Source organism: Desmodus rotundus, chromosome 3 (genome assembly GCF_022682495.2).
Source record: "Desmodus rotundus isolate HL8 chromosome 3, HLdesRot8A.1, whole genome shotgun sequence".
NCBI lineage: Eukaryota > Metazoa > Chordata > Mammalia > Chiroptera > Phyllostomidae > Desmodus > Desmodus rotundus.
The window spans coordinates 110,901,220-111,127,314 of NC_071389.1; the positions used below are offsets into that span (position 1 = coordinate 110,901,220).

A 226,095-nucleotide genomic window follows, 5' to 3' on the forward strand; every position below is an offset into this window, starting at 1 on the left:
CGGGCCCCATCTCCCTTCTCCGTGTAGCAGTGCCCTCTGTTTATGGTCCACAAGAACTCAATGAGGGAAGGAGACAGGGGTCTCCTAAAACTGCAACCTTAAAGTGACAAAACGGTCAAGACAGCAAGGCGGAGGGGCAGGAACCAGGAAAAACTGCTTGCAGTCAGTGAGAAGAACTTTGATTTAATGGAATGAAGGGTAAGAGGGGCAGAAGCCAAACAGACCTCTCAGCCCACCCACCAGCCCTCACCCAGCTTCCTCGGCCCCTCAGCCCCTCTCAAAGGCGGTGCTGTGGATACTGGAATTTCACACCTGCTCAGCCACCGCTAGGGCAGGGAAGTCAGAGTGGGAGGCACCCAGCTGAGAAGGTGGTTCCAGAATACCCCCTTTATCTAATCTACCCCAGGTGGGACACAGAAAAAGCACAGAGGAACTGCTCCCGCCCTCCCCTTGTGCAGCCGTCCAGGGCCAGTCCCACAGGCACCATCCAAGGGCCCACCCTCCTAGCAGTGGGACTCTAGTTCTGTGAGTCTGAGAAGTGATGTCCTGGGTGAGGCAGGGGCAGAGGGTCCTGCTTGGCTCCGTTGGGCTAGTTCCTCAGCTGGGCACATGAGCTGGCGAATTCTCTAGAAGGAGAGTCGAGGGGGCTGCCATGAGGTGGAGTTGGGGGTGGGGCATGGGGCAGGTCTGCCAGTGCCCTCACCACCAATGCCTTCCCCTCTCCCCAGACACAGTCATACCCTCCACGTGCCAGTCCTCCAAACACAGCTGCTGTCTTGGAGGCATCCAGTCTCCTTTGGAGACTTTTCAGCACTCACTCTGTCCCTCCCTGATCCCCACACCAGGCTCACTGCCTCCTGTGCACCGGCTGCCCCCCTGAGCAGGTAGTCATCCACCATCACCCCCTAGGGTTCCTCCCCACTAACTCCCTACCTCTCTGAAGGAGCCCTTGAGGGTGCTGAGTTTGTAGAAGCTCCAGGTAGGAATGCAGACCATGGAGGACAGCGCCAGGAGCCAGCCCAGGGCATCCCCCCACCAAGGGTACGTGTATTTCTTGTTGTAGGTCAGCGGGGTGTACTTGATCAGGGAGAAGAGGAATGTGGCCTGAGGGTGAGAGCAGAAAAGAAAGGGTCTGGGAAGCAGGGGCCCTGTGCCCTCAGTGCCCCCTGGGGGAGCTGGCAGAGATCACACTCCAAGAGATCATCTGGGTCAATCAGCTTCCAATCTCCGTCCACATTCTGCTCAAAGGCCACAAGCCCCCAGTAGGTATTTCCAGGGCACCTACCCTGCCCCTCCCCGGGCTCCCGGGCCCATGAGCTCCTCTACACATGGTTGGTTCCCAATTAAGACACGACAGTGTGCCTGCCGGTGCTTCCTGTTGTTTAAGCCGCCTGCACCATCAGGTGAGAGTGCAAATACCTCAGTGGCAGAGGTTAGGCCTCATTTTCAGGCTGCATGCTGTGGGTGCTCAGGCAAACTGCAAACTCAAACAGAAAAGCCAGAGGAAGCAGCACAACGTGCTCAGGGCCCAGCTATGGAGCCATGGCCCAGGCTTGAATCTGGCCCCCTGACTCTCTAGCTTGGGTAAATTGCTAAACCCCTTTGGCTTCAGTTTCACCTGTGAAATAAATACAATAGTAATTTTTACTTCAAGAGGTCCTTGAGAGGATTGAATGGGTTAAAAGTAAAAAGCACTTTGTAAAATGGTTGCTATTATTACTGCTGTGGTTAACAGTGTTATTACGAGCAGCCCCATGCACATGGTTTCCAGGCCTGCCTGCAACAGCAGACTCACACTGCGGTGCTGGTCAAACACTCTGGCAGGTCCGGACCTCAGTCTACCCTTCTGTGAAATGGAAAGGAAAAATCTATCTTGCTGTCATTTTCTAGAATCCAACAGGAAGATGGATGAAAATCTAAATGACTTTCAATCCCCACAGAGAAGCCCCTTCTGATGCTAACAGCCTACCTATCCTGCCCCCACTATCTCTCTACCCCTTCCCCTGGCTTCCCTCCCTGAAGGTTATCTTACTGTGCACACAGCCGGTGTGAGGAAGAGCCAACAATATTTGATAAGAGGCCAAGGCCTGTACCCAATCATATCTTCAATGTTGTCATAGAAGCGCCTGGCTCCTACCACGAAGAGAAGGAAAGAAGGAAGGGAGACAAAAGACACCCTTTAGCATCTGAAGTATCTGGATGGGGCCCACACAGACCAGGCTAGGCAAGGGCCAATGAGCAGAAGATATCATGGTTGTCTTTACAGATCCCAGCTGGAAGAAAGGTCTTCCCCGGGAAGCAGGGGCATCGATGCCAGCGGGCAGCAGAGGCACTGCCTTTCTGATTATGAAGGCTGTTACGGGTTGAAACGGTTTGCATAGGACAGGACATGGGACCACCTGCAGTGGTTTAGGTGCAACCATGGCCAGGAGGGTAGGTGAGGCAACCTCCGGAGGGCTTTTCCAATGGTAGCAATTTCGGAATCTTGAGATTTTTGAGGCTGGGAGGGGAAGAAATCCCAAGAAAAGGTGGGTATGAGCAGTGGACGTCTCTCTTTTGTTTAACAGCCCTGGAATAGAGGTGAGTTATGGGATTCGGAAGAGTCGCTCACCGTAGACCCAAGCCACACAGAGGGACTCAAAGATGGCCACGAACAGGAGGCACATGCCGCTGGCTGCATAGTAGTCAAAGAGCTGAAACACGTACATACCACCCTGCCAGGGAGGAAATAAAAACCAGAACTTTATCCAGAGGAAACAGATACATTTACCCCCTTGCTGGCCAGCTTCACACCCTCAGGGCGTAGAACTGAGTTGGTGGGGATCACCGAAGACAAATATTAAAAGAGAAGGTAGTTTGTAAGTTGTAAGGCACTAGGCAGATATGAGGCAATAATTATTTTTTATTGTTTCTGGATGGATGATAGATGAAATAGCCAGCGATGATTAGATTGTCCCTGAGAACATTTAGAGACTGACACAGAAATCCAAGACATAATATGCATTTTTTGGCCAAGATTGGGCTAGGACTGTCACCGCTATTGTGTCACCAAGATGACAAGCTCCATCTGCTGCCTTCCCCTTTGAGATGTCACACAGAATATCACCCATCCCCGGGGCTCTCCTTCTCCCTTTGAAGTTTGTCCCTGGAACCTGGTGCAGCTGGCTGGAAAATTATGAAATCTTGCTGGAGAGGCAGTTTTTCCCACCCAGAGACCATCCTTTCTGTACCTCTTAGTTTAACATGGAGACGAGTTACCCCTCGCCCAGCCCCAGAAGTAGGTGGTCAATTCCCAAAGACCAGGGGAATTGTGCTTCCTGCGGTTGGGACAGGAGCGGATCCCAGTGCCCTGACGCTACAGCAGCCTGCTCCACCTGACAGGTGGCAGCTGTCTGCCTTGCCTCTGCCTCCTCACTCAGTCCCCACCTTCGAGCCTCCCAGATCCTCACCTCCGTGACCATGACCAGCCCAACAAGGAAGGAGACGACAGACACTCCGAGAATGAGGACCTCCCTCCGGTTCTTCCTACGAAACACCTGGGGGTACATGTCCACCAGCGCCGTCACCAGGCTCTCTACGCACACAAACTGAGTAAGAGGACAAAAGGGTTGGAGGGAGGAGAGCTCCCAGAATCAGCTCCACGGGCTAGCTCTGGCCCACTGCTCCTGGGCTCAGCCCTGCCAGGCTCCCTGTCTCAAGCCCGAAGCACTGTCCTTGCCTGGTTAGGTCTACCCACCCTTCAAAGCTCCTCTTGGTTCCTGGAAGATGCATCCTGGAAGACACCTGACATTCACCCAGTTCCCAATTGTTTTAAGGTCCATCAGGGCATCAAGCTTAACCTCACACCCACGGCTCCCCCTCCCCCAGTCCACACACCCCCCCTCATCTCTCAGCCTCTGAGTGGCCACCTCTTGATACCTGGCTATCCAGTCCCAGGAGGATGATCATGAAGAAGAAGCAGCAGGCCCAGAGAGTCGAGAAGGGCAGCATCACCACTGCCCGGGGGTAGGCAATGAAAGCCAGGCCAGGGCCTGCAGCAGAAAGCAGAGGAACACAAGCCAGTGCCTGGCCTCGCTGCAGGCCACGTGCGCCCCCTGTGTGGTGCCCTGGAGCAAGCGGAGGCAGAGAAACTCCACCCCAAAGTTCCTGTCACACCACCATCCTCACCCAGGAAAAGCCACCCAAACCTCCACCTGATCCCAAATTTCCAAGACGCCACCCACAGTTTTCTTATCAGCAAGAACAGAACCTAGAAGCTGTGTGTATAAAGGACCTTGGAAAACAGAAAGGGGTATATCGCCCACATTTCTCTATATCACCCACATTTCTCTAAGTTCTACCCCAAATCCTCCAATCTCACTCTCCAGCTCTATTGTCCCAAACCAGAGGTTTCAAACTGAGAAAGAACTCAGGGACCTTTGTGTACTTTTGTGAAGCAGGCCCAGGGCAAATGGGGGTGTGGTGGGGCCTGACAGGAGCCATCACGCTCCTCCACCAACTGCATGTTCGCTGTGTGGTTTCTACAGAGGAGATGGCTCCGAAGAAAATACCACCAAGACTGGGCGGTGCCTGGGGCCACCAGTTGGTCACTTCTGCCCTGGGGCCCTTCCTGTCACCCTACAACCTATGAACTGACATTAATTTCAGAATACCTCTGATACTCAGATTCTCAAATAAATTAATGTTCCTCTCAGCTGGCTTAAAATAGCAGTAACATATTCACATGCCAGCACCTGGGTTCAGCCCTATGAAGCTTCCTTTGAAAAAAGAAAAAAGGTGTGACCCTGTGACCTTCAACAGTCCTTTATCTCTTAAAGCCACACTCCCCACACTGGTGAGGTAGGGATGATACTAGCACCTGCTTCACAGTTTTCCATCTAATGATACAGGCAGAATGCTCTGCATGGTACCTGGCATATAGTACATGCTTAATAAAAGTGAAATAGTATCACTTTTAATGAGTCAGCAATGCCAGTTGCCCAGTGCTTGGCACTCTGCATAGCAAGGGTCAGCTTGTGAATGCTACAATAAAAAATTGCCTTGCTACAGAGTACAAGTGGATGGTCTGTGAGAATAGCAAGAGAAACACTTACAGCTTACCTAGAGAGGGCACCAGCCCCTGATTGTATTTAAAGGAAGCAACAAGACTGCATGGTGGAAAAGCACTCACTTAAAATAGGAGGAAACTCTGTGAGCCAATATAAACTTATCTCTGAGATACATATTACAGTGAGCAAAATGCCCTGACTGGCATGGCTCAATAGGTTGAGGGTCATCCCAAATCCCAAAAGTCACCAGTTAGATTCCCTGTACGGGCACATGCCTCGATTGTGGGCCAAGTCCCCAGTTGAGGGCATGAGAGAGGCAACCAAATAGTGTTTCTCTCACACATCGATGTTTCTCTACTTCTCATTCTCCCTTCCTTGCCCTCTCTCTAAAAATAAATAAATAAAACCTTTAAAAAAATAAAGTAAACAAAACAAGTCAAGGTACAGAACAGTATATATAATATGTTATCAATTGGTTTTTAAGAATGGGTAACAGCCCTGGCTGGTGTGGCTCAGTGGATTGAGCACCAGCCTGCAAATCAAAGGGTTGCAGGTTTGATTCCCAGTCAGGGCACATGCCTGGGTTGTGGGCCAGGTCCCCAGTAAGGTGTGGGAGAGGTAACGACACATCGCTGTTTCTCTCCCTCTCTTTCTCGTTCGCATCCCCTCTGTCTATAAATAAATAAAATATTTTTTTAAAAGGGGGTAAGAAATAGAAATATCCACCTATGTGTGAATGAATGTGTATGTCTATACGGGTGTGTGTTTTTTTCTCATATACGCCTAAACTATTTCTGGAGGGGTAAACATGAACCTGATAACATTGGTGGTCTCAGAACATTGGGGTAAGAAGAAAACTGTTCACTAAATACCCACTCTCCCTTTGAAGCTGGAATTACTGTTTTTAAGTCTTCCCCCAGGTCTTCCTGGGAGACATCCACTGAAAGGTGACTCAACCAGAGTGAAGGTGACGGTAGAAAGACCCCCGGAAGCCAGTTGGCGAAGGTTCAAAGCTCACAGAATCCACATCCTTGGACCTCCCCAATACTCACCTGACTCAGCCACCTTGGAGATGGGCACCCCCTGCTCTTGGGACATGAAGCCCAGGATGGAGAAGATGGCAAACCCAGCCACAAAGCTGGTGCCACTGTTGAGGAAGCAGAGGGCCATGCAGTCCCTGTGGGTGAGGTGGGGAGGTGGAAACAGGCAGGTCAGAAAGGGCTGCAGTGTCTCAGGCCCAGGGTTGGAAGCCCACGGCAGCCTCAGGGAAGCCCCGCCCCTCACAGCAGACAGGTCAGAGGCGGCTGCCTGGGGGAGTGAAGATGAGCGCTCAGGGATGGTTCTGCTCCCCGACTCCACTAGCTCAGACTTGGAATAAATCAAAATCGTCCTAAAAGAATGAGTGAAACACTGATCTAAAAATTACAAACTGCCACACAGCCTCCCTTCCCTGCTCTATCGCCATGACACCTTCAGGACACCACCACTCTGACACAGCTTGGCCTGGCGTGCCCATGTCGAGGCTGTAGGCCTGGATAATCCCAAGCAACCAATAATTCTTAGTTACCTAAATTTGACTCCAAAAGGTATGATATGACATTTTGGACTAACATTAAAATTGGCCTAAGGTCTCCGAGATGAACCTGGTAGGCCAAGGGAACCGTGGGGAGGGGACACTTGCGGCAGTCCGTGCTTGCCAGGGCAAATGTACAAAGCAGGTCAGGCTGAGGCCCCACCACGTGACGTGGCTGCTTACTCCCCAGGCTTGCTGACACTCCTGAGCCCAGTCGCCTCTACATTAGCCCAGGCCGGGCCCTCCACTCTGCTTCCCCAGCCAACTGTGTGCCTGCGCTGCGGTGGGCCCCTTCCAGCAACTGGTAGCCCTGGAGTATTGGAAAGTAGAGTGAAGGATGGGGCAGGTGGATCCTTGAGCAGTGCTCCCTCCAAGTCACCCCCGACCCAGCACGCCTGGGGGAACAGTGCAGAGAGGCGGGTTTGTGGCTCAGGCTCCCAGTCACCTGTAGCAGTTGTTGTTGAACTTGTTGTAGCTGCTCAGGGCTGTCAGGCACCCGACACAGATGGCAAAGGAGAAGAAGATCTGGGTGCCCGCGTCCATCCACACCTACACAGGGAAAAGGAAGGAAAGCTGCTCCGCAGGACACCTGGGTTCCATGGGAGCACACAGGCCATTGCCAAGCCAGGCTCCGTCCGGTTCGGGATGGCAAGAACCCTGCCCTCAGCCTGTGCAGCACCCCTGCCTCCCTGCCATCCCCGTGGGCGCTACTCCCGGGACCCCTAGAAGGGGTCTCTCAGTATTAGGCATGTGAAGAAGACAACCGAAGGACCTATGGTGGAGGAGGGCGAGCAGAGAGAGGGAGGACGCTCTAGAACTAAGCCCGGCCTGGCCCCACGTTAACATGGAAACGAAGCCCAGGTTCTGCCTCCACTTTCTCCTGGCCTGGGCTCTCCTGGTGGTGAGACCAGTTTGCCAGTTTGGAAGGAATGCAGAGACAGGACCTCCAGGGTTGTGGGTCCTTATCAGTGCTATCACCGCATGTAGCTTTGCCCCTCGTGCCTCACAACCCTCCTCCGAAAAACAGGAAGAGTAATCCTCCACTCACAAAAAGTCCAGAGGAGGAGGATCAAAAATTCATTGGGAAAGGGCTTTATACTCCTTGGGGGGGGGGGGGGGGGGAAGAGCTCTCCAGCTAAACATAGGTTATGGTTGTTACTGTTATTATCTCAGCTGTCGACCCAGGCTGTGCTTGTTATGATTTAGGTTTAACAGCTAGAATAACATCCCAAAGAGAAAGAACATCAAGGCAAACAGGACTAAGCAACCCTGTAGATCGGCAGGAAGTGGGGTCCTGGGGCTACGGACCCTCCCCAGGCTCCTCCTGCCTCTGGAGGATGTGAGCTCCACAAGGAGCTCCGAGCTCTGGGTGCAGGTATGGGCGGCCATTGTCCCGACATTCCTGTGTCCCCTGCTCCTTGTCTGTTGCCTGGCTCCGCCCCGCCACCGCAGTAGCCCCCACATAGACGCCCACTTTCCTTTCACCAATATCAGGCTCCCAATGCCTCCCACACACCAAAGCCTCAGCTTCCTGCTGTCCAGAGCTCCTAAGTCTCTTCCCTGTCTCTCCCAGCCTCCCTCACCATCACCACCACCCTCAGCCTCACTTGCTCTCTCCCAACACACTCACCCCACTCAGCATTACAGTGGCCCCCAGGGACAGCAGGCAAGCTGACTACGTCAGAATCTCATTCATTCCTCTACCAGCATCCCCAGTTGAGACACTGAATCTCTAGAGCTAAAGGAGAACCCAGAAATCTGTATCATGTTCAGAGTTTCCTGGATGATCCTGCTGAACAGTCAGGTGTGGAAATCTCTGCCCGACATCCCCGACAACTGGCGTCAGAGACCCGCCCGGGGCACTCACTCCTGTTACATTCCCCTGCCTGCAGAAATGGGAAAAGAGCAGGGAGAGGTGGTGAGGAAAGGGGGAGAAAGTCTCTACCCTCCTGTCCCTTCTGCTACCGTGACTTTCATCCCCAAGGAATTCTGTGAGGCAGAGCTACCACCAAGGAAAAGGGCACACCCAGAAGGGGCCAGCCGGCAAGAAATAGCATGCAGAGTGGAAACACCTGGGGACTTTTTTAAACTCGAGGGAAATTATAATGGGGAAGGGAAGGGTCATCAGGATTTATTTCTAAAGAAGGATAGCGTAGGAATGAAAAGAACCTGCCGACAAGAATGGGGCATTTACAAAATTCAGTGTGATACCACAATAGTTTGAGGAGGTGTTTTAAATCATCTTTTCTTCTAAAACTTCGCCCCTGATACTATTGTAAGGATGGTCATCTCAGGAAAACTCACTGACCTCTGGTCTGAAGTCACTCTCTTCTCCTTCCTTCCCGTGCACTCAGCGGGTTACAAGCAGCTCTGAGCCCACACAGCTCGGACTTTTTCCAGGGTCAGAGACGTGGGTCTGGGAGCTGTCCTCATTGGCCTGGAGGCTCTCTGCATCCTGAGGTTAGGTGACCTTTCCCAAGCCCAGATGTTTGCTCTGTGCGCCTGTCAGTGCATGGGGTGCAGCGGGACCCACACACCCACGCGCCACCAGGAAAGCTGTCGAGTGCCCACATGCTGGCAGGTGAGCACAAATCCTGTGGTTATACGGTTTTGTAAACTTGGGCTGGGGAAGAAAAATTGTGATTTGGCAGTTTCCCTCACCCCGAGGGGGCCAGGCTAAGACTGAGTTGGGAGGAAAGGTGAGTGACAACAGAGAAAAATGCAGCAGGGGGGCTGGGAGTTCAGAGAACGAGGGTCAGATGTGACGCCTCTGACTGAAGCCCCTCACTGGGAGCTTGGCAAGGCCTCTGACTGAAGCCCCTCACTGGGAGCTTGGCAAGGCCCAGCTCTCTGCACAGCTGCTGCCTGACAAGCCTGCGGGATAAGGGGGAGGAATGGGGTCAGAAGAAGGGCTGAAGGAACCAGCAGAGCAAGAGGTCCTGTCCCCTCAACAGGAGACTCACTCCCTGCCCACACCAGGAACCCTGGTTTCTGGAACAAAGCTCCAATGTGTCTTTGGCTGGGGCAGAAAACTAACCAAGAATAAAACAAGTGTGGAAAACACTTGGTGGAATGTGGGCAAAAAATAATTCTCTGGGGGTACAGAGTTCTAGAAGGTCCAGGAAAGACAGTTTCAACTCTGAGTCCAACCCCAAAGATTATTATATTTACTATATTTAGGAAGGCGTAGTGTGTAATGGAAAAAGCCTGGGCTTTGGAGTCAAAATGAACTGGGTTCAATTACTAACTCTTAATTACTAGCTGTGGGGTCTTGGGCAAGTCACTTAACCTCTCTGAACCTTCCTTTTCTCATCAGGAAAACAGGTATAAGAGTAAATAAAATAATGTCTGTAAAATGCCTAACATATAAATAAATATTAGTTCCCTATCCCACCTTCTAGAGTAATTTAAAAAAGACCAGCCCTTAAAACTCTCAAATAATTCATATTCTTTGGAAAATGAATATCATGGTGATTAAGACAGCAGACTCCAAAAGACTTCTCGGGATGAAACCCAAACTCCCTCACATGCTAGTTTTGTGGTTTGGAGCAAATTTCTTCAGTTTCTTCATCTGTAAAATGAGGCTAACCCCTAGTTCCCAGGGTTAGTGGGGGATTACACTGTGTCACACACTGAGTAGAGTGCGTGGCAAATGACAAACACATGACCAGCGTGTCAGCTGTCGCTGCTGTTTGTCACTGAGTTACTTTAAAAAAGCAACCCACAGTGACGATGATGTCCTACAGATTTCAACGAACGGTATCTAAATAAAGACTCATTCTCACTGATGGTGCCAACCTCCTCCCTAAATAAATTCATTAGAATAGCTTAGCAAAGAGATTTAAAAGGCCCAACAAAGGCTCTTTGGACACACTACCCCCAGCCCCTGCCCTTACCAGCCTGCCAAAGCGCAGCAGGACAGGCAAACAGAAAGACCCGAGTGCCTGAACAAAGCATGCACTGTGCAGGCAGAGCCCTGAGTCTCCCATGGCCATTCCCCACGTGGGAGAGACAAGCCCCGGGGACACCAGCACAGGCAGCGAGCCACCTGGCACCCAGAAAGGCTGGCAAAAGGAGAAGAAGAAACCAGATAACCCAGCGTCCTCTCTGCCAGGCTCCCCACTCGCACACTGAGTCTTTGCCAGAGAGATGTCTTTGATCTTTGTGTCGGCTAGCACGAATTTTGCACCTCTCTTAAGTGCCAGGCAGACACCAGCTGGAGTTATCACACCTCCTGGGGAGTACCAACTACATCAATTAGTGCTCTGGCCTGGGCAGCCTACCTCTCAGGAGTTGCTCAACTCACAAGCAACAAAGGTCTCACTGTAGCATGGGACCAGGACCAGGTGGCTAATAAGGCAGGCAACTCCAAAGCTCAGGACAAAGCCTGGCTCTTGAAACACCGTCCTCTCCACAGCCTCAGAGGACTCGGAAGACATATACTCTCTGCACAGCCTACAGCTGGCTAGGGCTGGAAGGTTGGTATCCTAGAGGAGGGTTTAAAAGACATCTTATTCCCTGCAGTAACCCAGACGCAGAACTGTGGCCTTATAACTCTGAGTTGAAAGCTATCTGGTCCACCTGCTTTATATTTGCTGGAGGACATATACAGGTGGGGACTTTGCCATCAAGAGATCATAAAGTGAGGAATTGGTCATCTTTGAGACCTGGCTTCCAGGCACAGGTGTGAGGGTGGAAAATTCTTTAAGATCTCTAGGCCTTAATTTCCTTATCTACAACATAAGGATACCTCACTGATCTGCTGTGAGGATGAGCTGAACTAACGCGGTAAAACCTCTTAGTGCCAGGACACTGTAAGCACTCACTAGTCGTTACCTATAAATCACTGATCAGGACAGAAAAGGCATTGATCACAGAGGCCACAAATCAGTTCGAGAAACACTGGACCCTCCTTTTTCTCTCTCAGACTACCTGCCTGTCTCTCAGCCTGAACACGCCCCCCCAACTCCGCCCCTTCCCAGCCTGACCTCCCCCCCACCCACTGTGGGGCTTAGCCACACACTGGTTCACACCTCTGCTGCCCCAGAACCACAATGCTCCCACTTGTGCAGGGCATCCAAGCCGAACTCTACCCCTGTCCTTCAGAGCCTTGCCTTAACTCCGCTGCCCCACAACGCCTGCTCGCTACCTACTCTCCATCACAGCCCTTTGGTTCCACATAAGCCAAAGGGTTTATGATTCACAAAACAAAAATACCCTGTTTGGCCTGCCACTTGCTGTGTGACCTTGGACCTCGTTTGCGCACCTGTGCAATGAGGAGTTCACAGTGGGTGACCCCTGCAGCCCTTTTAGCTCCAAGGGCTACGGCTCTACAGTTTGACACTAAAGCCTGAATACAACCCTGTGCCCCACGTGGAGATGACGCAGCAGTGCTCTGTCTCACGCTGTTATGTCTAAGCAGCGGGAGGGGGGAAAGATAAGCTCATGTCCCACCAGAAGATCATGGAGAAATATCCAGGACACAAGCCTACTCGACTCCACGAGGATGTTTCTGATGGCAGGAGCCCTGGAAGCCCTGGTAGAATCTCAAGATGGGAGACTGAGAATAATTGAGCTTCTAAATCACCCCAAATTCGGCACAAAGGGGAGCCATTGCCTCTTCAGAGTCCTGGCCTCAGAGGGACTGTGGAAGTGTGTGCCATTCCCTTTTCTCTTGCTCCCTCTCAGCAATTTTAGTGGCTGTGCTGGTACTTTACTATTAAAATGTTTGCACAGCCATCCACTTGTTCATCTTCTCTGTCCTGGGCACCTCCCGCCCTCAGGCTCCTCAGGACCCCTGGCTGTAGACAGAGAGACTTCTCCAGCACAAAGGGAGGCAGAGGCAGGGCCAGGGATTGAGTAACACATCTTAGGGGCTCTGTGGGGAGCTGAGCCATGCTCCCCAGCCCTCAACACCTCCTAGCTTTGCCAGCTTTCAAAATGGCTGCCAACCAGGAGAAGATAAGAAACCCGTCAAAGGTAGTGGCTTCTTATCTCAAGCACTGCTTTGCAAATCCCTCCAGTCAGCAAGCAGCACTGTCAGCTCCTTGCAAGGGCCACCCATAAGCTGGCTGAGGGGTGAGAAGGGGCTGGGTCCTCTGGACAACTGGCAGGAAACTCAACCCAGCCCAGCTGGTGCTGGCAGGGGCTGGGGAACTGGGCCTAGGAATGGGCCTCCTGACAGAGGGGGGACTGAGGGGCGTCTGGTGGAAGGTTAAGAAATAGAGAGGAGTCTAGGTGTGAAATAAGATTGCCAGGGGAAAATGGGTAGATGTGGGGAAAAGCGCCCAGCCCCTGAATAAAGGCTGTTAGTGACAAATTCACTGACCCTGAGAAATATTACTAGGCCTCAGGCTCCCCTGGCTTTCCTGGCAGCTGTGAGCCAAAGAGGGGACTGCAAAGTGCAGCTACAGATGTCTGAGACCCTCTCTCTCAGGGATGGCCCAAGAGCACAAGGAAGGTCTATAGCCCAAGCACCTCCAGAGCCACGTGACAGCCCTTGTCTGTGGCTTCTTACCTGGGGATCCCACAGGCGTGTGAGGTTTGGGTACAGGTAAAACTGAATCCCTTGGGCTGCCCCCGGCAGTGTCACCCCTCGAATTAACAGGACCACCAGCATGAGGTAAGGGAATGTGGCTGTGAAGTATACCACCTGGCCAAGGGGCAGATGAGAGATAAGAAACTTGTGAGTTAGGAGGGAGGGGGCTGGAGACCCAGCAGTGAGGCAGAGGCAGGAGCTCCCCACCTGTAGAAGAGGCCACAGTAGTGCACCCCTCCCCACGGTCTGCTCCTGCCCTCGCAGCCCAGCAGCTGTTCAGTTCTGCCTCCCCTGTGCTGTGAGCCTACAACCTCTCCTTTCCCTCCCTCCGCCAGCCTAAAGCTCTCACCCTCCCCTGACACATAGCCAATAAATATTTGTTGAGCGACTGAATGAACTTAGGCATTCTCCCAACAGCTATGTTTGGAATTATGCAAGGATTGTCAGTCATGCAAAGACCTGCAACACGTGATCCCTGTCCACACAGGGCTTACAAGCTCAGTGCAACCAGGCAGCCCGATTAGGAAGGAAGACTTGTCAGAGGCCTCCCAGGCAAGAGTCCAGAAGAACTCAGAATGCCCTCTTAACACCTCATACACTCCAGGCAAGAACCCCCCAGCTTCTTGGATTGACTAGGAATCATTTTGAGACTCTTGGTCTTGATGGAATTTTTTTTCCAAAGAAATGTTGAGCCAACTAGGGAGCTGTGAACTGTGTTCATTTTGCGATATGCCCACATATGTGGTATATTCAAAGATCAAATTCCTCCAGACTCCCTTCCTTTTAATTTCCCCAAAGACCAGAAGAATTTGAGATTGAACTCAGGAGAGGCATAGAATCAAGGAAGTCTTTGTTGGGTCATTCCCTCCCACTGACAAAGTTACAGCTTAGGGAACTCCCAGGGGATTGAACCCCCAGTGAGAGCAGGGAGTCCTGGGAGGGGAGGGACAGGAGCTCTCCAACATGAACCTTGCCCGTGGACTTGACCCCCTTCCAGATGCAGAAGTAGCAGATGACCCAGGCAAGCAAGAGGCACACAGCTAGTTCCCAGCGCAGGGCCCCCAGGTGCTGGATGCCATCAGAGATCTTCAGGACCCGCCTCCTGGGGAGAGAAGGTTGAGCCAGGCTCCGCTCTTGCTGCCAGCCTCCATTTCATAGCCCGCGGGTTGCAGGCAGCAGAGCCCTGCCTGCAGGCTCTCATCCAAAGGCTTGTCAGCCCTTTTCACCCGAACCCATGAGGCTCTCCTTTGCCCAGAGATAGGGGTAGGGGTAAAGGGAGGCAAATATAAACTGTTCCCAGGTAAGTTTGCTCTGGGAGGTTGAGTACCAATTTAACCCAGAGAAGGAGGTGCAAACACATATTTTCTCAACCAGGGTTTTAGGATATTTTGATATTAGGAATCATGCCCTAGATGAGGATCAGTACTGGGGGAAGGGGAAGATAAGAGACAATCTCCATGCAGCTGAGGAGAGGAGGGTAGTTAGGAGTGTGGACAGATACGTGTGTGCACCACCTAACGTGGGAGTGGGCATGTGGGCGAGGAAAGGCAGGAGAGCTGCCAAATTCTCATCTCTGAAACCACTTCTGCACTAACCACAAATACAGGCACAACAGAAAAAAGCCCCTTCAGAGACCAAAGAAGGCACCAGAAATTCTTCCCTTGTTATCCACTGAGAGTCAACACTGCACGGACCCGCCCCTGCACCCTTCTTTTGAGAGCACAGCCCACAACGGGATAAAAAACGGGCCTCACTTACTCCCAGAACTCAATGACAGGAGAGGTGGCATTTTCAGAGGTCACATTCAGGGAGCCATTGATCCTCTGGAACTCCACACAGTGCTCTACTCATGGGTCCCAGGGAAGGAAGCAAGAGAAAAATTATTAGTCAGTACTTGGTGTGAAATTTCGGGAGAATGGAAGTCAGGTTTCTGGAAGGAACTGGGCTGAAGTTGTCTACACAACACACCCTTAAAATACAGCCTCAACAGACCTACCTCACCCTCTCCCATATGCTTTCATTCATCGGTTTCTAAATGTTTGAGGACATATTCTCATTAAAGCATGATCAGATGGCATCAGGAAAGATGCTCTGCATGCCATCTGCTTCAAAGTACACAAATATTTCCAGGTAACTTGTGTATAAAGTCACCACCTTTGAGGAATAATAAGAAGCCTTCTAGGGAAGATATGCAGCCAAGTTGCTAAAGAGCAGAGGGACAGGTGCAAGAACTCTCTGCCTGGCGTCCTGCCCATCCAGTTATTCCCTGCGAGTCTCTCTGAGTCTCACACCCTCATGTCTGAAATGGACAGAATGTCCACTTGTAGGACTGATAGGGGATTAAGTGCAAACACGTCTGGAAAGTACTCAGTAAGTAGTGACTCTTAGTTACCTGAACATGACTTTGGAGTTTCACAAAGAGTGTTCACAGTGTTTTTCACATTTTATTAGTAAAATACTCTTCAAAAATATTAGGACAGTTAGTGTTTTCCCCATTGTATACATGGAGAGAATGAGTCTGCTTAGAAATGGCCTGTCTTAGCTTATAAGTGATGAAGAGAGGGAGGGCTAGAATCCAGTCCAGTGAGTCATGTATTTCTATCTTCAAAATATGTAGAATTGGACCTTTGTCATCACCAGCACCACCACCACCTGGTGCAGGTCACCATCATCTCCAGCTGCCCCAAATGGCTTCTAGTCTCTACTCTTGCCTCCCTAGCCAGTTCTCCACACAGCAGTCAGAGTGATATGGTTAAAGTTTAAGTCACGTTCTATGTCACACCCCAGTTCAAAACTCTCCGATGGGTTTCCCATCTCACTAAGACAGAAAAAGCCAAAACCCCTATAATCACCTCCCAGGCCCTATTCACCTCTAGCCTCACCTCCCACTGCTCCTTACTCACCTGCTCCAGCCACATGGACCCTTTGCTGGTCCATGGGTGCTACAGGCTCTGGTGCCTCAGGGCCTTTGGCTGGGTGTCCCTTCTACCTAGTGTCTCTCTCCTGGTATCTCAAGGGCTCACTTCCCACCCTCCTTCACAGCATTATTCATGTCATCTTCTCAGCAAAGCCTTCACTGATGACCCATTTAAAATTACACCCCCCCCAAAAAAATTCCCAAAACCTCTTCCTTGTTTTATTTTTCTCCACAGCATATGTTTCCTTCTAACATGACACCATTTATTTTGTTTACGGTCTGTCTCCTGTCACTAGAGTGACAACTCCATGCAGGCAGGGACCTTCATTTTTCTGCATTACCACATCCCAGGTTGTTAGAACAGAGCCTGGCATAGTCGGAGCTCAACAATATCTGTTGAATGACTATGACATTCAAGCACTCTTTTCACTAGATGTGGCACTTTCCTTGAAGCTTCAGCACACCAAGAAAAGTGTTTCATGTTGACAGGACAGGATGTCCTAAGCAACGCAAGATGCTAGGCTCAGAGTAAAAACCAGACTCACTAGGACAAATGTCCAAAATGTCACGAAGCAAAAGACTTGGCTATTTCATTTGCCTCAGAATCATCTCAGAGATAACCCCACTCCAATCAACCTAGAGGCAGGCCTGAAGCAAAAGTCCTAGGTCACCAAAACCTCACACAGCTTTACAAGAGGAACTCCACTGAGATCTGATAAAATCACAGTCTGACAAGCTGGTTGTCAAGGGTGATTTCAGTGCCTGTAAATGGAAGGAAGGAAGGAAAAAAGAAAAGAAGGAAATAATGAAGAATGGGAGGGAGGGAAGAAAAATATATCATATAAAGAAAATATTAGAATATAACATATTTTTAAAACTTGATTCATTCAACAAATATTTTTGAGTGCTTATGATATAGCCAGTACTGTGCTAGGCACAAAGACTATAGAGATAAAGACATCTTTTCTGCCTTCAAGCTTTTGCTGATGTGTGGGAAAACCAGACTGACAGACAAAGAAAAAGCATGTAGGTGCCACAGCAAGGCCAGGGGTCTGTGCAGGTATTGCCAAGAATCTAATGCACCTTGGGGTGGCAGGAGAAGTACCTCCAAGATTTGACTTTTCATTTGAAAAATGGTGGCATGGAAGTGGTGGCAGAGATCAGCTGGGGAATGCCTGGAAAGGGAGCATAAAGTTTGAGGGCAAGAGGGGCCTTGAGTATGAGGCTAACCATTGCTGAAATGCTCCTCCCTGGCCAGGATAAGGCTCAATCTCCAGCCCAGAACTGAGTGACTTAGTTTGAACAAGAAAGGTCAGTCCTGGTACAGGTGGGGCATCACTGACAGGCCCTGAGAGGTACGTGGGCCATGAGTGCAAGACGTGGTGCTGAGACCCCAACAGGACATGCGTCCAGTGTGCTCTTCATCTGTGCTGTCCAAAGGGTGGCCACCAGCCACATGTGGCTCTTTACACTTGAATTAATTAAAATTAAATACAAATTTTTAAAAATCAGTTCTTCATACAGCCTAGCCACATTTCAAGTGCTCCATAACCTCACGTTGGCTACCATTTCAGAGAGTACAGCATCACAGAAAGATCTCTGGGATAGCACTACCCCAGGTATTTTTAAGTTTTTGTTGCTTCAGTTTGTTAGACTCAGCAGTTCTATTGCCACAGGTGGCTCCTCTAGTCCTACAGGCACAGGAGAAAATCAATTGCTATTACAAATTATATCGATGACATACAAGACAGCTTATTCCCTGGTTAAATCCAGATGAGTTGTGAGTTGGAAAGACCTAAAATGGTATCAGAGGGAAGGCATGAGAAAAAAAAAATCAACAAACAACATATACATAGTATGTCAAACTAACACTATTTCAAACTGGAATAAATAAATATCTAAGCTACATAAACAGTCAGTTCTATCTGCATAATACATGAGTTCATAATACATGTATTGAATACATTTTTTAAAAATTCTTTGACATTTTGCCTGTGATACTAGTGAAATCTCACTTGTGTCTGGTGTAAAACCTCTGAGATTCACTTGGCAGATTTCTAGTGAGTCCTAAATGATGGCTGGGAAGTTGGTTGCCTGGGATATAGGGACAATCCCAGTCCTGGCTCATGCAGCAGAGCAGCAGGAGAAAACGAACTCGGAGGTGACCTCACCTGTATTCCACTCGTGGTGGCAGCTTCCCCAGGGAAGGTCGATGGTGAAGCTGCTAAAGAGGTAGAAGAGGGCCCAGGCCAGGACAACAATGTAGTAGGTGTTGAGGAGCAGGAGGATCATCTGGGAGGCATAGCCGATGCCTGCAGGGGCAACAGGCAGACTGAGCTAGGGACACCGGATTTCTCATACACTACCCACCCCTGCTTAGGGGAGGGTTTGTGCTCCACAGTCGGTGTCCTAAACAAAAAGTGCTGGAGCCTGGGCGCCTGCTCTGTCCTGTATCTCCCCAGCAGGCATAGTGTGCTGCGTGCTCCCACAGCCCTTCCCAGGTCAGGAGGGGACCTCTCTCCCAACCTTCTGTGGCCCTAGCCCGCTCCCTGTGCGTGTCATCTCAATTAGGTTCCGGAAGTTCACTAACTCAACGTTATTTTTTAAATGTGCAGACTACCTCTAAGATTCCAAGAGTTAAATGTTCCCTGAATGTAGTCTGATATGTTTCTGAAATATAAAACCACATGTTAAGAGCAGGAACAGACAATTCACATAGGAGAAAATACAAATAGAGCCTCCCTAATAATTAATTTTAGGTGTGCAAAATCAAACAATAATGAGGTACCATTCTACACTGACAGCCTGAGTGAAACTTTTTACAAATAATATAACTCAATAAATTTTAAACTGTCTTCACATTAGAAACACCTGGGGATGTTTTTAAAACCCCAAAGCCTGGACCAGACCCTAGACTGGTCTCAGGGTTAAATCTCAAACCTCAGGATGTTTTGAAGGTCCCCAGGTAGTTCCAATATCAAGCAAGTTTGGGAACCACACATAACTCAGAGTTGTTAAAGACAGAAGGGAAAGATGCTTACTCATGTCTAGTGACATTGTAGGTTGGTATAACACTTCCACAGACAATTTTTTTTTAAGTTTATTTCTAAAGAGAGAGGAAGGGAGGTAGGAAGAGAGGGAGAGAGACATCAGTGTAAGAGAGAAACATCCATCAGTTGCCTCTCATAGATGCCCAGACTAAACTGAAAGTCATGTGTCCTGACTGGGAATCGAACCAGCAGCTTCTCGCTTTGCAGGACAACACTCAATCCACTGAGCCACACTGGTCAAGGCTCCACAGGACAATTTAATAATCCATATTAAAATACATCAATTTGATCATCCATTCGATCCAGTGATCCTAATCCTGCAAATTTATGCCAAAGAAATAATTTCCAAAAGGCAGGGGGTATCTATTTCAACAAATATACATAATAATAGCAAAATATAACAATTTTATAAGCATTTGAACAAAATAAAAAACCAAAAAAACAAAGAGTTAAGTAAATTATGATATATCTACTTGATTGAAGTTTATATAATCATTAAATAATTGTGTAGAAAATCAAAAATAACTGTAAAACAGAGATATAAACTATGTATATTCCATATTAATAGATATGTAAACCCCATATAGACAGAAAGAATGAAATAAACCCCTCAAATTGTAAACAATCCAAATACCCTTCATTGGGTGGATGGTTAAGTAAACTGTGACCTATCCACACTGGAATAGTACTCAACAGCACAAAGAAATGCACTATTGACGTAAGAACAGGCTGGATGAACCTCAAGGGCATCATGCTGAGTGCAAAAGCCAATTCTAAAGATTATGTTTTGTATGTTTCCACCTATACAACATTCTCAAAATGACAAAATTATAGAGGTAGAGAACAATTTAGCGCTTGCTTGAGGTAGGGCTGGGGGGAGGAGGGGTAGTGTAACTATAGAGGATAGCATGGCAGAGATCTCTGGGTGACGGAACAGTTCTGTGTCTTGATTGTGGTGGTGGTTACACAAATTCACACACAGAGAGAATTATACACATGAGTGCAAGGGAAAGTGGTGAAATGTGAGTGAGTTCTATGGATGATAGTACCAATGTCAATTTCCAGGTTGTGATACTATTCTGTAGTTATGTAAGATAATGCCATTGGGGGAAACTGAGTAAAAGGTATACATGACCTTTCTGTACTATTTTTGCAACTTTCTGTGAATATATAATTATTTCACAATAGAAACTTAAGAAAATCCAACATAGAGAAAAATCTTGAACTAAAACATCCTAAATTTTAAATAGCTGTTGTAACAAGATGGTAGAATTATTAATGATGCTTTTTTCACTTAAAATTCTCTCTTAAAATGTTTTATAATTGATTAAATATATTTTGAAAATACAAATTATTGTTATATATTTTTAAAATATATAGCTAAAATAGCTTTGCACTCGACTTACTTAACCTAAAGCCTTTGACCCATCGACACCACCACCTTCTCTATTCTCTGACAGACTGGGTTATTAGCTTAACATTGGGCTCATAAATGGAAGGTTTAACATGAAGAGAGTCTTATCTCAATCAGCATGGCTGCTAAACCACCCAGTCAATTCAAGTAAGGTCTATAATCCCAAGAGCAGATACCCTGGAATCAGGCACACAGCTACTCACCCTCAAAGATGGGACAGATCTTCCTCCAGGCTGTGATGCTTCCCTGGCTCGTGTACTGGCCCAGTGCTGTCTCCAAGAGGAAGATAGGAATGCCACAGGTGAAAAGGAAGATGAGGTAGGGGATGAAAAAAGCACCTGTGGGTGGGAAACAGGTTGTCCATTACCTGGCACTAGCCTCCTCATGGTCCACAGTTGTCTTTTCCCATTTCCACCCCATACTGCTCATCAGAATCCTGGGGTGGAGGTCATGAAAAACTGCAGGGGACATCTGTCCAGGTGTCTGGAACCATAGCCGAGATCAAGAGTCACCAAGTTACCTAGAACCTAACCAGTTTCCTTTTTTTTCATTGTGAAATTCAATCTATACCTACTAAGGTTTGTTCCTTATCAAGCATCAATTATTGTCTAAATAACACATAACTTGTGGCAATAACAAGGAGCTCATTGAATAATGGATATCTAGGAGCATTAACACAGTCCATAGACTATAATTCTTTTCAAGGAAATGACTGCTCTTAGTGTTAGATAGGAAATTTTAGGGGACCGAAATCACATTTCCCTTTAGTAATTTGTTCTGACTTTGTTTTCACAATCATTGGATGAGACAAGTCTACTGATGCTGGAAGTACTGGTATTGTCCCCACCATGGACCTTTATCTGCTGGGAAAGTAGACAGGGGAGTTCACAGAGTACCAGCAGGGACAGACCTGCACAAAGGGGAAGATCCAAATATCTGCAGAGGGTCCCCTCCTAGCTTTCAACTGAGCACCTGTCAGCACTGAACTACCCAAGGCGAGGGAAAAAGAGGCATTGAACAGATTGAGATCACGGTGCTCGCACAGGACCTGGAAGAGTGACTGTTCCCACCAGCTAGACTGGGTGATCTCGGGACTCCAGGGCATGGGGAGGGGAAGGCATTTCCTCAGCAGTGGGGCATAATAAGCTCTAGATTGAGAACAACTCCGGTTCTGTATAACAGATCATAAAAGCAAACCCCAAAAGGATCAAATAACTTCACTGGTCCCAGAAAAAAGATTAAAAATATTTATAGAAGAACAAGGATACTAGGCAACCAATGAGGCAAAAATCCCCAGGCCTGGCATTCAATCAAAAATTACCAGGAAAATAAAGAAACAGGAAAGTATGACTCATAAGTAGTAGATAAATTATCAATTGAAGCCAATCCATAACTTACACAGGTGTTAGAATAAGCAGGTGAGGACATTAAGATAGTTACTTTAACTACATACCATATCTTCAAAAAGTTAGAGAATAAAAGATATTGAAAAGATCTAAATGAAACATCTAAAAATAAAAACCAAAATGCATGAAATGAAGAATACATTGGATGGGATTAATGGCAGATTAGACATAGTAGAAGAAAAGAGTAGTGAACTTGAACTACAGAAGCAGAAATTATCCAAAATGAAACAAAGAGAGAAAAGTGAATTAAAAATGAACAAAAAAATAAAACAGGTATCAGTGAGCTATGGGACAACCTAAGGCAGTCAAATTATACCTGGAATTGAAGCCTTGACAGAGACAAGAGAGAGAAGTCAAAATTTTTTTGAAGAAATAATGGCTGAAATTTTTCCAAATTTGATGGAAATTGTAAATCCACAGACCTAAGAAGCTTGATGAGTCCCCAAATAAGAAACTTGAACAAGGGACATTATAATCAATTTATTTAAACTAGTGATTAGAAGTTTTTAAGAAGAAATCTTAAGAGGAACCAAAGGGAGGAAAAACATACGTAGAGAGGAGCAAAGGTAAGGAAGACATCATATTTCTCATTGGAAACAATGCAAGTCAGAAGAGAGTGATGAGAGAGCACACTTGTTAAAGTTCTGAAGGAAAAAAAATTGTCAAGCTAGAATTCTGTATCCAATAAATATACTGCTCAAAAGTGGAAGTGAGCCCTAGCTGGTGTGGCTCAGTGGATTAAGCACCAGCCTGAGAACCAAAGAGTCGCGGGTTCAATTCCCAGTCAGAGCACATGCCTGGGTTGGGGGCCAGGTCCCCAGTACACAGCACATGAGAGGTAACTACACATCTCCCTCTCTTCCTCCTTTCCCCTCTCTCTAAAAATAAATAAATAAAAATCTTTTAAAAAAAAGAGAAGTGAAACAAATGCTTAAGCAAAACCTGAAAGAATCCATCAGCAGCAAGCAGATCTGCATGATAAGAAATGTTACAGGAAGTCCTTCAAGCAGAGGGAAATTATGCCTGAGAGAAATATAAATCCACACAAAAGTATGGTGAACATTAGAAATGCTAGCTGTATACATAGACAAACACGTAAGAACTTTTTCTTAGTATTCAAATCTCTTTGAAAGATACATAACAGATTAAATGAAAATAACAACAATGTAATGTGGACTTTATAACAGATGAAAAAGTAAAGTGTGTAGCAAAGAGCCCAAAGTCAGGAGGAGAGAAATGGAAGTGTATTATTATAAGGCTCTTATTTGTAAAGTCGTATATCACTTGAAGATAAACTGTGGTAAGTTAAAGATGCATATTACAAAACCAAAAGCAAGCCCTGGCTGGTGTGGCTCAGTGGATTGAGTGCTGGCCTGTGAAACAAGGGGTCGCCGTTTCAATTCCCAGTCTGGGGCATATGCCTGGGCTGCGGGCCAGGTCCCTGCTGGGGGGTGTGTGAGAGGCAACCACACACTGATGTTTCTCTCCCCCTCTTTCTCCCTCCCTTCCCCTCTCTAAAATAAATAAATAAAATCTTTAAAAAAAACCCTGAAGCAATCACTGAACTAATAGAAAGAGTTATAGCTAATAAGCCAACAAAGAAGAAAGCTGACACTAGAATCATAAAACACATCTAATTAATCTAAAGCAGCAATTTTCATCTGGCATGTCACAACAGGCACACTGGTTTTAAAATTTTTTAAAGCATTCCATAAAATTGTTTAAAACATGCAATAATAGCTCTGGCTGAGTGGCTCTGTTGGTTGGAGTGCAGTCCCGTACACCAAAAGGTTGCGGGTTCCATCCCGGGTCAGGGCACATTCCTAGGTTGCAGGTTCAATCCCTAATCCCTCATTGGGGTGCATCTGGGAGGAGGCAACCGATCAATGTTTCTCTCAAATGTTGATGTTTCTCTCTCTTCTCTCTCCCTCTCCCTTCCTCTCTTTTGAAATCAATATGCATATCGTCAGGTGAGGATTTAAAAAAAAAAACATGCAATACCTGATATTTAGTCAGAGGCACTGACCTCTCTTCCCTTAGATTGTCAAATTAAAAAATGACAACAGTCAACACAACAATAGCCGCCTGGTGTGAATAAATCAAAATTATACTTATCTTTTGACAGATCAGCAAAAATATACTTTGGGGTATGCCATAGAATTTTATTAATTCATTTGTGTGTGCCATAAGATGAAAAAAGTTGAAAATCACTGATCTAAAAGAAGGCAGAAGGAGGTGGGAGGAGGTGGAAGAGGGTATGGGGGGATAAATAGTGATAAAAAATAAAACAAAATAAAATAAAAAGAAGGCAGAAAGAGAGGAAAAGGGAAAGAAAGGACTGATAGAACAAATAGAAAAATGATAAATTTAAACTTAACTAACAAATTGGTAGTTACAAAATAGTCACGGATATATAAAGTAAACACAGGGAATACAGTCAATATTGTGATAACTACATATGGTGCCAGGTGGGTATTAGAATTATGGGGAGGGGGGTCACCTGACAAATTATGTAATCGTCTAACCACTATGCTATAAATTTGAAACTAAAATAAAATAATATTGAATGTAAAATGTAACTGAAAATAAAATTTTTTAAAACAAACTTGACTATGTGGATAACTGCATTGATTTTTCTTCATATAAACACACACATAGTTTATTTGTACAAATCTCAGACTCATTTCTTCCAAGAGACTGACCTTGTCTCTATTTCTACAAAGAAAACAGTAGCAAGCAGGTGGTATCCTTTTGCTTTTTCTTGCTATCCAAATAAAAAACACAGCTCAACTTAAATTTTGCAATGGCTAAAATTTAAGTAGAACTAACCTATTTTCTCAAGTGTATCATGATGTGCCTAAAATTAGAATTGCAAACTGTAAGAGGGAATGGAGGTTTTTTCCCTTCTTTTAAAAAAAAAATTGTCTGAGCTTTTTTTTTTTTATTGTCGTTCTATTACAGTTGTCACAATTTTCCCCTGTTGCTCTTCCCTGCCCAGCCCACCCCCCAACCCCACCCCTGTTCCCACATTCAATCCCCACCCTGTTGTCTGTGTCCATGGGTCCTTTATACATGGTCCTAGACTAGTCCCTTCCCCTCTTTTCCCTGTTGTCCCCCTCCCCTCTGGTCACTGTCAGTCTGTTCCTTGTTTCCATGTCTCTGTTCTATTTTACTAGTTTGTTTATTTTGTTCATTAGTTTCCTCTTGTAGGTGAGATCTTACGGTATTTGTCTTTCACTGACTGGCTTATTTCACTTAGCATAATGCTCTCTAGTTCCAACCATGCTGTCACAAAGGGTAGGAGCTCCTTCCTTCTTTCTGCTGTGTAGTATTCCATTGTGTAAGTGTACCACAGTTTTTGGTCCACTCATTTACTGATGGGCTCTTAGGCTGTTTCCAGCACTTGGCTATTGTAAATAGTGCTGCTATGAACATTGGGGTGCACAGGTTCTTTTGGACTGGTGTTTCAGTATTTTTAGGGTATATTCTCAGATTCTCAGCAGTGGAATCGCTGGATCAAAAGGTAGTTCCATTTTTAGTTTTTTGAGGAAATTCCATACTGTTTTCCCCAGTGGCTGCACCAGTCTGCATTCCCACCAACAGTGCACTTAGGGTTCCCTTTTCTTAATTGGTTATGATGGCCATTCTGACCAGTGTGAAGTTGTATCTCATTGTGGTTTTAATTTGCATCTCTCTGATGGCCAGTGATGCTGAGCATTCTTTCATATGTCTGTGGTCCCTCTGTATGTCCTTGGAGAAGTTGGATGACGGCATTTAAATGTAAGTAATCTAAATATCCCAAATAAAAGATAGAGATTGTCAGATTGGTTTGAACAACAATAAAAACATTTTTTTAAACTAGCAAGAGTCAGCTATATGCTGCTTAGAAGAAATGCACTTTGAATATCAAGATATGAATAGGTTAAAAGGATAGGAAAATTTTTGCCATGCTAATACTCACCAGAAGAAAGCTGGAGTATTTAATTAATATAACACAACATAGAGTTTGGAGCAAAGAATATTACCAGAGGTAAAGAAGGTCATTTAGTTATGATAAAGAGGTTGACAAAAGGACATAACCATTCTAAATGCACATGTGCCTAATGACAGAGCTTCAAAATACATGAAGCAAAACTGCTAGAACTGCAGAGAAAAATAGTTAAATTCCTAATTAAAGTCTAACATTTCAATATCTCTTTAAATAATTGATAAAACAAGTAGATAGAAAATAAATAAGGATGTAAAGTATTTGAAAACCACATCAACCAACTTGACCTACTTGACATTTAGGAAAAACTGTATCCAGCAACAGCAGAATATACATGATTTCCAAGTACACCTGGGATATTCACCAAGAGAGACCATATTCTGAGCCACAAAGTAAATCTCAATAAGTTTCAAAGGATTCAGGTCATACAAAGTATGTTCTCTAACCAAATTAGGAATCAATAAGACAAATACACTTGGAATATTTTCCAATATTTAGAAATTAGATAATACACTCATAAATAACCCAAGTTACAAAGAGGTAATCAAAAGGGAAATAAGAAAGTATTTAAATCAAATGAAATGAAAACACAGCATATCAAAACTTGTGGGATAACAATAAAGCAGTACTTAGAAAGATAATTTATAGCATCAAATATTATTATAAAATAAAAGTCTCAAATCAATAATTTCAGCTTCCATCTTAAAAATGACAAAAATAATAGTAAATGAAATTCAAAGTAAGTCAAAGGAAATAATAAGAATCAGAGTGGAAATTAATGAAATAGAAAACTGGAAAACTATAGAGAAAATGAAGGGAAAAAAAGCTGGTTCTTTGAGATAATCAATAAAATTGATAAACTTCTAGGAGACACAAATTACGTGTATGATAAATGAGGTAAAAAAAAAACTAACTAAAATAGGGCAGACAGAAACTTTTGGAGGTGATAGATATTACTTCTAAACTCATCAAGCTGTATACATCAAATATGTACAGCTTATTGTATGTTAGTCATATCTCAATAAAGCATTTTTAAAAAGAAAGGAAAAAGAAAAATCCTTTGAAATGTACCAAAGAGCTAGTAGAACCAATCAGTCAGTTTAGCAAGTTTGTAGGACACAAGATCAGCCTATGAAGATCTATTGTATTCCTATATACTAGCAATAAAAAAATCATAAATTCAATTTAAGAAATAAAGCCATTCATAATAACACCAAAAATGAAATGGGAATAAATCAGACCAAAGATCTGAGATATGTACACTCATAACTGCAAAACATTGCTGAGAGAAAACTAAAGACCTAAATAAACGCTGAGGCACAGTTCCCTTCTATTTGTGGGTCAGAAGACTCAATATTACTTAGATGTCAATTCTTCCCATGTTGATACACTGCAATCCCAGTCAAAATCCTGGAAGACATTTTTTGCAGAAATTGACAAACTGATTCTAAGATTCATTATGAAAATGCAAAGGAAATAAAATAGCCAAACAACTATGAAAAAGAAGAACTAAGTTTTAGACTGAACTTTATCTTGTTTTCATATTATTATAAAGCTATAGTAATCAAGACACTGTGGTTTAGATGTCAAAATAAATCAGTGGGACAGAGTCCAGCAACACGCCCACACATATGTGGACAACTGATTTTCAACAAAAGTGTAAAGTCAATTAATTAGGGGGGAAAAAGGTAGTCTTTTCAATAAATGATACTGGAACAAATGGATATTCATACACTAAAAAATAAATAAATAAACTTTGCCCTGACTGGTGTGGCTCAGTGGGTTGGGCATCCTTCCACAAAACAAATGGTTGCCGGTTTGATTCCCAGTCAGGGCACATGCCTGTGTTGCTGGTTCAGTCCCTAATCAGGGCACGTACAAGAGGCAACCGATCAATGTTTCTCTCCCACATCAGTGTTTCTTTCCCTCTCTTTCTCCCTCCTTTTCCCTCTCTATAAAAGATAAATGAATAAATCTATATTTTCAAAAAATGAACTTTAATCCATACCTTCATTATACACAAAAGTTATGGCGCATAATGAATCAGAGACCCAAATGTAGAACCTAAAACTATAAAACTTCTAGAAAAAATATATTTCTTTCATGTGACACCAAAAGCATGATTCATAGAAGAGTAAATTGATTAAACTAGACTTCATCAAAACTGAAAGTTTCTGCTCTTCCCAAGACACTGTTAAGAACAATAGAGCCAGAAGTGGTGGCAGCTGTGGCCCTGGGGCTGGGGGCTGGGGGCTGGGCTCCAGGCTCTTGGCTGGGCAAGTGAAGCACCTCAGCCGCCTGCCAAGGAGCCATGGAGATCAGCACCGAAGTCCTCCCCAAAGTTCAAAGTGCCATGAAGGGGAAATTGCAAGAATTAGGAACTTGTGTTGAATTATTTTGCATATGGGATGTTTGGGGCTTTCTGGCAGTTGCTTCTGCCATGGTTCAGTGAAGCACTTCCTGACCACATTATGGTGATGGTGGCCAACAAGAACAGTCAGGACCAAATGACAGAGGACCTGTCCCTGTTCCTAGGGAACAACATGATTTGATTCACCATGGGCTTCATAGCGTATTAGATGAACTTTGCTCTGTTACTACACACCCCTCTAGTCTAAAATCTTCTGATACCAACATATTCAACAGTAACATGCCTTCAGACAAAAGCAGTTTCTGTGGGGAGATGAGAGAAGGTAGGAAGTTGCAGTGCCACCCCTTGCAGTTTCTAGCACGAGATCTGAGAAAAGAGAGTCCAGGGTTTCTTCAAGTTCACAGGAGCAATGTCAGGCAGACTTTCGATGATGGAGCTGCAACCTGATTGACGCCAACAGTGAAATCTCTGAGGGAGCCAGCATCCTCTGAAGATGTGACAGATAATGAGTCAGAACTAGATGATCTCATTGATGAAGACATCAGTTTTATGCAAGAGAACCCCTTATCTCAGAAATACCTAAAGTGACACTTACGGGTGGTTCTTCTCACCCTTCTACTGAAATGTGTCCACCACCTGCAAATCGAACTGCAGATAGTGGTGTTCATTTAAACAGGTTGCAATTTCTTTTTTTAAATATATTTATTGATTATGCTATTACAGTTGTCCCATTTCCCGCCCCCCTCACTCCACTCCATCCTGCCCACCCCCTCCCTCCCACATTCCCCCCCTTATAGTTCATGTCCATGGGTCGTACTTATAAGTTCTTTGACTTCTGCATTTCCTCCACTATTCTTACCCTCCCCCTGTCTATTTTCCACCTATCATCTATGCTACTTATTCTCTGTACCTTCCCCCCCTCTCCCCCTCCCACTCCCCTATGACAACCCTCCATGTGATCTCCATCTCTATGGTTCTGTTCCTGTTCTAGTTGTTTGCCTAGTTTGCTCTTGTTTTTGTTTTAGGTGTGGTCGTTAATAACTGTGAGTTTGCTATCATTTTTACTGTTCATATTTTTTATCTTCTTTTTCTTAGGTAACTCCCTTTAACATTTCATATAATAAGGGCTTGGTGATGATGAACTTCTTTAACTTGACCTTATCTGAGAAGCACTTTATCTGCCCTTCCATTCTAAATGAGAGCTTTGCTGGATACAGTAATCTTGGATGTAGGTCCTTGCCTTTCACGACTTGGAATACTTCTTGCCAGCCCCTTCTTGCCTGTAAGGTCTCTTTGGAGAAATCAGCTGACAGTCTTATGGGAAGTCCTTTGTAGGTAACTGTGTCCTTTTCTCTTGCTGCTTCTAAGATTCTCTCCTGTTTAATCTTGGCTAATGTAATTATGATGTGCCTTGGTGTGTTCCTCCTTGGGTCCAGCTTCTTTGGGACTCTCTGAGCTTCCTGAACTTCCTGGAAGTCTATTTCCTTTGCCAGATTGGGGAAGTTCTCCTTCATTATTTGTTCAAATAAGTTTTCAGTTTTTTGTTCTTCCTCTTCTCCTTCTGGCACCCCTATAATTCGGATGTTGGAACGTTTCAAGATGTCCTGGAAGTTCCTAAGCCTCTCCTCATTTTTCCGAATTCTTGTTTCTTCATTCTTTTCTGGTTGGATGTTTCTTTCTTCCTTCTGGTCCACACCGTTGATTTGAGTCCCAGTTTCCTTTGCATCACTATTGGTTCCCTGTACATTTTCCTTTGTTTCTCTTGGCATAGCCTTCATTTTTTCATCTGGTTTTCGAACAAATTCAACCAATTCTGTGAGCGTCTTGATACCCAGTGTTTTGAACTGTGCATCCGACAGGTTGGCTATCTCTTCCTCGCTTAGTTGTATTTTTTCTGGAGCTTTGATGTGTTCTGTCATTTGCGCTTTTTTTTTTTTTTTTTTTTTTTTTTTTTGCTCTTGGCGCGTCTGTTACTTAAAGGGGCGGAGCCTTAGGTGTTCCCGGGGCGGGTTAACGCTGGTTGCTGGGCTGTGACGCTGTACGTGGGGGAGGGGTGCTGAGAGGGAGCGATGGCACCCGCTCCACTCTCCACTGGACCTCAATCTTTCACTCCACTACCCACAATCAAACTGGGCCCCTCTGGTGCTGGTTCCCAAGTGGGTGGGTTTGTGCACACCCTAGGCCCCTGTGGGTCTCTCCAACGACCTCTCCTGTGAGGCTGGGAGTCTCTCCTGCTGCCGCCCCAACCCCCAAGGGCGTTTTCAATCAGAGATTTGAGGCTTTATTTCCCCGTGCTGGAGCCCTGGACTGTGCGGTCTGCTTCGCTCCCCGCTGTTTGTCCGGTTTATCTATGCGCGAATGGGGGGCCGCGGGGTGCTACCCGCCGCTCTGCCTGGCCCGTTCTCCACCACTCTGAGTCCAGCCTTCTCGGTTTATCTGTGCGCGAATGTGGGGCCGCAGGGTCTGCTAGTGGTCAGACTGCCTGCGCCGTTTGTCCCACACTCCGCCAGTCTCGGTCCCGCCATGGCAACGCAAGTCCTCTCCGCCCCCGCTGCCTGTCTCCGCCCCTCCTACTGGACTGGATGATTGTTTATTTTTTATTTCCTTGGTGTCGGACTTCCTTGCCATTCGATTTTCTGTCAGTTCTGGTTGTGCGAGGAGGCGCGGTGTGTCTACCTACGCCGCCATCTTGGTTCTCCAGGTTGCAATTTCAATAGCAGCAAAACAGTCTTCATGCTGCCAAGGAACTCAGTATACAGAACAGCTGGGTGTGTGAAACAGGACATTCATGTGAACTACAAATGCTTAACAGCTTAGAAGAGACCTATGGTTGCTTCTACAGAAAAAAACGAGTATTGAGGAAGAAAGCTTTTGGAAGAGAAGGTTGCCTTCTCTTCCAAAAGACCGGGTATTACACATGTCAGAACAGGGATGGGACCCGCAACCTAGGCATGTGCCCTGATCGGGAATCAAATCTGCAACCCTCTGGTTACAGGAAGATGCTGCCACGTACTGAGCCACACTGGCCAGCACCTCACTTCCTCCTTCTAAACAAGCTCACAGCAAACTAATTTTGAAGGCTCTATCTGAAGCTCAAGAATCACAAGAACAACTAACTATTCTACAGTCTCACAGAAACAGACACTTCAGTTGCTCCCACAACTCAAACTTCTGAAGAACTGCTGACAAAAATGGTCCAGGGCAAAGCAGGACCTCTAGAATAAGTTCCCCATTAAGAAGAAGAGACAAAAGGAGATAACGTAGAAAAAAGGTCAAGGAACTCAACAGAGGCATCAGTCATCTGGCTGCAGAGTGCTCAGGGGCGGCAGAAACTTTTCAGATCTGCCCCGCTGAGACCAATGAACTGAGTGTGGCACAGAAACCAGGGACACTTCTGGAGCGCTGCCAGTACTGGTCTGCTTGCAAAAATGAGGATGAATGTGCTGACCATCACCTTGTTTCCCCCTGCAAAGCTTTCCCCAATTGCAAATTTGCTGAAAAATGTTTGTTTGTTCATCCAAATTGTAAGTATGATGCAAAATGTACTCAGCCAGATAGTCCCTTCACTCACATGAGTAGAATTGCAATACTGCCTCCAAAACCAGTTAAGATACCAACACCATCTTCTGGTAGTCAGCCCTGCCATTGCTTCCCTGCTTGTAAGAGGATGGAATGTCCTTTCTATTGACCAAAACACTGGAGCTTTAGTGCTCAGTGTACAAGACCTGACTGCACGTTTTATCATCCCACCATTACTGTGCTACCACGACATGCCCTGAAGTGTATTCAGCCTCACACCAGTGAATAACACCCAGTCCTGGCTGGCAGAAAATCATGAAGTTTGGAGGCTTCTACATACTGATGAAAGAGATCCTATAGAACTTGTCAAATATTTGAAGCTTGGAATATATTGCTTTTATAATATAAAAAAGGAAAAATATAAGACAGAATGAGAAAAAATATTTTCAAAATGCATGTTTGATAAAGGACTTGTATCCAGAATATATAAATAAGTTTCAAAATTCAATACTAAGAAAACCAACAACCATTTTTTAAAATTGCCAGAAGATTTGAACAGGTTTTCACCAAAGAAGATATATGGGTTCAAATAAGCACACAAAAAGATGCTCAACATCATTAACCATTATGGAAATATAAATGAAAATGACAGTGATCTAATGTTGCACACCAACTAGAAAAATTAAAATGAAAAAGATTGCCCAAGTATCGGCAAGAATTTGGAAAAAACAGACACTCTCACACACTGCTGGCAGAAAGGTAAAATGGTAGAGCCATTTTGGGAAAGTGGAAGTTTCTTAAAACCATAATCCAGTTATCCCACTCCTAGCTATTTACTCAAGGGAAATGAAGACATATGTTTATGCAAAGACTTGTATACAAATGTTCATAGCAGTTTCACCTGTAATAGATAAAACCTGAGAGCAATCCAAATGTTTATCAACATAATAGAAAAACAAATTGTAGTATGCCCGTATAATAAAGTACTACTCAGTAATGACAAAGAATCAATGAACTACTGACTCATGAAAATATGGATGAATCTCAAAATAATTATGCTGAGTGAAAGAGCCAGATATAGAAAAGTACATACTGCATGATTCCATTTGTATAAAGTTCTAAGAAAGGCAAACGAAAGCATAATGACAGCAAACAGGCATGGAAACGACCTAAGTGTCCATCGACACATATGCACACATGCACAGAGGAATATTATTCAGCCATAAAAAACACAAAGAAATCCTGCCTTTTGCAGCAACATGGATGGCATAATGCTAAGTGAAATAAGTCAAAGACAAACACCGCTCTCTCTTATAGGTAGAATTTTAAAAAGCCAGACCCATGGAAATACAGAGTAGAACAGCGGTTATTGGGAGGGGGGGCGCGGTTTGGGGATGGGCACATGAGGAGACAGTGATTATACCAGACTTCAGTTATAAGACGAGTAAGTCCTAGAGATCTAATGTACAGCATGGTGACTACAGTGAGCTCCACTGGGTTACATACTTGAAGTTGTTAAGAGTGCAGATCTTAAATGTTATCACCACACATAAAAAGGAAATTACATGGAGGAATGGAGGTGTTAACTAACTTATCATCATGTTGTACATGTTATATTGACGCAGATCTCAGCCTGCAAGATCTTCTGTTGAGGTTTCAGTATTCCAATACACATACACACGGACTACAGAGGTCCTGTGGGGGAAAAGGGACGGCTCGACCACTTTCTCAAGAGGAGAATGCCTCTGAGCGCCTCCGCCACTCCCTCAAGGGGGGAGTGCCTACCCTTGCCTTGACCAAGCTTTTATAGGTTTTCCCAGCCCCTTACATCAAAGAAGGTCCTCTTTTACTATACAAAGTTTTATTTTGGGTGGTTATCTTTGCAGACATAGGAGAGGGTGTCACTGAATACATCAAAGGAGGACATTTGCAATGTAAAGGGAGAAGTGGTCCAAACAGCTAGGTTCCAGACCTGGAAGGTCTAGCCCAGATTTTAGGAAGATAAAGATACTCAGTAAACATTTGCTTGCCTCAGGGTGAGGGAGTTTTTTTTAGCAAGAGCAAGTCTCATAGCAGTCTAGGTACAATGCAGGCCTGAATTCCCACTGGAGAACCTATCCAGGGACGTGGGTCCTGGTTTTTCCGAGTGGGGGCTGAGCCACATTTCCCACGCTTAGAACAGTTCCCCATATTATATATCAATAAAGCTGGAATATATATATATATATATATTTCAAAAACCAGGTCTGTGACTGTTTTGGGATGAGGTGGCAGAGGTCAGAGGTGGGAGAAAGAGACAGGAGGAAATTTGGGAGAGTGATGGCTATGCTCATTATCTCAATTCAAGGGTGTATGCATTTGTCAAAACTTATCAAATTGTACACTTTGAATATGTAGAATTTATTGTAAGCAAAGTATACCTTAACCACTCGGCCACCTCGTCTACTCAAGTATACCTTAATAAAACTGCTGAAGTTAATGGGGAGTAGAGTTCTCCAGTTCTTCACCTTCCATATCTTTGTGTCCATAATTCAGGCACTGAGGGAAACACTTATTCACCACAAGGGCAAAGAAATTGAGATCGTAAACAATTCAGTCTGATAAGTATATAAATCAATACAAAGCTTGTTAGGCAGGAGGGGAAAATTAGGGAAGAGATAACCCAGTGGATGATGTGAACGGTCACTGCTGAGAATTGGAAACATTGCAGAGAGAGAGAAGAGGAGAGGGGACGGGAGGGGAGGGGAAGGGAGGGGAGGGGAAGGGACGGGTCGGGAAGGGAGGGGAGATGAGTTTTAAGCCCAGCACAAGCCCTTCCTCTCCACCTTTAAGCTACCTGCTCTTTCCCAATAAGCCAAGCCAATGTTTAACTGCGTGGGTTCTGCGGTCAGTTCTGCTACCCTGCCCCTCTGCCTCCTTGAGCCCCTGGGCAGCCTGCCACAGGGCCTGCACCCCCACCAGGCAGAACCACTGGCTCTAAAAGTGGAGAAGTGTGGGGCAGTATGGAGCCAAAGAGGAACCCAAGTGCAGACTGGGGGATCCTGTGGGACACTCTGCCTCTCTTCCCCGCAGGCCCCCAACACCACCATTAAAAGATGGAGTTAGTCCTGGAAATGGAAGCTGGCATTCAGTTACCTGCTGCTCCCCCATATCCACCATGTTCATCTCCTTCCCAAAGTTCTAAAATGTCCTGGCATTCTTCCCCATGGAATGGGAGAAGCCACATGTCCATCCTAGAAAAGCGTCATTCTTCTGCCGCCCCTCTTAGAAACACACTCTGCAATGTTCCAGGTGACACTTTAAAAGACAGAAACAGATGATAGTCCACAGGAACAATACAGCGATGAGAGTACATCTGGGAATGCTATAATCAACACTAATCTGTCCAGTACTGGGCATTAAGTACTTAACTCAAAATGTTACCAAATTGTCACATACTACTATTACTCTTATGGAGGAAAAGGACTCCTAGTTTCTCTTTGTTCTTAACTACCTACAAACAGCATCAAGGAGAATAGTGTTCCCTGATGCCAGGTGTCATTTAGTCCCCTTCACAAGGGTGTCCCCATATTCTCTCTCCCTATAGTTAGAGCCAAGATTTACTTTGTTGCTGCCCTTCCCCCACAGCCCTTCTGCTCTAAGAGCCCTAGCTCTTCGAGGTCCAGCTGTGGTACATTCTGCTGTAGCCTCATGGGGGATCTCCAGTCCCAGGTACTCTAGGTGTTGAACAACTCAGTCTGCTGGCAGCCAGGATCCAAGGAGCTAGAGAAGGTCCAGCTGAAAGGCTCATGTTCTGAGGCACCCAGGATCTGGGTGTTCAGAGACTGAAGTTGAGAAAGAAAGAGGGTGGGAAGTGGGGCAAGGAAGAAGGGAGCACCTGTCCTCACATGAGGTGGTCTCCAGCTGGTGGTCTATGACTCGCAAAAACAAGAGTCTCAGCACAGGTGACATCTATCTCTGGTTTTCAGCATCCTGGACTTAGAAATTAAGTATAAAATGGTTGGCAGATGATTTGCTTTTGTCTGACTTGAGATTGATAGGCAAGTCTTTTAAATTCCCTCCTGGCAAATTCAAATTGTATTGCTAGAATCCTCTCCTATCACCTTCCCCACAGCGTGCCTCAGGTTATCCAGAGTCTCCTCATCCTGAGGCTGGAGCTCTAATGGGACAGGCCTTAGGGGAAAATCACATTTGCTTCTCCCTCCAGGAAGTTGAAGGTGGAGAGCTGGGGAAATAATTCAAATGTGCAGCTTCTCAGCCCTGGTCAGGAGGCTCAGTTGCTTAGAGCATCATCCTGTACACCAAAAGTTTGCGGGGTCGGTCCCCAGTCGGGGCACAGATGGGAGGCAACCAATCAATATTTCTCTCTCTCTCTCTCAAAAAGAAAATCAATAAATATATCCTTAGGTGAGAATTTTTTTTTAATTGTGCAGCTCCTCAGAAACCCCATCGGCCAGGACCCGCCCCCCACCTCCCCACCACCGGACACACGGGGTGCATAGTTACCACCATGCAACGCTCATACTGGCTTCCTTCAGAGAGAACAGACAAACCTCACCTACTACTGAGTTTTGCCTAAGAAGCTCATATTTCCTATTTCCAATTCTTCTCTCTCCTATGCTCTTAAGCCCACTGCAACCAGCCTTTGCCCCCACACTCCATTGTAACTGTTCTGACAAAGTCACCAGTGAACTCCATACTGCCAAATCCAATATCAATTCTCATTTCTCATCTTTCCTAAGCTATCTGCAGCATTTGGTTAGTTCTCTCTCCCTCTTCCCTGTGAGCATTGCTTTACTTGTCTCCAACACTTCACTTTCTTGATTTTCCTCTTCCTTCACTGGTTTCCCCTCCTGGGTCTCTTTGTTGGTTCCTCCTCTTCTCCAAGATCTTTAAAGGTCCTGCTCTCTTTTCTTATGCCATCAAAGTCTAATGACTCTCAAATTTATATCAACAATTCAGGTCTTTGTCCCACCCAAACTCTAGACTCTGTTACTCCTGTCACTATGCCTTTTACTTCCCTTTCTTCAGCCTAGTGGTTTTGCTCTAGACCTGGAAATCACTCTGCTCTCTCCCACATCTTCATGCCATTCCTGCTAATTCCAGGCCAACCTTTACCCAATTCTGGAGAGGCTTGGAGAAAGCTGCTCACCACCTAAGCTTTCTGCCACGTGAGGCCCTAAGCTGGTTACTAGGTTCCAGATACAGAGTTTCAATGCCCAGCTTAGGCCCCAGACTCCTCCTTCTCATTCCACTAGCCCATCCCTCCACCTAATTCTCTGAAGGGAGAGTGTTCAGGCCTAAATTCCTAAACAAGTATGTGGGGTATCCAGGGCTAGGTCAAAAGTAGAAAAACTTCCCTCTTCCTTCACAATGCAGCCTGAACAAAGTTCTGTGATTTCAGGCTGCTGACCAGAAATTCCTGGAGAGAAAAGACATATCAGCCCTTCCTACCCCTCCGGAAAAAACACAAGTTAACCTCCAATCCTAGAGACAATCCCCAATTGCCTCAATCCCGAGAATAACACTATGGGCTCAGAGCATCTCTCTGTGTCTCCTCCATTCTTCCTACCTTCACTCTGTGTTGTAGGTTTTCTCTCTCTCTAAAGCCATTGTGAGAAGAGCTTGATGCATTTTGGTGGCTTCTACTCCCCTGCAAAAGGGGAGGTTTGCCCGTGAATGCATAAGTAAGTGGAACAAAAAACAAAATCAATGTTTTGCCCTGATCTGCATGGCTCAGTGGGTTGACCGTTGTCCTGCAAAGCAAAAGGTTGCAGGTTTGATTCCTGGTCAGGGTACATGCCTGGGTTGTGTGTCCAGTCCCAGCTGAGACTCATGTGAGAGGCAAATGGTGGATGTTTCTCTCACCTTATGTTTCTCTCCCTCTCTTTCTCCCCCTGTCTCTAAAAACAAATAAATAAAATCTTTAATAAAAAATTATTTTCTCTGTCTCTCAAATCAATCAATAAAATATTTTATGCAAAAAGGGGAAGATGTTGCATTAGGGTATTCTGCAACCCCTGTGGCCCGTAAAATTACCACTCCCCTGGGCATTTTCCCCCGTGACCTGCCTCTGTGGTTCTCCTTCCTGCAATCTCACTTCAAAACCAGACCTGGGATCCCAACCCCCAACAAGGAGCTCTTCCTAACCCACTGCTCAGCCAGAACCTTCCGTACCCAAGAAAGCCCTCTGAAGCTTCCCACAGCAATGATCTGGGATTCCTTGAAAGTAAGTGCAGGAAAATGACCACCACTGCTGTGGGAGTAGCAGAGTTACCCCAGGAGAGAGAATGGAGGGGAATGAGAAGCCAACAAAGAAATGGAGTTCAAGTAAAGAGTTAGAGTTAATGCTCCACACACACATGTTCAGTGGGAAATGTATAAAAGAAGAGCCACTGGTATCGCAGGTGATGACACTGGCGGGGTTAGGTAGGGAACAGCTTAGGGAACGTCACGGTACCAGAGAATAGGAGGAAAACACAAGTCCACAGCTAAGGAATCTTGAGACCATGGGACAGTTTGATATCAACATCATTTTCTACATAGCTACCATTTATTAAGCACTTTACATACATTACCTCTAATCCTTACAACATCCTTGAAAGGCAGGTATTACTATCTCAATTTAAAGGAGCAGCAGTTGAGGCTGTGAGGAGTCAAGCAACTCGCCCAAGATTACACAGAGAGTACGTAGCAGAGCCAGAATCCAAACTCTGATCCATCTGGTTTCAAGCCTGTACTCACATTTCTATGACGTCATGCTGTAATAGAAAACCCCCTGGGAAAGTCATGTGATCTGTCTAGGTCTCAATCTCCTACAGTGTTGTCCTTAATTCCTTCTAAGGATGGGTCTTTCCAATTCCAGCATTCTATGTGTCTATGGGACTCCCCAGGGGGGCAGTAAGTGCAAGACATGGAGGCATCCTCCTTCCAAGGTTTGGTGGGTGGTGCAGTGGCTCTCACCTCCCCCATTTTTGTAGCAGAGATAGGGAAACCTCCAGACATTGCCCAGCCCAATGATCTCCCCGGCCACGGACAGCACAAACTCCATCTTGTTGTTCCAGTGCCCCCGTTCCAGGGTGCCGGCTTCCTCCGTCTTTTCCTTGACTGGGTACACTGGTTTTGTCTCTCCATTACTGGCTGTGCCCAAGACCCGGCTATCCATCCCACCTGGAAAACAAGCAGGGCACTCTGTCACTGCTGGGAACTCTGAAAGGGCAGCCCTCCCCCGTCCTTCGCCAGGAAATGTCCACAGGAATAAATGCACTGGAAGGGAGTGAATTCCTATTCCCTTGTCTGCAGGCCCCGGTCCTCCTTGGCATGTCTTATTGGTAAAGGCTGGGTGACAGCTGCTGAAAATTATGTTCCTTTCCTGTTTCAGGGGGAAGGATTGGTACTGAAGTACAGATGTTGCTTCCACTACACATATTCTCTTGGGTTTGGGTTTGTGGACGTGGAAGAGTTCCCACAGGCTTGGGATTGCCTAAGTTCTCCGACACCCTGCAGCTAGCCATGCCTGTAGTAGCATGTGCTTCAGTTTCTCCACTCTGTATGCTGGGGACCCCTGAAGGGGTGGGATTTGTATAATGCTTCAAAGCCACCAATTTCCATTGCAGGAATTTATTCTAAGGAAATAATTGTGACTGTGGGTAAAGATTTGGGCTTGAAGATGTTCATTGCTTATAATGGCAAAAAAATTAGAACTGTTCAAAAATGATAAAGATTAATAAATTATGGCACATACCCACAACGGACTACTATATAATCATTAAAAATTGTGTTGCAGAAGAAAGCATAATGAATGAAATGGGGTTCCTCAGATGTGAAGACAGGTATAAAACAGGACATACAATATGATCATGCTGGGAAAATATTTCATATTTATAAGCACTGAAAGATTAGGATGTTCAGCAAAATGTTTCTCTCAGTGGCTGGAATATAGAAATATTTTTCTTTTCTATATTTTCTACATATTTATCAAAGAATATGTTTTATTTTGTAATATGAAAATAAAAGCCAGTTTTTCAAAAATTCCTTCCAAAGCAACAAGAGAGGTTGAGTGAGACCAGGAGCTCTGAATAGATGAGCTGATCCTTCCAGCTACTCCCTCCACCTCTCTCTCTGAAATCAGTGTAAGAGAAAGACAAACTCAGGGCTCTTTTCTTTTTTGGTGATAACATATGTAGGAAACTGTTACAGTAGAGAAGACAACACAAAATGAATAAAGAACATTCTAAACCCTTCACTGCCCTATTCTAGATTCTCATGGGATTGAGGATAAGATTGGATGTGGCTCACATTTAGTGAGCAACTACTGTGGACTAAGCATTTTACATGCATTTATTTCATTTAATCATCACGACAACCCTGAGATGTAAGCAGTATTACCTCTGCTTTGTAAATGAAGACACTGAGGCTCAGAGAGGTTAAATAATGTTTGCTGCCATACAGTTAGTAAATGGCACAGCCAGGACTTGAACTCACTCTGATCCTGTTTTTCCAACTATATCCCTTGAGTCCATTGGCTGCCTAGGTTTATCAGCATGTCTAATATAAGCATCTTCTAATGACTCTCCCCTGATTGCATACAGTGGCCCCGTTCCTGCTCTGGAAAAGTGGGCAAGTAAACTTTTTTCTACACCTCAGGAAAAACTCATGTTAACAGAACGTATTGAGCAGGAGCCCCATCTGGGCACAGACTCTCCTCGGGCACTGCCTCCCTAGCTGAGCTACCGGAGGGATGCAGAATGTCAGGGCAGAGTACACACCTTGGCTTAGCTGATAAATTAGGGAAGGGACTCCAAAGATTGTTTGTGGGCTAAGAAGGAAAAACCCAAGCAGGTTGTTCCAAGAAGATTCCTCTGTCATTTAGAGAAGGTTGTCCAATGTCTTGTGCTGGTTCTGGACCTCCCTTTAGCATCTGATGGATGTCTTCCAATGGTGGAATACCATCTCCCTTCACTTCTTCATCCTCCCAGACCCCATGAAAAACACTACCCCTATTCTGTTGGGGCCCTTGGCCTCATCAGAGTACCAATTCTCAGGGGCAGCACCACGCAGCTGAAAGAACATGAGGTATAGAGTCACACAAGCCTGACTTCAGATTTTGCTTTGTGCCATGCCACTCTCTGCCTGACTTCAGAAAAAATAATTGCTTTGAGACTTAGTTTGCTCATTTGTGAAAGTGAGAATTGATAGGACATACTTAGCTATAAGGATTAAATGACTATATACATGAAATCACTTAGTAGAATCACATGCATTCAAAGTTTTATTTTCACTCAATCATGTCAACAATGTTATGTTCTTTCAATCTTTTCTTGTTTCACAAAGAAAGCCTTCATTTTCTTAATTAATCCCAGATGTCTTTCCTCTCAATCTAGGATACCCTTTCTCCAAATCACATTGTCTCTTAAGTCAACAGCCACTGAAGTTTCACAGAGTAAAGAAAATAGCATATACTCTTTGCATATGCACACATAAACGTCAGAGACATTTTCTAGGAGAGCATCAAAATATCCTTTGATTGTAAGCCCTATGGACCCCACCAAACAGAAAAAGAAAAGAAGAAAATGTTACCAACCTTCTTTGAAGTTGCTGCCAGAGGTCCAGTCCAGGGAGGGGAAGAATTATCTAAGAGGGAAGAGGAAGGTGCTGGCTATTTAAAGTGTGGTTCCAAGTCCCCTGTGGTAAGTGTAATCCTAAACTTGGCTCAGCCCACATTCCACCCTCCAGCCACCCCCACTCTCTCCCCTCCGTGGCACATGGCACGGACAACTCACATGTGAGTGATTCCACAGCCCCAGGAGTGTGCGCCCTGCTGGTCAAGCCACAGAGCTTATCCACAGCACACTCTCCTTCCTGCAGCTCACATACTCTTCCCTCTTAGTGACCTGGGGTCTCCACAGGGGTCCTGCTTCCACCCCTTTGTCCAACTCAAGTGCTCCTATAAATCCATCAAGAAGAGGTGCTTCCTTGGTCAGGTCCGTGTAGATCAACTTAAAAATACATTTATCTTACCTTCTACAGTTTACAGTTTGGAATGGACTATGATTTAGAATAAAGATACATAGATTATGGAACTCTAAGAAGTCAGAAAAACTTCCTAAACACACACACACACACACACACATATTTATATACATATAGAAAAGACTGAAAAAAGATTCATCAAATTGTTCATAGTCATTACATTTGGAGAGTACAGTTGGAGTCAGGAGATGAAGTAAAGAGACATTTTTCACTTCTTAAGCTTCAATATTGTTCGACTTTTTAAATAATGTGCTAGAATTGATTTTTAAATAGTTTTAAACCAATGAGGAAAAGGATGTGCCAATGTTTAAAACAAGGCAAAGCCCTAACCCATCCTAATCGAGGACTTGGCCATGAACAGGAGGCGGAGGTGGTCAGGGGACCCAGGAGGCAGCCGCAGTGAGGGTCATTCATGTCAACTGGAGTCAGGTCGGAGGGCCTGGGGCAGAGCCCACCCGCCAAAGCACAATGCAGTGGAAAGCTGCTTCGGCTTTGAAGCCAGCAGGTCCAGGCAGGGACTACTGAGTCCTGCGTCTATCACCTTCCAGTATGTGTTGTTGAGCAATGTGTTCAATTTCTGCAAGTCTTGTTGTCTCATCTACAAAAAGGGTAGACTATTCCTTATATTGCAAGACTGTGTGAAGTTTCAGGAGATAATGTGTACTATACATAAAGGGCCTAATACAGATCAAGCCCTCAAAAGGAAGCTATTATGTATCCTTAAGGAATTATTCACCATGAGCAGGAAGTTTTCTTGAAGGGGATGGGAGACCCCAGAGCAAAGCTAAGTTCAGGATAGACAGTAGGAATGAGTCAGAGGGTGGGGGGTGAGAGTCGGAGTTGGGTGGCTGACTAAATGGGATAAGGACAACCTGCCTGAAAGGACCAAGAAAAGTGGAAAGGAGGGTAAAGCAGACAGTCTAAGGGAGTTTCCATCTCTCACCCCTCATCTATCTCTAGGGCATGGAAGCACGGGGCTTGGTGAAGCTTACTATTCCCATGTTTCAGCTGCCCCTTTTCCTCTCCCCTCCTAACCATCCATACATCTGATTTAACTGTGTAAAATAGAGCAATAGACCAAAAGGATCCTCTGAGAGAGGCCACAAATTCATTCAAAAAAGTCCATCTTCAAAGGCAATGCTATTAAGCTTCCATTTTTACTTATCAATGAGTGGTACGTTCTAATGACCTATTGAGCTACTAAGCACTGGAAACTCTGGTACTTGTAATCTGAAATTACCAGATAACTGAGGACACAGATTCAGTATTCTAAGAAGTTGGGACACCACACAGCCTTCAGTGATGGTGCCCGGCCCCTCCCGGGTCCCTGCATGCCAACAGCTGGTATCTCCAGTTTCCAGAAAGCTCTGGTAATCAGCAGGGACCATCAGGACCTGCCTGGGTTGGTTTTGAGTTGCTGCTCTTATATTAAGGAATATTTGGTTTTACTTGTTGATCTTACTGTTTTTTACGTAAGTGCTGCCAAATTACCATTTTGATCGTTATTTTATTTCTCTCCAAATTCTTATTGTCCCCAATTTCTTTTTTCTCTGTAACACAGAAGTAGATGTGGTAGGTGTTTTGCCCTATGCAGATTGGCCACAGTTTTTGAAAGTTTGAGAACCATTGGTAGATGAGTGTTAGTTCAGTTTGTCACAGCTCCCTGTCTGAGGTTTAGCACAATCAGACAGACTAGCCTTACATCTACTTCATGCCACCATCGTTCTTTGGTCTCCTGGGTGCAGACTCCAGAAACCTGGAAACAGGTCACAATAGAATCAATATTCAAGAGTTGTCATTCAAGAGGCTGCATAAGTTTTAAGACTCATTGGAGATTGTTAGTAAAGATAACTGTAAGCTGTGCCCCCAAATATACATGTGAAACAAAGGGAGCCATGGAAAGGGCAGGCTATGGGATCTGGTTCCTATCGAATTAACCTGGGGCATATTTAAATGGCCATATGCCATATTGTACTCTCCTTGCAAGTTTTTGCCTCTCCTAGGAGTGGAACAGTTGAAGAAGGAGCATGATCATTTCAAAAAGAATATTTCTGAGCAACATCAGTTTCAGCATTGGAATGGGTTGGTATAGACAGCGGTGGACTCTCTCAGCGGAGACCTTTACATTAATAGGCACAGTTCTGCTGAATCTCAGGTATGAGAAACCTGTTGACCTTTTTGATCTTTTTTCAAATATCACACTGGAAGGAAAGACAGGAGCAAGTGAAATAATAAACTAAACAACAAATTGTGGTTTTCTGAAACTGGAACAATTTGAGCAACAAAATGAATAATGATATTACTGGATTATAACACAAGGGACAAAATACATTCATGAGTTTTGCTGCTATAAATAAATAAGTAAATAAATGAATAAATAAAACAACTTTTCTGTACACTAGAATTTAATTAATAAATGTATAAGGAAAAAGAGAAATAGAAAATCACCATTAGACCTTTGGGAAGATGGCGGCGAGATTGGTGGGAGCGTAGTCCACTTCCCCTCAATGCCAGTGAAATACCTAGCTGATCTGAGGAGCAAAGCGAACAGCCAACAGTATTCCAGCATATATGAAGATCGGAGACCAAAGATAGAGGACATTGAAAGATCAGACGGTAAGAAGAGTGCTTCAGGACAATAAGGTCCCTGGGACCAGCGCGGGGACCAGGGCAGCTGAAGCCCCCGCCCAGGCGCAGGGTCTGCTGCAGGATTATTGGGAGAGAGCCAGGCTGGGCTGTGTGAGCAGCCAGGTGCTTGTTTGGACCAGGGGGGCTTGAATAGGAAGAATTTCTCAAAAAGGAAAAGAAAATAGAGGCACGCAGCAGCTAGTTAGAGAACTCTCCGCAGCAGCCCTGGCCTCTGGCACCCCTCCCCCCTCAGCCCCTGGACAGTGAATGAAGAAACGCAGCCCCGGAGCTCACCTGAAGCCTGGCTGGCACGCACCCAGATTAGCGGACTGGGGGCCCACAAATGAAACTCCGGGTGAGCGCACGCCCCGATTAGCGGCCTGGCTGCCTGGGCACCAGACCCAAAGTGCCCCAGTGGGCGCCTACCCCAATCAGTGGCCTGGGGCCCACACCTGAAACCCCAGGTGGGCGCCCGCCCTGGTAAGCTGCCCGGCTGCCTGGGCGCACAGACAAAAAGCGCCTGGGTGGGCACGCAACCAGATCAGTGCCTGGCTGCCCCCGCTCACTGACCCAAAGCAGGGGATCGGCAGCCAACCCAAGTCCCAAGCGGAGATCGCCCACACAACCAGATCAACAGCCAGGCTGCCTGCAGGCGACCACACCCAAAAGCACCGGTTCTGAAAAACTCCTGCCTAGCCCCTGCACACAGAACCCTGCAGGGCCTACTGGCTCTCTAGGAGGAAGGCAGAACGCCCAGCAGAGGGAAGCAGCAGGGCTAGGGGAGACTGCATTCCCCAGAAAGACTCGACCCAATAGGGGGCTGAACTACCCCATAGCAGCACCGAGAGCCCCTAGCATCTAAGACAGCAAAGAGCAAGAAGGTGGAATGTGAGTTGCCCCAAATTGGTGCAACTCAAGGACAGCACAGCTGGTGAACTAAAGGCCTACTGGGGAACAGAAGGACCCGGAGGAACTAGACTGAAGGCTGAACAACAGCGAGAGTGTGGCTCAGGAAGGAGAAAAGTGAAACCAATCCTTCCAACCACCCCCTCCCGTTCCACAGACAGGACCACCAGCAGAACTAACCTGACCAGGTTAAAGCCAGCAGAAGACATTTTTTTTCTTTTTTTCTTTCCTCCTTTCCCCCTGAATTCCTTCTTCCTTTCTGTCCTTCTTTCTTTTCTTTATTCCTTCTTCCTTCCATCCTTTGCCTTTTTTAATCCTTCTTCCTGCCTTCTTTTATTTATTCTGTTGTTTTAATTTTTGTTAAAATTCCTTCTTATCTTGCCTCTGATCTCTCTCTATTCCTTCTTCCTTCCTTCCTTTCCTTTTCTATTCCCTTTTTCCCTCCTTCCCCACCCCTTTATTTTTGCCCCCATTCCTCTTTTTCCTACAGGTGAGACAAGAAAACCTGGAGTGCTGAAAAGACCAGAGTTAGACCGTGTTACACCCATAAATGTCAGCTCAAGACCAGTGAGCACAGGAGATTAAGGAGACAGCACCACTGAATCCCATTGCATTCTACCATAGAAGTTCATACCATAAACCCAGGGAGTCAGAATAGATCAATTTAAGAAGCAGAGGCTAACAAGAAGAGTCTCACAAACAATGGGAAGACAAAGAAACAATTCCCAAATGAAAGGAAAGGAGGAAGCCTCAGAAAGAATGCTAGCTGAAAAAGAGGCAAGTCAACTATCAGATACTGAGTTCAAAGCAATGGTCATCAGGAAGCTCACTGAGCTCTCTGAGCTCAAAGAGAACTACCAGAAACTATAGGGAAACTACAATGAACTCACTGCAAACTATATCAACATGAAAAAGGAAATAGAAACTATCAACAAGAGCCAAGAGAAAATGAAGAATACAATTTCTGAATTGAAGAACACAGTAGAAGGAATGAAAAACAGACTTGATGAAGCAGAGGATCGGATCAGCGAATTGGAGGACAAACTAGAAAAAAACACCCAGAAAGAGCAAGAAAAGGAAAAGAGGCTCAGAAAGAATGAAGAGGCAATAAGGGAAATGCAGGACAACATGAAACGTAACAATATCCGTATAATAGGAATACCAGAAGGAGAAGAAGAGCAAGGGATAGAAAACCTGTTTGAAAAAGTAATGATGGAAAATTTCCCTTATCTGAGGAGAGAAAAAGTCACCCAAATCCAGGAAGCACAGAGAGTCCCAAGCAAGAGGAACCCAAAGAGACCCACTGCAAGACACATCATAATTAAAATGGCAAATCTCCAAGACAAAGAGAGGATATTAAAGGCAGCAAGGGAGAAAAAGGAAGTAACATACAAGGGAGCCCCAATAAGGTTAGGAACTGACTTCTCAATGGAAACGCTCCAAGCCAGAAGAGAATGGCAAAAAATATTCCAAGTAATGAGAAACAGAGGCCTGCAACCAAGACTACTTTACCCAGCAAGGCTCTCAATTAAGATAGGAGGCCAAATAAGGAGCTTCCCAGACAAAAGAAGTCTGAAAGAATACACTTCCACCAAACCAGCTCTGCAAGAGATGCTAAAGGGACTGCTTTAAGGAAAGGAAGGAAAAGAGAAAGAGAGAGGAACACAGGTAGGAAAAAATGGCAATGAATAACTACCTATCGATAATAACCTTAAATGTAAATGGGTTAAATGCTCCAATCAAAAGACATAGAATAGCTGATGGATAAGAAAACATGACCCACACATATGCTGCCTACAAGAGACCCATCTCAGGACAAAAGACTTACACAGACTGAAAGGGAAGGGCTGGAAACAAATTTTCCAACCAAATGGACAGGAAAAAAAAGCAGGGGTAGCAATACTCATATCAGACAAAATAGACTTCCAAAGAAGGACCATAAAGGGAGACCCGGAAGGTCACTTCATAATACTCAAAGGAAGAATCCACCAAGACGACATAAACATTGTAAATACATAGGCACCCAACACAGGAGCACCCAAATACATAAAGAAAATCTTGGAGGATTTCAAGAAAGATATTGACAGCAACACAATTATAGTAGGGGACTTTAACACCCCACTATCAAAAATGGACAGGTCTTCCAAACAAAATATCAACAAAGATATTGTGTCACTTAACAATACCCTAGAGGAAATGGACTTAACTGATATCTATAGAGCTTTTCATCCCAAAGAAGCAAAATACACATTCTTTTCAAGTGTCCATGGAACTTTTTCAAAGATAGACCACATGATAGGACACAAAGCAAGCCTCAACAAATTCAAGAAAATTGAAATCATATCAAGCATTTTCTCTGACCACAAGGGACTGAAACTAGAAACCAACCCCAAAGGAAAAAACCCAAAACACTCAAAATCATGGAGACTGAATAGCATGCTATTAAACAATGAATGGGTCAAGAACGAGATTAGGGAAGAAATCAAAAACTTTCTGGAAACAAATGAAAATGAACTCACAACAACCCAAAACCTATGAGACACAGCAAAGGCAGTCCTGAGAGGGAGTTCATAGCAATACAGGCCTACCTTAAAAAGATAGAAACATTTCAAACAAACAACCTAACCCTACGCCTACAAGAACTGGAAGAACAACAACAAAGACAGCCCAGAACAAGCAGAAGGAAGGAAATAACCAAGATCAGAGCAGAGTTAAATGACATAGAGACTAAAAGCACAATTCTAAGGATCAATGAATCCAGGAGCTGGTTCTTTGAAAAGATAAACAAAATCGACAAGCCTTTAAGTAGGCTCATCAAGAAAAAAAGAGAGAGGATCCAAATAAACACAATTAGAAATGAAAGAGGAGAGATTACAACTGATACCATAGAAATACAAAGGATTGTAAGAAATTACTACAAAGAACTGTATGCTAAGAAATTTGAAAACCTAGATGAAATGGACACATTTCTAGAAAAATATAATCTTCCAAAACTGAATGAAGAAGCAGCAGAAAACCTGAACAGACCAATAACAGCAGACGAAATTGAAGCAGTCATGAAAAAACTCCCAACACACAATAGCCCTGGATCAAATGGTTTCAAAGGAGAATTCTACAAAGCATTTAAGGAAGAGCAACTCCTATCCTTCACAGACTATTCAAAAAAATCCAAAATGATGGAAGACTCCCAAACTCTTTTTTGAAGCCAGCATCATCCTAATGCCAAAACCAGATAAAGACACAAGAAAGAAAGAAAACTTCAGGCCTATACACTGATGAACATAGATGCTAAAATTCTCCACAAAATATTGGCAAACCGCATCCAGCAATACATTAAAAACATCATACACCATGACCAAGTGGGATTCATCCCAGGGATGCAAGGATGGTACAACATTCCCAAATCAATAAACATAATACATCACATAAATAACAGCAGAGAAAAAAGCCACATGATCATATCCATAGAAGGGGAAAAAGCATTTGATAAGATACAGCACCCATTTCTGATAAAAACACTCAGCAAAGTGGGAACAGAGGGAGCATTCCTCAACATAATAAAGGCCATATATGAGACACCTACAGCCAACATCATACTCAATAGGCAAAAACTTAGAGCTTTCCCACTAAGATCAGACACAAGACAAGGATGCCCTCTCTCACCACTCCTATTCAACATAGTATTGGAAGTCCTAGCCACAGCAATCACACAAGAAAAAGCAATAAAAGGCATCCAAATTGGAAAGGAGGAAATGAAACTGTCACTGTTTTCAGACGACATGATAGTGTACATGGAAAATCCTATAGACTCCTCCAAAAAACTACTCGGCCTAATAAATGAATTTGGCAAAACAGCTGGATACAAAGTCAATACTCAGAAATCAAAGGCATTCCTGTACACCAACAACGAAACTGCAGAAACAGACATCAGGAACAAAATCCCATTTGATATAGCAACAAGAAAAATCAAGTACCTAGGAATAAACCTAACCAAGGAGCTAAAAGACCTGTACTCAGAAAACTACACAACACTGAAGAAAGAAATTAAGGAAGACACAAACAAATGGAAGCATTTACCATGCTCATGGATTGGAAGAATTAACATCATCAAAATGGCCATACTACCCAAAGCAATTTATAGATTCAATGCAATCCCTATTACAGTACCCATGACATATTTCACAGATATAGAACAAACATTTCAGAAATTCATATGGAACGATAAACGACCCCGAATAGTTGCAGCAATTTTGAGAAAGAAGAAGAAAGCAGGAGGGATCACAATACCTGATATCAAACAGTATTACAAGGCCACTGTAATCAAAACAACCTGGTACTGGCATAAAAACAGGCACATAGACCAATGGAACAGAACAGAGAGCCCAGAAATAAACTCAAGTCTTTACGGTCAATTAGTATTTGACAAAGGAGGCAGGAGCATAAAATGGAGCAAAAACAGCCTCTTCAACAGATGGTGTTGGGAGATCTGGACAGCTACGTGCAAAAAAATGAAACTCGATCACCACCTTCACCATACACGAAAATAAACTGGAGATGGATAAAAGACTTAAATATAAGTTGTAACACCATAAAAGTCCTTGAGGAAAACATTGACAGGAAAATCTCAGACATTCCATGCAGCAACATCCTCACAGACATGTCCCCTAAAGCAAGGGACATAAAGGAAAGAATAAACAAATGGGACCTCATCAAAATAAAAAGCTTCTGCATGGCTAAAGAAAACAGCACCAAATTACAAAGAAAACCAACAGTATGGGAAAACATATTTGCTAATGATACCTCAGACAAGGGCCTGATCTCCAAAATATATAAAGAACTCACACGACTCCACTGCAGGAAGACAAACAACCCAATTAAAAAATGGGCAAAGGACTTTAACAGACACTTCTCCAAGGAAGACATACAGAGGGCCCAGAGACATATGAAAAGATCCTCAGCATCACTAGCCATCAGAGAGATGCAAATTAAAACTACAATGAGGTACCATCTCACACCAGTCAGAGTGGCCAACATAAACAAATCCACAAACAAATGTTGGAGAGGATGCAGAGAAAAGGGAACCCTAGTGCACTGTTGGTGGGAATGCAGACTGGTGAGGCCACTGTGGAAAACAGTATGGATTTCCTCACAAAACTAAAAATGGAACTGCCCTTTGACCCAGCAGTTCTGCTGCTGGGATTATACCCTAAGAACCCTGAAACACCAATCCAAAAGGACCTGTGCACCCCAATGTTCATAGCAGCACAATTTACAATAGCCAAGTACTGGAAGCAACCTAAGTGCCCATCAGCAAATGAGTGGATCCAAAAACTATGGTATATTTACACAATGGAATTCTACGCAGCAGAAAGAAAGAAGGAGCTTATACCATTTGCAACAGCATGGATGGAACTGGAGAGCATTATGCTAAGTGAAATAAGCCAGGCGGTGAGGGACAAATACCATATGATCTCACCTTTATCTGGAACATAATCAATAGAAGAAAAAAGCAAACAAAATATAACCAGAGACAATGAAGTTAAGAACAATCTAACAATAGCCAGGGGGGAGTGGGGTGGGGACAGTGGGAAGAGGGGATTACAGGAACTACTATAAAGGACACATGGACAAAATCAAGGGGGAGGATAGAGGTGGGGGTGGGAGATGGGTTCAGCTGGGGTGGAGTGGAGGGATGGGGAGAAAAGGCATACAACTGTAATTGAATAACAATAAACATTTTTTTTAAAAAAGAAAATCACCATTAAAATCATGAAAAGCAAGGACCTACATCCAAGATTACTCTATCTAGCAAAGCTATCATTTAGAATGGGAGGCCAGATCAAGTGCTTCCCAGATAAGGTCAAGTTAATGGAGTTCATCATCACCAAGCCCTTTGAATATGAAATGTTAAAGGGACTTATCTAAGAAAAAGAAGATGATCAAAAGTATGAATAGTAAAATGACAACAAATTCACAACCAGCAACAACGAACCTAAAAAACAAAAACTAAGCAAACAACTAGAACAGGAATAGAATCACAGAAATGGAGATCACATGCAGGGTTATCAGTGGGGAGAGGGAGTGGAGAGAATGGGGGAAAAGGTACCGGGAATAAAAAGCATAAATGGTAAGTACAAAATAGACAGGGGGAGGTTAAGAATAGTATAGGAAATGGAAAAGCCAAAGAACTTATATGTACAACCCACAGACATGAACTAACAGGGGGGAATGCTGGAAGGAGGGGAGTGCAGGGCAGAGGAGGGTAAAAAGGAGAAAAAATGGGACAACCGTAATAGCATAATCAATAAAATATACTTTTTAAAATAAATAAATAACAAATAGTAAATTTAGAAAACAAAACAGTCACCATTAGACAAATACCACTGTAATAATTGTAAACAAGATTCACTGATGACCACTAAAATTAGTGGATGAAAGTTTGAGGAGGAACAGAACTTATAGTCTCAAAGTATCTACACCAGAATATTTATTAAGTATAGAAAGATAGTAACTTCCCAACTAGAGAAATCAGGCAGAAACCATCTTAACCAAGTGACCAAAGTCAACATCATCAGTAATAAAACATCAATATCTCATGAACTTCATGAGATGATGTACTAAGGAAAACACAACAAAATTTCTGTGATGTCTTTGGAAGAAAAAAAAAAGCTCGGTACAGTCATGAGAAAACATATGACAAGCCCAGAGTGAAGGACATTGGACAAAATAACTGGTCGCTACTCTTCAAAAGCATCAAAGTCATGAGAGACAAGGAGACTGAGGAACATTTTTATTTTTACTTTTTTAATATTTTATTTTTTTTATTTTTAGAGAGAGGGGAAGGGAAGGAGAAACAGAGGGAGAGAAACATCAATGTGTTGTTGCCTCTCCCGGGCCGCCCACTGGGGACGTGGCCTGCAACGGAGGCATGTGTCCTGACTGGGAATCTAACCGGAGACCCTTTGGTTCACAGGCCAGTGCTCAATCCACTGAGCCACACCAGCCAGGGCAGGAACATTTTTAGAGTACAGGAGACTAAGGGAAAATAAAAACTGAATGAACATGGGATTGTGTTTAGGATCCTAGATAGGATGCTAGAACAGAAAAGGGACACTAGTGTGAAAACTGGTAAAACTTAAATAAAGTCTTTAGTTTAATAGTACTCAGTCAACATGAACTTCCTGGTTCTGACAATTGTACTGTCATTATGTAAATGTTAACATTAGGGGAAGCTGAGTATAGGATATATGGAAACTGTACTATTTTTACAACATTTCTGTAATTCTAACATTAAAATAAAAAGTTGTTTTGTGGGTTTTTTTTTTTTTTTAAGATTATGGAGTCCTTCCGCCGCGGCCCCATTGAGGAACAGCAGCCAGGGCTCTCCGCTACCCCATGACCGTGGGCCTCAACAAAGGCCACAAAGTGACAAAGAACCTGAGCAAGCAGAGGCACAGCTGCCGCCGCGGGCGCCTCACCAAGCACACCAAGTTCATGAGGGACATGATCCGAGAGGTGTGTGGCTTTGCCCCCTATGAGCGGCGTGCCATTGAGCAGCTCAAGGTCTCTAAGGACAAAAGGGCCCTGAAGTTCATCAAGAAAAGGGTGGGGACACACAACCGTGCCAAGAGGAAGAGAGAGGAGCTGAGCAACGTCCTTGTAGCCATAAGGAAGGCGGCAGCCAAGAAGGACTGAGCCCCATCCTCTCATGTAATAAAACCTGTTCAGAAAAAAAAAAAGAAAGATTATGGTTTGCTCCCTGACTATTGCACTCCAAGTACTTGACCTTGCTGTGCAAAGTGTAGGGATATTACACTCAGGAACCATAGGTGTTACTGAAAACTTTGCTGACTCTTGTTCTGTGTTTCGTTTCAGGCAGGATAATTAACCTAAATTCTGTAAACCTAAGGTCTTAAATAAAACTTATGACAAAGAATATTAATACCATCGACCATCACCATTACTAATGTTTATTAAGAACTTCAACATGCCAGGCATTGTGCTAAGTGCCCTACATGCACCATCCCATTTTACCCTCTAAAGATGAGAAACACAGTCTTAGAGATAATTAAATGACTTCCTTAAGGTCACATAACTAGAAAATGGTAGAGCCAAAACTTGAACTCAGGCTCTTAGGATTCTAAAGCCCATTATTTATAACTACCATGCTACAGTTTAACTCCGGAAGCGTGGCAGTGGAGGGTGAGGGAGCAGCTGGAAGGCAAGAAAAATACTAACAAGCCCGGCTCTAGCACTGTGTTTATTTGGGCTAGTGCTGGCGGGTGAGATGAAATATAAACTTCTTAGGAAAGAGGTGAGAAATGAAATGGCAAGAAAAATGTTACTTTCACTGAAAAGTTCATCAGACCTAAAGAATATTTTTAAAACCTAATGAGAAGCCTCTCCTTCCTATCAGGATGTATTCTATAGTCCCTGGCCCCTGGCCCCTGGCCCCCGGCCCCCCAACCACCCCCAACCCATACACAGACTACTCTGCCCTCCCTTGTCACGGGAAGAAAATCACACCTTTTCTCTTTAACTCCAGAAAGTTATTGTTCTTTTCCCATTGTGTCCAGTTTCTTTCGAGCCCTGTTTCTTTGATTTCTTGTCTGACTCTCAGAGTACAGAGAGGAGAGTTTGCAACATTTATGAACTAGTCTCAGCAGGAAGCACTGGCTGATTAATAGTGATCAGGGGCTCTGAGTGAATGGAGAAATTCCCCACAGGGCTCCCATGTCCTGACACTGCAGCCCAGAGCTACGGTGAGGGATTAGTGCAGGGTGACAGTATCTAAAAAGAGCAATTTCAATCTTTGGAAAAGAAAAACTCCCTGGGTGACTCTTACTAACGGGCAGCTAAAGTTGAAAACTTCAGTAGCCTATGTGCTCTTGCTGCTGCTGATTTTTCATGTTGTCCTCAGGGGGGATGGACTACAATGATCTCGTATTTGACACTCTTTTAAAAGCCACCCTCAGCCTTTCTTTCTCCAAGATAAATGATTACAAACCCTTTCATCTTTCTGAAGAGTTCTTATCTCTTGCCCCACCCACTGTGCCCACTGCTCCTCCTGGATGTCCTCTCTCCAGGTTCTTAACAACCCTGTCCAGCTGGAGTATCCAAACGCTCACCACTCTCCTTGGAAGGGCCAGTGCTGTGCTCGTGTCCACAATAGCTCTGCATTGCTGACTGAATTCTTGGCTTCCACCAACCAAGAAGCTCAGCAACTGAGGGACTCCACATACTCACTAGCCGACTAAGAGGCAAAAGTCTAAAGAAGAGACTATTAGAATAGGCTGGTCTGCTATGTGACCATGGTGGGTGGGGTGGGTGGCAAAAAGAAGGGGCATAAATGGAGGATGTGGCAAGTGCAAATTCCGTGTGATGGGGGAAAAATGGATAGCACGGGAGGCAGGACTCCAAAATTCTAGTCCTGGATATAACCTTCATTAGACTCATAACCTTGGTCGATTCCCCTTTCTAGTCCTCATGTCATATGTAAAAAGAGGGTAAGACTGGATCAACTCTACGTTTCACTTCAGCTCTGAGTCTTTCACAGCTGACCTCAGGCTGTAATGGGAAAGAGAGTTGGTCTGATCATTCCCCATCTATTTGGTCTGCCCCATAATTCCTTCTCCCAGCAATGGTAGTCGTTCCAAGAATTATTACTTTCTCAGTTTTGATAGTGATTATAGTCCAGACCTAGCACCACTAGAACGGAAGCTTCTTTAAGACAGTACAATGTCATCTCCTGAAGGTAGTTAAAAACCCTTTGAGTATTCGGTCCACTCAGTAGATACTTGAAGCATTTAAATCAGTTAAAGGTATTTTCTTCAATCCCCAAGAACTAGAGCTTGTGAAACAACAACAGAATTCAACTGAGTAAATTTGAAAATCTAATTGGCTTTATTCAACAAATTCACCAGTCGGGCAACATCCCATCTAGCAACTTGAAAAGAGCTCCCAGGAGCTATACAAAATGGAAGGTTTTTTGTTTTTTAACGGGGAATGTACCAGGTTCTGCAGAGGGAGCTACCTTCACCCTTGCCAACCTACTCAAAGAACCCCAGTCCCTGAGTGGGTCTTCCCGTTGCAGGTAAGGGAGTGCAAACCTCACGCCACTCTGGAAACAACTGGACCCCGGAGGGGTGTTCTAAACTCCCGCGCTGGGAAGGGGGAACCCTGGGACAGAAGCCTGGCGCTTGCTTGGGAGAGAGAGAACCGCACTACCTAGGAAACCCGGAAACTCCGGATCTCACAACCCCAACCCTACCCCGTCCCCCTGGGGTGGGAGAGCCTCGTGCTACTTTGAGAATCCTCACCCAGAGAGAAGGCGGTGCTCCCGCTGTGGGGAGGGGAAAAACAGAGCTACTAAGGAAGGAATCCCACGCCCTGTAGGAGGTACCTTTTCGTCCAGGTCCCTTCAAACCTGAGTAGGTGGGGAGAGGCAGGTGGAAGGCTCAGTCAGAGCATATCTGGGAGAGAGCAGTTTGCAGGCAGGGGGGCCAATAGTAATAGTATAACAAGGCCAACCTCCCCGCCTCCCAAATGAGGGAGGTGTTGAGAAGCACCAAGGAAATCAAGTACGTGCGTTGCCCCGGCAACTGGGAGACCACAGGCATTACTCAGAAAAGTGCGTAGGGCTAACGCTTAGAGCTAGGGAGGTGATTGGATGGGAGGGGCATCCCCACCCATCTACTTCTACAGTGCAGAGGAATATGGGGGCCGCCTTTGAAAGCAGTGTGTGTGGCAACCCTGTGGGAGTTGCCCTCCCATGCCCTGGCTGGTAGCTTAGCCAGATGGGGCTTAGATTCCTGAGCCGGTGGGACTTGGGGGGACCGAGTGGTCTGGGAGCATTTCCCATGCCCCCTCCCTGAGTGCTCAGGCTGCCTGGCCAGGAGCTCTGTGAGCGCTAGACCAGTAAGGGGGGGGGGTGGGGGGGTGGAAAGGCTTGGTCCCGCAGGTCCCCTGTGGTGGCAGGGCTGGGGGGTGGGGGTGGGTAAGCCCTGCGCCCCTCCCCCACCTACCCACTGCCTGCGCTCCTCCAGCAGGGGCCTGGTGACAGTGGTTCCTGCCATCATTGCCACTCTGCCCGCTCCACCCTAGGAGGGGCGTCGACCCACCTCACCAACGTGTGGGATGGGGCTTAGCAGACCGGTCGGTGCCAGTCCTGGAAGCTGTGTGGCAATGAGCCCTATGCCCCTCCTCCACAGGGGAAGCCACATCGGTGGCCATAACTGGAGCTGTGCTGCGCTGGGTCCTGCCCAACCAGGCACACAGATGCACGGGAAGGCTGCCTCCAAAGGAAGGGGACAGCAATCGCAAGTAGGACACCTGGATGCACAGACTCCAAACAATGCCTGAGGGCTGACAGCCACTGGAAACCAGCTAAGCCACCTACGTTTCCTAAAGAATGGTGCCTTTGGGTGGGAGAAGAGGTTCCTGAACTGAGCTGGCAGAGGGTGGCAAGGTGATTTTCTTTGAATGTTTTAGACAGTCTTTGAGGCAGAAACCTGTCATTATTTCAAACCATATGTACTTTAAATAAAATATTCTGTTTCCTTTCCACCAAAGTCCATCTCCAGAGTTTTTGGATATTGGTGAGGAGTGGTAGAACCGCACTGGCTGTTCAGTTACAATAGGCCTGGAGGTGTGGCATCAGCTTTTGGGGTACTGGGAGGCATCTTCCTCCATATGACCTTCAACACCACCAACTCTGCCCCCCTCATCTTGTCTCATTTTAGGAAGCTAAGAAGGGTAGGACCTGGTTAGTACTAAGATGGGAGAACCCCTGGGAATACAGGGTGCTGTAGCTTTTGCCTCCCTTTCTTTTTGCCACTGCCCCAGCCAGGCCAAACACACATAAGTATACACACATACAAAAGCATACACCCCACAGAACAAGGGTGTCCCTGTGACTTTCCTCCCACATGATTCCTCATGCAGCTTAGGAGCAGTGCAAGCTCCCATGCAAAGATAAAGATCCCCTTGTACTTTGGACAATCCAGTTACCTGAGGGAAAGCTTTTTCTTCCTCAATGCCTGGGAGAAAAACTCCCAGCACTATGGTATAAAACCTGCACTTTGGGAGGCCTACCTGATGCCCTTTGAAATGAGTTCCCTATGCTGCTTTGGACCAGGTACCCCAAGAGTAAAGCTCATGCTCCTGCACTGGAGAGGGGGCAATCCAAGCATTGGAGAGAACACTGATGGGATGAGTTTCTAGCTCCACAAATGGGCAAGGGTCCCCATTTACCCCACCCTAAAATGGAAAGCACAAGCCAGGCATGATTGAAACAGAAGAGTTGGGGTCAAATGAAAGGCACACAGTGGTTCTAGGACACCAGAGGGGAGGACAGGCAAACAGCAAGCCACTCAGTGCTGCTGAGCCTGGAGGCCAGGTGTGGGTTTTTTGGGTGCACAAGCTATTGACCAATGCTAATGATGTTTGAGCCTGGTTAGTACTTTGATGGGAATTTTTCTGAGAATACTGGTTTCTACTCCATCTCTATTTCCCTAAGAACCAAAATGGAAGGTTTTTAAAGGCAGAAAGGGATAGAGGGAAAAGGAAGTTTCTAGCAAAAAGTGGATTATTTCAGGCCACATCAGTTCCCTTTAGGGGATGGCAGGGGTCTATTATGCAGATTACTTAATTAGTGCTGATTAGACAATTCCATGTTGACTAGGTAAAGGTCACATTTCTGGGAGAGGCGGAAAGTGCAATTAATTTAGTTATTAAGTCTTGGTTTGCTGACATGGGGCTTAGCACAAGTGACTCCATTTTAGGCCTGTTGTTTCTTTTTTAACAAGCTCTAAGCAATAATGACCAGAATAAATTAATGTTCATCTCTTCATCAATAACCATACCTATCAAACTTGAGCACTATGTAAAGTTATAAAAATTAGCAGGTATGGCATTGGACTAGACCCTTTAACATAATTCTCTTATTTAGTCTTCACTGACAACCCAGGAAGATTAACATTATCCCTATTTTATAGGTAAGAAACTAAGCTTCAGAAGGAAGTAAATTTCCCAAGTTTCCAAAGCTATTCAGTAACACAATTAGGATTTGAATTAAGGCCTCTCCCAGATCCTTCTGCTTCACCCAGCAGAGGTAGATATATCACGAAGTTACAAAGGTTGCGTTTCAGGTGTGCCTTCCAATCCCCTGTGCCTAGTTTTTTCAAATTTTAATTTTGCACTATGTTTCATAGAAAAGGCCCCCCCATTACTGTCTAAACTTCAGGTCCTACAAAACCTAGATCTATCCTCTTCTGAACACAACTTCCCAAGTTAACATAAACACTAACTTGTTTAGCAATTTCAGTCTGCGTGAACTTTAAAAACATGAATGCAAAAGGAATCCTTGCTGGCTTTCTTCTCCGGGAACCTATGTTGCTACTTTAAAGAAATAATAGAGTACGGTTTCACCTTGTGTCATGTGAAGATGGATAGCTCACTATTCACTCTTTCCCACTTTTACTTTGTACCCACCATATTCTTCTTCCATGACCCACTGTGGATTTTCTCTTTCCCTTGTGGCAGGCCTGCTAGAGTGAGTTTCATCCTGTAGCATGACCCTCCACTCTGGTTTTTATATATCTTTATTATGTACCTAATCTGTGTGATGAGGAGTCTGTTCTGCCCCTCCTGCTACCTCTTTCATGGTCTGCTATTTGGACCACAACCTGCAGCACTTTGGTATTGGGCCTCAGCTGCTTTTTGCAGTGTGGGAGTCCAAAACGAGCCGCCATAAGATGTGCCACAGTGGTATGCAGATTACTTTGAGCTAAAGGCAATTTTGGCTTCAGGCACAAGAGAAACTTCTGTTCCCTCCTACTCCCCCACCCCTTAACCACCTAGAAGAATCTGAATGAAAGGCCTTGCACATAAGAGATTACCAGAGATAAATTCTTTTCACCTATCTATAGAGCAGGGCAACCTCTGTTTACTAAAAGGTCTGCTCTTATTATTATCCTGCAATTACCTTTTGAAATCCCCATGGCATTTTACCTCATCTCTAGTTCAGGATGTTTTATATACCTCAATCCCTCTTTCTATCTCTGAACTTCTCATGTATGTGAGTCTCTGATTCTCTCATGTATATGGAGTTCCTGTGTGAATGCATTAAATTAGATTTCCTCTTGTCAACCTGCCTCCTGTTGATTTGATTACCTGACTAGTAAAAACAAAACAAAACAAAACAAAACAAAAAACTGGAGGAGGAATAAAATCCTTAAAAAAAAAATCAGAGGAGGAAAGAAAAGGGGAATTTTTCCCCTTCCCCACAGTACCATAAAAGCAGTGCTTATTGATTACTTGGATATGAATGACTTGAAAAAGGGAGGAAGAAGAGGAAGCATTGCATATCTCAATTTCTGATAGATAGACCCTAATACCAGAATTTTTCACATTTCATTGCAGCTTCATCTTTAAACCCATCAAAGTATTCTACACTATTGTTTCTTTCCTTCATCTTGACCTTAGTTATCAAATTCCTGTTTTTTAGATTAAAACAACATTTCTCCCTTTCTCCCCCTTCTGCCAACCAGAGAGGGTACAGATAAAACTTTGGAAAAATGTGGCTTGGCAGAGAAATACCTTAGGAACTGGGAATTTCATATGAACCCAGCACAACATATCCTCCCTCTGCCTATCCACTCCTCTCCCATGGAACTGCAGTTGTATGGCAGGTATTAAGATGTCATTAGCCATCTTTTAGGAATGGTTTAGACACTATCTTATTGGCAGCAGAAGCATGGAAAATTTGACATTAGGATGCCTGGAAATCTTAGGGCTATGTAATTCAAAGATATGATTTAATATATATATAAAACCTAAAGCAGTAGAATATTAAATATATTCCAGAAAAGAACTGTGAAACAAACACACAAAGCCACCACTGACTCGTGCTCTTGCTGAGGTATAAACAAATCTGTAGGCAGTGGATGTACAGGAATTGGCTATCTAGTACTAGAGATGGCAATCTCATCACCTTAGAAAGGAATTGCTACTTCACAAACTCAATGTGAGATACTTTAAAACTCTGAATTCAGCTTCCAGCTTCTTCTCTTGCCACCTATTCTTTCAAACCACATATAAAGAAATCAATTTATTTATCTTCCAACTTACACCCTTAGCAACAAAACAGAGACTCTCAGGATGCATGGGAAAAGATAAGAGAGTAATTTCAATGATGAAGGAATCCTCACATTTCCGTATCTGTGAATGAAAATTGGGACCGGGAAATATAGCAATTTTTGCTGACAGCCTCAAAAATCATGAGTCTACAGAAGAAAAAAAAAGACATAAAGAGTGGAAACAAATTTGCAAAGACTCTTAGCTATGTATACAGAATATTATGAATTGAAAAATTCAAGATCTGATTCCTTCATCCAGAATGTGGTTTAAAGATTAAAAGAATGCTTTGCATAGACATTAAAAAGGACATAAACAGGATTCTGGTCAAGATGACAGCATAGGTAAATGTGGTACTTGAATCCTACCACAACTACCCTACAGAACAAACATTATTGGGAACCACCTGAAATCTAGCTGAACAGAAGTCCTACCACTAAGGATATAAAGAAGAAGCCACACTGAGAATGGAGGGGCAGAGACATGAACAGGCTGGTCCTACACCCATGTGTGGAAAATAAAAATCAGGAGGGATATCTTGGCTGCAGAGGTTCCCCCTGAGGAGTGAAAGGTCCCACCCCCAGGGTTCCAGTGTCAAGAAGAGAAGTCCCCATAACTTCTGCCTGTGAAAACCAATGGGTATCAGAGCCCTGCTGACGTAAGTCTTGCTTTGTAGGGTGAGTCCCTGCACGGCTGATTCTCCACAGTGGTCACAGTCAGTCCTTGTAGCAGTTAAGCCTGGTAAATTCCTCCCACTGATGTGCCAACAATAATCAAGGCCCAAGTACAACAGGAGGGTGTACACAGTCCACATGACAGGGTGCTCCTGGAGTGCCCAGCTTGGGTGAATGGGGAGGCTGTGCCATGGAAGAGTGGAAGAGTGGAGGAACTTAATGAGAACTTCAACAGCATAAAAAGGACACAGAAACTATAAGAAAGAACCAGTCATAAATGAAGGATACACTAACTGAAATGAAGAATAATTTACAGGGAATCAACAATAGAGTAGATAAAACCAAAAATCAAATCAGTGATTTGGAATATGAGGAAACAAAACACGCCCAATCAGAACAGCAAAAGAAAAAGGAGGATAATATAAGGAGCCTCTGGGACAACTTCAAGCATACCAACATTCGCATCTTGGGGCTGCCAGAAGGAGAAGCGAGCAAGGAATTGAAAACCTATTTGAAAATAATGACAGAAAAGTTCCATCACCTGCTGAAGACTATAGTCATGCAAGCCCAGGAAGTGCAGAGAGACCCACACCAAGATACATCATAATTAAAATGTCAAAGGCTAAAGACAAAGAGAATCTTAAAAGCAGCCAGAGAAAAGCAGTCAGTTATCTACAAGGGAGCTCCCATGAGACTGTCAGCTGATTTCTCAACAGAAACTGCATCCTAGAAGGGACTGACAAGAAATATTCAAAGTTATGAAAAACAAGGACCTACAACCAAGATTTGATACCCCGCAAAGCTATCATGTAGAATCAAAGGACACATAAAGAGCTTCCCAGACAAGAAAAAGCTAAAGGAGTTCATCACCACAAAATCAGTATTACATGAAATGTTAAAGGGTCTTTTTTAATAAAAGATAAAATATATGAACAATAAAATGGCAATAAGAACATCTCTATCAACAACTGAATCTAAAAAAAACAAAAACAAAATTAATAAATCAGTAGAAGAGAAACACATAGATACAAAGAATGTTTTGACAGTTGTCAAATGAGAGGAGGGTTGGAGCAATGAGTGAAAAAGGTTAAGGGACTAAGAAGTACAGGTTGATAGTTACAGAATAGTCATGGGGATGTAAAGTATAGCATAGGATATACAGTCAATAATATTCTAATAACTATATATGATGTTGGATGCTAGATTTATCGCCGTAATCACTTAGAAAGTTATACAATGCCTGTCAAAAAAAAAAGGCCAGCCATTGTTAATATAACAAGAATAGTTTGTACGACATCGATGTACCCTGGAAGCCAAAGAGAGTGCACATGTGTGAACAATGATGACTTCACTGTACTTGTCAGTGGGGGGTGGTAGATGTAATCAAGTGAGCATGTGTACTGTGTGGCCATCACATTCAAATGACTGAGCAAGTAGAGCAACAAATCTGCATCAAATTCTGCATCAGCCTTGAACATTCCTCCACAGAAACTATCTGGATGACTCAGAAGGCTGCAGCTATGGGCAACTGATGATTGGCAGCTTCATCATGACAACGTGCCACTCATATGCATCATGTCTTGTGCAATTTTTTGGCGAGACATCAAATCACCCTCCCTACAGCCCAGTAGTGAGTGACTCAGCCTCCCTACAGTCCAGATTTGGCACCCCGAGACTTCTGACTTTTCCCAAAATTAAAATCACCTTTGAAAGGGAAGATTTCAGACCATTGATGAGATTCAGGAAAATATGCCAAGGCAGCTGATAGCAATTGGGAGAGCTGTGTGAGGTCTCAAGGTGCCCTACTTTGAGGAGTACTGAAGCATCCATCACTGTACTGTGTACAATGTTTCTTGTATCTTATATCTTCTTCAATAAATGTCTATTTTTCACATGTATAATCACTGGGTGCACACTTGAAGCTAATATAATATTGTATATCAACTGTAATTGAAATATAAAAAATGATTTTAGTGGAAAAAAGGATTTGAACAATTTTCAGCATGTTCAAAGAACTACCAGTACAGTCAAGGAACACAGAAGTAGACTTGATGAGGTTGGGACATTTCTATTTCTCTAAGGAGCAGAAAAGATGTTTTCAGTGCAGGAGGGGATTGGCCAAAGGGTAGTTATAATCACCTCAAATTACAGCAATCTTATAGAAGTTTAGCTCAAGTGAAAGAAGTTCCTGAACTTTAAAAAAACATACTTTTTAAATTTAACTTGAAGAGGAAAGTATGGATAGGATGAGATTTGCAAAGCCTAAGAAAGTTTCTTTCTCAAGCACTCAGTCTTAATCCGATGCAGCATATTATGCTGCCTGTGAGTGTGGCAGACAGACTCTAAGGGGGCCCTGCACGGTCCCTGCCTCTTGGTTTTCACCTCCTCTGTGACCTCCTCCTCTTGAGTGGGAGCAGAACCTGTGATTTAATTTTCACCAATAGAATATTGGTGAAGCAAAGTTGACAGATGTACATGATTATGTGTACATGATTTTGTCATATACAACTGTAACATCGGTCTTTCGAGGAGACCCTTTCCCTTTCTGGCTTTTAGGAAACAAGTGGCCATGTTGGCAAAGTGCATGAGCCAAAGAACTGAGAATGGCCTCTGGCCAGCAGCCAACAAAAAACGGGCCCTTAGTATGATGACCCACAAGGAACTGAATGCTATACAAACCACATGAGCTTGCAAGGGATTCTTCTCCAGCCAAGCTTCAAATGAAACTGAAACCTCAAACACCACCTTGATTATAGCTTTATGAGACCCTGACGCTGAGGACCCAGCAATGCTGTGCCCTGACTCCTGGCCCACAGAAATTATGAGGTGTTCAATGTTTGTTGTTTTAAGCTGCTGAATTTGTGGTATTGTTACAGAGCAGAGGGAGGGGGTGGTTCCTTCACGATAAATTATTACAGAAAGGATTCCCCCTTTCTGTCTCTGGAGGTTCCTTCCCCCATGCCCACCTGCTGGGTTCGCAATGCCCGCCGCCAGAGGAAAGACGTCTCTCAATGCCAGAGACTCGTGAAAAGGAAAGGAATTGTTTATTTAAAAGTTACACAAACTTAGAATAATGACCTAATGTCTTCAATAAGATACTAAAGTCCTCTAGAATACCCACAGATGCACGGTCCTTCCCTCTCCCTGTGCCCAGTCCGGGGTACCGTGTCTCAGGAAAAGAAGTAGAAGTCTGTGATTCAGGCTCCCGGCACCATCAGCTGTGTGACTGCTGCAATCTCCAGTTAATCCAAAGCCATGTATCACCTTCTCATGGCCCACCAGCAAGAACCGTTTCTCCCCTTTCTCTATGGCTGCAAAGTCTCTCCTGCTGCCTAAGCCGCGTGGCAAAAAGAAGCACTCCAAAACCTTGTGGTCCTCTTCCTTTCCCTTCAGAACCTCGTGGTACTCTCCTCTTTTACTTCAGAACCACATGGACCTTTATCTATCTACTTGCTTCAGAACCTCATGAGTCTACTCTTTCCTTCAGAGCCGCATGGTCTCCTCCTTCTTTCAGAGCCGCATGGTCTCCTCCCCATTTACTTTGGAGCCGCATGGTCTCCTCTTTTCTCCCCCAAAACCTTGTGGTCCTCCTCCTCTCCTTTACTTCAGAGCCGCGCCTAGGTTTAAATCCCAGCACCCATCTTCCTTTGCGGCCCCATTTCTGACTCCTCCTACAGTCAGCTACACCTGCCAGCATCCCTGTATTCTTCCAGCTTTACTGGGCTGCCATAGTAAGTCTGGGCAGGTGTGGCCCCATGGCGTGGAGCCAATCATCTCCAAGCTCTCACACAGGCCCTGTAACCAGGGGGAGTTACTTCCCAGTCCCATCCTGGGTGGAATTTGGTCCCATCCCCCTTGCTCAAAGCATGGCCACTGCTACTTAACACATCCATGAAACCAGTTAAAGGTTATAGATATGTTAAATGACTGTGCCAGGGGTTAGCTGCAAAGCTCTTGCTACCCAAAACAGCTCTGAATGGCCCTGTTCCATGTGTCCCATCCCCCCTGGCTCAGGCCTGTGGGGGTGAGGACATCCTACATACATTTTTCTAATATTTCCTGGACACCCCGAGTCCTGGACCCCATTACAAATCCCTTCTTGGGGCCCTCCTCTTGGCTGCACCCTGCTTCAGTATTGTTGTTACACAGCAAAGGGTTACTAAAGCAGTTGAGTATACTGAATGTATACACATATGTAAGGTTGTGTTTGCATATTAGAGGTTTGGGGATGACTATATTTACACATACATAGAAATGCAAGGCAGATGCTCAAATATTTAGAAGAGGGAAAGAGTATGCTGTAAGAAATTTAGAAAATGTAGTCAAGAAAGGAATAATCTAAACAACAATCAATTCAAGATGGAACGAAGACTTAGTATCAAGAATACAACTATAAAAGTATTAAGCAAAAAAAAGAAAAAAGTATTAAACAAAATCATGAAGGTATTTTTATTATCTTGTAGATGAGAAGGTCATTCTAAGCATGTCAGGAAAACCAGAAATTATAAAATTAAGGAGGTTAAGTTTATATCATAAAATTTAATAACTTCTGTAATGGAAAAATATGAGTAAGACTAAAGGCTAACAAAATGAGCCCTAGCTGGGTAGGTCAGTTAAAGCGTTATCCCAACATGCCAAAGTTGCAGATTTGATCCCCGGTCAGGGCACATACAACAATCAACCAATGAATGCATAAATAAGGGGAACAACAAATTGGTGTTGCTCTCTAGAATCAATAAATAAAATTTTTTTTAAATTATTTTAAAAAGGGCTAACAAAGTGGTCAAAAATTTGCATCACAAGACAAAGAAATGTCTTTAATATACGTAACTTAAAAATCAAGATTGCACTTAATGTAAAGCTATATAGCCACTAAAAACAATATAAATCTATAGTTATTTCCTTATAAAAAATGTTATCATTAAATTAAAAAAAAAAGGCAAGATAGAAGTACATAGCTCTAGCTGGTGTGGCTGAGCAGACTGAGCGCTGGTCTATGAACCGAAAGGTCATCAGTTGGCTATCTGGTCAGGGCACATGCCTAGGCTGCAGGCCAGGCCCCTAGCTGGGGACATGCAAGAGGCAACCAGTTGATGTATCTCTCATACATTGGTGCTTCTCTCCCTCTGTGTCTGACCTCCCTTCCCCTCTAAATAAATAAAATCTTTTAAAAAAATAGCTGAGACAAATTCCTCCCTAAAAAAAAAAAAAGAAAGAAGTACATACAGTGTGATTTTATTTAGGTACATATTTGTATATATCCATACATAAGTATACAGATAGCTGTCTGATGATAGTAAATTTGGTCAAATCTAAACAGTAGTCATTTTTGGGGTGAGGATTTTTCATTTATTTCTTCTTTTTAGTATTTTTAAGCCAATGTGCATGTACTATTTAAAAAGAAAAATAAAAATATATTTACCCCCAAAAGATTTGTAAATATTAGTATATTTATAAAGTAAAAATTTCTCTTGGGTAGAGTTTGTCAAATAGCAAAATATCTAGTGAAAAGAACTTCAATGTGAAAGCCTTTATAAAAATAACTTTACAGAGGGGGTTAACACCAATACGCCGTAATCATTTCTGTAGACTACATTATCTGAGAACGCTCCTGAGATAACTTCCATTGCTGATAATTTATGAGCCAAAGGGAAGAAAGCAGACTAGAGATGTTTTAAAATACCTTGGGGATAGAGTCAAATACTAAAGAGTACAAAGGAAAAATTCCACTGTCAAATTAATAATCTTGTCATACTAATGATAGTTGTACATAGGATGGTGCTGGCATAGGTGGGAGGCACTAATGTGAAAATATGTGAAACAGCTCTTAAAAATCATGAAGATTCCTTATAATGAGTTTAGAACTGTGGTTCTAAAAATCCTATTGCTTGGGCCTAGAAAAGGCAAATCTATAGAGATGTAAGTAAATTCATGGCTGCCTAGGATTGGGATTGGAACCAGGTAGGGACTATGAATGGCCATAAAGTTCCTTTTGGGGGTGATGGAAAAACATTTCAAAGTTAGAAGTGGTGATGGTGGCACGCTTCTGTAAGTTTACCAAAAATCATTGACTCACACATTAAAGAGAGTAAATTTCATATTATACCTCAATAAAGCAGTTCAAAAAAATACTGATGCTTTAGCTCCACTCTTAGATACTGATTCAACTGGTTTGGAGTAGTAGTAGCTGGAATGGTTTTTCAAAGTTCTCCAGGTGATTCTAGTGCGCCACCAGGGCTGAGAACCATCACTTCAGGTATATGAAACCACTTTACAGAATTATATTTTTTGTAATATATCTATTGATTATGCTATTACAGTTGTCCCATTTCCCCCCCCTTCACTCCATTCCATCCTGCCCACCTCCTCCCTCCCACATTCCCCCCCCTATAGTTCATGTCCATGGGTCATACTTATAAGTTCTTTGGCTTCTACATTTCCTATACTATTCTTACCCTTCCCCTGTCTATTTTCTATCTACCATTTATGCTACTTATTCTCTGTACCTTCCCCCCCTCTCTCCCCCTCCCACTCCCCTGTTGATAACCCTCCATGTGATCTCCATTTCTGTGATTCTCTTCCTGGTCTAGTTGTTTGCTTAGTTTGCTTTTGTTTTTGTTTTAGATGTGGTTGTTAATAACTGAGAGTTTGCTGTCATTTTTACTGTTCATATTTTTTATCTTCTTTTTCTTAGATAAATCCCTTTAACCTTTCATATAATAAGGGCTTAGTGATGATGAACTCCTTTAACTTGACCTTATCTGGGAAGCACTTTATCTTCCCTTCCATTCTAAGTGATAGCTTTGCTGGATACAGTAATCTTGGATGTAGGTCCTTTCCTTTCATGACTTTGAATACTTCTTGCCAGCCCCTTCTTGCCTGTAAGGTCTCTTTGGAGAAATCAGCTGACAGTCTTATGGGAAGTCCTTTGTAGGTAACTGTATCCTTTTCTCTTGCTGCTTCTAAGATTGTTTCCTTATCTTTAATCTTGAGTAATGTAACTATGATGTGCCTTGGTGTGTTCCTCCTTGGGTCCAGCTTCTTGGGACTCTCTGAGCTTCCTGGACTTCCTGGAAGTCTATTTCCTTTGCCAGATTAGGGAAGTTTTCCTTCATTACTTGTTCAAATAAGTTTTCAATTTTTTGCTCTTCCTCTTGTCCTTCTGGTACCCCTATAATTTGGATGTTGGAACGTTTAAAGATGTCCTGGAGGTTCCTAAGCCTCTCCTCATTTTTCTGAATTCTTGTTTCTTCATTCTTTTCTGCTTGGATATTTCTTTCTTCCTTCTGGTCCACACTGTTGAGTTCCAGTTTCCTTCCCATCACTATTGGTTCCCTGTACATTTTCCTTTGTTTCTCTTAGCATAGCCATCATTTTTTCATCTAACTTGTGACCAAATTCAACCAATTCTGTGAGCATCCTGATTACTGGTGTTTTGAACTGTGCATCTGATAGGTTGGCTATTTCTTTGTTGCTTAGTTATATTTTTTCTGGAGCTTTGATCTGTTCTTTCATTTGGGTCATTTTTTTTTTTGTCTTGGTGTGCCTGTTACGTAAAGGCGCGGAGCCTTAGGTATCACTAGGGCGGGGTAACGCTTGTTACTGCACTGTGATGCTGTATGTGGGGGAGGGGTCTGAGAGGGAGCAATGGTGCTTGCTCCACTCCCTGCTGGTTTTCAGTCACTCCCTCTACCACCCACAATCAAATTGGGCCTTTTTGGTGCTGATTCCCAAATGGGTGGGTTTGCGTACATTCTAGGCCCCTGTGGGTCTTTCCAATGAACCCTTCTGTGAAGCTGAGAGCTTCTCCCACTGCTGCCTCAACCCCCACAGGTGTTTTCAATCAGAGGTTTGAGGCTTTATTTCCCCGTGCTGGAACTCTGGGTTGCACAATCCATCACCCGGTCCACCAGCTGCTGCCTTGTTGGCCAGCTGCAGCTTTGCCCACCCGGCTCCACAATCCACTGCCTCACTGGGTCCGCCAGCCACCGCCTTGCCAAGAGTGCTCCCTGCCCGGCTGCCCATCTCCGCCCCTCCTACAGGTCTGGATAAATGTTTCTACTTTTAACTCCTTGGTTGTCGGACTTCCATACAGTTCAATTTTCTGTCAGTTCTGGTTTTTTATTTTAAAATTGTGGTTGTCCTTCTTTTGGTTGTGCAAGGAGGCACAGTGTGTCTACTTATGCCTCCATCTTGGCCGAAAGTCCCAGAATTACTTTAATGTTACTATGGCAAGGTTCTTTGAGATAGAGAATGTGCAGAGCTTTGGATCGCATTTTGTTTCCACAATACATCTCCAACTGTATAAATGGAATGCTAGTCATCTTGATGCGGTGACTATACAAGACATTCAGTTCCACCTTTAGAATTTGAAAGCTAAAAGGATATTCTGAATATATATTTAAGATAGATATTAAGTTGAAGTTTGTTCAGCTAAATCCAACAAGTTCGATTTTGAAGTTACTCAAAGTCATAGCACATGAGAAAGAACTAATATTAAACCAGAAGATTGAAGAGGGTTGGGGAGGTAGAAATAATGGTTATCATTAAAAATTAGAAGGCTACCAAACAGAGGCAGCTGAATTTTTCATATCCTCAAAAGAATCAGGATTGGTGTACAAGGCTACAGGAAGATGGATTTCAGTTCTTTGTAAGGTTAGATCTTTAGTTCTAGGCATTGTTAGATCCTTGAAATATCAATGCAGTGACTCTAACACAGCCCAGTGATTCTCACACTTGAGCATGCATCACGATCTCCTGGAGGACTTGTTAAAATACAAGTTGTTGGCTCTTCCCCAGAGATTGTGCTTCAGGAGTCGGGGGGGGGGGGGGGGGCAAGAATTTGCATTTTTAACAAATTCCTAGGTGTTGCTGATGCTGCTAATCCAGAGACTATGCTTTGAGAACCATTGTATTTACAATCTGATTATCATGGTCCATGAGTGTTTAAATCAGATTAGCAGTAACCTGAAAGTTTTGGGGAAGAGTTTTGGGGTGAGATGAATTTTGAAGAATGAGGAGCTCATAAGGAAAAAGTAGGTGACTGCATAACAATGCAAACACAGCAAATAATAAATTGAGAAGGACAACAGCATATAGGGAGGAACGATGGCATGAAACATTCAAGTTATTTATTGAATGTTTACTGCATGCAGGGTATTGTTCCAGTTTCTGGGTATAGAAATAAGGAAACAAAGCTCTTGCCCTCATAGAACTTATAATATAAAACCAATATATCACATATTTCAAAGTCCCACAAGGAGTAGAACAAACTGTTGTGAGAGAGAACAAGATAACCTTTAAAGAGATAGCTGACATCTCAAGAATGAGAGAACCAGCAGAGCATTCCAGAACAGCCTTGCCTATGTAAGAAAACAAAAATCTTACATGTTTGAAGCACAGTGACTGAGGGTGTGATTGTAAGCAGATGAGCCTAGAAAGGTAAACAGGGGGCAGATACCATAGGAAAATGTATGAGCAGATTGGCTCTTGCACTAATATATTACAATGAGAACAAAGGAGATAGAGATAAAAGATGAGAGATGAAACCAAAAGGACTTTGTGATCAGAAAGAATATTTGATGGTTCACAGAATTTTGGCTTGGGCAACTAGCTATTCTTTTGGATAGGGAATAAAGACAGAGACACTGATTTGGGGATATGAAGGACGTACTTTTGGCTTTTGACACAATGAGTTTGTAGTGATCAAAACAAATATAAATGGAAATTATTTCCCAGACAGCTGATTACCATCTGTAAAGTGGTAAGTGAAAGTGGACTGGGGCATCTAAGGAAAGTATATAGAAAAGAGCCTCTAATGACATCATTTTAAGGAGGTAAATATAAAAGGAAACTAATGAAAGAAGAGCTGGAGAGAAGAAAAATTAGAAAAACATGGTGGCCAGGAAACCAGTGGAGGAGTTTTTAAATGGAAAATTAAATAGTGTCAAATGCTGAAAAAGAGGTCAAAAACTGATATGTCTACTGGGTTTAGCAATATGTAGTTAGTTGATGACTTTAGCGAGAGTAATTTCAGTGGAATGTTGAAGGTAGAATCGAAATTACGACAGACTAAGGAGTGATTTGAAAGTAAAGAACACAAAAACAAATGCTGGAGAGGTTGTGGAGAAAAGGGAACCCTAGTGCACTGTTGGTGGGATTGCAGACTGGTGCAACCACTATGGAAAACAGTATGGAATTTCCTCAGAAAAAAATGGACACTAAATGAACACTAAAAATGGAACTGCCTTTTAACCCAGCAATTCCACTGCTAGGATTATATCCTAAGAATCCTGAAACACCAATCCAAAAGAACCTATGCACCCCAAAGTTCATAGCAGCACCATTTGCAATAGCCAAGTGCTGGAAGCAACCTAAATGCCCATCAGTAAATGAGTGTATCAAAAAACTATGGTACATTTACACAATGGAATTCTACGCAGCAGAAGGGAAGGAGCTTATACCCTTTGCAACAGCATGGATGGAACTGGAGAGCATTATGCTAAGTGAAATAAACCAGGTGGTTAAAGACAAATACCGTATGATCTCACCTTTAACAGGAACCTAACCAACAAAATGAACAAGCAAGCAAAGCATAGACAGACATTGAAATTGAGAACAGGCTGACAGTGACCAGAGGGGAGAGGGGAGGGAATAATGGGGGAAAAGGGTGAAGGGTTTACAGGAACAATTATAAAGGACATCTGGACAGTAGTGTGGGGCTGAGGTGGTGGGGAGGGGTGGGGGGGAAAAGGCAGACAACCATACTTGAACAATAAAAAAAAAAGTAAGTAGAGAACAAATGGGGCTTGGCTACCAAGGAAATTAGAAAGAGATCAGAAGACAGAATACAGGCTCAAGGGAGAATATTAATATAAAAGATTCTAGCTATTTATAAGCTAAATGAGGAAGAAAGGAGACACTGAAGATAAATAAGAGACTGGCAGTTCTCTAAGGCAGTGGTCTCCAACCTTGACACCACCAGGGAACGGTTTTGTGGAAGACAATTTTTCCACAGACCTGGCATGGGGGCAGTGGGGATGGTTTCAGGATGAAGCACATTTAATTCAAGCTCACCTCTTGATGAGCAGCTAATTCCTCACAGGCACCGACTGGTACCAGTCTGTGGCCTGGGGGATGTGGACCCCTGCTCTAAGGACTTAAAATGGGATGATGGTATTCACTGGTTTATTTGTTTATACATGCAGTGTTGGCCAGAGGACAGACACCTCTTCTGAGATTGATGAGGATGCTGATGGTAGAGGTGACTAGGGAATCTTAGAGCTCTCCGGTCAGCTTCACTTTCCTCAGTGTTAGGAAGGGAGGCCTTTGCTGAGGGATGAGAGAGTAGGATGGGGATTTAACAAGAGACAAAAGTCTGAAATAGACTTTAAGAATGGAAGAGGTTGTTGAGACACTGGGGCTGCTGAACTGTTTTGAGAGCTTACCTACTTGGGTCAATTTGTGGTGCTATGAATCAACGGTGTGAGGTCAGTAGTATTCAGCAGCCCATGACAGCAAAGGCAGATGGTTAAAATGATCCAGGGATAAGGTTCTGCAGGGATGGGGGTTAACAACAGACCACAAGTGAGTCTATACCAAATGGAGAAGGGGGTAAAGCCAAAGTGAACTGACATATATGGAAAAAAGAAGTGATTCAGTGGGGGTTTTTTCTTTTTAATTTTCATCTGAACATATGTTTATTGATTTTAGAGAGGAAGAGAAACATCATTCAGAGGACGATGCTTCCTGTACACACCCCACACCTGCAACCTAAGTATGTGCCCTGATCAGGGATGGAACCTGCAGACTTTTGGTGTATGGGATGACACTCCAACCAAGCCACCTGGCCAGGGTAGAAGTGGAGGTTTCTTGAGGTCAGAGCAATTGTACTGAGGAAGAGTAATGAAAGCCCTGGCCAGGTGGCTCAGGTGATTGGAGTGTCATCCCACACACCAACATGTTGTTGGTTCAATCCCAGTCAGAGCACATACCTAGGCTGCGGGTTTGATCATTGGGGACACAGGAGGAAAGTAATCAAGATTTCTTTGTCACATAAATGTCTCTCTCTCTCCCTTCCTCTCTAAAATCAATAAACATATCCTCGGGTGGGAATTACAAAAAGAAAAGTATGAAGAGGATCTTAAAATTTAACATTTCAGAAATAAGATTTTGATGGGGTCCAAGCTGTGAACTTGAAATTTGTTGGCTAAGGTGTGAAACAATCTTTTTATTTTTTTAAAGATTTTATTTTTAGACAGAGGAAGGGAGAAAGAAAAACATCAATGTGTAGTTGCCTCTTGCATGCCCCCTACTGGGGACCTGGTCAGCAACCCAGGCAACCATTTGGTTTGCAGTCCAGCACTCAATCCACTGAGTCACACCAGCCAGCGCTGAAAATGGCCCAGAATGATAGAAGGCATAGGAGTAGACATGCCCATGCACCACCAAAGTCCTCCATGAATGTAATGAGACAACAGTGATGAGGATACATGGTACTGCTGAATAGCAGAGGCCTCAAAGTATGGCAATGAGAATCAGGAATATGGGGCAACAGCTTCCGTAATCCATCCATTCACACTCTGTAGTAGTAAAGGGAGAAAATAACCACCCTCTACTTGAAATAATCCTAAGTGTGGCTGAGAGCCAGATTCCAGTTAATGAAAAAGGGGGAAACTTTATTTATAAGGGAGTAAGGAAGTGAGGTCTTTATAATGCAAAGAATTGGCAGAAAGGGCAGCAATGGGAAAATGAATTGACAACAGGCTTTGGAATGGGGAGAGAGGACTTCACTGGACCGGCTTCCTAATGGCAGCAATGAATTACAGGGAGAAGCAAAGTGAATTTAACCATCCTCAGTGTTCCAAAGAGAACTCTGGAGTGAATTAGTTACAAAATAAACAGAAGCACTGAGCAATGACCAAGGCTAGATGTGCTTGAATTGTTCTGGGTTCAAAAAAGGAATATTAGTGACAATCTGATTTGGGTTTCAACAAAGCTTAGCCCCAAGCAGACAAAATGGCAGGGTTATGTCAGGAAGGTGACTAAAGTTGCCAGTGTCCAGGTGGCCTTCCTGTTTAAGGAGGGTACATCCTAGTATGGAGAGGCAACGGGCCTATGCTTTGAGCCAGGGAAAAGATTACGGAGGCCAGGTCAATTCAGGAGGAGGGAGTTTCATTAGTTAGGTATGTGAAAGTATGTCTGATACTCTCACCTTACCTCCAGAGCTCAGCACTGAATAGAAGGGCACTGATGTGGATCTCGTCCCGCAAGATCTGCTGTTGAGGTTTCAGTATTCAAACACACATACACACGGACTATAGAAATCCGGTGGGGGAAAAGGGGCTACGTGGCCACTCTCCAAGTTAGAGAGAGACCTCTTCACCCCTGCCTGGACAGGCTTTATTGTTTTTCTAGGCCTCCTACGTCAAAGATGGTCCTCATTTATTATTCATAGGTTTGTTTGGGGTGGTTATCTTTGCAGACACTGGAGAGGAAGTCACTGAGTACATCAAAGGGGGATATTTGCAATGTAAAAGGAGAAATGGTCGAAAAGGCTTTGTCCCATACGTGGGGGGTCTAGCCCAGATTCTGGGAAGATAAAGATACTCAGTAAACATTTGCTTCCTCAATTCAGGGTGAGGGAGTTTTTTAGCAAGAGCAAGTCTCATAGCAGTCTAAGTACAATGCAGGCCTGATTTCCCACTGGAGAACTTATCCATGGACGTGGGTCCTGCCCGCCAACCTCGCTCCCCACTGGTTTTCCAAGTGGGGGCTGAGCCACATTTCCCACGCTTGGAACGGTTCCCCACAGGGCACAATGCCAGTCTTGGGTAACACATGAAAGTCCTTCATGAACTGCGCAACTCAGGACCAAGTAAAGGTAAAACTATGGGTAATCTCTAATATGAATGTTAATGACCAAGACTTAAATCTCCTAAAAAGAGACAAAATATTCAATATAAGCTGTATGTCCAGTACTTCAGGAGTACTAAATAATTTTTCTATCATTAAATGGAGATTTGGACTATGTGTCCAAAATCCATCTATATCTTCCCCTTTAAATTCTGTAAATTTTTAGTAAGAAACATCCTTACAACTCATCATCTATGTTTAACCCTCTTTCAAGGAGAGGGTCTGTAACTTAAATGTCTTTGTATCCACATGAACCCACACATGGCAGAAAATAAGACTCAAAGCTAAGTAACTAACAAAGTCATAGAACTATAAAACCCCTGTTACTTGATTCCTAAGTCCAGTGTTCTTTACCTTGAACTCCTCATCTGGGCTCTTGAATTTTTTTTTTTTAAACTACAAAAATTCTGACTTCATCCCTATGTCTCTTACAGCTCATCAGGGTTCCTTAATATACGCTTCATCAGCCAGCATCAACAAGCCATTCTTCAAGCTTCTTGTGGTGCCTTTTCTTTCCATTAATAAGATATATGACCTAGTTCCACACACAAGGTTAGAGAAAATCCTTGCCTCATAATTTCATGGAACTTTACTATATGGGAATATTAAATTATAAAAACCACTCTAAGTTTATTCACATAATACAGTATTTGACTATATTCTTTGTATTGTTCTTTACTTGTATCATGTGTGACTTCCCAATTAATGGTTAACCTTTGCATAAAGAGATTCTGGATCCTCAGTTTATTGGTATCAACTATAGTGCCAAGGCCACAGAAATGCTTGATGTAAACTAGGAGGATCCCAAACAATTTTTAAAAACAAAAGAATGTGTTATTTTATGAAATTTCAGGTGTCTTTCTTTGTTGGCAAGAAAATTCTTTTCCAAATTAAGAGATAACCAGACTTTTTCCTTTTCTGCCCACCAATTCTCCCCAATACATACATACAGTCACACACTTCATGTCTGAGGTAAATTTCACTGCAAGCAAACCTTAACATTCTCAACAATGGCTGGATGACCTGGTGACCTCAGCAATGAGAAAAAGTACGATTTACTTCTCTCAAGTAAGTTTAAAGTAATAGGAGGCCAAAGGAAAGTACATTTGACCTTTGAGAAACACTGGGGTTAGAGGTGCATATCCCCATGCAGTTAAAAATCCACATATAACTTCTGACTCCCCCCAAATCAACTATTATTAATGGCTTGAAGTTGACTGGAAACTTTACCGATAACAAACAGTCGAGTAAAGCATAGTGTGTGTGCTATATGTATTAGAGACTGTATTCTTAAAGTAAGCTAGAAAGAACAAACTGTTAAGAAAATGTAAGGAAAATACATTTACAGTACTTACTAAAAAAAACAAAAACAGAAACAAAAACCTGTGCATAGTGGACCCCGTACAGTTCAAACCCATGCTGTTCAATGGTCACCTGTATTTACTACTTTTCCAAATTATTGGTTTGCTGCAAAGGAATAAATTGCTCAGGAGTCAAAGGTGGGGAAATGTTTCTCGGTCATCACTGGATTCTTACTGAACATAGAGGTCAAGTCTTCAGGTATCACTTCTCCAACTTCACAGTTCTGAGCAATGTAGTGGGTTAATGACACTACTGACCAAATTATTTGAGGCCAGTCTTTACTTGAGAGACAGCAAATGCAGTATTAGAAACTGGTTTGGCACAGGTGGAAAGTGGCTCTCATACACTTGCTAGTTTTCCTCTGGATCATTAATGACGCATTACAAAATCTGCCTTCATGTGTTACCAGAGATGCCACCAACATAAATGAGGAATGGGGGGAACCTGAGCACACACAAAAATGTTCTTTATTATTTAGATGTAATGCAAATAACCATATCTAATATTCTTTCAGAAAACAAAAAATGCAAAACATGGTAAAAAAAAAGAAGAAGAAGAAGAAATCAGGTTATACTTTTCATAAGGCACCACCAAAAACCCTGATAAATTAGAATCAACATTATATTTAAGTGTCTCACTAGCAGGTGAATAAATATGTAAGAGAATAATCAATAGAGGGTCTTGAAGTTTACAAAAGACATTCCTGTTTAGACCTCTTGGAGTACTGCAAAAGTAATAAGCAGGATGTATCTTTAAAAATACATTCTAACCTTTCCCAGTGCATGTCATTTGTTGCATAGTGGTAGCTGGGTACGATTCAAGGCAAGAGAAGACTGCAATTCCAAAATATATTAACATCCTTTCCTTCTCATGCTGTAAACACCAAATGGCACATCCATATCCAAAAAGTAATAACACATTTTAATTCAAAATAAAAAAAGAGGGAGACAGCACATCAATTGCCTTTTTAAAATTTATACTTAAGGACCTACTGCAAAAGCAACTTACTACACACCTGTTCATACAGAAACATTTATTGAACCTGGTTATATGTGGGACTTCAACAGCTTAATTTTTTCCACAATTTACACTTTTCAAATCCTGCTCCAAATCATCACTTTCTCCTTTAAAAAGTGGATAATCTCACCCTTTAAAAGTGGGGCTTTCTCAATTTTTCCTTTCATCCTCCTATTTTAAGTACTAGCTGATATCCACACAAATGGGTATAGAATCAAAATATTGACAAGCAGGGAGTTTCTTTTACATGCACCAAATTGCACCCAGAATCCAAAAATTAAGAAAAACAATTAATTTTTTAGACACTTGCTAAAGACAAAAGAAGAACAAAAGTGAAGCACGGGAAAAACTGTTCTAATGTTAAAAGTCTAATATTAGAGTATATTGTGAAGAATCAGATTTAATGTTTGCCTTTTCAACTATTCAAAGTATGATATATAGTAATTTTTATTTTATTGAGGTACAAGTTTGAACCATGCAGTGCAAAGCTGGTTTGCAGTAACTTTATTTACATCTCAACATGGCTTTGTTGCAGTACCTACCAGAGTGAAACACACATTTGTGAGAGGAAAATGCTCCTTCCTCCAACAAGACTACCAATGCTTTAGTTGGACTTGTAAACTTGGGGTTTGCATAGTTCTAATGACCCACCCTTTGAGACTATCGAGGCCCTACCAGTTTTTCATTCTATAACCTTTGCCAAAATAGTTTAAAATGAAGGTAGTAAGAAATACCCTTGAAAGAATTAACATATGTTAAAATACCAATGGTGAAGAATTACACCTTTGAGGAGATAAAAAGGGTAAAGAAACACTTTAAGTCATTTCAACATAAAATGTTAAAATACTGAAGAATGGTGTAAGTTGTAAATAGTAATTCCCTCTAACTGAAAACAATGTTTTGTGTTAGAGCATCAGCATTTCTTTAAATAGACAAATCTGAGTCCATTAATTCCAAAACTGATTTGTCTATGTTAACTTTTCTTTCTCTCTCTCTCTCTCTCTCTCTCTTAAAAAACATTAATTTCACCTGTTCTTCTCAGCCTTGGTCTAAATTTATGGTCAAGAGTCAGGCCAAACCCTTCCAGACTTTCAAATAAATACAGAAAATCCCACAGTATCTATTAAATGATATTATGTTAAGTTTCAAAATGCCCAAAGAAAAACTGGAAGCTATTTTTCATGGTTGGAGACTGCCCTCATTTTTCTCTCAGGTCTTTAGCAGGCAAATGCCATGTTAAGAACATAAAGCATTCCTTAAACAGCTACCTATGTCCATCTACCATGTTCCAAGAAGCAAAGCACCTTAGATATCTTTCTCAGCATCCTCATGCCCCTCCACTGATAGCTGAGTAGTTGGGTGACCAAGAAGGAAAAACAGGGTATTTTAAAATGTATTCCAGACAGCCACCACTTAAAATTGCATTCAATTTTTAACCCACAAGTATTTGAAGATTTTTTACAGAGAAGACCAAAAGGCAAAAACTTCTGTGCTTTCTTTTGTAACATCAACCAAATGAAATTCTTGAACAATATCTTTATATAGTTTGGCAAAATGAAAACTTATGAAATTGGTTAACTAGTCAGCTTGCAATATCCACTGAAATCTTAAATCACACACACACTTGAGGAGATGAGATTCTCAAGACACATGCACAGCAACACTTACAAACTTCTTAACAGGTCAAACACTCAAAACATTATTAAGGGAAGAGTGACTGAAAAGTTGGTAGTCTGAACCAGAGAGAAAGCATTTACAAAAACTGAATTTTATAGAAAAGGTTTTGCTTTTTTTTTCCTGTAAGATGCCTTTTGAGTTAAACCTCATACCCACTCAAACTGTGACTGGACAGTACGTTTCACTTCTAGTTACTAGAAGACATTTCTTTCACATAAATTGGGGCAAAGTGGGAAGGAGACTAGAAGCTATTCTTTAGGTCCACCCTGCCCCCTTTAAAGTAAAACTGATGAATTTAAGTCAAATGACAGATTTTTAAACCAAATTAAAGGGACACAGAATAGTAAAGACAAAATACTATTTTTAGTTTTTTTCTTTGAAAAAAAAAATTAGTCCCCTTCTATTAAGAATTTTCACACAGCTTACCTAACACCTTAACAACAACAGAGAACACAACAGGAGGAAGAGGACACAGCACCATATTTTCAAACATTCACATACAAAAACAAAACAGCCATCATAGATATAGTAAGACCAAGTTTCTGAACAGACAGGGACAAGACCCAACACACAAAGGAAATATAATTATTTATTTAAACAAAAACAAGATGGAAGATCTGGTTAGGCCAGGATGGAGAAGGAAGTGCTAACTCCTTGTATTACAAGGAGGAATGGGATTTCTTTATTAAAAAGCAAAAAAGAGTAAGCAAGCCCCCAAATGGATTTCTGATGCTGAAACTCTGTCATAAGCTGCTGTAACAGTAAATATATATATTTATATATTCATATATGTATATTAAAAAAGGAAAAATAATCTATTTATAGAACAGTCAGTAGTCAGAGACATTTAGAAAAAAGTAAAAACAGGTCCTTTTTTCTTTTTTAAAAAATGGATTTACTAAAACAACTTCATCACCCAGAGGTCCTACAACTCCACATCCTGTGATGAAGCATGGTGTCATTCAAAAGCATCTGCTGTGTGCCACGGTCAGAAATGGCCAGTATTGGAAACAGCAGACATTGGCGTCAGGGCTGCCAGGCAAAAAGCTGTTATTTGCTGGTCTTGCTCATGGCCATGCCTGAAATCTGGTGGTATCTAGTATACTTGTGAATGAAGGTTTTCCCAAAAAGCATGCATCACTGTGGCTCAGTAAAACATTAATTTGTCCTTTCTTTTGCAGAGGCCTGGATCCACGTACCTGCTCTTCTCTAAGCCAAAAAAGGCTCCTTGTCTTGAAATAAGAAAAGCTCTCTTCCCAGAATACAATCTAGTCAGATTTCTGAACTGTAAGACATCCCCCTCCTTAGAAAGATAAGGTGATCTGCCTCTCTTTTGGGGGTTTCTTCTAGGTACAAACAAGCACAAGTAGCTGAGGTCTTGGTCGCACTATTATCCCATGACTTCTAACAAGAGTTAATTTCTCCCCTGTTGTTTTCCTAGTTGTATGTTCAGGGCATTAAATACCACGTAATAGTGGGGGAAAAGTGGTGCTCTGACTCCTCTGTAACTATCCTGACTAAGGAGATCCAAGTAATCAGCACCTCCAGAGGGTGCTGCCTCTAGGTGGTAAACCTCCAATTAATATCAACTGGCCATTAAGACACATCCCTACATGCCCTGCTGGCACACCAATGTATTAAGCCCAACCAGCCACCCTGTAGCTCAAATGCCTGGCCTTAATAACAAACCATACTCAAAAAAGACATGAACTAAAATATCGGCTGCTATACCAAAGAAGACACCCTCTGCACAGATGTGTTGATACAGAATGTAGATCACACAGTCCATGCAAAGAGAAGTCAGCTACGAGGACTTTCTTTGAAGGCCATTTGTCTTTGGAAGCAACATTGCGAGTGGATCTAAACCACTCAACTTTATGACTAAGGTCTTAATGTGGTCCATTTTCTCCATATTCCAAACTAACTCAGCATCTGCTAACTGGTCTCCGTAAGATCCTCCATTGGTAGTTTGTAGCTCATTATGAAGGAAGAAGCTGGTGCTTGACCTGGGCTATCTGGCCCCTGCTTCTTTGCACAGTTTATACAGATGTAATCTTCATTTTCAGCCATTTCTGGAGATACACCCACACAAACTTGATGAAACCACTCATCACAGCCACCATCACATTGTACCCAGTCTACCTGTAAGAGACAAGATTGGGAAATGTTTAGGTTACATAATCATTAAGCCTAAAATAAAAGCAAACCAGAAAGCTTTCTTGATAAATGATAGCAAAAATCAGGATGTCCAGAGATAGACAATGACTTCTTATGGGGTTCTTTTTCAAAGAAAGAAGTTGAGAAGCTAATACCCCAAAGCTATATTTTACCATGGTATGTCCACAAAATTAGGCCCCTTAGGTACTCCATTACCTCATAAATACCTGGGACTCCTTGTGAGGCAGAAACATGTTTGAGAAAAACTCGACAAAAAAGGAACTTCTAATAGAGCAGCCAAGTAGTTTTAGCTAATATTAACAATTTCTAGGCAATGCAATTATCAATCAGGAAAGGAAGAGCACAACAATGTGAAGGCAATCCTGTGTATTAGCTTTATTTCAAAGAGATAAGCCAAAGTACTAAGAGCATTAAATACCTTTTTAGAAAAGCAGTCACATAGGCCACTTTTAAAACTAATATTTTTTATTCTTCTCTTCTTCCGTTACAAATACAACTCCCTATAAAAAGTTAGCAAATATCAGAGGTCACATCTTACAAATTAACCAATTAAAACAGTCAAAGACACAGGTCAATAGATCACTCTGAGGTTTAAAATTAAAGTCTGGATAACTGCTAGGTCAGTGGCAGATGCCAGGCAAACACTGACCCTTCAAAGATAACTGATTATAGGAGGCTAGAAAGTCACTATCATTTGGTGACTGTAAGCCTTGGGCCTAGAGTGAAAAATAAGGTGATTTTTGTTTCTCTATTTGGAGGGTGGTTGTGGTGGTTTTCACAGCTGATTTCATGGCAGATGCAGTACACACTACAAGAGTCAATCACTTCACTGGTAGTGTAGGAAGTCACTTAAAACAATGAGCTTTGCCAGCTATCAGAGCAAAGTAAGGAGTATGAAGGGATTAAGTAAGTACCTCAGTACAGCTTGTGAGAAAGAACAAAAGAAAGAGGTTTTGGCTAAATAAACGAGTTTCAAGGAAAGTGAGTACTTTTCCAAATTAGTTTCCATGTACTATAAAAAATTATCAAAACTATGATAGTCGTGTTAGTGGTTTTAAGGTTATAATAATGGGTGGGAGAAATCATTTGTCAAAATAACCTTTCTGCTTTCATTGTTCCTGTTCTAAAATTCTAGAGTTTAAGAAACTATATTGTGTAGTATAAAGAGTACTGAATTCAGTCAGAAGTTCTAAATTCTGATGTGTATAATTTGAGGCAAGTCATTTAATCTCATTAAGGGTTAATTTCTTCATCTGTAAAATGGAGATAACATCTTCTTTACAGAATTACTGAAAAGATTAAATGAAATAATGTATGGCAAAACACCTAGTTACTGCCTAAGATACTGGAACACCTTTTTAATATCACAGTTTCATGGCTATACTCACTATCCTACCTTCCACAAAAACTTCTGCATCTTTAAATAACTGCCTGCAGCAGCACCCCTTCTTAAAATGTGTAGAAAACTTGCATCAGAATCACCTGTTGTGTTTGTTATAAGTATAACTAAGATCCATCCCAAACCTATAGGCTCAGAATATCTTAGGGGTATAAACCAGAAGACATTTTAAATCAACCCTCAGGTAAATCTTATTCTAAATGTGATCACTGGCACTTCATGATACTACTCTCTGTATATTAGAGCAGTTTAACATTTCCTTGCTAAAATAATTTAATTTTTTCTGTAACTGTTTGTATAATATTTATCTTCTGAAGTCTGCAACAAAGAAAATAATTGATCAAAATGTTCCTATTGTGGCAAACTATATCAGACATAGAAAAGGGAGATAATGACTTCTATGCAACAAAATAAAAATAAAGGTCCTGCAAGCAGGTGAAGGTTTATAAAGTGCTAATTCAGTAGTAGGTGAACTCAGGATAAATGTTTTGGCTATTTGGAGCTGGTAAAGGGAATTAAGGAAGATAAATTGTTTCTTTGGGCTGCCCAGATTTGAGATACTATCCTGTTTATGATGACACCTCTGAACCCTCCACTCCAGTCCCATTCACAGTAATCCATAGGATAAGAAAGTTACCAATTTATCTGTATTTGCTGCTAAGAAAATTGGTCTCATGTCTTTTAAAACCTACATCTGCACTATATGCACTAGTTTCCAGTTTCCCAAAATTAAATCTATCACTCTCTTTAGAATAAGGAAGACAACATTTTCCCTTTTGTGATTTTGGCTAGAGGTGCATTCCCAGGCCTAGCTTTCCCACTGGATTCCAAGAGAATATGTAGCTTTTCTTAAGATATTCATTGGTACTCAAATTCTATCCCAGGCCACAGGTTATATAACAATTTACCTTGATAATCTAGCAGGGTAAAAACATTCTTTTTCTTATTAATTTCTTTTTATCATGTTCCTCTACTAACAATCAAACTCCAGTTGTTTGAACAGGCCCACACAGGATCATAAAGCAAACTAAAGTCTGGAGTGTCAATCTGGATCCACAGAAGATTTTGGCACACCATGACAGACTGTGTAGTAGCCTGAAAACTCAAGAACACAGAATCTAGCTAACTGCATATTAAGTTCTAATAGTCATTCCCCCTTTCATTACTTCTGGGAGACATATTTATCAAATTAAAAAAATAATTATTAAAAAACTTCATAACTATGAGCTTTTTAAAAAAAATTTTAAAAAATTTTTATTCAGTTACAATTGTCTGCATTTTCTCCCCATCCCTCCAACCCACCCCAGCCAATCCCACTTCCCTCCCCCACCTCTACCCTCCCCCTGGATTTTGTCCTTGTGTCCTTTATAGTAGCTCCTGTAGACCCCTCTCCCCACTATCCCCTCCTCACTCCCCTCTGGCTATTGTTAGATTGTTCTTAATTTCAATGTCTCTGGTTATATTTTGTTTTTTTCTTTTGTTGATATATTCCAGTTAAAGGTGAGATCATATGGTATTTGTCCCTCACTGCCTGGTTTATTTCACTTTAGCATAATGCTCTCTAGTTCCATCCATGCCGTTGCAAAGGGTATAAGCTCCTTCTTTCTCTCTGCTGTGTAGAATTCCATTGTGTAAATGCACCATAGTTTTTTGATCCACTCATTTGCTGATGGGCACTATGAGCTCTTTAAATATTAACTAATAAGAGATTTAACATTATAAAACAAATAATTTACTAGGCCTGGATTTCGGGAACTGTGTGTTTAAAAGAGAACTATATTAAATAGAGGAAATAATATAAGTTTGACATTTCATGTTTTGCTATGTAGTTTATATGTACACTTAAAAATATTTGGCATATTATATTTTGTTCAATTTTTAAAGCATATTACTGCAATGGGGGAAAAAGCCTAGTGATTTAGTGATATTCTTAGCTCAGTTACCCAACTGAGCTTTTGGCATTCTGGCATTCGATCTCTTTCATACCATGGTTCCTTGCAAAAGTCAGATTTGAAAAATTTTTAAATTCACTTAATGAAGTCAACATAGCATATATTCAGAATCCTTGTATGTACTTTTGTTGGTGCTCTCAGCATTAAGTGACCAGGTTCTCTCAGTCCGCCCAAGATTGAGGGGTTTCTCAAGACACGGAATTTCAGTGCTAAGAGTAAGAAAGTTGCAGGCAAGTCAGAACAGGATGGGAGAGAGAGTTTTCTAAAAAATCTATTCTGATAGTTTCCCTTTCTAAAATATTTTGAAATTGAGGCTGGGTAACATTTAGGTAATCCTTCAAAGTTTTCTTAGTCTGCACATTTTGGGGAAAAAGTAATAATTATTGGTTACAAAAATGTTAAATATACACTTACCTAAATATGAATGAACCGTAAGTTATTTTTTACTGCATGGTATTTTAAAGAAAATAAACTACCCAAAAAGCATTCTTTTCTTGTCAGCATTTTGTTCTGAGATGTGTGTCATACATTAATTTGGTCTTCTTGGAGAAATATTATACTTCAAATTGAGAAAGTTATAAAATTCAATACAAACGTATAAACAAATATACCTTTTATGTAGTGAAACTGGTGTCAGGAACAACCCTGAAGAACCACAAAAATTGCAAAATAGCAATGACGGGCAAAATGTTTAAAATCTGAAATAATTTGTTTAAAATTAAATACATTACAGAAATACAGTATTTACTAAATTTCTTTTGTGTAAGCTAATGACAGCTTAAGGCACACATTCCTCACCTTTGTATGTGTTTTAATAGTTTAAAACAGACATTTTCTCTGAATGTTAAATATCTTTGCTCCATCACAAAGTAGATAACTTTCTAAATTTCTTTAAAAAATAACCTATACTGATAGGAGCAAATCTTACGGCTCATTTAATAATAATGATCACACTTTAACACTTACATTGCACTCTTGGTTAACAAGTGCTTTCACAGAGATTATCTCACTGATTCTCATAACCCTGAGAATAAGCAAGTTAATTTAAAATTTTGTAACAGAGAAAAAAAACTATGTGTAGTGTTTATATGCTACAGGAAGATAAAAGGAGAAAAAAGAGAAGGTAATAGGATCATAACAGATATAAAAACTATAAGGATAATAGGCAAGTTTGAAAAAGAAACATACTTTGCTGACAGTCCCAAAACTGCCATAAAATTAATTAAAGGAGAAAGAGAGAAGGTTCTGCCAAACTGAGCTGCTAATACCCAAAAAAACCAGTTAACCTTTCACCAGCCTCTTTAATAACAAACTCAGATAAGAATAACTTCAAAATCAATAATAAAAACAACACACACATATATCAACTAAAATGTTTTAAAATGTTTATAGTATATAAAAATGCTTATGAAATTAATAAAGATACCAAAGTGAATAGACAGTATGACATAAAATATATAAAAAATGGACTGGAAGGAAACACAAAAATATTTATAGCTATGTCCTTGGAAGGTCAGACCATGGGATATACATTTTACTATATATTCATTTTCCAAAAATGAGTGGAAAAACTTTAATAAGTATAATTTAAACATAAGCACCATTAAGTTTTGGAATGTGATTTTGTACTTACATCTCAATTAATAGTGGGCTGAGGCTATTAGTGGAGAGAACCTGGTCTATGGGGCCAGGTAACCAGGGTTCTACTTTTGCTCTTGCCACTAATTAGCTCTGTGACTTTGGTCACATCACTTTTCTTTACTGAGTCCTGGTTTCATCATTTACAGAATTAAAACCCCTGGACAATGTGACCTTTTCAAGCCCCATCAATATTTGATTAAGGAGGGAATTGAGGGAATAATGATGCAGTTGTATTTACTCTGTTCATATATTCAACTGAGAAGCTATTAAAATTCTAAATACCAAATGGTATAATGAGCATGATAAAATTAAAACTATGAATTCACTAATAATCTTGATGGGAACCATAATCGTTATCTCCAGTGATTTCATGAACTGAGATTTTTCATAAAGCCCATTCATCTTTCTCAGAACATTAATATTACCTAAAGGATGGCCACTACACATAATTACTATCCTTAAAACTAAGGACTGAAAATTTTTAAACATTACCTTTAAAGGTCTTGATTATTTTTTACAAGGAATTTCAAAAAATCATATTCCACTTAGGAAAGTGCACATAGGCCTGAGTGTGGATAAGACACAGACCAAAAAGGGAAGACTTAACCCCTTAGTTTTAGGTTATTAGAACAAATTTTAATGCAATTTGCCAGAGCTCTCAGATTATGGGCCTAGGACATTTTCAGGCCACTGTGGCTAACTAACAAAGTATTTAGTTCTCTGAGTCATCCCATAGGGAAGGCTAAGAGTATTTTGAAATTTTTTATGCCAACCACATATGAAATGCCTTGCTGCCCCAGGTTATCACATAGCTCCCCTCTGCTCTTCCCTCATTATGTTCACTAAATATATGAATTTTAAAATACAACATTTCTTCTACTAAGCACACTGACCTAAGAGCCTCATAATTCAAAAACAGCTTATAGAAACCATAGAAAACATACGTTGGAAGCACAAACCCTGGTATCAAAAACAAACTACCATGATGTTAAACACCTGCTGCTCCTTGTCCTCTCTCACATTTGCACCACATCTCTTTAGAACTCACCTTGTCTTTGCAGGGCCGTTGGCAGTTTTGTGCTGCACACACAGCATTCTCATCATCAGATTCCTCTGCTCCTGACCAGTCATACTTTGATGGAATGTCTAGCACTTTTTTCTCTCTCTTCTTCTCAGTATTCTCTTTCACAAGTTCAACTTTGGCTGCAGCAGCCTTCTCCTTCTTTTTCTTTCTCTCTTCTTCTTTTGCTAGTTTCTTGGCCAGTTTGTTCAGCTCCTTTGATTTTTCTGCACTTAATTTTAATTTCTTCTTTTTAGGTTTATCCATTTTCTTTAACTCTTTGGACTTCTGTTTTCCTTCTCCAAAGAGCTGTTCTACTTTTTCTAGCTTCCGTTTCCGTTTCTTCTCTGAAGAGTCCTTTCCTTTTATTTTTAATGGTTTTTCTTCCATGCTGTCATCCTTCAAAAATATAAAAATCAGAAAAAAATTTCAATTAAGACATTTAAAAACAGTTTTGTCTTTTTATGTGAGCTATCTTGAAAAGTCAAACACATAAACACAAATTATAGTAAAGGTTACTGGGGGAGAAGAAAATGAGGTTTATTGCTTAATGGGTACAGTGTTTTTATTTGGGATGTTTAAAAAGTTCTGCAATAGATAATGGTGATCATTGTATAACACTGTGAATGTAATTAATACAACTGAATTGCATACTTATAAAGGATTAAAATAGTAAATTTTGTGTTGTATGCACTAACCATAATAAATATTCTAAAGATATTTAAAAGACATTTTAAGAAGGCAAGTATAATATTCAGTGAATTTAATCAATAGCAGAAAATAATGGCAAGCTCTAAATAAAATATCTCACTTATTTTTAGCTTGTTAGGGGAAAAAGGAGCAAAAAGTTTCATTGTTAGCATACATTAATATAATCTATAATATCTCTGTTTTAGAGGAAAACACACACAGAAAACTAAATGTAGTAAATGTACATTAAATTATGTAATAATTTTTTTGTCTCCATTTACCACTACTATAGTTCTTTATTAACTCAATAAATTCTTGGAGGTTAATAAGTTAGTAGAAATCTTATCAAAACATTTAAAATTGTACCATGATCTCATTAGAAAGGGTATGTAGTGACTTTGGCAAGAGCTAGGAAATAGTTGATGTGACAAGGCAAAAAATTATCATTTTCCATTTCAACTTTCTAATATTGTTGTTATTTTGTGCCAATGTAATAAATATTGAAGTTTTAATAGTAAAGGTATGTCTAGGAAAAGAAAGACCAAGGGGGAAAGTAGAAGAAAAACTGAAAATATAAGTTTGATAATTACTTAGGAGATAACACTTGAGAATTTTTCCAGATTTGAGGCTGAAAATTATTTGACAGGAAACTAAAAATCTGCAGACCCCAAAAAACCACTGCATTATAAATGTCTAACTCTATTACCTCTTGAACAGGATATTTAAGTTCTAAATACTTCATGTTTCCTTATATGTAAAATAAGAGAAAGAGGATCAGAGAACATAATGAATGTGAAGAAAATGCTCTGTGGACTGGAAAACATTATTTATATTAGGCTATACCTTGGATTTGACTTTCAAACCAAAAACAAACTAAACTATAGTATGCTAAGCATATCTGTATCAACTATTGGTGACATTGTACCATTCCATTACACAGAAACAAATAATGAAAAGAATACTAGGAATCGAATGCCACAGTTAGAAACCAGGTCTCACTATTTTTATACTACATGTATGACCTCAGGCAAGTTTCTACCTCTTGCATCCTTAATTTCTTCATATGCAGAAGGGCTAAAAATACTTGCTTTGTCTATCCTTTCCCCTCTCCCCTTCAGGATTATAGTGAGGATCAAATGAGATCAAAGATATATAAACACTGTATATATTACAAAGTGCTATGCAGGTATAACTGATGAATATATACTCTCCCTCCCCACTTCTGTATAACTATTTCCTTAGGAAGCTTGATTTTGTAAAAAAAGAAAATAACAACTTTTTATTCTTAAATAGTTTTTTGCTTTTCAATTGCAGTTGATGTACAATATTTTGTTTCAGGTGTACAATCCTGTAATTCGACATTTATATCACTTACAAAGTGATCACCCCTAGAAATCTAGCACCGATCAGAGACCACACACAATTATTAGAATGTTACTATGTTCCCTATGCTGTAATTTACATCCCCAAGACTTTTCTGTAAGTACATATCTGCACTTCTTAATCCCTTCCCCTTTTTCACCCATCCCAACCCTCCTCCCATCTGACAACCATCAAAATATTCTCTGTACCTATGAGTCTGTTTCTGTTCTCCTTATTCATTTATTTTGTTTTTTAGGTTCAATTGTTGATAGATATGTATTTATTCCCATTTTATTGTTCATATTTTTAAGCTTTTCTTATTTTTCTAAAAAAAGGACACTTTAACATTTTAAGTAACACGGCTTAGTGGTGATGAATTCCTTTAGTTTTTGTCTTTTTTTCCCCCTTGGCTGGGAAGCTCTGTATTATGTCCTTCAGTTCTAAATAATAGTTTTGCTGGGTAATCTTGACTGTGGGTCTTTGCTTTTTATCATTTTGAATACCTCATGCCAATCCCACCTGACTTGCAAAGTTTCTGTTGAGAAAACATCAGAAAGTCTCATGGGAGCTCCCTTGCAGGTAACTGACTGCTTTTCTCTTGCTGCTTTTAAGATTCTCTTTGTCTTTAGCCTTTGACATTTTAATTATGATGTGTCTTGGTGTGGGCCCCTCTGCACTTCCTGGGCTTGCATGACTATAGTCTTCAGCAGGTGATGGAACTTTTCTGTCATTATTTTCAAATAGGTTTTCAATTCCTTGCTCGCTTCTCCTTCTGGCAGCCCCATGATGCGAATGTTGGTATGCCTGAAGTTGTCCCAGAGGCTCCTTATATTATCCTCCTTTTTCTTTTGCTGTTCTGATTGGGCGTGTTTTGATTCCTCATATTCCAAATCGCTGATGTGATTCTTGGTTTCCTCTACTCTACTGCTGATTCCCTGTAAATTATTCTTTTTCTTTTTTAATATATTTATTGATTATGCTATTACAGTTGCCCCTTCCCCCCCCTTCACTCCACTCCATCCTGCCCACCCCCTCCCTCCCACATTCCCCCCTCTATAGTTCATGTCCATGGGTCATACTTATAAGTTCTTTGGCTTCTACATTTCCTATACTATTCTTACCCTTCCCCTGTCTATTTTCTATCTACCATTTATGCTACTTATTCTCTTTACCTTCCCCCCCTCTCTCCCCCTCCCACTACCCTGTTGATAACCCTCCATGTGATCTCCATTTCTGTGATTCTCTTCCTGTTCTAGTTGTTTGCTTAGTTTGCTTTTGTTTTTGTTTTAGGTATGGTTGTTAATAACTGTGAGTTTGCTGTCATTTTTACTGTTCCTATTTTTATCTTCTTTTCCTTAGATAAATCCCTTTAACATTTCATATAATAAGGGCTTGGTGATGATGAACTCCTTTAAGTTAACCTTATCTGAGAAGCACTTGATCTGCCCTTCCATTCTAAATGATAGCTTTGCTGGATAGAGCAATCTTAGATGTAGGTCCTTGCCTTTCATGACTTTGAATACTTCTTGCCAGCCCCTTCCTGCCTGTAAGGTCTCTTTTGAGAAATCAGCTGACAGTCTTAAGGGAACTCCTTTGTAGGTAACTGTGTCCTTTTCTCTTGCTGCTTCTAAGATTCTCTCCTTATCTTTAATCTTGGCTAATGTAATTATGATGTGCTTTGGTGTGTTCCTCCTTGGGCTCAGCTTCTTGGGACTCTCTGAGCTTCCTGGACTTCCTGGAAGTCTATTTCCTTTGCCAGATTGGGGAAGTTCTCCTTCATTATTTGTTCAAATAAGTTTTCCATTTTTTGTTCTTCCTCTTGTCCTTCTGGCACCCCTATAATTCAGATGTCGGAACATTTCAAGATGTCCTGGAGGTTCCTAAGGCTCCCCTCATTTTTTTGAATTCTTGTTTCTTCATTCTCTTCTAGTTGGATGTGTCTTTCTTCCTCTGGCCCAAACCGTTGATTTGAGTCCCAGGTTCCTTCCCATCACTATTGGTTCCCTGTACATTTTCCTTTGTTTTTCTTAGCATATCCTGCATTTTTTCATCTAATTTGCGATCAAATTCAACCAATTCTGTAAGCATCCTAATTACCAGTGTTTTGAACTGTGCATCTGATAGGTTGGCTATCCGTTCGCTGCTTAGTTGAATTATTTCCGGAGCTTTGATCTGTTCTTTCATTTGGGCCATTTTTTTATCTTGGTGTGCCTGTTACATAAAGGGGCGGAGTCTTAGGTGTTCACCGAGGTGGGGTAACGCTGGTCGCTGCACTGTGACACTGTATGTGGGGGAGGGGCCGAGAGGGAGCAATGGCGCCTGCTCTACTCTCTGCTGGTTTTCAGTCACTCTCTCCGCTACCCACAATCAAATTGGGACCCTCTGGTGCTGATTCCCTGGTACGTGGGCTTGTGCACACTCTAGGCCCCTGTGGGTCTCTCCAACGAACTCTCCTGTGAGGCTGGGAGTTTCTCCCACTGCCGCCTCAACTCCCATGGGTGTTTTCAATTAGAGGTTTGAGGCTTTATTTCCCCATGCTGGAGCCCTGGGTTGCGAGGCCCACCTCACTCCCCCACCATTCCTCCCAGTTTATCTATGCGAGAAAGTGGGGCTGCAGGGTCTATAGGTGTTGCACTGCCTGCCCTGTTTGTTCCACAATCCGTCACCTCTCTGTGTCCGGCCGCGTTGCCTTGAGTCCTCTCCACCCCAGCTGCCCGTCTCTGTCCCTCCTACCGGTCTGGATGAATGTTTCTTCTTTATCTCCTTGGCTGTCAAACTTCCATACAGTTTGATTTTCTGTCAGTTTTGGTTGTTTTTTGTTTTTAAATTGTTGTCCTTCTCTTGGTTGTGCAAGGAGGCGCAGTGTCTACCTACGCCTCCATCTTGGCCAGAACTCCCCAAATTATTCTTCATTTCAGTTAGTGTATCCTTCATTTATGACTGGTTCTTTCTTATGGTTTCCGTGTCCTTTTTATACTGTTGAAGTTCTCACTAAGTTCATTCATTATTCCCCTAAATTCACTGAGCATCCTCATAACCAGTGTTATGAACTTTGCATCTAGTATATGGCTTTTCTCCATTTTGTTTAGTTCTTTTTCTGGAGTTTTGTTCTATTCTTTCATTTGGGACATGTTTCTTTGTCCTCACTTTGGCTGCTTCCCTGTGTTTGTTTCTATGTATTAGGTCTACAAGCTTCTACATCTCCTAGACTTGGTAGAGTGACCTTATGTAGTAGGTGTCCTCTAGGGCCCAGTGGTGCAGCCTCCCTGGTCACATGAGCTGGGCTTTCCATAGGCGCTCCCCATGTGGACTGTGTGCACCCTCCTATTGTAGTTGTTTTGATTGTTGTTAGCATGTCAATGGGAGAGACTTTCCTCTGGGCCAGTTGGCTTTGAGGACTTTCTGCAACCACCATGGAGGATGTGCTGTGCAGGGGCCAACCCAATGAAGCAGGACTCACTTCAGCAGAGCTCTGTTGTCCCCTGAGTCCACCTCTTAAGTATGTCACTTGTGGAGGTGGTTAGGTGGTACTTTGGTAAGGTCTGAAGCTGCCCACCAGGTCCATCTGGTGGCTTTGGAGCCTTCCAGGAGGTACAGGCCAAGGTCAGCAGTTGCCTGTGCCCTGCCAGGGCCGATTGTCATGAGCTATAAAGCAATCTGCAGGTAGTTACTACTTGTGCTACGCTTGAAGGTGCCCAGGGCAGGTCAAGCTGCAAACCAAGGCTGGCTGTCATTAGTGCTGGGTCTAGGGCCATTTACCAAGAGGTATGGGGCACACCAAGGCCAGATGCTCCTTGTTTCAGAGATTTTAGGAAAGCTGGCAGCACAAGTCAAGACTTGGGAAGTTTCTTTTTTTAACCACTATATTTTCCCCCTGCCTAACTTTTGGGCCTTTGAATAATGGGAATCTGGGCTAAGGAAACTGTTCTATATTGATGATTTTCAGTACCCCCTTTTCTTTTTAGCAGAGGTGACCTATTTTTCCTCTAAATTTTATATCACATAAAATTTCCTTAAAGAAAACTATAAAGTAGAATGACTTGGCTTAATGAGAAAGCAGGACAGCCAGAATACTACCCACTCAGCCATCTCTACTTGCCAGCATTTATGGGACCTCAAAGGAACTTGGGCATTATAAGTAGTTTTATAACCACTTGTTTAAGCTTTAAATCCATACCTCCATGATATGCAGGAATCTGTCTTCGGAGGGTGGGTGTGTGGCCTGCAAAATCCGCCATATATGTTGAGTTTCATCTAGTGATACTTCCAGGAGATCTCCAACCATCATAAGTTCTTCCAACTGGACTTTAGCTCCAGGTGACAACTCCAATACTGGAGGTTCCAAACTTCGGGGTACCAAAGGGCTCTTCCGAGGTTGTTTCCTCGGGGTGCTTGAACCTTTCCAAAAAAACATTAAGAGAAAACAAAACTGAAAACTATGGAAAAAATGTAAAGTTTCTGAAGTAAATATTTTAGAAAAATGGTTCTTCCTCTCCCAATACTTTGGACATCTGGATTGACTGCATCAATATGAAAGTGAAAATGAAATTAAAAACAAACATAGAAAAAAATCTAGAATTCTAACACCCAGTCTAAAATATTGGTTTAGAGTAAAAAACTCGTTCCTTATTATTTCTTTATCATGTGACTGGAGGGGATGGGGAATAGAAAAGAATCTCTTAACCCATAGTTTTCCCCTTTTAGAGTATACCAATAGATTAAACATATACCTGGCCCTATATAAATAACTGGTTATTCTCCTAATGAACAGACAACACAACTGACCATTGAACAGGTGGATTTAAATTGCACATGTCAGTGTCTACATATGGAGAGAATACTGCATGTCCACTTAAATGCAAATTTTTAAAATCCACATATAAGTGAACCCACCATGCAGTTCAAATCTGCCTCATTCAAGGGTCAACTGTATTTTGGTCTGAGATTGGGACTCTGTGAATACAGAGTGCTGACTTAAGTTATATGCTAACTTTTCGACTGCACAGTGTGTCAGTGTCCTTAACCACCACATTGTTCAAAGGTCAGTTTTAATATATGCTGTTCTGTAAAATTCTGAGTTTTACTATGAAGAGATGAACACATTGCATTCTCCAGAAGTGTAACCTAAAGCAGTGTGACTCATTTTCACTGGGGAAGAAGAAAGTGAACATAAAAAAGACATTATGTACCAAGGAAAGAAAGGACTTCCTGCAAAGCTTTCTGAAACTAGAATATTCTTCAAAAGCAGCAAGTACCTCATAATGGTAATGAACAAAAGAAGGCTAAATGACTCCTTATCAGGGATTTCATAAAAATGGGAGATCGGCCCTGGCTGGGTAGTTCAGTTGGTTGCAGCATCCTCCCACGCACCAAGGCTGCAAGTTCAATTCCTAGTCAGGGCACATACTTAGGTTGTGGGCTCAATCCCCGTATGGGGTGAATACGGGAGGACAACCGATCAATGTTTTTCTCTCTTTCTCCCTCTGCCCAATCCCACCCTTCCTCTCCGTCTAAAATCAATAAAACATATCCTTGGGTGAGGATTTAAAAAAAAAAAAAAAGGGAGCTGGGACTAGATGGCCTATAAAGTTCTCCTAATTAGGATCTGATAATTCTATGTAAGTTTTCAGATTATCACCTAATGACAGAAAATGCAAATAGGGACTGGCTTCTCCTAACCAAAATTGCACTTTCAGATTCTAGTAGTATTTCATGGCAAAGGTATGTATTTAAGAGGGATTCATAGTCTTGATTTAAAAAATGTTTTCTTCTCACTGGCTTTAGGCTTATCTTCTCCACCCTGCTGTAAAGAGTAATACCTTGAGAACAACTCTTAGAAGCAGAAGAATACGCATGTTCTGCACAGAATGAAGGTGCTGTCCACATGTGAGTGACCACCTCCTCAGACTTAATGGGAATCTCTTCATCACAAAAAAGATTGGGTTCCAGACTACTGGAGGACTTCACACTGGCTGTGTCCTGAAGAAGAAACCAAGAGAGGTATTCAGAATTAGAACCACTTAACTTACCATATGACAAAGATCTAAATGTGAATTTTCAAGTTAAAACTTCTAATACAACATACTAAAATATGACTTTAAAATTAAAGACATGATATTAAGTAAGATAGAAAATGTCCATTGGGGGACAGTAATGACCACAATTTAAAACAAAAGGGAAAGAATAAATCTCAAAAATAATCCACAGAGATAATAAAAGTACAAGAATATTACTATTAAAAAATTAAAAATATATATTACTATTAAATAATTTACCTTCTATAGTTTACAACTCATAAAACCTCCTATACCCGTAAGAAGTTAAGGAACTCTGACCCTTTGGAAAAAAATAAAATGAACCTAAGAGAGTAAGAAAGGTTTAAATGTGACATCTTAAGAACATAAATCATTTAATCCTCTCTAAAGGTTTTGAAACCTAGAAGCTTACCAATGGCTCTTAATACAGTGAAGAGGCTGATTGACATTATTCAAATTATACAATTCTGACAGCTCTGATTAGGTCTCAGATGATTCTTCTCTGTGGTCAATTTCCGTAAACTCACATGTACAGCTTTAATAGTCAAGAGTAGAATCAGAAAGACAGAAATCAAAGGTATTTCAACAGGGAGAATTTTAATAAACTAGCTAAGTGAACAGGGTGGGGCAAAAGTGGGTTTACAGTTGTTCACATGGAAAATAATACAATAATTAATAACGATACAAGAATAAACTGTGGTTTGCGTACTCACCACTGTAAACCTACTTTTGCCACACCCTGTACATTAAAGGCTTGAAAGGCAACAGGTAACACCAAGAAAACTGCAAAGAAGAGTTGTCATCCCTAGGGCTTAAGGTAACAAAGGGAAGAAGTGGGGTTATTAGAACCTAAACACTCAGAGGAGGCACCCTGAAGATTTGGGATCCAGATATTTGAGGAAGAAACCCTGGCCAGTTAGTTCTAATGAAACATGATGTGGTTGTTTTCTAGGGTGTGAAAAAATTTAGAAACTAGAAACAGTTGCTGCTGCCAGGGTAAAAAGTAAAAAAGCATGCAGTTCAGATGATGACAGGAATGGAAAACACAATGGGAAAAGCCAAGTCCCTTCTGACTGTCCAGAACATTTAATTTTCTCTAATGTCCTCTAATGGCAGAAGGGAAACAGCAGGCAAAGAACAAATGTGTATTGCAGAGGTTGGCACACTACAACCTATGGACCAAATCCAGCTGGCAGGCTTTTTTGTATAAAGTGTGAGCAAAGAATAATTTTCATATTTTTAAAGAGTTGTTTAAAAAAAATAAAGGAATATGTAATAGAGAATGTATGTGGCTCTCAAAGCCTAAAATATTTACTATACATTATTATTGTATATTAATACACATTATTATATCTAACATATAATAATGTATACTGATATATTTATTACTGTACAGAAAAAGTTTAAAACCCCTGGTGTAGAGTTCCTCCCTTAGCAACACAAAGATTATACAAGAGTGGGGTAAGAGAAGGGTGACAAAAGCTTAATGACTAATGTGACACCTGATTTTCCTTTACAGTGCATGAGAGGAAAATCTATTAGCATGATATTATCCTTAATTAAACAGGATACTTAAAAAGATTTATAACAGGATTCTGAAAGACAGTGCTACTCAATGAAAATTTAGGAATAGCAGTTCGTAGCCTTCTGCCCTATTCAAGAATTTAAGTTTTATTAAAAAGCAACAGATGGTACAGTATGTAGTACTACACTTCCCTACTTTAATTTCCAGATGCTGGTTCTCACTGACTAGCATTGGAATTATCTTTTTTGACCTTGACTCTACTCATTTCATTATAACCCTTACAGAAAACTTCGTTAGGCTTTTAAAATGAAAGGATGGTGCTCAGAAGATAATGAAGGAAAGTAGTAAGAAAAAGAAATTAAAAAAAAAATTATTTCTCCAAGCAAAGTAAGAAATGTAAAGAGGTACAACACTGAAACATTTTTAAAAATTTCAATTAACCCAAAAGAAAACCAGCAAAGAGCAATAGAGGAAGGAAAACAAAAAAAAACCCAGCTTAATAAAAAATAAATAGCAAGATGGTCAACTTAAACCAAACCATGTCAACAATTACAATACATTAAATGTAAATGGACTAGCCCTAGCTGGTGTGGCTCAGCGGTTGAGTGCCGGCCTGCGAATCAAAGGGTCGCTGGTTAGATTCCCAGTCTAGGGCACATGCCCGAGTGGCCAGCCAGGTCCCCAGTTGGGGGCGCACGAGAGGCAACCACACACTGATGTTTCTCCCCTGCTCTTTCCTTCTCCATCCCCTCTCTAAAAAAAAATAACAATAAATAAAATCTTTTAAAATTTTTTCAAAATAAATAAATAAAAACGTAAATGGACTAAACACCTTCAATGAAAAGACAGATCACAGTATTACTTTAAAAAAACACATACAGAAAGACGAAACTATATATTTTATAATTATATGTATATGCAGAACACAGAGAAGAAAGGACCCTACTTAACTATACATTATCTCAGGACACACGTATTAAATATAAAGACACAGACAGGTTGAAAGCAAAAGGCTGATAAACAGCAAGCTTAAACAAATTACTCATCCTAAGGAGGAAATTACAGTACAGTCCCACTGATGGCAAATATGCAAGAAAGATGGAAGGGCCTCTGAGTAAAAAATGTTTTATAAAGATGAAGGTGTAGGTAAACAACCACAGCAAAAATTATAACTAAACTACAAAACAACATCAAAAAATCAAGCTATATGGAAGCCCGACAACCAAGGAGTTAACGAAGTCACATTCATCCAGACGGGTAGGAGAGGCGAAGACACAGAGATTTGTGGAGATGTGGGAACAGGCAGTCCCACACCCACATATGGTAAATAAATGTCAGAAGGGATACCTTGGGAGTGAGGGATACCAGACAACCCAGCCCAGGGTTCCACTGACAGGAAGGTAAGTCCCTATAACTTCTTGCTGTAAAAATCAGTGGGGGTTAGGGCAGCAGAATGAACTGTGGAATTCTCAGGCATCTCCTCTGAAAGGGCCCGCAACAGAGTTAGGTCGTATGTAGACTCACTCCTTCTGGAATCTAGCACTGGGGGAGCAGCTCCAAGGGCACTAGTGGCATACAGGGAGAAACTAGTGTCTGCCATCAGAGTGATTGCTGGGGGTCAGCTTCTTTCTGAGGCAGCAGCCATTGCCCCTTTCTGAGCCCTCCCTCCCAAAGAGCCTCAGAGTGATGACACCGTATCAGAGACTCCATCAACGTGGTTCTAACAGGTTGCCACGCTCTGGCAATTACCTCAGGTTCCTCCCCATCCAACTTACCTGTGTGCTTTTTTACAATAAGCCATGCTATTAAGACAGGAGTCAAAGCAGCTCTACCTAATATATAGAAACACACACAGGGAGGCTGCCAAAATGAGCAAAGAAATATTGCCCAAATGAAAGAACCTAATAAAACTACAAAAAAAGAACTAAACAAAATGGAGATAAGCAATCTATTAGATGCACAGTTCAAAACACTGGTTATTATATAGATGCTCAAGGAACTCAACTGGTACTTCATCAGCATAAAAAAGACCCAGGCAGAAATAAAGGTTACACTAAGTGAAATAAAGAAAAATATACAAGAAACCAACAAGTGGATGAAGCCAAGAATCGAATCAATGATTTGGAACATAAGGAAGAAAAAAAACCATTCAATCAGAAAAGCAAGGAGAAAATAGAATTAAAAAAAATAAGAACAGGTTAAGGAGCCTCTAGGACAACTTCAAACATACCAACATTCATATCATAGAGGTGCCAGAAGACAAAGGGCAAGAAATTGAAAACTTATTTAAAAAAATAATTAATGGCAACTTCCCTAATTTGGTGAAGGAAATAGACATACAGGTCCAGGAAGCACAGAGAGTCCCAAACAAGATAGTCCCAAGAGAATCACACCTGGACATGTCATAATTAAAACGCCAAAGGTCAAAGATAAAGAGAGAATCTTAAAGGCAGTAAGCGAAACTCAAACAGTAACCTACAAAGGAGTTCCCATAAGATTGTTAGCTGATTTCTCAAAATAAACTTTGCAGGCAAGATGGGACTGGCAAGAAGTATTCGAAGTGATCAAAAGCAAGGACCTACATCCAAAATTACTTTATCCAGCAAAGCTATCATTTAGAATGGAAGGACAGATAATGTGCTTCCCAGACAAGGTAAAGCTAAAGGAGTTCACCATCACCAAGCCGTTATTATATGAAATATTAAAGGGGCTTATTTAAGAAAAAGAAGATCAAATCTATGAACATTAAACTGCCAATAAATTCACAACTATCAACAATTAAATCTAAAAAACAAATTAAGCTAACAAGCAGAACAGAAACAGAGTCATAGATATGGAGATCATTTGGAGGGTAACCAGTTGGGAGGGGGAAGGAAGAGAATGGGGGAAAAGCTGAAGGGAATAAGTACAAACTAGTAGGTACAGACAGGTGGAGTAGCCAAAGAACTTATATGCATTACCCAGGGACATGGACTAAGGGGGGAATTGCTGGAGGGAATGGGGGGTACTGGGTGGAGTAGGACAAAGTGGGAAAAATTGGGACAACTTAATAGCATAATCAGTAAAATATATTAAACAAAAGAAAGATATGTTTTATATATAGATCACTCCATTTTATCTAGTATTAGGTCAAACTAAATTCTAAGATAAAATCTACTCTATTTCCACTAAAGCTCAAGCCACCCAAGTATTAATAAGGGTGAGAAGAAAAATATAAAAGAATTTAAGTGCTTAACTTACCTCTCTCTAAAAGAAGCAATTACTGGGATACAGAAAAAGAACTTCCTGGGAGATAAAAATTACTACTGTTTTAAACCCTCCCTTCTGATGTATAATTTTGCACATATATGTATTTGTAAAACATAAACTATAATATGAATAAACAGTTTCAGTAAAGGTAAACATATGCCTTAAAAGGAAATAATCATATGAGTATCTGAAGGAAGGTTATCCCAGACATAATCACAAAAGATCTATGACAGACTCCTTCATTAAATATGTATTAAGTAATAATTTTCTTTTCTTTTTTTAATCCTTACCTGAGGGTACGCTGATTTTAGATGGGGGGGGGAGGGAAGGAGGGAGAGAGAAAGGAGAGATACATCCATGTGAGAGAAACATCGATTGGTTGTCTCCCATATGCACCCAACAGGGACTGAAACCACAACCCAGGCATTTACCCTGACCAGGAATCAAACCCGCCACCTTTGGTTTTATGCAAGGATGCTCTAACCAACTGAGCCACACACCCACCAGGGCAGTAATAATTTTCTTGAATTGCTGCTCAGGGTATTTTAATTCTGTTCACAGAATATTACATGCAAAATGAAGTACACAATGCAAAGCAAAAACCATCTGTGTTTTAAACATTTAAATGCTAGGATAATTTCAAGATCAAATGACTGATTTTATTTTTCTATATAATTATGTACTCTTCTTTCTTAACCACTAGGGGGCTCTCCCTCTCCCTCTGGTACTCTCCCTCTGGTACAGATATTAAATTCAGACTATCTTAAGGATGATTCATGGTCGCAATCAGGGGACATCATACAAAGGGAAAAATCACCAAGCCAATTGTAATAAATTTGCAAATAAAATTTTCATCACAATAAGTGCTTGCTAGCTCTATGAAAAAATACTCAACAGTGTAATTTTTTTAACTGCAAAAATACCCATATAGCAAGGTAACTTTTACATTGAATTAACTAAAGCCTTATACCATTCTTCTACTCTTCTAACCTGTCAACACATTGCTAACACTATAAAATCCACACTTTTATGTTTCTATCCTGCCAATACCCCTGACCAAAGAAGAAACATAGGGTGAGACTCCCATATAAATTTTACAAAAAAGGACTACTCCACACAATCATACCAAAACACACTTTTGATCTCTAACCCTGAAACCATGCAATATTTGTGGTTTTGTTTTTATAAGTTACCAATCTGCTTCCAAGCAAAGCCCATCCTGTTTAACAATTCTATAGTAGCTGTTGATTATTAATGTGTTTGAAAGCTAATCCAAATATCAGAAGCCTCTAAGCTATGGCAAATAAGCAATTCTAGTACTAGCTAAATAATTTATATGTGGCATGGGCTACATGTCCTTTCAGCTGCTCCTAGTCATTCTACACAACAAAGATGGTCATTAACTTCAGGGTAACAAGGTGCGTAGAACGTTATTTTAACAGAATAATTCAAATTTCAACTTTTCTCAAATCTTTATCTCATATGACTTAAAAATTCCCTCATTAAAACATCCCCTGGATCGATTTGCATCTTGAAAAAAATATTTTCCAGCAGATAATTTACAAGCATCTATGATGGTTGGTTTTAATTTCATATCCTGGGAATTTAATGCTGATGATATTCATGCTCTAAGAATGAACTTATCTATCTGATTTGTATGCTGAAAAGAAAAAGGAAAGATAGTTAAGGGGTATGGAAAAGATCACACCCTAGTTTTTTCATACGTAGGAGCACAAACTCCCTGGTTTACAGGAACAGATTCTAAACAGAACAACTAGGTAATAACATTACTAGGTAAAAGACAAGGACTTGGGCCTGACATAAAATAACAATAAAAGGCCAGTAAGCCCTGGCCAGGTGGCTCAATTGGTGCATCATCCCATGCACCAAAAGGCCATGTGGGTTTAGTTCCCAGTCAGGGCACATACCTAGGTTGCGGGCTCACCCTGATCCAGGGCACTTATGGAGGGCAACCGATCATCAATGTTTCTCTTTCACATCAATGTTTCTCTTTCTCCCTTCCTCTCTCTGAAGTCAATGAACATATCCTCGGGTGAGGATTAAAAAAAGGCCAATAAATTCCAACAAAACAAACTCGCCAAAACTGTCTCCTCATCACCAGTGTGGTGTCATTATTAAAATAATCATATTGAGGGCAAATAATACATTCTAACTGCAACTGTAACTGCAAATTCAAACCATAGGCCCAGGTATAAACCATCTCTTGACTATGACATTTATCTAACACCAACCAGATGAGAGACCAAAGCAAAGGACTCAAAGTACAGCTACAATGGAATTCTTAAAATAAAACTATATAGATGTTAACAACTCAAAGACAAAATAATGAAATTAGCCCTCAAAGCTTTCAATAACTAAATGCATAATTTTGCTACTCCCCCTAAGTCATAAAGACTTACAAGGTGATGAAAATACATACAGTTTAAAAATTCTACCCTTTAAAAAAATTATTTCATTAATCTATATTTTTTGGAGATTTGACAAAACACTATCACCATAAACTATAGATAAACAGATTATTAGCTTTTTCTTCTACTCTCAGGCCTCAAACATCAGTATTAAATAACTTTTTCATCAAACCCAGTGATCAGGTATGTACCCACACACATGGCCATGTAATTACCTTCATGTCATAGCCATATGTCTCCCGAATGTCTTCATCAGAATCTGTTTCTTCATCATCATAATCCATTGTTTGTCGAGGGGAAGAAGATACACTGCTTACCATCCGGTTAAAAGCAGACTGCTGGAAACTAGGTAAGTGTCCCTAAACAACAATTCCAGGATGAACAGAGAGACACACTAAATAAACATGGGTACTATGTGATTGTGACTACCAAAGTGTAATGAACTTGCAAAATGGCTAGCAAACAGAGTTCAGCAGTTAGTATAGATCAAATTATTTGCCTATGATATCAAGGTCCACCTGAATGATATTTCCAGATAATTTTTATCTAAAATGAGGTATATATCCAAAGAAAATCCTATGGGTGTATGTAGAATGAAGGTGTCATGAATAATATAGTTGCTGGCAGTTTACTATTGTCTTCCTAATCAATTGCTATGATAGATTTGACTTACTATTTACACACTGACAAATACTATCTCATAAAATATAAAAAGAAAGAAAATCCTAAACTTACCTGTAAGTCTGGATTGGCAGCTGCTTTTTGGAGTTCTGCACTGATGATCTTTTCAGTTTTTTCTCGAGCTGCCTGCTCTACCATACGCTGGCTCAACACAGATAGTTTGGCCAGGGCAGAAGACAGTTCATCTGTGGCTAGGGCCTGGCGTGCTCTATCCTGCCAACTCATAGCACGTTCTGTCAAACACTGTAAGGCCTCTCCTTCAGGCAACCGTACAGGCAATTTCTGAAGGGATACTAGGAGTGACAGAATAGTCTCTAGCCTTGGCCTTCGAGACCGCATACAAAGAGGGCAAAGAAATTTTACTTCTTTAGCCTGCCAGCTAGACCCTTTCTTCTGGGAACATGACTTAGGCAGGGGAACACAGCTGTTATGGAACCAGTCTTTGCAGAGCTCACACTGCAGCATAAACCCGCTAGCTGTCTTGCGGCAAATGCAAAATTTCACTTCTTCTATGCGGTCCACCATTGTCATCTTAGCTAGGTTGGCTGCTCTGAGGGAATGCATGGCTTCAATCTCCTTTTGCTCCCGTTCTTTGAATACTGCCACCTGTACACAACAAACATTTAATAGAAAGGAGTCACTGAAAAATACTCCAAAAGTACCAAATCCTCAGGGCTAAAGGAGTACCTGTAAGTTGTGGCCCCATTGTGACAAAACATTTTCCTTTAAAAAAAATCAGCTGTCAATCATTTCCTAAAATGTGGGGCAGCCCTGGCAGTTTCCATGCAAACATTCCTTGTCTGTAAAATGGGAAAAGAGCTACCATATTTGACAATTTTATCAGTAGGGTACTTTGAATTCTTCCGTAGGCTCAGTAAATATTATGCCTTGAAATCAAGCAACATGAAAACGAAGCCTGGCTCTTGTACTTATGTATTTTTGATCTGGTGCACAAGTTTTCTGAATCTCAATTTTCTGAAAAATGAGGATACCACCAACCTCATTTTGTTGTTTTAAGGATTAAATAAGATAACACATCAAAATGCCTACTAAGTTGGTGCTTGGCACAAGGTAAACCCTCAATAAATACTAGTTCCCCATCCCCTTATAATTCACTCCTTAGGAAGAGTTCTATACAAATCAACTTTCTTTTTAGAAGGCCTCTCCAACTTATGAAGAAGTAGAAGAGCACAGCCTGATGGCCAGTTATCATGATTTTACATACCTCATTTCAAAAAAGTAAATAAAACTTAATTATCATGAATATTGACAGATATGTTTTAAAAACTTTCATAGCTTTGAAACAACTTTGAAATGATTTCCTGTTCCACTTGTCTGGCACGACTAACCTGTTAGGTAGGCTACTTAATAAGAAATCATTTCCACTGGCCTCAAAACAAGATCATTTGCTAACAACATCGTAAAACCTATTTATGATATCAAGTAAGTACCTGAAATATTGGGGGAAACACTTTGTCTAACCACTGTGCTCTACACCTAATATAAAATAATGCTGAATTCAAACTGTAACTGAAAAATAAAATTTAAAAAACCCTAAAAACAAAAAATAGAATCATTTGTAGGCAGAAACAGCCATACGAACTCCTAACCATATTACATATTGGAGCAGCCATTTGTAACTCCTTACTATTACATATTACATAAAAAACTCATTTTTACTTTCTGTTTTTTCAGGCTGCTAGTAATCTTAACACATTGCTCCTACTTTGCAAAAAGAATAATAATTCTAATTAGCTACAAAAAATTTTATTGAGCACTCATTATACTATTGAATGCTACTAAGTGAAGGGAGATATTTTAAACAGCAACTGGTATCAGTAAGCTGATACAGTTCCTGTGAAAAGCACATTAATATTAAGTGTCACAAAATAATATTAAATTCTAACCCAGTAATCCCATTCCTAAGAGTCAACTGAAGGAACATAACATGGTAAAGGAAAAGGCTATACAAAGAAGTTCACTTTATTAGTATCCATAATAGTGAACACTTAATAACAACCAAATGTTCAATATCAGAAAAATGTTCAGCAAATTACTGACAATTTGAAAGAATATTAGACAACTATTAAAACAACAACAAGGAACAGATAAATGGGAAAGAATTCTAGGAAGAGAACAGAATAAACTCTTTTGTCTGCTTTGGTTATAAATATTTTTAAAATATGTGAAATATATATAACCATAAAGCCAAAAAAGGTATATAAAAATCTTAAAAGTTAAGAACACAAAAACAGTGACTGTGCTACTATCATCACAGAACTTTGTATTCTCAATGCAAAGTTAAGATACATATCATAGCTTCTTACCACCATGGCTGTATCTCTGGTTTCCTCCAATCCTTCCTCCAGATCAGTCAGAGGCTCAAGGTCCAGATCCTTTTCTTTTTCTTTTTCTATTAGTTCTTTTACTTTTTTCCTTCTGTTTTTACCACTCCCATATATACCAATGTCAGTTCGGGGACTTAGCACCTACAAAAATAAAACCAAATATTGAGCTCGGGTTAAAAAAAAATCTTAGAATTAAAAATACTAAAAGGAAGCCTTTATTGACTGCTCACCCAGTCCTAGGCACTTAAGATGGACTTTACACACATTATCTAATTCAATTCTCATAACGACTCTCTGAAATAGATAGTATTATCTGTATTTTACAAACAAGAGAAACTGAGGCTCAGAAATGAAACAATTTGACCAAGGACACAGGGTTAGTAATTAGGAAGCCAATCTTCAAACATAAAACTAACTGACTATGTTTAAATGCTCAAGATGAGTAGGGTAATGCATATTTAAATTTATGCTGAAAAATAAGATCTTTCAGTGATGGAGTCTATTAATAAGAGAGACAAGATCTAGGCTGATTGCTTTTTCTGGACACATCACAGTATGAACCAGAAATAAGTTTGCCATAGGCTCCAAATTTCTGGTCAGCATTTAAGATTTTATTTATTTATTTTTCGAGAGAGGGAAATGAAGAGAGAATGAGAGGGAGAGAAATGTCAGTGTGAGAGAGAAACATCCACTGGTCGCCTCTTGTACACACCTCCAGCAGGGACCAAACCCACAACCCATGCACGTGTCCTGACTGAGAATCAAGCCAGTGACCTTTAGCTTTGTGGGATGATGCCCAACTGAGCCACACCAGTAAGGGCTCTGGTCAACATGTGATATTACCTAACAGGAATCTCTTGTACAACTGTAACAAGATAAAATGAAAACAATCCTCACCAATAATACTACCTATAGGTGTTAAATTATCAACTTCTGATGAGTGTTAAAGTATATATACATAAAGTAAACTACTCTTTACCTGTAACAATGTATGGCTAGAATTCTTCTTAAGAAAGGTCCGCCCAGTCCGTTCTCTCCATGCCCGTGCTGCCGCTACTTGTGATTCTACTTGGGGCAATGCATCAAGACGTACAGGAATAGGGCGCCCTTTAGCAGATAAGCTCTCCAGCTGCTCCAAGTAAGCATAGTTGCTTCCACTCTGAAAAGCAAAAGTACATTATCACACAATTTGCATTCACTTATGAAATGTAGCAATATATTGTCAAAGACCTTACAAAGAGTTTAGAGTGATTTTTTTTTATTGAATATTATTCTTTCGACCTCATTATATCTCTTGAATTAATAGAGCTACCAATGTTCTCTTTAAAAAGTTTGTGAAAGGCCTTGGCCAGGTAGCTCAGTTGGTTAAAAGTGCCATCCTGATATGTCAAGGTTGTAGGTTCAATCCTCCATCAGGGCACATACAAAAATCAACCAATGAATGCACACATAGGTAGAATAACAAATCATTGTTTCTCTTTCTCTCTCCCCCCCCCTCTCTAAAAATAAAATCGATAAACTGTATCTTTTAAAAAAGTGTGCAAATGCAATAGATGTATTGAATTGTATACACCTGAAAATGTGTTATTAACCAATGTCACCCCAATAAATTTTAAAAGTTTGTGTAAATTCATGTTGTCAAAGATTTTAATTTTGTTAATTAATGAGGGAACCAGTAAGATGTAAAAACCAGTTCAAAGGACAATGTAAAGAACAGACATATATATGCTTAGAAATGAGGAAATGAACTTGCTAATGGATGGAAACAGGTATTTAATATCATACCGGGCAATGGACAATGTAAATAAGCATATAACTTCCAGTCAAGATGGAGGTATAGGCAGATGTGCTTCGCCTCCTTGCACAACCATATGAAGGATTACAACTAACTTCAAAACAACCAAAAAACCTAGAACTGCCAGAAAATTGAATTGTATGGAAGTCCGACAACCAAAGATTTAAAGAAGACATACTCATCTAGACAGGTAGGAGTGACGGAGCCTGGGAGCCAGGTGGAGGATGTGGTGTGGCAGTGGTGAGGTGGGGGAGACCACGTGGAATGCGACATCCCACAGGATACCTGAGGAGCGAGTCCCAGGCCAGACTGCATAGCCCAGGGTTCCAGAAACAGGAAAATAAAGGCTCATAACTCCTAGTTATAAAAACCAGGAGGGGTTGGCATAGCAGAAGAAACTGCTGGTCTCTCAGGAGAGTCCATTTGAAGGTCCCACAGGGTCCTAGAATGTATGCGAACCCACCCACTCTGGGAATCACCACCCAGGGCAACAGCTAAAGGAGTGTCAGTCACATAAGTGACTGGAAGCAGGGTGAGTGCCAAACAAGTCTTCTGCAGTCAAGCAGTGGCACTGGCACCTCTCTGACCCATACCCCCACATACAAAGCCACAAAGCAGTGAAGCAGGCTGCCCCACCCTGGCATTTACTTAAGGCTCCACCCCATACAATGTAATATAGGTGCACCAAGACAGGGAGTCAAAGCAGCTCTACCTAATACACAGAAAGAAACACGCGGAGGCTGCCAAATTGAGGAGACAAAGAAATGTGGCTCAAATGAAAGAACAGAACAAAACCCCAGTAAAAGAACTAAGCAAAATGGAGATAGCAACCTCTTAGGCAGAGTTTAAAACACTGGTGATAAGGATGCTTAAAGATCTGAGTATGACAAAAGCACAAGGGAAGAAATGAAGACAACACCAAGTGAAATAAAGAAAAATCCACAGGGAACCAACAGTGAAGGGAAGGAAGATGGGGTTCAAATCAATGATTTGGAACATAAGGAAGAAGTAAACAGTTAACCAGAGCAGAATGAAGAAACAAGAATTCAAAAAAACGAGGAGAGACTAAGACGACTCTGGGACATCTCCAAACATGCCAACATCCAAATCATAGGGATGCCAGAAGAAGAGGAAGAGCAAGAAATTGAAAATTTATTTGAAAAAATAATGAAAACGTCCCTACTTTGGTGAAGGAAATAGACATACAAATCCAGAAAGCACAGAGAGTCCCAAAAACAATTGACCCAAAGAGGACCACACCAAGACATATCATAATTAAAATGCCACAGGTTAAAGATAGAGAATCTTAAAAGCAGCAAGAAAAAAGCAGAGAGTAAGCTACAAAGGAGTTCCCACAACACTATCAGATGATTTCTCAAAAGATACTTTGCAGGCAAGAAGGGACTGGCAAGAAGTATTCAAAGTGATGAAAAGCAAGGACCTATAACCTAGATTACTCTACCCTGCAAAGCTATCACTTAGAATGGAAGTGCTTCCCAGATAAGGTCAAGTTAAAGGAGTTCATCATCACCACGCCCTTATAATATGAAATGTTAAAGGGACTTATCTAAGAAAAAGAAGATGATCAAAAATATGAGCAGTAAAATGACAACAAACTCACAACTATCAACAACTGAACCTAAAAACACAAACCAACTAAGCAAACAACTAGAAGAACAGAATCATAGAAATGGAGATCACTTGAGAGGGTTTTCAGTGGGGAGAGGGAGGAGGGTGAATGGGGTAAAAGGTCCAGGGAATAAGAAACATAAATGGTAGGTATAGAAAAGACAGGGGATGTTAAGAATAGTATAGGAAATGGAGAAGTCAAAGAACTTATATACATGACCCATGGACATGAATTAACGGGGGGACTGCTAGAAGGAAAGGGGGTACCAGGTGGAGGGGGGCAAAGAGGGAAATACTGGGACAACTGTAATAGCATAATCAATAAAACATACTTAAAAAAGAGAATAGGCATATATATATACTTACAAATGAGGAAACAAATTCGCTAATGGATGGAAACATGTTAATATACAGGGAATGGAATTATCTTTTCTACAGTTGGAAATGAATTGTTCCATATCCAAACACAAACTTAATTACTTTTCTATGAACATAATTCATTTGTATCACTATCATTTTTAAATAATTGATGGAGTTGTTAAATAGCTTTGTCAAAGAAAATCTAAGGCATACAGTCTTAGAATCAGATGTTCACAGAGAGTCCACCAGACAATATCTATTATTCCATTGAAAAGACATCCAGTAATGTTTTTTTGCCTGTTTCAAAGTCTTCCACAGTTTTTCTAACCACAAAGCAACGTTCTTTAATTCTGATAATAACCTCCATTTTTGTGTTACATAAACACAGATGAGAACGGATATTTTCCTTCTAAGTCACCATGTTTCAGCATTTCGATGTAATGAAGTCATTGTTTTCAGAACTTAATATACTGCTTTAAATTCACTAAATAACGAAATCATTACAGCAGGTGAGAGAATTAACATGTAATCCTTTCCAGGGTCTTGGCAAGAACACCTGAACTGGGAGGGCAGCCTGTAGACATTAGTTCAGAGTGATATTTTAGGATTAATCTCCTAGCAAACACATTAGCATTCCTATAAGAAACTGTATAATCCCCATAACATTCATTTTTATTCAGAGACTATAAAGGCATAGTATCAAGTGTTAAACATTGGCATTCCATTAAAAGGTTATTTCCTATGCATTAACTGACTTATCTGCCTACAAATTCATTTTGAAAGTAATACTGAAACATGTGGAAAAATAAAAAGGCAAGAAACTTTTAAAAAGAGTAGTAAGGTTCTAGCCCTAAGATATTGTAATGGTATAATTAAGTCACTACGGTGTTCAAGTAAGAACAGGCATCTAATTGAAAGAGAAGAGAAAGCTCAGACATTGACAGGGTCAAGAAATACTGCATTTACTACTAATCCCTCTTGTACCCAACTATAGCCATTTGACTACAGAATACATTCTGGCTAAGCCTAGAGAGAGCCTGCCCTCAAGCTACGTATCCTAAGGAAGAGTTTGCCTTTAAAGAGAAGATGTCCACTTAAAGCCTACAGGTCAGTCCTCCTGCAGGGAAGGGCTGGGTGTAGGAAAAATCCTTCAAAATAAGAGGAAACACAAGACAGCTACCTATACTTGCCAACTAAGTCCTTCAATCATAAATAAATAGCCAACTAAGGAATATGAGACATTTGAGGACAATCAATTGCCTGAAGTTAGTCAAAGATGAAACAGAGGAATTGTCCTGATTAAAAACAAAAAAAAAAACCCAAAAAACCCTGGCTGGCGTGGCTCAGTGGATTCAGTGCCAGCCTGTGAATCAAAGGGTTGCCGGTTCGATTCTCAGTAACGGCACATGCCTGGGTTGTGGGATAGGTCCCCAGTTGGGAGTACACAAGAGCCAAACACACATTAATGTTTCTCCCCCTGTCTTCCTCCCTTCCTTCCCCTCTCTCTGGAAATAAATGAATAAAATCTTTAAAAATTGTTTTTAAAAAAGAGATAATTTTATCAACAAAAAAACAGCAAACAAAGAGAGGCAGCTAAGCAGGTCCCAGAAAAAAGTCAACTGAAAAGAAAGTAAAAACAGAAGTCATTAGAACTTGACTCTTAGAATATGTTCTTTCTTGGTGCAGCAGCTCACATCCTGACTACTGTACATGCTGCTAATGGTTTTTATAATTCAGAAGAAATATTATGTAGTCAAGCATACTTTTATTTCTGTCTGGCACTGATTTCATTTTGTCATCTTTTACAGCAGGGAGTAATAGAAACAGTAATGTCTAATAGGTAATATTTATTATGGAATATAAAATCGGATGGAAGAACAAGTGAATTTTAGTAACTATAATTATTTTGTTATGGTTATTCTATTCTTAAAAATTAAAAGCTTCAATGATTCATCTGTGAAAAAGCATTATGTGAATGGTAAGAAGATTCAAAAGGCTCTTACCTGAATAGCTTCCACTTTAGCTGTCCATTCTCGAGCCTTTTGTAAGGCTTCTTTCAGGGACAGCACATTAGGTAGAAAAGCTGGAATGTTCTTAGCTTCATTCACAATGCTTTCTAAACTTGCCACACTGTGTCGTGGTCTAAAAATACACAAAAGTAGGGCAGACACAGGAGGAAAAGTCAAACTGCTAAAATCTGTAGAGAATTCTTACACACTTGATTTCATTTAATTCTTATCACAATCCTTTAAGGGAGGCAAAACAGCTATTATCTTTATTTCCATTTTACAGGTAAATTTAACTTAAAGACCAATTATTTTCCCCAAAGCCACTTAACGTAGTAAATGGCACACCTGAAATACTGATGTCTCAGATCCCATGCTCTTTTCACTACACTAAATTGCCTCTACTTGAGTTCTCCACAATATCTGAAATTGTCAGAGATGCATATTAGATAGCAATGTAGAAAGCAATAGTCTAGGAATCAATTAATGTTGACCATGAACATTTAATTAAACTATAGTCATTAACACCTAGTTACACAAAGATGAATAAAAGACCTTTATCCTCAACTAATCAGAATACAAGATAAGCATGTACTGGAAACTAAGAACGAATTACTACAGGAAGTAATGACTAATTCTGCCTAGGAGACTGAGAAGGGCTTTGAGCTAGGCCTTAAAGATAGGTGATTGTGTCAAGTAAAAGGTTAAAGGAATAAAAAAGGAATATAATGGATAAAGAGAAACATACAAAAGTAAGTTGGTAGTCTAGTTTAAGATAAGGGATGGTATGAAGATTGGGGGAGGGAGTAAAAGAAAGAGCGTGAAGTAGGGGGATTTGGCAGGAAAGAAAGATGTAAATAGAGTAAGAGGTCTTGAGAGCCCTGAATTTCACTACGTAAACAACGGGAAGCTGCTTAGGATGGGAAAAGTTTTGTCACCATCCATGAGTCCTACTATGTGGTAGGCACTATGCTAGGTCCCAGAGATTATTAATGTGCAAGAGTAACAGCATCCTTACCTTTTAAAACTTTTCAATCTTGTGGAGGAGGGTCTTATTAATAAGGAGTTAGATGCACTATAAGTGCAATAACAGAGGAAAATAAAGATGCTATCAGGTTATATACTAGGAGGACCTAATTGACTTGGCAGGTGAAGAAAGGATGACCAGAAATGACCTCTAAGCTTTCTTATCCTTTTTGAATAGAAGTTAGTCAGAAAAGCTGGGGCCAGAGGGAGGGTAGGAGTAGGAGGTGCACCACAGGGGAAGAGCAGAGATGAAGGCTGCTCCATAGGAAAACAAATGGTGCAAAAGGTCCAGAGATAAGAAAGAACATGGCATGTTTGAAGAACCGATGGTGGGGGGCAGGTGTGATCACTGTTACAATGCAAAAGGAAGAATGTCAAGGGATGAGGGGAGATATTTAAGCAAGGGGCTAGATTACAGCTGGCCTTATAAATCAAGTCAAGGAATCTGAACTTCATCCCAAATGGAATGGTAAACAGTGAGGAGTTTTAAGCAAGGGAGTCAAAGTCACACCTGTATTTTAAGAAAATACTAGTTGCAGTGCAGAGAGTGGATTAGAGAGAGGTGAGCTCAGAGAAGGGACCTGTGACTATGATTCATAATCAGCAATGACAGCAACTGCCCCCCCCCCAAAAATAAGAATGAAAGTGAGAAACCAAGGAAATAGAATCAGTATGACTTGATAGTTAACTAAGTTTGACGGTAAAAAAAATAGAAAGCAGGGGTCAAAGTTAATTTCCAAAGTACTGGTTTGTTCAAATGAATGAAAGATGGTGTAATTCAAAGAAAAAAGGAACAAAGGAATAAATTATGGAAAAGGAATTAATGAGTCCAATTTTGGATATGGGAATTTGAGGGACATCCAATGGAATTATCTAATAGGCAGATGGTATCTATGAGGAAAAAAAGCTATGTTATAGATGAAGATTTGGAATTAATCAGCAGAAATATGGCAAATGGAGCCAAGAAGTTAGATGAAATTTCCAGGGAGATGTACGAAGTGAGAAAGGAGCAGTTTAGGCCAGAATACTGAGGAAAGCCATTATTTAAGCAGAGAGAGAAACCCAAAGGCAAAGGAGGAGGATACCAAGAAAAAAACGGTCAGTAGTTAACCAATATCAAGAGAGGAAGAATATTAAAAATGTGTTTCAGAAAAGTAACTTTGACAGGAATTAGAAAAGGGAAGACTCTACTTCCCACCATTCCCATCACTCCCTACTTCTTTACCAATTTTATTTTCTTCACGACACTAAATATCTGAAATTCATCCATTTTCACTACTTAACTGCTTCTCCCCTCTAGACTGTTGGCTCCATTTTAGGGAAGGGACCTTATGCGACTTTTTTCCCTACTATCTCTGAAGCACTTGACATTAGTGCCTGGCATGTAGTAGGTACTCTGTAAATACTTACCAAATTGAGAATATCAAGGCAAAATATAAGAGTACTACCACTAGGTCAGTGACAATGAAGTTGAAGAGAAATATATGAAAGACATTTTGGACAGAAAAAGAAAGTTTTCAAACATACTACCAACAAATTTCATTCATTAGACTATAAGCAGATGCATCAGATATACCAAATCATAGTTTTACCTTCCAAAGTTATTTAGATTTTCCCATTTAATATTCTCCCACCTCCTGGAAGTCCCATGAATCTGAAGACACAGTTATCTGAATGTTTTGGATAAGAAGAGCTATAAATAAATAGAGCTGCTATGCTCCACAGCATCTGAAGAGCAAAATATCCGATACATGTGCAGCCTTTTTAGGCTGAGCAGAACTGTTAATTAAATCATCTAAGACCTCTTTTCAAATCCATTCAAAATAACTGGCTGGCAAAGTAGTTAAGTACATGGAGACTTTGAATGTAGTGGAGAAGACTTTCAATTTGAGCTGTGTTATTTAATAACTATGCGATCTCTCTAAGCATCCCAATTTCCTCATCCTTACAATAGAAATTATATAAAACTAATCTTAGCTGCTGAAAAGACTTTCATAAAGAACATTACAGTCAAATCAGTTGATATAGAGTCAAATATGCTATATTTAAATCTCACAAGTCCAATGGGGTGTTATTCTACTGCAACTGCTTAACATTCCTATGCCTGATTCTTACCTCTCACTACTTTCCCGCATACATCTTTCACTCCAAAACAGCCCATTTAACTTTTGTCATATGAACACTCCTTATATACCTTAAACTTATTAGCTTACGACACTTCTCTTGCCTCCCCTTCCACTTCAATCCTACTCATTTTTCAAGGCTATAAGTTCTTACATTTCTCTCAAGATTCTTTTCTGACCATCCAAGCTAACAATCTCTCCTCTTCTGAATTCCTATAGCATTTTTCTGTACTCCTCAGTTATAACATAACTGCAATGAACTTCATAGTTCTCAGCTCCTAACTATAATATCAGCAATGGGGAGGCTCTAAACAAAACACAATTTTGTATCATGTAAAGTACTAACAAAGTACTTTGCACACAATATATAGAACTGTCTATATGTAGAATCATTTGATAACTTGGTGCTTGGTCAGGGAAGGCATAAAATACTTAATTAAATATTTAAAGAAATAGACCCTTATGTTCCTCTTCCCATCCTACTATCTTACTTAGTTATTTAAAAGGCAACAGTCACCAATATATGTGTTCACCTTGCCTGTAGGCAGACCTTAGCCTTTTCTTCCCATCGCTCAGAGACTGTAAGGAGCTCCTGTAGTTCAGCCATTGCTTTCTCCACAGCATGGTGAGGAGCCAACCCCACCCCAGAGTCTATCAATTTCTTCATGACATCCAAAGTGACTTGCTGTGGGTCTGAAAGAGTCAGTCTTACTTCATCCAACCATCGAGCCTGCTGTAGCTCTTGCTTTAGTCGGGCTAATTCAGGTAGCTCCACATAGAGGCTAGAGCCCATGTCTATCAACATCTGGAGTTTAGAAGAATCTGGGGTTTCATCCATCATGGCTTCTTGAGCACGTTCATGAAACTCTTCCACATCATCCAGCAGATTCTTAAAAAGTCAAAAGAATAAAAGTAAAAAATAAATTTAAATGATAAAAAATGAGTATGTAACAAACATATTTCATAGGCAATAGAATAGACAAAGTTTCTTAAAAGAAGTTTATTGATTTTAGAGAGAGAGGAAAGGAAGGGAGAGAGAGGGGGAAGAGGGAGAGAGGTGGGGGGGAGAAAGAGAGGTGGGGGGAGGGGGGGGGGAGAGAGAGAGAGAGAGAGAGAGAGGGAGAGAGAAAGAGAGAAAGATCAGTGTGAGAGAGAAACGCTGATTGGTGGTCTCCCTTACGCACCATAAGGATCAAACCTGCAACCTAAGTATGTGTCCTGACCAGGAATCGAACCCCCAACCTTTTTGTGTACAGGACGATGCTCCAACCAACTGAGCCACACTGACCAAGGCAAATAGACATAATTTTGACAGACAAAATTATCAAATTCTAGACCATCTAATAATCTCACCATCATAGCACCAAATAGATATGAGAGTTAAGGGCATAAATATGCTTCTCTATAATCACTTACATAGTCCTACTTTTAAAATATGATTCATTTAGGGCTTCCGGCCAAGATGAAGGCATAGGTAGACACATTGCACCTCCCTGCACAACCAAGAGAAGGACAACAACAATTTAAAAACAAAAAACAACCAGAACTGACAGAAAATCGAACTGTATGGAAGTCCAACAACCAAGGAGATAAAGGAAAAAACTCTCATCCAGACTGGTAGGAGGGGCAGAGGCGGCAGCCGGGGCAGAGAGGACTTGTGGGCGGTGGCTGGAGGACCCAGCAAGGTGGCAGATTGTGGAACAGGGCAGGCCAGGCTGCAGCTAGCAGATCCTGTGACCCCACATTCTCGCATAGATAAACTGGGAGGAACAGCTGGGGAGGAAGGCAGGCCGCACAACCCAGGGCTCCAACATGGGGAAATAAAGCCTCAAACCTCTGATTGAAAACACCCGTGGGAGTTGACGTAGCAGTGGGAGAAACTCCCAGCCTCACAGGAGAGTTCGTTGGAGAGACCCACAGGGGCCTAGAGTGTGCACAAGCCCACCCACTCGGGAATCAGCACCAGAGGGGCCCAGTTTGATTGCGGGTAGCCAGGGAGTGACTGAAATCTGGCAGAGAGTGGAGCAAGCACCATTGTTCCCTCTCGGACCTCTCCCCCACCTACAGCGTCACAGAGCAGCGACCAGTGACCAGCGTTACCCCACCCTGGTGAACAGCTAAGGCTCCACCCCTTACGTAACAGGCGCACCAAGACAAAAAAAAAAAAAAAAAAAAAGGCCCAAATGAAAGAACAGATCAAAGCTCCTGAAAACATACAACTAAGCAACGAAGAGATAGCCAACCTATCAGATGCATAGTTCAAAACACTGGTAATCAGGATGCTCATAGAATTGGTTGAATTTGGTCGCAAATTAGATGAAAAAATGCAGGCTATGCTAAGAGAAACAAAGGAAAATGTACAGGGAACCAATAGTGAGGCAAAGGAAACTGGGACTCAAATCAATGGTGTGGTCCAGAAGGAAGAAAGACACATCCAACCAGAAAAGAATGAAGACAGAAGAATTCAAAAAAAATGAGGGGAGCCTTAGGAACCTCTAGGACATCTTGAAACGTTCCAACATCCGAATTATAGGGGTGCCAGAAGGAGAAGAGGAAGAACAAAAAATGGAAAACTTATTTGAATAATGAAGGAGAACTTCCCTAATCTGGCAAAGGAAACAGACTTCCAGGAAGTCCAGGAAGCTCAGAGAGTCCCAAAGAAGCTGGACCCAAGGAGGAACACACCAAGGCACATCATAATTACATTACCCAAGATTAAACGCAAGGACCTACATCCAAGATTGCTCTATCCAGCAAAGCTCTCATTTAGAATGGAAGGGAAGATAAAGTGCTTCTCAGATAAGATCAAGTTAAAGGAGTTCATCATCACCAAGCCCTTATTATATGAAATGTTAAAGGGATTTATCTAAGGAAAAGAAGATAAAAATAGGAACAGTAAAAATGACAGCAAACTCACAGTTATTAACAACCACACCTAAAACAAAAACAAAAGCAAACTAAGCAAACAACTAGAACAGGAAGAGAATCACAGAAATGGAGATCACATGGAGGGTTATCAACAGGGGAGTGGAAGGGGGAGGGAAGGGGGAAAGGTACAGAGAATAAGTAGCATAAATGGTAGGTGGAGGGTAAGAATAGTATAGGAAATGTAGAGGCCAAAGAACTTATATGCATGACCCATGGTCATGAACTATAGGGGGGAATGTGGGAGGGATCGGGTGGGCAGGATGGAGTGGAGTGAAGGGGGGGAAATGGGACAACTGTAATAGCATAATCAATAAATATATTTAAAAAAATAAAATATGATTCATTTAAAAATATGTAATGACTTCTGACTTAGATATAAGTACTGTTCTAGGCACACAGCATTAAACAAAACATACAAAGTCCTTCTCTTAAAGAATATACATTTCAATATATGTGGCCAGTCACCAAATACATGAATAAAATGTCAGTTTCTTTAAGTGCTATGAAAATAAAATAGGGCAACACAATAGAGAATGAACAAAAGTGCAGCATATTACTTTGCAATGGTCATCTGAAAGGCAGATGAACCAAAACAAAAATGAGAAGGTAAATGTGGGAACCTTATGGACAGCTGGGAATAGAGCAGTTCAGACAGGCCAAGTAATAAGTGCAAAAGCTTTGAAACAGAAATGAGCCTGGTGTCTTGCTCCAAAGTGGATGACAGGGAGCAAAGTAGGTAAGTATGACAGGACCCCAAAAATGGAAATTATTTATTAAAAATTGTGTATTTATTCTTACATGTTTAAACCTCAGTCACCTTCAAAGTACTCTCCATTTGATGCAATACACCTATCTCGAAGTTTTTCCCACTGCTCAAAATAGTTTTTGAACTTGTTGATTTTGATGCCTTTTAGTGCTTCTGCCATTTCTGAGTCACCTCTTCCACAAAACATCGGCAAAACATTTCCCCCTTTGATAACTTTTTTTTATCCGGGTAAACAAAAACAAAAGCACTCAGGACAACATGGGTGAATAGGGAGGGTGGGGTATAGGGGTCACACCATTTTTAGTCAAAAACTGCTGAACACAGTGCAGTGTGGGCTGGTGTACTCATAAATCACCCATCATGAAATGGATAAAGGAGCTGAAAGAATCTTCAAGAAAAATTTACTAAAGCCTAACACAGCCTCTCACAACAACGCCAGCTGGTATACTGACATAGATGGGTTCCTAGAACATTGACCTAGTGAGTGAAGCCTGTACTACAATACAAGGGGCCTGCCCTCCCGGAGATAATTCTGTTTTTTGGAGGGGTCCCTCCTCAAAAATGTAGTTGACAGTTTAATCAGTAGCGGGAGCAGAGAGCAAACCCCAGAGAGCCCGGGGCAGCCCCACTTCCCACCAGCCTAGTTACCATCATACCCTGGGAGGAGCTGGAGCTGCCACAGCCAGGCCAAGTCATGATCACCAAAACCATGAGCAGTGAGGCCAAGATCCAGCAGCTGCCTGCCGCCCCCACCCTCAGCACTGCCAACACCAAACCCAGCACCATAAGCAGCAGCACAGAGCACAGTGGCCCAAGCAGCCTCTTATTAGCGGTGCCTCCTGAAGGGGACAAGAAGGTCATCCCAACAGGTTTTGGGAAGAGTAAAATGGTTCAGTGTAAGAAATGGATATGGTTTCATCAACAGGAACGACACCAAGGAATATGTATTTGTACACCAGACTGCCATAAAAAAGAATAACCTCAGGAAGTACCTTTGCAGTAGAAGGAGATGGAGAGACTGTGGAGTGTGATGTTGTTGAAGAAGAAAGGGGTGCAAAGAGAGCAAATGTCACAGGCCAGTGCAAGGCAGTAAATATGCAGCAGACTGCAATAGATGCTATCTATATTGTAAGGGTTCTCCACGTAATTACCAGCAGAATTACCAGAATAGTGAGAGTGGGGAAAATAATGAGGGGTGGGAAAGTGCTCCTGAAGGCCAGGCCTAATAGCGCTGGCCCTACTGCAGAGACCCTATGGGCAATGACCACAGTATTCCAACCCTCCTGTGCAGGGAGAAGTGATAGAGGGTGCTGACAACCAGGGTGCAGGAGAACAAGGTACACCAGTAAGATAGAGTATGTGTCAGGGCTATAGACCACGTTTTCACAGGGGCCCTCCTTGCCAAAGGCAGCCTAGAGAGGACAGCAACGCAGAAGGTAAGGAAAATCAAGGAGTTGAGACCCAAGGTCAGCAGCCACCTCATCGTTGGTGTTGCTGCAACTTCAATTACTGACACAGACACCCAGGAAACCCTAAACCACAAGATGGCAAAAAGATAAAAGCAGCTAATTTACCAGCTGAGAATTCATCTGCTCCTGAGGCTGAGCAGAGTGGGGCTGAGTAAATGCCAACTTACCATCTCTACCATCATTCTATTTAGTCATCCAACAAGAAGAAATGAATATGAAATTCCAGCAATAAGAAATGAACACAAGATTGGAGCTGAAAACCTTGGTGCTTGCTTCTGCCCATTGACCAGATAACCAGAACTATCTGTATTAACTATGCAACATAGGGTTTTCATTATTTTTAGTTAAAGACATCTCTTTTTGGTAATGACAAACATTTTGTGTGTTTTCTTTTTAAATAAGCCTGATCTTTCTCAATATACCCTTTAAATGTTTTAAAATTGTTTTATATCTGGTCAAGTTGAGATTTTTAAGAACCTCACTTTTAATTTGCCATAAAAATTTACAACTTGATTTTTGCGAAAAGTAACAAACTGCAAGCACCTGTTAATAAGGTCTTAAATTTAAAAACAAGAAAATAAATACAGTTGAAGAATATGCAGAAGTCAGATTATGGATTTAGATTTTATTCTAATAGTTTTGGGGAACTACTGGAGGATTTTAACCAAGAGGAAGTGATATAATTTGATTTATATTTTACATGATCACTCTGGCTACTAATGTCAGGAACAAGAGTAGAAGGGAGACCAGTTAAGAGGCTGTTGCATTAATCTAAATGACAGATTCTAGTGGTTTAGAGCATCGTTTAAGCAATGGCGTACATGACAAATGGTTTACTTTGGCATACATTTTAGAGATAATAGCATTTCTTTAGAGACTGGATGTACAGTATAAGAGAAATAAATGAATCAAGAATTTTGATTCATTAGGCGGCTTTTAAGAAGTCTTTTATTCTGTAGAAAAGAATGGCAGTTAGAGCTGGATTACAGCTGGATATTGGAACTTAATAATAGTATATAGGTAATATTTAATGTCTCTGGACAAATAAACTATCAGGATCAAGAGTAAAAAAACAGGGCTGAGTCTCCTAATATACTTCACATTAGAAGTCAAGACAAGGTCATGGTCCTTGGGCCTGGGTCTATCGAGTGCAGCAGTCACAGCCAGCCATGCTCTCCAATGGCACCAACATGCCCATCACAGGTCTGGGCACCTGGAAGCCCCCTCTGGCAAAGTGATGGAGGCTGTGAAAGTGGCAAATGACCTTGGGTACCACCACACTCACTATGCCTACATATACCAGAACAAGAATAAAGGTGAGCTGGCCAACCAAGAGAAGCTCAAGGAGCAGGCAGTAAAGCGAGAGGACCTCTTCATCATCAGCAAGCTGTGTTCCTTGTACATGAGAAAAGCCTGGTGAAGGGAGCCTGCCAGGAGATGCTCAGAGACCTGAAGCTGGACTATCTGGACCTCGACCTTATCCTTGAACTGACTCACTGGCCAATCAGTTTCAAGCCCAGGAACAAATTCTTCCTGGTAGATGGGAAAGGCAACATGATTCCTCTGATACCCATTTTTTGGACACATGGGAAGCCATGAAAGAGCTGGTGGGTGAAGGACTGATGAAAGCTATTGAAATCTCTAACCTCAACCATCTCCAAATCAAGATCTTCAACAAACCTGACTTAAAATACAAGCCAGATCAAGTGCCAACTGTAACTTATTCAGAAGAAGTTAATCCAGTACTGCCACTCCAAAGGCATTATGGTTAGAGTCTACAGTCCTCTCAGCATTCTCAACAGGCCACGGGTCAAGCCTGAGGACCCTTCCCTACTGGAGGATCCCAGAATCAAAGCTACAGCTAACAAGTACAATAAAACCACAGCCCAGGTTCTGATCTGGTTCCCCACGCAGAGGAATTTGGTCATGATCCCCAAGTCTACGACACGTGAATGCATTGCTGATGCATTTAAGGTCTTTGACTTCAAAGTGAGCAGCGCGGATATGACCATCTTATTTGGCTACAACAAAAACTAGAGGGTGCCATGGTGAGCTTTGTCTCCCACAGGAATTATCCCTTCAATGAAGAGTTCTGAAATGTGCCTGCTCTTTTCCCAAGAGACCTGCTGCTGTCCTTCTTGATTCATTCTTCCGGTATATAGTGTCAGGACAGCTGCCTGCAGACAAATCAGTAAGGGCATGGCCAGCCTGGCCATGGAGCAGGTCCAAAAGACCTTAGGTCCAAAGAGCAGTGTGAGACGATCAGAGGTCTCTTCCAGTTTTCTTCGTCCTTCTTGTCCAGTGGGGAAAGGACAACCTCAATACACTTTTCTGACTAAGTTAAATCTACAAAGTGAAAAAGAGCGCCACTAACAATTTCATTTTGGCTGCCTGGAACTGTAATCCTTTCAGCCAGATCTCCCCTTGCCTCAAATGAAAAGTACCTTATCATTTGGGGAGGGGGGGGGGGGGGGAGTTAAGCCAAGGGAAAACAATCCGCAAAGACTAAAGAAAAGGAATTGTGAATGAGCTAAGAAAACTAGAGAGGGTAGTGTCACAGATGTTTACAGAAGAAAATCTCTCAGGAAGGAAAGTATGTTCAACTATCAAAATGCTCTTATCATCTGGAGTAGTCAAAACCACCACAGAAGGTTTCACAAGTTAATAGCTTTGACAAAACCATTTTAGATCTCCTACCCACAGTTAAATCACAAAAACATACCACAAACTATCAAAAGATTACTAACTGTTCAGATTAATATATTTGATATATTTGATTTTATATATCCATTAAACCATAAGGGCCCTGGTAATGTCAGAGTTCTGCATTTTTAAAAGCTCATGAACTAATGACTCACTGATACATTCAAATTCTTTTAACTAATTTCTTGCACTTCAATTATGTCTAAGTTAAATGGGGCTTCCGATACAAAATGAATATAGAAAAAAATTCTAAACTAGCCTTAATTCCAGAATTTTAAAGATTTTATTTATTTTTAGAGAAAGGGGAAGGGAGGGAGAAAGAGGGAGAGAAACATCAATATGTGGTTGCCTCTCATGTGCCCCCCTACTGGGGACCTGGCCTGCAACCCAGGCATGTGCCCTGACTGCAACTAGTGACCCTTTGGTTCACAGCCCGCGCTCAATCCACTGAGCTATACCAGTCAGGACTAATTCCAGAATTTTAAAAGGGGAATTACAGGCTAAGAATGAAACAAAGAGATTCTTACTGCCTATTAAAAAACATTAAATAATAGCACTTATGTGAGAGAAGAAACAAGCAGAAGAAAAACTAGTCTAGACACACTACTCTGTTTACCCAAAACTATAGCCCATACTACAAAGGATATTACCCAATTAAAGAATGTAATACTCCACCTTTACTTGTCGAGCTTGGCTGATGACACATGGAAGACTAAAAAGTTGTTGGACAAAGGCTTTCAACTCTTCCACCGTCAGTTTGGTCCGAGTCCTCCCACAATCAGGGCTCTGCCTGATATAAAATAGTATTGAGACATATGTAAGAAAAATTCACAGTCATTTGGATATCAAAGGAGCTTCTAATCTCTTTATAATTCTCACCTAAGGAATTCCAGAATAGTGTTTGACGAATTCCACTTACAATGGTTGTGATCACTTCCAAATTAGGTTTTTAGCTCTACAGTTAATGGCTCAAATATCCAATTCCCCAAGTTATAGTTTCTCCAATCTCATAAATATAAAAGATTTTAAATAATCAATAAATTCGCACAGTAAAATATTAAGTTCACTAATAAAACAGAATCTTCTATCTCACAAACCTTGAGATGAAGAAGGGCATTTATCCTGGCTTAGGAAACAATCCTCTGAAACTGATTGAAAATTTTGTTTGTATGTATTTTTCTTTTAAAAGGGTCCCTAAGCCCTGAATGCTGTGGCTCAGTGCATTGAGTGCTGGCCTGTGAACTAAAGGGTTGCTCGTTTGATTCCCAGTTAGGGCACATGCCTGGCTTGCAGGCCAGATCCCCAGTAGGGGATGCATGAGAGGCAACCACACATTGGTGTTTATCTCCCTCTCTTTCTCCCTCCTTTCCCTTCTATCTAAAAATAAATAAATCTTTTTTAAAAAATCCTTTAAAAAAATAAATAAATAAAAAGGGTCCCTAAGCTTTCACCAGATTTCCTAAGGGGGTCAGTGATACAATGACAAGTGGAGATTTGCTGATCAATGTCTCTAGGAAATGTTTCCTGGTAAAATAGCAAATAAAAATGCACAATTACCAACATGAACTGCTAGAGAAAAAGCCATTCAGATATAAGGAATGTGTTGGCATGAATATGAAACAACAGTACAGAAAATGTAACACATATGAATTACATTAAATCAAGGATGCATTCTTCTGTGCTCCTTGACAGCTTCCCCTGCATCCACAAGGTTACTCTTTGCTGCCACCTTTCTTCAGCCTATGGTATTCTATATTTATTTACAAATATTTACTGCATATCTACTATGCGTCAGGCATTGTTCTAAGCACAAGAAATATAGCAATGAAAAAAATCTCTGGCATTCAAGTCTAGCATACATTCGAGTGGGATAGGGAAAGAAGGGAGACAGACAATAAATAAGTACATTAGTATATCAGGAGCTGACTGCACTAGGAGAAAAAAAGAATAGTAAAAGAGTTTTATAAAGGGCTGTCGGAGAGGGCCTCCAAAAGAATGTGACATCTGCATAAGACTTGAGAGAAGTGAGAGGACAAGATACTTGGTTATCAGGGGAAGAGAACTCCAAGCAGAGTGAATAGCAGTATGAAGGCCCTAAGAATGAACACTTCTGGTGTGCACGAACAGTAAAAGGAAGAGGGCTGCAGAGTGAAACAACAAAGAAAGGAAATAAAAATAGTGATGGAAAAAAATTTAAAAATAAGAAATCTATTAAAACAAAAAGGAAAGAGTTGAAGGTAATATTAGGGCATTATTAGAGGAGGGATAGACATGAATACTAGACATCAAAGATGATATAAGGCCTCAAAGGCAAGTTACAATTTTGGCTTTTACTCCAGAGAAAAAGAAAAAAAGGAAACCATTAAAGAATTCAATGCTTCTCAGTCTTACCTGTGTTTCTGCTTTTTGCTCAGAAGCAGTTGAGCCACAGAAGCACAGGTCTCAGCTTCTTTTACAGCATCCCTGAGTTTTCTAAAGAGATCATTCTCCGGGTATTTCCTATCCTCAGCATCTTCCAGCATTACCCGAAATTCAATCAAATCTGTAAAAATAAATAAAAAGTGCCCTGACTGGTGTGACTCAGTGGGTTGGGTATCATCCCACAAACTGAAAAGTTACTGGTTCAATTTCCAGTCAGGACACACGCCTGGGTTGTGGGCTGGGTCCCCAGTAAGAGGCCTTTTTAGAGGCAACTGATCAATATTTCTCTCTCACATTGGTGTTTTTCTCTCTTTCTCCCTCCCTTACCCTCTCCCTAAAAACAAATAAAATCTTAATCAATAAATAGCCATATACTATGACCACAGACACAAAAAATCACTGAAAAAATTTTCACTAACCTCTCTCAAGTCAGTTATCAATCTACTACCAAAAACATACTGCAGCTGTGAAAAAAACCTCACCAATGCAATAAAAGCTTACTCCTAATTCTTACAGACAATGCCTTTCAGTTAAGTCAATTTTTCTTTCTCAATAAGCCTTTAATGTTAGTCTACAGGTAACAATGACCCCAAAAAGTATCTACTGCAAGTTAGTTGTATGTCCCATTTTATATCAACATTTTCACTTAAAAAGAAGATTCTAAAATAGAAAATTAATACTATAATCAACCAACCCATTAGCCTCAAATCTCATGTGAAGCCTGAGATTTTTGCTTAATGGAGGAAAAACACATAAAACAAGGCCTTTTTCAAAGTCACAACAATTTCAATGTGTGCATACAAAAGGAGAAAACTTAACCTTTCTTGTGGTTGAAGTTGGCAGATAATGCTTCTGTAACACGACTGACCCAAGTGTCATAGGACTGTGCCCTGACTTTCACACCATATAGCAGAGAAGGGAGGTCCTCTAATGGGTAGCGATATCTAAAATTAAAACAAAAAACATGGAAATAAAAACTTCAAAAACCAACAACTTGAAAGTAAATTAAATTTTAAGTACAATCAGATTAAGGATAGTACAAGAGTCAGAGGAATGACGTCTTGGTACAAATAAAGAGAAAATCAAAGAAGCCCACACTTGTAACACAGGGAGAGATAAGGAACATGTGAAATCAACTGACAAAGAAACTGATTTTACTTGCCAAGTTGAGGGCCAACTTTACAGTACTGGTCCTCAAGCAGGGAGGCAGATTAGACAAGAATTTACCAGCCCAGACACAGGGGAAAAAATTATAAAGAGCAACATTAACACTTGGTTTTAAAAGAAGGTAATGGAAGTTTTACAAGAAACTTCTGGATGGATACCTCAGACATTTCTTCTGCATGGGGCAGGGGCACAGATCATTTGGATGGTAGAGACACACAAGTCGTTCAGGGTTACAGGAGCACGTGAGAGCAGAGAGAAAACACGTGGTTCTGCAGGCTGAACACTGTCGCTCATCATCAGGAACAAGTTCAAATACTTCTTCTTCTGACATCAAGACACCCTGAAATACAATTTATGTTATTAGATCAAGTCTTTCTAGTCTTTCAAGCATCAAAGAACTTACTTATTAAATTTTTCTCTATGGGTAAATCTCTGACTTAAGAAATAAACATGGGAGATACAATGGTACTTCACCAAAATACTTTCTAAAAATAATCATTAGTATTTATTTTAAATGGGCAAGACTAAACCTTGGTATCTAGAAATGCACATTACACTGGTAAAATTATTTTTAAAATACAAGGAAGTTATTACTGCAAAAGTCAAAACAGTCAGGGAAGTTGTAATTGGGAGGGATTTTGGGGATAAACGACAAAAGTTGTATTTCTTGACCACAATTGTGATGACAACAAAGTTTACCATGCCATAATTCATAAAACCAAGTACTTGTTTTGTGTGCTTTTTATCCTCTAAAACAAGAAAGAAAATTATCTCCAAGGACAATACACCTTTGAACCAGATACATTAGTAATCTATGATCTAAAAATGACATTGATATGTACAAACATATGTAAAGATAAAGAAGTATAAAATAAACTATGTGAACCACAATATAATCTACTTAGGCAAGGTATCAAAAAAAGTTAATCAGTTTTTAAGAAAACAAGAACAGCTGAAGTGGTATTTTTCAAAGATTCCATTTAATATACAAGGGTTCCCTTTACGGTTTCTACTTACTTGAGCAAAGTACTTACAAACCTAATTCTACAATGAAAGCAAAACTTTTTTCACTTAAGGTGGGACCTGATCATTTATTCACTGGCAGGCACAATCTAGTTCTTTCAACATATACTTTAAAAAAAAATTATTTTTTACTATTTTTTAAAAGATTTTATCTTTTTTTATTGTTACAGAGAGGGAAATGGAAGGAGAAAGAGGGAGAGAAACATCAATGTGTGGTTGCCTCTCATGTGCCCCCCTACTGGGGACCTGGCCTGCAACCCAGGCATGTGCCCTAGCCTGGGAATCAAACCGGCAACCCCTTAGTTCACAGGCCTGCACTCAATCCACTGGGCTATGCCAGCCAGGGTGACATATACTTTGTTTTGATATTGATTTAATCTCACTATACTCTCTTATCTTTCCACCTTCTCATATTAGTATTTAATATTTTCATTAAAAATTATTTTTACACAAAAAAGATTCTAAAAACTATTGCAGGTATTTCTTAGATTATAAGAATTTATACAGCTAGAGAACATATGGCAAATAGGGGATGCAAATGCATTGACCTGCAAAGTCCTGACTGCTTCAAGACATTTCACACATTCTAAAGTACTTCCGAAAACCACTGCCCTAGAAGACATTCGGGGGGGGTGGGGGGGGGGACACTTCTGGAGGAAATGTTAGGCATTGTATCTCTCCTAGCTTAGAAAATAGCAATGAAAACCAGTATATTAAAACAACAAAAGTTTAGCTCTTCCTTCCAGCCAAAATGGAGGCACAGGTAGATAAACTTTGCCTCCTCACACAACCAAAAGAAGGACAAGAAGAAATTCAAAAACAAAAACTAACCAGGACTCCCCCAAAATGGAAGTTTATGGAAGTCTGACAACCAAAGAGTTAAAGAAGAAGCATTCATTCAGAATGGTAGGAGGGGCAGAGATAGGCAGATGACGCATCTGGTGGATGGAGGACCAGGTAGGGGAGGCAGTGGTTAGCAGTCCCACATTTGCATGTGGATAAACTGGAAGGAACAACTAGGAAGTGAGACAGACCACATAACCCAGGGTTCCAGTGTGGGGAAATAAAGCCTCAAAAACTGTGGCTATAAAATCCTATGGGGATGGTGGCGGTGGGAGAAACTCCCAGCCTCACAGGAGAGTTTGTTAGAGATACATACAGGGTCTTAAAACGTACACAAACTCACCCACCCGGAATCAGCACCAGAAAGGCCAAATTTGCTTGTGGGTAGCAGAGGAAGTGACTGAAAGCCCATAGAGCAAGCGGCATTGTTCCCTCTCTGACCTCTCCCCCACATGCAGTGCTACAATAAAGCAATGACAACATGGGTTGCCCCACCCTGGCAAAAACCGAAGGCTCCACCCCTTACTGTGTAACAGGCGCACCGAGACCAAAAAAATGGCCCAAATGAAAGAAGAGATCAAAGCTCCTGAAAACATACAACTAAGCTATGAAGAGATAGCCAACCTATTAGATGCACAGTTCAAAACACTGGTGGTCAGGATGCTCACAGAAATGGTTGAGTATGGTCAGAAAATAGAGGAAAAAGTGAAGACTATGCAAAGTGAAATAAAGGAAAATGTACAGGAAACTAGCAGTGAAGGGAAGGGAACTGGGACTCAAATCAACAGTTTGGACCTGAATGAAGTAATAAACATTCAACCAGAACAGAATGAAGAAACAAAAATTCAAAATAATGAGGAGAGGCTTAGGAACCTCCAACTTTAAACATTCCAACATCTGAATCATAGGGGTGCCAGGAGAAGAACAAGACCAGGAAACTGAAAACTTATTTTAAAAAATAATGCAGGAAAACTTCCCCAATCTGGCAAAGGAAACAGACTCCCAGGAAGTCCAGGAAGCTGGACCCAAGGAAGCACATACCAAGGCACATCATAATTACATTATCCAAGATTAAAGAGAAGAGAATCTTAAAAGCAGCCAAAGAAAAGGAGACAGTTATACCTACAAAGGAGTGTGCATAAAAGACTATCAGCTGACTTTCCAAAAGAAGACTGCAGGCAAGAAGGGGCTGGAAAGAAGTATTCCAAGTCATGAAAGGCAAGGACCTACATCCAAGGTTACTGTATCCAGCAAAGCTCTCATTTAGAATGGAAGGGCAGATAAAGTGCTTCCCAGATAAGGTCAAGTTAAAGGAGTCATCATCACCATGCCCTTATAATATGAAATGTTAAAGGGACTTATCTAAGAAAAAGAAGATGATCAAAAATATGAGCAGTAAAATGACAACAAACTCACAACTATCAACAACTGAACCTAAAAACACAAACCAACTAAGCAAACAACTAGAAGAAAAGAATCATAGAAATGGAGATCACTTGAGAGGGTTTTCAGTGGGGAGAGGGAGGAGGGTGAATGGGGGAAAAGGTCCAGGTAATAAGAAACATAAATGGTAGGTACAAAATAGACAGGGGGAGGTTGAGAATAGTATAGGAAATGGAAAAGCCAAAGAACTTACATACATGACCCATGGACATGAACTAAGGTGGGGAGGAATGCTGGTGGGAGGGGGTTGCAGGGGAGAGGGGAATAAAGGGGAGAAAATAATGGGACAACTATAGCAGCATAATCAGTAAAATAAAAAAAAATTTTACAGTAAAAAAAAATCTCATTTACTTTTTTTTTAACTCACCATTTCCCAAACTTTATCACAGAGCAATTTTTCTTACTCCTTCTAACATATTAGTTAGCTTATATTATTGAGAATACACTTTGGAATACACTTTGGAAAAACATAAATTATTCAGGAGGGAATGAAGAGGGAAAAAAGTGAGATACTAATTAAAAAGCTATTTGTATATATCGAAGTGAGAAAATTAAGGAATGGAACAGAATGGTAGCAACAAAGAAAAAGAGGAGAGAGGGGAGTGTGATAAGAGACAGTGCCAAAAAAAAAAAAAAAAAAAAAAAAAAAAAAACCTTAAAACTAGATAACAGGTAACTATGAAGGAGATGGATGAGTCAAGAACCACATTAAGTTTTTATATAATGATCTTGTCCCTTAATGAGATAGGCAATTAGAAAAGGAAAGTGGTTTGTAAAAGGGCTGAGGGAGAGGAAATGATATTCAATTTTAGATGCCAAGATGACAAAAATTTAAATAGAAATGGATGGTAATCACATATAGACACATTATAAATGGGTCACTGGACATATCTCCTCTTTCAAAATGATCATTCCTGTGTTTGCATAAAAATAGAAGAAAACATCAAGAGGTGAAAAATAAAACCACAAGATAATAGCTGAAAGAAAGTTAAAATCCTAAGGGTAAGAATTCCTTGAAATGGAAAACAATAAAAGGTCAAAGGCTGATCCCTACAAACACTGTCAGTTGAGGAAGATGAGAAAAATAATAACTAGAAGTGATTTTCAAGAGTTATCAGGATGCTGAAGAAACACTAGAGCAAGAGTTAAAGAAACCAAAGAAGCAATATACAATACCATAAAAAGGTCATGGGGATAAAAGCCAAACAACTGAACTTAGCAATAAAGTTCTCACTAGCAAACCTAGAGAGTTTCAGTATGACAGTAATGATGAAGGATAAAGAGGAAATGAGGGCACTGTCAACAGAAAACCCACTTAGGAAGTGTTTCTAAAAGAGATAAAATGAAAACTTTTCTCAAGATAGAAAAGACTAGTGCATACTGCAGAGAAAAGGCAGAGATTAAGTATCTGGAAACAAGGGCACATGAAGAATATAAGTTTAAAGAATAAGAGTATACAGAGAAATCTGATCACAGTATCATAAATAAGATGAACAAGATATGTGACATTCAAATTATAAAAAAATAATGTCCCATTAATGACACAAATTAAATTTGAAAGCCACACCACTTAATCACTGACACCCCCGAGTCTGCTCATACCTCTACACTCTGACCCACTTTCAGCTGGACATGAGCTCTGCAGGGTGGGGTAAGAGGGAGTACCACCAGACACTCCTTCAGTGACTGAGTGTAACAGGCAGCTGGCAGGCAGAGGTCGATCTCAGATTGCCTTGGTCCTTTGGCTGACCTACCCTCAGACACAGTGCTGGTGGAAGCAGGCCATGGAGCACCACTTCGATTTTCACATGCACACCCAAGCACAGGAGAGGCAGCCATGAACTATGAACAGCGTTATAAGACTACACCACAGAAACGTACCAATGTACTTAAAGAAAGACTACAGTCAATGGAAAAAGAAATCCATATTAAATAAACATATATAAAATGAATTATCTAAGTTTCAACTTTAGGAAACTTAGAAAACGAGGAGGAAATTAAATCCAAAGCAAACAGAAGAAAAGTAATAATTAGAGCAGCAAAAGTCAATGAAACTGCAAACAGGAACTCAACAAAGAAAAATCAATGAAACCAAAAGCTGGTTATATGAAATAATTCAATAAAATTGATAGGCCTGTAGCCAGGCTAACTAACAAAAACAGAAAGAGGACACAAACTAGTAAGAACAAAAATGAAAAAGGTGTCATCTCCACACAAATACTATGGACATTAAAAGGATAATAAAGGAATACTATACACTCTATGACTACAAATTGTATAACCTAGATGAAATAGACTAATTCTTTGAAAGACAGTAGCAGTTAAAATTCACACAAGAACAAAGAGAGGGATCCAAGATGGTGGCAGAGCAGGTGGAAGCTACACTCACCTCCTCCCAGGACCAAACTAGAATTACAACTAAAATATAGAACAATCAACCTAAATAACCAACTGAAGAATATAACTGAACAGAAGTCTTATAACCAAGAATTTACAGAGGCTAGTAGGAAGGGCCGAGACCTGAAAAGGGCTGTCCCCACTGCCACAGGCAGTGGCTGAGATTCCACAGGGCTATCTTAGATGCAAAGGATTTTCCTGAGGAATGTGTCTCAACCCCACACCAGGCCCCCCAATCCAAGAGCAGTAGAGCTAGGAAGAGGTGCCCACATAATATCAGGCTATGAGTCCACCAGGAAGAGACAGAGTCTGCTAGAGACTCAGGTGTCCTAGAGATACAGGCACCTCTTAAAGGGTAACTGCACAAAATCTTGTTCACAGCCACTCACCCTGGGTTCCGTTGGAGTAAGCATGGAGGGCAGGCTGGAGTCACATAAAGAGAGACTGGGGTTTGTGACTCTGGGGATTGAACTGAGGGGACAAGTACTGGGAGTCCAGTGCTGAGTCACTCTCTTGCACCTGATACCATTTTCAAAAAACATTTTTTTATTGTTTTCTTTTTAACATTACCTTTTAATGCCTTTATACCCATCCTCTTTTGGGTACAGCACTTCCCTCCTTACAACATCAGCCTTGGGGAAAGCAATAGCTCCACACTCTAGACTCCCTCTTACCCCACCCTGCAGAGCTCATGTCCAGATGAAAAGTGGGTCAGAGTGTAGAGCTATGAGCAGACTCAGGGGGTGTCAGTGATTAAGTGGTATAGCTTTGGGGCATGGGTCATTTCCCCTAACTTCCCTGTGAAACTGACTGGCACCTTTCCATCATAAAGATCCTCTAGCCCCATCTTCTGGGCTCCATGTGGCCCCATGCTCTCTACTCCTAGTGGCCCCACCTGCTGAGGCCTGGGCAGAATCCAGGACAGACTGAGTGATATGGCTCTGGGGCAGAAGCCACTCTCTTCCCCTTCCCCCAAGGCCAACCTGTGATTCCCCTGTCCCCCCACCCCACCTGATTCTGGATCCACTAGCTCCAGAATCCGAACTCCTGCCAGCCCACACTGCTTAGGCTCAGGAACCCAACAGAAAGGACAAGGTCATCTTTTCCTCGCACTCCAGAGCCATATACAACTCTCCCGTCATACGGCCAAATCTTGGTCTGTTTGGGCCTGATAAGCTCTGCTAGCCTCATTCCGACAATTTCCTGAGACAAAAGCCCACCAAAACTGGTCTATGGGTACCCGAATGGTGGCAACTAGATTTGGTTTACACAAGAATTTTGCTGAGTGGCCTTAGACCCAGCACTGGCACTGAGTTTGAACCTGAATCAATTTAGTGAATACCACTAGCCACTACCTGGTGACTTACTAAGAACCTTCCTCATTCAACTCAAGTACCACCAGACACTCCTTCAGTGACTGAGTCTAACAGGTAGCTGGCAGACAGAGGTGGACCTCAGACTGCTTTGGGCCTTTGGCTGACCTGCCCTCAGACACGGTGCTGGTGGAAGCAGGCCATGGAGCACAACTTCGATTTTCCCCTGCACATCCAAGCACAGGAGAGGCAGCCACGAACTATGAACAGCTTTATAGCTCCAAACAGATTGCCCAAGGCCCAGTCACAAGCATTATCTGCACCAGAGGCCCTCTCAAGAAGCCCCAGAAACAACACATGCAGTGACCACCTTCAGACCAGGATCCAATTAGCTTCATAAGCTGCATATCCAAAGGGAGATCTTGGCAGGCACCAGACCCTGCTGAGGCGAATTCTGCTTACTGTGGTCAGCACCTACACTATAGCTCATATACTGTGATCAATACTGAACCTCAGAGTCAGCCAGACTGAGGGTCAAACCCACATATGAATGGGCCAAAAGCAATCAAGACTTAATTACAAAAATGGGAGACATGTGTAATAGTGTCTACAATAAAATAAAAAGACTCAATTACAACAGGAGGGGCTCTCATAAACCACACAAGGGACATTCCTATAGCACCCAGAACAGGTGGTAAAGGAGACTGCACCATGAAATCCCACAGGATACCTACTACAAATAGCCACCATACCAAGACTGGAAGACATGGCAGATCTACCTAACACAGTGGTATCTCGGTACTTGTTAATTTGTTCTGGAACTCGTGACAAATGACAAAAACGAGTACTGAGTAAATGTTGAGTGATGAAGCATTTTCTCTCAGGGGGCAGCATCATGATTCACACAAGTTCTAGCAAGTGCAACAAGTCCTGAGCAAGCACTGAGTGCTGAAACATATTTTTCTCATAAAATACAATTAGTGCAGGGTTTGACAAGTTCTGAAGCCTATCACTACTGAGGTATGACTATACATAGAAACAAACACAAAGAGGCAGCCAAAATGGACGGAGAAAGAAACATGCCCCAATTGAAGAACAGGAGAAATCTCCAGAAAAAGAACTAAATGAAATGGAGGTAGGCAATTTGCCAGATATAGAAAATGGTTATAAAGATGCTCGAGTAACTGAGTGAGAACTGCAAGAAACTCAGTTCTAAGTACAACAGCATAAAAAAGGACTTAGGAACCACAAAAAAAAAGTTATAAATGAAGAACACAATCAATGAAATGAAGAATACATTACAAGGAATAAATAATAACTTGGATGAAGCAAAGGATCAATCAGAGATCTGGAAGAGAAGGTGGCAGAAAACACCCAGAGCACCAAAAAAAAAAAAAAAAAAAGAGAACAGTTTAAGGGACCTTTGGGAAAACATGAAGCATAACAACATATACAACACAGGGGTACCAGAGGGAGAAAAAAAGAGAGCAAGGGTTCAAGAACCTATCTGAAGAAATTATTACTCAAAACTTCCTCAACCTGGTGAAGGAAAAAGAGACACAAGTCCTGGAAGCACACAGAGTCACAAACAAGATGAACCCAAAGAGGCCCACACCAAGACAAAACATGATTAAAGTGGTAAAAGTTAAAGCCAAAGAGAGAATCGTAATTGCAGCAAGAGAAAGACAGTTATTTACAAGGGAGCTCCCATAAAACTTCCAGCTGATTTTGCAACAGAAACATTGCAGGCCAGAAAAGATTGGCATGAAATATTCAAAGTGATGAAAAGCAAGGACCTACAAGCTACACTACTTTACCCAACAAGGCTATCATTTACAACTGAAGGAGAAATGAAGAGCTTCCAAAAGAAGAAACAGCTAAAAGACTTTATTACCACCAAACTGGTATTATAAGATATATTAAAGGGTAAACTGGAAGAAGAATGAAAAGAACAACAACAGAGCAAGACAGTTATTAAGAATAAAATGGCAATAAATGCATACCTACCAATCATCACTTTAAACGTAAATGGCTTAAATCCTCCAAACAAAAGACATGGAGCATTTGAATGGATAAAAAAAACAAGACCCACATATAGGTTGTCTACAAGAGACCCACCTCAGAACAAAAGATATACACAGACTAAAAGTAAAGAGATGGAAAAAGATTATGTCATGCAAATAGAAATGAAAATAAAACCGGGAAAGCAATACTTATATCTGACAAAATATATATATATATTTTTTTTTATTGTTGTCCAAGTATACTTGTCTCCATTTTCCCACCACCACTTTCTCCAGCCTCACCCACGCCCACCTCCCACCCTCAACCCTAAAATCCTTTGGCTTTGTCCATGGATCCTTTTACACATGTTTCTTGATGACCCTCCCCCTTCCCTCTGGATACTATCAGTTTGTTCTTTATTTCAATGCCTCAGGTTATATTTTTCTTGCTTATTTGTTTTGTTGGTTCCACTTATAGGTGATATTATATGGTATTTGTCTTTCACCCCCTGGCATATGTCACTTAGCATATTGCTCTCCAGTTCCATCCATGCTGTCACTAAAGGTAACAGCTCCTTCTTTCTTTCTATTGCATAGTATTCCATTGTGTAAATGTGCCACAGTTTTTTGATCCACTCATTTACTGATGGGCACTTAGGTTGCTTCCAGCACCTGGCTATGAACATACTAATGCTATGAACATTGGGGTGCATAGGTTCTCTTGGATTGGTGTTTCAGGATTCTTAGGGTATAATCCCAGCAGTAAAATTGCTGCATCAAAAGGCAGTTGCATTTTTAGTTTTCTGAGGAAATTCCATACTGTTTTCCACAGCAGCTGCACCAGTCTACATTCCCACCAACAATGTACTATGGATCCCTTTTCTCCACAACCTCACCAGCACTTATTGTTGATTTGTTTATGTTGGCCATTCTGACTGGGGTGAAGTGGTAGCTCATTGTAGTTTTAATTTGCATCTGTCTGATAGCTAGTGATACTGAGCATCCTTTCATATGTCTCGGGGCCCTCTGTATGTCCTCCTTGGAGAAGTGTCTGTTCAGGTCCTTTGCCCATTTTTTAATTGGATTGTTTGTCTTCCTGGAGTGGAGTTATATTGAGTTCTCTATATATTTTGGAGATCCAACCCTTGCCTGAGATATCACTGGCAAATATATTTTCCCATATAGTTGGTTCTCTTTTCATTTTGCTGCTGTTTTCTTTAGCCGTGCAGAAGCTTTTTTTCTCTTTTGATGAAGTCCCACTTGTTTATTCTTTCCCTTATGTCCCTTGCTCTAGGGGACATATTGGAGAAAATATTGCTGAGTGGAATATCTGAGATTTTCCTGCCTATGTTCTCCTCTAGGACTTTTATGGTATCACAACTTATATTTAAGTCTTTTATCCATGTTGAGTTTGTTTTTGTGTATGGTGTAAGTTGGTGGTCACACTTCATTTTTTTTGCATGTACCTTTCCAGATCTCCCAACACCATTTGCTGGACAGGCTATTTTTACTCCATTTTATGCTTTTGGCACCTTTGGCGAATACTAATTAACCACAGAGATTTGGGTTTATTTCTGGCTTCTCTATTCTGTTCCAGTGATCTATGTGTCTGTTCTTATGCCAGTACCAGACTATTTTCATTACCGTGGCCTTATAATATAGTTTCATGTAAGGTATAGTGATCACTCCTACTTCGTTCTTCTTTCTTAAAATTGCTGTGGCTGTTCAGGGTCATTTATGGTTCCATATAAATTTTTGAAATGTTTGTTCTGTATCTGTGAAATATGCCATTATTATTTAATAGGGATTGGGTTGAATCTATAAATTGCTTTGGGTATTATGGACATTTTAATTATATTAATTCTTCATGATCCATGAACTTAGTATATGCTTCCATTTAGTTGTGTCTTCCTTAATTTCTTTCTTCACTGCTGTATAGTTTTCTGAGTATAGGTCTTTTACCTCCTTGGTTAGGAACATTTTCAAAGATACACCACATGATAGGACACAAAACAAGCCTCAACAAATTCAAGAAAATTGAAATCTTATCAAGCATTTTCTCCAACCAGAAGGGCTTGAAACTAGAAACCAACCTCAAGGGAAAAAATCAAAATCATTCAAACTCATAGAAACTTAATAGCATGCTATTAAAAAATGAATGGATTAATAATGATATTAGAGAAGAAATCAAAAAGTTTCTGCAAACAAATGAAAATGAACACACAACAGTCCAAAACGTATGAGAAACATAGAAGGCAGTCCTGAGAGGGAGTTCATAGCAATACAGGCCTACCTAAAAAAAGACAAGAAACATTTCAAATAAATAACCTAACCCTACATCTATAAGAACTGGAAGAACAACAACAAACAAAGCCCAGATCAAGTAGAAGGAAGGAAATAACTAAGATCAGAGCAGAACTAAATGACACAGAGACTGAAAGAACAATTCAAAGGATCAATAAATCCAGGAGCTGTTTCTTAGAAAACATAAACAAAATCAACAAGCCTTTAACCTGACTTTGAAGCAAAAAGGAGAGAAGTTAAATAAATAAAATCAGAAATGAAAGAGGATAAATTACAGCTGATATCTCAGATATACAATGGACTGTAAGAAATTACTACAAACAACTATATGCCAAGAAATTTGAAAACCTGGGTGATATGGAAAATTTTCTAGAAAAATTTAATCTTCTAAAACTGAAATCAAGATGAAGCAGAAAGTCTGAACAGACCAATAACAACTAGTGAAACTGAAGCAGTAATGAAGAAACTCCCAGCACAGAAAAGCCCTGGACCAGATGGTTTCACTGGAGAATTTTATAAAACAATTAAGGAAGAACTAACCCCTATCCTTCTCAGACTACTCCAAAAAATCCAAGAAGAGGGAAGACTACCAAACTCTTTTTATGAGGTCGGCATCATCCTAATCCTAAAATCAGATCAAAACACAACAAAGAAAAAAAACTACAGGCCAATATCACTGATGAACATAGATGCTAAAATCCTCAACAAAATATTTGCAAACCACACATAGCAATATATTAAAAAGATCATACACCATGATCAAGTGGGATTCATCCCAGGGTACAAGGATGGTACAATATTCACAAGTCAATAAATGTAATACATCACATAAACAAAAAGAAAGACAAAAATCACATGGTCATATCAATAGATGCAGAAAAAGCATTTTATAAGGTATAGCCCCCATTTATGATAAAAACACTCAGCAAAGTGGGAATAGAGGGAGCATACCTAACATAATAAAGGCCACACATGAAAAACCTACAGCCAACATCATACACAACAGGCAAAAACTAAAAGCTTTCCCACTAAGATCAGGAACAAGACAAGGTTGTCCACTTTTACCACTTCTATTCAACATAGTATTGGAAGTCCTAGTCACAACAATCAAACAAGAAAATCGAACAAGAGAAAGAAATAAAAGACATTCAAATTGTAAAGAAGGGAGTGAAACTGCCATTGTTGACAAAAAAGACTTTAAAACTAAGGCTATAAGAGACAAAGAAAGACACTACATAATGATTAAGGGATCAATCCAACAAGGGGATAAAATTTGACATAGATGGATAGATCTTTCAGAGAGAAAATCAACAAGGAAACAGCAACCTGAAATGACACACCAGATCAGATGAATTTAATTGAGCATTTCACTAAAAGCAGCAAAACATCCTTTTCAAGTACACATGGAAAATTTTTCTGGGATAAACCACATGTTAGAACACAAAACAAGTGACAATAAATTTAAGAAGACTGAAATCACATCAAGCATCTTCTATGACCAAAATGGTATGAAACTGGAAATCAATCACAAGAAAAAAACTGAAAAAGACACAAAGGCTAAATAACACGTTACTAAACAATGAGTGAGTTAAAAACAAGATCAAGGAAGATATCAAAAAACATCTTGAAAAAAATGAAAATGAAAACACAATAACCCAAACCTATGGGACACAGTGAAAGCAGTCATAAGAGGGAAATTCATAGCTTTACAGGCCTACCTTAAGAAACAAGAAAAATCTCAAACGGCCTACTTTACACTTAAAGCAACTACAAAAGGAACAAACAAAACCCAAAGTGATTAAAAGAATGGAATAATAAGTTCGGAGTAGAAATAAAGAAAATCTAAAAAATAATTCAAAAGAACAGTAAGACCAAGAGCTGTTTCTTTGAAAGGATAAAAAAAAAATGACAAACCTTTAACCAGACTCATCAAGAGAGGACCCAAACAAATAAAACCAGAAATGAAAGAGGAGTAGTAACAACTAACACCACAGAAATACAATGGATTGTAAGAAAATATTATGAACAACTAAATGCCAACAAATTAGACAATCTGAACAAAATGAATAAATTCCTAGAAACGGAATCATCCAAAACTGAATCAGGAAGACAATATCAGAATAGACCGATTACAACTAATGAAATTGAAGCAGTAATCAAAAGACTCCCAACAAACAAAAGCCCTGGACCAGATGACTTCACAGGTGAATTTTACAAAGCATTCAAAGAAGAACAACACCTTTTTTTCTCAAAATATTCCAGAAAATTCAACAGGAGGGAAGACTCCCAAGCTCATTTTACAAGACCAGCATTTTCCTATTTCCAAAACCAGATGAAAGAAAATAAAAGAAGAAAAAGAAAGAAAGAAGGAAGGAAGGAAGGAAAGAAAGAAAAGAAAAGAAAGAAAGATAGATAATTATAGGCCAAGATCACTGATGAACATAGATGCAAAAATTTTTAATAAAATATTAGCAAACCAGACCCAGCAATACACTAAAAGAATCAAAGACCACAGTCAAGTGGGATTTATTCCAGGGATGCAAGGTTGGTTTGGTACAACATGCAATTCCATTAACGTGATACAAAACATTAATAAAATAAAGGATACAAACCATGTATCATATCAACAGATGCAGAAAAAGCAGGATTTAATAAGATCCTGCACCCATTTATGATAAAAAACACTCAGCAAAAAGGGAACAGAGAGAATATACCTCAACACAATAAAGGCCATATAATGAAAATCCCACAGACAAGATCATACTCAACAGGAAAAAACTAAAATCATTTCCCTTAAGACCGGGAACAAGACAGGAATGTCTGCTTTCACCCCTCTTATTCAACATACTACTGAAGTCCTTACCACAGCAATCATACAAGAAGAAATAAAAGGCATCCAAATTGAAAAGGAAAAAGTAAAACTTCCACTATTTGCAGATGACATGATACCATATATACAGAACCCTAAAGATTCCACCAAAAATACTAGAACTGTTAGTTAATTCAGTAAAGCAGCAGGATACAAAATAAATATCCAGAAATTAGCTGTATTTTAATATACCAACAGAACTATCAGAAAGGAAAACTACAAAAACACTCCCATTTACAACTGCGTTAGAAAAAAAAAAAACACCTAGAAATAAATTTAACCAAAGATGTAAAAGACCTGTACTCATAAAATTATAAGACACTGAAGAAAAGAAACTAAAGAAGCCTTAACTGGTATGGCTCAGTTGGTTGGGCATCATCCTGCAAAGCAAAATGTCACTGGTTTGATTCCTGGTCAGGGCATATTCCTAGGTTGTGGGCCAGTCCTGGGTTGAGATGTGGGCGAGAGGCAATTGATAGATGTTTCTCTCATACACTGACATCTCTCTCCCTATTTTTTCTTCCTCCCTCCCCCTCCCTCAAAATAAATAAATAAATGAATTTTCAAAAAGAAACTGAAGAAAATACAAATAAGTGGAAGCATTACTGTGCTCATGAATATAGCAAGATTTATTATCATTAAAATATCCATACTACCCAAAGCACTCTACATATTCAGTGCAATTCCTATCAAGATACCAGGGGCCTATTTCACAGAACTAGCACAAATATTCCAAAAATTTATATGGAACCACGAAAGACCGCAAAAATGGCTATAGCATTCTTGAGAAAGAAGTACAAAGTTGGAGGAATCATGCTACCTGATATTAAACTATATATGAAGTCTATCCAGAAAACATCCAGCCATTGTTAATATAATGAGAACGGTTTGCATGACAGGGATGTAACTTGGCAGCCAAGGAGAGAGTGGACTAGAATGCACACAGGTAAACAATGACAACTTCACTGAACTAATCAGTGGGAGTGGTAGATGTCATCGAGTGAGCACATGTCCTGTGTCAGGCTGTCACACTGGAAACGAGCCAAGTAGAGCAATGAATCTGCATCAAATTTTGCATTAGGCCTGCCCACTCCTCTGCAAAAACCATCTGGATGATGCAGAAGGCTGCAGCTATGGACAACCAGTGATTAGCGGCTTCATCACAACACAACTGCCCATACATCACATCTCCTAAAGAGTTTTCTGGCGAAACATCAAATTATCCAGGTGACTCAGCTACCTTACAGCTCAGATTTAGTGCCCTGTGACTTCTGGCTTTTCCCAAAACTAAAATCACCTTTGAAAGGGAAGAGATTTCAGACTGTCAATGAGATGCTGGAAAATACTATGGGATGGTTGATGGCGACTAGGAGAACTGTGTGAGGTTCCAAGGTGCCTACTTTGAAGGGGACCGAGGTGTCACTGTCCTATGTACAGTGTTTCTTGTATCTTGTATCTTCTTCAATACATGTCTCTATTTTACGTATTACATGGATACCTTCTGGACAGACCTCATATATTACAAGGCCATAGTAATCAGAACAGCAAAATACTGACATAAAAACAGACATATAAATCAATGGAACAGAATCCAGAATCCAGAAATAAACCCGTACTTTTATAGTAAATTAATATTTGACAAAGAAGGCAAGAACATACAATGGGGTAATAAATTAGAGACTAATGTAAGCCTCAAAACCATAAAAAATCCGAGAAGAAAACATAGGCAGCAAAATTTCTGACATTTCTAGTAGCAGTATTTTTTTCAGATATATCTCCTGGGGCAAGGGAAAGAAAATAGAAAATAAGCAAATGGGACTACATCAAACTTAAAAGTTTTTACCCAGCAAAGGAAATCAACAAAACAAAAAAGACAACCTACTGAATGGGGGAAGACATTCGCCAATGATACATCCAATAAGGGGTTACCGTATTTTTCGGACTATAAGATGCACCCCCTCCCCAATTTGGCAGGAAATGGGGGTGCGTCTTATAGTCCAAACGTAGCTTCCATGGCTGGCGTGGGCGGGTGGGGGGAGGCCGTGGTGGAGCGGGGGTTTGTGTGTGTGTCCCCATTTTCCTCCTCTAAAACCTAGGTGCGTCTTATAGTCCAAAAAATACGATAATACCCAAAATTTATAAAGAAGTTACACAACTGAACACCAAAAAACACCAAACAATCCAATTTAAAAACGAGGAAAGGGTCTGAACAGATACTTCTCCAAAGAGGATACACAGATGGCCAACAGACATATGAAAAGATAATCAGTGTCGCTGATCACCAGAGAAAAGAAATACAAATTAAAACCATAATAATGTATCACCTCACACCCATCAGAATGACTATCATCAATAAATCAACAAACAAGTGTTGGCGAGGATGTGGAGAAAATGGAACCCTCATGCTCTGATTGGTGCACCCACTGTAGAAAACAGTATGAAGCTTCCTCAAAATATTAAAAATGGCACTGCCTTATGACCCAGTGAATCCACTTCTAGGAATATGTCTACAGAAACCCGAAATACTAATTTGAAAGAATATGTGCACCCCTATGTTCATTGCAGCATTATTTACAACAGCCAAGGTTTGGAAGCAAACCAACCGCCCATCACAGCAGAGGAGTGGATAAAAAAGTTGTGGTGCATTTGGAATACTACTACATAATACTACTACATAATACTACTACTACACCCATACTACATAATGGAATACTACTTGGTCCCCCCCAAAAAGGAAATCTTACTTTTTGCCATAGCATAAATGAACCTAGAGAGTATTATGCTAAGTGAAATAAGCCAGTCAGAGAAAGACAAATACCATATGATTTCACTTATATGTGGAATTTAATGAACAAAATAATCAAACAAAATAGAAACAGACTCATAGATAAAGAATGCAGACTCAGAAGCTGTCAGAGGGGAGGGAGGTTAGGGAGCTGGGAGAAAAAGTTGAAGGAATTAAGCAAAAAAAAAAAAAAAAAGAAAAGAAAGAAAGAAAGAAAAATACCTCTTAGACACAGACAATAGTATGGTGAATACTAGAAGGAGAAAGAGTAGGTGAGGTAGAGGTGGGTGAGGGGGGAATAAATGGTGACAGAAGGAAACTAGACTTAGATGGTGAACACATACTATATACAGATGATGTATTGTAGAACTGTATACTTGAAACCTATATAATTTTATTTACCAATATCAAAAACAGATAATCTGAATAGATCTGCACTAGTGAAATTGAGTCAGTAATTAATAACCTTCCAAAACAGAAAGTACCAGACACAGAGGAATTCACTAGTGTTTTCTATCCAACATCAATGGAAGAAACTACACCACTTGCCTACAATCTCTTTCAGAGTAAAGAAACAAGAGGAAATACTTAACTCATTCTATGAGGCCAGCATTACCCTAATACCAAAACCAGACAAAGATTACAAGAAAAGCAAACTATAAGCCAATATCTCTTATGAACATAGATGCAAAAATCCTCAACAAAATATTAGCAAATTGAATCCAACAATGTATAAAAAGAACTATACACCACAACCAAGTGCGATTCATACCAGATATACAAGTCTGGTTCAACATTCAAAAATCAACATAACCTATCATATCAACAGGCTAAAGAGGAAAAATCACATGAGCATATCAATATATGCAAAAAACCTTGACAAAATCCAACACCCATTCCTGAAAAAAACTCTCAATGAACTAGAAATAAAGAGGAATTTCTTCAACTGGATAAAAAGTATCTACAAAAAAGCTACAGTTAACATTATCATACTTAAGGTCACAAACTTTCCCACTAAGATCAGGTGCAAGGCAAAAATGGCACCTCCCATCAGGATATTAAAGGTAAAAAAAAGTGAAAAAAAAAAAAACCCTGCCTTTTTTTCCCAGAGGACAAGATATTCTATATAGAAAATCTGTAAGAAACAACAAAAACACTCTGTAAGTAATGACAACATGGTTACAGTATGTAAATTTAATATATGAAAGTCAACTTTTCTTATATACTGAAATGAACAAGGGAAATTTAAAATTAAACACACCTATCAGTGCCTGGCCAAGTAGTTCAGTTGGTTATAGCGTCATTTGATATACCAACGTTGTGGATTCAATCCCTAGTCAGGGCACATACAAGAATCAACCAATGAATGTATAAATAGGGAGAACAATGAATGAATGTTTCTCTCTCTCATTCTCTCTCAAACCAATAAATAAAAAATTTTAAACTTAATCTATATATTCAATGCAATCCCAATCAAAATTCCAGCAAGTTGTTTTATGGATATTGACAAACTGATTATAAAACTCATATAATGAGGCAAAAGCCTCACAACAGCCAGTTCAGTATTGAAAGAGAACAAAATCAGAAGATTGACACTACAGACTTCAAGACTTACTATAAAGCTACAGTAATAATCAAGGCAGTGTGGTACTGACAAAAGTATAGACAAACTGTCTTACAAATTGGCTGTACCATTCTGCATTCCCAGCAGCAATGACTGAGAATTTCTGTTGCTCCATATCCTTACCGGTATTTGGTATTCTCAGTAGAACAAAGCAGACCAAATAAATATAGTAAAACTGATCTTTCATGAAAACGCAAAGGCAAAACAGTGGAGGAAAAAGTCTTTTCAACAACTGGTGCTAAACAACTGAACGTCCACATGCAAAAAAAAAAAATGAATCTAGACACAGACCTCACACCCTTCACAAAAATCAGCTTAAAATAGCTCACAGACCTTCGTGCAAAAGGCAAAACTTCCAAACTCCTAGAAGACAAGAGGAGAAAGCCTAGATGAGCTTAGGCACAGCAATAATGACTTTATATAAAACACTACACCAACAGTACAATCCATGAAAAAACAATCAATATGACCTGGACTTCATTATACAATTAAAAACTGCTCTGTGAAAATCATTGTCAAGAGAATTGAAAACACAACCAGACTGGGAGAAAATATTTGTGAAAAACACATCGGAATAGGAGTTATTTGAAACATACAAAGAACTCTTTAAAACTCAATAATGAAACAACCTGATTAAACACTGGGCCAAAGACCTTAAGAGACACCTCACCAAAGAAGATACACTGATGGCAAATAAGCATATAAAAAGATGCTCCATATCATATGTCATCGGGGAAATGAAAATTAATACCTTAATGCATACCTATTAGAATGGCCACAATCCAAAACACTGAGAATACCAAATGCTGGTAAGGATGTGGAGCAACAGAAATTCTCAGTCATTGCTAATGGGAATGCAACATGGTACAGCCAATCTGTAAGATAGATTGGCAGATTCTTACAAAACTTAAAACATACTCACCATATAATCCAGCAATCATGCTCTTTGGTATTTACCCAAAGGGCTTAAAAAATTGTGTATACACTAAAACTTACATACAGATTTTATAGAGCTTTATGCCTTATTCATAATTGCCAAAACTTGGAAGCAACCAAGATGTTCTTCAGTAGGTGCATGGTTAAATATTCCATTGTCTAGGCACATCCAGACAATGGAATATCACTCAGTACCAAAAAGAAATGAGCCATCAAGTCACAAAAAGACATGAAGGAATCTTAAATGTATACTACTAGGTGAAAGAAGGCAATCTGAAAAAGGATATATATACATATATATTGCCCTATTATTGCAAAAAGGAGGCAATCTGAAAAACGATATATATATATATATATATATATATATAGCACTATTGCAAATATTCAGTATATATAGTGCTATATATGTGTGTGTATGTATATATATATTTCTATTTCAACTATATGACTCTCTGGAAAAGGCAAAACCATAGATGTAATAAAAGTATCAGTGTCTGACAGGGGTTTGTGGGTAAGAGGATGCCCAGGGGGCGAGAGGGATGAATAAATGGAACACAGAGGGATTTCAGAGAAGTAAAATTCTCCATATGATACTGTAATGATGGATATGTATCATTACGTATTCACCCAAACCCACAGAATGTACACCGCCAAGAGTGAACAATGAGAGAAACTATGGACAGTGGGTGATTATTATGTGTCAAATGAAGGTTCATCAATTTTAATAAATGTACCACTATGGCAGAGGATTCTGATAATGTAGGAGGCTACACATGTGTATGGGCAAGAGATATACAGGAAAACTCTGTACCTTTCCCTCATTTTGCTGTGAACCTTAAAGTACTCTAAAAAAATACAAAAGGTTAATAAAATCAGCAAATATTCAATGTATAATAAAAACAAGACTTTTAAGAATACAGGCATAAAATGAGAATGACAACTCAGGTCATGCGTTAACATATCTCAAAAACTAAAATTACAAAAAAAGATTCACTTCAATCTTATTCTTTTTTGTTTCTATGATGGGTTATTTAAACTAGAAAAAGGAAATTTACCATTTAGTAACAATTTTTATTTCTAAGGTAACTCAAATTATTAAAAATCACCACCTTTATTTTGTACTACTAATATTTATATCATTTCTAATGTATATATTTTGGTTTATAGACTTCTTTCCCATTTATGCCAAAAAGAAAAGTAGTGAAATTGGATCAGTTTTACTTTTCAGCTGCAAATCATTAGTCCATTGTATTTCTCCTGAACTTAAACCTATATTCAATCCAAGACTCTTCAAATCTAACTTCATACATATAGAGCCCATATTTGAAACAAATTATTTGGAAATACATAGAAATTCCTGAATTTTGTGATTATACAAATTTTCCTAAGTGAAAATGTTATTTTTAAGAAAATTTTGATTTTAAAGGAAAACGGGCTTCTATTACAGTCTACCAGTTGGGATATGTCAAAAATAAAGTATCTTCTCAACCTAACAACACTTCTGTTTTTTTTTTTCTAGTCTATGGAGCACTCTATTAGATTACTTTTTGTTTTTCTGAAATGTAACAGTATTTTCAGAAAGCTGGCAGAGAGCACAGCAAGGAGCATTGTTGCCTCTCGTACCCCTCCCCGACATACAACATACAGCGCCACAACCAGTGACGTGGGCAACCCCACCCTGGTGAATACCTAAGGCTCCACCCCTTCCTACATAACAGGCGCGCCCAGACCAAAAAAATGGCCCAAGTGAAAGAGGAGATCAAAGCTCCTGAAAACATACAACTAAGCTATGAAGAGACAGCCAACCTAGCAGATGCACAGTTCAAAACACTGGTAATCAGGATGCTCACAGAATTTGTTGAGTATGGTTGCAAATTAGAGGGAAAAATGAAGGCTATGCTAAGTGAAATAAAGGAAAATGTGCAGGGAACCAACAGTGATGGGAAGGAAACCGGGACTCAAATCAACGATGTGGACCAGAAGGAAGAAAGAAACAGTCAACCAGTACAGAAGGAAGAAACAAAAATTCCAAACAATGAGGAGAGGCTTAGGAACCTCCGGGACAACTTTAAACATTCCAACATTTGAATCATAGGGGTGCCAGAAGGAGAAGAGGAAGAGCAAGAAATTGAACACTTATTTGAAAACATAGTGAAGGAAAACTTCCCCAATCTGGTGAAGGAAATAGACATGCAAGTCCAGGAAGCTCAGAGTCCCAAATAAATTGGACCCAAGGGGGTGCACACCAAGACATATCATAATTAAATTACCCCAGACTATAAAGATAAGGAGAAAATCTTAAAAGCAGCAAGGGAAAAGGAAAGAGTTATTTACAAAGGAGTTGCCTTAAGACTCTCAGCTGATTTCTCATAAGAAACCCTGCAGACAAGAAGGGGCTGGAAAGAAGTATTCCAAGTCATGAAAGGCAAGGATCTACATCCAAGATTACTCTATCCAGCAAAGCTATCATTTAGAATGGAAGGGCAGATCAAGTGCTTCTCAGATAAGGTCAAGTTAAAGGAGTTCACCATCACCAAGCCCTTATTATATGGAATGTTAAAGGGACTTATCTAAGAAAAAGAAGATAAAAACTATGAACAGTAAAAATGACAACAAACTCAGTTATTAACAACCGAACCTAAACAAAAACAAAAATCAAACTAAGTAAACAACTGGAAGAGGAACAGAATCACAGAAATGGAGATCTCATGCAGGGTTATCAGTGGGGGAGTGGGAGGGGAAGAGAGGGGGAGAGGTACAGAGAATAAGTAGCATAAATGGTAGGTAGAAAATAGGGGGAGGTTAAGAATAGTATAGGAAATGGAGAAGCCAAAGAACTTATATGTATGACCCATGGACATGAACTAAAGGGGGAAATGCGGGTGAGAGAGGGTGTGCAGGGTGGAGGGGAATAAAGGGGGGAAATGGGACAACTGTAATAGCATAATCAAATAAATAAATAAATAAATAAATAAATAAAATGTAACAGTATTTTCAATACAAAGTTGTTGCTTTTTTTCTACCTACCAATTGTTCTTGGTTCAAGTTCTTGGTTAGTGTTCTCCTAAGTACTTAAAATTGTAAGTGACATATGATACGAGACAATGAACTTTGATCCATATCTCACTCATTCTACATAGAAAAATTAAGTTGAAAAAGATGATAAACCTAACTATAAAAACTAAAACTATAAAACCTTTGTGGAAAACATAGGACAAAATCTTTGTGATATTTGATTAAGCAAAGATTTCTTACATATAACCAAAAGCACAAGCCGTAAAAGAAAAATTGATAAACTAAATCTCATAAAAATTAAGAACTTCTGCTCTTTAAAAAAAATACTGTTAAGTAATGGGTAAGACAAGCCACAGACTGGAAGAAAATACTTCCAAATCACATACCTGATAAAGAAGTTACATCCAGAATGTATAAAGAACTCTCAATATTCAGTAAGAAAACCACCCAATTTTTAAAAGCTGGGCAAAACCAAACTGATGGTTGTATGAGCGGGGAATATTGGGAAGCTGGGTAAAAAGGTGAAGAGATTAAGAAGTACAAAACGGCAGTTACAAAATAATCATGAAGATACAGAGTATAGGGAAAATAGTCAATGATACTGTAATAACCACGTATGCTGCCTGGTGGGTACTAGACCTATCAAAGGGATCACTTTATAAACTATGTAATATCTCATCACTATGCTATACACCTAAAACTATTATAAAATAATGTTGAATACCAACTGTAGTTGAAAATAAAAAGGTTAGGCAAAAAATTTGAACAGTCTTCCCCTAAAGATACACAGCTAATAAGCACAGAAGGTGTTCAAAATCATCAATCATTACAATGAAAACTATAATGAAATACCACTACAAACCTACTAACTATTTAACATAGTTAAAAAAGACTAACCATACCAAGTGTCAATGACAATGTAGCATAAGCAGAACTCTCATATACTGTTGGTGGAAATGTAAAATGATACAACTACTTCAGAGTAGTTTGTCAGTTTTTATTTTACAAAAAGATTAAACACACACATACCATATGACCCAGCCATTCCACTGCTAGTATTTACCCAAGAAATGAAAACATGTCAATATAAAAATCTGTACAGAAACGTTCAAAAGTTTCATTTGCAACAGGCAAAAACCAAATACAATTTATTTTTGATTTCTATTTTTAAAATTTTTTTAAAGATTATTTATTTATTTATTTTTAGAGAGAGGAAGGGAAGGAGAAAGAGAGCAAGAGAAACATCAATGTGAGGTTGCCTCTCAAGCACTCCCTACTGGGGACCTGGCTTGCATCCCAGGCATGTACCCTGACTGGGAATCGAACCAGCAACTCTTTAGTTCACAGGCCCGTGCTCAATCCACTGAGCTATGCCAACCAGGGCAACCAAAACCAATTTAAAAGATTTACTTTTTATTTTTAGAGAGAGGGTAAGAGAGAAACATCAATGTGAGAGAGAAACATCAATTAGTTGCCTCTCACAGCACCCCATCTAGGGACCAAACCCACAACCAAGGCATGTGCCCTGACTGGGAATCGAATTGGTGGCCTTTTACTCTGCAGAATGATGCCCAACCAACTGAGCCACATGGGCCAGGGCCAAAAACAATTCAAATGTCCATTCACAAGTGAATGGATAAACAAACTGTGGTATGTCCATTCAATGTAATATTCTTGGCAATAAAAAGGTATATACTATTAATTCATGACACAGTGTGGCTAAATCTCAAAGTATTTATGTTAAGTGAAAGAAATTAGATAGAAAGTATAAATTACATAATTCAATATAAATAAAATGCTCTAAAAAAGGCAAATTAAGAGTAGATTAGTGTTTTCCTGTAAGGGGTGAGTGGGGTGGGATGGGACAAGAGGAAAGAATCACAAAGTGGCATAAGGAAACTTCTGAAGGTGATATGTTCATTATCTTGATTATGACAAAGGTTTCATATTCAAACACCAAATTATACACTACAAACATATACTGTTTATTGTATATCAATTATACCTGAACAAAGCTGTTCAAAAATGGAAACAGAATATCTAAGTAGAGAAAGCAGGCTGTGCAAGAGCAGAAGGGAGCATGTCACAAATCCAGTGAGACTAGCTATAAAAGGAGGGTCAGGGAGATTGGGCCAGATGAGGATAAAGACAGATTTTTCTCACATAGTTCCCATTTCAATGTGATAAATGTTTAGCTTATTCTAAGCATTCAAAATCCCAACCCTTGGTGATTCAGTTCTTTTAGTCATTAAATTACTTAGAAGAAGGGGAAATAATAGATTAATTTACAAGTTACAGTTCTGGTGATTGACAGTCTGTAGTCCCCAGAAATGTAACTTTCATTCTATTAGAAAGCTCAGAGAGAAAAGATTTGAACTTTCTTGTTTAAAGAAATAATACTGTATGTAAGAGATTTTTAAAACATAAATATATACCTAAGAAAGTCTATCTGAGGACTCCATTTTTAAAAACCTAGAGATGATGACATCAAGATTCTTAAAACACTTTCAACTTGAAGAAACCAAAATGACAAGTATAAAAATATGAAACATTTTCCAAACTAGTGATATTTGTGTTCAACTTCTAAAGATCAAAAATGAAATGAATTTGTATAGGTTCAATTTTTTATATTCCATAAGCAGTATTAAATACAGGAAATGTGCTCAGCAAACTCACCATTTGCACCACAGCCTCCCTTAATCGTGTCTCTTCTTCAGTCATCAGAGTCAATTCTTTGCACACCATGGCAGCCAGCCCCACATCTAAGCATTCTGGATCCGCTGCCATTTTGAAAATGAGTTCCTCGTGTGAAAAGACACAATGGCGCCGCAGCCGGCGGTAATGATTGACACACTGACGTCCAATGGGCAACTGAAAACAAGACAAGATTCTCAAATTAAATTACTTGCTTGTAACATATTCCAGAACAGAACCACTGTTTACCCTCCAGAGCCTCCCTTTTATCATAAAGAAGACAGAGTAACAAACTCCACTTGAATATAAGAAGTAACTGTAAATATTAAACCTTTATGGCCCAGCAGTAATTTTGATTCCCATAATTTTGAGCTTCTAAACTTCTGGCATAAGCTGCTGCTTTTCTACTCATTACGTACATCAAGAAGTATGAGTTTCTTTATATATGTATATAAGTGAGGAAGCAAACTTTTAGACCAGGCTAACATAAAACTGCCAATATAGGAAAAAAAGAGAAAAGGGTTTTAAAGGGTTAGGTGGACATATTCAGCATTGGAGTTTCCACAGAACAAAAAGCACAGTTGTTGTTAAGTATCAAAAAAAAAAAAAAAAAAGGAAGGGAGGGAGGGAGAGAGGTAAAAAAGGAAGACAGCACTATTTAAGCGACCCATATTGACTGACTATTGATTTTTTTAATGAGGACCAATGCAAAAGATGATTTAGATTCTGGCATCTAGGAATTCTTTTAAAAACAACCAGTCTGGTCTACAGAAAATTCAAGATGAAAGCGTAAGATTACATACTTTATTTTCCTTAAGTGAGATAAATCACTAATTACTCTTCATAAATCACAGATATACTATGTAAGATGAATTCTAAAAATTTATTTAATCATCAAGCTTTAGTTTACACCAAATAATAATACTAGCTATCAAATACACATATATACACATACATTCTCTCTCAACTTCTTCCCTACACTCTAGCTGAAAAACTTGGGTAGCTAAAAGGAGTTTTTGTTTGTATTTGAAAACTGTAATATAAAATAGAAAAAATTAAAAAATGAACATTTAAGAACCATCTAGAATTCACCTCCATTTTCAGAAAAAAATCACAAGAATCACCGTTCAAGAGTACAAGACTATTTCTGAATCAAGCGGTATTTTCACACTCTTCCAAAGAAACAAACTTTTCCAAGAAAAAATATATATATTGAGCTTATGATTAGCAAATATTTGTCTATTAATGATATACAACTTTCACTTCTTAATTCTTACATATTTACTCTTCAAACATTTTTTTATATAGCTTTAATACAAGGGCAAGAGAAGAGAAAAACAAAACTGGGATTTGCAGTTCTTAAATACTACAATATGTAAGAAGCCACATAAAAGTTGATTTATTTAATTTGTGGCTTATAAAAATTAGTAGCGTCACTTTATTCCAGATATAAAGTTGCTATATATAACTTTTCATTTATATCACTACCTTCTTCTAAAGAGTATTATCAAGAGCTTTTACATACATTATCTCACTTGTCTGAGGTTATTTCATTAATCAGTACCTCTATATACCAGGTAATAAAACCTATACCCAGGGAAATTTAAAAAGCTGCCCAAGGTCAAATATCAGTAACAGCAAATTAAAGGCAGAAACAATCTCTAACTCATCTCTGAATCATCTCCATTTCCCACCCCATACCTAACCAAGCAAGAAATAAATCATAAACAATAAAAGTTAGCTCAATTTTTTAAATAGAGCTCAAACTCAGGGCAAAGTACTAAGTTTGGTCTTGCTCTTGCTGCTTTTTAAGTCCAGTAAGAAAGAAGTTTAAAATTACTATATCAAATAAGATTGTTCACTGTATCATTTCATTCATTAACCAAGCAAACAAAAAATAGTTAATCATGAAATTTAATAAATTAAGATGCCCAAATAAAACATAAGATCTAATATTAATTACTAAAGGCTATTCCCCAAATGTTGAGAGGTGACAGAAACATCACTAAAGGAAAAAGTCAAAGAGTGTATTATATATTTGCAGTCTTTCCCAAACCAATATGACATGATTATAAGTGAGTATTTTTTGATAATTAGCTCAAACAAAAGCAAAATAGCAATCACTGGCATTACCATTTACACAGAAGTACAGCCTGTAGAGATTTTACTATTACAGTTACTCTTTAAATTTTTTAAAAGGGGAATATAGAAAACATAAAATGGAAGGGAGAATAAAAATCACCAAATTGTCCATCAAAAAAAAATAATATAGGGATATTTTAAAATAAAAGCACAGAGCTAGATATTTGAAAATATGGTAGAATGAATTCTTATTGAAAAGATCTAGTCATCTCTGTAAAATCCAAAGGTACTCAGAGAAAGCAAAAACTAGAAGAAACATATTCTCTCAGAAGATTCAGAAAATATGGACTATTTAAAATTCAAACAGAATGGGGCAAATAAAGGATAAAAAGTGAAGAACCACAACATCTTCCAAATAAAAACCATAATGGGAACTCTAACTGAACTTTGTAAATTACTACAGCCACTCCAGTCTCTACTGAAATATTCATGAACCCTCCCCAGCTAAGGAAATATGGCAACTAAGATGCACTTTCCAGGGATGTTAGTAGACGTACAACAGCTACTTGCTATAGAACAGACCCAGTCAGCAGTACAGAAGTTCACAGCTTCAGCGAAGTTGTAGCCCTGATTAAATCCAGAATGATAGGCACGGGGAAACGTCACAACAAACTCGCCAGCACACTGATTGGTCCTGTACACCTAAGTGTAAATTCAAAACAGTGATACAAAACAAGATAAAAACACAAAAAAGAGGGTGACAGATTTGATCAGTCAGTTTCAGAAGCATTTTCTAAAATTGAAAATAATAAAGCATTAACCTACACACATCAGAAAATAGTATCAGGTTTAAGAAGCAGCCAAAATTCTACCTTCTTGAAATAGTCACTGATAACAAGTTATAATAATTCATGACAAAAATTAGCAGCTAAAAGAAATTCTCAAAGAGAAAGTGTTACTATCTCTGAGCTACTAGTTTCCTAAGTTGATAGAATTTTTACAGTTAAAAGAATTTAATTCCTTTTATTCTTGTATTGTAAAGGAAGGAACTTCCTCCTGTTGAATAATTTTTTAGAAACACACTAATTGATTAGTTTATATGTATTATGGAGAAATCCCTGAAATCAGTTTTCCTAAAGCTCATTTTTTTTTAATAATACTATGTATCTTTTGAAAAGTCCTATATTCTGGTATAAATTCACTCTATAAAGACAAGGAACACTCCCACTAATCTAGTCTCATTAAGATTATGATGAGTATCTGACTGTATGTAACAAATACCAAATTTATACTTTATCAGGTGTTAGTAGCTTACATTTAATAATCATTTTCAAAACTAAGTTGAAAAGTAGAAAAGATATTCATGTACATTTACTTCATCATCTCATGTGGAAAAAAAGCTGTGAAATCTTTATAAAAAATATGTATGATTTCCAAAAGAATGAACATTAGTTATTAGAACTACCACTTAAAATACTTTTGTTAAATAGGGATAATAAAGAACATAAGATTTTTGTTAAAACCAAGATATAATGGTTTACTGAAAGCAAAAGGTTATTTTCATAGATATCTACACATAAACTACAATTCATACTTTAAAACATCCCTTTCTTAATCAAATAGATATCCCCTCAGAGCATAAATTCTAATTTACCTAGAAGATGACATGATCTTTTACTTCCAGTTATAAAATAAAGCATTTCTTGTGACTATCTAATCAAAAGCTAAAATAACTTTAAATTTAAAATACTGAAAGGAGACACAAAAAGACTCACAGGCACACCATGCTCCATTAGCACATTGGGGTTCATGATGGTGACTAATTGATGTAGAAGATCAGGCTGAGATTCAAATAACTCAGGGGCCAGCTCCCTCATCACCTCTTCCAGTTGTTCTGCAGCATGAGATGGCACACCATACCATGTCTTTGGCTCCCCCCTAGCAAAAGAAATAACTGTTTAGCTAGGCAGAGCATGGTGCCAATGAGGCCAGTGTCTCTGATGCAAATCCACTAAATTATAATTAACTGTTTTGTTTCAAATGGCCACAAACTATAAGCCCTGAATCCTGGCAACCTTCTCATAAATATGCGCTATTGTTTGTAATAGATATATACTTACCAATATTAAAAAAGCAATTCAAAACACATGAACTCCTTAAAGTTCATCAGTAAGTAATATCATCAAATAGGAAAGAAACTACATGAAAAGTGCACAGTGTTCCAAAGGATAATGACATACTTACTTGATTCACAGGTTCACCAAACATTCTTATTAACCCCAAAATGATCAAGGTAAAAGTCAATGCTCTCTAGAATATCTTTACATAATTTCACTGAGCTCAATTTTACAATACAAAAAAAGCCAAGGCTAGAAATCGTTGAAACCTTGAATAGAGTTCTATCTATAAATCTTAAGGACCAAAAACTTGGTACCATTAATGTACTAGACTATAGTGCACTAGAGTTCATTTATAATGCCAAGGTGATCGCTTCTCGGCCTTTCAGCTAAGATCAAGTGTAGTATCTGTTCTTATCAGTATAATGCCAAGGTGTACTCCTAGGAAATTGATTTAATTACTCATGTTTTTTATAGAATACCTCCATTTCTTAATCCTAACCCAATTCTAGAAATTACTGTGATGATGAAAATGTTCTTCTTACATAGGAGCTCCAAGCCAGGTAGCTGTTTAAGTGTTTGTGATATTCAAAAAAAACTACCCATAGGACCAGCAGATGTGGACATGTCATTTATTATTTACATTACAAGGGAGTGCACCAATGGCAGTGGACTGGTAGAGAGACTGCGTTCTGCCTCTAGCCTTGGTGTTACTTACAGGGTTAGGGAGGGAGTAGCGTGTGAAAATTCTACTTTTGTGATAAACACAGTAGTCTTAAGACACACAGGCTTTGGGGGGCTGAGACATCCAGGTACAGACTGTTTTTTTCATTCCTTAAGGCTACCGCACCTGTTCTCTGAGGTTGTAGAGGGGCCATGCCCTGAGTTGTCCCATGCTCTATTCCAACACTGTTTTTTTAACTTCATAATTTTTGTGTTAGTTTTTCCAGACAGGGAGTCCCTGGTTGATGAGAGTATTAGCATATTATATTTATATGCTGTTGGGAACCGCCCTGCCTGGTTTCAGAGACTGTAACCCCCCATGGCTAAGGCTGAGTGAGAGACCTTGAGACCCTAAGCCACTAAGGAGACAAAGCTTATCTCCCTGGCAGGAGCACTACCTCTGCCCACTTTACTTCACCCTGCCTGGCCCCCAGTACATGACTGGTTAGCCAATGACCGGTAAGATTCCTCAAAGGAGGGATAACCTAAGACAGGCACGGTCACAAGGGGGCCCTCAGGGAAGGACTTGGGGGGATATGGAGAAAGGGGGTGACGGACCCTCAGCCCTCAGCTTTTACATGGCCTGAGGCCTCATTCTATCTGCAAGTCTCCTAATCTCTTGGCTGCCCAGCTCAACCTAAGCCTGAAACAATGCTGGAGGTAGGTGCAGTCCTGTCCTGGAAAGGGCAGGTTCCCTGGGGCGATCAAGCCTAAGAAAGAATGCATAAAATCCCGTGAATCCTGCTTTGATAATAACCTCAATTTAAGTGATAAGGGTCGAGGCATGAAATGAGTTTTGTTTCCCCAAAGTTTTATTGTCCTTTAGCTATCTCGTCCTGACTTGAAATAAGCCCTGAGTTCTCTGAATGTTATCTATTTGATTATTACTGCTTGACAATGATTGATGAGCTTTCCATCTACACCCTATATTCCTATGCAAATTAAGCCAATAAAAGCCTGTCAAGGTTTGGGCACTCCCCCCTTGAGAGTGGCCTTGCCATCCCTTTTCCTCTACAGGACTCAGTAGTCTGTGTGAATTTGTCTCGTCTCAGCCACAACGCCACGGACACTGTTTGCTGATGACCGTGTCAATATGCCATAAATATAGTGAGGCTATATATACCCCAAGAGGAGGAGAAAAAGGCAAGTCAAGAATCTCAAGGAAGACACGACTTTTGTCTTATTCACCCAGACAACCTCCATGATTTTGACAGAGAAACCAGGTCCCTGCCTATGTAGGATATGGAAGGGTTTTCGTTTTTGTTTTGGGGGTTGTTGTTGGGTTTTTTTTGCCTGAATAAGGGAAACAAGGGGATAGGGCTTGAGACTGGAAAAGCAGCTGTTACCTGATTTTTCTAAAGTAGGGATAGGCTGGAATTCCCAAAGTATTATTATCTTGATATGGAATTGTGGTATTTAATTCGATTATTTAGTCTTGATAAGAAGTGTATTTAGTTAAACCACTGAGTGATGCAGATGGGCTTTTAAAGTGAGATGAATACTGTGTAAACAAGTAATCAGGTATGAAAATATAAAGAACACAAAGGTTAATGAACATAGTAAATTACAAACCAGTTTCTGAATTTGTAAGTATCAGATGGGAAGACTTCCAAATGCAAGGCTTTTCTGAAATTAAATTAAGTAGTGACAATTTCATAGATTATCTTTATCTGTAGTTTACATGTTTCTGGAAAGAAAACTAGAAAAATTCAGGATCCAGTTTAATTTATAGAGGAAAAATAAAATTTTATAGACTATTTTTTATGAGTATAATTTTTATAATTGTATGTAACAGATTTTATTGAAACATAATTTTTATTTTTATTAAAGAATCAAATTAAGGTTAATTTATTTCCTGTATGAAGTCCAGTTTTAGTTTTGCCTGATTATTTATATACACATAATAGGAACAGTAATTGATTACACAGAAACTTTAAAAATTTTTTTGTTGGAATGTTATACAAAGTTGTCATCAGACTTTGTCTGCAATATTTATAGATATGGGTGAGCTTTTCAAGTTTTGGGGGTTCACAAAATGTTTTGAGGGTTTTTTGGTTTTTGTTTTGCATTTCCCAGGGAAGTAATTTTTTTCTTTACCTGGAAAGACTGTCATGATTCTTTTGAAAAGCAAGGTACCAGGCCATTTTTTTAAGGGGCTTTCACTAGTTTTCAGAGTTAGTCTTAATTTTTTAATATTTTTGGTGACATTCAGAGCCCAGACATTTTTTTGATCATGACATTCCAGACAAAGACTTGGTTAATGAAACCATAATTGGAAACTGGCTTTATGTGTCCTTTTACAAATACATCAGATTTTGATTGGATTTATATAAATAAACATGTCACCTTGGCTGGTGTGGCTCAGTGGATTGAGCACCAGCCTGCAAATCGAAGGGTCACTGGTTCAATTCCCTGCCAGGGTACACACCTGGGTTACGGGCCAGGTCCCCGGTAGGGGTTGTGCGAGAGTCAACCACACACTGATGTTTCTCTCCCTCCCTTCCCCTCTCTCTAAAAATAAATAAATAAATAAATATTCTTAAAAAAAAAAAAAAAAAAAAACACTGTCATGGAAAGAGTATTTATTTATTAAGAGTTTCTAAATTTCAAAGGGATCAGGGATGGAGAAAAATATAAATGTTTTAATATTGTTTATGAAACTATAGTTTATCAAGTTGTTTTAGGGAAATAAGGTTTTCTTATGTCTGAAAAACATAAGATTAAAAATTAGTAATATTTTTAACAAAAAGTTGTAAGTCACAATTATTTTTAATTTATTATGTCCTGTAATTAATTTTTGTCTATCCTGATTATATGCAAGCACATCTATAAATTCAGTCATTTTACAGAGTTTTAGCAATTTTTATTCAGTTTAAAGGTATGATTCAAAAATCCATTTTCAGACATACAAAATTCAAAACAAGTCTGAGTCCTCTCCATGCACTCTTCCAAAGACATAATATATTGTTGTAAATCTATTATAGTAAAACAATGACTGTTTATAAATGACAAACCTTAAACAATGTATTATAGATTTGATAATGTAATTGACAGGACTTCTCCTCAACATGGAGGCATAGGTAGACACACTTTGCGTCCTCCTGCAAACACAGGAAGAATTACGACCAGATCTCAAAACAAATAACATCCAGAACCACCAGAAAATTGACCTGTGTGGAAGTCTGACAACCAAGGACTTAAAGAAGCTACATTCATTCAGACAGACAGGAAGGGCGAAGTCAGGGGACAGGGCAGACAGGTGGTATGGCATAGAGAGGCAACTGTGCCGCCAGTGGAACAGCCAGTCCCACATTCACTTGTGATGGATAAAAATCAGGAGGGATAACTTGGGAACGAATGATCCCAGCCCCAGGCCAGACCATGCAGTCCAGGGTTCCAGCACTGGGAAGAAAAACCTCTGGCTGTAAAAACCAGCAGGGGCTGAGGCAACAGAAAGAAACTGCTGCATTTTCACAGCTTAAAGAGCATGTACAGGCTTAGAACATTTGCAAACCCAAGCACAACAGCTGGAAGGGCACCAATAGCCTACGGAAGGTGGGTGAGGTGATTGGAAGCAGGGCAAGTATCCAGCAGGCCTCCAGAAGCCAAGCACTGCAACTGTCCTCTCTTCAAGCCTCCCACCGACCCCACTCAGAGCCACAAAGTGGTGAAGTGGGTTGTCCTGCCCTGGTAATTACCTAAGGTTCCACTCCACACAATTTACAGGTACCTTTTCTACATAGACTATGCTACTAAGACAGGGAATAAAAGCAGCTCTTCCTAAACACAGAAACAAACACAGGGAGGCTGCCAAATCGAGGAGGCAAAGAAATATGGCCCAAATGAAAGAACACAACAAAACCCCAGAAAAAGAACTAAATGAAATGGAGATAGCCAACCTATCAGAGGCAGAGTTCAAAACACTGGCAATCAGGATGCTCAGAGAACCCACGAGTAAGGCCACAAAATAAAGGAAGAAATGAAGGATACTCTAAGTGAAATAAAGTAAAATATACAGGGAACCAACAGCGAAGGGAAAGAAGCTGGGATCAAATCAATGTTTTGGAACGTAAGGAAGAAATAAACATTCAACCAGAACAGAAAGAAGAAACAAAAATTCAAAAAATCAAGGAGAGGCTTAAGGAAACTCTGGGACAACTTTAAATGTACCAACATTAGAATCGTAGGGGTTCCAGAAGGAGAAGAGGAAGAGCAAGAAATTGAAAACTTATTTGATAAAATAATTAATGAAAACTCCCCTATTTTGGTGAAGGAAATAGACATATAAGTCCAGGAAGCACAGATAGCCCCAAACAAGATGGACCCAAAGAGGACCGCACCAGGACACATTGTAAATAATATGCCAGAAGTTAAAGATAAAGAGAGAATCCCAAAAGCAGCAAGAAAAAAGCAGAGTAACTTACAAAGGCGGTCCCATAAGACTGTCAGCTGATTTCTCGTAAGAAACCTTCCAGGCAAGAAGGGGGTGGAAAGAAGTACTCAAAATGACAAAAAGCAAGGGCCTACATCCAAAATTACTCTATCCAGCAAACCTGTCATTTAGAATGGAAAGGCAGATAAAGTGCTTCCCAGATAAGGTCAAGTAAAAGGAGTTCATCACTACCACACCCTTATTATATGAAATGTTAAAGGTACTTATTTAAGAAAAAAATCAAAACTATGAACATTAAAATAACAACAAACTCACAACTATGAACTGAATGCAAAAACCAAAAACAAACTAAGCAAAGCAGGACAGGAACAAAATCATAGATATGGAGATCATTTGGAGGTTATCAGCAGGAAGGGGGAAGGGAGAGAATGGGGGAAAAGGTACAGTGATTAAGAAGTACAAATTGGTAGGTATAAAATAGACAGGGGGATATTAAAAACAGTATAGGAAATGGAAAAGCCAAAGAAATTATATGCATAACCCATGGACATGAACTAAGGGGGCAGATTGCTGGAAGGAAGAGGGGGTACCAGGCAGAAGAGGGCAAAGGGAGAAAAATTGGGACAACCCTAATAGTGTAATCAATGAAATATACAAAAATAAAATAAAATTTTAGCTTTTTGAATAATTTTTAAAAATTAAAACCATATCCTAGAAATAAAATAATGTAATTGACAAAGGAATTTGTTTTTATGTATATTTTAAGATAAAAATTAAAATACAGATGAAAATGTTAGAATTTGTCATTTCTAGAATATCTGTTTTAATAAAATGTATATATAAATAGAATATATTTATTTTTTGACAGTTTTTATGTACTTTAAGTATATTAAATAGGCCTGATTAGTTTAAAAACTTTTATTTTACAGAAAAGGGAGAATAATTATTGAGGTGTTCCAGGGGCCCAATGGAACAATTTAAAGTCATTTCTCAGCTAGAAAGTATTTTAAAATTTGAACTTTGGGAACAGTGCCAATAAACTTAAAAGAATATGTAACAAACTTTTTGTAAAGTAACACTTTTTTATGGTAATATTAGAAGACATTAAACTTAAAATAGGTTTTTATATCAAATAATTTGTCCAAAGCACAGGATTTTGTTTAATTTATATGTTTATTTTTTTTTAGGCCAATAAAATATTATATCCTATTTATATCATTTGGAGGCAGAAAACATATTACATGTAATATACAAGGTCTGTCCAGAAAAAGTTCAGCCATTATTAATATAAGGAGAATGGTTTGCACTAACTACACTGATGAACCAGGCAGCCAAAGAGAATGGACTAGAATGCCCACATGTGAACGATGACAATTTCACTGTACTAATCAGTGGGGATGGTAGACACCATTGAGTGAGCATGTGTACTATGTGGCTGTCACATTCAAAATGACTGAGCAAGTAGAACAATGAATCTGCATCAAATTTTGTGTTAAGCTTGAACATTTCTCCACAGAAATTATTTGGATGATTCAGAAGGCCGCTGCTATAGGCAACTGGTAACCGGCAGCTTCATCACAACACACCCATTCATGCATCACATTCCCTGCATACTTTTTTAGTGAAACATCAAATCACCCAGGTGACTCAGCCCCCCTACAGCCCAGATTTGGTACCCTGCAACTTCTGGCTTTTCCCAAAACTAAAATCACCTTTGAAAGACCATCAATGAGATTCAGCAAAACACAATGGGGCAGCTGACAGTGATTGGGAGAACTGTGTGAGGTCCCAAGGTGCCTACTTTGAAGCAGACTAAGGCATCATTTTCCTATGTACAATGTTTCTGGTATCTTTTTCAATAAATGTCTCTATTTTTTCATATTACATGGCTGGATACCTCTGGACAGACTTCATATACACAAATATGTATTATATAAAGACCACACACATGAAGACTAAACACATGAAGATTATATACATTATGTGAATTACCAGTTTTTGTAAAGAAAGTACACCATTTTTTTACTTTTATGTAATTTTTCTGTAATTTTTTTAGACCCTCTTAGTTTGCCTCTTTTAACTCATTCAGAAATTAGAACATTTTAAATTTATTTTTAAAAATATAGTGTATATTGAACAATAAAAATTTAAAAAATAGTGTATAGTATATTTATAATTAAAATATTTTTATTATTGTAAAAATTATGTATTTTAAAAACTTAATTAGAACTTAATTTTTAGTGACAACTAAAAGTAGTATTCTTTAAGATTGACAAATATAGGAATTCATTTTATAATTTTCATAAAGTTATTTTTTTATTGGCAAATACATTTATATTTTTATTTTTGGTGATTACTGCATTCCTTTAGTGTGCTCAAAAGTCTGTTGTTTTATTATTTAGTGTTCTTTACAACTTTTACAAAGCTGAAGAAGAGGCAGGGGAGAGATCAGCCTTGGGCTTATTCCCGTGATTGCAGCTCCTGGGCCTCCAGAAAGAGAATTTACAGTGTTTAAAAGACTTTTTTTTTTTTTCCCCCTGAGTTTTATTGTCTGAGAGGGGAGTGAGATTTTTACCGTGTTTAAACCATCAATTTTAACAGTTTGAGTGAAATTTTTATGATGTAACAACATGATAGACTGCACACAAGAGATTTTATCTCATTTATCAGACCTCTGGCAAAAATTCAAGATCGTGACCACACCATTCCTTTCAAAACAGAAACAAGAACAATATCTAAAACAAAGGCAAAGTTTCAAGGAGAGACTGAGACTAGCCTTAGAATTTTATTTCCTCATTTTTCTTCTCAAGTTAAGCTCACCCTCTAACTGCCATACTTTCTCTTCAGACACCAGATGCTTAGCAGTGCACTTGCACAGTGTATGTAGTACAGGCCAGCCCAATGCTACTAGTGCAGTGCATGGTTTTTTTTCTTTTCCCAGTGGCAGCATTCTGCCTTTAAAAGTCCTACACAACCTGTGAGAGTGTTTGGATGTCCCTCCAATAATGAGGGTACCAGCAATCGAACAGGCTTGTCACCTCCATACCACAATGAACCACTGGACCACTCCAGGGTTCTCCTCAATGACTTCTCCATGGACTACCTCTGGATTAGCCCAGGCAACCACCCCAGGATTACCCCTGGTGACCTCCACCACTCAGCATATTGGCACTCTCAGTCAACTCAACAGGTGTACTTTCTGGAACATCATGTTCATGAAGCCAACTGTAATGCAGAAGGTCCTAACCAGGAAGCTGTTTTAGTGTTTTGTGATATTCCAGAAAAAACCCACCAGAGGACCAGGTGTTGTGGACATATAGTTTATTGTTTACATTATAGGGGAGTACACCAATGGTGGCAGATTGGTGTGACAGAGACCGCACCCCACCTCCAGCCTTGGAGTTACTTATGGCGTTAGGGATGGAGTAGCTTGTGAAAATTCTACACTTTGGTGATAAACACAGGAGTCTTGAGACACACAGGCCTTGAGAGGGCTGGGATATCCAAATATAGACTGTTTTTTTCATTTCTTATGATTGCTGGACAGGCAGCCACCTGTTCTGAGGTCATGCAGGGGCCATGTCCTGAGTTACCCTACATTTCTATCTGTACTGGCCAATCCAGGAGCCCGTAGTTACATGTGACTATAAAGCACTTGAAATGTGGTTAGTGTGATTGATGAAATAAATTTTTAATTTTCCTTAATCTTAACTAATTTAAATAGCCACATGTGGCTAGAGGATTATCACATTACACAGCAAGTGACCAGGCAGAGAATGAAAATCACCAGTTCTCCACTGCACAGTGTGATCTGCGTAACAGTTTTCAAACAGAGGGACATGTATCTTTTAGTTAGGATCACAATACTGGCCAAGGTACTAGGTAAGCTGTGGGTGAGATACAAATAAATGCAGCAAAAGAATTTACTGGTAGTGAATATACACATAACTTAGGTATTTTTAGGGAAAATGTCATTTAAAAAGTAAAATCATTTGAAAATTTCAAATACAGAAAGTTTTGTCAGATCTTAAACAGAAGGTTTAAAGTATATAAACTTTAAACATCCTTCCTGGCATATCAAAAGATAAGCCAAAGTATTATCATTTGGTCTAGAACTCTAAGCTCTGGGCATGCACATACTTTAAAAAGGAAGGTGTCTTGAAATATTATATCCTTACACCATTACAATTTTCTCCTTAATATATTATTCTACTTTTGGATAGGAAACACTTTTAAATTCAGCTCTCCCTAATATATCACCTAATATTATTAAACTTTTTAAAATGTTGCTGTATTTGTATGCTGTTAACAAAGATTGTACATACCAGTGCAAGTAATTGATGGAATAACTCCAGTGATCTTCAATGTGCCAGCAAAAAGAAGAGAAACACATTCCCACATAGAGCCATGGTACTTTCATACCAGAGATGTCTACATTAATATGTGCAAGAACAGACTGCTCTAGGACAGGCATGTTATTCAAATTCCAGCCAGAAAGTGCATATTCCTATAAAGAAAAAAAAAAAGTGAATGAGAGATCAGAAATGACCAGTGCCCAAAAGAAATCTCAAGGGAGTCTTTAAAAAAAGAAGTAAAAATTTTATATTTATAGTAAGCTAGTGCATAGAAATTGTGTTCTTTTCGATACCTCAATATTTAATCCTATCTTTTTATTTAGGTAGTATTTAGATTTCCCATTAATTATTTCAGGTATCTCTGGTTTATTCTGAAGAATATGAACAAGGCTTTTTACTACTCCCCCTAGCTTACCACTAAAATAGTGTGAGATTCATTTTAATAGGCCACCATTACAGTTCTGCTTTATCCCCAGTAGCATAACTTCCCAAAATGTCTATCACTATACTTTTAGAATGGTGATAATGAGGACATAGTAAAATACATAATCCTGAATTTGTGGCAACACTAAAGACTGAGATGATGCAGAAAAGTCAGTACCACCAATCCCCTCATTACAAACTCATCTAGAAATATTAGATAAATTATAATAACAAAAACATTTGTTTCACAGGTAGACTCAAAGAGAAAATGATTCCCAGTTTCCAGAAACAAAGAAAGGAAGAAAAGCCAGAATGAAAGCAGTTATCTGAGTTTTCACAGAGGTTTCTAACTAAATATAAGCACTGGACACTGAATACCAAACACCCACCCCTAAAGCCATATGAGATAGAGACTTAAAAGTTCTTATCCTTGTAAAGAGCATTTCTCCAAGTGGGGTCTAGGAAGTCCAAGACTATTTCAGGGGATCTGCAAAGTCAAACTATTTTCTTAATAATACTAAGATGTTATTTGCCTTTTTCACTATCATTCTTACAGAAGCGTAGTGTGAATTTTCCAAAGGATGTGTGATATGTGAAATCACAACAACTGAATATAGGAGACATAACAGAATCCAACTGCCTTCCATTGGAAGGTTGATAACTGTTGAACCTGGATGGCAGGTACTGATGGAGGAAGGTTAAGTGTATTATTATGTTTATTTTTATACACTTGAGACTTTCTATAATACAGGGTTTAAAAATAAAACCCTCAACATACGAGGGTTTGACACAATGATAAAGCTGAAGAGTGAATCTGTAAAATAGACATATTTGAGGATATCACCCATAATGCATAACAGAAATGAGAACTATAAAAGTACAATGAAGCATCACAGAGGACAGCCCTGGCTGAGTGGCTTGGAGTGTCGTCCCATACACCAAAAAAGGTTAGGTTGCAGGTTCGATCCCTGGTGTGGCCATTTCTGGAGGCAACCAATTGATCTCTCTCTCCCCACCCTACCCTCTTCCGCTCTCTCTTAAAAAATAAAAATATCCTTGAGTGAGGATTAAAAAAAAAAAAAAAAAAAGAGTCACAGAGGATAAAATAAAGTTCAACATAGTTTTAACTAGGAATTCCAATAAAAAATAATAAAGAGATATGATTCTTACCCTCCAAAGGCTTAAAAATGAAGAAGCTTGCAAAAAATACTACTCAATACATTTTTTAGTTGATTAGCTGGTTGGCTGAAAAAATAATGAATCTACTTGAAGACCTAAGTCCTATATACAAAAGTTCCAAGACAAGGCAATATATATTAAACTCCAAATACAGACAAAAGAGTAAATTCTATAGTTCTTTTGAGGACAGCAAAATAGTAGTCATCATGGGTTGGGATCATAAAGAAAAGTTCATGGAAAATGAAGAACCTGAGTGGAGCTTGAAAGGATAGATAAGATCTGAAACTAAGCGACAGAACATAGTGGTCTAGCTGATGAAGGGGCAGAGTAGAACAGTCATACTCAGTAAAACAGGAATTAAGACTAGAAAAAAAGATTGGATCGGAAATACTAAGTTTCAAACTAAAAAGCTTGAATTTAATCTTACATTCAAAAGGGAAAACAAATGCATCTTAAATATTTTAAACTTTTGATTATGGAAATTTCAATATAAACAAAAGTAGACAGATTTAGATAATGAACTCCCAGAGACCTATCAATCTTAAAATTTTAAGTGAAATAAAAACATGAGAAAGACTGCAGAGAGAAGCACTAAGCAAAAAATAATTAACACAGCAGGCCTAGGACTACTATCCCTCAAAGGCCTGCTTAAATTTGGTTGGCATCTGGAAACTCAAATGATAAATAGTTCCTTACAGTGGCTCACAGGGCCTAGACTGTACGAAGTGGTTTATGCACACTTGTTTTCCTTCCAGGAATCTGAAATCTTGGTATGTATGTTGGGCAGAGGGTGTCTATGTTACTAGCCCCCGATAAAAACCTTGAGCACTGTCTCTAATGAGCTTCCTGGTAGGCAACACTTCATTCATTGTCAATTTGATACTGAAATAACTTAAGTGCATCCTCTGTGACTCCATTGGGAGAGAACTCTTGAAAGCTTATAGCTGGTTTTCTCTGGACTTTGACCGCACATCTTTTCATCTTTTCCCTTTGTTGATTTCTTTTCTACCTGTTCACTGTAATAAACCATAGCCATGAGTCCTCCTAGAAAATCACTAAACCTGGAGATGGTCTTGGGGACTCCCAACACAAGTGGTTATTATGTAAGACCATGGCAACCATCCCAATAAGAAGTGACAGGACCAAGACAAGGAAGGTAGTAGTGGGAGCAGAAAGAGGTTAATCCTACAGAAAATAATGAAAAATGAATTGATAGGATTCAGTCAATGATTTAATATGGAACAAGGATAAGAGAAAAACAATGTTCCCAAGGTTTCAAGTTCTATGCCATCTGTATTCTTCAGAAGCTCTGTTTGTAGAACACACTGTACTCATAAGACAAATATATTAACTTCGAAAGTACTTTTCCACTATGCTGTGATACCAGAGAAGCATGCTATCAGGTACCAAAAAGCTAACCCATAAAACAAATGTATTATTCTTGTGAAAAATTAGTGGTTGTCTATTATTCTAATAGAATCACAGGCCAGTAACAAACTGATATAAAATATAAAAAGGGTAAAGATTTTATACACATTTTCTAATTAGTCCTTACAACCTTTTTGTGATAAATGGGTTCTCTCACTCCAACCTTCATCATAAAAATAGAAATGAGTTAAACATCATTGCTTAGAAAATAAATAGCAAATCTACAATCCAGTCTAGGGAAAAAAAAAAGTTGTATCACCTATCTCCTCATACTATGGGTGGTGTCTTTAAAACCCAGCATTACTACACATTCTTAAGTGAAGGTGTATGGTACAGAAGTAGAAATAGAAAAATGTACATTCGTACAAAACTCAAACATGAAGAAGAGTTAATATTTACGTCATTAATATTAGTTACTTGGGGCTGACACTTAGAATAATCTTTAAAAGCTGTGACCTTATCTCTGAGGTTAGAAGATGTAAATATCTATTTAAGAACAACTTAAAAATTCAAAACAAAAAAATTCAGAAAAACGCAAGAGCTATAAAATGAAGTCTCTTCCCAATAATTGGTAATTGCCTACCATTTGCTAATAGGAGGGTATGAAGAATCTCAGACTGATGCAATTCTTCATACTTATCTATGTACCAGGTTTAATTTCATGAATTTAACACCTATACATTCCAACACTGAACTCTTTGTATAAAAAACATCCATATATAATCTATGTTCTCCATCCACTGTAAGTATTCTTTGTCTCCCTTAGTAAAACCTAGTGTCTATTCCCAAATCAATATTATCCTAATCTAGGAGGAACCAAGATGGCGGCGTAGGTAGACACACTGCGCCTCCTCCCACAACCAGAACTGACAGAGAATCGAACAGCAAGGGGGACCAACACCAAGGAAATAGAAAATAAACATTCATCCAGACTGGTAGGAGGGGCGGAGACGGGCACCGGGGTGGAGATGACTCGCGTGGCTGTGGCGGGACTGAGACTGGCGGAGTATGGGACAAATGGCGCAGGCAGTCTGAGCACTAGCAGACCCTGCAGCCCCACATTTGCACAGATAAACCCAGAAGGCCGGACTCAGAGTGGCGGAGAGTGGGGCAGGCAGAGTGGCGGGTAGCACCCTGCAGCCCCACATTCGCCCACAGATAAACCGGAGGAACGGCGGGTAGCGAAGCAGACCGCGCAACCCAGGGCTCCAGCTCGGGGAAATAAAGCCTCAAACCTCTGATTGAAAGCGCCCGTGGGGGTTGGGGCAGCAGCAGGGGAGACTCCCAGCCTCACAGGAGAGGTTGTTGGAGAGACCCACAGGGGCCTAGAGTGTGCACAGGCCCACTTACTTGGGAACCAGCACCAGAGGGGCCCAGCTTGATTGTGGGTATCAGAGTGAAAGATTGAAATCCGGAGGAGAGTGAGGCGGGCGCCACTGCTCCCACTCGGCCCCTCCCCCATGTACAGCGTCACAGGGCAGCGACCAGCATTACCCCGCCCCGGTGAACACCTAAGGCTCCGCCCCTTAAAGTAACGGACGCGCCAAGACAAACAAACAAACAAAAAAAAATGGCCCAAATGACAGAACACTTCAAAGCTCCAGAAAAAATACAACTAAGCGAGGAAGAGATAGCTAACCTATCAGATGCACAGTTCACAGCACTGGTTATCAATATGCTCACAGACTTGGTTGAATCTGTTCGAAAAACAGATGAAAAAATGAAGCCTATGCTAAGAGAAACAAAGGAAAATGTACAGGGAACCAATAGTGATGAGAAGGAAACTGGGACTCAAATCAATGGTGTGGACCAGAAGGAAGAAACAAACATCCAACCAGAAAAGAATGAAGAAACAAGAACTTGGAAAAATGAGGAGAGGCTTAGGAACCTCCAGGACACCTTCAAACGTTCCAACATCCGAATTATAGGGGTGCCAGAAGGAGAAGAGGAAGAACAAAAAATGGAAAACTTATTTGAACAAATAATGGAGAACTTCCCCGATCTGGCAAAGGAAATAGACTTCCGGGAAGTCCAGGAAGCTCAGAGAGTCCCAAAGAAGCTGGACCCAAGGAGGAACACACCAAGGCACATCATAATTACATTACCCAAGATTAAACGCAAGGACCTACATCCAAGATTACTGTATCCAGCGAAGCTATCATTTAGAATGGAAGGGAAGATAAAGTGCTTCTCAGATAAGGTCAAGTTAAAGAAGCTCATCATCACCAAGCCCTTATTATATGAAACGTTAAAGGGAGTTACCTAAGAAAAAGAAGATCAAAAATAGGAACAGTAAAAATGACAGCAAACTCACAGTTATTAACGACCACACATAAAACAAAAACGAGAGCAAACTAGGCAAACAACTAGAACATGAGGACTGTCAATAAGGGAGGGGGAGAGGGGGATAAAGGTACAGAGAATAAGTAGCATAGATGATAGGTGGAAAATAGACAGGGGGAGGGTAAAAATAGTGTAGGAAATGTAGAAGCCAAAGAACTTATAAGTATGACCCATGGACATGAACTATGGGGGGGGGGAATGTGGGAGGGAGGGGGGTGGGCAGGATGGAGTGGAGTGGGGGGGGGAAATGGGAAAACTGTAATAGCATAATCAATAAATATATTAAAAAAATATTATCCTAATCTGATTATCCTAACCTGTGTGTTCTACCATCAAAGGAGGAAAATAAATAAATAATGCTAAAATAAAGAGAAAGCCAAAAGATACAACTTTTGATCACAAAGAAAAAAACACAAAAAAATAAAAACTGGATTCAGCACATATTAAATGCTCAGATATTTCTGAATACATGGCAAGCATAACAAAAGATGAGATGGCACCATGAAAAAACTGGGTAGGTAATGCTATAAAGAATTAAGATGGACTAGATAAGGCATGATGGGACTTAAAAAATAGGTTAAGTCATGTACAGAACCATGTTAAGTAGTATACTCCCAGTTCTTTTTTAAAAGGAATAATTTTCTATGTGTGATATATAACTGCTTGTAGAGATACAATATATTTGAAAGAATATACTAGAAGATAAAATAGAATCTGTCTCTGTCAGATTGTAAATTTGGGTAGGAGGGAAACTTTTCATTGTAAAAGACTCCCAGCAATGGCAATGTGAAAAGCTTGGGCAATTTGTCTCCACAGAAAACAAAGATAAATTTAGACAAAATTATCAAAACCACTGTAACATGGCACTAGAAATTCATCAAAGGCATAAAACAAATTGAGAAGCATTTATTCTTGAAAAACTAGTAGGCTAAATAAAGACACTGCCAGATAAGCAAAGACTGAAAGAATTCATCGCTAGCAGACCAGCACTATAAATAAAAGCAGTCCTCCAGGCCAAAAGAAAATGACCCCAAATGGTAACTTTGATTAACAGGAATGAAAGAAGAGAACGAAAAACGGTAAGTATGTGAGTAAATATGTTTTTAAAAAGTGTTTTTTTCCTCCTCTTCTCTTACTTTAAAAGAAAAGAAAGGTGGTTTAAATCAATAATTATCCCTGACCAATGTGTCTCGGTTGAATCAAACTGCAAAGCAAAAGGCTGCCGGTTCAATTCCCAGTCAGAGCACATGCCTGGGATGTGGGGTGCATGCAAGAGGCAACTGACGATGTTTCTCTCCCTCCCTCCCCCCCTCTAAAACTAAATAAATAATATCTTTTTTGTAAGAAAAGCAATAATTATATTGCTGTGTTGTATTTATACACTATGTAGATAGAATGTACAACAATGAACAAAAGGAAATGAAGAGATACTGTTTCAAAGTTGCTATATTTACAAAATTAGGTCAATATTAACATGAAGCAGATATAAGTGAAAAATGTATAGTGTCAAATAAAGCTGTTCAAAGAGAAAAAAAGCTGCATTATTCTTAGGATCACTAATTAACTCAATAATATATAGCAAAAAATACCCCAAAGGAATTAAAATGATATTACTAAACATAATCTGCTTAACATCGAAAGAAAGCCATAAAAGAGAAACAGGGAAGACAAGAGACATAGAAAATGACAAGATGGCAGACATAAATAAACCATATCAGTAATTACATTAAATGTAAATGGACAAAACACTCCTATCAAAAGGCAATGTCAGATTAGATTTAAAAAGCAAGATCCAATCGTATGCTGCCTACAAGAGAGATACTTCAGACTCCAAGATACAAGCAGCTTCAAAGTAAAAGAATGGAAAAAGATATAGCACCCAAATAGTAACCTTAAGAGAACTGAAGTGACTATACATTTCATTGTAAATCCTGCATTATGTAACTTTTTAAAAACTCTGTATAACTTTTAATAGGAGGTAAAACATTTAATCACTGCCAATTACAGAGAAAAGTAAACGTGACAAGGACAAAGGTAAAGAGAAAAAGAAATAAATGATCATCTTAATTCAACTTTATACATAGAGGTCATCTCCTATGTGGTAGGACTTTATTTCATGAATTTAGATGCAGTATTTGAAAACCTACCTGCTCAGGTTTTGAAGGAAACTAAATTACCTTTTAGATTTTCAAACAGAAAGAGCTAGGGTTAAAGTTTTACACTAGTTAAATTGGTTTTTAAATGCAAAGTTAAATAATTTTTCAAAGTACTTTGAATTTGTTTTAAAACCTAAAGATTATATTGTCCAAATCTTACATACTTAATATTTTAAATAAACATTAGTTTTCTACTATGCAAATACTAAATCGGCTTGGGGTAAGCAGAAGTTTAAATACTACTATCTGCTCTGCACCTCTTCTTCTGGAAGCATCTTTCTCCGACCATCCTTCACAGGAAATCCACTTCCAAAGTCTTTTGAGGAGATATCAGCTCCATACTCTACAATAACATCTTCTTCAATGCTGCTCACCAGCCGCCAGAATTCCTTTTCTACCAGTTCTGTGGGAACCATCTACATAAGGAAAACAAAGATTATAATTACTAATTCACTATAACGAAAACCCCCTATAACATTAATACATAGGTCGAGTGAACACAAACCCATGATAAAATAGAAAACCTTCTCCTGTCCCACAGTTAAAAAGACTGGGATCCTAGCTTTTTCCACTGAGGATGGGGAAAAGCTAAAGACAATTTAGATATCCAGAAAAATATAATGAACTTGAACTGTCTTTTTTGCAAGCTGCTTCTTAACTAAGAAAGATAAAGATGACCTAGGACATTATGAAGATAAAAGGAAACATAAAAATCAAGGCTTTATTTTAATAGCTTTGGCAAATTTTTTTGATTGGGATTTTAAAAAGCCCCTTAGAAAAGAAGCAAACTTCATTATTACAAATCACTGAACAAAAGCAGCAACTGCCACATACTTCATGCTTTTCTGTAAAGGATTTCCCATGGGGGCTAATGAACAATATAAAGATCAAAGTATATTTCTTAACAGGAAAGTACACAATGCCATATTAGAGACTGAAAGAAATAAATACAGATGCCAGGCCCCTAGTCTTTAGATTTGGTGGTCTACCAACATTTTCATGCTGTCCCTGTCTTCTACAAAATTTTAGGTAGAAAGCAAACCAAAAGCTTTGGCCTTCATACTTTCTCAGAGAGACCTAAATAGAGATACTCACATGAACTGGCATATTGAAATAATCAGACTTAAAATTATCAGCCATCTCTCCAAAGCTCTGAAGCGTATACTCTCGTACAGCCTGTTCAAATCCAAAGGCTTCTCGAGGTTTATTACATTCCTGGGAGGAAAAAATATCTAAGATGAACTCACTGAAATAGAACCAAAGTATTATAGCTCTCAGGCACTACGTTCTTTGATCATTCCCTAATGAAGCTAATCCATCAATCCTAGACAGCAAAGCAAGTATTAATTACTTGCAATATGGAATTAGGAAATAATATTCTAGAACCTTAACTGCATTTTTCAGTCTTCCAGCAGGAAGGTGGTAATAAGATACCTTTAAACTTTGGAGTTGGCATTCAGCTCTGATACCATGACAAACATCTACAGGACTACTCACTTGCAGTCAAGCCTATGGATGCCTATCATTCTCAGTATATTAGTGGATCTAGCTATGAAGAATATAAATGTTCATGGAGAAAGAAGAGATAATGGATAAAGGTGTATCCACTGGAATGCTAGAATATCTAGCTAGAAGAATGGTTTTCCCACACTATCAATTACCATGACAAATATCTTAACACAAATATTCACTTAGGGTAGAACTGCTTCTGAATCATGTAGCCTTGAGAATAGTAAGTATTCAAAACAATTCAAAGACCATAAAAGACCTCTGAATACATCTAGATACACCCAGCCAACTCCTTTCCTTCAATATCCTATCACGTTTTGTTAAAATAAGCAAGCAGACTAGGCATTTCATGACAATGACATCATTATAATTTTTCAGTAAGAATAATTTATATAATCAAATAAAAATATTAACAAACTAACAGATACCATCAATTTTTTTGGTAGCACAAAAACTGAATGCATAATTCCTAAAGAGTTTCTTTAGAGTTTCATGTCTGATTTTTACATTAATTAAAAAATAAAAATAACCTACAACCTATCTTCATTTTTATTGTTTTCCAGGAATATGAACATTTTGAGCAAAAGTCTCATTTATCTGCAACAATAAACAGAATTATCGAACCATAGTCAGAAAAAGTAACTTTGAAAGGCAAACTGTCAGAACACAATTTTTACAGTTCCATTCAGGATCTCTTTTAAAAAACCCTGGAGACTTTAGCCCTGGCTGATGTTGCTCAGTTGGTTAGAGCAACATCCTGTAACCAAAAGATTGTGGGTTCGATCCCCTGTGCAGTTCCCTGTCAGGGCACATGTGGGAGGCAACCAATCGATGCTTCTCACTTCAATATTTCTCTCTTACCCTAAAAGCAATGAAAAAAATGTCCTCGGGTAAGGATAAAATATAATTTTTTTTAACATCCTGGAGATTTTAAACACTGAAAAACAAAGAATAGAAGAAGTTTTTGGGAATGTGTTTACAGTATGTATGCATGCATGTGTTATTCTTCTTAGTTTTAAAAGAATCTGTAAATTGTACCTCAGCAACACATTTTGGACACCTCCAATCTCCTTTGGGCACATCAGGTAGTGGAGGAATCAAACAAAAGGTATGATAGCTATCATCACATCCATCACACAAAAGCAGTTTATCTTCATTATTTCCCCGACCACAAAACATACAAACATAGAGATCAACCTGTTAAAAAACAAAATAAAAGTCTATTTTCTATAATAAGTAATATTAAATTTTTACCAGGAACTCCCTAATTGAAACAAAATAATGTACACTAAAAAGTAAATACAACTTAAATCCTGAATATTTATTTTAAATAAATGTACTTAAAACAGCTTTTCATAAAACTTCCTAAATTTCCTCAGCTACTATAGGCAAGTTAATAAGAGCATATTGAGTTATAAGAATAAAGAAAAATTCTTTAGAGTACTTGAAAGTTAATTTATAGAGATTAGATATACCAAGTCATCCTTCCTATATACAAATGCTCTGTTAAGAGAATGAATACTGAGTACTATCTATAATACAGCTCAAGAATTTAGAGATTCATATTCATTCTCTCACTTAGTTACTCACAAAGTCTACGACTTACGGGAACAGTATAAGCATACAGTACAAAGCAAGGTTAACAGTACATAACCAAAGCTGCAACTTTAGATTTACCATTAAGTCTTCTAACCAAATACATTAACTAGATGGCATACCAAGATACTAGAGCAAGATAAAAAGTGCAAAACTAAATAAAAATAAATCTTTTCCCTCCTGACACATCTCAGAACACTTACAAAGTTAACAGAGAGAGTTCCTTTCCGTTGTCTCATTTGCATGTTAAATGCGTCTGACCTGTTGGCAACTTTTCGTCTTCGGGAGACCTCATCTTAAAATAAAAATAGTTAAATAATAATAGTAAAAACTAAAGTTGAGAGCTTACTCTGGACCAGATACTATTCAAAATTCTTTAAATTATGAGATAGAAAACTATTATCCCCCCTTGAAGATAAAGAATCAGAATTATAGAGAAGTTAGATAACTTGCCTAAAATCACACAGCCAGTTAATGGCAGATTTGGGATTCTAATCCAGGCAAATCAAGTTCCAGAGTTCAACTACTAATTCTATACTGACTGTATGTAGTACTTATCAAGGACTAATTTGAGACTACTTTTATGACATTGCCAGCCAATACAATAATTATAAGAATGGAAAAGATAATCAAAGTGCTTAATTCTTAAAAGGGTAATAATAAACATTACAATGTATTTAGTAAGTCCTATCACACTAAATGTTTTGAGAATGATGACACAATATTATCTGATCCTCCAGAGTTCAGTCCACAATCTGAATTACAAGTTAGTCACTGATATCATAAAATGTGATGACTTGTGATTGTAGCATTTCATTAATTTCTTACACAGTGAAAATATATCTACCACAATCTTTGTTAAGTTTTAAAACTGACATGTACATACAGAGAAAAATAGAACGTGATTCTGTATTAGTAATTTTACTCACAAAAAGGTTTCAAACATGCTAAGCTGAGAGTACCAGGTTTTCCTAAAACAGTTCATTTAAATGAACTATAATAATATGTTATGGCAATTATAGAAAAATGTCAAAATTATAGTTAGAAGTTAGCCCTGACTGTTGTGGTTCAGTGGATTGAGCACGGGCTATGAACCAAAGGGTCGCCAATTCGATTCCTAGTCAGGGCACATGCCTGGGTTGCGGGCCAGGTCCCCAGTATGGGGTGTGCGAGAGGCAACCACACATTGATATTTCTCTCCCTCTCTCCTTCTCTTCCCTCTCTCTGAAAATGAATAAATAAAACCTTAAAAACAAAATTATAGTTAGAATTTAAGTCATAAGCTCTCCCCACTAACTTTTGATACTAAAGGCCAGAGAATCCTCTCTTTCTCTTTGAATTTAAGTTACAAGCCTTAGATCACAGAGAAACTAATTTCACTGTTCTCATAAACTTGCCTTTATAAACTACAATAAATTTCTGTGTCACATTAGACATAGAAAAATTTCTCTCCGAAATATTATAAAAATTCAACCTAATCTGGATCCTCACACCTTAAATTTAAGATTATCTAACATAAAAAAAGGTGACTTGTCTAGGAACCATGTTGCAAGTTTACAAGTCTTTGGAAAATTCCAAGGCAGACCTCAATACAAACATCATTTGCATCTTTCTATGACCATATTGTTATACCTTATTTCTTTTCATGACCAAGTAACAGATTTTACCTTCTTTATCTTTTGCGCCCATTGCCAGGCCCACAACCTTAGGCCCAGCCCCAAAAATTCGAAGTTTCTTCAGTTCTGTGTTTCTATTCACTTCTCCAGATTCTGACTAAACAAACAAACAAAAACAAACTCACATTAGTCTAATTATTCCGATTCATACATTTATTTCTTAGCAAAGAAAAATTTCGCTTGGGATGGTAAACACACAATACAATATACAGACGATGTCTTATAGAACTGTATACCTGAAACCTATATAATTTTATTAACAAATGTCATCCCAATAAATTCAATTTAAAAATATAAAAGTTTAAAGATCCTCTTCAAGAGGAAGAAAAAAATTATTTCTTCTCTAATTCCACTCACTGCTTCATTGCAACAGTTGAGCACACACCATCAAAGGTATACAACACCCAAATTCCTTTCCACAAAAGAAAATCTTTCATTAAAAGCACAGCTGTTAATTAGGTTCTGTCCAGAGACAAAAACTACTGGTAATAATTAAAGGATTAATTCAATAGAAAGTTCTATTTCCAGGAACTTTCCAGAAAGTTCTATTGAGTTAATTGAAGTTCTAACTTGCTAATGGACACCAATTTTAATTAGAGAGAATGTATGCCCATCCCAACAGATAAATATGATTGTCCTAAGATAATTATGCCCATGCCATTTCTCTTTGTTGGTGATGTCCTAGCTAGGGATTAGAATGTTATCTTGGTCTAGCCAATGAGACATATGAAAGAGCTACTAGAAGCCTTAGAGAAAGATTTTCATCGTCTAATAAAAGAGAAAGTTTCTCAAAGAGTTAGCCCTTTTGCCCCAACTTCCTTTTCTACTCCCGGGAGACTCCCTCTGGTGAAAGAACAGTGCTTGACTGTGCAGCAGACACACTGCAATTAGGAGGATATAGATATGTCATTCACACACTGAAGAAAGCAAGGCATAAAGATGTAAACAGCCTGGGCTATTGATGACAATGTACAGTTGCTGTTATCAATCCTAGAACTACCTATATCTCTAAAAATCTTATGTGAAAAACATATCCTTATATGAAAACTGTGTTGTTAATGTTTAAGCTATTATCATTTGATATTCTAGTACTTGAAAATGATAGGTTCCTGACAGACATGACTGTTACACTTTGAATTTAGATGAACCATATCTCTTAACAGAGACTAAGTAAATACTCAAAATCCATTTTAGATGTCAGAAGAGTAATTGGAAGCTACACTAACCTCCTCCCATAACCAATCTGGAAAAACAACTAAATTGTGGAGGAATCATCCTAAATAACCATCTGAACAATAGCTGGAAAGAAGCCGTATAACCATGAAGGGAGAGAAGAAAACACTTCACCACAACATGACTGGTAGGGAGTACAGAGAAGAGAGAGCGCTGGCTGGGCTCCCATGGGCAGCAGCTGAAGATCTAGACAGATATTTCAGCAGCCAGGGTCTTCCCCTGAGAAGTGTGGGGTCTAAACCCCAAACTAGGCTCCCTAACTGACTGCACCAGAGCCAGAAAAAAACCCAGGTAACAATCAGCTGTGAAAAGCAGAGGGTTTCGATCTGTCAGAAAGACATGGCTGGAAACTCAGAGAGCCTCTTAAAGGGCCAATGAACAAAATTTCATTTGCAGCCACTTACCCTGAGCTCTGGCAGAGGGAGAGCAGAGGGGACGAGAGATGCTTGAGGAGAGTCTAGAGTTGGTGGCCCTGGGGAGAGAACTGAAGTAATAACCACAAGGTTCCCAGTGCTGAGTCATTCCCCATACTGCAGGGGCCATCTCTGTCAGGCAGAGAGCACTCCCCGCCAAGTGGCATCAGCCTGAGGGAAGCAACAGCTCTGCCCACAGGAATTACTTGGCCCACCCTGTGGTGCTTAAGCTTCTCAGTACAGCTTGAGGTTATATCACTGATTAGTTTAATAACTAAGGCAGAGCTCTGGGAGCTCTATGGGGCTTCAGCTGACCCTCCGCCAGGCCCAGTACTGATGAAAGCTGGCCTTGGTGTGCAGCCAGCATGGTTCTTTCTGCGCACAAACAAGCCCAGCAGAGAGAGCTACAGGCTGATAGCTCTGAACAAGTTGACCAAGGCCAGTCACAAGCAGTGTCTGACAAAGGCCAACACCAGACACTCTGCAGATCTACCTAATATATAGAAATAAATACAAAGAAGCAGCCAAAATGGGAAGAAAAAGAAACAGACCCCCAAATGAAAGAACAAGAAAATACTCCAGAAGAGCTAAATGAAATGGAGGCAAGCAATTTATCAGATAGAGAATTTAGAGTAATGATTATAAGGATACTCAACAGCATGAAAAAAGACAAAAACCACAAAAAAGAACACGCCAGAATTAAAGAATGCAGTATCTGAAGTAAGTAATACACTGGAAGGAATAAACAGTAGGTTAGATGAAGCAGAGGATCAAATCAGTGATTTGAAAGACAAAGTAGAAAACAACAATCAGGCAGAGCAGCAAAAAGAAAAAAGAATTTAAAAAAAAAATGAGAAGAGCTTGAGAAACATTTTGAACATGAAGCATAACAATATCCACATTATGGAAATACCACAAGGAGAAGAGAGTGAGCAAGGGATCAAAAACCTATTTGAAGAAATAATGATTGAAAACTTCTCTAGTCTGGTGAAGAAAAAAAAGACACACAAGTCCAGGAAGCTCAGAGTCCCAAACAAGTTGGATCCAAACAGGCATACACCAAGACACACCATAATTAAAATGAGAAGGCTTTAAAGACAAGGAGAGAATCCTAAAAGCCACTAGAGAAAAGCATATAGTTACATACAAAGGGGCACCAATTAGACTGTCATCTGATTCCTCAACAGAAACATTTCTGGCCAGAAGGGAGTACGTGAAATATTCAAGGTGATGAAAAGCAAGGAACTACAATGGAGGCTACTTTACCCAGCAAGGCTATCATTTAAAATTGAAGAAAAAATAAGGCACTTCCCAGGTAAGAAAAAGCTAAAGGAGTTTGTTAACACCAAACCAGTACTGCAATAAATGTTAAAAGGATTGCTTTAAGAAGAAGAAGAGCAGTGGCTGTTGTGGCTCAGTGGATCAAGTGCTGGCCTGTGAACCAAAGGGTCATTGGTTTGATTCCCAGCGAGGGCACATGCCTGGGTTGTGGGCCAGGTCCCCAATAGGGGACGTTCGAAAGGCAACCACACATTGATGTTTCTCTCCTGCTCTTTAAAAAAAGAAAAGGGTTTGAATGGTCCAGCCATGAGACATAGGGTTAGCTGAACGGATAAGAAAACAAGACCCATATATATGCTGCTCCAAGAGTTCAAAAGATTTACACAGACTAAAAAAATGCAAATGGAAAGGAAAAAAATGGGGTAGCAGTACTTATACCTGACAAAACAGACTTTAAAACCAAGGTTATAGTAAAAGACAAAGGATACTACATAATGATAAAGAGAACAATCCAACAATAGGATATAATCCTAGTAAACATTTACATACCCAACTTAGGAGCACCTAAATATATGAAGCAAATTGTGTTGGTCATAAAGGGAGAGAACAACAGAAATACAGTCAGGGATCTTAACACCCCATTAACTTCACACCATTAACTTCAACAGATACATCTTTCAGACAGAAAATCAACAAGGAGACAGCAGCCTTAAGAAAACCCTTGATCAAACGGATTTAATTGGTATCTCCAGAGCATTTCACTCCAAAAGAATATAAACGTTTTTAAGTGCCCATAGAACATTTTCTAGGAGAAACCATGTTAGGACACAAAAGAAGTCTCATTAAATTTAATAAGACTGAAATCATATCAAGCATCTTCTCTGACCACAATGGTATGAAACTAGAAATCAATCACAAGAACACTGAAAACACACAATGACATGGAAGCTAAATGGGTCAACAATGAGATCAAGGAAGAAATCAAAAGATACCTTGAAACAAATGAAAATGAGGACACAACAATCCAAAATCTGTGGGACACTGGGAAAGTAATCCTAAAAGGGAAATTCATAGCATACAGGCCTATTTCAAAAAAACAAGAAAAAGGTCAAAAAGAAAATCTAACTTTACACTTAAAGGAACTTGAAAAAGAACAACAAACAAAACCCAAAGTGAGTAGAAAGAAGGAAATAATAAAGATGAGAGCACAAATAAGTGAAAGAGTCTAAAAAATGATACAAAAGATCAATGAATCCAGGAGTTGATTCTTTGAAAAGGTAAACAAGACTGACAAACATTTAACCAGACTCATCAAGAAAAAAGGAGAAAAGACTCAAGTAAATAAAATCAGAAATGAAACAGGAGAATTAATAACTGACACCAAAGAAATACAAAGGACTTTAAGCAAATATTATGAAAAACTATATGCCAACAAACGACAAATTCCTGGAAACATATACTCTTCCAAAACTAAATCAGGATGCACCAGAGAATCTGAATAGACAGATTATACCTGGTGAAATTGAAGCAGTAATCAAAAAACTCCCAAAAAACAAAAGCCCTAGACTGGATGGCTTCACAGGGGAATTTTACCAATTATTCCAAGAACTAACACCTCTCCTTCTCAAACTACTTCACAAAATCCAAGAAGAGGGAAGGCTCCCAAACTCACTTTATGAAGCCAAAATAATCCTAATTCCAAAATCAGATAAAGACACTACAAAGAAAGACAATTATAGCCAAGATCCCTGATAAGCATAGATGCTGAAGTCCTCAACAAGATATTAGCAAACCAAATACAGCAATGCATCAAAAAGATCATAGAGCATGATAAAGTGGGATTTATTCTGGGAATGCAAGGTTGGTACAACACTCATAAATCAATAAATGGAATTCACCACATAAACAAAATAAAGGATAAGAACCATGTGGTCACATCAATAGATGCAGAAAAAGTATTTGATAAAATCCAGCACTCATTTATGATTAAAAAAAAAAAACTTTCAGCAAAGTGGGAGTAGAAGGAACACACCTAAACATAATAAAGGCCATAAATGACAAGCCCACTTCCAGCATCATACTCAAGGGGCAAAAACTACAAGCATTGCCCTTGAGAGAGGGAACAAGACAAGGATGTCTGCTTTCACCTCTCATATTCAACATGGTATTGGAAGTCCGAGCCATAGCAATCAGACAAGAAGAAATAAAAGACATCCAAGTTGGAAAGAAAGAAGTAAAACGCTCATTATTTGCAGATGACGTGATACTGTACATAGAGAACCCCAAAGATTCCACTAAGAAACTAGAACTGATAAATGAATTCAGCAAAGTAGCAGGATAAAAAATTAATATCCAGAAATCAGTTTCATTTACATATACTAATAATGAACTAACAAAAAGGGAAATGAAGAAGGTCCATTCACAATTGCTTCAAAAAGAATAAAATACCTAGTAATAAACCTAACCAAGGATGTAAAAGACCTGTAGTCAGAAAATTATGAAGCTCTGAAGAAAGAAACTGAAGAAGATACAAATAAGTGGAAATACATACAATGTTCATGGACAGGAAGAATTAACATCATTAAAATGTCCATGCCACCCAAATCAATCTACAGAGTCAACCAATTCCTATCAAGACTCCAATGACAGATTGGAGTAGAACTGGAACAAATTTATATGGAACCAAAAGGCCCCACACAGCAACAGTGATCCTGAGACAAAAGATCAATGTTGGAGGAATCATGCTAACTAGTACCAACTATGTTATAAGGCCATAGTAATCAAAACAGTGTGCTGTCATAAAAACAGACTCACAGATCAATGGAAGAGAATAGAGAGCCCAGAAATAAACTCACATCTTTACAGTCAATTAATATTTGACAAGGAAGCAAGCAAATACAATGGGCTAAAAATAGTTTATTCAATAAATGGTATTGGGAAAACTGGACAGATACACACAGAGAAATGAAACTAGACCCCCTTCAGACACCACACACAAAAATAAATTCAAAATGGATCAAAGACTTAAATGTTCGACCCGAAACCATAAAAATTCCAGAAGAACACATAGGCAACAAAATATCAGACATTGTTCATAGCAATTTTTTATTGGATATATCTCCCCAGGCAAGGGAAACAAAAGAAAAAATTTAAAAATGGGACTACAGCAAACTAAAAAGTGTTACACAGCAAAAGAAATGATCAACAAAATAAAAATACCACTTCCTATCTGGTGTGGCTCAGTGGACTGAACACTGGCCTGCAAACCAAAGGGTTGCCAGTTCGATTCCTGGGCAGGGCACATGCCTGGGTTGCAGGCAAGGTCCCAGCTGAGGTCTTGGGAAAGGTGGCTGTTCAATGTTTCCCTCCCACATAAAGGACTCTTTCCCTTTCTTTCTCCCTCCCTTCCTCTTTGTCTAAAATAAATAATTAAATAAAATAAAAATAAAAAGACAATCCACAGAATGTGAGAACATATTCACCGACACATCTCGTAAGGGATTAATATCCAAAATTTGTAAAGAACTTACAAAACTCAACACCAAAAGAACCAAACAACGCAATTAAAAAATGGGCTAAGGACCTGAACAGACATTTATTCAAAGAAGATATACAGATAGCCAATAGGCATATGAAAAAATGCTCAATGTCCCTAAAAAGAGAAATAAAAATTAAAACCATAATGAGATATCTCACATCTGTCAAAATGTCTATCATCAATAAGTCAACAAACAAGTGCTGGCAAGGATGTGGAGACAGGGGAACCCTTTGCACTGTTGGTGGAAATGCAGATTGGTACAGCCACTGTGGAAAGCAGTATGGAGGTTCCTCAAAAAATTAAAAATGGATCTGCCTTTCGACCCAGCAATCCCACTTCTGGGAATATATCCGAAGGAATACAAAACACTACTTTCAAAGAACATAACACCCCTATGTTCACTGCAGCATGACTTACAATCACCAAGATATGGAAGCAGCCCAAGTATCCATCAGTAGATGAGTGGATAAAACAATTATAGGACACTTACACAATGGAATACTAGCTGGCCATAAAAAAAGAGGAAAATTTTACCCTTTGTGACAGTATGGATGGACCTGGAGAACATTATGCTAAGTGAAATAAGCCAGCCAGAGAAAGACAAATACCATATGATTTCACTCATATGTAGAATGTAACAAACAAACTGAACTAACAAACAACTCATATATAGAGTGCAGGAGGACAGCTGGAGGGGAGGTTATGGGGTGGAGGGATTGAGCAAAAAGAAAAACGGACTCATATCTGTCAAGACAGCGGCGAGTTGGTGGGAGCGGAGTCCACTTCCCCTCAACGACAGTGAAATACCTAGCTGATCTGAGGAGCAGAGTGAATAGCCAACAGTATTCCAGCATATATGAAGATCGGAGACCAAAGATAGAGGACATTGAAAGATCAGACGGTAAGAAGAGTGCTTAAGGACAATAAGGTCCCTGGGACCAGCGCGGGGACCAGGGCAGCTGAAGCCCCCGCCCAGGCGCAGGGTCTGCTGCAGGATTATTGGGAGAGAGCCAGGCTGGGCTGTGTGAGCAGCCAGGTGCTTGTTTGGACCAGGGGGGCTTGAATAGGAAGAATTTCTCAAAAAGGAAAAGAAAATAGAGGCATGCAGCAGCTAGCTAGAGAACTCTCCGCAGCAGCCCTGTCCTCTGGCACCCCTCCCCCCTCAGCCCCTGGACTGTGAACGCAGAAAAGCAGGCCGGGAGCTCACCTGAAGCCTGGCTGGCACACACCCAGATTAGCGGACTGGGGGCCCACACCTGAAACCCCAGGTGGGCGCCCACCCTGGTAAGTGGCCCGGCTGCCTGGGCACACAGACAAAAAGCGCCTGGGTGGGCACGCAACCGGATCAGTGCCTGGCTGCCCCCGCTCACTGACCCAAAGCAGGGGATCGGCAGCCAACCCAAGTCCCAAGCGATCAACAGCCTGGCTGCCTGCAGGCGACCACACCCAAAAGCACCGGTTCTGAAAAACTCCTGCCTAGCCCCTGCGCACAGAACCCTGCAGGGCCTACTGGCTCTCTAGGAGGAAGGCAGAACGCCCCGCAGAGGGGAGCAGCAGGGCTAGGGGAGACTGCATTCCCCAGAAAGACACAACCCAGTAGAGGGCTGAATTACCCCACAGCAGCACCAAGAGCCCCTAGCATCTAAGACAGCAAAGAGCAAGAAGATGGAATGTGAGTTGCCCCAAATTGGTGCAACTCAAGGACAGCACAGCCGGTGAACTAAAGGCCTAGTGGGGAGCAGAAGGACCAGGAGGAACTGGACTGAAGGCTGAACAACAGGGAAGAGTGTGGCTCAGGAAGGGAGAAAAGTGAAACCAATCCTTCCAACCACCCCCTCCCGTTCCACAGACAAGAACACCAGCAGAACTAACCTGACCAGTTTAAAGCCAGCAGAAGACTTTTTTTCTTTCCTCCGTTCCCCCTGAATTCCTACTTCCTTTCTGTCCTTCTTTCTTTTTTTATTCCTTCTTCCTTCCATCCTTTACACTTTTTATTCCTTCTTCCTGCCTTCTTTTATTCTTTTGTTTTAATTTTTGTTAAAATTCCTTATCTTGCCTCTGATCTTTCTTTATTCCTTCTTCCTTCCTTCCTTTCCTTTTGTTCCCTTTTCCCCTCCTTTCCTTCTTTTTTTTCTTCTTCCCCCCCCCTTCTCTTTTTCCCAGGTGAGACAAGAAAACCTGGAGTGCTGAAAAGACCAGAGTTAGACCATGTTACACCCATAAACGTCAGCTCAAGACCAGTGAGCACAGGAGATTAAGGAGACAGCACCACTGAACCCCACTGGCATTCTACCATAGAAGTTCATACCATAAACCCAGGGAGTCAGAATAGATCAATTTAAGAAGCAGAGGCTAACAAGAAGAGTCTCACAAACAATGGGAAGACAAAGAAACAATGCCCAAATGAAAGGAAAGGAGGAAGCCTCAGAAAGAATGCTAGCTGAAAAAGAGGCACCTCAACTCTCAGATACTGAGTTCAAAGCAATGGTCATCAGGAAGCTCACTGAGCTCTCTGAGCTCAAAGAGAACTACCAGGAACTACAGGGAAACTACAATGAACTCACTGCAAACTATATTAACATGAAAAAGGAAATAGAAACTATCAACAAGGGCCAAGAGGAAATGAAGAATACAATTTCAGAATTGAAGAACACAGTAGAAGGAAATGAAAAGCAGACTTGATGAAGCAGAGGATCGGATCAGCAAGCTGGAGGACAAAGTAGAAAAACATACCCAGAAAGAGCAAGAAAAGGAAAAGAGGCTCAGAAAGAATGAAGAGGCAATAAGGGAAATGCAGGACAACATGAAACGTAACAATATCCGTATAATAGGAATACCAGAAGGAGAAGAAGAAGAGCAAGGGATAGAAAACCTGTTTGAAAAAGTAATGATGGAAAATGTCCCTAATTTGATGAGAGAAAAAGTCACCCAAATCCAGGAAACACAGAGAGTCCCAAGCAAGAGGAACACAAAGAGACCCACTGCAAGACACATCATAATTAAAATGGCAAATCTCCAAGACAAAGAGAGGATCTTAAAGGCAGCAAGGGAGAAAAAGGAAGTAACATACAAGGGAGCCCCAACAAGGTTAGCAACCGACTTCTCAATGGAAACACTCCAAGCCAGAAGAGAATGGCAAAAAATATTCCAAGTAATGAGAAACAGAGGCCTGCAACCAAGACTACTTTACCCAGCAAGGCTCTCAATCAAGATAGGAGGCCAAATAAGGAGCTTCCCAGACAAAAGAAGTCAGAAAGAATACACCTCCACCAAACCAGCTCTGCAAGAGATGCTAAAGGGACTGCTTTAAGGAAAGGAAGGAAAAGAGAAAGAGAGAGGAACACAGGTAGGAAAAAATGGCAATGAATAACTACCTATCGATAATAACCTTAAATGTAAATGGGTTAAATGCTCCAATCAAAAGACATAGAATAGCTGATGGATAAGAAAACATGACCACACATATGCTGCCTACAAGAGACCCATCTCAGGACAAAAGACTTACACAGACTGAAAGGGAAAGGCTGGAAACAAATTTTCCAACCAAATGGACAGGAAAAAAAAGCAGGGGTAGCAATACTCATATCAGACAAAATAGACTTCCAAAGAAGGACCATAAAGGGAGACCCAGAAGGTCACTTCATATTACTCAAAGGAAGAATCCACCAAGACGACATAAACTTTGTAAATAAATATGCACCCAACACCGGAGCACCCAAATACATAAAGAAAATCTTGGAGGACTTCAAGAAAGATATTGACAGCAACACAATTATAGCAGGGGCCTTTAACACCCCACTATCAAAAATGCACAGGTCTTCCAAACAAAATATCAACAAGGATATTGTGTCACTTAACAATACCCTAGAGGAAATGGACTTAACTGATATCTATAGAGCTTTTCATCCCAAAGAAGCAAAATACACATTCTTTTCAAGTGTCCATGGAACTTTTTCAAAGATAGACCACATGATAGGACACAAAGCAAGCCTCAAGAAATTCAAGAAAATTGAAATCATATCAAGCATTTTCTCTGACCACAAGGGACTGAAACTAGAAACCAACCCCAAAGGAAAAAACCCAAAACACTCAAAACCATGGAGACTGAATAGCATGCTATTAAACAATGAATGGGTCAAGAACGAGATTAGGGAAGAAATCAAAAACTTTCTGGAAACAAATGAAAATGAACTCACAACAACCCAAAACCTATGAGACACAGCAAAGGCAGTCCTGAGAGGGAGTTCATAGCAATACAGGCCTACCTTAAAAAGATAGAAACATTTCAAACAAACAACCTAACCCTACGCCTACAAGAACTGGAAGAACAACAACAAAGACAGCCCAGAACAAGCAGAAGGAAGGAAATAACCAAGATCAGAGCAGAGTTAAATGACATAGAGACTAAAAGCACAATTCTAAGGATCAATGAATCCAGGAGCTGGTTCTTTGAAAAGATAAACAAAATCGACAAGCCTTTAAGTAGGCTCATCAAGAAAAAAAGAGAGAGGATCCAAATAAACACAATTAGAAATGAAAGAGGAGAGATTACAACTGATACCATAGAAATACAAAGGATTGTAAGAAATTACTACAAAGAACTGTATGCTAAGAAATTTGAAAACCTAGATGAAATGGACACATTTCTAGAAAAATATAATCTTCCAAAACTGAATGAAGAAGCAGCAGAAAACCTGAACAGACCAATAACAGCAGACGAAATTGAAGCAGTCATGAAAAAACTCCCAACACACAATTGCCCTGGATCAGATGGTTTCAAAGGAGAATTCTACAAAGCATTTAAGGAAGAGCAACTCCTATCCTTCACAGACTATTCAAAAAAATCCAAAATGATGGAAGACTCCCAAACTCTTTTTTGAAGCCAGCATCATCCTAATGCCAAAACCAGATAAAGACACAAGAAAGAAAGAAAACTTCAGGCCTATACACTGATGAACATAGATGCTAAAATTCTCCACAAAATATTGGCAAACCGCATCCAGCAATACATTAAAAACATCATACACCATGACCAAGTGGGATTCATCCCAGGGATGCAAGGATGGTACAACATTCCCAAATCAGTAAACATAATACATCACATAAATAACAGCAGAGAAAAAAGCCACATGATCATATCCATAGAAGGGGAAAAAGCATTTGATAAGATACAGCACCCATTTCTGATAAAAACACTCAGCAAAGTGGGAACAGAGGGAGCATTCCTCAACATAATAAAGGTCATATATGAGAGACCTACAGCCAACATCATACTCAATGGACAAGAACTTAGAGCTTTCCCACTAAGATCAGGAACAAGACAAGGATGCCCTCTCTCACCACTCCTATTCAACATAGTATTGGAAGTCCTAGCCACAGCAATCACACAAGAAAAAGAAATAAAAGGCATCCAAATTGGAAAGGAAGAAATGAAACTGTCACCGTTTGCAGATGACATGATAGTGTACATGGAAAATCCTATAGTCTCCACCAAAAAAACTGCTCGACCTAATAAATGAATTTGGCAAAATAGCTGGACACAACGTCAATACTCAGAAATCAAAGGCATTCCTGTACACCAACAACAAAACTGCAGAAACAGACATCAGGAACAAAATCCCATTTGATATAGCAACAAGAAAAATCAAGTACCTAGGAATAAACCTAACCGAGGAGCTAAAAGACCTGTACTCAGAAAACTACACAACACTGAAGAAAGAAATTAAGGAAAACACAAACAAATGGAAGCATTTACCATGCTCATGAATTGGAAGAATTAACATCATCAAAATGGCCATACTACCCAAAGCAATTTATAGATTCAATGCAATCCCTATTAGAGTACCCATGACATATTTCACAGATATAGAACAAACATTTCAGAAATTTATATGGAACCATAAACGACCCCGAATAGCTGCAGCAATTTTGAGAAAGAAGAACAAAGCAGGAGGGATCACAATACCTGATATCAAACTGTATTACAAGGCCACTGTAATCAAAACAGCCTGGTACTGGCATAAAAACAGGCACAGAGACCAATGGAACAGAACAGAGAGCCCAGAAATAAACCCAAGTCTTTACGGTCAATTAATATTTGACAAAGGAGGCAGGAGCATAAAATGGAGCAAAAACAGCCTCTTCAACAGATGGTGTTGGGAGATCTGGACAGCTACGTGCAAAAAAATGAAACTCGATCACCAACTTACGCCATACACGAAAATAAACTCAAGATGGATAAAAGACTTAAATATAAGTTGTAACACCATAAAAGTCCTCGAGGAAAACATTGACAGGAAAATCTCAGACATTTCACGCAGCAACATCCTCACAGACATGTCCCCTAAAGCAAGGGACATAAAGGAAAGAATAAACAAATGGGACCTCATCAAAATAAAAAGCTTCTGCATGGCTAAAAAAAACAGCATTAAAATGAAAAGAGAACCAACAGCATGGGAAAACATATTTGCTAATAATACCTCAGACAAGGGCCTGATCTCCAAAATATATAAAGAACTCACACGACTCCACTCCAGGAAGACAAACAACCCAATTAAAAAATGGGCAAAGGACTTTAACAGACACTTCTCCAAGGAAGACATACAGAGGGCCCAGAGACATATGAAAAGATGCTCAGCATCACTAGCCATCAGAGAGATGCAAATTAAAACCACAATGAGGTACCATCTCACACCAGTCAGAGTGGCCAACATAAACAAATCCACAAACAAATGTTGGAGAGGATGCAGAGAAAAGGGAACCCTAGTGCACTGTTGGTGGGAATGCAGACTGGTGAGGTCACTGTGGAAAACAGTATGGACTTTCCTCAGAAAACTAAATGGAACTGCCCTTTGACCCAGCAATTCTGCTGCTGGGATTATACCCTAAGAACCCTAAAACACCAATCCAAAAGAACCTGTGCACCCCAATGTTCATAGCAGCACAATTTACAACAGCCAAGTACTGGAAGCAACCTAAGTGCCCATCAGCAAACGAGTGGATCCAAAAACTATGGTATATTTACACAATGGAATTCTACGCAGCAGAGAGAAAGAAGGAGCTTATACCCTTTGCAACAGCATGGATGAAACTGGAGAGCATTATGCTAAGTGAAATAAGCCAGGCAGTGAGGGACAAATACCATATAATCTCACCTTTAACTGGAACATAATGAATAGAAGAAAAAGGCAAACAAAATATAACCGGAGACATTGAAGTTAAGAACAATCTAACAATAGCCAGAGGGGAGTGGGGAGTAGTCAAGGGGGGAGGGGATTACAGGAACTACTATAAAGGACACATGGACAAAATCAAGGGGGAGGGTGGAGGTGGGGGAGGGAGATGGGTTCAGCTGGGGTGGGGTGGAGGGATGGGGAGAAAAGGCATACAACTGTAATTGAATAAGAATAAAAAATTTTTAAAAAATGTATTGTGCGTGATAATATTACATAATCATCTTTCTAGATTAATCATGGGTTTTTCTTTAACATTTTTATTAAATTTATTGGGCTGGCATTGATTAATAAAATTACATAAGTTTCAAGTGTTAAAAAAAAAAGAACGGACTCATGGACATGGAGAACAGTGTGATAATTCCTGAGCGGAGGGGGAGGTATAAGGGGACTAAATGATAATAGAAAAAAATACAATAAAGATTAAATCAAAAATAAATAAATAAATGAAAACTTAAAACAAAATTTATTTTAAATATACTTAGTCAACAAGAATAAAAATAAAGCAGGACAAAATGCAGACTATAAATCTGGCTACACGACAGCTGATATCCAGACTACACTATTAAAAGATCTACATGAATCAAACCAACCAAATGGCAATTCAAAATTTACTTTCAACTTTAGTAAACTGATCTGGTTATATTTATCAACCTCTATAGTTAGTCCAACATTAAACACAACACTACACATCCTTTACCCCTACACTAAAGCAAAGTATATAATAATAAAAGCTAACATACTGAGTATATAGTATATGTCATATCAAAGTATTTTAATCAGTGAATCCTAATATAACCTTTACAGACAGGTAATGCAGTTCCAAAAAGTAGAAATAAAAAAATGACATTCTTTGGTATTACTGAAAAAAAAAAGTAGAAAAACAAAATTAAAAACTCAAAATGCCCTTCCACCTGGAATTTTTCAACTTTCTATTGATGATTGAAAAAATGATAATAAAAAAAACCATATCAGAATCTCTGGAACAAATTAAAGCAGTAATTACAGGAAATTTTACAGTCTTCACCATTTCAAAACTAAAGAATAAAAATAAATGAATTAAGTTACCAACTCAAAATGCTAGGAAAAGAACATTAACCAAAAAAACTTGGTGATGCTGCACTAGAATTGGAATCATCAGTATGACCTGAAAATATAGTTATAATGTTTTCAAAATTTATTTCCTAGCCCTGACACTAAAAGGGCCTATAAACGATGGTATCCCAGTAGGAACAAGCACAACTTCTGCTCAGATCTTGGTTTCTGAATACCATTTCTCACTGAAATTAACCAGGATTCCTTGGATAAATAGCTGATTCCAGGTCTAAAGCAGGACGAGAAAATGGTAAGCCCTTCTTATGCTTAAGTGCTCAAAAACTGATGGAGACATATCAAAAGGACATGAACCAGCTTGAACATGTTCCTGTTAACCAAGTTTGAAACAATCTGATTATCAAAAAGGAATAAAAGGTTTTAACAGATTATAGGACAACTATCAAAAAAAATCATGACATACAGTGATATAAAAAGGGGGAATCAGTCCTAGTTTCAAAGGTATAAACATACGTCAAAATGTACACTTAAGACATACACATTTTACTGCATGAAAAACAGCTCAAGAAAAAGTATGGGTTGTTCTTTAAAGAAAAAGGTTTGAACACATATATATGGCGGGCAGGGTTGGGGGGCAGGTGGAGATGGTAGCAGACAGAGGAGGCAAAAGAGAAAGATTTCACATCTGATACACTGAAATCATTAAAGAAGCCATAAAGGATGAAGGTAGTTTATCCTTGGAGAGAAAGGTACACTTTACCTAGAGATAAGCAGAGATTAAGAATGAATATTAACAGTTTTGTGTACGGGGCAAGAAGTTGGGAGTTCTACCAGAGAGCCTTTTTCTTACTAAAATAGAAAACTACAAATGAGGCAGGCTGATAATATAGTAATTAATAAATATGAGTTTAAGAAATTCTTAATTGCAAATCCTAAAATGGTTCTAGTTTCTACTTGTTATCAACCAATCTGACTCCAGTGACAATTATTACAATGGGTAAAAGCATTCTAATATAGTCCCTATTCTTGTATCAAAAAGCAGAACTTTTTCATTGTTTTAGAAGAAACATCAAAAGGGATTTCATCACAAGCTGGCAACTGATTAGCCACTTGGGGCAACTCTTCAGCCTTGAGTCACTATGTCAAAGAGACTACTACTCTTCAAGTGTTTCAGGTCTTGAAATAGAATCATGACCCCAAAGTTATCGCAACCATAGCAATAAAATCACTTAATGACTGAACCAGAGTTTACTAATTTATAGTGGGGCTATCACTTTCCAATTAATTTCCATTAAATTCGTATTCCCCATGCAAGACACCTCTCTTTCTGCTATCAAAGTACCTAAGAAGCTAAATTAGTGAATCAGGAGGTTATTTAATAAGCATAAACTCAGAACAAGGGAGGGAGACATGGCCTCAAAGACAGAGATATCCCCTGAGCTCTAAAACAGCAGCATAAAGTATCACTAGCCTGCCTCTCCAGTGACAACACTCCTTACCATCCCAGATACAGTGTCTCTTCTCATGGACTATCTTCCTTCTCTTATTCCCACTTTCAATGTACCCATTTCCATTCTTTTAACACAGGGTTTTTTAGATACATTAAAGTCAGTGATTAAAATCTAGTTAAGTTGTATTTTGATCTACCTATATGTTTAATTTAAATGGATCACATCTCAGAGTTCTAAGGGCACCTCACTTTCCCAACTTATAGACTTGTTTTTACTAAAAACCTTAAAAAATACTACTTTGGGGAACCACAATAAAAGGGAATAGTAGGGGGAGCAAACAAGAAGAAATTAGGGGACTTTTCTTCTGATGCATTCAACAGGCTTTGAAATTACTTTAGGTTATAAGAACACTATATAAATTACATTGGAATAGTCCAGACACTAAGAAACTTGTCCTCTGGTTTTTAAAGGAATGACAAGTGAAATATAGAACTACTCTGTCCTACCCCTCTCATTTCTGCTAACCATGAAAATAAAATGTACCAGAATTCATCAGCATGTCTGTGAAACTGACCCAACAGTATCCAATATCCAGTCACCCTCTGATTTGTCATCCCCATCAAAAATGTTCAAAATTAACAAAAAGTTTTCTAAATCAAAGCAGACTGAATTTTATAATTTCTTCCCCATTCATCTCAAAAATAACTGAAACACAGGTCTCTTCAAGTTTTAAATAGTAATAATATGGAACTGACTTCCCATAACCAGATGAACAGTCGATACATTTAAAACTCCTGTTATAAATGGCCCATGGAAATTGATACCTGAGACTTGACACGTCTTGTTCTCTTTGGTAGAATGTTCATTCTTGTGCCTGGCTCTGGGGAAGTTTGGACATCAGTACCAAGAACCTCAGGCTCCACTTTCTCCTTAAGATCTAAATTAGGCATTTGTACACCCTAAAGAATCAGAGCACAGAAAGAGAGCAGATTCACTGATAAGAGATCAGATTTGAGGCTCGGGGGAAAAAATATATATTTACAATAAATCCCTAATGCTACATGAAACCAGATGGCAAATCTCCACCAAACTGAGCTATAAATTGAAGTCAATCCCTATCAAAACCTAGCAGGCTTTTACAGAAATTGAGAAGCTGATCCTAAAATTTATGTGGAAATGCAAACTGTTTAGAAATTCTGGAAAAAAGAATAAAGTTTGAGGACTTACACTACTGGATATCAAAACTATAAAGCTACAGTACTCAAGACAGCAAAGTATTGGAGTTAAGGTAAATATATAGATCAAAGAACAAAACAGAGACCAGAAATAAACCCACATGTTTAAAGTCAACAGGTTTTCAACAAAGGTGCCAAAGTAAATCGATAGGAAAAGGGTGGTCTTTTAAACAAATGGTGCTGGTACAATTGGATATTCATATACCACTCTGCCCATCAGAAAAAACCTTACTTTTACCTTATACTTATACACACACAAAAAATAACTCAAAATGGATCAAGACCTAAATAAAAAGGCTAAAACTATAAGCTCTCTAGATGAAAACAAAGAAGAAAATCTTTGTAGTCTTGGGTTAGGAAAAGAGTTCTTAGCTATTAACAACAGAAAAACAGCCCATAAACGGGGAGGAAAAAATAGTATCAATAAATTACTCTTCAAATAGACACCATTATAAAATGAAAAGATAAACCACACACTAGGTAAAAGCATTTTTAAAAATCACTTTCCAATAAAGAACTTGTATCTAGAACATTCAGTGAATAAGTACAAGATGAGAAACAACCCAATAAAAAAAGATCTGAACAGACACTTCATAAAGGAAGATAAACAAATGGCTAATGTGCACATGAAAAGATGCAGAACACCATTAGTCATTAGAGACATGAAATTAAAACCACAATGAGATACCACTACACACCCACTAGAATGGCTATAAGCAAAAAAACTGACAATACCAACTGGTAGCAAAGACGTGGAGATATTGGAAGCCTCTACATTATTGGTACAAATGTAAAATGGTTCAGCCACTTTGGAAAACAGTTTGGCAGTTTCTTAAAAAGTTAAACATAAACTTACCATATAACCCAGCAATTCCATTCCTAGGTATCTACCCAAGAGAAATGAAAACATATGTCCACACAAAGACTTGTACTTTAATATTCATAGCATTATTCATAATAACCATAAACTGGAATAATGTGTCTATCCATCAACTACTACATGGATAAACAACTATAGTATAGCCATACAATGGAATATTATTCAGTCATAAAAAAGAATGAAGTACCAATACATGCTAAAACATGAATGAGCCTTAAAAACACTAGGCTAAGTGAAAGAAGCCAGACACAAAATCATATAGCATGATTCCATCTATGTGAAATTTCTAGAAAAGGTCAAACTATAGAGCCGGAAAGTAGATCAGGAGTTGTCTAGGTTTGGGGGTAGGAGCAAGAACCAACTACAAACACACACAAAGGTACTTTTTGGGCTGCTAAAAGTGTTTGTAAAACTAGATTGTAGTGTATTGTTTATTATAGCTTACTGACTGTGTATCTACAATGAGTGAATTCTATGGCATGTAAATTATACTTTAATAAAGTCATTTAAAAATACATAAAATGAAGAGCAGTAATCTTTCAAAAAGCTTAAGCAAAAAGACCTATTTTAAATAAGTAAGAAGACATCCTTTGTTCCATCATCCTTTACCTTGTAAACCACCAAAAAATAGCTAATTTTTAAACTACACCTTATTCCCCAAAATTTTGGTACCTCCTACACACAGCCAACTGCTAACTAGTTATGGTGAACACAGTCTAAAAGTTTATACTTGGCAGACTGGACTTATCCACCCCTAAAAAAAAAAAAAAAACATATCTCACCATAAGGCTGACACCAGACTGGAAAAGCTCATATGGGTAGAGAATTCTTTCATAGTGTGACTTCAAAAGAGACCCAGTTCCTTTTCCTGGCAGATATCCCAAGCGGCTACCCACTTTAGACCATTTCTTTTCTTTGGTGACCATTTCAAAACCTCCTTTGCTGGCAACAATCTGAAAAGAAAGTAAAAATTATTTAGGGAAAGAAGGTAGATTCGTGCATTCTGACTGTACATCTTGACTGCTAAATACAAAAATTATTCTGGGCCTAGATTTCAAATTTCCTTTCAACAAATAGCTGACAAAACTGAAACCTGTCAACATTTTAAAGTATGGAATGAGATGATTTTTAGAAGTTTTAAACTTTATTATTTAATTAATGCTATTGTGCCTACCTTAAACCAGGCATTCAAAACATTTAATGAATTTACACTTTGTACATCATGTACCTTGAGAAAACTAAACACACACATTTCCATACCCGTAAGGAACTCAACATGTAAGAATTAAATACAGACCAAAAATAGACAGGAGAATAAATGTTATATAAAAGAAACTAATTCCTGAAATGAAAAAATGTACCAAAAAGCTAATAAAATTTTTAAAAATTATCAAGCAAACAATGGATTCATAGGATATGCTGGAAAAGAAGCTATCATTTTTCAAAAGGAGAAACATTTTACATGGAAGATTATAAGGAATACTATGGAAAGATCAGATAGATTATAGTATTACATTTACTGTAATTTAGCATAGAATATGTTAACATAGAAAGTGATGAGATAAACTGGCCAATTTGACTGAATGTTCACATCAAATCTGACACTGTGGATAGTCTATATGTATCAAGGCCCCCTATCTTTTAGAAGCTGATATTGTACATCTCTCACACTCTAAAATTTAGGCAGTTTTAAGTTTCACTGACAACAGAATAAAAAGGACCATGACAAAGTTATTTAAACTCAAAGTAATTTTCCTCTTTGAATATGCATTACAGCATTTTACTGTATCAAAACAATTAAAAAAACAACACAGAATTACCACGTGATCCAGCCACTGCACCTCTATGTATACGCCCAAAAGAACTGAAAGCTGGGATTCAGGCAGATGCTTGCATACCAATGTTCACAGCAGTATTATTTGCAACAGCCAAAAGGTGGAAAACAACCCAAATGTCCATCAAGAGATTAATGGATAAACAAAACGTGATATACACATATAATAAAATATTATTCAGCCACAAAAAAGGAATAAAATTTCTGGTACATGTGACAGGATCGATGAACCTTGAAAACATTATGCCAAGTGAAATAAATCAAACACAAAAGGATGAATATTGTATGATTCCATTTATGTGACACACCTAGAGTAAGCAAAATTCATAGCGGAAGTAGAATAGAGGCTTTACCAGGGGCTACAGGGAGGGGTGAAGTTCTGGAAATGGATAGTAGTGATGGTTGTACAACATTCTAAATGTACTTCATGTCATTAAATTGTACCCTTAAGAACAGCTAATTTTGTTATGTATATGTTACCACAATTTTTTTTTAAAGGCTAAGCACACGTACTCTGGAGCCAGACTGAGTTCAAATACTAGCTCTGCTACTTATTAGTTGTAGGACCTTGGGTAAATTATGTAATTTGCATCTCAAATTCCTAACTATTTAAAAAGCTGTAATAACAGCACCTACACCTGCCCTGTCCAGGTGACTCAGTTGTTTGGAGCATTGTGCCATACACCAAAATGCTGTGTGTTCAATGCCCAGTTAGGGCACATACCTAACATTGCAGGTTCAATCCCCGATCAGGGCACGTACAGGGGGGGTCAACCAATGAATGTTTGTCTCTTATATCAATGTTTCTCTCTCCCCCTCTCTCCCCACCCCCGCTTTCCTCTCTTTCTAAAATGAGTAAAACATATCCTCAGGTGAGGATTAAAAAAACAGTACCTACACCTCATTATGCAGCTGTTGTGGAGACAAATGAAATAAATAAAACATGAGAAGCACTAGGACACAGTAAGTGCTATATCAATATTATCTGTATTATAAATGTCTATGTGTGTGAACAAGTGTGTGTGTAGTGGGGGAATACACATGGTATAAATAAGAAAATGTTTTCAACTCGTGTGATCTAGGATACCATTATAGACAAAGAAGAACCTATAGCCAAAGTAAAATTTTTCTCTAGTGAAATATCTGAAAGCCTGGTAGAAACACACACAAGTTCACATGCACAAGAGTTGAACACATCTCTAATTCTTCAGCTTCTCTTATCATATCCTCAGAGTAGCTCCTCTATCAAGACGTAACTAGGAAAATTATAAAGAGAAAAGAATTTATTTTCAAATTTGGTAGTACAGAAGACAATGAGGGTGGCTTAAATCGAGGGCTGTAGGAAGCAAATGGATAAATTAAAATGCCGTTCTTTCATATACTTCCAGTGCTTCTATACTGTCAGCTACTGTTCTAGGTGACTGACATATGTCTGTGAATAAAATAAAAATATTTGCCTTCATGGAGCTTACATTCTATTGGAAGAAAACACACAATAAACATAATATGTAAACTTTGAAGTGATAAATCCTGTGGAAGAATATTTAAAAAGCAGTTAAAAGGCCTCATGAGGACATGCAGCAAGGCAGCCGCTGGCAGACCTGGTGAGGTGGTGGCTGGCAGAGAGGGCAGTCCCACATTCCCATGCAGATAAACCGGGAAGAACAACTGGGGAGCAAGACAGACTGTGCAATATAGGGTTCCAGTGCAGGGAAATAAAGCCTCAAAACCTCTGATTGAAAATGCCTGTGAGGATTGAGGAGGCAGGAGAAAACTCCAGCCTCACAGGAGAGTTCATTGGAGAGACACACAGGATCCTAGAAAATACACAAACCCACCCACCCAGGAATCAGCACCACAAGGGCCCAATCTGATTGTGGGTAGCAGAGGAAGTGAATGAAAACTGGCAGAGAGCAGAGCTAGCAGCATTGTTCCCTCTGGAACCTCTCCCCCACATACAGCATTACAATGCAGTGATGTGGGTTGCTGCGCCCTGGCATATACCTAAGGCTCCACCCCTTACTGTGTAACAGGCGCGCAGAGACCAAAAAAATGGCCCAAATGAAAGAACAGATCAAAGCTCCTGAAAACATACAACTAAGCTATGAAGAGATAGCCAACCTATTAGATGCACAGTTCAAAACACTGGTGGTCAGGATGCTCACAGAAATGGTTGAGTATGGTCAGAAAATAGAGGAAAAAGTGAAGACTATGCAAAGTGAAATAAAGGAAAATGTACAGGAAACTAGCAGTGAAGGGAAGGAAACCAGGACTCAAATCAACAGTTTGGACCTAAAGGAAGAAATAAACATTCAACAAGAACAGAATGAAGAAACAAGAATTCGAAAAAATGAGGAGAGGCTTAGGAACCTCCAGGACATCTTGAAACATTCCAACATCTGAATCATAGGGGTGCCAGAAGGAGAAGAGGAAGAGCAAGAAATTGAAAACTTATTTAAAATAATAATGCAAGAGAAATTCCCCAATCTGGGCAAAGGAAATAGACTTCCAGGAAGTCCAGGAAGCTCAGAGAGTCCCAAGAGGCTGGACCCAAGGAATCACACACCAAGGCACATCATAATTACATTACTCAAAATTAAAGAGAAGAGAATCTTAAAAGCAGCCAAAGGAAAGGAGACAGTTATACCTACAAAGGAATGTCCATAAGACTATCAGCTGACTCCTCTAAAGAAACCTTACAGGCAAGAAGGGGCTGGAAAGAAGTATTCCAAGTCATGAAAGGCAAGGACCTACATCCAAGATTGCTCTATCCAGCAAAGCTCTCATTTAGAATGGAAGGGCAGATCAAGTGCTTCCCAGATAAGGTCAAGTTAAAGGAGTTCATCATCACCACGCCCTTATTTATAAAATGTTAACGGGACTTATTCAATAAAAATAAGATAAAAAATATGAACAGTAAAATGACAACAAACTCAGTTATTAACAACCAAACCTAAAACAAAAACTATGCAAACAACTAGAACAGGAACAGAACCAGAGAAATGGAGATCACTTGGCTTTCAGAGGGGAGGGGGAGGGATATGAATGGGGGAAAGGGTACAGGGAATAAGAAACATAAATGGTAGGTAGAAAATAGGGCAAGGTTAAGAATAGTATAGGTCTATAGGAAAAGTAGAAGCCAAAGAACTTATATACATGACCCATGACCATGAACGAAAGGAGGGGAATGCGGGTGGGAGGGAGTGTGCAGGGTGGAGGGGACTAAAGGGGGGGGAAATGGGACAACTGTAATAGCATAATCAATAAAATATATTTAAAAAAGAAAATTCCAGAGATAAACAATTCATAAGTTTTCAATTGCAAAAAAAAAAAAGGCCTCATGAGTAGAAGAATGAGTGTAAACTGAAGTATTAATTAGTCACAAAAGCCTCATGACAAACGTGAAATCTGAGCAAAGATATGAAAGAAGTAAAGCAGTTACCCAAGCAGGTATGCAGGAACTAGCCAGACCAAGGACCCTAAGTTGAGAAGCATGCCTATGTTGTTCGAGGAACAAAAAGGAAGCCAATGTGGCTAAAGCATATGGAGAGGAATACTAAAGGAAGTCAGAGAGGAAATAGAAGCCCTCTCAATAATCTTTACTATCCAATACAATTATCAAATTATCAGCATTGCATAATAATCTGCTTTGTAGTCAAACCACTTCAAGCTAAATTTCCATTAGTAGCCATACTTCTGATTACTGGCACAAAGCTATGAAAATGACAGCCAGCAGAGTCATGGTATAGTCGAGTAATAAGACAAAGCTATCTCACAAAGAAATCAAAACCATGAGTCTGGCTTCATGCATACAATACTCTTAACAATCTAACCAGCCCTAATACTATAAAAACATAAAACCTTACACTTGTTTTTATTCATCTGACAGATTCAAGGATTACCATGCATAATTTCAAAATATAAACCATTTATTCCAAGCATTTGCAATGCAATTATCACACCACTGTCACTAGAAAAATATAGATCAGAAATGCCCTATAAAAAGATACAGGGCATACACTTAAACTGAACCCAATGAAGAGAAGCCCTTTATGAAAACTTGACCAAAGAGTAATGTCATTCAAGGCCAAAATTTCAATCCAATGACACACTAAGTCTGGCTCGCAAGAAACAATTATAACAGACATACTCCTTCTCAAAACGTCATTAAAAAAAAAAATAGTAAAGGAACACAAAGGCATAATTTCAAGAAGACAAATACAGCAAGAGAAAGCAGGTGTACAGGTGATAACCTAGCCAACAAAAAAACCAAGCACCTGCAATAGAAGAAAGCCAAGGAGAAGCTTTTGCAACATAGAATCTGAGAAGCTTATGAAATGAAAGCAGCAGTGCCTTTAAAATTAGGGATGGCAATGAACAAAAAACAGGATTGATTGAAAACCTGTCTAAAAGCAATTACACCACCACCACTATGTACAGCCAGGCAACTACCCCTCTCCAACCCCAGCAGAAGAATGGGGATTTACTCCCAGGAGAGTTTGAAAATAAAGGACTGTACCCTAAGAAAGAAACAGGTATGTAGATTATAGGGTCAGCCTAACAGTGTAATCACAGTCTAACAGTGTAACATAGGGATATTAGTCTAACATCCAACTAGTAAAGAGTTCAAGTGGAAGAAATTGTCAAAAAACACAAGAAAAGTCACAAGAACTCAAAGAAATGAGTTCATATTAGAGAAGTTATCAAGTACAATAAAAATATTGAATAAAAATAAACACATACTAATGAATATTATGTGAAATCTCAAACCACTGGGAATAAAGATTAAACTCATGTCTTTAAGAAAAAAAAATCACATTGAAAGGAACAAGAATTAACATAGCATCATTCTTTTCAACAGCAATACTGAAAGCCAGAAGATTATGGAGTAAAGCTTTCAAAATACTGAAGTAAAAGAATTTACAACTTAAGACTCTTAAACCCCACCAAACTATCAATAAAGTTTTAGAACATTTTTAGACAAGAATTTACATCCCTGCAGTCTCCCTCCCGACAGCATGCTTGCACCTTTCCCTTCCTTCTCTTCTCCCCATATAGGCATGCATCTCCTAAACTCTAAGGGACCCCCACGAGACTTGCAACCAAGGGAGCAATGGGCAGTGGTAACCCATCCTAGGCTTACCCACTGAAACTGTCTCCTGGTCCTCCTTTCTCTGACTTCCCAGTAAGCTGAGAGCAGCCCCACCTTGGCTCACTTCTTTCCTGTAATGTTTCTAAAGAGCCAAAGCAGCCTCCCCTAGACTCTCTCCTGTTGCTTCTTCTATCCTAGGCCCTTCCTTGTTTCACCATCCCCAGTTTTCAAAAATGTACTCTCAAAATCAACAAAGAAAAAAAGTACATCTCATTTACCTTCTTAAACTATTAAAAAGCTCATTAAACTATTGAATAAAAGAAATGTTTCACCAAAAAAAGGAGTAAGCCAAGTAAGAGAAAGATCTGAAACAAGGAGAGAGAAAGGAAATTCCCAGAATAATAATAGTGAAATAAACTCCCAGGCAGACAGCTGACCTTAAAAAACAACCAGTCTGGATTGCAGCAGAAAAGAAAACTCCAGAGGAATGGCTCCAAGAAAATGAAACTGACAGATGATCTGATGGGTAAAGGCACATTGAAAGATTTATACTTCTGCTGAAAAATCAGAAAATAAATTTTTGATAGTTATAAACAAAAATTACAAAATGAAAAAAAGGGATTAACTGCAAGCAAAATTTAAAATGGCATAAAAAAACAATCACAGCATACTACGAGTCTCGAACACAAATAATACTTGTATTTATACCATCGCAATAATAATTTTTGATTAATAAAAAATTTATCTGCCCTGGCTGGTATGGCTCAGTGGATTGAGCGCTGGCCTGCAAACCAAAGGGTCGACAGTTTGATTCCCAGTCAAGGTACATGCCTGGGTTGTGGGCCAGGTCTCTAGTCGGGGGACACGTGAGAGGCAACCACACACTGATGTTTCCCTCCATCTCTTTCTTCTTCCCTTGACCTCTGCCTAAAAATTAATTTTAAAAAATCCTTAAGAATAAAAAAATAAAAAATAAAAAATTTATCTAACCATACTAGAAGGGGACAGGAGAACTGAAATTTGTGAGGATTTAGATTTCTTATATCCATTTCCCAATTCTAAAAGTAGAAAATCAGTATATAATATTTAAAGCTGAAAAATGAAGAAGTAGCATAATGAACATATTAATTGGACATATAAAGATCAAAATCAGAAATAGCTAAGAATTGAAAGTGATTAGCTCTGAGGAGTGGGAATGGGAATAAAAAGGTGGAGAATGCTGCTTTCCAAAATACTTTTAAGAGATAGAATGAATTTCCTGACTCAGTCCTTCCAGTCAAGATGGAGGCAGAGGTAAACACACAACGCATCCTCACACAACTACAACAAAAATTACCACTACAAAACAAGTATCACCCAGATTCATCAGAAAATCGAGCTGTATATAAGTCCAACAACCCAGGATTTAAAGAAGCACATTCATCCAAACGGGGGGATGGAGACATGGAGAGATGTGCAGAGGTGGAGAGGCGCAGAGAGGCTCAGAGAGGTAGTGGAACAGGCAGTCCCACATTCACGTGTGGTGGATAAAAATTGGGAGGCATACCTCGGGAGCAAGTGATCCCAGCCCCAGACCAGATCATCCAGCCCAGGCTTCAAGCACCAGGAAGATAAATCCCTATAACTTCTGGCTGTAAAAACCAGCAGGGGGTTGGGACAGTGGAAGAAACTGTAGGATTCACAGAAGACTCCTCTGAAAGGCTCACAAAGGTCTCATGACTCATGCAGACCCACCCTCCTCTGGGATTCAGCACCAGGGCAACAGCTAGATGGGACAAGTGGCATATGGGGAGAAAGTGAAGTACTGGCAACAGGGTAAGTGCTGGGTGACAGGTTCCTTCCAAACAAATCTCTGGGGGACAGGCAGTATAGCACAGACCCCTCTCTAAGCCCTCCACCACACAGAGACACAAAACAGTGAAACAGCTTGCCCTGCCCTGGCAATTACCTAAGGCTCCATTCCACACAATTTATAGGTGTACTTTTCTACCATAGGCCACACTACTAAGTCAGGGAGTGAAAGCAGCTCTACCTAATACACAGAAATAAACACAGGGAAGCTGCCAAATTGAGGGAAGAAAGAAATACGGCCCAAATGAAAGAACAGAACAAAACTCCAGAAAAAGAACTAAACAAAACAGAGGTAAGCAAACTATCAGATACAGAGTTCAAAACACTGGCTATCAGGATATTCAAAGAACTCACTGGGTACTGCAACAGCATAAAAGAAAGCCCCAGGCAGAAATTAAGGTTGCATTAAGTGAAATATAAGTCTACAGGGATCCAAGCAGAGAGGATGAAGCCAAGAATCAAATCAACGATTTGGAATACAAGGAAGGAAAAAGTATTCAATCACAACAGGAAGAAAAAAAGAATTCAAAAAATTGAGGAGATGCGTAGGAACCTCTGCAACATCTTAAACATACCAACATCCAAGTCATAGGGATGCCAGAAGGAAAAGAGGAAAACCTTTTCAAGATCTCAAGAAATTGAAAACGTATTTGAAAAAATAATAAACGAAAACTTCCCTAATTTGGTGAAGAAAACAGAGATACTAATCTAGGAAGCACAGTTGAGCCCCAAACGTGTTGGAGTCAAAGAGGACCACACCAAGGCACATGAAAATTAAAATGCCAAAGGTTAAACATAAAGAGACAATCATAAAAGCAGCAAGAGAAAAGAAGAGTTAAGACTGTTAGTTGATTTCTCCAAAGAAACTGTGCAGGTTAGAAGGGACTGGCAAGCATTCAAAGTGATGAAACGCAAGGACCTACAACCTAAATTACTCTAGCCAGCAAAGCCATCAGTTAGAATGGTAGGGCAGATAAAGTGCTTCCCAGACAAGGCAAAACTAATGGAATTCACCACCACCAAGCCATTCTTATATGAAACGTTAAAGAGAACTATACTATATAAGAAACAGAAGATCAAAACTACGAACACTAAGATGGCAACCAATTCACAACTATCAACAACTGAAATCTAAAAAAAGCCAACAAGCAGAACAAGAACAGAAATATAGATATGGAGATCATTTGGAAGGGTATCAGCTGGGCAGGGGATGGGGGAGAATGGGGGTAAAGTGCAGGGATTAAGAAGTACAAATTGGCAGGTACAAAACAGACGGGGGAGGGTAAGAATAGTGTAGGAAATGTAGAAGCCAAAGAACTTATAAGTATGACCCATGGACATGAACTATAGGGGGGGAATGTGGGAGGGAGGGGGTGGGTAGGATGGAGTGGAGTGAGGGGGGGGAAATGGGACAACTGTAATAGCATAATCAATAAATATATTTAAAAAAAAAGTAGTCTAAGTGAAAGTGTTTTGAAATCATGTCTACAACACAAGCTTAGAAGATGCTCATAATCTGTCAGCCAAAAATAATCTTCTTTTTTTAAAGGGCATATCTAATAACATAAAAAATATCAGAACTCTCAATATTTTTTGTATTTTTCAGCCCGAATCTCTTGCTAGAAAGGAAAATGTCATTCTAATGAAATAGTCACTCAATGATAAAGATCAGAATAGTGGTTACTTCTGGAGAGAAGTATTGACTGGGATAGAGATGAAGGAGCCCACTAGAGTGCTGTAAATATTCTCTATCTTTATCTGGGTGGTGGTTCCACAGGTACACACATATATAAAAGCTTACTGGACTGTACAGTTAAGATTTGTGCACTGCACTCTAAGTTACACCTCAATATAAAGAAAAAAAGTTCGTGTTGTCAGAGGCAGCAATCTCACTATAATATTTACAGAACAAAAGTATTATAAAATATAAACAGAGTAACTACAAATCAAAATCCGTTTGCCTTTTATCTTTATATCTCGATTATATAAACATTTCCAAAGATTAAGGGAAATGTAAAGACAACACTCCAATAAACCCCAGGACAATCAAACTTTACCTTTAACATATCTGCAATACATTCTCTAAGTACTAAAATAAGATACACTTTATTAGTAGTATTCTCCCGTTGCACAAAAAGGAATTGCATTTTTTCAAGATAGACTTAAACAGTCCATTTACAAAGGACTGTGAACTAGGTATTCAGATTGTGTTAACTCTAAAGCCTCTTCCCAATTTTTAAATCCTACAACTCTAGCCCTGGCCTGTGTGACTCCATTGGTTGGAGTGTCATCATGGGTTCAATTCCCAGTCAGGGCACATGCCTCAGTACCGAGTTCGATCCTGGTTGGGGCACATACAAGAGGCAACCCATCGATGCTTCTCTCCCTCTCTCTCTCACCCTCCTTTCCACTCTCTCTCTAAATCAATCGGTATATCTGCAGGTAAGGAGTTAAAAATTAATTAATTTTTTTTAAAAAAGAAATCCTACAACTCTACAAATCCAAGAATGCAACCTAATTTATCATTTAATTAAACCTAATGCTTACCTTTTAGTTGTTAAAAAAGACAATTCTTAAAACAAAATTTTTTATCCTAATGGTTCCATACAAGATATAAACCCATCCCTCAAATTCACTATAATTTGCCCTTTGGTATATCATAGATTTTCATACAACTGCACTAGATAATTCTCAGCACAATGCTAAATGACATCATTACCTTACTGATATGTATATAAAAAACCCTACAACATATTTTAACATAACATTATACTTCCCGGAATTTTTGGTATATAACAAAATTTTTAGAGATTCTGACCTGACATTAATTTTTAAATGTATAAAAAATAATTTAAATGTAATTCTCTTTTTTTCTTGCAATGAAATCTTCCAAAATTAACACTGTAATTATTAAAGAGTTTTTTATGTATTTATTTTAGAGAGGAGAAGGGAGGGAGAAAGAGAGGGAGAGAAACATCAATGTGTGGTTGCCTCTTGTGTACCTCCCACTGGGGACCTGGCCTGTAACCCAGGCATGTGCCCTGACCAGGAATCAAACCAACAACCTTTCAGTTAGCAGGTCGGTACTCAATCCACTGAGCCACACCAGCCAGGGTTGAAATTCCTAGTTTTTTAAATTTACTAACTTCTACTCCAATTTCTAGACCCAGTAAAAGCCTCACCTTGCTCAAAGCATACAGATCCAGGATTTTCCTCTCCACCACAGGGATCTTCAAAGTAGATCCTTGAAGTTCCCAAAATTTTGCTAGTTGATCCAAGAAGTCCAGTCTCACCCTGGTCATTGCCTAAGATTATTAAAATGCACAAATCAGAAGTAAGAACTATATTATAGTTGAAAATAAATGTACATTACTTAACACAGGTACTAGTTTCTCTAAAGAAATTCAGGTTTTTCATTATTGTTCAGTCCAATGCTGTACAATAAGCTAATAATACAGCAAAGTATTTCTAATAGATATTACTCATTAAGGCAGAAAATTACTGTAATATATGTGAACAGTTCTCGTATTATCAATCAAAGCAATTTTTTAGATGAAGTTGGCTTAATTTTAAGCTAACCAGAAAACTTGTAGATCAAATTAATCTGTCTCTAAGCATTCTGCCATTTCATCTGTAGATAACATACATATTTAAAGTACACCAACTGTGTACCTCACTGATATCAAGATCCTTCATCAAGTATCTAATTACAAGACTAAAGGAAAAGGATATATATTAAAAATCTCAGAAAATGTTTTAGGAGCATCAAGGAAAAAACAGCCTCAGTATGACATATTAAGCCTTAGGTAAGATATCTCTTTTGTATGCTGAAATAGTTTTCTACCACACCAAAGATCATCTGAAACTCTTGAAAAAAAAAATTTTTTTTAAATAGAGAGATTAGTCAAATTTAAAGGGAACACTTAAGATTTTAATTTTAAAAATTAGAAGTGAATTAAAAATTTATTTTCCTGGAAAAGTTGTTAAACCCATCCACCCTAAAAAAAACCTCTGAAAACTAGGGGGTTTTTGATAGAATTTAATAAACTATTTTCCAAAGACCATAGGAGACAATCTTCCAACATTAACAAAAAATTTTAGCAAAATAATAAGTACTAAAGAAAGTACAGGGCAAGACAACAAACAAGGTTATCGAGTTCCGGTGAAGATGTAGGCATAGGTAGAAACGCTTCACTTCCTCACACAACCAAAAGGATAACTACTAATCTAAAAACAATTAACAATCAGAAGTGCCAGAATATCAAACTGCATGGAACTCCGACAACCAAGGACTTAAAGGAACATTCACCCAAATCTGTAGGAGGAGTGCAGACAGGAGAAAGGCAGCCAAACAGAGAGCATGCAGCAAGGCAGCAGAACACACAGACAAGGCGGGGTTGCCTGAACGGGAAACTAAAGACTCTAAGATAGCTGTAAACTACTGCAGGGGTTGCCATTACAGGAGAAATTCCCAATCACATACTAGAGAGTTTGTTGGAAAGTGGGGCTGGAGTAGAGCAACCCAGCAGCATTGTTCCCTCTCTGACCCCTCCCCCACACAGTGCAGCCCCACCCTGGTGAATACCTAAGGCTTCGCCCCCTTACAACATAACAGGTGCACCAAGACTAAGAAATACAATCCAAATGAAAGAACAAATCAAAACTCCAGAAAAAGAGCTAAGCAACGAGGAGATAGCTACCCTATCTGATGCACAGTTCAAAACACTGGTAATCAGGATGCTCACAGAACTGATTGAGATCAGTTGCAAAATGAAAGAGCAAATGAAGGCTACCCAAAGTGAAATAAAGGAAAATGTACAGGGAACCAACCATGAAGGGAAGGAAACCAGGACTCAAATCAATGATTTGGAACAAAAGGAAGAAATAAACATTCAACCGGAACAGACTGAAGAAACAAGAATTCAGAAAAATGAGGAGAGGCTTAGGAACCTCCAGGACATCTTTAAACATTCCAACATCCGAATTATAGGCGTGCCAGAAGGAGAAGAGGAAGAACAAAAAATTGAAAACTTATTTGAACAAATAATGAAGGAGAACTTCCCTAATCTGGCAAAGGAAACAGACTTCAAGGAAGTTCAGGAAGCCCAGAGAGTCCCAATGAAATTGGACCCAAGGAGGGACACACCAAGGCACATCATCATTAAGTTACCCAAGATTAAAGATAAGGAGAGAATCTTAAATACAGCAAGAGGAAAGGAGTTACCTTCAAAGGAGTGTCCATAAGACTATCAGCTGACTCCTCAAAAGAAACCTTACAGGCAAGAAGGGGCTGGCAAGAAGTATTCCAAGTCATGAAAGGCAAGGACCTACATCCAAGATCACTCTATCCAGCAAAGCTCTCATTTAGAATGGAAGGGCAGATCGAGTGCTTCCCAGATAAGGTCAAGTTAAAGGAGTTCATCATCACCAAGTCCTTACTATATGAAAGGTTAAAGGGACTTATCTAAGAAATAGAAGACCAAAAACTATGAAGAGTAAAATGACAAGTTGTGCTAAACTCACAACTATCAACATGAGTCTAAAAAACAAAAACTAAGTAAACAACTAGAACAGAAACAGAACCAGAGAAATGGAGATCACATGAAGGGTTTTCATAGGGGAGGGGAAGAATGGGGGGGGTGAAAGGTACAGGGAATAAGAAGCATAATTGGCAGGTACAAAATAGACATGGGGAGGTTAAGAATGGTGTAGGAAACAGGGAAGTCAAAAAATTTATATGTACAACCCATGGACATGCACTAAGGTGGGGGGAATGCTGGAGGGTTAGGGGGTGCAGGGTGGAAGAGGGCTAAAGAGGAAAAGAAAATTATAAAGAAAAAAAAAAGAAAGTATAACTGAAGAATTCCACGTTTCTGAAGGTAACTAAGCTGGATATTTCAACTATGAAAAATATGGCTAGAGGTAGTTTCCCATAATCCCAGTTAAGCAGAAATACTGTAATAACTACTTAAAATAATTATTTTTAAATCAGAAACTTCCTTCCATTCAGTCCCAATTAATGTTAACTCTGAGCTCTGGTCCATGAACTTCTTAAAGTTCTCTATCTAGAGCCCTGACAAAAAAAATGAATCGGGAAGTAGCAAAGGTGATGTAACACTCACCTCAAGTTCATTCAGGCGCTGGACTCTGGGTGTGAAACGAAAGCTTTTTACTTCACACGCAAATGGAGGCTGCCAATCCTAAATGGAAAGATTTTTTTTTTTAAGCATATTGGTATATAAGCAAGGAATGAATTATTCCTTCCCTTCATTTATATTCACTGAGTTGTCACAAACCATGATGACAAGCAAACAAGTCTTCTTTATTATATTCTAGACAGAAAGAGTAATATTTAAATAAAATATTACTTATCTCCAATTATTTATCTCTAATATTCTTAGTATTAAAATTATTTTATCTATAAATCCCCAAATCCCACAAGTACTATTTTTACATCCCACAATTATGCTTTCCCCAATTAATCAAGCAGAATGCAGTGAACATGCATCTCAATACAATGTCTAATAAACATCCAAGTTTGAAAATTAAAAAAACAGACTTTGAAAGAAACAACAAAGGATACGATTAAAAATAATTTTTTAAAGTGCTTATATAATTGGATAATGTTTTTTTCATTCATGTGTAATGTGACCCAGCACTTTACGTGACATAAATGTTTTGCTCAAAGCCCAGTTGTGGGCATCCAAATATTTAAAAAAAAAAAAAAAAAAAAAGGTAAGTAAACCCACAGAACCAGGATAATTTCCAGACTGCAGATGCAGATGTAGTATAACTAAATGAGATAGCGTATCGCATGCATGGTTCTAGAGAACATAGTTTAATTTGGCCTAAATATCATAGTTTACCATGTATATACAACCTTTTTTGCCCAAATCTTTTAGAGAAAAATAAGGATATGCATTATACATACGTAGTACCTGAAATACTTTGTATCTGTTCTCGTGTATAATTATTTGTTACATAAAACTTCTTATACCATATGTTCAAAAATAAATGCTAAAATTCCTTTATAATACAAGAAAACAAGTCCCTAAACATAAATAAATATATAATTGAATTAAAAAATTAAAATGAACGATTTTTTTCCCCTGTAAGTTTGGGCCAAAAACATGGATGTGCATTATACACGGGAGCCCATTATACATGGCAAAATATGGTAATAGTAAATCTATTTAAAAACCTGAGTAATCAAAAATATTTATCCTACCTTGTAAACTAAAGAAATCCACCAATATTGTAATTAAATTAATTGCAATTAAATTTTCAATAATGTGACATAAAAAGGGAAGGTGTATTATTTCAACCTTCTTTTACATAATAAAAAACTTTTCTTTTTTTACCAAAAGGAACTTAAAGAGAATTTCTAATTCATAAAGGCAAGAGAGTAAATGAAAATATGGTTTAGAAAAAACTTCAGTGCTTATGGTTTCATCAGTATTAGCTAATTTTGACAGAAAGAGTTAAATGAAGCTTCTGGAGGATGGCAATGCATATAATCATAACTCATCATAACAATTATCTGATAATGTTTTGCTTTCAATTTCTAATCTATAATCTTTTTTTAATTTTTATTCATGTTTATTTTGAGAGAGGAGAAGGGAGGGAGAAAAAGGAAGAGAAACATCAAAGTACAATGGATACATAGATAGGTTGCCTCTCACACGCCCCCAACTGGGGACCTGACTGGGAATCGAACCCGACGGATACCTTTGGGTTCTCAGGCTGGCACTCAATCCACTGAGCCGCACCAGCCAGGGAAACGGTCTGTAATCTTAGCCAAAATCATTTAGCATACTGGGAGCAGCACTTCTCTGGGTTTTAGAGACAAACATTTCTATATAAGTTCAAAATCTACTTTGCCACTTGCCCAAAATCATTCATTTGATATAAGTTATTTAACTTTTCCAGACTTGCCTCATCTGTAAAATGAGGCTTTATTTACCTACTAAGGCTTCAAAGAATATTAACTGAAATAATCTGTAGGTGCTAAATTAGCTCTTCTCACTTCCCTCCCAACTAAACTCTTTTTATTCACTGTGGTGCACACACTATGATAGTCTTCTGTGAGAGCAAGTGCTTTTTAAAACACAATACAAGTAACAGTACTCATCATTTTATTTGCATTACTAGTAGGCAAAACACAAAGCAAGGTGTCCCTTTCAAAAAGCACTAATACAACGGTTCACAAACTTTAATGTGCATTAAGGATCATATGCTAGAAAAGCCGATTCTAGATCTCCCACATACAGAAACTGATTCTAGTCTGGGAATGGGGCCTAAGGATCTGCATTTTAACTAGCATATGGTTGACCCTGATGCAGGTGGACCAGGAACGTCATCTGAAAAGCAGTGGTCTAATGGGTTAATCTTTTGACCTTGAACAAATCACTCGGTGTCTTGGGGCACTAATTCCTCCAAAGGGTAGTATTTACTTTCTTTACCTTAAAGGCTAAAGTAATTAACCTATAAGCAAACCCAGTTATTTGCAATAATTGCGATTAGTAAATCTTTGATCCATCGTTCCTTGTATCAAAAGATTTCAACGTTTTCTCCCACATCAATCATTAATAAATCCTTCCTAATCCTCTATATTTTAAAAATAAATGCTGCTCCTGCTCTTCCCCTGGGAAGACTTTATCATTTCAGCAGTAATCTGTCTGGGGTTCTTGTTTGGAGATACCATCCTCGGGGACAACTAGAGCTCAGATTACTGTTTAAGAAACCTTAGCCCTCAGATGAGGCCTGCAAATATTTAGCAAATTAAGCATTAATAGGGCTTGGATAAAGAAATAGCCGACGGAGAGCAGTTTCTACTACTGTACCGTAATGAGGATTGTACATGAGTGTAGGACATGTCATGCCATAATACTTCAAACACTTTGTCGGTCAACGAAAGGCCTAACGCCTTTTGTTACCCTTGCCCACAATCCAAGAAGTGTCAGTCCCCAAGTTCTGAAGAGGAAAGGCCCCAGGGACAACACTGTCGCGTTCAGATAAGCGTACGTAAGACCGCAAAAGAAATCAAGGCAAAAGCATCGAAAAACTTAGCTGCTAGTGGTTGAGAAATAAAGGAAACTAAATATAAAAAGAGAGAAGGACTGAAGAGTAAAACTAAACCGAGTCCCCCACTCTCTTCTTCTTCCCTCTCCTCAGACGCCGGTACCTTGGGCGGTCGGATTTTGCAGATGCCGGTTTTCTCCGCCAGAGGCCGGATGCGGCCGATAAAGCTGAGCGGGTCTGTGAACTCCTCCCAGCTGGGCTCAAAGACTGGGCACTCCGGCGGTGGCACGAACTCCGACGCGTAGCCCCCCGACCCCACGCCCGCCATGGCAATACCCTGAGGGCCCCCGTGGGGCAAACAGGTGGAGAAGGGGTGGCTAAAGCCCACCGAACTTTTTCACGTCCCCTGACGGGGGCCGAAGCTCATCTTCTTGGTCAAGAACTGAACAACACCGAAACCCGAAATCGCTTCCTCCTTTCGTTTGTTATTGTTTCCTTCGGGGCTTTTCCTCACAGGGTTAGGACTTTCCGGAAGTTAACGTACTGTCAAATCCCTCCGCCACCCCAGAATAGAATCCCTCCGCAGCAACACGACGCCTCGTTGTACAACCTTCCTTCTCCCTCCCTTTCCCAGCAACCCCGTGTCCCTTGTCTTCTTGTCGGTGAAGGTTCCGCGCTGTCCGACAACTTCAACCAGCACACCGTGGAGGTTGCTGAGCTCTCCTTATGGGGCGAGAAGCACTCGGCTTTGAGACCGGACTCACTCTTCCGGCGCGGAGGAATGCGTAATGCTGCAAAGGGCAAAGGTTCTGCTTCCGTTGTGTGGGGGCTGGGATCGGGGGAGGAAATCCAGTTCCCCTTTGTGTTTAAATGGACGGAATAACAAACTGGGCTTAACCTCGTCCACCCCACCTCGCTGTCGGTGCGTGGCAGGCTGCTTTAACTTAATCTGTGTTTCCCAAGTAACTTTTTCAGGTTCTCTTGTTTTTAGCCCTTTGACTCTTAGTGCCTCTTGTAACAATCTCGGCCACTTTATATCCGCCCCATCACCATGACAGGTTCCTGTGGTACCCGTTCCCCAAATCCTGCCGCCTGGCAGAATGGATTTTTATCCACGTAGAAGCAACGGCTCCTGATCTTGCGTTTCGAACGGCTGCCACCCCCCAAGTCAGCTGAATAGCAACCACTTTACTCTGGCGCTACATACTACGTAATCCTTTCCCAATTTGCTGTAAAGGCCATGGCAACTCTTCAGACCCTGTTTGTCAAAAATCTGTATGTCTGTTCATCTTTACTTCCTCCAAGTTGTGGACAATAATGTAGAAATGATTAAAACCGTGAGAGTGTAGATCCTAGTATTAAATATTTGTTGGAAGTTTCTTATACCCTAATTCGATAAAGTCTCTTAACACCCTCACTAATGTTAATCTGACCAGCTGATAAAATCGAAACAAAAATTTTGTGGGAAGAAAGTCTTACTTCCCAGGGCTTGTTCATATACTCCTTGTGTACTTTCAGCTTCCACCAGGACCTAAATTGCCAGCGATGGCTGATGACTCCCAAATCTGTATTTCCAGCCTAGACTTCTCTTTTGAGTTATATCTAGCTACCTATTGGACAACTCCGCTTGTTAAACTTAAAAGTACCGTGAACTCATAGTTAGTTCCCACTGTTTTTTCAGTGTTTGCAGTTTTCATGAATAACTTCATCTCTCAGTTGCCTAAACCAGAAGTCTAAAAATAATCCTTAACTCCTGCTTCTTTATTACCAATATATAGCCATGTGTCTAGTCTGGAGATTCTATCATCTAAAAATCTTAAATCCACCCATGTCTCTCCATCCCTATTATCACTCTCCTAATTTAAGTTCTTCCTCACCTGAACTATGATAACAGCCCAGTTTTTGCTCCTGTCAAATCCCTCTCAGCTGCCATGCTGCTTTGTCTAAAAGTAATATTGTCATTTTTCATCTCCATTTCAACAACTCCTTTACTTTGCTGGCCTACTCCCAAGCTTCATCTCTTATGCCTTTCAATATACTCGACAGAAATCTTAGTGGTGGTTTTAATGCACCATGCTTTCTTGCACCTCTGAGCCTTCACACATATTGTTTCCTTTGTTTGAACATATATATATTCTCCTGACCCACCCCACAGTTTCCTGTATCCCCTTTCTGAATGAATTTCTATTCATCATCCATCAGCTTAAAGATCACTTCCTCTGGAAATCCTTCCCTAATGGTGTAGTTTGTTTGGTCAGCAGTAACCTGCACTTTCTTAAACTTTTTAAAATAGCTTATTTAATTGCTTTCTTCCTCCGACTATAAGCTATAGGAAGGCAGGGACAGTGTCTGTCTTATTGACATTTTAGCCCCAACTCCTAGAATAGTGCTTGGTGTTTGCAATGTGTGCAATAAATATCTGTTGAGTGAACTGATTAATGAATTAATAGATTCACCCAATAAATTTGTGTTTCATTGCCTCATCCTACATTTACATATAATACATTTTATTTGAGACGCTATTAGGATGAGATAAACATAATATCCCTCCATTTGATTATAATATCCATAAAAGTTGATGCCCAGTTACCCATACCCACCACTCATACTTCATACACAAATAATTTGAGGGGATAGTTCTGTTTCAGTTAGACTTCGTTGTGTAACAAACTACCTCAAAACTTCATAGCTGAAAATGAAAACTTTATTATTACAATTCTGTGGTTTGGCAATCTGATGTTCTCATGGCTTGACCTGGGATCACTAATACAGCTACAGTCCTCTGACAGCTGGACTGGAGTTGGAGAATCCAAGATGACCTCACATGTCTGGCAATTGGTGCTGGCTGTTGGCTGGCAAGCCTCAGTTCACATTCTTCTCATTCTTTCTTTTTTTTAATACTCATCCAAGAATATGTTTTTATTGATTTGAGAGAGGAAGGGAGACAGAATCATTGATTGATCACCTTCCCCATGCACCCTGACCAGGGATTGAACCCACAACCTTTTGATGCACAGGATGACACTCCAACCAACTGAGCCACCCAGCGAAGGCTGACTTCTCATTCTCAGTAGGGTACATAGGGCCTTTTCACAGCATGGTGGTCTTAGTGTTCCAAAACTATGAGAGTGGAAGCCTAGGCCTGAAGTCTAGACTCCAAAATATACAAAATAACATCTATGGCATTCTATAAGTGAAAGCAAGTCGTAAGGCAAGACCTGATTCAAGAGGGTGGTAAAACTCCATTTCTGGACAGGAAGACCAACAATGTTACATTGCAAAGAGGTATAGAGAAAGACAGGTGTGATTCATTGCCTACAATTATGATGATTTACAACAAAATTTGAGATTTTTTTTACTACTTAAATCTGGACAACCATATTATTCACAGAAAAGAGAAATAATGGAATTCTAAGTACAACAAGTGACATTGAAATAATTCATTTTATTAAACATTGAATTAAAATACAACAGTTTTGCTTTAACATATTAGAGCAGCAAGGCCCTGATAAATCTTCAGTGTAAACACAAACTCCCTGCCCAGGCTAGTGTAGCTCAGTGGATTGAATGCCAGCCTGTGGGCCAAGGGATTGCTGGTTTGATTCCTGGTAGGGGCACATGCCTGGGTTGCAGGCTGGGTCTCCAGTAGGGCATGTGTGAGAGGAAACCACATGGTGATGTTTCTCTCTCTTTTTCCCACCCTTCCTTTCTCTCTAAAAATAAATAAATAAAATCTTTAAAAACAAAAAAGCATAAACTCCCAAAAGTTTTTATTGTTCCTGTTTATATGCTGTTAGTCTTTCAAATTATACTTATAATTTTAAACTACCTCCTTAGTAGAATATAAAATTATAGAGTAATGATTCTCAGTCATTTTTATTTGACTTGATACTCCTGAGAAACAGTCCTTCACACTAGCAGTGAGTCTGTAAGAGAAGGGTAGTAAATATCTCTGCTAGAGATGGAAAAACCTTCCCCAGTTTCACCCAGCTCTGATTCCGAGGCTCCCCTCAAGGAGGGTAGGTAAACTCTAACCTCACCCCTCATACCTGCCCATTTGAAAATCACTATTGTAAAGATCCAAAATCTTTACAATATTGTATACAGAATGCCTACGAGAGCATTCTGCAAACGGGAAGTTAAATTTACTATAAATAGTATTTGGGTCTCTCGGACAATTGTAACAGAATAAACAAGAATAAAAAAGGTAGTATTCAGGTCTCTTGGCAGAGAGTTGAGTGTAGCTATAGTTTAAACGTGTTGTTTTCATTATTTAAATAGCTCTTGAAATTAACCTTTAAGAGAAAAAATAAGTAATATTAGAATATTATGTATTTATCTAAAATTCACTATCCTCGGTGCAGAATAGAATAAAATGAATATTTAACTGTGGTAATCATTGGCTAAGCTGTGGTCTCTGAATGTTTTAAAAATGAAATAAAACCTCTTGAATTCAGATTAATTGAAGGAGGGCCAGTTTTAGAGAGCAAAAATAATAAAAATTACTAACTCTTTTTTAATAATACCAGCCCTGGATGGTGTAGCTCAGTGGATTGAGCGTGGGCCTGTGAACCAAAGGGTCACCAGTTTGATTCCCAGTCGGGGCACATGCCTGGGTTGTGGGCCAGGTCCCCCGCCCCAGTTGGGGACACGTGAGGGACAACCACACACTGATGTTTCTCTCCCTCTCTTTCTCCTTCCCTTCCCCTGCTCTAAAAAAATTAATTAAAAAATGTTTTTAAAAAGTAAAAAAATACTGTATTATTTTAAATATAGTTTATCAGTGGTTCTCAAACTTTTTGGTTTCAGGACCCTTTTACACTCTTCAAAATCACTGAGAACCCTATAAAGATCTTGTTTATATGGATTATATGCTATAGATATTTACTATATTAGTAATTAAAAGTAAGAAGTGTTTAAAATATTTATTTAAAAATAAAAATAATAAATCCATTACACGTTGGATTAGTCAGCATTCTCCAGAGGAACAAGACCAATAGAATGTGTATATAGATGGAAAGAAATTTATTATGAGGAATTGGCTCACATGATTAGGAAAACTGACAAGCTCCAAATCTGTAGTGTCAGCTGGCAGGATAGAGGCCTAGAAAAGCTGATGGTACATATAAAATCTGAGGCAGTCTGCAGGAGAATTCCATCTTGTTTGGGGAGGCTGGCCGTTTGTTGTATTTAAACCTTCAACTGATTGACTGAGTCCCACCCACATTATGGAGGGCAGTCTGCTTTACTCAAAATTCATTAATTAAATATTAATCTCATCCAAAAACACCCTCCAAGGTGACACATAAAATAACTCATTATACATGTTAATATAAATATATATTTATTTATTTGAAAGAGAAACACCAATTTGTTGATTCTTTTTTTAAGATTTTTTAAAAATTTATTCATTATTTTTAGATGTTAAATTTTTTTTTTAATTTTAAATGTTTAGCTTACTGGGATCAAGCTGGATTCTCATATCTGTTTCTGCATTCAATCTGTTGTGATATGTTGTTTTGGTTAAAATATATGAAGAAAACCCAGCATCACACAGATATGTGGTTGGAAAAGGGGAGAAGAATATTTTTAAAATTTAGCCTTTTCACTAATATTTTGCTGTATATAGCTTTTCCTGTGTACTAGCTCACAGTTCGGAAGTGAGAGCCACATAAAAAAAAAAAAGTTATTGGCCAGCTTCCACTTCGTACTACAGAACATGCAGAAAAGGGAATCAATGTCAGTGTTGAGAATTGTGCACTGTGTACTAAAACATTTAAAGTCAAGGATGTTGTCAGAATTCTGCCATGCAAGCGTATTTTTCATAGAATATGCATTGACCCATGGCTTGTGTGTAAACTACTGGCAATCTGTAAACACTGGACCCATGTCCAATCTGTAAACTTGATGGCATCCGGGTCCTGGGATTTTGAGGAGAGCTTGAGGATGTGCAGAAGAGGCCCACTCCAGAATCAACATGTGGAAGTGTTTTGGCTGCAAATGTGAGTATTACTGTATAAGACTGTGACAGAAGTTGGCAGCAATTCACCACCATCCTCCACTAATCTGTGCCACAGTGCAATGCCAGTTGTAAAGAAGATGCAGGTAAAAAATAACTCCCTTACTTGAAATGGGCAGGAACAACCTTTGGCATAGAGGATTGTTTCCTGGTGCACTTCCCACTAACAGCAGCAACAGACCTTTGAATTAAAGGACATTTAAAATTTTTTACCTTAGCACATAGTTCGTATATTTGAAAACAATGTGCATTCTTTACCTTTCAGGTTATAATTTGATATACAAAGGGCTAGATATTTTATTTATAAAGAGACTCTTTGATTAGTTGTTGCATTGTATTTATTTACTAAAATATATCACTTATGAAAAACAATATATTGTTTCAGACTATCACAGAGGAGACAACCAGGGAAGGCAGTCCAATGTAAAGGATGGTGATGTTTCCAAAATGCTAGACTGGCTACTACTGTACTGTATAAATGAGAGTAATACTGTCTCTTAAGGATGGTTTTAGACAAAACACACTGAATTTAGAGTAGGTGAAGTGGAATTGTGTTATTAAATCCTGTAATTGATCAGTTCAGTTTTCTCTGAAGGAAAGACTTCTTCGGAATATTAAATTAATAAATGAGATGAGAGAAATTGACAGCAGTCTTGCACCTGGGTATTATTAAGAGAGACTTCAAAACCTGAGAACACTTTTTCACTGTAATTTTTTTACTTGGAATTAGGAGGAAAGTACTAAATGACTTTAGGATTTGCCTTTTTGCTTTTATTACCTAATTTCTTGTGACACCTTGATGGAGATGGAAATTTGTTTGTTTTTTCTACAAATAAAAATGCTAATATTCTGTTTAAAAAAAAGTAAATTTAAATAAATATTTCTTCTTTTTGGAAAACTAATTTCTTAAAAGTTGGCAAATGTTGAATCTAAAGCATTAAAAGTGAACTTTTTGTACTTTTACATTAAAATGGCAGTCAACATTGTCCTTGAATGGATTTCTTTACCCAGTTATGATTTTGTAACAGTATGCATTGGTCATTCAGAAAATATTGGTTCGCTGAGTTATACAGATCTTCCAACTGTTGACACATATCATTATATGTTATTTGTAAAATCACAAACATATCCTCATTGATCTCAGGAAATTGGAAGGCTATCAAACTTATGACAGAAACAAGTTTCCAAAACTTTAAGTTTCACTTAAAAGCTGAAATTTTCATCATCATCAAATACTGTCAATCGTTTCCATCGAAGAAAATGGCTCATTTCTTTCTTTAAGAAAATGCCTCAAATACCTAGATCTCAATAGCCGTAGTTTGTCTGTGAAGCCTTCCGGTGCTCCATGGAAAATGGCCAGCTTAGCTCCGAAGCGTTTTTCCCTGAGCAAAGCCTCCGACTTCTGTACAGAGCATGAGTGTGTCGTGTGTCCTTCCTACTCCATCACACAGACTATAAAAAAAGGCCTGTAATCAAGAGTCAAGGTTTACTGAAAGTAATCATTTTTACTGGTTTGTCATGGGAATTCTTAAGTGAAACTGGCTTTTTTGTTTTTAAACCATGACTGTGTGATAAAGACAGTAACTACTAGTATAGTTTGGTGTCACAGTTATGATTCGTGCTAAGGGACCAGCACTTTTACCCGCCGTTGCTTTTGCACCCTCAGTGCAAATGGCAGTGGTGGAAAAGGCAAACAGAATCTTAGTATTAATATAAAAATAATTTTGACTTCAAGAACGTCAGAACATATCTCAGGGACCTCCAAGGTCCTGGGGACAAATGGGACTACACTTCAAGGACTTCTGTTTTATCCTGTAATTTGAATTAACATCATAAGGATGGAATGGTTGAAAGAGACCTGCTTTAAAAAGAAGAAAGAAAAACAAATAACCTGTTATTAGAGCAACAATTTCAACAGCAGGTTTTTGCTTATTAAATATTTAAGTACTTAAAATTTTGCACTGTATCATTACTAGATTCTTCTAAAATGCAATAAAATGGGTTCTCTTATATTCTTTAACATTTCAAGAAATCAAATATCATTAACAAACATTTAAATTCATTTAGACCAAAATAATGACAGTTTTTTCTGCATTTGGTGATCTGTGATTGAATTCAATTAAGTTTAACAATTCACTTTAGTAAACATTTCTATTCAGCTTCCACCCAGTGCCATGGCTGAATACCCCTGTAAATCAATGCTTCTCAGTGTGTGTCAGAGCAGGGTTGGCAAACGCCTTATCACTCGAAAAAACAGATTTAGTATTTAGAAAACAGACAAAAGTTGTTATTTCTGTTACAGACGCCTGAAAGTTAAAGTCAACAGATTCAATTAACAGTAATACATACATTGGGTTGGCCAGAAGTTCCATTTGTTTTTTTCCATAAGATGGCTCCAGTAGCACTTGGTTGTCTCTACCTTCATTCAAAACAATTTTGTTAAATTGCATTGTGACAGCTGTCATATAAGCATGCATTTTAAAAAAACTTATCAAAACTGGTGAATTTTTGTGTGGCCATTTTAATATTGAAGATGGAAGAAAATATGCAACATTTTTGGCATATTATACTTTCTTATTTCAAAAAAGATAAAAATGCAACTGAAACAAAAAAAAGACTTGTACAGTGTATGGAGAAGGTGCTGTGACTAATCAAAGGTGTCAAAAGTGGTTTGCAAACTTTCATACTGGAGATTTCTTGCTGGACAATGCTCCACAGTCAGGTAGATCAGTTGAAGTTGGGACCAATCAAGTTGAGGCAATAATTGAGAGCAATCAACATTATACCATGTGGGAGACAACCGACATTCTCAAAATACCCAACTTATTATAAAGTTATTAGTGAAAATGAAAAATGTGCCTTTTATATGGGAAAAAAACATATGGACTTTTTGGCCAACCCAGTACAATACTTTCTCTTCTTCATAGAGGACAAATCAGAATAAAAGAGACAGATTCAATTTTTATAAGCTATAAAAATTGGAAAACTGTGATTTAAAAGATTCTTCCTTTATCATGATGTTAATAAACAATCACTTGAAATATTGCATTTAAAATTTTTTAGATCACTGTCCTTACCAGAGCCCCTGAACATAATGTAGGCCTGAGATTTATGTTATCTCCAAATTCTTATAAAATGCCACCATGCATTATTGAACTAATCATTTCCTTTAAAACTTCCTTTTATATATCTTAATATTTAAATGAAAGATCTGTTGGTCGCTATGTTCAAAATTCTGGTATAAATATAATCTATATTCTTCTAACTTTTTTTTCAATTACAGCTTATATTCAATATCATTCCATATTAGTTTTAGATGTACAGAAAAACGGTTAGAAAATCATGTACTTTACAGAGTGGTGCTCCTGCAGCTTCAAGTACCCACCTGGCCCCGTACATAGTTATCACAATATTAACGACTAAATTCCCTATGCTGCAATCTACATTTCTGTGACTATTCTGTAACTATCAGTTTGTACTGCTTAATCCCTTCAACTTTTTCAACCAGCCCCCTAATGTAGTATTTTAACTGAAGTTCTTCTGTATATACCTACTTTTTCTTCCTCTGGAATATTATTGTAACCAAACAAATGGACGTGCGCTGCCTTCTGCAATGAAAGCCAAACTCATGAGACAGATGCTGGTGGAAAAGGAAAGAGGTTTTAGTCAGGTGCCCCACCACCTGGGACCATGGTAGACTCCCATCTCAAACAGCATCGCCCCTTCCTGTTCAAGCCAGAGGTTCTTAAAAGGAAAGGGAGGGGAGGGCTTTTTTCCTATCCAATTATCTTCCCAGCTTTTGGCACCTAGCCTTTGGAAAGGGTCCTTTCCAATTACCTTCCAGCTTTCTGCACACCCCAATCCCACCCATTCATCTTTCCAGTTTCCACCTCACGCAGTGTATGAACCTCCCCCTCACCCCCCAAAACTACGTTGGCCAATAGAGGAGAATCCCCAATGCTCCAACTGTGTCTGTCTACAGTAACACTATCTCATACTAATTAGATTGATCCTATAGCTTAATAACCCATTTCTTTCTTAGAGTCTGGTCCCGTCTTTATCATTGGTTTCACCATTGCCTTAAAGTTCCACAATTTTTGAAAAAAACTTAAACCTTTACATATTCCTCATATGTATTGTAATTGCTGGTGTTATTTTATCTGTTCTTTAAGTTAATGAGTAAGTATATTTTTACCTAAAATTGAGGTCTACAGAAACTACTTGTGAACTATTACTGTCTGTTGTCCTCTGTATTTTTCAGTTCACAAGGTCTTTTTGAATTATGGTTCAGTTTTGTATTTTAATTTCATATCTCTTATTGAAAATAGGGGTAAATGACAAATTGCACTTATTTCATAGAATAACTAGTGGAACTTTCAAAGAGTACTGCAAAAAAAATAATATAGCTAGGTAAAACATGTCATTTGAATCTCTAAATCTCTGTTTGCCAAAATATTTGTGTAATTTGTAAAGTAATATACCAAGAGCTTCTAAATTTAAAAACTGAGAGAAGTGTTCTCTCATAATTGTTTTAGATAAGCCAAAATTTATTCCAAGGACTTTAACATTAATTTTCTATGCCACAGATGACTTTATAGAAGATAGCTAAAACATACCCTTTTCTCAACTGTGTACCAACCTAGACAAGACAATTAAAAATATAAATAATAATAGTGGAGAGGAGATGATAAATATCAGTCTCCTATCTTCTCTCTGACGCATGGCTTTTCAAAATTAAAAAATGGTTATTAATTATTTTTTTGTTTTCATGGTGTAGGCTCCCTGGACAGCCAAATACTTTTTATGTGCCCTGTGAGAAAGCTCACCTCACCCTCTGGAATCCTGCTTGCCTCTGCCTACATCTCCTTTTGTTTGTTTTTTGTTTTTTTCTTTTATTCTTTTTTTTTTTTTTTTGGTGATAAAGGAAAGGAGTCTTTATTCAAAAGCTACACGATTTTGGAATAATAGCTTTCCATATGCATTAGTCATTTAAGCATATCAATTAAAACTAAAATCTTTAACGCTTGAGTTCCCCTATCATTCTCCCTGTTAGTTTTTAATTATCTTAGTTCTATAAGGTTAGTTTACAAGTTAAACAGCATAAGATACAAAAGCTACACAATTTTGGAGGAATGGCAGGCTTCTGCCTCAGAGCTCATCCCCTCTAGAACACCCAAAGAAGAATAACCCTGCCACCCTCTGCCAGGCCAGCCCAATCTTAGGCTGCACCCAGAGTCCCTTCCCATCCAAAATACTGTCCTTTGGGAAATACAGGCAGCTGCAGCACAATCATCCACGCATCCTTGAAGAAGAAGACTCTTTTCTTCTTTCTTTTGTCACATCCTGCATCTTAATCCCTGCTGAGGGGACAGCAACATATGCAGACTCGGGGGATGTCAGAGACTGGCTTTAGGGCACAGCCATTCCATACACTTTCCAGGGGAACCAGACTGGTGCTTCCGCCTCACAGGAAAGCCTTAAAAACACTGCTGGTTTCTGGCAGACCCAAAATCTGGGCTCTGGAGGCCCCACCCACTAGCCTAGAGAGGCTCCACCCTGCCGAGTCAAGGAAATAATCCCAGACAAACTCAAACAAGTGGCTCAGGGGCAGGGGAACACACCACCATCTTTCCTGAAGTCTGAAAGGAACCTCCCATTGAAGATCCAGGAGTCCCCTTCACTTGATCCTGAAAGAAGCCCTCTCAAAACAGGCCAGCAACTAGTCTAAGACTGACAGCAGGCCAGCAGACAGAAGTTTGAAGAGGCAGGCAGAGGTAGATCCCGCAGTGCCATGGGACTTTTGCTGGAACCAGCACTGATAAAAGCCAGCCTTGCAGTGCAGCTTGGCCCATCCTGTATGCAGCCAAGCCCAGAAGAGACAGCCACAAACTGTAGATTGCCTATAGGTTTGAACAGGCTGTCAAGGGCTAGATGTGGACAGCACCCAACATTGCCTTACTCCAGCCCCAGACACCATCAGATCCATATCCAGAGGGACAACCCAGCAGGCAACCACTGAAGTCTGCTCAGAAGAATTCTACTTTGTTCTTTTATATAGCTTTTTAATTATTTTTTCTTTTTTCTCTATATTTTCTTCCATATCTCTTATTTACTCTTACCTTTGCTTACTCCATTTAACCCTTCTCCTTCCCCTTTCTTATTTTTGTTAGTCTTTCTCTTTCTTTTGTCCCTATTCTCCTATTTTATGCTGCTACAGTTGTCCCATTTCCCCCCCTTCACTCCACTCCATCCTGCCCACCCCCTCCCTCCCACATTCCCCCTCTATAGTTCATATCCATGGGTCATACTTATAAGTTCTTTGTCTTCTACATTTCCTATAATATTCTTACCCTCCCCCTGTCTATTTTCTACCTACCATTTATGCTACTTATTCTCTGTACCTTTCCCCCCTCTCTCCCCTTCCCACTCCCCTGTTGATAACCCTCCATGTGATCTTCATTTCTGTGGTTCTGCTCCTGTTCTAGTTGTTTGCTTAGTTTGCTTTTGTTTTTGTTTTGGGTGTGGTTGTTAATAACTGTGAGTTTGCTGTCATTTTTACCGTTCATATTTTTTATCTTCTTTTCCTTAGATAAATCCCTTTAACCTTTCATATAATAAGGGC

General features: G+C 39.6%; 3 protein-coding genes and 4 pseudogenes across 4 annotated transcripts; 5 read left to right on the forward strand and 2 right to left on the reverse strand.

Annotated features, from left to right (window-relative positions):
• Positions 1 to 214: 214 nt before the first annotated feature.
• SLC6A13 (solute carrier family 6 member 13) lies at positions 215 to 41,462 on the reverse strand. Of its 2 annotated transcripts, XM_024556406.3 has the most exons (15): positions 41,408 to 41,459; positions 38,788 to 38,994; positions 20,744 to 20,878; positions 18,248 to 18,388; positions 14,918 to 15,002; positions 14,129 to 14,261; positions 13,139 to 13,273; positions 7,067 to 7,170; positions 6,101 to 6,225; positions 3,919 to 4,031; positions 3,450 to 3,587; positions 2,612 to 2,714; positions 2,033 to 2,133; positions 934 to 1,104; positions 215 to 626 (listed from the first exon to the last, which is right to left on the reverse strand). In XM_024556406.3, the coding sequence occupies exons 2-15, from the start codon at positions 38,987 to 38,989 to the stop codon at positions 504 to 506; spliced, it is 1,809 nt and encodes a 602-aa protein (XP_024412174.1). In that variant the 5' UTR covers positions 38,990 to 38,994; positions 41,408 to 41,459; the 3' UTR covers positions 215 to 503. The 2 variants fall into 2 exon arrangements, with proteins under 2 accessions (XP_024412174.1, XP_045054061.1); XM_045198126.2 differs by lacking the exon at positions 2,033 to 2,133 and having other exon boundaries at positions 505 to 626; positions 41,408 to 41,462.
• On the forward strand, positions 28,246 to 32,113 carry LOC112301186 (zinc finger CCCH domain-containing protein 14-like; annotated as a pseudogene).
• Positions 41,463 to 52,481: 11,019 nt separating the features above from the next.
• Positions 52,482 to 53,086, forward strand: LOC112306379 (large ribosomal subunit protein eL36-like). Its single transcript, XM_045193088.3, has 2 exons — positions 52,482 to 52,518; positions 52,763 to 53,086. The coding sequence occupies exons 1-2, from the start codon at positions 52,482 to 52,484 to the stop codon at positions 53,083 to 53,085; spliced, it is 360 nt and encodes a 119-aa protein (XP_045049023.2). The 3' UTR covers position 53,086.
• A 26,274-nt stretch (positions 53,087 to 79,360) lies between these two features.
• Positions 79,361 to 214,045, reverse strand: KDM5A (lysine demethylase 5A). Its single transcript, XM_024567526.4, has 28 exons — positions 213,618 to 214,045; positions 210,556 to 210,633; positions 207,616 to 207,738; positions 196,439 to 196,609; positions 194,366 to 194,500; positions 177,332 to 177,437; positions 175,868 to 175,959; positions 175,107 to 175,265; positions 173,655 to 173,774; positions 172,817 to 172,975; positions 165,001 to 165,182; positions 155,218 to 155,380; positions 154,025 to 154,144; positions 151,343 to 151,537; positions 126,270 to 126,451; positions 125,764 to 125,888; positions 124,915 to 125,065; positions 123,199 to 123,313; positions 115,191 to 115,546; positions 111,506 to 111,644; positions 106,698 to 106,877; positions 105,698 to 105,859; positions 103,425 to 103,976; positions 102,905 to 103,048; positions 95,271 to 95,430; positions 93,629 to 93,849; positions 87,388 to 87,798; positions 79,361 to 81,311 (listed from the first exon to the last, which is right to left on the reverse strand). Exons 1-28 carry the CDS (start codon positions 213,780 to 213,782, stop codon positions 81,105 to 81,107), a joined length of 5,073 nt encoding a protein of 1,690 aa, XP_024423294.1. The 5' UTR covers positions 213,783 to 214,045; the 3' UTR covers positions 79,361 to 81,104.
• On the forward strand, positions 118,459 to 120,958 carry LOC112311284 (Y-box-binding protein 1 pseudogene; annotated as a pseudogene).
• LOC112311365 (aldo-keto reductase family 1 member B1 pseudogene) lies at positions 120,965 to 122,131 on the forward strand (annotated as a pseudogene).
• Positions 155,929 to 156,066, forward strand: LOC112316379 (U2 spliceosomal RNA; annotated as a pseudogene).
• Positions 214,046 to 226,095: the final 12,050 nt, after the last annotated feature.

What these genes read in the sequence shown, in the direction of transcription:
- KDM5A (XM_024567526.4), bottom strand. Translation starts at nt 213,782, where the DNA reads ATGGCGGGCGTGGGGTCGGGGGGCTACGCGTCGGAGTTCGTGCCACCG. An exon ending in TAATGGAGCATGGTGTGCCT is followed by an intron (nt 154,145 to 155,217) that starts GTGAGTCTTTTT and finishes ATTTACACTTAG; the next exon opens with GTGTACAGGACCAATCAGTG. An exon ending in AGCAAAAAGCAGAAACACAG is followed by an intron (nt 123,314 to 124,914) that starts GTAAGACTGAGA and finishes ATTTTATATCAG; the next exon opens with GCAGAGCCCTGATTGTGGGA.
- LOC112306379 (XM_045193088.3), top strand. Translation starts at nt 52,482, where the DNA reads ATGCTAGAACAGAAAAGGGACACTAGTGTGAAAACTG. An exon ending in GGACACTAGTGTGAAAACTG is followed by an intron (nt 52,519 to 52,762) that starts GTAAAACTTAAA and finishes ATTGAGGAACAG; the next exon opens with CAGCCAGGGCTCTCCGCTAC.
- SLC6A13 (XM_024556406.3), bottom strand. Translation starts at nt 38,989, where the DNA reads ATGGATAGCCGGGTCTTGGGCACAGCCAGTAATGGAGAGACAAAACCA. An exon ending in TTCAACAACAACTGCTACAG is followed by an intron (nt 6,226 to 7,066) that starts GTGACTGGGAGC and finishes CCTCACCCACAG; the next exon opens with GGACTGCATGGCCCTCTGCT. An exon ending in GGCTGGTCATGGTCACGGAG is followed by an intron (nt 2,715 to 3,449) that starts GTGAGGATCTGG and finishes CCTCCCTGGCAG; the next exon opens with GGTGGTATGTACGTGTTTCA.